The 251152-nt window shown below is 43.0% G+C and overlaps 8 protein-coding genes across 10 annotated transcripts; 3 read left to right on the top strand and 5 right to left on the bottom strand.

Moving 5' to 3' along the window:
* Positions 1–49617: 49617 nt before the first annotated feature.
* On the bottom strand, positions 49618–70117 carry pdgfab (platelet-derived growth factor alpha polypeptide b). Its single transcript, XM_018680857.2, is given in 7 exon segments — positions 49618–52007; positions 53350–53476; positions 61852–61977; positions 61979–62043; positions 63294–63428; positions 68013–68109; positions 69424–70117. Coding segments are annotated over 7 exon segments (627 nt in total). The 5' UTR covers positions 69487–70117; the 3' UTR covers positions 49618–51993.
* An 11422-nt stretch (positions 70118–81539) lies between these two features.
* On the bottom strand, positions 81540–142252 carry prkar1b (protein kinase, cAMP-dependent, regulatory, type I, beta). Of its 3 annotated transcripts, none has more exons than XM_018680855.2 (11): positions 142157–142252; positions 140484–140671; positions 127107–127277; positions 123564–123655; positions 105803–105864; positions 102166–102212; positions 98768–98926; positions 93768–93828; positions 91348–91469; positions 83891–83972; positions 81540–83064 (listed from the first exon to the last, which is right to left on the bottom strand). In XM_018680855.2, the coding sequence occupies exons 2-11, from the start codon at positions 140655–140657 to the stop codon at positions 82892–82894; spliced, it is 1143 nt and encodes a 380-aa protein (XP_018536371.1). In that variant the 5' UTR covers positions 140658–140671; positions 142157–142252; the 3' UTR covers positions 81540–82891. The 3 variants fall into 3 exon arrangements, with proteins under 3 accessions (XP_018536371.1, XP_018536370.1, XP_018536372.1); XM_018680854.2 differs by having other exon boundaries at positions 142093–142239; XM_018680856.2 differs by lacking the exons at positions 140484–140671; positions 142157–142252 and adding an exon at positions 130277–130724.
* Positions 142253–143556: 1304 nt separating this feature from the next.
* LOC108886161 (dynein axonemal assembly factor 5) lies at positions 143557–167208 on the top strand. Its single transcript, XM_018680850.2, has 13 exons — positions 143557–144122; positions 144912–145096; positions 145174–145298; positions 145517–145635; positions 147998–148230; positions 148710–148934; positions 153206–153349; positions 154744–154912; positions 157436–157583; positions 160515–160665; positions 162451–162607; positions 162876–163067; positions 166531–167208. The coding sequence occupies exons 1-13, from the start codon at positions 143585–143587 to the stop codon at positions 166680–166682; spliced, it is 2538 nt and encodes an 845-aa protein (XP_018536366.1). The 5' UTR covers positions 143557–143584; the 3' UTR covers positions 166683–167208.
* A 68-nt stretch (positions 167209–167276) lies between these two features.
* On the top strand, positions 167277–172759 carry LOC108886163 (glycerophosphodiester phosphodiesterase 1). The gene is made up of 6 exons (XM_018680852.1): positions 167277–167889; positions 168687–168862; positions 169301–169406; positions 169775–169867; positions 169950–170161; positions 170943–172759. The coding sequence occupies exons 1-6, from the start codon at positions 167629–167631 to the stop codon at positions 171088–171090; spliced, it is 996 nt and encodes a 331-aa protein (XP_018536368.1). The 5' UTR covers positions 167277–167628; the 3' UTR covers positions 171091–172759.
* A 514-nt stretch (positions 172760–173273) lies between these two features.
* LOC108886164 (MAPK regulated corepressor interacting protein 2) lies at positions 173274–178462 on the top strand. Its single transcript, XM_051074150.1, has 5 exons — positions 173274–173809; positions 173949–174018; positions 174521–174660; positions 175824–175928; positions 178058–178462. The coding sequence occupies exons 1-5, from the start codon at positions 173755–173757 to the stop codon at positions 178126–178128; spliced, it is 441 nt and encodes a 146-aa protein (XP_050930107.1). The 5' UTR covers positions 173274–173754; the 3' UTR covers positions 178129–178462.
* A 121-nt stretch (positions 178463–178583) lies between these two features.
* trap1 (TNF receptor-associated protein 1) lies at positions 178584–185304 on the bottom strand. Its single transcript, XM_018680851.2, has 18 exons — positions 185061–185304; positions 184241–184411; positions 184050–184132; positions 183789–183929; positions 183256–183327; positions 182888–183048; positions 182666–182775; positions 182486–182559; positions 182232–182387; positions 181848–181968; positions 181646–181715; positions 181346–181493; positions 181038–181223; positions 180752–180890; positions 180561–180646; positions 180301–180446; positions 180126–180198; positions 178584–179532 (listed from the first exon to the last, which is right to left on the bottom strand). The coding sequence occupies exons 1-18, from the start codon at positions 185287–185289 to the stop codon at positions 179431–179433; spliced, it is 2268 nt and encodes a 755-aa protein (XP_018536367.1). The 5' UTR covers positions 185290–185304; the 3' UTR covers positions 178584–179430.
* Positions 185305–185862: 558 nt separating this feature from the next.
* Positions 185863–216759, bottom strand: crebbpb (CREB binding protein b). The gene is given in 33 exon segments (XM_051074140.1): positions 185863–189226; positions 189340–189621; positions 190018–190179; positions 190437–190604; positions 191485–191650; positions 191778–191891; positions 192001–192147; positions 192637–192787; positions 192890–192957; positions 193085–193162; positions 193279–193335; positions 193489–193569; positions 194565–194653; positions 194836–195075; positions 195178–195296; positions 195686–195863; positions 196180–196353; positions 196616–197017; positions 197176–197364; positions 197979–198100; positions 198390–198452; positions 198594–198768; positions 198870–198987; positions 199110–199247; positions 199615–199714; positions 199814–200059; positions 200768–200881; positions 202019–202220; positions 202222–202266; positions 203737–203904; positions 206938–207006; positions 207008–207567; positions 215863–216759. Coding segments are annotated over 33 exon segments (7425 nt in total). The 5' UTR covers positions 215948–216759; the 3' UTR covers positions 185863–186871.
* Positions 216760–218113: 1354 nt separating this feature from the next.
* LOC108886159 (adenylate cyclase type 9) lies at positions 218114–250872 on the bottom strand. The gene is given in 11 exon segments (XM_018680848.1): positions 218114–222275; positions 222277–222781; positions 223079–223102; positions 223350–223492; positions 223639–223798; positions 224984–225192; positions 225841–225943; positions 226140–226396; positions 226829–226939; positions 228501–228673; positions 247249–250872. Coding segments are annotated over 11 exon segments (4338 nt in total). The 5' UTR covers positions 249062–250872; the 3' UTR covers positions 218114–221435.
* Positions 250873–251152: the final 280 nt, after the last annotated feature.

The raw sequence follows: 251152 nt of genomic DNA, 5'->3' as shown, positions 1-251152 counted from the left end.
TGCACACATCCGCACACACATTTACAAACGCTGAAGGAGCTGAGGGTGTCTCACAACTTCTCCTTCATTCTAGGAAAGTTAATAACGTCCCCTTTCCTTCCAGCTCTTCTTCCACCCCCCCACCCCCTTTCCACCACCACTGGTTGCCTCTGTATCATCACGAATATATATAGTTTCCTCTCTTTTCCATATGTTGTAAGTCATACTTAATTCTTTATGATTTTCAAGTTGGAGGAATATTCTTTCTCCAAGAAGGAGCCTTGTACCGTGACCAACGAATCAAAAGACCTATGTCAACACTCCTCATGTGTCTCCTGGCTATGAGAATTTATTTTACAAGATGGTTGATGTTGATTTAACATTTACTTATGTTACACAAAAGGTGTTGACAGTCTTCTGAGGAACTACAAAACTCTTGATGCTGCTGCGGCTGTGTCATGTGTCCCTATTGGCTTGAATGCAGTCTGCGGCCGTGTCTCCCCAGCGTGAGAGCTCAGGCAGTGGGCTCATCTGCCGCCAGGCGTGGTGAGACGACTTCTACATCCTCCTCTGTCGCTTGTGATCTCCTCTCTCACCCCAACAGCATGACTACACATGTGGCTTAGTACCACCACACCACACAATAATGACCATCCCAGACAAAGTTTTTAATGTTCTCTCATGCCCTCTTCTTTCAGATTTTATCGGCTGTCAAGTTTGCACTGTGAGCCCGTATTGTTCTATTAAAACAAAATTCCTTCACTGCTGATGAAATAAATGGAGTGGATTAGCACTGGATTATTTCAATAACAAGGTTCAAACACTTCCTGTGTTTGGCAGGATATCCACTGCATTACAAGGTTATGATGTATTGGTTGTATTTGCTCCTTTATTATTTCATACTTCAATGATTTACGGCTCACTGAAGAGCATTTGGCTTTGCTTCTATAGAGGTAGAGAGCATAGCATCACATCTTTCTCTTCCTGTCTTTTAGTGGCTCAACACTCACCCTGACATCACCACACTGTAGCTGGACCTAATCGAGCCAGACCTCTCTCTACCTCACCCAAGACTGTCTTGACTCCCCTCTTTCAGGGGAGATTAAAAAAAAAAAAAAAAAAAAAACTCTTTGGCTTTAGGTTTTTGATTTCCCTAAATCTGTCAAGGAGGAATTTTAATTTGTAGCTGGGCTCAAGAAAGTGACAGGGAGCAGGGAGGGAAAAACAGGTGTGGGGGGGTTGAGTTCACTCTTCCCAGCTATGGAAATAGACACAATTGACTGTGCTGACTTTATCTTATTCAACACATATTTTAGAGTATGTTTTACCCTGTACATCCATAAAGGATGGAGCTTTACTTCTTACATCTTCTTTACTCACTTCTAACCTCTGATAATCTCACAGAGAGATACTGTAGGAAGCTATACAGACAAGCAGACAATTGTGTAAAAGCCCACAAATAAAGGCCACTCAGAGAGAGACACGTGAACTCTCACATATCATTTCTAATGGTACAACTGTAGGTAGTGCCCAGATGATTTTCATTATCAATGAAATTACTTGTTGGCATATCAATAAATCAATTGACTGATTGGTCTATAGAATGTCATCAAATTGTTAAAAATGTCAATCACAAGAGCAACATTATGTTTTGAACCCAACCATATTCAGCTTATCATCAGGCTAAGGCAATAAACACAAACACTAAGAGTCTACAGCCACACTTGCAGCTCCATGCAGCTGCACTTAGACACAGCTTCAGCAGGGCTGAGTTCAATGCTGAGGTCAACACGCTATGTGTTACAATGCTACCACGTTATGTTTTACCACCGTTTTCTTAAGGATGACATTAAATTCAGGTCCAAAAATGTACATTTCAGTAGCTTATTTACAAATTTTAATGCTCAACCAACAGACCTACACTCTGTCACACACACTCTGCAACTCAAAGTAATGTCCTTTAAAAATGAAATCAATTATGCAGGTGTGATGCTGTATTCACACCCACTGTTCACGCATTGTAGTCACACCAGATAAATAGCTTAAATTAGTTAGCAGTTCATTAGCAGGTGAAACCAGATACAAACAAATTCGTCGTGATGCAGTTAAAATTATTCTGCTAACAATTTGTTTACATGTGTAAGTGGAAAGTGGAAGATCTTTGTCAGAAATTCCCAATATCTCCAGCTCAGATTTACAAGTGATTTACTGACATGAGAGTTTTTTCCCACTTGGCTATTTAGTTTTAAACTATGTGAAGTGAAGGTGGCATTGGCACAAACTACCAAAATACAGCACATAAATCAGTGTTGTGCTGGTACTCACAAATCAATGGGCAGGCGAGGAATGGTGGGGAAATGGCGTAGATTTCTACCCGCAACAGGCCAAAACGCTGCTCTGGTTGATGGTGCATTCACAATGAAGCTGAAAGAGATGGGAGACATCTACTCCTCACAGGGGCCATGGAGAGTTTTCTGCTCCTCTCTTTGTAATGAATACAAATGTCCGTCTCCTCAGTCACTTCAATCAACCAAAAGCAAAAGAGAGTTAGTTTTAACTTGCATCATTAACACACCCTATGTACAGTAATATAGGCTGCTAGGACACCAAGAGCCTGGTAGAGTACTAAAAAACATGAGTGTCAAGAGACTCATTAGCTCAAAGAGGATAATTAGCCTGCAGGGAGTTAGTTTTAGATTTACAGTGGTGACAAAACTGCAAGCATGGAAAGTATATAATCAGCTAAACAAAACAGAAGACCACATATAGCAGGGGTGGAAGAGTACTGGAAAATTGTACTCAAATAAAGTGCAAAGTCAGTTATGTACTCTAAGTAAACGTCTTAACAGGAGAGTTACAGTAATCAGTCATTGTTCCACTCACCTGTCTGAACGTCACTGCGAAGTCCTCCATCTGCACTAAATTTCCCTAATCCAATTTCTAATTTCTCTGCTAATCATTGCAAAATATAACCACGCTCCTCAACCTCGCTCGTCTCACTGTGCTCCTCCATGTTCTCAAACATTGACTGAATTCGCTCTGCAGTCACAACAGGGATTATCAAAAACAAAAGGAGGTGTACACCTTGTCGACGGTAGAAATTAGCAGCCGAGAGAAGCGTTTACCATTTAGCATTTTAGCGTGACGCAGTATGCACCTGTTAATCACTGGCAGGTGTGTTTAATTTGTGACTCTGGTGCATTGATTGGTCTTAAGATGACAACCAATCCAGGAAGAGCAATGTCTGGAGAGTTATGTTGTGTAGGGTTTGGCTGTGAATTAACCTTTATATACAGTCTATGGAATTAACCCAACCACGTTGCGTTTGAGGTGCGCAGCGAAAGAACGTAAATCTGAATTTCAATTAACTTTACTAAAACAACAGTAAACCAAACATACACTAAGATGCCACTTTATTAGGTACTTCTTTAATGCGGTTTACTACAACTGCAATAATAAAAACCTGCTTTCATCACAAATGAAATTTTAGATTGGGCTACTATACAACTATACAACTAAGTAAAATTCCAAAATTGTTTACAAAGAATCCTGATGGTAACGTGAATGTACCCATCCATGTACAATCCATCCAGTAGTTAATAAAAATTTTACTCAAAATCACAATTATGAACCTAATTTTGGCACGAGAGCAAAAGTCAGTTTATTACCAGAATTATTAGGATGAATCCCCTGAGCACCAATAATGTCTGCACAAAATTTCATGGTCTTCCATCTAATAGTTGAAATATTTCAATCAGGCCAACATTGTCACTCCTAGATCCATACTTCTAGTATGGCTAAAAATACTTAAATGATTTCAGCTTCAACTTCAGCTCTAATATTGAAGACATGATAACTTTCCCATAATCCCCCCCCCCCCCCCCCCCCCCCCGTTGTGCATGGTCCCCACCATGCAGCTCATCCACCTTCCTTCTTATAATAAACCTTCCTTGGATTTGTCAAGCTGCTGGCCTCCTCAGTGAGTCCTCATGAGTGATGGTTTTATTAAGCTCCCACTCTGGCACATGGATGGAGGGAAGGAATGGCAAGATGGAGAGAGGGGTAAGGAGAGAAAAGAGAGAGAGAGAGAGAGAGCGAGAAAGCGAGATCCCGATTTTCGTCATGAACAGCCTGAATGCAACACATTATTAGGGGTTATTAAAAAAGGTAAATCCACCAAAGTCAAAACATACTTTAAGGGCAAGCGAACAAGTTTTAATATTAGGAGTGTAGCTAAGCAAAGTATTTAAGGAGCCCATTCATGCCCTGACCTTTTCTCCTCCCTCTCTCTTGTCATTCCCTCCCTCCTGTAGTTAACACAGAAAACAAATCCAAAGTTATTCAGAGTGGGAAAACATAAATGTAGGCATATGGAACTTTACTGCTGAATGGAGCACACAAAAGACAAAGTGTTGGCTTCTGCGTTCTCAGAGAAATCCTTGTTTTATAGGCGAGACTGTGTTTGTATTCATTTGGGCTTATTTAAAACTTTCCAATCTGCCTGTAAATGTTTTAGGAAAAATTAAATCTTGCAGTGAAGCTGCTAACTATTGAGGGTGGGAGTGGTGCAAAGGCCAGGAAGACGCAGCGTGAATGCTCTCTCTCTTCCACTTCAATATTGACAGACAAATGGAAAGACAGACAGAGACACGTACAGTGCCACTTCACAGTTTTGCAGAGGTGATAGAGGGGTAATTGTGCAAAGTCTGGCATTGTGTGTGCAAGAGAAATTTCTGAGAATATTAGAAACTAATCGTCTATGACCTACAGATGGCGCAAGATAACCAGCCATAAAATGATGTCTCTGCTTTGACCCATGTGAACGTTGGAGGTGAAACTGAGATACTGAACAATGAGAATCCTGAGTTTGTGTATGTGAAAACTTCTTTTTTAGTAGGTCAGTACGAAGATTACCAGAAAAGTGGAGCTGAAGTGGATTGGCAAATTACTTGATTAGTCGGTTGACGTGTTTAATCAGCAGCTACTTCAATAATCAATTAAGAATTCAACTAATTTTATTAATCAAAAATATATTGGGTTTAAGCTGCAAGTTGGACAAAATATTCAAAAATGTCACTTTTGGCTCTGGGAAATTGCATTTTATAGACTAATCCATTGATTAATTAATCACAAAAATAATGAAAATAATCTTTAGATGCAACCCTACTGAAATGGTGATGAATAGAAAGCTAAAGTGCACTGTAAGGTGTTTCCATTACCCCCTAAATATAATTATACACTTTGATCCCTCCGAGCACTAGACTGCACACATCTCTCTATACTCTCTCCATGCAGCCTTCAGTGACTGCCAAATGATTTTTATCTGCCCTGTGTAAACATATAAAAGCTATATCTGACTGTGGGAGCTCCTCTCTGACTATTTGACTATACAGCAGCAGTGTTGGCGGAGGCCTGACTGGCTTCACCGGGATCCTCCTCCCCGGTTTCCTCCGCAAACATTAGGAAACCTCGAGGAAGAGCAGCTGATTGATTCAGTTTCCACACTTCCTTTCGCTGGAGGGAGTCTCGGGGAAGTCGGGAGCCGACTGGAAAACTAAACATGACAGTGCCAGAGGAAGGTATGGCACAGTCAAAGGACGGAGGGTTGGGATGAGGGGGTGAGAGACTGGCAAGCTTTTCAGACTCCTCAACAGTTGCACACATGTAGAAATCCCTCAGCCTCTCCTAGTCCCAGGTCTCACCACTTAATGTCCTGAAAACACACCAGAACATCCACAGGTCAGTATCAATATTTGCTGTACCATTGCAGGCCTCCCTGCCTGTTATTGTGCGGGTAACCTGCCTCCCTGAGTGCCTGCTTACCCAGGTCCTGCTATCTTTAAACCTTGCTGGATATTAGCTAACATTTGAGGCATGAGGAGACAGGTGAGCATGCCATGCAGGAACACTGACCTGCACCATGTCAAACTTTTTGGCAGAGAGACACGCCAAGATTTTTTCTTCCCTTCTCCTATCATTTTTTACTACCTTGAAGCTTTCCATGTGTGACAGGAAACCGGATTCGTAAAAGATCAATGCACTTAAACAAGATTGGAACTCTATCAATCTTACATTCTGGCCATGTTATTTCAAACTTACTTTGTACTATGCTAACTCCCTTTGTTTTTCATACAGGCCGAGTTTGAAGGCAAGACTCTCACTTTTCTAGCATCTTTGCCTCATAAGAAAGCTGACAGTGTGGCACGAAATGGAGAGCATGACATGCAGTAAAGGTCACCAGTTGGAGTCACCTTGGGGACATCCTGATTACATGTGTCTTTGACTGCTTGGCCTGTCATGATGTCCCAAGGGCAAAACTCTTATTGGGCCTCCCACCCAGGCCAGCTAAAGCCACAGGTTCTTGTCAGGTGTGTGTTTGTAGGTGGGATGCACCTGAGTCACAAAGCTTCGCTCTGTTACTACCAGCCCTTTAACTGATGGTCCATTAGACTGGCCAGCTGACCCAAATGTACCGCCCAAGGTGTCAGCAATAACAAGGCTGAATGGAGCAATTGTGGGCAAAAGAGAAAGAAGGAGAGCAGGGAGACACAACAGGGCACGCATCTAAGTATTTACTCAGTATACTCCACCCCCCCCAAGTGCCACCACCACATAGCCTCAGGGGGATACACATCTCACATGATGTCAGCAAAAGAGGGGAATTTTCCATGTATTAATAGTTAAGCAGATTTTGAGAGAGATTCTTAGTATATCATGTGTGTGCTGCAACTCAAACATGATCATCGGACAGATCCTGTCGGACAGATAACATCTGAATGAAAGTCTTGAAAAAGCTGGCTGTCTCAGCTCTCCTGTAGAGGGGGTTAAATGCCAGTGCTAGATGAGCCTAGTGGCTTCACGCCAAAATCCCAAGCCTATTGAGGTTTATTCAAGCTCTAATTCAACGCTGCCAACAAATATTTCTTTGAGGGAAAAAATGGAGAAGAAAAAAAAAAGGAGCAAGACAGAAAAAGGAAGGGCTTGCCAGTGGAGAAGCACCATGTACACAGAAGCTTATTGCAGCCGGTAAGAGCAGAAGCATCAAAATGCCTCAACATTGGACAGTTCCCAAGAGGGAAATGCAGATATCATGTTTCTTCTTGTAGTTCATTACACAAGTGCCTGAAGTTGTCTTTAGCTGTACTTCAGTTTTCACTCCTTTCTATGAAACTTGTGAAGGTTCAGAGAGGTCAAACACATCTATAGTGTAAGCCTCAACTGTAAACATTACTGTGTGCGAGAAAATGCTGCCTGTCTGTGCTGTTTCTCTGTTTCAGTTTTTCAGATTATAAGCAACTGTACAGATACGGAGGCCAGTGCAGGAATATGATGAAGTGGGGTTTCTCGCTCCCTGTTGATGTCCTCTTCTGTGCCTCATCTTTCATGTCAGACCGTCATTGGCGTCCTGCAGGGTCGAGTGTTGGGTCACGTCAGTGTGGTGCCAAGTGTCCTGGTGTCTCCATTGCTGTAAAGCCACACTAACACACATATGTATGTACTAGGAATTTACACGCGCAAACAAGCAGAGACATAGGCAAATGTCAGTGGTACACACACACACATATGTGACATGCATACTGCACATACATGCACAAATGTATTCATGCTCACACAGACTGTAGACTCTGTCATGACTCTAGTCTCTTTGCCACCTGATCAATCATCCCAACTGCCATTAGATCTACAGGAGAGGCATTCCTTCCTAACAACTGGAGAAGGGGGTAGTGTGTGTGTGTCTGTATGTGCAAGGGTGGGGGTGGGGGGTGGGGGGGGGCTGAGAATAGCCAGCAGAATCAACAGCTTCTTCTGTTTAATGGACAAGATTTCCTTCCATTTATAATCACCTCTCAGTTTTCTCATTCCTGGTCCCATCCGCTCTGTGAAACATATAGCTGCTGAATGTAAGAGGGGGGAAAAAAACAGTTGAAAAGCTAAAGACAGAGTACAAAAAGCTACCTCTAACTCAGGTCGTGTTAAAGCATGTTTTGCATCACATAAGTGTAAAAGCAGAGGAGGAGTGAAGAGTAAAGCCTCTGTGGATAAAGCACCTTATCTCCCCTGCTGTCAGTATCTTTCACCCTGTCCCTCCTTCTCCTTGCCTCTCTGCTCTTTGATTTCGCTCTTTCTTCTGTTTGCTGAAAGAGCTGACTGTGCTGCTCTCAGTGAGTGCTCCAAGCGAGCATGTGTGCTGTGTATTGTTCCCCTCTTCCTCAATATGATGAGAAAAGCTTGAAATAACAATGTCTGGGGGTGGAGTCAGACCCCTCTGTTCTCCGTTTCATCTTGTCTTTCTCTCTGTTCTTGCTTTTCCAGATGACAGTGATGGTCTCTGCAGATCTCCTGCAGGTGTGGGCCTTTTGACCTGCTCTGGGACAAATTGCATCTCATCCCTGTGCACACACACCCTTACACACAAAGATGTGCATGCACAGACATGTACATGGTCACGCATTCACGTGAAGGCTCTAGCACGCACGCGTTCTGCGCAAGCTTGGAAATGCACTGTACTCCGTCCTCACAGTCAAAACCTGAAAACAGGACTGTTAACCATCAAGTAGCAAACTAAGCGATCATCAATAACAACAAAAAACTCAACACGAAAACACATACGGGCACACAAACACACATACAACTTTAACCTCTCCAGAGAGGGCAAACATATGCATGCTATGCAACTATGTGAACAGGATTATCACAGGATCTGACCTGCTGACCTTGAGGAGGTCATGTGTGAGGCACAGGCTGCAGCCAACACCAGAATGTCTGACGTCTCAGGAATCTGTGCAGCGCCGCTCTGCCTGACCATGCAGCAATACGCAGCAGTTGGGCCCTCTGTAAGGGGAGCAGGAGCCCAGGGGACAACATTTTTTAAAAAAGGGGGAAAAGATGGAGAAAAGACAGAGATGACTCACTAACATCAGATCGTAATCAGCAGTGATAACAAATTTGACTCTCCAGTGAGTTTTGTCTGCTGTGTGTCTGTGTCAGTTTTATTTGTATTTTTCCCACATAATACTGTCATGAGCTTTTGAATATACATCCTGCAAATTAGTTCGTGCACAGCCACAACTAAACCCCTATCTTAAATTTTGATAAATATCTTTGCTGAGAGCCTTATTTGGACCTTTTGTTACATATTATAACTTCATGATATACTGTACATCAAAGCTATAAAAGATGACTGGAGGGGCAGAGTTTACACACAGAAGGCTGGGTGGCAGGACCAGCAGAGGCATGATTTATTGCAAAGAAAGAAAAAAAATCCCCCCTAAAACTGGAGAGCAGATTCACTAGCATACTGAGCTATTTACAGTAGATCCTTCGATGAACAGCTTTACATGGGCCTCTCCTTGTGTTCTCTTCGTGTTCCACATAATTTGGGTGTAAGTGTAATGTGTGTAGCACATGTGTGCAATGCGTAGCAGCCATGTGTGAGATCTGATATGCAGTTCAGAGGAATGACGAGAAGAAGCAGAGGATTCACTTAGGAAAAGCCTAACGTCAAACCCTGCTCTCCTGACCTTCATATTAAACGTACACTTATACCTGGGACAGACTTGATTACCTAGATTGAATATCCTGTGTGTGTCAGACTACTCTCTGCTTTTTTTGGCAGAAGCAGGTTGGAGAGATCTCAGCCTCTTTTGGGTGGTAAAAGCAATCAGCAGCTATCTGTCGGATCAATTGTATCTGCTGCTGCTCTGCATCACGCTCCACACCCGCTGTTTCCACAGGTGGCGGTGCCCGGCCTCTCAATTAGTAGCTTGAGCTCACAAGAAAGTATCAAAGAATGGGAGATTGATTTGAGGTCGACTCTTGAGTCAGTGTTTATATTATCAGGTGACCTCACAAGTACAGTTGGCTGCATTTAAAAGCCTCGAGAAGTTTCTGCAGCGGTTACACATGGCTCCCCCAGCCTCGCTGTCTCTCCTCCGGACAACATACCGCTCGTTATCCCTCCATTGCCTCACCATCAGCGCCACAAAAATCTCCTCTGTGTGTGTGTGTGTGTGTGTGTGGGTGCATGCATGGGTATGTATTTAGTATGTGTTGCCATGTGTGCCAGTAAGCACATGCTTGTGTGGATATGGGCATAATTGTGTGTATATATCTAACTGTGTTTTTGCAGGAGCTTGCACCGGCCGCAATCACTTTTGATGGATATCTACTCTGGCTTTGGAGAGCTGTACGTTTTCCAGTGGGTGACTCATGGGGCTTCTGACGGATGCCTGTACCAATTTATTGCTACTGCCACTGCTGCTGCTCTTGTTCCCCACCCCAAGTGTGTGTGTGTGTGTGTGTGTGTGTGTGTGTGTGTGTGTGTGAAGGAGTCTATGAATAAGTGTCCTGTGCATTGGCTGGTTGTGGTTGTAGTTTCCAGCTTCTGCTTATGGACTTTCCACTCTTCTCTTGAACAGCAGACGAGGAGAGTAAAGGGAGAGTGGGGCAACCTTTAATGATACTGTCTACACACATTCACACATACACACACACAAATCAGAAACACACAGTCTGTGTAGGAGTGACTCAATCAGGTTTTCCAGGTGACTCACACCCATTTTCTCTTGTTGTCAGACTCGGACATGATGATTACTTAAATTATTAATCTCATTCAAAGATAAATCTTCTCTGAGCAGCATGTCATCATGTTACACACCCCCTTGTACAGACAAAAGTGCATGCCATTCACTTGTAGAGGTTGCGTAACTTTATTGTTGATCCGAACAGAGCAATGTATGGCGATAATGAGACATCTGCTGTTGAATCACCAGACAAAGCAGTGGCTCTGCAGGTCGCCCAGTTCAGGTGTCATGTGGGACTTGAACTTTTGAACTTTTTGAGTGATACATTCTTCACCTGCAGCACCTTACCTGGAAAAGCTTAACTTGGATTGCTTCATTCATTTATTAGCTTGACAAGCAGAGCACCTCAACAGTCATTTCAACTCTCTGACACCCCCAGCCAAAGTGCAAATTGTGACATCATGTGTGGTGCGCGTGGATAAACCCAACGCAATGATAATGTAAAATCAACAAATCCCATCTTGCCAGTGTTAACACTGAACAAAGCAGGATATGTTTGTAAAAAAAATTACAGCTGCATCTCTTCTGCCTGTGCTAAGTTATGCAGCTATGCGTCTGAGTGTATGTGTGATTGAATGTGTGATCTAAGGGTTTGATTTTCAACCCAGGCTACTCGTAGTCTAATTGGAGCCTGTACATTTAAGCTGAAGGGGAAATCCCCTCCACTGCAGGTAAAAAAGCATTAGTACTCCAGGAACTGTAACGCTCTAAAGGGATCACATAACTTTGAGCTGAAGTAGTTCTTTGGTTAGAGGGGCTTATTTCAACCTTAATTGCTTTGGTAGGCCCCAGTCTAATATAATGCAATCCAACCTAGCTGAGGAGGGGGTGAATAACCTCATCTAGACAAGCAAAAAAAAAAAAAAAAAAAAGAAGATATAGCTCAGATCCCCAAAGATGACACGGCTGTAATGCATCAACCATATTTAAGAACTGCATGACTAATCACAGCCTGTTGCAAAGTAATCAGAAACTTTTGCTCAAGCCTGTGTCCTGCCAGGAGGACATCCCACCTGGGAATCATTCAGGGATCATGGAAATACAGCTCATCTTTTCAAGCACGGCACATTCTCACATCCCCGCTTTGTGCCTGTCGTTCACCATTAAATAGCAAGAAGAGAATGAGTAAAATCTTCTGGCTTTCATGCCCAAATGAGCAACCTGACCACCTAGACAGTGCCCAGGCATTACCAGTTCATTCTCTCCAGAAAAGAAATGCCAAATTCCTGACCCAGACGTGAAGCCTTTTATGGAGGATCATCCCTGGGTGGAAGGACTTAACTTCTATTCGCTCTGTTTTCATCCCTTCCATCCTCATCTGTAAGCAAAGAAGCCTAACACACCACTGTGACTCCTGTCTTCATCGCACAGCTATTCTGGGCTGAGGTTACCCAGGACACCGTGTGGCTTTATCCAAATTTAGCTGCCCACAGTATGCCTGAGTTAAATCATCTGTGTTTGTTATGCAAATAATAAATATTCATTAATGGTTCTTCCACAGTTCCTCAAATTCTTCCTCATTATTTTGTGTCAGCTCTGTAATCTCTAAAGGGATTTTATCCTTCTGGACTTCTAGAAATAATCCTAAACTAATATTGACATGTGCTAAAGAAGTGCGCCTGCGGTGGTAGAGTTGGACCAGAGGGCTGTGAAGAGGGTCGTGGAGCCAAGGCCAAACCGCGGGGCTACACAGAGAAGAGAGGGTGGCCAGCGGAACAACGGGTGCATCAAAGACACCAAGGTGAACCGCCAACCTTGTCTCCGCTCCTCTCCGCCTCTCGCACTCATACCCTATTTTGAGAAAGACCAACATGAGGGCAAGCAGCAAAGCCTCCATTATTGTTGTTATCATTTCCAAACAGCAATTTTCCAGGCCAAAACAAATTTAGGGACGCTGCTATATGATGTGTATGCATGGACTAGCACAGGCGCTTGTGTGTGTGTGTGTTATCCAGCAGCCATGCACACATCTTTTCATAGATCTCCATGTGTTTACCCATGCAGGCTTCACTCACGGAGAGTCATATTCTTTCAGTTTTACTGTAGCCAGAGGGTCCAGAGCCCCCTAGCTGCTCTGCCCAGTGCTGTGGGCTCAGCACTGGGATGGACTTGGCTATGCATGACCACTCTGGGCGCTGGTCCCATCCCCACATTGAGGTGATGAAGGAGGACTCTGTCCCCACTGTACCCCCCTCCACCCCCCATCCAACACATGGCCACAGAGGTGAGGAGGCACCCAGGGGACACGCTGGGCCGGTGTCTGAGGCCACATTCACACAGCTGACAAGACTTGGCTTGGCTGCTCTCAAGGTGATGGTGCCAGCATGTCTTGCCCGCTGCTGCCCACGGTTGCACCGCTCAGCTGTGAAGTGCTCCACAACCACTACAGTATAGTCAGGTCAGCATTTCCCATCTCTGTTCGTTCATGTTAGAACTGAATGCATGTAGGTCACTGTGAATCTGTGTCCAATCCTGCTGCATTGCATTAAAAAGGGATTAAGTGATAACAAAGGTTCCCATGTGGTTTAGATGTGCTTTATTAAAAGGTTCAAATGAAAATTTTACTTACTGTCCTTTTGATTTGTATGATTGCACATTCAAATTGTATTACAAAATTGGCCTCACTCAGTAATGATTTCAGGATTTGGCTCTGTCTAAATTCTCTTGCACTTGCCCCCATCTTGCTGAGAGAGAGAGAGGGTATCTCTGTTCACTTTATATTGCTCTCTCAAACACAGTCTCTCAACTCAACCCCAATCTACAGCCCTCTGAAAAGGGTCATGCATTTGTTTTGATAACACTGCAAAAAGGTTTAACTGTGCGAGCCTGCCCAGGTGCTGGTGAATAGGGAGCTCCGACAATGGGCCATCAACTGAATGGAGCATCAAAGTCGCCACTGATGATTTGATGATGGTTGAGGGTCCCTGCATAGGGGTAGGGCCTCCTGCTTCAGAGAGTTGTTTGTGAGTGAAAAGCACCATCATACAGGTTCACCCTTGCCTTTGATTCAAGTCTTTCGTTAAGTGCTATAGTGGCGCTGATGTCAGCTGCATCTCACTGATCATTGGCCAGCAGGGACAAAGAGCCAGGTTAACCAGGTGTATTGTCCTGAGCTTAATGGCAAACATAGACAGGAGCTGACTGGGAGTTTTGGTTGAAATTTTACAGAAGAAAAAAGGAGCTGCAGATAAAAGCAAAAAAGAAAAATAAAGCTAGCTTCTCTTCCTTTTGTCATTCAGTCAAACTGAACTAAACACTCGATCCAGTTATGGCCCACATGACCAGAGTAGCTTGCCACCTGTTCGTGGGAAAGCAATGTTCAAGACAAGAGTTCTCAAATCCGAGGGGGGATAAAGAGAGAAAAGAAATAAAGAAGAATGGAAAAGCATTTAGTTTGAGCATGCCGGGCGCATACCGAAGCTCAGCTCGCAGATTCCAAAGACTAGCTGATGGAAGTGAGCCAGGCCGCCTCACACGGGAGGGGAGGAGATATGAAAGAGAGGACAGAAGAAGATGGAGTAAGAGGGGAAGAGAATATATGGTGGGGGGGGGGGGTGTTGTTGGCTGAAGGGGGCATTAAAGAGATATTCTCTTTAATCAGGAACCTGCAGGACGCTGATGGACAAGGGACAGTGAGTGATGGAGGGAGATGGTGAGGGGGGAGGCAGAGAGTGACAAAGATGAAGGGGAGTACCTTGAGGAGCACTACAGCTGGAGTACCTCAGCACCTCCCACCCCTCACCCCAATAACCCCTGCCTGCCTTCTGTTTGCCCTTATACCCAACCCCCAGAAACAAAAATGTCTCCTTCCTAATACCCCAAAATGTACTGGTGAAAAAGAAAAAAAGATGAATGCTGAAAGCAGTGCAGGGAATGAGGGATACTACTGTGAATTGTTGACCTCGGCCACTCGCTCACACAGAGAGCTTTGAGAGAGGACAGCGGCCAAGCAAGTCCTTGTGAGGATTAATAGTTCAGGGAGATGCAATGAGACAACCGTGCCACAAGTGGTTTGTCATGTTCTCTCTACAGTTTCTCTCAGTGCTCCCACCACCATATCTTTATCCCACACACACACACACACACACACACACACATCACAGTCCAGACTCCAAGATCCCAGACTTCCCAGAGTTCTTAGACCAGACTCAGTGCATGTGTAGAGAACAAGTGAGCCTCTTTGTTCAGTAACACCGCCATCCCTCACTCTGGAGGTAACACACTGACAGACTTTTCATTTGCTAGAAGAGAGATGGATGAAGACACTTTGTACCTTGAAGAGAGAGGGAGGGGAAGTGAACTGATAGGATCAAGAGATAGCAGATATTAGAAGAGGATGTGTTATTATCTAGAAAGAGGTAAAAGAACAGAGATAAGGGGACAAAATCGGAAAAGGCAGAGGGGAGTCAAGGAGGCCCAATATAAATTTGGATTTGTTAAGTTCAGGCAAGAGCAATAGAGATCCATCCTCCTGAGACACAGCGGCATCACAGACCAGATCACTGTCTCCGCTGTCTCTCAGCTGGACCTCTCTGACAGTCAATCCCCATTATGGAAGCCTTGTAACCCAGGCCACGAGAGGGTGGGGCAGGGTCAGGGGCCGGGAGTTACAGGGTTGACAGACAAGAGAGATTGATGCCCATTGACAAAACTTGAGCCCCACTTGGTCTCAGCAGCAGCCCTGCCTGCTCCCCAGGGGCCAGTGTGTGTGTGTGTGTGTGTGCGTGTGTGTGTGGGGGGGTATGAGATATAGATACAATCCCCCAACCCCCACAACTCGCATACATCTAAATGCTATCCCACTTTCCTGTCCCGTCTTGTTTGATCATGCCCTAAACTGTAAGAAGAAGCAATGAAAGGTCTCAGTAAAAGGAGAGGTCTGACATATATTTTGTTACATCCAGCCGTGAATTCCTGCAGGGCGCATGCAGCTTTTACTGCATGTTTGCCCATCAGCCAGAGGAGAGCATGGTGTTACTGGGAAAAGGTAAGATGGAGTGAGCGGAGCGGGTGGAGGTAAAGCGATGCAGCAAGAACTGTCAAAGATAAGGTTACATGGGGGATTGAAACAGGCAGTTAAACTCACAAATGTCCTTTCAAAAGATATTGTCACGCACGGCCAACCGGCTCGGTGAGGGAAGAGGGGCTGATGGAAAAAAGGAAGTAGACAGGCTATGCGTTATTGTTTGTTGTGACGTTAGATTGTTATAGCACTTCCTCTCGTAGAAAAGAGTCAGTGAGGAGAGCAGAACATGTAACACAGAACCCGGCTGTGAGCGCAGATCATTTACTCTCTCCTTCTCTCTCGTCTCTCTTTACATGAAGTCATTCATGTGGAACGTGAGAGCCCTCTCCAAAACCTCTGCTCTCCACGGAGAGAATGTGAGATGCTGGAAATATACTGTTTGCAGATACGTTCAAAGTTGTAAAATTTCATCTGCTGGGGCGACCACAGAGGCAAAGACCTGGATGGAAGCCGGTGAAGAGTCTTCAGGTCTGGCTATGCAGTCATAAAGGAAACCGTTTTATGTAACACACATACTATACTTTGTTTACAAAAACTGACCACTGGTGTATATGAGAAATGGCTTACCATAGTTGTTTGATTTCCTCATATACATTAATCATCAATCAAGATATGGCACCAAAATAAATCTGTCATCAAACCATTTTTCCTCATTTTATTGTATCAACAAATCATTCTATGTCTGTTTGCTTCATGAATCATATCTTTAAAAAATACAGTTATCATAAAGGCTTTATTATGTTTATATACCAAGCATATAATTAAACATTTATAATGTTTAATTATATACTCTTGTTTATGTTTGTATGGGCTGATTAATATGGCAATGAAATATGGCATAAATATGGCAATATGGAAAATACAGCATCTGATTTTGTTTGAAAATGCTAACCCTAGTTTAGAGTTTGTTTTTGTTTTTTGTCTTTTTACATTTACATAACAAAGATGCCAAGAAGTCACAGGAAATCATATACATTTAAGTTTTTAAACTGAAATTAATGATAAAGCATATAAAGTGACTGTGACTATACCATTATTAACCATTCTTAACTACCACTAAATACAGTGAGAGAAGAGGGAAGTCAGCTCAGATTTTGCCAGTAGATGCGGGCACTGCTGTCTTCTTCCACCTCTATGGTTTTCTCAAGCCCAGAAAGTGGCGGGCTTTCTTCCAGGCTGATTTCATTTCGTTTCAGGTGTTGTTTCAATCTCCTCGGTTTCAGATGTTTTGTTTTCGTGCTTCTCCTCAGGCCTCTCCTGCTCTACTCTCTCAGCCATGAGCTCCGTGAGAGCTCAGGTTTGAGTGAGGGCTGAGCATTGAGCTGAGTTTTCAGGTCTTCCAGCTCTGTCCGCAGAATCATTTCCTGAGAGTCTGATATCCTCCGCAGTCTTTTGACGGAGAGTGTCCTGCTCATCCCTCATGTTTTGCACCAAGACCTCCAGTTCTTCTCTGAGATCCATGTTTTTCTGCTTCTCCAGGTGGACCTCAGCCGTTAACTTGTCCTTGCTGAGCTTAAGGTCATCTTGGAGAACCTTGTTTTTCTGCAGCTCAGCGTTAAACTTCTCTTGGCTGATTATGTGAGCCACCTGCACCTCCTCGTTATCTTGCTGGAAATCTTCCTTTTTCTTTCTCTTGATGGTATTTCTCACCTGAATGGCAATATTGGCGGTGCTGAGGGTTTCTGCATTACTGTAGTTTTGCAACCTCTCTAGCTCTTTTTTTGTTTCTTTTTCCCTGTTGATGAACATTTCTTTCAGTTGTTTCTGGTTAGCCAACTGTTATAACTGTTGTAGTCTATACAACAGTTGGCTCTCTCCCTGTCCAACAGGTACTCAAGTTGTCAAGACACAGGAGTAGAGCACCATGTTTTAGTTGGTAGAATCAGGTTTTAGATTGCTGGCCAAATTTGCAGTTTCTCTGAACAGAAATCTGTTTCAGTGGTCTGCCTACATTGTTTGTTGAAATGTTTTCTTCGTCACAGTGCTTAGACATTCGCAAAGGAAGCCTATTTATAGCTTTACATACTTCTATATACAGATGTGAAAGTTCCCTGGGAGCAAATATAAAAACTGAAATTTTATTTACTAAAATATTCAGAACAAAATTATATCAGCCAACTGACAGATGTTTTTGGCGGTTTTGAGGGGACGATTTAATGAGATGGATACATTTTGAAGCGTTGTCAGGTTTGAACTAGCTGACCTCCCTCCATCTTTTAGCTGATCAGAAGAACAAGGTGAAGACTAGGTGTAAACAGAGAATAACTGGCTGTTTGAAGCCCACCGGGAGGTCATGTTCACATCCCTGGCCACTTCCACCCTGTTTCCTCCATTGATTGGGAATGTTTATCACATTAGTGGGAGGTCAAGGAGGAGGTCAAGTCAGACAGGGGCTAGCGGGCTGCCACCCAACAGTCAGGCTTATGATACTGTCCAGAGCCTGACCACAGACATGAAAACCTGAGCAGGGTTTAGTGGATTTCACATGTCTAGAAGGGGACCGTTTGATTAACTGAGGCTGAAGAAAGGTGGAGGGATTAGGAGAACAAGCAGATGAAAAAAAGAAACAAGAAGCTTCTTTCAAAACAGCAAGTAATTCCAGTTTTTCTGTCCATTTGCACACCAAACACCAATTTACACCTACTTGTTAACATCCTCAGACTACTATTCACCTATTTATGTTCCACTCCTCCTCTGTAATTTGCAGCATCAGCCTGGTCTCAGATCAGCAGGAGACTCACATGAAGCTTTCATCTCCAGACAGGCCTAGTTCGGGGCCTTTCTCTGTGACCAGGGCCGTGGCTTGGCTTACCCTGGGGCTACAAAGACATCCCTCTCATGAATGACAGGGCAGGGACCTCCCCTGGCTCCCTATTTGACCCCCTTGTTGGCTTAATTGTATGTAATGCCAGGGCCATGCCCCACCCAACCCCGGCAGGCCTCTGGGCTGCCGTGGCGAGGCCCATGGGCCACAGAGGCCAATTATTCCCTTATTGTTGACACAGACAACCTGACAGCCCCCCACCCCCTATACATAACTCCTGTCCTCCCATGTACTCCGTGTCTCTCTGTCTCCCTCTCTTCCCATCTTTTTCAGGACCACCTAGGTGTTTGCAGGGCCAAATACACTCTGGGGCCTGGGTATTTTTTTCATGCTGTGTTGGCAGGATCCCCTCTCTTCTGCTCACGCTCTCTGCATACCAGCAGAGAGAGCCATTAACAATGATGCCTCGAGGCATGACCATGACGGGAGGGTGTAAGGGGGTTAAAGGTCACCTGCTGTAGAGACAAAGTCATTTGTTTACTTCTTGACCCAAAATGCTGTAGCAAAAAATGTTTATTATTATTATTATTATTATTATTATTATTTGGTTAACAGGATCTCTCTTGTCAGTAGTCTTTCTTTTCTATTTGTTACTTTTTTCCTTCCACTCTATCTGGTTTTCTCTTCATGGTTCTTTTTGGTATAGAGAAGCTGTGGGACATATTTGGCATTGAGAACCGTGTGTTACGATAACTCTCTGGTCTGGTCTTGTTCCCTTAAAGACATACTTTCTTGGCCATTTTCCTAAATGAAACTTTTACCAGCAGCAGACAGACAAACATCTTGTCTGCATTTAGGGAATGAAAGCCTCGCTATGCTGGCCACTTATCCTCCATTTTCAGTAAATGAGCAGTGTCGGTCACTGGTGATAACCACTGGTCACTAAGCCATGCTGTTTCACACGAAAACATCAAATAAAGCTAAACCTACGAGAGCTAGAGGGTGACTGGTGGTTGTCTTGTTAGTATCATGGATGGATTATTGAGCCGGCCTATGACATATGGGCCCAGGGGTCCGACTGTTAAGATAGCTAACATTTCCTGATGGAAAGTCAATCAAAAACAGAAAGAGACAGTAAAATGACCACAAAGATGTCTCTTTCAGTCTGGGAGTTTTGCCTCCAAACAGGAGGGGTGGGGAACCTCACACATGTATGTGTCCAGGGGCCTGTTGTCTCATAATCTGTCTGTAGCTGTAGGATATAGCAGCTATTTTTTTGTATTATGTCATTTATGCAGAGCTTTATATGTGTTTGACTTAACACACTTTTACTTGTTTTACAAATGTGCCCCCATTCTTTGAAACTGTGACCCAGTCTGGCCTCACCATTCAAGTTTCTAAACTTGCCCCTGAGGACAATGGGAGTGAAAAAAACAAGTCCTGCTGTGACGAAACATTATCATCCCCTCTATAAACAATGGGGAGTCAAGGACAGCAAACTGTAAATTGTAGAACTTTTTCATCTGAAGCCGTGCATGGATGCCAGCCAAGGCAGAAGGGGGAGAAGACAATGACAAGACTGTGAGCGATTGCATTTGTGTGTGTGAGTTATGATCTGCACCTTTCTGCAAGTTGTCAGGTATGGCACTGGCAGAGGGATAGAAACGTAAGAAAGCTTCATGATCACTCTTTGATGAGAACGAGGGAGCTTGCCAAGGCCCAGAGGGATTGTTTGAATTTGCGTGCTTGTGTGAGTGTGTACATGGTACGTGTAAATGTGAGCGTGAGTGCATTCTGAGTACATATAGGCCAGTTAAAAGAATCCCAGATAAGCAGCAGCAAGGTCCCACCTATACAGTTAACAGCAGTGATCAGACTTCCTCCCTCCTTACTGTGTCGTCTTTCTACTGTTTTGTGGCCAAACTGAATGGTATTTGGAGCACAGCGCATCTTAACAAAGCTGCTTTTATGTGGACCCACTCACTGTGGTTTCGATCCGTAACTACCTCTGCTGTCAGACCAAGCATGTGTGTGTGTGTGTATTTGGCATACAGTGTGGTATATCTTATTTGATCTCTCTCTGTTCTCCAGCCTAAAATGTTCACTCCACTTCTCAGCATCCACACAATATCCAGTATGTGACAGTTACTGTTCTACAGGGATACAAGTCCCGCCAGGTGTGTGTGATGTGTGTGACAGCCTGATGATTTAGCACAGCGGGTCTGTGCTTTTTAACGAGTTAGAGGAGCCTGCGCAGACGGATGGATAAGTTGGACCCAGGGGAGCCATAGAGACTACTATAGAGAGGTCCCCAGGCCGCCTGACTCTGCCCTAGAGACAGTCCTGAGACTAGGGTGTCGGTCCACGCCAGCGAGGGCTGGGGCCGGTCTGTGGTGTGACGAATGGGACACCTGAGCCAAACTGTAACACCACCAGCGTGGTGGGTCCCCCTAATCACTCTGGCTGCCCAACTTCCAGCATCGGGTTTCAGATTCCACAGGGGGTGTGATGGTGGAGCTCCAGCCCAGTGGGGCTGAGGTGTCTGGTTTGCTTTAACAACAAACATTTACAGACACTCCTGCACATACCAGTCAGTGCCCTACAATACTCATACACAAACCCAAAAACAGACAGATGAGCAAATTAACACATGCTTTCACACATGCAAACATGCACACAACACATGCACCTCAATCCCAAGGCTCCTGGGCCTTGTAACTGTTACTGTGTGAAAGTAACACAGCCAACCTGGGTGTCAGATTGGATCTGGATCATAGTTTACAAGAGTAGTTTCACCCGGCAGATGGTAGACAACTGGAGTTTTCTGAAATATGATCACTTATATGCTAGATGATGCCCTTCCAATAAAGTGAAATATATGGCGAGAATATACCAGCTGTTGCTCTCCATTCAAATCTCTTGCCAGACCACTTTAAAGCCCCCATGCAATAACAAGTTTTAGGAAGTAGTATTATTAGTCCCTTACATACACAGCATTCTCATGATCAAATAAACCTTGGCAGAAAATGAAATGGCCAGTGAATAAACACTTCTCTAAATTTGTTATTGACAGTTAAAGTTGGCCTACTTTGTGGTTTAAGGGGGGGGGTTCGGATATGAGGGGGGCAGAACTTGATGCTTGGTGATACAGTGCTCTGTTGACATGGCAAACTATCAGTTTACCATGTTAATTGAACATCTAATAGCTTGTATAGAGCAGATGGCCTGAGGTGAAACATGTCTTCCTGCCCACCCCCACTTCTCTTTGGGTTTTATTTCTGGATCAGCTGGAGGAGGTGGGGTGAGAAAGGGGCAGAGGACAGTCTCTGTGCCCAGGACTAAAGCCTCCCTGTTTGGGCACATGAGACCCACTCCTCCCCTCATCTTTGCCGGCATCCACCGCGGCCAAATTTAGGTAAGGGGAAAACTACGCGGGGAGATATTTCAGTAAACTGTGTGTCAATAGCGACGGCTGCCAAACCAAACTCCATTTGCACTTGTTTCTCTCCTTAATCGCTCATCTAAACAAGCTTGAGGGTTGGTGGGAAAAGGAGGAAGAAGGGCAAGGGGGCGGGAGGTGGAAAGGTGAGGAGGCAAGAAAGGGGGAGTGGACGGGGGCTTGCCAAAATAAATGCATGAATGCCGTCTTTGACTGACTGGCATCTTTGAAGTGAGCTATAATTGCAGGCCTCTTGTCCAGCAGTGGAGCCTGTGGCAAGCCGGGCTCTGGCCAAACTGAGATGTCTGGCTGCAGCACTGAGGAAACGTCATGGCTTAACAATAAACAAAGTCAAGAGGCCTCAGTTCAGCGCGATGCAGCGTCATGGTTTGGTGGCGCACGGAGTGGAAAGACACAAAAGAAAATCAGTTATTGCTTTGTTCATTTGTTGAAATTTTGAGAAACTCGGCTGTTTATAACCTCCAACTGCAACAATCATCACACTGATATTAAACCGGAGTAGTTCCCCACTGGGTGCCCCTCTGACTAAAAGATGACGGCATGTATCAGTACCAAAGCACTAAGCTAGCTAAAGAGGATCCTCACAAAGCTCCTTTCACAGCAGCACATATCCAGCCATTAGGTAACGCTTGACCCCTCTCAGAACAGCGCTACCTGTGTGTACTGTTCTCTGCTGCATTCAGAGAACACACTAAATGTATAAGCATGTGTTTATGTGCATGTACATATGTACATGGGTCCATATGCGTCGGGGGGGGGGTTCCTGAGACATGACCACTGTGATGTTTTTCCACTGGGGGGGTGTGACAGGATTACGTGGGCTGTGATTAATACACAGCCTCTTGATGTCTTATTTAGAAAATAAACCCACCTAGCTCCGTGATTATTGGACTGGACTCCCTGAAGAATACTTTACACAATGCACCTTTCAGCTGCTCTTTTTAAACTTTTTTTTGCCATGGGTGTGTTGTCTGGGGTTTTTTTTTTTTAATGTTCCACTGCAGCACTTGTGAAGAGGGGAAAACCCAGCTTGGTGTTGCCTTACAATACCCCTCGGTGTATGCATATGTAACTTTGTACTACTTTTTTAAAACTGGAAAAGTAAACGGAGGGGATCGGTTAGGTGTTGCAGGGGAGCAGAACTTGTCAGGGCAGGGCTTAAAATGGCTGCTAGGCGTTTCTTGTCCTTTGTTTCATTTTCTAATGATGAGGATCCTCGACAGCTATGCTAGTGTGATGAGAAGATGGAGAGGCTGATCACCTTGAAGCAGCTGTTTGATGTCTTCCTGAGCTCGGGCACTGTGCCAAACGCACATTCCAGGTCCTGCAGATGCGGTGTCCCTCTTTAACTAGCGGGAAATGTACAATAGTTCCCGTCAGACCTGGTTTAATGAGTGTTCAGTATCAACACTTTTAGATGTGTACTGTCAGGCAGATTTTTTTTCCATTCAAACCAAACGAGTTGCTGATTTATGAAGCAGCACAAGTTTGTCATTCGTTAACCCTCAACTTAACGTTACAGTTATCATAAATGTCCTTGTGGTCATCTCTACAGTAAATCCAGTCTATTCTTCAACATGCACCCTCCCTTTCTTGTGTGCTACAGGAAGATTCCCTCCTTGCATGCGACCCCTGCTGCTGACTGGAGGAATCCAGGCCCTGGTGGGGAGGTTGGCGGAGAAACCTGGCAACCATCCAAAGGCTAACCCCACCACTACCACCACCCCATCCACCAAGTCTCATACACACACACACACGCACACACACACACACACACACACACACACAGCCTTTTTCCTTAGAATGCATACACCTGTGCCTGGTCTGGGCCTCTCTTGGCTGCCAGTCTGAACCCCAGGAACCCCAGAGTTGTTCTGCTGCGTGATCCAACAAAATCAGAGGTTTTACTCTCACATGCAGGTGCTTCACCCAAAACACACACCTGTGCTAATGGTCACACAAAAATGCACCATCACAGACGGCAACTTGATTCTGTGAGTTGCCTAAACACTAAAACTGAACTTGATTTGGACTCTTGAAGAAGTTCATTTTGGTCATGCATGTTAGTATTAGTGGATGGATGATAGGCAGCTGAACAACCACAAATACACCAGAGAATTATTTGTGTCTGTGCCACCACCAACTCTCCTCTCCGTGAGGACACGGTCAAACAACATGGTGATACCTGTATGTGAAATACTGTTATCTCATCCAGACTAGCTTGTATGTGTACACTCTGTTCCTAGCATCCAGAGAGGTTTGGATGGCATGACCCGCTTCTTTCCTGTATGGCATTTGTGACTTTTTGCATCTGAACAGCCTTTTCTATGTATGTTCTATGTATGTCAGTGTGCATGCAATTTTTCTATTAAATGGGACTGCTGAGTTCTTGCTACATGCACTTGACACTATCTTTTGAAAAGCCTGGATTCCTGAATTCCAGAGTGCAAACCCCACAATTCTTTGATGCTACAGTGTTACAAATTAAAATGTCAGTGTAAAACCTCTGCAAATTGCATTGCATGCAGAGCATGCATTGCATGCACTTTTGTCTGTGTGTGAAAATGCCTGGATAGATTAGTTTTGGTACAAACTTTGTGTAATTGGAGGCAGTGTGTCGCGTATCAGCAACTGAGAGGCTTAAGAGTAAAAATTTAAATTGGGACATTGGATTAGAGAAGAGAAATGTGGACAACACAAAGTCATTATCAGATTTCTGCAGGTTCAAATACTAAAATATAGACACATTAATGAGCAGCCATGGGACATAATTTAACAGAAATACTGTCTAATTTGTATGTGTTGTATAATAACTCATATACTCTGAATGAACAGAAACATGGACCCACACACACAAACACACTGTGGACATAAATAAACCTGATGTAATCTGTGTACTCAGTGCCAAATTTTCACTCCTTTGGGGCAAACAACTGTGTGTGTTGTTGGGGTGGGTTAAAGTTATGGCTTAGGTGGTCTATGAACAGAACAAAGGGCTGTGAACGCCCCTCCTCACCCCTATCCCTCCCGTTATCACAGAGCCAGGCTCACCTTCCCACTCCCATCAGCCGAATCAAATGAGAAGGGCTGAAATTACAGCAGTGCAGCCTCCGAATCTCCCTCCATTCTCCACACATGCCAGACAGAGGGGAGGAAAGAATAACAGGCTTTACCGCCTCTGGTCTGTCTTTCTCTCTGCCTATGGCCCAGCCCACCAACAGATTATCATTACAGCTCATAAAGACATGAAGGAAAAGAGGAAAATGTGAGAGAAAGACAAAGCCAGGAAGGAGAGACAGAGAAGTGATATTACACTTTGTTAAAGGCAGAAGGACAAAGGAACTGTATGCAGGCTTTACAGAGCCTGAAAATGAAAACTGGTGAAAACTTGGGCATGAAATCAGAAGAAATTGGAGCATAAAGAGGTATGGTAGTTGTGGAAATGTAGTTTAGAAAAAAATTAAAAAAAATACCCATAACTGATTATGACCAAAAAAAGAGAAGAGTTAGAGAACAAGGATGAAGGGACACAGCAAGAGAGAGAAGAAAGAGAGGGACCAGTAAAAGTCAGATATGAGAGACAGCAGTGGAGATAGTGAATAGAAATACAGGATGACTAACACATCAAACACAAAGAAAAAGAAAACGATGACAGAAGACAGGCCTGGATCATATCCAAGTCAAATGAAAAACACACACTTAAGCTGCATGCTGATCCCACACACCTAGTGCGTCTCTCGAGGTCTCTTTCATCTGAAGCTCTGAAGCAACAGCCAGCACACATGAAAATTGTTCAGGTAATAAAAGTGTGGAGGGGTAGTTCCCCAAGTCATCCTAAGCCCGCAGACAGCGTGCAGACAGATATAGAGTCTGCCTGTGCAGAGCGAAGATGTCATACCTGGATGGAAAGCGAGTGGAGACAGGATGAGAAGAAAATGAAAAAAAAAAAAAAGTGAAGCAAAGGACCCATGACAGCAGAACATATTGGGTTTGGAAAGTCCAGGGTTTATTCAAGATTAATGAGCACATCAATCTGTCCTGATATAGAAGAAAAGAAATGGTTTAAATCTGAAGAAGAAAATAAGAAATGACATAGTACTGTAAAGGAGGGAATACCTAAAGTTCCTTCATATGTTCCCTGTAAAAATAGACAACCCTCCCTGAGCACACTGTGGGATCACACTTAAAAATATAACTCATATTAATGGAGAATGTAACACATAATAACACACATAAACCTTTAACTTTGATCTCTCTCAAGTGCTGACATGCCATGTCATGCCTCATCTTTTTTAAGTGTAGCTGAACCATTTTTTTCACAAGTAAATAATGGTAAAATACTTAGTAGTGGAAGAAGTATTCAGATCCCTCCATAAGTAAAAATAGAAAAATGTTCAAATAAAAAAAAAAACACTAAAAGTACTCATAATGCACAAAAATGGCTGCTGTGAGTGTTAAACTAATAAATATTATATTATTGTATTATTATTAATGTTGCAGTATCATTTTACTGCTGTAGCTGGCTGAGGTAGAGCTAATTTTAAACTAAATTTTAATCTAAATATGACCACATTTTTTTAAGCTCATCTTATGTTTTGTGAGTGAAATATTTTTCTGTAAAGTAGTAATTCAAATCACTGCACTGCAGTAGAAAATGCAATATTTCCTCTCTGGGTTGTAGTGGACTAGAACTACACAGCAGCAGAAGTGAGTAACTCTACTTTTATATTTGGATTTTTTGATAATTTCTCATGATTCTCAGGACAAAGAGACCCTTTAACCTCCCCTGTGCTGTCATCACAAACTTCAATCTCATTTTTGAAGTATGATGCACTACCTGCAGTCATCTATAACCAGCTTATGTAATGTCTACAGCAGCACTTTTGTACTTATGTGATGACACAGAGGGAGAGAGAGGGAGGGAGAGAGACAGTATCCATGAGTGGAGAGGTGGCTCATTGCTGTAGCGTGAGTCCAAAGATGTGTTTTGGTGATGTTATCTGGACAGCTGTAAACAATTCTTAACTCAGAACAGACTGGCCAAGACACTGGGACATGGTGAACACTGCGACACGCTGATTGTAAACTAAAACATACTACAAATCTGAGAAAAAAAAGAAAACTTGGCAGATGCTCACACATTCTCTATCTGCCTTATATACTCATACTTCACTATTTCTCCTTTTCATCTGCCCTCTTCCCTGGTTGCCCTTTCACTCTTTTCATTTTTCTCCCTTTCTCTCAAATTGTTACACACTTAAAAGATCTTGTTTCTGCTGGGAATGTTATCACACCTATCACATTCCCCCTTCTTCTTGTCATTCTTCTTTTTTCAACTTGTCTTTCTGCGTTCGTCATGGCTCACTGGCACTCCATCACACGCACTCCCATTATACCTCTGTACCTGCCATCTTTTGAGTGAAACAAAGATCAGCTTTTTGCCCCATGTCATCCATCCCTAAATGTCAGCAAGACTGAAATGAAACTGCAAAGGAGCACACAACCTGAATGCACTATGAATAGCATTTTAATTTTGAAGATGCTCCTGCCTTGTGAAGGCATTCTGACTCTCTGCCTAAGCAGGTTTGTGTTTGCTTTATGTGTCTGTTTATTTTGATTGCAGGGCTAGTAGGTGCATTAGAAACTGTCAAAGCGTTGTTTTAGGACTATAGCATGTCCACAGCAGTGTCATGGCCGGACTGCTTAGAGAATGGCAGCGTATTTAAGAAGCTCTGCCAAGCCTATCCTTCAAACCAGTCTCAAAAGTTTGGTCGTGTGAGCGTTGTGTTTCTTGGAGGACTTCTGATTCCAAAAGCCATGTATTTAAAGTGAGTCACGACAGTTGCAAAACTCACTTTTCTACTTATTATGTGATGACTATAATCAACTTTTTTTTTGGGATGATCTTCCAAATGTGCACATACAGTAAGGGAGAAACACATTTCTTCTATTAGCTAGGCCCTAGACATGCAGCTCACAGTGTTTATGTCTGTTTGCAGACAACTTAACCAACAACATGTCTGCACAGGTCTGCCATCTGAATTCAATCAGTGATTCACAATTAATATTTCCGCTTCAGACGTTTGTAATGAGTAATTTATCGAAGTGTCCTCTTCAACCTTGCATGTTTGTCTGTGTGTGCAGGCCCATCTGAACAGTATCTGTGTACTGGCAATTGATAGGTGTTGACTAATGTCTTGGAGCAGATTAGGCTATGCTAGCAGGTTTCTGCACAGTAATGACATTCCTCAGTGTGTCTGTTTTCCTCCTGTGTCTTATAGCTTTGTTCAGAGCAGGTCAGCAGGTTGCTTCACTATAGGCCTCAGCTTTTTCCACTTCCTCTCCTTTCAAACCAGAGTAATGGGCTGCACAAACGAAGGTGGACACAAAGCAGAAGAGACTCCTGAACATTGCATACATCTGCATTCAGGAAAGGAAGAATAAAATACTACTATTTTCGCAACTGGAAAACAACGGCTGCAGTGCGGTGGATGTATTATATTTACGAGAGCACAAGCTGAACCAGCACTGGGTTTTTGTTACAGAACAGTAGTTCCTGGCTGGGAACATTTTCAATAATCACAACAATTGAGAGAGGTTGCATAGAAGTAGCATAAGGCTAAGCAACAAAGAACAAGTGAGGGAGGAAGAGAAGATCAGGTAATGTGACTGGTAAAGTGATAAAAGGAGGGAGTGTGGGAGGAAGCGGGGGCATGGGAAGAGAAAAGAGGGGTGTAGAGGAGGGTGTGTGTGTGTGTGTGTGTGTGTGTACGGTTGTTCTGCTTGTGGATGTTGTAGACGGTAATGTTATACCTCCTCTGTGTTTTGACATTTGAAGACTAATGGAAAAGCTTCATACCAACAAAAAAGCCAGACGATTATTAGGCCTCTTTTCTAGACGTAAATAAAGGGCTCAGAGGCATCACTTTCCCATGATGACATTGGTGCCTTTGTACCTGATATCTCCGGCAATTTACTCAGTTTATTACCACAAATATCTTAATACTTTCCTCTTTCATTCCTCCGTGGTTCAGCAGGAGAGGGATATCTGCAGTGTTTGGTCCAAATAAGAGGCAGACAGATAGACATAAAGTTGTTCCTCTGAGGAAACGCTGTCTGCATAATTTGGATGAGTAAACCTAGGGTGGAGAGAGAGAGAAAGAGAGAGAGAGAGAGAGAGAGAGAGGAATGAGAGTTTGTGGAATGGGAATGAGAAAAACATATCCAACTATCCACATCATCAACAATGTCTTCTGCTGAGAGTGTGACCTTAAGTGACCCTGAGATGGATCAGGTAATACTCAAATTATACAAGAGGCTTGTGTATTTGCAAATGCATGTCCAACTCGTGCTCGATCCCACTCATATTTGGCTTTTGTCGCGCCTCTGGGCGGCACAGAGACTCAAGTCTGCAACTGTAGTTCTGCACATCATGACTAAACCACAGAATTACACAGAATTACATGACATAAGTACAAGTGAACTTAGGTTTCAGTTCAGCTTTTCTCTTCCACAGGCTTCCCCTCTTCCTTGTGCTCGCATGCATGCTCTTGGCTCACTCACACTATCTCTCACGTCATTCTTTTGTAGACCCATTCAGTAAGGAGCAACTATTTATAAATGTCATTCAAACAATATTTATGGCATTAAATGAAGTTCCCAGGACGAATATAGACACCTGTTCAGGAGGGTGGGTTGAGAAGACAGTGTGTCACTGGTAGCAGGAAATGAGTGACAGTGACCACCAATATGCCAGACAACATATCAAATAAAACAGCATACAATCTGTCTTTCTTCAAGGTGCCAAATCTTAAGTGTTTCTCTTAAACATTAAATGTTCCTGACGAAATAAAGTTAAAATTTAACAAAAACATCCACACAAATCATCCTATAATACCGATTAGTGCATGGGAGTACATGACATCACCTTTTTCCGACAGAGTCAAGCCCACTTCAAACTAGTAAGAACCACTTGGACAAAACAGCACCAGTGAAATATGCAACGTGAACTAGTGAAACCTGTTGTGGGAGAAATGTGCACACTGTAGAAGAAATAATGAGTTCTTTAAGAACCCTACTATTCCTATGTCTATTGCAAAATAGATTTTAAGGGCATTTCAGTAATTCTTAAACCAATCCTTCGAACTAAACAATTACATACAGTATTTAATTTTTCTTCAAAAATGAGTCAGAGTCTTCTGATCTGCCACCTCTTTGGTTAAAGCTTGGTTCGGTTTAAGCACATATTTTGGGTTACAAAACTACATGGTTAGAAAACAATCTTGGTCATGGCTAAAAGAAGAACTATTTGGTGAAGATTAGGAAAAAAGCATGTTCCTGTTTAAAAGGAGCACTGATGGTAGTTAAGAAACAGGATGAGGAACAGTGCACTCCCATATGAACCTCTTGTATGGCCGTCACATGCTTTGTTGATCCATCTTCCTTAAGTTTTGCTGCGTAATGAAAACATCACGTTACTTCCATTAATGCTCTTGGCAAACAAGAGTAGTAATTTGCCTAGCTGTGAGGTAAATGTAAAAATAGGATATATTATCTTTTCAACAAAGAACAGGTGCTTTCTTGTTGATTCAAGCTTGAACCATAATACAGCTTTCCTAAAAATGTCATTTCCTATTTCATTTATGGTACTCATCATTTCATAATATTTTGAAGGGTTAATAGAGGTTAAGGAATTTTCTCTTGTCCTTACAGCTGTTGTTATTGGACAGCATCTTCTTCTCGATCTCTCTCACTTTATAGCGGACAAAGATGCCTTTTGTGCTCCTACTTAAACGAGCTGCAACACCTCAACACTTTCTACAAGCCAGGTTGCAACAATCTCTCTGTCAAGTGTGATATCATTCATCTGGAGCTGATAATGTCTTGGAGTCCGCTGCCATCTCTCAGATATGGTTGCTGTGGTCGTTGCCTGACGACGTCTCTGTTGTGGCCATGTTTAGGAGATAAACCAGGTAGTATCTTGTTTGTATAGTCTTTGAGGTAGGTGATAGAGTGTGAGTTCATGGTTGAGCTGTCTTGTTATTTTGGGGTCACATTACAGCTCACTCAGCCATTATATTGCTACTTTCTGAACTCAGCCACTTCTACGTAAAGGATAACGTCAAGAAAGGTTTAGCTTCATGAAATTCCATTTAACAGTGTGTTTATTTATTATATTAGAATTATAAGTCCCAATCCTATCACTATAGTGGCTTCTATTCTTCCAGGGACTCTCGGCTGAACCTTAAAAACTGCAGTACAAATGTCTATCCTCAGATTTACCTCTCAATTAACCTCCACACTTTCCAACCTCTTTTTCCCTCTTTCCGTGTGACCTTCTCACCCCCTTCTCTGTTTTTATATCACTGCCCCCCTCTTCCAAACACAGGAAACCTGCGCTGGAAAACCCAGCTTGTGTGTCACTCCACTTTAAAGTGAGAGTAGCAAGCAGGAAAATAAATACAGGATAGAAAAAAAAGTAGCTGCGGAACAAAGTAAAACAAAATTGGTGTGGCTGCAGAGCCGGGTTCTGGCTGATGTCCATGTTGATAGAGAGGTTTAGGGCACAGGCTGGGAGGATGCTAGCGTTTCAAAAAAGCCGCCTATGATGCTATCACATGCTATCGCTGTGCTATTAGACTGCCAGGGTTATGATTGTTGCTTTGATTATGTTGCAGAGGGTGTAAGGCAGCCTTCTTGTATTTCCTATTCCTCATTGTGTAATCATTTGGAAATGCCAAAAAGATTAAGTTGTGCCCACCAAGGTGACAACTGTGTGCTTGACTCACTCCCGCTCTCCTGCTCTTGTCCATTTTCCATGCTCTTTGATTTGCCCACAACCAAACCAGGCGTACCTTTGTGTACGCTGGCCGCTGATCTCTCACCTGTCGAATCTTGCAAAGTCGACAGAATCACTGGTCTAACAGAGACACACATATCCACCAAGCTCTGTCACCACGTAGCTTCGTTGCCAGCCTTCAAGGAGGGCACCAACAGATGATCAAAAAGCACAGGCAGTATTATAATAATGTTTTAAAACTATGATCTTCTCTCACAAGCAGTGCATTGTGGGATACAGGCTGTCAAATGTTGGAGCTGATTACATAAAGGTGTACATCACTCCTTTAATCACACTTCAAAGACCCGTCACTGTCACTGTCACGGCAACGTGCTGGCCCGTCCCATCTTGTACACTTCAAAGAGGTGGAAAAACCTCACACACAGAAACACTATCACACAAGTACCTTTCACTTTGTCTCTACACATAAACCGACACACAGGCAATTCAAGTGTCTCGTATCAACAACCCAAATATCCTTCAGAGGGTAAACTGATATCAGTAGGAACGACTTAAAATGCCACACATAGGTGGGCAAGTGTTGAGATGAAAGTGGGAGATTTCCCAACAAGTCTTAACGGCTTTGTTCTAGAAAGATCCTGAGTGGAGATTCATCTGGTGGAATGCGCAGGGGAATCGCAGCCTGCATATTAAGCAGCCTGGCAAGGGGAAAATACGATACAGAGGATAGATATGTTTAGGTGGTGGTGGAGGTGTTAAACATTCCTATAAAGTTACTGCGAGGACAGGCAAGGCTGTGTTCCATGACCATGTCCACATGTTGACAGCTTTACGCCTGTGGTCCTGTACTTTAACTGCTGCCTTGGATAAACCCAAAAGCCATGGACTCTCACCGCTCGCTGTATAAATTGAGAGAAAATCTGGACTCGACTGAAGTTTAAAGGTGCTGTATGGCCACTTCAGGAGAAGGATGCATACTATAGAGAGTGGTAAGATATAATGCACTTTTGTTTGAACAGTGTCAATAAATGACAACATGTCTCCACCCTCAACAGGTGCTCGGTCTTAAATCCAAAAAACAACCTCAAAGAGCAGACTTTAGATGACACACGTCACACTGCTTGAGTTCATCGACCTATGAACCTCCTTCCTAACCCCTGTCAAAAAGCACACAGCTTGTCTTTCCTCAGTCCACCGCTCAAGTCTTAATCACAGAGGAGGAAACGTTGTTGGTTTGGGGTTCAGAGGAAAATTTCTCATGCTGTTTATAAGGTTAAAGGGTCAGTTCACCCAAATTACAAAGGAACATATTTTCTCACTTACCCCCTGAGGTATGAAGCCATGCAGGTAGTTTTGGTTTTATTTGGCCAGGTTTTCAGAAATTGGTCTCTAAGGATATCTATTGGAAGAATAATAATATCAGTGAAAACTGTTGACAGGATGTTCTGAGCAACAGAGCACTTTTCCTGGGGGGAGGTTGCTTTTTAATTTTTTTTTTTTTTGCCATGAGTGCAATGTAGCTCTGTGGCTGGAAAGGAAATGTCAGTCAGTCAGTCCACCACTTTGGTCCAGAAATGTCTCAACTATTAAATGCATACATTTTGTACAAACATTCATGTTCCCCAGAGAATGAAGCCCAATGACTGTCCCCTGATTTCTCTATTAGACATGTCTAGAGAAGCATGAAATTTTGTGTAGACAGGCCCGTCTATGGCGACTCAAGTGTCTTTTCCTGTAGTACCATCAGCAGGTCAAAGTTTTCATCTGACATCTCTTCAATGGTATGGACTGATACCAGATTGTTGAGGCATTCTTACTTTCAAGACTATAATATCTTAGTTCTCTCACTAACAGATGGATTATCTTATCTGCCAAGTCGAACTGTCTAAAATATTTTTTTTGTAATCTTGTATAAAGTAAATAAAGTAAAATCGATCAGCCATGTACAATAGGACTGTTGAAGATATTAGAAGTAATTCTTATGGCATAAATGTGCAAATATAGTGTTGACATATTTTCACAGTAGGCAGACCATCAAAAACACATTTGCTTACAGGAGCTTTTTAGGGGTACTGTTTCTCAACATGTTCTGAACTTTCTGGTCCATTCAACTCCTCAGCCAACCTCTCCACACCACCCCCTCTATCCATCACCACCTCTCATCCCACTTACACAGCGTCACAGTGAGAACATCCAACCCAAGCACCAGCTTTGATGACAGTATTAAGTGTTTCTAAGTGTAGCTCAGTGTTTGCCACGATCCCGTTGATATGTAGCAATAGTGGTGGTACTCTGCACCCCACAGGTGTTAATTTTATACATGTGAAGTATTCACTTTTAAAGCTGATCATGGTCATGAGGTATGGATTGAAAAGTAAGTATGCACAAACCAAACACAAATATACACGTGCACCGAGACGATGTTTTTCCATGGGCCACCTGATGAACTAATACACAGTTGGTGTAAATGAGCGGGCTACTTTTAGACTGAGGTTAAAAACATTCTCTTGGTCCCCCCTTATGGTGTGAATGATATTTAGTGGAGAAATAGCACTGTTGTTTTTGATGAGATGTTTTTGAATTAGCTGAAAGGAGGCACACAAATTGTCTTTCAGTTTCGACAGAGTGTCTTCTCTCCCTCCCTCTGATCTTTTCACAGGCGCTTCTCAAAGCAGGAGAGCTGCACAGTGAGTGGATTTCAAAAGCAGCAGTCTGATGGGGCTCTTTATGTGAAAGAAATAGCTCCACTGTTCCCTTAATGGATGAGGGTTTTTTTTTTCAATGAGCACTTCTAGGAATACCCCCCTTGACTTTCCTCTCCACTTTGTGATGATGGTACATTCTATCCTGATTACCCAAAAGTGGTTCATTCCTCTTCTGTAGGATGAATGAAGAGGTAAGTTGTGAATCTTTTCATATTCCCTTGAAAATAAAGCCATAAGTAATGGTGAAAAAACGGTTAAAAAAGAAGTTAACAAAAAAGATAACAAAATAAAGAAAACTGAACAAGGATCTGTGTGCCTTTCTCTGAGCAAATCCTTATTTGAGAATAACAAATATTAACTTTGTTCCACAAATGCATTGTGTACATATGCAACAACGTACAGTGTTTTTATCATTTACTGAGTTCCCGTAATGTTACCAAGTGAAATGAGTGTGTTTCCTTTTGTTTATCTTAGAGAAGAATGGTCTGGTGGCAGGGCTCAGAAATTTGAGTATAAATAGCGTGAAAAGAGGAGTTGTGCCAGACAGGAATGTCCTCCTCAAGGGCATCTGCTGGACGATGCCCAGCACGCCATGATGGGTGTTAAAATTTGTTGGAGAGCAGCCAAAAGCAAGAGGGGGGGGAAAAAAGGGGGAGACTGAAAGACAGGAATAAAAGAGAGAGAAATTCCTCCAAGGAGACTCTTGTCTAACGCTGTTCATTTGTCCTCCCTGCTCCATTTACGAGCAAAAGAGAAAGAAAACAAGACAAAGAGGGAAAGAAAAGATTGACGGATCTGTGAGGAAACAGGTTGATAGCGAAATAATGGAACTCGAGAGGGAGGGAACGGGGGATAAATTGAAATACACCAAGAAAATGAAAAAAGGGAGAAAGGATTGTGAGGCTGTCAGAGGATATGAGAGAGGAAGCAAGCACAGAGAATATCTGATTGGCTGGAGGCAAAGAGGCAGAAGGGGACACAAGAGGTGAGAGAAACAGAAGATGGAGAAGTTATTTCACACTTCTCTTTAGCATGATACTCTTCCCTCACTGTGACCCATTGGTCCTCTGTGAGATACACTGGCAATGTCTCTATGTAACAGTATGCACAAAGCCGGGCTCACTTCCCATTTCACTTTCTTTACCCCATCTTGAATATTCCTGTTTCTCTGTTTTGCTAGGCCTGTTTCTCATCACTCTCCTTCAGACCGTACACAGAAGGTTTTGTTTTTATGCAATGAAACACCGGGGCAAGTGGCAGCTATTCTGAGCAGCCATCACCTGGATATCAGAGACATAAAGACGCACCACTCAAGAATGGAATCTGAGCAAACGACCTTATAAAATAACATGCCAGATGAGCTTTCAACAGGTCCTTCTCACTTCCCAAAGAGAAACTCAATGCAGTGCCACAGCAGAGCATAAAGCGATTAAGCAGGTATGTCAGGTATTGTGGAGTGATTTTGTGTATGTCTGTTAGTGTGGAGGCACAGCTGTGTTTCTATATGAATGATAGCAAGCTGTATGCAGCCACAGTAGTCTTGTTGCCTTGTTTGTAGCAACAGGAGCTGCTGTCAGTCGTGCAGTGACCCTTCTATTTTGCAGGGGTTGGAGGTGAGAGGTCAATGAGGTGACACTGGGATTGTTGGGAGATACGGAGCGAGCGGGCTCAGCCCCATCGCAGCCCTGACACAAAAACAAAAGGCTGTGACCTCATCCCCTGGGAAGTTTTTAGATGCAAGTAAAAGTTGCTGATTTGGATTTTAAATCAATTGTAAGAAAACACTTGAGCTATAACTCATTAAGCTCCCGGAGGGCTGAGAGAAACACTGAAGACATGCGGTCATTTTGCCACCTCGGTGAAAAGCAGAATGAGAAATGACCACAAAGCAGAGTCATCAGTGCATTCCAGTGTTACGGGATATGAATCACAATGCTGACACTGTGGAGACACCCTGTAACTCTTTGGAATGGTATTTCAATGAAGAAGGAAGTCAATGCCCGTAATTTTGGAAATTTGAGATTTTGTGATTATGACAGACACCAGAGAGAGGTCACTGGCTGGGTTGCAGGAGGAGGGGTGGTGATGGTGGTGGTGCCATCCCTGGAGCTTGAGATTTCACAGCAGCAGTGGATTGCTGAGCTCTGGCTTGTCACAGTGAGATTTGTTTCATATGGTAACACAAAAGGCAAGCACTGGCTGCACGCGGGCTCCCGGCACCAAACAGACAGTCTTGCTGGGAGGGCCGTGTGCTTTCACAATGGCACCTCTGTAACTCCAGCGAGCCTGCAGAAGTTTGCTTTTGATCCCTCATCACGCGAAGTCACACTCCAGAATAGAAATACGAAAAAAACCTTACATCTTCCCTGGACTATCTGGCGTCTGCTTCCTCTGTTTTGTTTTTGGTCCCGTTGTCAAGAGCTATTTTCAGCAGGGGAAGCTTCAATTTTCATCTCCACCCACTGAATACATCTCTTAATCTGACAACTCTGAAGAAAATGAGTAAAACTAAGAATAGTAAAGACCGACTGAGTAAAAACAGGAAAAAAACTGTCTTTGTTGCCCTCCCATGCTATTAGTAACAGGTCAGAAAGGCCATATTTCACAAGGTAGCATTCAATGGTGTCTGCAACACAAACAGGTGTTCAACAACATTATCTGACTCTGCCTCTGCCCCCAAAATTGTTGACCTTCTCTCCTTCGAGCCTCCCATCTGTTACCTCCGTAATCCTCCAGGCTCTTTTCACCACGGCGGTTATCCCTCTTTAGATGCACATGAATCTTTATGAGACAACAGACCAGATAACTCATGTCTAACAAACTATCACTGCCATACACGAAGCAAACATGAAATAATGTTTGTTATAACCTAACATTTATGATGCCGGAGTGTTAAACCTCCACCAAAAAAGCCAACATGTTGATCAAATATAAATTTTTGGGTCACAAATGTAACCTGACACTAGGATTGTAATGTTTATATATGAGTATACTTTGAAGTGGGTCTTTCTTTTAGGCCAGCATGAAGTAATCACTGCAGAGACCCCATTGTGTAGATGCTCTGGGGTTAACCACAAGACTTGCGTGACTTCTCTACACATTAGACCACAGGATGCCACCTTGTAGCTCTAACCACAGTATAATACAGCTGTTCAGAAAGAACATGCCACCCATACTTAAGCCTGGCACCCACAACCAGAAGCTTGTGCCTCACCAGAGCCTGATGAGACCATTTGTTCTCAGGCTGGGGAACAAGAGATGAAAAGAGACAGAAGACGAAAAGAAAGAACAGAATGTTGCCGCTGCTGCCAGTAATTCAGGGATTTGATTTCGCATCTTTGTATGTTATCGCAGGGCAGAGATCGACATGGAGAGAGGGAGAGGGGGAAAAAAAGACAGGAGAGAAAAGAGACACAGAGCAGTGTGGGCATGCCCGCTGTTTGCTTGTTTATCTATCTTCTCCATCAGCTCCGCAGCCGCTCACCCAACAACAGGACGACAGATTTCCACTGAACCAAGGCCGCGGCAAAATCTTCAAATACGCACATACGTCACAGACATGAACATCTTCCAGCACATGCATACAGAAGGATCACTTTCCTTCCAGCTGTTTTCTTAAACTCACCCTAAGTTTATTATAAACTTGGGGTAGTATCTTTACCTTCACAAACTGCTTGATTCCTGATTGATGTGACTGATTGAATCAGACAGTCTTATTAAATAGCTTACCAGTAATACAGTGCATGCCAGTTGCCTGTATCTCTACACTGAATCTCTTTATTCTCCCTCCTGCTGCCTTCTTTCCTTCATCAACTTCCTCACCCTCTTTGGTTTGATCAGAGGACTCTGCTGAACGTCCTGCACTTTTCCTCCTCTCTTCCACTTTCTCTCTCTCACGCTCTCTCACTTAACCTCTGTCTCATTCTGCTCTCCTCTCCTCTTACATATCATTACACATTTACATAGGAGGCTCAGCGCCAAGCTCTGTCATAAAGGAGAACCATTGTCCTAATTTGCTCTAAGACAAAATGTCTCAAGCCTGTATTATCGTCAAATTATCAAACGCATTAACATTTTCCTGTTGTGGTATTGGTTTTCCTAGTGCAAACATACTATCATTGTCATTCTCTGACTCTCATATACACACACACGAGCCCTTCAGCATTCAACGTCTCGGATGAACTCAGAGCTGAAATGCACACTTGCGCCACTGGCATAAGAGCAACAAAGGTCTACACAGGCCTTGTTGGGACAGTAAGGTAGTTATCTGTGCCACAGTGGGAACATAAAGCAGTCAATAGATGAATGCTATCTTTATATCTACTGCACCAGAGGTGATCTGAAACACTGCCACTGGACGTCATAGAGCCCCACTCTGAAACACAGCCTTTGAAGCACTGACAGCACCGACAGAATCAGGCCAGCTCTTTGATATGGGTGGTGGGGAAAGGAAAACTTGAGTGTTAAAAGGGAGCATTATTTAGTTACAGCACCATTAAAAATTTTGAACTTTGAGAATGACAGGAGGAATAAAACTGAAACGTTTTACGACTGGACAGAAAAAGGTTTTTGGTCTTGGAGAGATGTTTGCTTGGGCTTCACTTAGAGTCAAGAGGACAGAGTAAGAATATTAAATATCTCTAAGGTAAGTACAACATTCACAGAATATTGTCATTCTGCTGCTGTTTCAGATTCTGCATTAAGATTTTGAGCAAATATCGGTTAAATCTTTTAAATAAACACAATTACTGTAACCACACAAGCACAGTAATCACTAAAGTGAACCTGAATTGGGAACTTGTGGTGTTATTCTTTGTTCAATCAAAAGGCCTCAGCTATAATGAAGTCCCTTGTTGGACCTGTTTAGGCTTGAGGGAATTTAGCTATCTACCCAAAATTCTGTTTATTTTACTCCAACTTCCTGTTTTCCTATCACACATCATCTAAATGCTCTTTCTCACTTCCTGCCCGCGGGACTGCAGGTAAACCAAAACATTACGTCAGTGAGGAACTCATGTCTCGCCACTTTGGGCCCTGGAGGGCTTTTTGAGGAGAACAATAAACACAATGGCTGGCAGTGGGAGAGAGAGTTAATTACTAAAGCCGATTCACTCACTAATGACTGTTTCACTTCTGTGGGGTGTTTTTAATGGGATTCAGGAGTCAGGCTGAGCAACGGCGCAATCTGGTTTTAATGGGACTTTGAGCGGTTAGAGTTGACTCTGCTGTGCGAGCAGAGACAAAGCCACTGCTTTTACTTGTGGTGTGGAGTGATCTCATTAGAAGCTTGGTAATAAAAGAATAGTGAAGTGATTAGATCAGGAGGAACATAGAAAAAAAAAATGAATGACATTATCAACGGTTTCACACTGCTCTGAATACACCTTGAGGCATTTCTCACACCACAATCACATCTAATCCTTGTTGCTGTGCTAACTTTCACTGCAGCTCTGATTCGATTATATTACAAAATGGGGGCAAAGAAAATCTTTTGCTTGAGTTTGGACATACAGTACATCACCCAAATTAAGAAAAAAACTTTTATTAGAATGCTTATTTCCTGGGAGTTGTGTTTGTTGCTACATGTGGGCTATAGCCTGAATATGAGCATGTGGTGGCTGGTGAGGCTGTGTAGTGTCCCAATGGAGCCACTGATGCCCAGTGGAAACTCCTTCAGATCCTCCTGAAGACCACATTCATTTTTTCATTCATTCATTTAGACAAAATACTCTACCTACTCTCATTATTGGTGATTTATCATTATTGCACATGAGGCCCACCACTATTGTGACATTGATTTGTGGATAATGCAATGTCTGTCCAGCTTAAGATAGTGAACAAGCCAACTCTCAATTTGTCCTAATGCAGCATTATTGGAATTAGTAACTGAAGAATACTAACTGAATTTAACGCTATAGTGCTTTACACTACTTTAATAAAGTAATCACATTACTGCAATGTATTACTAAGTAATGCATTACTGCCCAACACTGAATATAAGGCACTTTCTCAATTTAACTTAATAATGAAGTTCCATTTGACAGCAATGCATTCATTGTCTTAAGTGTGTTGCAGGAGTCTCTGTTGAGAGATGATTAGCTGTGTAACAATAGAGAATGATGACAAAGCATTGTCTGTGTCACTGTGCCCGCCTTATGTGAGAGTGTCCATGGCTACAATGGATGAATGGCAGAGAAAAGGAGGCTCAAGTCACAGGGCTCACCCTGGACTTATCACTTGAGCCCCCCACTGCACAGCCAAGGATTACTGAGCTCTTTATAGAGACCACTTCCCTACACAGCCCTGCAGACCCCCCACTGCTCAGCACGTGTTCACAGCATCACACAATGTGCATGTTCTGTGAATACACGCATAGTCACATGCACACACATACTTGCTAAAAATGACTTGCTCATCTACATCTCATTGTCTGTCATCAACTCCACAGCTTATATTGGTTACATAGTTTAAACTTATATGGTGGAAAGGACAAAAGACCCACAGAAGAAAGATATGTTTTTGTGTTTTTAATTTCAGGGGTTCATTTACTTTATTTTTTTTTTTTTTTTTTTTTAGCAATTTAGAAACTTTCAACTTTTAGAAAATTTAGAAAATTTCTGGCTTTTCTGTAAAATGTATATTTTATATTTAAAATGAAACTTAAGTGTGTGTGTGTTTGTGTGTGTGTGTGTGTGTGTCAATAATTCACATCTCCTTCAAGATAAACTCCATAACTTCACTTTTGATCAACAACTAATTTTTCATCTAATGCCACCATTGGGTCAAAATAATTTGTCAGATACTTTGATTTATGACCAGACAATACCTGAAATATAAACAACATTTCCATCAGTCTCAGCTGCACTTTGTGTTTGGTGCAGATTAACAAATGTTAGCATGCTAACAGGCTAAACTAACATAATGAAAATAGCTCAAAACTCTGCTGCCCCTAAGTACAGCTTTGCAGAGCCACAAGCATGGTTGTAGACTCTAGCTGTGTTCAACTGAACCTACTTTCAGTGAATCCAGTTTCCACACCTTACAGTGGGGACACACACTGCACTGCCACAGCAAAGACAACTCAACAGCCTCTAAACAATCTACAGTGTTTGATAGCTGTGTGTGTCTGCCATTGGGTAGAGCTTAAATAAGCAAGGGGGAGTGAAAGAGGAATTCCTGGACGCTGAGCACATGTTCTGTTTTGCCCTCCTTTCTCCATTAGCAGGTCGGCGGTGTCAGTCATTTATGTTGGCGTGTACGTGCACGGCTGCCTCACGTAGTGGCCCACAATGATTTACGCCTCCAGCGCTGCACGACAATGAGTATGTCATTTAAAATAGCAGGTGTTCACATGCTGCTTAGCTCATGGAAAGCAAGTTAAAGAGAGAGGGGGAAAGACAGAGGGGTGTGTGTGAGGGGAAGGAGAAGGGGGTAGGACTGAACCTGAATTAAACTCATAAATGGTGCAGTCAAACTGGCATGTGGGTCACTGAGTTTCCCAACCACTGCTGGGCCTGTTTCTCATCCTACGACAATAACTTTGCCAGGCAACTTCCAGCAGCACTGGTAGCAGTTATCCTGGTGCTGTTATTAGCTTTGGTGAAAGTCATGTCAGAGATATTCAGGTCAGACTAAAAACCACTGAATATAAAGCATTAGGGCTTAGTGGGGAACCATGCATGTATGTGTGTGTGTTTTTTTTCTCTACACACTCTGCAATGACATCATCTTACTGAGCACAGAGAAACGTGAAAAACTGTGCAGATGAAAACAGACAAATTGAGACTATGTCAAAAATACTACAAAAGCAGTTATAATGGTTGTTATTGTTATTGTCTACTCAAGAGAGAAAAGAAGCAGGAGGGTGAGAACAAGAGTTTGGAGCAGAGATGCAATGCAACAAAAGCGCAACGTGGAGGTATAATATGACATACAGAGAGAAACCCTCATGCTGCATAAAAAGAAAGATAAAAGGAAAAGAGCATAGAGGGTTTTTAGAGAAACAAAAAGGGATTTGCTCTTTTGCGAGACGTGACAAAGAGAACAAACGGGGTGCTGTGATGTCTGAGAGCCGGCAATGTTAACAGGCTGTCAGAGATCCCTTCACAGTCTTTCCTCTCCCCCGCTGTCCCCTCCTATCTCTCACTCCTTCCTCCCCCACTGTCATGACCTCCCCTCAGAAGCCACTCTGTCAAACTTGCTTCCACTCAGACTCCTGCCTCTCAGCCTCACCTCGCATCAAAGACCATCGTGTGCGGAGGTTCTTCAGAAAATACCTCCACAGGAACAAAAACACACACACACACACACACACACACACACACACACACAGCATTTAAGATGTAACAGGCAAGCCCACAGCCAGTTGACATAAGTTCAAGAGGGGTTTTCACAAGGAAATAATAAAGCTGAGGTTGTTGGAGGGTTAACTTACTGATACAGTAGCTCTGTAACCTCCCTGAACCTTCAAGATGACACGTAGGGTAGACTACATTGAAAGCACGGGCCCCAAAGTACGATAATGTAACAAAAGTCAGTTTACCTGTATCCACTACAACAAAAGTGACAACACCTGTAATTTCCAATTGAGGCTAAATACATGGACAAGTTAAATAAGATTATGAGATTTAAAGATAAAGATGAGGTAGGGTACAAGAGCATTAGTGAGACAGAGAGTTGTAGCAGTAGTTAGGAAATATAGGAAGTGCCATACCACCAGAAGGTGCAGCAGCCAGCCTGGGAAAATGACGCCATGCACAAATAGCTGTTTGTGCAACCTTGAAAAACAGGCAGTTAAGTGCTTCTGACATAGCACATGGATTATCAGTGGAAACTGGTGTTTCAGCAACTGATCGGACAGTGCGAAGGACAGTACATCCAAGATGAAAACCATTGCTCACAAAACCACAAGATAAAACTTTGCCAGAGAAGCCTGATGAATGTTGGCAGCACATTCTTTGGTCAGATGAAACCAAAATAAATTTGTTTGGATTGGATGGGGTTCAGCATGTTTGGCATGGACCTGGCCAGAACTACCATAGTGACTGCACAGACTGTGAAACATGGAGGGGGGATTGTGCTGATATGGGGCTGGGTGTGTGCAAAAGGTGTAGGAAAGACAACGTTTATTGATGGCACTATGAATGAAAAGATGATTCCCATTCTCAAGAAGCTTAGCAGGAGAGGAATTTTCCAACATGACAGTGATCCCAAACACACTACAAAAATCACACAAGCATTAATAAAAAAAAAAGAAGAAAGCGAAAACTATGATCTGGACAAGTATGTTTGTGACTTGAATCCAACAGAACACCTCTGGAGTATATTCACGTGGAAGGTAGAGCAAAAAACCCCATCCAGCAAAGAGCAGAATGAAAAGTGTGAAGAACATCGCTTTACAGATTTTTACAAGACTGGTATTATTCATGCTCAGGAGGAAATATATAAATATAATTGTATAATTGTACTTCTTAACCTTTTTCTAGGGAAATTTGAGTTTCAGCCATAATTTCCTGCATTGTGGTGATTTTTTAATGCATGCGAATCATAATACATGCAACCTTTGAACAGCAAACAGACATTTAAGACAGATAGTTGAAAATGTTCAGGGAAAAAAAGTTGTTGTTTTTTTAAAAAACAATTTTCTAAAGCTGGGTGTCTTGTTTATACTATGGTTTCTTAAATAACAACACCATAGCTTAAACTAAAGAATCTGCTTTCTTTATCTTTGTAACTTAAGTAATTAAAATGTTTAGAGGTGACACATGCTGTACAACTAAAACACACTGAGGCCCTAGTCTCTGTGCATGCTCCATCTGACAGGCATACAAATAAAGTATAAGCAAATCACTATTTGCTCTTATCATTACACATTACATTACAGGTAGCTTGGCATTCAGACACTTTGTGATGAATAGCTAGTTAGCTGTCAAACTAATACAGCCTCATTGCGTCTCTCCTAACCAAATAGATATTTTTACCACAGACACTGCAAGCAACCTGTTGTGACAACTTTTGTACTGTTAGCTAGCTAGCTACCCCTGACCCACCGGAACACCACCCTCTCTGTGTTCCGCGACCTCCTGATTTACAAAGTAAGCACCGCTAGCACACACCTGACTATCTACGTAACGCTAGCTAATTAGCTAGCTAGCTCGATAATAAAACAGGTCATTCGGAGGCGCTGCCGTCCCACAGTTTGTGAACGGACCGCTTCAACAGATAAGTGAACATGGTAGATGCGTTGACCATATTTTGGTTTTCAAAAAAGACGACACTTGTTAGTAGACACTAAAATGTTACTCACCGCTGGTAGGCTCTCGTTCACGACCATCACATGCGACAGAAACACGGCCGCTTATCACTGAGGAATAAGTTCTGTTTGGCTGAAGTCTTATTTGGTGGATCGATACGACCCTACAGACAGTTCGCTCAGGTGAGTTGACTGTTCTGCCAAGGGTATGCTCTAACATTTGCCTTAAAATGTGTCGGCAGGGGGATTCAAAACGATGTGAAAACACTTTGGTTCATTAAATAAAATCACGTTCATTCACATGCGCACATATAATGCGGTAAAAATGCGTCACTGACGTGGTTTACTGTGACACTTTAGTAGAACGGAGCCTTAATTAATGTGACAAGCTACACCTGCCATGACAAGTCAAAATATCTGCTTTGAAAAAGTTCTGTAGCTCTGGTTTAACAATGACTGCCACTTGTATGCAGTATTAATCTTTCTTTTTGGTAAATGTGTGTGTTTTCAGCGCCTCCTCAGTACCAGGTGCGCCTGCCACCTGCCAGCCGGTGTGAACAGTGTGAGGTCTGTTCTGTGATGCTCTCATCATACCCCCATCTGACAGGTAGGTGTGTGGCTGCTTCCTTGGTCTTTCCCACACTCTGAATGTAAACTGCATGAACACACACACACACACACACGCACACATACTCAGACACACTACAACACACACAACAAGGTCCAGAGTCCTACAATAATGTAGTTCACATCATTTTGTCAGTACAAGAAAGTCTTTGTGTGTGTGTTTATGTGCTGTCTATTGACAATAGCATTGCTTTAAAGATAAGAGAGTGGTGTGTGTTTGTGTGGGTGGGTGTTTGTGTGTGTGTGTGTGTGTGTGTGTGTGTAGGCGTCCTCAGAAGTGTTGTAGCAAAGTTGTAAAACTAGGTGGTCTTATCGCCCCATTGAATTATGGGATGTAGGAGAGCGCAAAGCCCTCTGTGTTTGGCTCACTTCAGACACAGTACAACAGCTCTTACTCCAAAGAATCAGAGGCTGTGATGGTCTGTGCTGGATGCACACACACATACCCACACACACACACACATCATCACTTAGTCAGCAGTTTTAACGAAGCCTCCTGTTAGCTTGCCAGTCCATCTTGTGTTGAAAATAATGAGGTAAAGATAGTCCCTGAATATCATCATCTCGATAAAGACAAGATTCATAAGAGGAAAAAGAGGAAGACGCAGGGTTCAGCTGAGTCCATTACTCCTCTGATGGTGGTTGGATCAAAGTAAACACTGATAATGGTTCCACCACAGTTAATAATACTGCTGCCCAAGAATGTTGGCTGGTCTGGCTACTCCCGACCTCACACGTATAATTGTACTCACACAAACGTGCACGTACACACACACACACGTGCACGCTCCTCATTCCTCAATAGCAGTGACACATTCCAAGCTTTCTTCCTCTCTTCCCACAAACCAAACACTGCTCACTCCTTCTTTCTAATTGTAGACTTTTGATTTATTTGATGTGCAAAGGGAAACTGGCTTCCCTAACTGCGCTCCCATCGGAAAACATGCGTGCTCACACACTCAACCTCTCTCACACTCACACGCGCACACACACGTACGGCACTCCATGCATCTCCCATTGTAATTACAACACGCACAAATTTCAGCTCCCATTAGAACCTGACCTATCTCCCTTCAGAGACCTCTATGCTCAGTAGTACCTCTGCCACACCCTCCTTCGCTCCCTGCTTCTTTTGCTTCTTCCCTCCCCTGCATTTAACAAGACCTGACATGGGCCCTGCCAGGTTCACTTCAGCCAGATAGCGCTCAGAGAAAAAGCAAGTTGAGTAATTATGGATCAGCCAGTGAGGATTTCCTGGTTGCTTTCTTTCAACCCACGCACATAGACACTGGCAGAGTTAATTAAAAGAGGTACAGATGGATTTGACAAAGAGGAAGTGAAAACTAATTCCATCACCCTACCAGTAAACCCTGTATGCACTGGGTTGAATGGATTAGCGCTGTTTGCTCTGTGTTTTTGCCAACTTTGGTGAATGAGGTTTGCCACATGGGAGAATGTTATTACTTGTCTTTTGCAGAATTTAATATACTATATCAGATGCACACACCTAAATGGAGAATGGAGTGTGCCACCGTGAGAGGGGTCCTGTGCCTGAAGGTTCCCGAGTGGGCCACTGTCTATCTCAGGTTTATCATCATCATCAGTCAGCCAATTCCCATTGTTGGGGGGGGGGGTTTCAGAGCTGTCCTTTTGGGGCCACTCAGCCCCATGGGATAGCCCCATCTTTGCACTGTGGCCTAGATGCATCACAGGTGATGGGACTGTGACAAAGCATTTAACACTAACGAAACTAAACTTCTCGACCCATCGCTGTGTTGCTTTTTTCTCATTAGTTTTTAGCAAGTCATTGCATCGCCTCCAGATGACTTTAGGTAATTTTGTCTCTTTTTATTTCTGTTTTTTTTTTTTGTTGTTGTTGTTGATTGTTTGTTTTGTTTTGCATCTCTGATCAGTCCCATGTTGCATGGAATCCCACAGTGCCTTGCAAAGACATCTGCTCACATCCCACAGAAAGTCAGTAGAGCTCAACTGTGCATTGCATCACGTCATTTTCAGTCATTCTTTACCACAGACTGTAACAGCTAGGATGCTTGTTGAGCAGGTAAATGTTTTAAATTTACTCCAGAAAGATTCAAAACTGGCCTTCATACTTGCAGTTAACTTTTTAGGAGAAAGGAATACCAAAAGGATATATGATTAGTGAGTATTAATGTGCTGTATTCTCTCTCCTGTGTTGCTAATAAACCATTACCTATGTGAGGTGAGATGTGTGTGTGCATGAGAGAAAAGTTTCTGAGGGACTGCCACCCAGGGGTGAAACCAGAGACCAGAACTCAGAGGCACAGGCAACCTACTTACCTACCTCTGTGCCAAACCCCACCACCACCACCCCTCTCCTCAATCAGCCCTCGCTGTCCTAATCCAGTGTTTACATAAAACGCTGGGCAGTAATGATAGCCATGAGACCATGGACCACCCCACGTCCCTGCACAGCCCCCTCTCCCCAACTGCCCCACCACCTTCCACCGCTAACCCAAAGCTGTTTTCACAGGAGCCAAATACCTTAAATACATAATTAGCGGGGTCATTTGTGCAACGGGGGCCCCACCGAGGGCATGAGCGTGTCCGTGTGAGTTTGCGGGGGGGACAGAGGGAGGATGAGGAGTGCAGCGGGTGCAGGATACGAAGACGTGAGAGAGACGTGGACAAAGACATGCATTCATGGCTTTGGCCCCAGACAAACTTGGCTGTCGCCATCTTCAAAGGCCACCTCTGCCTTTCCTCAAAACCCAGAGGCCACAGGTTGGGGCAGAGAGGAGAAACATAACAGGGCGACATGGAGGGAAAGAGGAAAGGGGAGGACGGGGGAGGGAAGAGAAGGGTGTAAGTAATGAAGCAAAGGTTACAAGATCTGTAATCGGGGGAAGGAAATAGTCTAGGCTGGCTCTGAGGGATTTGAGGCTGTAAACTAACGGCTTCTGTCAATTTAATCTGGTTCTGTAAATTTATATCCAATAAACATAAAACTTAACAAAAAGAAGAGTATATTTACACTAAACATGGAAACGGAGGATAACTATAGCTTTACAATGCATCTGCCACTTTGCACCACCACCAACATCCCCCCCATGACCCTTGAACCCCGAAACTCTGACCCTGTGCATTGTAGGTAGTCAAATCACAGTTTGCCCAAAATTCCAACCGTCCGTGTTTCACACCAGGAGACCTCCTTTGTATCGTTCAACTGCACACATTTACACACTTGCACACTTGCGCGCACATACACACATACACACACACACACACACAGATCCCATTCAGCAGCCCTCTTCACACCTTGTCTTCCCCTTCATCCCCCTCTGGCATTGTTTATGAAAGCATGTCCACTTAGTGCTGCCCTGTCTGCTCCCTCTTGCTGTGGTGCCGATTACCCACATCCTGAGTGCACTTATTCTTTCCATCTACATCCTATCCTTTCTATCCTGTCTTTATTTTTTTTCCCCCCTCTATCCACCTCCTTGCACTCTCACTCTTCAGGGTATTCTCACCCCTCTCTCCTGTGCTTCATCCTCCTACTCCATCTTTCCCTACCATGACACATTGCTCTCGTTGTCCTCCATGGTAAATACACTAAACACGCTATACTGACTCCTCAATTCTCACTTCAGCCCTACCTCTGTTGTTATGAATGAAGAAGTGGATGTCAGATAAAAAAAACAATAAAATCAATCAAGCCCCTGCTCTTCCTTTTATCTTTACTTTTATTCACTTTATCCCCTGGTCCCACTGGCTTGCAGAGCCGCTGTCTCTCTGATCCTTTCTCTCTTTCATGTTTTGCCTTTCTTTATCTGGCTCCCTCCTAAGGTAATAAGCCGGGTGTATGGCCCGGGAAGTGCACAGGAGAGGGACTTTCATGTCCCTTAGCCCTGGGATTAGGGTTAGCTGCTCGGGGGAAAGTAATAAAGCCCCCAGCACCTACCGTCTAGCTGCTGGTGGATCCTGGAATAAAGCCCAGCTCCTGCTCAGCTTGCAAGCCTGGAAAAGCTCACATTTCCTGTATACACCACCACCCTCACATCTAGCTTCTGTCCTGCCTCCTGTAGCAGCACCAACACATGTACTCCACTCTTTTAAGATCAAATAATCTATATATGTTTTGTATTTTTGCATATTATACAGTAAATTTAGGTAAAACTTACCACAAAGTCTGTTTCTATCCACATTTTTTTCTGGTGCAGTATGGTCCCTTTAACCTTTAGGTTTCTTCTCCTCATTCCTCTGCTTTTCTGTTCAGCTTCACATTGCTCATTTACTTAATTCTTACTTTCCATGATCTCAGTTTGTCTCCATTAGACTGTCTCAGTCTGTAGTGCTGCATGACACCTCATTCCATAAATAAATTTGTCCTTAAATACCATCCTCAAAATATAACACAAACAAATTATGGGACTCAACATCCAGTGAACAATTTCATAAGCAGAAATATATTTATTGTTGAAAACATAAATATATAAATTATGATTATTGCTGTATTTATCCAATGGAAGCCCAAAAGAAAAGTAGTAAAGGCTTAGTGATAGCATAATGGCATTTTCTGTAATCAAATAGCTCTAAGCGTGGTCCCTGGTTTACTGAGAACACTATCTTACATTGATGTGAATGTGAACAGTGATGAAACATCAGCCTTATAAATATAGCACCAGTCAACCAATGGAGTTAATTCACAGGTGGGCTGCGTGTGTGTTTAAGATCTGATGTTCGCAGCTCAGCAGTAGCTGATACAGCCATGTTTCAGTCAAACTTTTCTCTTTCAGCTTTCACTTGACTCACCTCGCAGTGACTCACTCTTTCGCCATTGACTGTTAAACGAAAAAAAAAAAATCCCAGTAAAACTTCCTCTTTTGAACACGGGGTGGAAGACCCGTGTTGTTTTTGCACCACGTTGGCTTGGTTACACATTCATCGCTGTTACAGGAACTGGTAAGGAAGTAATTGTTTATTCCATCGGGGGGCGTGGGTTTAGGCCAGCACTGTACTGTTTTCAGGCCACCTCAGAGCCCCTTCCACCCCCTACCCCAATCGTCATCTGTCCTGATGGTATGCGGCTGCATAAGGTGTGAGCCCCTTCAAAAGAAGCAATCAGAGATTTGTTCTCCTGTCAACAGAGGAGTAAAGACTGGCGAAAACAAGGAGCCCATTCATGCACTTGTCGATTTGCCTTGCTCGCTCATTCACTCCTTAAGGTGGACTTTGCTCTTTGCATGTTTGTTTGTGAAGCAGATTGGGCAGGCATCTTCCTTATCAACATTAGAGTGATATGGATGAAAAATAGCCTCATGTAGCAGACAGATCGTGTGTGGGAGCACACACACAGTCTATCCTACCTCGTACATGTACGCTAGAGTTGCTCTAACATTTTTGTGTGCTTATGTGATTGGCGTATATACACACTCTAATGTGCTATAAACGTGTTTTTGTGAAATGTCACTTGTTACATAAAGGATTCAGCAGTGCTTATGAATGCTGTAGAATAAGCTACAGTCCTGCCACTCACTATGAAGTTGCCACCGCAAGTCAATCTGTCCCACCTTTTCACAGCTCTGACGCACTGATGCACACACACTAACAAGCGCTGACAGCCTTTTTCCCCATCATCTGCTCCACTCCTCGGGCCACATTTTCCAATGGATTAAATACAGGCATTCAACCACAACAAAAGAATTAAACATAATTCCTGCTTGGATATAAGTAAGCATAATATATTTCATAACAAAAATAAAACATCTTCCTGTACTGACTCTCACATCTCCTCCTTGCAAACATATATCCAAACCATATACAAGACTTGACATCATTCGGATATACTGTAATATAATAAGAAACATGGATGACAAGAATAACGACGACTAAAAAAAAAAAAAAAAAAAAAAAAAAGACATTGAGATTGTGATACTGATGGTTGCAAAGAACCAGACCACACAGGACTCTTGCATGTCTCCAAAATCCTAAAAACATCTTTTCCGTTCTTTCTTTCTTTTGTACTGGAAGAGACAGAAAGCAAATGTCCACATGTATAAATAGTTTGTAAGAAGCGGTGCATCCTTTTTGGATTTAACTGTACATAGCAGGTGGGCAGAGTCACAGACCGCCAGGGGTCTCAGAGAGGATTTCCTCTTTTACTCAGAGCAAACATCCAAAAACTCAAACATTTGATGCTCCACAGTCTTTTTTCTTAAAAAAAACAAACAAAACACCTCCATAACGCCAACACTTTTCCAATGTTTTCCTATATCTCTCTTTCCTCTTCTTTTCCTGTGTATGCAAGAGTCATTTAAACAGGGCAGGGCACTTTTATGTTGCCCAGCTGGAGGTCATCCACTGCTGTTTTGGCGTCTGAGCGCCAGATTCCGGTGAAAGTTTGATCCAACTGTTTCATAGCCGTTTCTGTTGTGCGTCTTGTTCAAACAAAGTCTGTCAAAATGTTCAACACAAATCCCTTTCATCATCTCCCTTCGGCCTCTTTCTGCCCTGCCCATGCTCCACGGCATATCTCTCTTTTTTTCTTAATCAGCAGCAGGGTTCAGTTGTCTGGGTAGGTGGTGTACCTCAGAGGAAGTCATCATCGCTGGTTATTGTTTTTTGTTAAAAAAAAAAGCACCTTTGGCATCTTATTTATTTTTGCTGTCTATTTTTCAGTCGCTCATCTTTACAGAAATGTTTTTTTTTTCTTTAAACAAAGTTTGCACAGTGGTGGGGAAGAGGACAGAGCAGGTCTCCTGTTGGTGACATCCTCTACTTAGGTCCTTCCCACGCTGAAGTCCTTTGTTCTGATTGGTCTCACCTCACGTCCACTGTTGGAGAGAGAGCAAAAGCTTGGATTAGTGTCACAGTTTTACAAATACATTATAATGTATAAATTGAATTTTTGCATTTTGTGCCCAGTTGCATCAATTTGTTCATGCATTTCAAACAAGCTGACACAACACACACAAGATCTGAATCATGTCCCACCAGATTTCAAAGACAGTGACCTTTATGGTACACAATTAGCAAAAAAAAAAAAAAACCCTCTCTCTTTTAGTGACAGTCAGAGATAAGGTGAAGGAGAACAAAAACAAAAAAAGAGAGAGAAGAGTGGCTTTTAAGAGATACAGTGGGTGTTGTCTTACTGTATAACACAAGAAAATGGTGCACATAACCACACGCAATCACAACACAGTGACACAAAGCAAGATGTATGGCAGTGTGCATGCTCAGCAGGCCACAAAATCAACATGCAGCACTGGGGCACAGAGCATGGTACTCCTTAGCCCTCCCTCTTCTCACACTGATTGGCTGTGATGTGATTGGTGACGGTGATTGGTAGGCCCTCTTTTGCGCCCTGATTGGGCCAGTGCAGTGCCATAAGGTGAGAGGACGTCGCGGTGCTAAAGTCCTACCTGTTCCCTTCACAGCTCTCCAGTGGACTTTGGGTAATGAGTGCAACTTTATTATGTTGCCAATAAATCCTTGTTGGGCCTTAGCTTTTTAGGTTTCCTTTTTTTACCTTTAGCCCTACGGTGGCCTGAAAACACAAAGTCGGGTAGGGAGGATAGGAAGGAGGGTTAAAAGCAAGAAGCAGGGTTTATGACACAGAAAGCGGTACAACAGCCCTGGGACAGAAGCAGAGAGTGCAAAGATATGACACTATAAATACTTCAGATGCCTTATCAGCACACATCACGGAGCTTATCTGCTCACAGGGAAAGAAAGGCTTCAGATCAAGGCACTGGTGGATTTACCTGTTGTCATGCCAAGCAGCCTTTGGACACCCTCCCTTAACACACAGACTAGCATATACTTTCACACACACACCCAAACACACATATGTCCTAGTCTAACAAGGCACAAACACACAAGCTTTACAGTTTTGCAATAGTGGTCCAGCTCACAGGTGTGTCTGTCTGTTTGGAAGCAATAATAGAAAAAGGTCATCCAGTGCAAAGCCAAGGAGCCAGACAGAGAGAGAGAGACCATGACACAGACATGAGGAAGGCAGGAAAGCAAGACAATGCACAATGACACAGGGATGAGGGTGGGACTAAGCCATCAAACTCGACCTCAGAGTGATTTTTCTGCAAAAAGGCAATGCTGGCACAGTATTTGTGATCGTGTAACAATGATGTACACTAAATCTGAGGCGGTCACCGTTACCTGTTTCTGGTTCTGAGTGCTCCACCACATGATGTTGTGACGTGCACACACACTCCAGGTGGTCTTCTAACCGCACAAAGACCTCTTTCAGCTTGGGTCTCCTCCTCACGTACTCCACCTTGGCCACCTGATGAGAGGGAGAGAGAGAGAGAGAAAAGGTTAGCTACAGAGTCAGCTCCAGTGGCATCATTACTCTGTATGTCATCAATGAATGCACGCACTCTTTGCCTATCCGAGAGGCGTAGCACTGTGACTGATGACTCTTTCATAAACGATTCATAAAAAAGAGAAAAAAAAATGCCAGCCGTCGCTTTGCCTCGCTGTGTTTTAGGTGTGACGGCAGCATTCCTCTGAGGTTGATGCATTGGGTTCTGCTCGCTGTATGCTCTATGGGCTGTTGATCAGGTGTGTAAATACTGAATGGAGTGTATGACCCTGTCCAAGCAAACTCAAACAATGAGAGAAGAGAGATGGAGGGTAGGCGGGGGGGAGTGTATGCCCTAACGCCCAGGGAAGGTTTACTCTGGCGGGAGAAAAGAGGCTGGGAGATCCCCCCCACCCTGCTCCAGGCCTGGAGCATCCACATCCAGACAGACACACACCTAAACTCCCTCTCCTTGTCCTGACATGTAGGCTGGTTTTAAAACCACATTAATATTTCTCAGTGGGTTAGGAAAAGTGTTGCTTAATATGTGCATGCACAGAATGCAGTTTACATGGCCTAATCTAAGCAGCAGAGCCCCAGAAAGCAGCCCATCCAATCTAACAAACACATAAGCAACGCAGGAATTCCTATCCTTCAGTCCAGCTAACACCCTCTCAGTTTAACACAACAGGATTGACCTCCACTTCCCACCCAACAGCTAGCAATGAAAAAGACCAATCCTCTGAGGGTTATGAATAGGCTATGTTGATTAAAGCTTAGATGAAAGCTGAACGGAGAAGGTTGCGTGGAGGTTATGATGATCTTGTTGTGTAATTCAGGGGTGGTGGCCACATGCTTTTTCCTCTCTGATCTGAGTGCCAAGGGCAGGTAACCTCCCCATCCACCACTGAGGGCCCTGGGGGCCACATGGAAACGATATCCCCTATTTCAGCTATCTTCCTGGTCACTGCACAGGCAAGGATATTGGCTGACAATCTCCCAACGCTCTCTGGTGTTATGAACCGCACGGCTTTGCGGTCAGTGTGAGGCCTACACACGCACTGATGGAGTGCCCGAACTGATGAGAGGCTTTCTTTCTCTATCCTGTGATGGCACACCGCCAAGGCTGACTCTCAGTGCTGAATTAGTCAGGCGAACAAACGGACATAGCCTACCAGCATACCATAACGTAGCGAGGCACTCCTTTGCAACAGTTTCCTTCCAATGGAGAGAAGAAAAAAAAAAAAAGAGAGAAGAGAGGGAGTGAAAAGAGGGTAAGCAAGCAGAGGAGGTATGCAGTGAGCAAACAGAGGACAATGGTGTCTGGGTTAGTGGTGGTGTGTTTGCTGTTATCTGGCCCTGACAGAGAGAAAAAGTTGGGCCAAAGAGCCAGAGCAGGGAAGAACTGAGAGCAGGAAGGTGGACCATCACTCTCATTAAAGAACATGTGTGTGTGTACGTGCGTGTGTGTGTGCAAACGGGGGGGTATTTGAGGAGGGGGGAGGAGGGACTGGCCATGATCATGACTAGCATTAAATGACATTCATGTGTTACCTATTAACATTTAGTTTCTGGGTTACCCACCGGGGAAATTTATTACACTAACACTGAGAGGATAGATAGAGAAGTTATCAAAAGTTTATTGTTATCTAACAAAAAAAAGCGCAGACAGTATTACAGACTGACTTGAATTTCCCAGAAAACCGCTGCTAATATTTAATCAAATTATCTGACTGGAAAACAGGGTAGGGGGGAGAGAAAGAGAGACAACAGAGATGAAAGATGCGGCTGTCTCTGTGGATGGCTCTGCTGCCGTTGGTTACGGGAATCTTCGAGCTGAGGGGGGTGGGGGTTCAGAGGCAGCCAGAGGAGTCAGCCATGTCTGACACTTGCAACTGAGGCTGATCCTACAGACTCACACACACACACAAACCAAAACTCCTCTGACCAAACAAACAGCTATTGACAAGAGGTATAAAGCAATGGGCCCCCTTGATGAGAGGCCCAGCAGTAGGCTTGTCTCCTTGCCCCTCACACAGCAGGGCTAAAAACACTCCCTGCAGGAGTTGCGATGCACACAAAAGCACTCGCGCTTTCATATTTGTCTGTGAATGTGTATTACTGTGCTATATAACACTTCTCAGTCAGCCTCTGCTCGGCCCACTTTGTCAACACTCTCTCTTTCTGTCTTGTTTCCTGTTTCTTTTGTTATGGGAAAGTGTTGACGTTACAGGAATGGCGCTCTTCGCTCCTACAGTGTTTCTACTTTACATTTATTATTAATATATACTTTACATCCATATTAAATTTCCATTCCCTCCATTTTTAGCCACTTCTTCACTTCTGTAGAAAGCATGCCAGCTTCCTATCCAGAGTCAATGACTTCCCACATAAAACATACATCAGAAGAGACCCCCATGCTACGACGAGGGGCCCCACACTCTCTTTGTATAAATCAAACTGCTCTAAACTCCCTAGAAAGCCAGGGCCCTGAGAAAGAGTCCCCCTGAGCGATATCCAAGCCAGAGGGTTGGGGTGAGGCAGGGGGCTCTGGGAAGTGCACCCCCCCGGCTTGTCCTCAGTGTCTCCGCGGTCCTCTGTGTGAAGTCGATTGTCCCGTTTGGGTTAATTGGGAATTCCCTTTGCGCTGTGCACTGATGAGAGCATGATGGAGGGGAAAATTTTACTCCAGCCTTCCAAGGAAAACACAGCGGGGATGTGGATGTGCACCACGGGCCATCAAGAACTGGAACGGTGACAGAATCGAGCAAAAATAAATAAAAATGTATGTGTGGGTTTGGAGAATGGAGGGCGGGAGGTGGCGGCAATTCATCCATCAGGAGGGAAAATTAGGCAAAGGAGATGCTCAGAGCTTGTTACTTGGAAAAAATTAGCTCTTGTTGAGATGCTACAACTGTGATCAAGTGGAACAGAGGTGGGAAAAAGTTCTGTGGAGGACGACTGTAAGGAAGTTTTCTCTATCTTCATCTATCTTCTGAAATCAAAGAAAGAAAAAAACGACACCCAAAAGACACGCAGGATGATCTGCTGAGGACCCACAGAAGACGCAGACTGAGCATCAGACAAAGACAGAGCCTAGACAACCTGCTGCTGCCCTCTGCTTCAACCCTCCCACAACACACAGACACACACTCGGGACGATGTGTGTAAGGGGTTATCGCAGGCAGCGTGTGGAAAAGAGAGTAAGCGAGGAGAGCATTTGTCACATCGCTCACGGGATCGCACAGCCAAAAAGGCACTTCGTGGCACAGTACTCTCTCCCCATTTCACTCTCTCTCTCTCACAGACATTAATGTATCACCAGATGTGAATATCTGTCTGCCCCCGACCACATCGTGTGCTGCGCCTCCCTACCTCTCAGAGACAGACAGAAGTGTTATACAATATCAAATATCAAAGAATTCAAAGAAGTGCAATCTTTCCATTTATTTCTTCCAGTGTCTTCACAGGACAACAGGACTGCAGATGAGAAAGACATTTCTGTGCACTTAAAAGAGGGAAAAGTAAATAAGATTTTAATGAGAGAGGAAAAAAGACTGACAGTGGGGTAAAATTAGAGAGTGGGAGATGGCTCTGTTGCAGGAGAGAGAGGAGGGAGTGAACAACTATTTCACATAACAGACAATCAGACTCCAAGACTGGGTGGGGGGGTGGGGGGTGGACAGAGCAGAGAAAAGAGGTGGAAGAGGGAGGATGAAGTCAGCGGGGAAGAGCGAAAGGGAGGACAGGAGAGGAGGAGTGAAGGAAAATACAGAAATGAAGTAAAATATGATTAAAATACGGCTGCTACTCTTCCTGCTCAAGCTGATGCATTCCAGCTGGTGCAGCAGTAGCCAAACTCTCCGGCTTCTGGCTTGGTCGGGACGCTCCCATGGTCTCTGACCCGCTCTGCAAACCCCCGCCGTGCAACACCACACACACACATTTATACACATACACACACACACACATTCTCCCTCACCCTTCTTCATATAGTAGAAGAGCTGAGTGAATCAAAGGGAAAATAATTCACAGCTGCAAGGGACTTCAAACAAGGAGGCCCCTCATTCCCATCTGCCCCCACCCCTCACACCCCACCTTCACGTAATCCACAGGACCCCTCAGACGATCATAAATCATGCCCACTGTATCACCGTCGCACTGTCTTTTATTTATGAAACACCCCGTAAGTCAGGGTCCCACACAACCGCAGGAGTATAGCTACTGCTTCCCCCAACACCCAGCTCTGACCCACTGTCGCTGAGGTAACTGTCACTGTGTGTGTGTGTGTGTGTGTGTTTGCACGTAGGGGTCGGAGCCGGGGCCAGTGCAGGGAGATGTGTGGACCCCCACACTCAGCACTGCGGCTATATCCGCCTGGCCTGCTGTCAGCCTCCTGCTTTGATCCGACAGCCATCAACACTTCATTACTCTGCCGCCCGTCTTCCTCTCGCTGCCGCTTCACACAAATGGCCTTGTCCCCGCGCTGCGGTGGGGGAGTTTACGTATCATAGAGCGGAGCACACTCTGTCTCCCTCACACACAGACAGACTCACACACACACATTACACAAACCATCTCCTTCTTGGGTTTACACAGATGTGCACTGACAACCTTCTCCGACCCCTGCAAAACACTTAAGCTTCAAGGGCCATCAGAAGTTTCCAGCTACTAAACCAAACCAAATGAGAGAAACTGAGCTGTATTGTCGGCAAATTATGCCATGATGATTAGATTATGGCACCTCATGAGTTTAGTGACAGTTGTAGCAACCGCCTGAATAACATAATTATAGGATTTTAAATATAGTGTGAAAATTAGATTACAAAAATACCATTTACAGCAGAAAATACTGTAATTTAGCAATTTTTAATTTACTTTTTGGGACTCAAGGGTATGATTAGCAGCTCATTTATGCTTTCTCCCTATTTCCCCTTTCAGTTTCTATTATGCAAAGCACTCTGTGAACTGTCCTTGACATAAGAAGAGGACCTCATTTACTGAAAACTTTATATTCATGCAGCAGGAAAAACAAGATTACCTGGGTTGCCTTCCTTTTAGCTCAAACTGAATTGCAAGTATCAGGCGCACTGCAGTCGTTTCTGTATCTGCTAATATGTGAATGAGGAAGGGGGATATAATGAACTTACAGAGCAAATGTACTGCAGAAGCCTTAAGAGTTAATGAGTGAAAGGATGAGTGACAGCTCCATTCTTTGCCTGTGTCATGGCCTGTTTACTCAGCCCCATTGGAAGAACAAACAGAGAGTCATTTAGATTCACACACACAGACGCACATGCACATCGAGATCGCTATCAAATTCTCTCTCTCTATCCCGCACACACAAGTTCGTCTAGCGAGACTTAGAGCCAAAAGGGCTGAGAAAACTGGATGCAGCTGCGGCCGTCAGCAGACGGAGAGCAAGATATGCGGAAGAGGAGCTGAGGGAATACTGGAGAGATGATGAAGGGATGAAAGAGTGAGGACCAGAGGAGAGGAGTAGGAAGGACAAAGGGAGTGTTTGCCGCATCCCATCAAAATGCCAGTGATATACAATATTAACTCTGATATTTATTTTCATCACTTTCATTCCTGCCATATCTAGGACTGTAACAACACTAAGAACACTATGACACAATAACACTGACAAACAGGCTGAATGTTGTGCCAACCTTAAAGAAAAGGAGAAATAAGAAGAGGAAATGTGAAGGAATCACTTCACATGGAAAAGAAAGGGGGGAGCCAAGATGTTGAGATGGGGGGAGTGAATATGGTGTCAGTGAAAGTGCAAAAAGAGGTGGGGGTGAAGGAGGAGTCAAAGGAATGCTGGGATGATAGTCTGAATCCATGAAAACATTTGCTCATTAAGAATTCAGTTTGCTCCTCTCCTCTGTCTGTTTCCCAAACCTTTCCGTCTCTCTTTGTGTCCATCTCTGCCTCTCCCGGTTAATCTCTTTTATGAATATGGAGCCATCTCTAAATGGCTGGAAAGACGCATATCCTTACACTGTTCTCATTTACTGTGTCCTCTCCAAGCCGAGGCACGCAGACAACACAAGAGCAACTGTTTAATGCCGCCTGCTTGCGCACAAATTAAGTTTCGGCGATGCTTCAAAGTGCAAAAGAAGCTTGAGAAAAATGCAAAAGCTTGAGATGAGGGGAAAAGAAGAGCAGGAAAAAGAAAGAGAGCTGCTTCTCCTCGCTCGGTCCTATTTAAAGTTTACCTTTCTTTATTACCCTGCCACTGAACAGGACAGGCTTGTACAGTACAGGGTCTGCACAGACCCTTTCTTCTCTTTTTTTTTGGGGGGTGGGGGCATGAAAAAGGAAACTGGGAGAGAAAGAGAAGAGAATAAATAAATGAAGGTGCATTTGGACAAATGCATAGTGGCATGAGATGGAAAGAAACACAGCAAATGTGTTCTTTTCCCATCCTTGGCCAGCAGAAGGAAAACAAGTCAGGCCCAGGGTAGACAGGCAACATTTTTAGCTTTCTAATAAACGGAGGGAGAAGTACAAACTGAACCCCTATTCAGACTAACTGCTGAGAGGAGAGACAGAAAAAAAAATCTTGGCACGAGACAATGTTTCTCACACACAATGTGGTGAATGTCTCCTGACCGGAGCAAGCCCTGACAGATGACCTTTCTAGAGGCTACCACTCCCCCTTTGCCCCGCGGCTCGAACCTCATGGAAAAAACAGCCCCTCGCAGAAACCCTGCCCACCGTGCCTGACGGTCCCTCTCCTCGGTCTGTGCGCTCATTTTGTCCTCGGTGTCATGAGGGGGACACGGACGGAGTCGCATGGATTGCGGCATTCCAGAGATAGCTGAATCGAGCCTCAGAGAGTCTCGCCCGCCATCGTCAGTGTTTCTCCATCCGTCCCGGTGACTGTGATCACGGACAGAGCTCCCATTGAGGATGACAGACACCGTCTGTCTGGCGGATGGAGAGACAGACGAGCTCGCCTGCGGACTGACAGACACACAGGGTTGTGCTGTATATCAGAGCTTGACTTCCTTACCGCACTATGAGTCAGCATTTCTGACCACAAACCCTGTGCCCTGGATGCGGTGCCCTGTGCCCCACAATGACCGTCTTGTCAGTGCAGTCTTACTGTCTCTGCTCGAGGAGGTCAGGCAGAATGTCCTCCTATCCACGCTGAAATCTCCCTGACCTGTGCCAGTGTGCCAAGGGGAAAGAGGCAGCAGCAGGCGGGGTTGGTATTTGTTTTATTACTCTGCTGGTCTATCGAGACGGCATCTTTAAAGCCCCTGCATGAGGAGCAGGAGAGAAAGCAATGTCCCGGTGCCCATGGCCAAGCAAGATCACAATGATTAAAGAGCAGAGACAATAGAGTGCAGAGATAGACTCAAAGAGAAACACAAACACAGTCGGAGTGTTCCAGGCCATCCTGTTTATCCCCTGCTTGTCTCTTACTCTTGCAGACCAGAGCACATAACTCCCATACCTCCAAACAGAGCTGTGCACCGGCTAACAGGCTGTAGTGTAAATACAGCAGAAATACGACTCAGCTCCAGCCACGGTGTCTCCTCTGATCCTGAACAGAAGGACATGTTTTCAAGCTGCCAATGCCAAAGAGATTCTGAGAACTATGCAACCCCCCCTTCAATCCCTGTCTATTTTTCTCCGTCACCTCTCCTCTTCCGGGCTCCCTGCTTCCAGAGAAGACAAATGGCCAAACAAACAGAGAGCGGAGGAATGGCTATGCAGTAACCAGTGACACTCAGACATTCTCAAGATACAGGAGATCGTTTCTCCCTCTCTCTTTCTCTCTCTTTGACTTATATCTGGCAGGAGCATCCCTCTCTGGTTGAGCCTTCAACAGATGTCCTGGCTGAAGGTGCCAACAACCCTCTCTCCCCTGTCCTCTCTCCCCTTCTCTTCCTCCCCTCCCGCTGCCCTGGCACAGCCGCCCTGGCCTCTGGCCAAACATGGGATAGAGTGATGAGGAGAGAGGGTGGTGATCGGCTGAAATGGAAGGAGAGAGGGGAGGGGGCAGTGGAGGTTAGGTGGCCACTATTTGGGCACTTGCCAAGAAGGCTAAGGAGAGGAGAGGGGTAGATGAAATGAGCTTGTAAAGGAAGGAGAGAGTAAGAGTAGGAAAGAAGTGTGAAGGATGTAAGGTTAACCCTACCTCGACTCCCATGTGATTTACTTACCTGGTGAGAGGGAATGTGGTGATTTGTGTGTGGAATTGGGTTTGTGGAATAAATAGGGTGACCGTGATATAGTGTGTGTTGCAGTAATGATTTCTAGTGACTGTGTGTGGATATAAACATGCTTTTTAGCAAGTCAACTACAGACAGTCTTTACTGTAGGTGTATGTGCCTTACCTTAACGGTGCGGTGGTGCTTGCGGGAAGGGTGACAGCGCATGTTGCTGGTGTTGCAGCAGCCCGTGCAGCGCTTCACCTCCACACAGGGTGGCCATATCAGGAAGTTGGCAGACGTGGGATCCACCTTGGCTCCTGGGGATCTCGTAGATCACCGTCCGCGTCTTACACACCGCCGGGACCGCCTCCTCTACTGAAAGAGAGACAGAGGGAGAGGGAGTGGAGTTAATGCATTTTGGTCTGCATGAGCGTTCAGTGACACATTTTCCAAGCGCGTGCTGATGTATTGTTGTAATCCGTCCTTTTTGCTCCCAGCTGCTTCTTGCATTCCTTCACTGCTCATTATTTGATGACTCACTTGATGTGGGAGCTGTTCATCTTACCTCAGATCGCACCCAACCTGCTTTAAGGCTGTTAAGAAGACATGCTATCCAAAAAGCTGATCTCATATCAGCTAAGGAGCTTTGGGATCAAGTCGGTGAGACAGAAAGAGACTGCTCCTTTGTTCAGAGCTCTCACTGGGGTTAATGCAGCGTGACTAGGCCAGAAAACCTTTATGTCCGCCGGTGGGAAATCTAATAATGGCCTTTGACCCTGTTGGCCATAGTGAAAAGAGGAAGGCAGTAAGCATTCATTTCAGATTTAATGCTCCGACAGGCACTCAAACCTAAAGATGTGACAGGGAGTGTACAGTAAGATACCATTATGTCGTAAAGATGATATGTGCATCATGTACAGAACGTGAGGGTTTTTGTGGACGGCTGCCAAAATAGTATACAGTATCATTCACTTATGATACGGCGCACATACATGAAATGCAACCAGCCACTTTATGCTGCGTTGCTTTAAATGCCACGCTCCTGGGAGAGATGTGGAAACACGCAGCCGGCCTTAACACAGCGATCGCACACTTCATGGTATTCTCCACGCCTCGATCAGATATCGTACCGCGTGGCGTTTTATGAAGAAATCTGACTGAGAGCCCAGGCGAGCTGCAACTTGAACCCTGAATGCCTGGAATTTCCACGCTCAAGGATATATTTCTCTCCTGACGTGTGTGCCTTAGATCTCCAAGCCTCTGGCCAATTAAAAGGCTTCATGTCAGACGTCCTCTCCAACCTCACACACCAGACTTGTTTCTCATGATTCCTTGATTGCCATAAATACTAGGTAGATGTCTTCATTAGGGTTCCTTTTATCCACAAAAAAGGCCATATAAAAGCCACTAACTATTAGCTTTGTTTGAAATTAGTGTAAAGTGATCGGTTTCATCTCCTGGGAACTCATGTCAGGGGTGATATTTAAGATAGAGGTTATTCTTAGGGCATTATGACATTGTAGTACATTGTGCCAAGGTGTGATGTATATAGTACCAAATGTAATCATGATGCAACTCCAGAGCTGCACAGTGAAGCGTACAGTATAGTGGTCATTCAGTCTTACCAATACTCCTCTTGCGTCGGCTGTGGAGCTGGGAGCTCTTCAGGTCATTGTAGTGACCATGATGACGGGAGTAGTTCTTATGGAGGTTGTGGTGTTTGTGGTGCTTGGGCTCTTCGATAACATCGTTTCCCGTACCTCGTCAAAACAGAAGGCAGCCATATTAATGATGTCACACAGAGACGAAGCAAACACAAAACACAAAAAGCTTATTCAACCAATAAACCAGCTATGAGTCTTTAACCGCTGCTGCAAACTTTCACAGTGACTGTGGTGGGCGGTCGGCTGGCTTCCCCAGAAAGCTGCATGTGATCCGCTATTGATGTTTTATATACTCCTTCCACAACAAACAATGAGCTGGTTAGTCACACAACCATAATGAGATGGTAACTTCCTACTTGCTTCTTGTGCTGTATGTAACACATGCTTTGATTCCCTGAAGGGCTTGGGGTTCCCCTCAATGTTCTGACTGGCAGGCGGGAAGGCAGGCGACTGCTGATGATGTCACAAATTGAGGTAAAAAGTCCAAATCCATACACCAGGTACAGGCGGGAGGTACAAGTTTTACACAGACCTCTGTTTAATTGCAAGCTTTGTGTGTCAGCCTTACTCAGTCATTTGGCTGAGCTTTCCCAGCAGGAATAGAGTATCTAGACGCAGGTGAGTCAGCATGCGCCTTCAAAAACAACCAGCTTTCACAGACACACAGAGGACTAAAGTGGTCATTTGACAGGTGGTACTCAGCCTGCCATTATCCCTGCGCCTAATTAGTGGTTTCGTGTCTCTCATTTACCTGAAAATGTTTGCTTTTTCAATCATTCAGTGGCTTGGAAAAGTACATGTTTTGCTATGCTGCAATGCTAGCTCCTTAAAGCTCTCTAACTCTGGTCTAATATAGCCAGCTCAGCTTGTTCACCGTCATGGTCATCTGATAAAGCTTGCTTGTTTTGGTCCCCACCCAGAATATGAGGAGGATTACAGAAGAGTGCCAGAATCGCAATAAAACGATAAAGCTTGTTCGCAGGATACTGCCCTTTTTCAAAGAACAGAGTCTGAGAATGTTTGCTAAGTGGGTGGGACTACCTGTCTGTAGGTACAGCATACCCACCCAGCTGGAGAACACAATCTTACACCTGTACAATTAACATAAACACACGCTCACCACTACACAAACTCCTCTCATTATCCCCCTTAACATGCTAAAACCCAATGTACACCAGTACGACAAAGCTTAGCCATAGGCAAACACATTCCACTCATCCAGCTACTTTGTGTTCTGACCAGAGTCATCTGAAGGGATTTTCTCTACCTATACACGTTCCACCTCCGGGAATGGTTGTTTATTTGCTTTCGGATGCCTTCTTTTTCCCGGTCTGTCAGGTTTCAATCCCAATGCTGTCCCTTCAGCGAGAGTTAAAGGAATTCCCCTCTAGCCTTTCGTGCAGTCAGTCAGACAGCCAGTGATCCAGAACCAAAGGGTCCATGGAAAGGAAGTGTTGACTACAGCTGAGGTCTGGAGTTTAGCAAAGGGCTGAGCTATAGGTCTGAGAGGACAGTACACCCACACACAGGGACACACTTGAACATACTGTACATATGTCACCCAAACCCTCCAGCACATGACATATATGTGTGGACACACACCTACACTGTCTGCGCTGTCGGATGGACGCATTGTGACAGCTGCTAGATTTTCCTACAACCTTTTAACACTGCAGGTCACTGACAGAACACCCACTGTGCTTTCTCAAACTCCACCACACCTATCCCACTCTTCACCTCCCCCCCAACAGAACAGGGAGGACAGGAGCGAGGGAGGGCGTCACACCGCTGCCCACCCGGAGACAGTTTGTGTCAGAGTTGACAGGAGAAAGGGAGGGAGGACATAAAGAAGTCCTTTATAGACTGCAGAGTCTTTTCTTCAGCACAATAAAAGGACCTTTCTGTTGGTTTTTTCTTTACACTAAAAGGAGGAACAAGGAAAATAGAGAAGGAAGGCGATCAGAGTGATTGGGCGAGAGGATGCAGGGGGAAAAAATGAAGTGAAATAAAGGCAGACGGAATAAGAGACAGTGTTAAAGAGAAAGGTGGAGACAGGAAAAGTGGAGTGAGGGGTTTGCTCCCAGTTGGTTCCAGGTGACTAAGAAGTAAAAACACGCCCGGAGCATCGTCAAACTGAGACAAGAGAAAAGAGGACAGGAGACAGTCTCTGGCCATGAATCAGGCTTTCATGACTCGCAAATTACTCCCTCCATTAACCGAGGGACTCGACCCCCCTCCTTTCACGCCCCCTCCACTCTTTCTTTCTCCCTCCACTTGTGCAAATAGCTAACATGTTACTGACTTCTTGTAGTAAGTGCCACCCTAATTTTCTCTATCTGTCTCTCCTTGTTTCTTTATTACCAACAGTTGTACAGCTCAGTTGACAAAGTGTTAGTTTAGGTCATACGGTCCTCCCTGTGTGTGTGAAGGCAGGTAGGCTAATATTGTTGTTTTTAAGACACTGTAGGTTCATAGAAAGTCTTGCCAGCTGTACAGGAGGCAAACACTCTGCCAGCTTGTCAGAAAACGAAGCAGATTGTGCAACAGCTTGCAGTTTTTCTGAGTGAAGCGTAGCGGGAATACAACCTCCCGAATCCTCCCGCTCCCTCCCTCCACCTCTTGCTCCATGCCAAGAGTCAGGTTCCCTTTTCTGTCAAAGTCCTTCACTGGGAGAGATAAGAACAGGCAGGCCGGGGGGCTGCCTAAGGAGGGAGACGGGGATAGAGAGGAGAGGAAAAGCGAAGGGAGAGAGGAGCACCTTGGGGGCCAGACAACTATCTGCAGACTTCGGCAGGGTCATCTCGTCTGTCAGTCAAGAGCTGAAGACGCTGTCCTCGCAAAGATGTGTGCACACAGACAGAAAAAAAAAATGAAAGCCTGCAATGAGCAAAGGTGCACTAAATGAAAGACACAGCCACTAGATAAGCGCTGCAGGCCTTCCCGGTGTCCTGACTTATCCGTCCTTGCAGGCTGAATTATAAAGCCATTGTTCCAGTGACGGAGATAATAACAACCAAGTGATATACAGGGGAAAAAAACAAACATAAATAATCTCTGTCTAGATCAATAAGATACTAAAACAAAATACTTGCCAACATCAGTCCTTTTTAGATGTTCCAGGTGCCAATGTGTTGCATAACCCTACACATATAAACAAATATATCTTAGCCTTTCCTTTCTCCTCCCCTGGTTGACATGCAAAGCCATGTACAGTTCAGCCTATACTGGTAGCTTTACTGTCCTGGCCATCCGCAACAAAAGCTCTGAAAATACCCCTCTGGCTGGCGTCAAAGGTCTTTTAATGGGCTGGCCAGGGCTGCCAAGCTGGCCCTCAGACAGATTTATGTCCTCGTAATAATAATCAGCCTACTACTGTTACCCTGCAAAACATTCCTCTGTTTGAAGAAAGACATGTTAATTCGATTATAAACACCTCTTCTCATGCTAGAGGCACTCCTGGGATCTATTCTGGGCTCAGCATAAAGCGGGGTGATCACTGATGTGGAGTGCAGGTTGGTTTGATTGTGAATTAATAAATTAAACACGCTAATGATGTGGGGCTATTAGTCCTAATTGATACGTCCATCAGAAAAGCAATCATGTGGTTATACAGCAGTCTTAATGTTGCTTTGCTGAATATAAGTTTTGAGGTTACTAATGAGCTATGACCGGTGAGGGAGCCTAAATCATCTAGGACAGTTAAAGCAAATTTAGTAATTACCTATTTCCATTGACTAATCTGTAGGAGAGAGCTCTGAATTTGATATATGGCCAGAGCCTGTGTAAATAGAGGCTCATGTGAAGGCAAACAGCTTCTTCCAGTGCACCCCTGTAACTTAATCTACGGCAGTCTGAGACAGGCCGGTCACCCACCACATAAGACGCAGCACCTCCAGAAGAAACCCACCTGACCTCTATCTGTTTACAGGGCAACATATGTGGCAGTCTGGTTGCTGTAAAGCCATCTTATTGCAGCTTAACCACAGCTGAACGATTATGCTCAAATAAATGCCTGCCAGTGAAAGTCCACCTTTGTCACATGCGTACAGTAAACAGCACCTATCGCGGTTACTGCTTTATCATGCACGCCCAGGCTGCACTTGGCAGCTCCCCTGGGTGCACAGATGATCCCTTCAGCAATTTCCTGTGTAGGACTGTAGTCACTGCGCATGTCTGTTGAGCTTGGTTTCAGGAGCCATAAATTCACTGATTCCCTGCTGAACATGATTAGCAGAATGTGCCAGAACAACAGGTATTCCTCTGTTTGTTCACTAAATCCACTAAACCTGCAGGAATGCCAACGCCTCCACATATTGTTTAATCAAATATCACTCAGCCTCACAAGGGGATCCATGAACAATGACAACATATCAGTGGTTTCTGTGATTAATTATTACACTAAATTAACCTGTTCATCCACAAAGAATAGAGTGAATAATATACAGTTTTAAATAACCACAAAGGTATACCGTAAAGGTTTCTCACTAATGATTATTTTAGATATGACCTTTGAATGCATTTATGTAATAGTTATTTGCAGCTGTTTTCAGTCCCACCCTTTACTACGTGTTGTTACATCAACAATAGCAATCTCACATGTCCACATAATCCAGGGCTTCAGGATTTAAAAAAAAACATAATTCTGGTCTGTCGATAAAAGTATCAAGAGGCAGAATTTACCTACGGAGTCAATCTCCAGTAGCCGCTGGAGGTCGCTGATGCTGTGGATTTCACTGTGGGACAGTCTGTCTATCAGCTCCTGGGGAAACTCCACTTCCTTCAGGGGGTGGGTGGGGGGCAAAGAAATCAAACAAGAGAGGAAAGTTACAGACGTGTCGGGTCAATGGCAAAACGCTTGTGTAATTGTTTGTCTGTTTACATAAACGTGCTGAGTTTAAACAAGCGCCAGGAAGATCAGTGCTAAAACAGTTTGGCAACTATGTGCCAACTACAGCGAGCAGGTCTGTGCCCCTCTGCCAGAGATTCCCCTCGTACGAAAAAAGCTAGCGCCGAACCCCCTTGAGAAATTATGCAATTTAAGTAGGCTGTGTAAAGGAGCAATTGCATGCCTATAAAACAGTAACATTTGTAAATTAGGAGTAATTCGGCACAAATAGCACATTAAAATAATTTCTATTTCATGTACCTGGCACACAGGACAATAATTGTGGGAAACCTATCATAAAAATTTAAATTGTGGCAATATAAATACTGCTGTTTGTATTAATTGGATGCCGAATTGAAGAATAGATCCCATTCAGCCCCAAAACCCATTGAATTACTGTTTAACTAATTGTGTTCCTCTGCGCATATGTGAACCAACATCAAACGGTATCTTTTCCAGTGGAATTTGGAACTCTGCTGCGAATCGGGACGACCTGTGCCCGTGTGAACCTCGGCTCACCACTCTTTGCACTTGTTGCGGCGCTGCGAGCACGTCGAAGTTGAGCAAATCGTGCAACGTTACGGGAACGGTGGCTATTTATATCGCCCGGAGCGGTTCCCATGAACGCGCTTACCCCAACCAAAACGTTTGCCCAGTTGGCTCAGGCTACAAACAGATTTGACACAAAAGCCAAAAATAACTGCGATATGCGTCCAAGTGCAGACGCGATATTGGTTCCCTAAAAGCGTGCAGTCACTACCTCTCGTGGTAACTGGAGCTGATGTGTTGTTTGCTCATTCTCGAAAAATGAATTCATATACTCACACTGTTCTTAAAATAGCCTCTTAGTCTGCATTGCCCTGTTTATTTTCTCAGAAAAAAGCAGTTTGGATAGGTTATGGGTTGATTAAAATGAAAAATTGCTTTAATTATGGAGGCTACGTGCTCATAATCTTATCTTCTGGCCTAATTACAGGCTTTAAATCAAAACTTAGAGCTGTTGCTCTTTAGTTTCCCTGCATGAAGTTGTGGTGGAGTGTGTAGCTGTTGGAGAAATGCGCGCTCTGTGGGACCTTTGCACCCTCACAGGAATAAAAAACCCCGCATCACTGTCTATATGACACGGGGCCTGGAGGGGTGGGGTGGGGGACACAGTCTGCCCGGCCCCCGCACCTCCCTGACTGTGTGGAGTCCTGTTAACTTTACCTCAGCGGTGACCAGCAGCAGGTACGCCGTCCACAGCAGGAAGTAACAAAGTGTGGCTCTCATCTCCCTTTAATTTAGAATGAACCCCCAACAAGAAAAACGTGCTATTCTGTAGGAGCCGCAGAGTCGCTCCTGGCCCCAGAGGATCCACAACCATCCCCTCTCCAGGGAGGGAGAAACCGAGGTGTCAGAGCTGCTCAGCGGGGCTCAGTCAAGACGTCCGTGCTGCACTTGCTTGTGAGTGTGAAAAGCTGAGGAGGCTGGAAGTTGACTCTTGTTATTCACATTGGACTGCGTCCTCTTGAACAAGCTCTGTGCGGCAGCTCGACATAGCTCCTCAGGCGCAAGTGGGACAATCCCAAGAGACAAGTCTGACACGCATTGCACTTGTCCTTCACCCTCTGGCAAACAGGCTTCAAACTTCAGCCCAGTTTATTTAAATATCAAACAAGAAACGCAGCTTCCCTTCTTTAGGACAATGTCAGAATTAGACAGTATTAAGACGCACGATTATGTTTTTATAATGGTTATTAATAGTCCTGAAAGAATATATAATCCAAACGAACAGATCCTCTCAGAAAATCACAAGGGAGAAAGTTGTCCGTGTTGTGCTATCCAGAGCCTGTCTTGCAGCAGTCTGCACAGCTCCTTGACTGTGTAGGACTCTGAAGTGACTGGAGTCAGAGCGCTTCTGAGCCGCTGGATATAGAGAGCCAGCAGCTCCTGGCCCGTTGCGCCTCCCCTCGCGTTTCTGTGATCTTGCATCTATTCAGCTGAGGGGAGCTGGTTGGTTGGTTGGATGACTTAAGACTCAAGAGCATGTCCCTACCCCCCCTCCCCCCTCAGCCAGTGTGTGTGTGTGTGTGTGTGTGTGTGTGTGTGTGTGTGTGCCCTTCAGCAGAAAGCCCACTCAAAGATTCTGGCAGTATTGATTATCAGTGATTGGAAAGGATGTAAAACTGACTGATGACTTTGGACAAAGTGAGACAAAAGGGATGAGGATGCTGATGAAAATGGTAATGATGAAACTCTGTTCTCATTTCCTCCTTGTTAACAATTAAGGCACTAACTGAATAAAGTATTAGGAGAAGAAGAAGAAGGCAATAATGAAATTTATATGAAATTACTCAGGGTGTATTATGATCTTCAGGATGTAACTAAATTTGGACAAACTAGACGAAAATATGTACAACGATGATGATGATAATTATCATGGTAACGATGATGGTGGTGACTCATGATGTCTCATGATGATGAGACAGTAACACAAGCTCCCTTTGTGCTTTTAAGTTTAAGAAGAAGCCATTTTTGAATGGTGTCTGGACATCTGGTAGGAGCACAGAGAAATCTGAATTTAACTTTTTTAAAAACTGGTGATATATGATGAAAATGACCCAGTATTGTCTCGATTATTTTAACACCCATATGTGTGTGCATGACTTTGGGACACAGGAAGCAACTAGTTAACGGCAGGTTAACAATAAGCTGGTTCAAACTTGTTGCAAGGAAACTGGTGTGTTGTGCTGTGCTGTGCTGGGAGGTCTGGGAGAAGAGCCCGAGGGGCGTGATAAACGAGACATACCTACAGGAGCAGAGACGCAGACAGCGTGCGCACACATTATCAGCCAGAGGTGACAATCAGCAGGGAGCCATAGGTCAGCCAGCCAGGTGGTCTGCCCTCCACCTTGTCCATTCATCTGGATCGCATAGCACGAGGCTGGCCCGAGGGCGTTTGTGGCTGGAAAACGCTGCATGGAGAAAGCACTGACTGCAGCAGCTGGTTTAGTAATTAATGTAACTATTTTAATAGGGCAATGAAGTTCATTTTAAGGATGGTACCAGCGCTGTAAAATGAATGTAATATTTTGAAAATGAATTTCCCCCTGCTAAAGCGATTTATGTGACACGTTTCTCCCACTGAAGCCTCTTTTTTTCCTTTTTTTAACAAATGTAACTGCACTGCAACAATTGCTCATTCCTCAGCGTAACATTGCATGAGTAACTGTGTGCATAAAGTATGTGAGCTATAGCAAAATGACTAATACTGGCTGGTAACAGGCAGGGTCATGACAACCCCTGTGTGGTAAGCAACAGTCTTATAGCGCCGTCATGGTTACATTCACGGGTCAGCCTCCCTGCCTGGCTGTGCACTCTCACTGCAACGCATGAATCATGTTTCTTGTAGGTGTACAATTTGCATCATGGTGGGAAAGGGGGAGTCAGAGAAGGAGAGAGTGACCGTTATGTGTGTCAGGTGAAGAAGTGAGTAAAAGGGGAAAAACAAGCAGGTGAAGATGATGCATTGCAGATTTTCTCTGTTGGTCATTTTAATGTCTCTTTTGTGTTTTGATGACTGTTCTTATAAATTCTGCTTTAATCAAGATGAATGCGGAGGAAAAAAATCTTAAACTCGAACTTCAGACGAAGAAGCACGATGCAGATGTGAGATGGAGAGGGCGGCAGAGGTGGTGAGAGGAAGATAAAAAGAAAATATTTACACAAAGGAGGGAAAAAAAAACAAATCACCAAAGAAGAAAAAAGAAGAATCACATTTACGAGGGAGAAGAAAAAATTAAAACAAGATTCAGAAATTATTCTCTCTCCCTGCAAAAGCTGCAAAACTTTTCTGCATGAGCTATTAGGCAACATGTTTACTGGCAACTGCGGATTGTGTACCTAACAACATTAACCCCATTAAATGGTTTTATAGATGCTGGTGCACAGTAAATCTAGCCATAAAGACGCTGCGGAGAGGACGTTCTCTGAGTGAGGTGATGACTCCCGTTTCTCCCCCTGGGCCACACATAGTTCCCAGTGAGAGTAGCGTAGGAAAAAGGGGGGAAATGTTTTAAGAATGTGGTGGATATGAGTTGCATGGCCCTTAGGGAATTGGAGTGTGTTTCTCAGCCTGGATGAAGTCTGTCTGTTCTTATCATCTATTTCCATGGTAGGAAGGAGTGGACATTTGAGGAGTTTTGACCTTGTGAACCCAAATATTTTTTAAGCTGGTGTTTTGGGTAAATTGTAGCTGAGTGTAGTTTCATATCTTTTATAATCAGAATGAATCAACGAGGAAGTTCTAATAAGATTTTTACCAGATTTAGGGAGAAAAACCCGGATTTATTTTCATCATTGTCAGTGGTCTTTCACACTCCACTTGAATATGCCTGAAAAATGTCTCTTTTCTGTGACATTGTTTAAATATCTACAGTATTATACAGTCCTGACACCTTTGGATATGTGCAAAAGAGCTTTGTCACCTATAACCCAATGTCAACTTGATCCTGAACTCTGACCCCTGCAACGAAAGCAAAGAATCTCACACTTCAGTGTGCTGGGGAACCATAAAAAGATAGCAGCACTGACAATAGAAACTCAATATACTGATAGCTGCACATTCACAACGGTTATGATACCTGCAGCTGTTATATTTCCTCACCAATGAAAGCTATTACATATTTTCCACTGGGCATCCCAGTTCTATGACACCTCATAATGTCAAAGACTAAGTGGATTGCCTTGCAACAGACAAACAAACACAGATTTTAACCTTGTGTCTCCCCCAGCACCACCCAGCCATATCATGAGCACGCATGAGTCACGGACACAGGGAGCAGGTCCTTTGTAGACTACAGAGTGATCTCCTCCCTCCTCCTCGGGGTAGAATTAGGCAAAGCTAACTAAAGCCTGAACTAGCTCATCAGTGTCTGTGATGACAAAGTTGATTACATTAGTGGGCTGCGTCTTGATGTTTTCAGCACGGGGCTGTGTGATATTCGACACGAGCTGATGTCTTGTAATAGGCCCATTAGAAACGACGGTAACATTTATGGTTGGGTTACTCATGTACACACACACACACTTACACACTTAAGTAATTCAGGTGAAACTTCCCAGGAGCAAAGGTACATTCCAGAGGCTGGTAGTGCTATAGATTGGACTTTATGAAATTATCCAGAGCAGAGTGCATATCCAGGGCAACTTCTACTCACATAAACAAGGAGCAGCACAGCGCACACACACACTCACGCACACAATCACACATAGAAAGACTCCAACGCACACTGTTACTGCTTGTTCACTGAATAATAAGTAGTATAGGAGGAGGTGGGGGGCAAGTACAGGAGCCTTAGTTCCAACTGGTCCTAGACACAGCTGCTCTTTTATAGGGATGATTACTGGCAGCCATTTACAGGCCTTCATCTTTATAACATGCATAGCAACCTGAATGAAGTGCACTGTGGGGCCTCCCAGCACCCCCCTCTTTGGACCCCCTTTTCCTTTAAGGCACTATAGGTGTGCAGGCATTCAGGGGACACAATGCCCAACTGCTCTTTCAAAAGTCACAAGTGCATAGTCAAGTCCACCTCTGGGATCAGAAAATTACACCACATGCACATATAAATGCACAGAGCTGGTGATACGAGGTATGCAGGGCAAACTTTCAGCTGCAACACATTATACATTACAGCAGCGCACTCCAGTTGTTAAGAGACCGCGGCATCCTCTCCGTGTGATCTCCAGATCTGTCAAACTGCGGTCTGCTCTTGTCATAACTCTGTCTTGACTTTTTCACTCTGTACTCTTCCATGAAAGCCATCCTTAGAGAGCCAGAAATAGGTGTTCGGTGTGAAGGAGAAATGACACCGAAGAGAGAAAATGCTGGGAACACGCTGGACAAAATCTGAGTGTGTGAGTGCGTTTGTGTCTGTTTTTTCACATTCCTCGCAGCCTCAGCATCCAGCTCCTGCAGATTCTAGGGTTTGACCCCATTGTTTAGGTCAGAGATGGGCTCCTGACCGCAGCGTCCGACCGCAACAGCACGGAGGAAGCAGCAGAAAGTGAGCCTCAGTTCCAGATGTGAGGAAAGGAAATCCCATTTAGAAACAAAATCAGGCTTGTAGCTCAGGTATGAACATACCCACACATGCATTCTCTCTTACGCTCACACATACACTGTAAATGTGGGAATCTACTTATGCGCTAACACTTACACACCTGCACTCTCTCATGCACATTCTCCAATTTCCACAAATGGACAGACAGACAGACGTGAAGCAATCCGGGCACAAGTCCTTACATGCAGTTCCCTGTTCCCCCTGTCCCAGCTCCTTTTCCCCTTAAAACACTGCCTCTTTATTCTCGATGAACGAAGAAAAAAAAACACTCTCTCTTTCTACACACACACACACACATACACACACACTCATAGAAAACAGGGGACTTCCAGCCACTGAGAAATAGCAGTGTAATTGCCGGTGCTCTGTTGTCTATCAAGACCTGACCTTTTCAACATGTGTGTGCCGTGTTGGGAGCGGTGGGAACCAGCGTGGAGGAAGAAAGGGGTCTCCCTGGCTCTGTGGTGGTCTGACCCCCCCACACCCCCCCTTTCTCTACTGTGACTCCCCTAAAACTCTGGGAACTCCCACTGCGTCCCCCATGTTCCGTGGGTCCGGAGGCTAGGAGGGGAGAACCCGGCTAAGCCACAAATCAGGGTCTTGGCAGGGGGACATCAAAGGCGGGACAGGACGATGTGGAAAGGACAGAGGGGGAGACAGAGCTGCCCTGTCTCACTGCCGTCCCAAGGGGATGGAGGAAAATGTGTAGAGTGCAGACATTATAGCGGCACAAATGTAAGCTTTCTGTTGGTGCCAATGGGAAAATAACTGACTAGTATTGCCTTACATGAATCTGGCCCTGAAATAAGGACATTAAAGAATGAAACATATACAGGGACATACTCATAATAAACATATGAGAGTTTATAGGATTATACATCAATGGTGAGCGGAAAGAAATGGCTTCAACTTGCAGTGAAAAGTCATCCAAACAAATAGCAAGAAACTGATATCATGAGTAAAAAGTGGATGTGTGATTCATGGGGCAAAATGTATGTAAATCATATTATAAGCAAAATGGATCACTGGGCCCAATGACAAGTCATCTTTACGTTGTTACATGACAGACAAGCTCAGTTCTCAGTGGGGCCACACAAAGCTGTCCTCAGAAATGTATTAGGAGCCTATAAGCCCATAATTACTCCAATTGGCATGTCAGATGGGGCTTTCACTTCGTTATTTACCCTTCCTTCTCCCCCTTGTCTTTCACTAGCCATGGGCCGCCCCACTGATGGTGCAGGGAGCATGAGATGGAGGAACTAGCGGTGGTCATGATGATGGTAGTGGTGATGTGTATATTTGGGGGCAGGGGGCAGGGTTCTATATCCGGGGAGGGGATTAAGGAGATATTTCTCTGGTCGACTTGAGCGACATAAGCCATTTGTGACAGAGGTGAAGAGGAAAGAAAAAGACTTGGAGGGGAAGGAGGAGTAAAGAGGGTGTAAGGAGAAGAGGAGAGGTGGCAAGGGTTTGAAGATCTAAAAAGAAAACTCCCTAAATTAAAGGATGATTAAGACAAATAAGAGAATCCACTTTGATGCACCTGATTACTCACTGTGCCGTCAGCCCCAGGACCTTACATGGCTTGAGGTATGCTATGACATAGACCAGGGCCTTGAATTGTGCATGAGATTTTCCTCAACACAGTGCCATTCCTATAGCAACCACACCTAACTGAGCCATGAAAGCACTTTACCTCCAGGAGAGCAGCCCTGCCCAGTTTATGAGCCATACCGTGATGCTGTTTCGCACGCATCGTGGTAACGATTAAGCCCCCTACCACAACAAGCTCCCAGTTAGCTCCTCTGGAAGCAGCACTATAGCTGCTTTTAAAAAATAATTACAGAAGGTTTTTGGCTTTTATTGTTGTTGTTGTTATTATTGGGGGGGCCATAAAAGTAGTACCAGATACAGATCCAGATCTTGCTCCGAAGGATGTATGTCAGCAAGTGAGGGAGAGAGACAGAGGGGGAAAAAATGAGAAGACAGGATGGTGTTAGCAGGACCCCCATTCCTTTTTTCCTGGCATTCTTCCCTTTATTAGATTATCAACAGTAGAAAGTAACAACAAAAAAGGGAAAATGTTCCTGCCAGAGTTGAAGTGAGATGAGACGTAAACCCCACACAGCACGCACATTTGATGTCATGCAATGTATAGACTGTATGTTGCATGCATGCATACATATGTACGCTAGGATCTAAGACTCAAATTAGAAAAATAACTTTTTTTGGTCACCAAGCCTTTGATGCCAGCCCATACTGTCATTATGGTAGACAGACCAGAACCATAATAGCACCTCTCCGCCTCCTCCTCTCCTAGGACTCAAGATGAAGTGTCAAAATCCAGAGGCAGAGGGAGATCACAACAAACTGATTATCAACAGGAAGTGGCTCCATTATGGGCTTAAAGATAGGAGAGAGTGCTCTCTGGTTACAGCACTCACTCAAATCCACACATTCCTGCAGGGTTTAGAGAGAGCCGGGTCACCCCTGCGGACTCCCGCGGGCTCCCCAGCCACTGCCTCAGCTCAGGGGGCACTGCTTAAGGTACAGCTGGGATGTTGGAACAGATCCGGGGGCACTTGAGGAGGGGCCGGAGGGTTGTGGATGTCTAGGGTGGCCTGGCAATCAGGAACCACTTGACAGCCTTTGCCTCGTGACTTTGCACACCTGCAGTGAGGGGTTGTGTTGTATGGGGTGTGGGGGGTGAATCCTCTGGGATGTGATGATTGACTCAGTGAAGCACTCACATAATAGAACCAAACACATGTTCATTCCAGGGAGGATGCCGATGGAAGAATGTCACACCCAGTCCAATTTGGAGAATCACATCTCGAGAACTGAAAATTGATTTAGAGACAAGAGATGCTTTAAGCTCTGGAATCTTAAGAGCCTGAAGCAAACCATCCATCCAAAAATGTCCCAAAGCCAAAGATCTATTAACATTATCTCAATGGGCTTTTGAGACCATTGTTTTAACAGTCCAACAGGGACTTTTTGCTCATTGCATTCCTTCATCTTCCTAATGTGATTAGAACAGAGTTCAACTACTTTTATGATCTGCACTCAAAACCCTAACGATTCCTCAGAGAGTAGGAGGCTCTGAAAAAAGGGAACAATTGAGACAATTGCTGAGCTGCCTCCTCAGGGAGTGAAGTCAGCGCTGAAGTGAAGAGATGGATTGTGCTGGGTCGGGATCAACGTGGGCAGGAGATTGCGGAGTCATGTGCATGATGGAATATCTCACTCAGAAAAATGCTACTGACCCATTTTTTTCCCCTTGAGCATGCAAAATGTCGGGAGAACATTTCAGTCTTTTGTTTGCTTTTTCTACACTTCGTTTGGAGGAGAGTCGCCGAGGCTCAGTTGGCTGGGAAGTAGCTTTCAAACTGAGGCCAAAACTGAGGCGAGGCAGGGAGGCCTGGTCTCAGTGTTGGTACATGTATACATGTGAATTATTTACTTGTCGTCCAGCAGGAAATGAGGAACGATAACAAGCTTGGGAAAGAAAGGCAGAAAAACAAACAGATGGTATCTCGTCCCCTCCTTCATTTCTTCCTTTCCCCTTTTTTCTCCTTTCTTTTCTTGGAGGCAGCCGGCCGTGTCTTACTGGGGACAAACAGTGAAGGACATGTCACTTTAAAGACAGCAACAGGAAGAAGACATAATTTCAAAGTAAATCATTTTAATTACTTACAGTTGGCTCTCAGCTGTTTTATGAGAACGATGATTGCCTTGTTTAAGCACAACTGCAATGATTTCACATGTCACAGTCTATTTACAGGTCTTATTGTTGTATAAACCCTTGTGGCTCCAGGGGGAGCTATATACGCGATGTCTAATAAGTTGCTATAAATGATGTCACTTGCCTGCTCCTCATCTCTGCTTGAGGATACATTAGTCAAGCCACCACTATAACACACCCAAATCTGATAACAGTTTTGACAAGACTTGACAAACGTGTGGAATGAAAAAAGATGATACCTCTGACAATATGATAAGAGTGCAAAACTAAATTGGTGTTGTATTCTTTCAAGGAACTTTTCTGTAGTAATGACAAAGCTGACCACTCTACAGAGTGACAACCAAGTTATTCAGTCATCACTATGTAGAGGATCTGCTGTTTAACTGAGCCGGACCTTGTGATGATCTCCTGACCCAATTTTTGACTCTCCTTCTCCCCCCGCCATCCCTAACCCCCACAATCCCATCATCCTCACTATTGCTCAGTCACCTGTGACCGGGCCTGGGTGGTGACCTATGACCCCAGAAGGTCACGATTAGCTGTTGAGAATCAGAGCAGCAGAAAGTGGGAAACTGTCGGAGATGAGATGCCCCTGGGCCGTGAGTTTCGACCCAGCCGGGCTGAACTCTGCTCTGGAACAGTCAGGTCGCCACACCCAATATATCCAGATGAGAAAAGAGCTGCGTATCAAAGGCTGTGGTCATTAGTGCGGGCGGTTGGGGGTTGATTTTTTTTTTCTTTCACCAGGGTGTGTGGATCATGGAGGAGCAAGAAGGCAGGGAGAATCAATGGAGGTTGTAGTCTAGTGTTGGCAGGCATTTTAATTAGCCTGGATCTCTCCAGACAAGGGGATAGAGGGGAGCTGGGAGATGGCGGCTATGGGAACACAGAGAACAGCAGAAGAGGACAGGAAACAAAAGAAAGAGAATTGGGAAGAAATAGAGAGAGGGAGGGTGAGGGGTCACATGCCCAGGGGCTACACTCACTGTGCCAAATCTAAATATGCACCACCAAATAAAACATCCTCTCAGGAGACCAAGGGTGGCTGTGTCTGGTTATGGGATGCAACAAATATACATGCAAGCATGCCCACACACACATACCAAATAACTCCCAGCCATCTTATCTTGTAAATTTTTGGCAATTGTTATATAAAACTTGCAATTTGGGGAGGATGCACCTAAGAAGCCATCCTGTAAATGAGGCGGTAAAATGTTCCCATGCTCTTCAAATTTTTATCTCAGTGGCTCTCAGTGGACTTCACACCACTCGGGAGTGCACTTAAAAACCAAGTGAAAGCATATTAAAGGCCCTGTCGGTGCAGCTGGCACAGCGTTTCTTAACATTCCTCCTCCTCCTCCTTGTGCATGTTCATCTCCTTCTCCACCTCCTTCTTTATCCTCTACATCCTCTCCGTCTCCTCCCTCTCCACCTCCCCACCAGCTCACTGAGTTGGGCCTTTTGTTTGTTTGGACAACAAAACACACAGGACTCCTGCGCTAAACACACTCCGATGTGGGAGTAGCTGGGAGTTGTAGTAGAGTCAAGCTGCAGCAGCAACAAAAAGGATGGAGGGAGTAGTAGGAAGGATGGTGGTGCAGTTGGGGTCATTCATCCTCCCAAGTCACTGCTTCTGCTGCTCTCCTCCTCTCATGAACCACTTCTGTTTAGTGCATGGAAAAACACATTTGCACGCTTAAAAACAACTAGAAACACGAACAAGAACATTTAACCAAATCTTATGAGAAGATATTACAATGTATAACTCGGAGGCCTTCAAAACATCTCTGGCTGTGATCAACTTTCAGCCTTTGTTACCTGAACTGATGTCAGTTTAGCAGGTGAAATGTTTTTGGTCTCTGTGTTACAAGCTCAGTGGGACCACAGGAGCTACATGACAGACTATGGGACTATGAAAGGACCCAAACACAGAACTGAACGACCCTAAATTAAAAAGTCATTGCAGGAGTGTGTGAAAGTGTGTGCATTTCATTGTGTTCTCTTATTCTCACACAGGCACGGTGCCAGGATATCAAGGCTTCACCTTACTGCTCATGCGACAGTGCCAAGATTTGTCCTCAACTGGCCCACCCAGGATGACCCAGAAATGGCCCTGCCTAATCAGGTGCTATGGACTCATGCACACACACACACACACACACACACACATATTAACTCAGGTCAGTTCAGGTCAGTTTTCACTCTGGTGTTAAGATGGACATGGTGGTTGTTTGACTGAACACCACTTATTAGCTTTTTTCATTAGACTAAAAGTGAAGCCTTTAGCTTCATGCTTGACCTTGGAAGTAGTAGCTTAACAACACCAACTTTCAAGGTCCACTTACTAGTTTTTCCAGAACTTTCAGCCATGTCATCCTGTATCTGTCCTCCTTCTGGGTGTCTAGAATTACCGACTATTTCTCAAGCTGTTAGTTTAGTTTGATGCCTTGCTGAAAGAGCAGCAGCATCCTCTCCAAGGGAGCCAAAGCAAGAGAAAAGCTTTAACTGTTATCCAAGAAAACTTGCTGAGAAGAAAGTTAGAATTCCTTTAAGAGTCAGCAGTTTTAAAATTACGGAGTCAAAATGCATAACCGTCAGTGTGGTCTGAAGCAAAATCACAGCATATAACTTACCAAATGCTACATGCAAGTGACTGCACTTGCACGAAGGTTTAAAAAACAACAACAACAACAAAAAAAAAGAAATTGTTCTGATATGTTATTCGTGGTTAACTGCCATGAGTTGACACATCTTTTCGTGCTGGAAATCAAACCCTAGATCTTTTGCTGCCTTTGCAAGATGGAGCAGAAATACTTGTTTCCCTGAGCTACAAACCCCAAACCTGTGTGTTTATGGGTTCGTGTGTTAGTGTGTACTGTCAAAGTGATGTAGGTGTGTGCGTGAGTGAGGGTGCATGCGTGGGGAGGAGGGGTACTAAACTCGATGTCGGCAAGTCGGGGGCACATTCCTTAGTTGATTTAGTGGGCATTAAGATGAAGAGGAATGTGTCGAAGCTGTGGAGGCTTTAGTCCGCTGTGGTGTAAACTGGCTGGGAGGAGCTCTGAGGCTTTCTGACAGCTCAGACTGACGGATGACTGACACTTGGCTTAATGTGAGAAGGATGGAGAGCAGAGAGGAGTGGAGGGAGCCAGACAGGGTGGGGGTGGGGGGAGAGAACAGATGGAGGTGGTACCTGTGAGGAAGAAATGTGAAAAGTGTGATTGAAGAGGACAGTTTGCACTTCAGAGAAAGAAAAGGGGAGATTAATAGAGATATAATGTCTCGGGGAGCAAGGGTGTGGACTTAAATGGCATGAGATGAGATAAAGGCAAGGAGAGAACTAAGTCAAGTCAGGAGAGGAGGAGAGGATGCCAGAAGCTGGGATAAACGGAGAAGGAATGTGAAAAAAGTCACATTCACTGTGGGACAAGGAGGGGCTGATCAAGAGAAAATAACGACTCAAATCAAAAGGATTTCAGAGGCTTATCTTTATTTGCTCAAGATGGTTTGATAGTTGAAAGAAAGAGATACAGAGAGAGAAAATACAGAAAAGTTCTTTTCTTAAGGTCCCGTTTTATGCAACATCAGTCGCTGGGTCAGTTGTGCAACTTTTGACAGAAAAGTAGATCAAAGGAAAGGAACACAAGTATATATACACACATATATATATATTTTTTTACCTCTTTCTTTTATGTATTCAGAACATAGAAGTCATGTCTTAAAAACAGCTAAATCAAATGGCTGTATTGACCCAACGTTACGAACTCTAAAGTGGTGCAAAAGCTTTCATCTAGCAATATAACATAGAACGAAATCAGCTTAAAAAAGCATCAGGTAAGTTGTGCGTGTATGTGTATATCTGTGTGTGTTGAAGATTTATTTAGTCCTGAGACAGTGTAAGCATATACAGTATGGTTGTGTGTTTCATGTCAGTGTGTTTCACACTCTGTGTGTATGTGGACTGGACTGGTAACACTACTGCGCCCTTGGAAGCTCCACACGGCTCACAGATCAGACTGAACCGCTTTGGGGGGAATATTGAGACAGAGAGGATCTTGAGGGGGGAAAAAAAGCAACTCTTAAATTAATTTGGCTGCCACATGCCACATAATATTAAAATCTTAACTTAACACATCACTGCCTCTAAGAACACCCCACCCCCAACTGATAACAGCAGCAAAAGCACATTTAAGAAGCACTAAAAATGAATGAAACAGCCAAGAATTTATTTTTCCTCATACCTCTACATCTACATTTTAGGGGAACAGAGGTCTGTGTAGTGCTGGTCTTATTTGGCCTAGAAATGGCACCACGTACACTCAGAGGTCAAAAAGAAAAAGGCAAACCACAGCCAGCGAGCAAAGAAATGTGGACTCACTTCCTCCCGCTGTTCGTAAACATGACTTTACTTCCTTCTTATTTCCTGAATTCATCCGTACCCTTCATAAATTCACGAAAGTGCAAACGCCATTCTTTGTCAGTCTAGAGGCATGCATCATATACAGCTGATCGCACTGTATATATGACTCATTTACAGAACATAATGAACCGAATGATCTCTGTCCTCGCTGATGTTCATACTCCTGCATGTTTTTGTTGACATAAAGCTACGTGACAGCACAGGTCAAGTCAAAGTGCACAAGATCAAAAGAAAGAAATGCGCAAAAATGGAGAAAAAAAAAAGGCAGGAAATGAGCGCCCTGTCATTGTAGATGTAAAACCCATGTCCTTTACCCCCACATCCTCACCCCTTCCCACCCACTGACCAAAACTCTGATGCTGATGCTGCCCACCCCTGCTGGTGGGGCCCACAGGGGCCGACCTGTCACACGGTGAGAGAGATGAAGCTGTTGTATCTCTGGATGTTCCTCTTGAGGATCTCTGAGCACGGCCCCAGCACACGCTCGAAGCGGGGCCTGTCCAGCTTCACACACTTGAGCGGACCGCGGGCGACTACGGTGGCTGCCCTGGGACGGTTCAACAGCAGGGCAATTTCACCTGGTGGAGGAGAGGAGAGACAGTCAGCTGGGGTGTCATTTAATGTGTTCCGAACAGCATGAAGAAGTTATGAGGAAACACCATATGCTAACCGAGAGCAATTTCCTGGAGAAAAGGATTAAATCAGTGATTACAACACTGTTCATTTTGTAATATTCTGTTTTCACTCCAAGCACTTTTACTCATTTTGATTTACTTGTAAACATATTAAACATTTACAGAAATGTCCAATATTTGAAGAACAATTTTTTTTGTTTACTCAGAAAAACTGATTTTAATAATTGATTTACAGTAATGTGCAATCATCAATCATTTTTAGGCAAATCGATAGAAAAAATGACATGAGAACTTGCAGCTTTTCTTTATCTTATGTGCTTCTAAACAGAATAGATTCTGTATTTCGTACTGTCAGTAAGATAAAACATGGCACCTGATGAGGTCACCTTGGGATTTGGGAACTTGAGATGGACATTTTTCACTATCATCTAATACCGTGACACAGACCAAATAATCAACCCTTAATCAAGAAAATAATCAGCTGATTAAGAGATTAAGTGTAATTGAAAACTGCACCTTTCCCATAATCATAACATTTGGAACATTGTCTACAGGTTGAGTTAATTCAAAACTGTTTTGCAATTCAATCACCTTTTGACCTCTCTCAGCAATGTGATATCCAGGAATTGCTACTTTTATTTTTCTTAATTTCTTAATTTGTATTAATACCATTAATACTAAAATCAAAGGTATTATAAAAAAAATAACAATAGCTTTTTATCAGCCAGACAGAAGACAGAAAGGTTTCCATCGGCCTACAGCCACTCACCAAAGTAGTCAGAGGGTCCGAGGCGTCCAACCTCCACATACTCCTCATTGTCAGATCTGCGCTGCAGAACAGAGGCTATTCCCTGGAGACAGAAAAGAAAACAAGAGTTAAGGGAAAGAAAGGAGAGAGCGAGAGACAAGAGAAAGAACAAGATGAGACGGAGAGAAATTGGGTGGGGCGGGAGGGAGGAAAGGATGGGAGGGGGAGAAAAGGAGGAGTTTTTTAGCAAGGGGCTGAAAATCATCAGGAGGATTAAGCCAAGGAGAAATTCCTTTGCTTCATAAGAACACAGGTGCACAGGATTTAGCCCACTTTTCTGTGGGACGGACACCTGCTCTGTGGGACGCATACGAGCAGAAACAGAAAACGACACACACACACACATATTCCAACATGGGTGTGTGATACAAAATCTGATTGGTTCTGCTTTATTTCCTCCAGAGTGTAATAAATACAAACATCTAAGCCCATTAGAGGCTGAACTGATTTCTCAGTGTCTCCATCATATAATCCCCTTTATCTGCATTCACCAACAAAATGGAAACAACTGTATTGTCCAAGACTGAGGGAGCTCCAATGTAGTGTCCCTAATTGACCCAAAAACACTATCACACACACACAAACTCAGTATGGTCCAAATAGCATTGTCCCTCGCTAACTCACATGGTATATCACACATTTGCAAACTCAAACAGACAGGCAATGATCTCACACACACACACACACACACACACACACACACAGAGATGGATGCAGAATGAAAATCACATGCAAATGCACATACACACACAAATATAGTGAGAAAATCAACAGCTGATGTCTGCTGGACAGAGTGGCTGGATTCTCTGACCAGCTACGCTACGCGTATTACTATCACCCGCTGCTTGTTGCATGTGTGTGTGTTGTGTGTATGTGTGCGTGTGTGTACTCACACAGTGACTCATCTAAAAAGTATAAGGGAGGAAATTTGATTTCCGTTCACTCTGCTGCCCAACAGATGATAACAGTTCATGTAGTTGTATCTTGCAGCTGTTGACTCTTGCGTGTGTGTGTGAACGAGCACATGTTTTAATATTTATCTCTGCATTTGAGCCACCACGAACCGTTTTGAGTCGTGCTCCATGCCCTAAATGCCCACACTTACATGTAACTGTCAGTTACTTGATGACTCATTTCTCTTAAGCATAACTGTGTGTGTGTGTGATGGAGCATACTGTATGTTTGGCATGCATATGTTTAGACAGAGGCAAAAATATGTGTTTTCAGTGTCGACGTCTAGACATTCTCATGTACTCAACTCCAGCTGTAATTGGTTGTGAGTAAAAAATCAGTCGGGGAACTTCCCAGCTTGTCTTAGACCGCCCTGTAAAACAGACTTGACCGTTCCAGCGCTCTCTCAGTGTCTCTAATCCTTCTCTGCTCTCTGCTCCCTGTGCTGACCAGGCTAATAATGCTAAATATGAATATAATGAGCCTTAATGAGAAACCCCAAAACTGCCAGCGACTTGCTGTAGACATACAAAGGTGGGACTGTATTTCAGTGAATGGGTTGTGTGTATGTGTGTGTGTGTGTGTGTGTGTGTGACCTGAGTGAGTTTGTGCTTGAAATGAACTGTGGAGAAGTGGGGGATATTGTTGAAATAAGTGGAGAATACTGCAGGGGTGTCACTTCCACGTAATACCTGACTAAACTCTGTGCTGTGAATTTAGGTGTGGAGTGGAGTGGGGGTCCCTTCATTACTTTACAATAGAGCAGTGATATCGTGGCTGAAGATGTTGAGAGTATTGGGCTTATTCTTCACTCCTCTAAACAACAACCAACCGATGTCCTTGTGTGGTCTTAACTTGTTTTGACAAGCTTGATAGAAGATGAGGAGCGAAAATCACAACCACTTGGCTAATGCGTGAATTTCGTCTGATTAGGTCTACTGATTAAAGATTAGCCAGTCCCAGTAGCTGAACTGATTACCCAGGACAGTTATCTGAGCTGCACTGAGCGTGAGGCTGAAGTCTAGAGGCAGGTAACTTCCTGTGTCTGCTCTTCTGGGTCTTAGTGCTGCTCCACACCACTGACTAAATGCTTCTGAGCAGGCAGGAGCAAGCAGCAGAGAAACAGCTGGTGTTTGCTTTTGTGGTTGACTAAAATGCTGCTATGCTGACCAGTTCAGCTTTTCACAGCGTATTCTATGGCATTTAAAACACAATGTGAGCACAGCATGAGGAAGACTACAGCAAGTACAGCCTACATCACCAAGAGGAAGAGGGGAATAAAGATTAAGAAGTTAGTGCTGATCTGTGTCCTTCTCATCCAAAAATTCCACTCTTTTTAAGGCATCTTGGTGGCTTCTGAGTTAAGGTGCCGACTGTGAGCGGCAACATCCCCTGGTTTGACCTTTGTTGCATGTCATATCCTGATCCCTCGCTCAGCTCATTTCCTTTCATCTCTCTCCTGTCAGCTGCCTAATAAGGTATAAAAATGCTTTGAAAAATAAACATTCTACACATAGCTAGTCATGGCTGTTGAGTAAAGGTTGTTACATTAACTCTTCATAAGGTGACCAAAAAAATGAAATCCCATGAAATCGTACAACATTGTCTGCACCATCTCCCTTGTTTAATCTCAAGTGTAAACACTGCTACGACCACTTTTAATGAATTTCACTACAACGCACCGAGCAAGCAGCTTCAGTTCAAAAGTAGTATTAAACAGAGAGAGACGTGAATGGGGAGAGCCTGGGGGGGCGACGGGGCATTGAAGCTCCTGTGTTTACAACCAGTTGATTCCTCTCCTTTCCATTCATGTCCAAACAAAGAAAGTGAAACAGTGCAGCACCATCAAGTACAGTAGTTCATTCGTGAACAGGCCTCATCCAGTGTGGTCTAGATAACCATCTCACACTGTACCACCCCAGGGGCAGCGTTCTGCTCCACAGATATTTCTTTTATAAACATCGGAGATCCTCCTCACCACGCCGCCCGACGCAGGGTGCGAAGGACTGGCAAAAACAAAAGATAACAGAGGAGTACAGGCACAGAGAGAGGGAAAAACAAACAAAGTACGAATGAATACTAAACAAGACGCAGAGACATAGTGAGGAGAGAGAAAAAAGGAAGTCGGAGCCAACTTAAAAGAGTAAGTACGAAATCATCACTGGTCACATAACACTCCTTACTGTCCTTAACCAAAATGCTCTTTAGCGGCCGCCCATACCTAAACACATACCACACACAGAGCATAGCAAGTCAGCTCGTGGTGACATGTCAAAATGTAGCGTCTTGCATACAGGAAGTAGCGACTGCTGGATCGACAACAGGCGTAGAGCGGAGAGAGAGAAAGTCACAAGCAGAGATGGAGGAAGAAAGGTGATATCCTGAGTAGCCTGTTCATGAGGCCACCCAGTACCAGCAGGGTCTGCACCTTCTCACTCAAACGCCAACACACACACACACACACACACACACACACACACACACACAGAGATAACTAACTCGACACACTGGAGGACAACAGCTCTTCTTACAAGAGCTCTTCTCTTTCATACATGAAACAGCTTTTGAACAGGTTTTTTTTTTTCAAAGAGAAAATATCTGAAAAATAGTTTAAACCAATTAAGACCTGTTAATCTTTACCCTGTGGCTCCACACTTGCACTCAGACAAAAATGACTTCATTCATTAACTGCATTGATCTTGAGCCTGTACTATGCTCCATTAGCTAAATTGCATTTCTGCACATACACGTGAGTTAGAGTTACAGGCCATCTATGACCCACTGGGACCCTTTACATCCCCTCAGCGTGATTACTTTTGTGTGGGGTCGAAGGACAAATATTAGACAACGAATTGAGATCGATGACCAGAAGTGATGAGAGTGAACACGTGAGCAGAGAGGAACGAACAAGATGAGGACGAACAATGCTCCCCTGAATCTACTGTATTTGAATCACACAAGTCATAAAAATGACCGACCTGACAAAAAAAGATTTGGACCTTGACTTTGACTTTAACACTAATTATTCAGTGATTTCATTTGTTTAGTTGTTAGACGAGAAATTTTAAAGATGGCACATTTGAATTTTTTTTTTTTTTTTTTTTATTATTTCTATAAATTTACTGTTTAAATGTTTAATATGGTGATTTGTTTTGGTCATGACTTGGGACACGCGTTCAACAGTGCCAGTCACAATATGTGATGGATTGCTTTTTGTACCCATGCTGTTTGTAAAGAACTTTGATAGATCTTAATTTTTTCTGCGATGCAGGTGGCATGAATGAAAGTTGAAAATATAAGTGGTAAAACAGTTGGTCTAATTATTAATGAGTGCTCTTAATCAGGCAAAGTGTTAAGGAAGCTTGACTTGGACGACATAGTGACAGACAGTAAGACTGCTGCTTTAGGAGCAAGTTTCAAAACTCGCACTGATGTCTTCCTCTCTGATGTTCAACAAGCTTCTTAACCCCACCACCACCACCACCACTATTTCAGGATACAGAAGATATGGTGCTGGGTTTGGGTGTTATCAGCATGACGAAGAAAGAGTGTGCATGTTGGGTGATTAGAGGTGTGAGCCCTGAAATAGGAAGGAAAGAGCAGGAGGAGCTGATGCGAGGGAAGGTGAGGCAGAGTCTTCACGGTCCCTGGAGTTCTGTAAAGGCTTGTTTGTACAGTGTGAGAAAAAAAATGTAAACATGTCACTTTTCATTAGGGCCCCATTCCTCCTGGCAGAAGAAAGTGATGTCTCTATACCTCCCTTTTGTAAATCCTCCCCATCAGCAGCATGTAATTAGTGATTGTGGGGTTTGTCTTTGGCTGATGCTCCAAAACCGCAGAAACAACAAAAGAGAGTGAGAAGAGACAGAAGAAGAGAGAGAGAGAGAGGGAGGGAGGAGGGGTCAGAATGAGAGAAAATGGGGGAGTTTTGACTGAACAAAGTGCTGACATCTCAGCCTGGTTTGATCAAAAGAAATAAAGGTGTGCACATTTAGAAAAAGACTCACGAGTGGAGAGGATGTGCTCCAAGTTGCGGTGAGCCTGGTCTTACCGTGTGACACACACATAAAATCCCTCTCTCCCTCTTTACATGTGGTCCTTTTTGAATCAAGCTCCTCTCTACCCATGTGTCCCTCCCTGCCCTCTTTGACTCATCCTTCTCTCTCTCTCTCTCTCCCCGTCTCACTCTTTAGTCTCCCTCCCGGGAGGCTGGGTCTCCTGACCCCGTGTGAAAGTCAGCAACACACATTCCACCACAGTCCACCCTGCTCTGGGAAAGTCAGGCCCTACTGCATGAGAGACGGAGAGAGAGAGAGAGAGTGAGGGAGGGAGGGAACAGAGTTGCTGAGAGAGCTTAGAGGAAAATGAAAGATAGACAGGAGAAAAGGATTAAAGAAAGAGACAAATACTGCTGTTGGGTGATGGAATGAGTAGAAGTGAGGTAGAAAAATGTTATGCTTAGGAAAAGTTTAAGAAAGTTGCCCATCTATCTCAGTGATGAGTGTGGGTGCACCCCTCCTGTTATAAAAAATGATGAGGCTAACAGTGTCTGGTGTGACAAGCTCACATTAACCTAGACGACAAACTGGAATGTGCTGGCTGCCTACTACGACTGCCTCCCTGTCTCTCTTCCTTCCCCGCTGCCTCCTCCGTCTCTCCATCCTATAATCCCCCAGATTCCTCTACATATTTTGCCTTTCTTCTCTCGGGGATGTAAAAAGTCTCAGATTGATGAGTCATGCATTGCTAAATGCTATATTTGTGTCCTAAAGCCCAATTGGGTTCATTTTCTGCATAGTCAAACTGTTTTTAAGGGATTTCTGCAGCTTCAGGAAAGCCTTCAATTCAAGGCTTCAAACTTGACCAACACTGGTCGGATAATGTGAGGTGTATGTGATATATATACAGTGCAGCCTATAAATATTTTGACAAGGACACATTTTTGTTGTTTGGCTTTATACTCTAGCTAGATTAGATTTAAAATGAGACAGTGGTCTGTGAGGTATAAAGTGCCAACCTTCAGCTTTAAAGTGAGACTGAAAGTTTTGACAAAAAGAAATAAAACATTCTTTTGTTACATTTGATTCATAAGAAATTGCTCAATTCAATACACTCAGTATGTGTTTGCTGCAACCGCCTTATTTGGTCAGGTATATGACTAGCAGCTTGTGGTGGTTAAAGTTAGCAAAATCTATACAGATGTTTCTCTATAACTCACTCTGCTGGAGTTATGACTCTTCCTCTACTTCTGCTTCCGTTGTATAATGACTTAGCATTTATAATGTTCCAGAAAATACTTGTGGCCACAATTGATGTTAATGTAGGAAGTTTTTATCCATATGTTCTGAATTTTTTGTGATCAATAACTTCTTGCCAACACATTTTCCCTGATTAATCTTTTCCAGGGCTGCAGTTGTCTTTAATTTCTGGCTTGCTTTGGGTGCTTTTTGCTTCTTTTTTATTGTTTTTTTTTCCGTCAGTTTGGTTTTCAGCAAATGAAACATGTGCTATGTTGGACTGATCTGGGGTTACGCATAAAAAGAGCCACAAGTGCGACACTGTTCATGCAACATGGATGTGAGCACCCTCAAACCTTCACAGCTTTGACTCCAAACTTGAGGCTTGTTGGCTGCAATGTATGAAGAGAGGCACAGCTAGAAGAGTAAAGAGATGGATGTGAGAAGGATGGCGAGGAGAAGAGGAGTGCTGAGCTGGAGGGGCACAGGTGGAGAGAGACAAAACAGGGATAAGGTTAGTGATACATCACTCAGCACCATTGATAAAATCCTCCTCAGGTTTAGCCATACCTAACCACTCCAATATAACCAATGTACTGCCCACAAGACTCTTGATGGACATAGAATGAGTTGGATGGATAAAGTAACTGACAGAGAGAGTGACAATGTGGGAAAGACAGACTAACCTTTGAGTAAAACTCTAGAGTATGAGGGGAAAGTAGGAGGCAAGGACAAAATGACAGCAGACTGCACCCCCACCCCTCTTGACAGAACCCTCTTGACTTGACCCTGACGAAAGCTGTGTAAGTATGGAGTTAATCAAAAGTGTGGTAGGATGACAGGCAGGGGGCCCTTCATGGAGCTGCGCCAGGGGCCCCAGCTCCACAAAGCCTGCAGTGTAAGGGGGGCTATTCTTTGCACAGTAATAGTGGATGAGGGCCAGGACAGGGGAACGCCACCGGGTAGTCTGTCTGCTGATGGCAATAAACTAGGATCAGTTCCGATCTCTGGAAAGAGCCCACCAACGTCTCTGCACGATGACATGTACATCAACCGTAGTACCCTCCCACATTTTCTCGGGCCCCATATGTCAACACGTACAGCTTACAGGAAATGTGACAGTAAAGTTACCACACATGAAGCCTTACTGGTACCTTTACTCATTTTTTTGTCAAGGCGCAAAGACTCTTACAAAATTCACTCTCAAACGCACACACACACAGTCCTTGCCTCTGTGATAATGAAGAAGTCATCACCAGGTTCTCCCTGGACCACTATCTTCTCTCCATCCTCGAACTGAACAGGCTCCAGAGCATCGGCCACAGTCAAACGTTCCCACTTATCCAAGGACTCTGTGAATGGACAACACATGTGGATCAGTAAAAGAACAGTGTTAATTCCTCTAATCAGTAGATTTACAAACATGTATCTGTTTATGCTTCGTGGTCTGAGAGGATGTCTCTTGCTCAAGTCCAGTAAGCTGGTGGGAATGATAATTCCCAGCTCAGGCAAATCCACTCATTCAACAGAGACCATTACATCTCAGATCCCCCTGCCTCCTCCCTCCCATCATGGAGCATTGTGGAGCTAAAACACCTTAAATCTGACCTCAGCGCTACTGATTCTTGGGGTTTGGTGACAGAGAACTGTCTTCCTTTTGGGCAAAAGTTTTTATGTTACACTCCAGGGACAGGACTCATAACTGTGCAGATTTGTAATAATAAACAGAAGGTTACATCCAATATAAATATATAAAATATTAAAATTAAAATACAATATTAAAATAATATAAAAAAAATATAAAAAATAATAAATTATAAGCGATTATGAAACTTATATTTCTTTCTATGGCTTTAGTGCATTTTAAAAATTCATTTCAAAATATGGAAAGAATTGACCATTTGTGAATGAGTCCTGTCACAACCTGTGATAGAATCTATCTTTTCCAGTTTTTGTTGATCTTGAGAGCTGGTGGCGACAGCTGTCTTTCCGACTGTCCAACCACACGTACAGTGACGTGGTTAGCCCTGGGATATTTCTAGAAGCTGTTGGTATTCACACAGAAACCAAAAACACAGACGGTCACACATCTTCACTGGGAAAAATGTTCCAACCAAAGGAGTTTTAAGCAACTCAGATGAAGTGGTATTTATAGAAAGAGGACCCACTAATAACTAAATATCTCCACATAGAGGATTCATAAAATGAGCTCATCCTTCTTTCACAATCCAGCAGATTATTGTCGCCTAATCTTCCACATCTACGTGTGGAATGCGACTTATCTGCAGTGAAAACACTCCTCATCTTTAGCTTTGTCTAGATGAAAGGATGATTCAGTGTCTTGATTTGACTAAGACATGAGTTAAAGGCGTTAAACTATAGCAGGATCTCTTTGTCTGAGACTATTGTCTCCTGATGTGGTGAGTAACTGATCCCAGTGTGTCTATTTTTGTGTGTGTGTCTAAATGTGTATGTACTTAGGATTAACTAAGGTGAGGTCTGGTGGTTTGGAGGTGTCCAGTGTCCCCTTTGCTGGGGCCGTGGTGTCTGCCTACCCCAGATTGATGTCCTCTGTCTGGCTGCCAGCTAAAGGGAGCAGGTCCTATAGAGGTGATCCTTAACAGCTCGGCAGGTAACGTGATACACTAATGTGCTGACTAAAGAACCTACATTTCACGCTTCGCAGAGCCTGGACCCACTTGGATCACCTTGCTACACACACATATATATTACACACACAATTGGGCATTGGGATGTCGAAGCCTCTGTATGTGTGTTTGTGTGACAAAGAGCATGTTGTTTTTTTTCTAACCCCCCCTTGCACCACGACATCAAGGGCTTGTACCCAATTTCGTGGCTATCTCAAAAATCAAAGACAAACAAAAACACTCCCACCTCCTACCCCTCCTCCAATTCAAAGAGGTAGAGTGGAGAAGCAGAGCGACAGAAAGAGGAATGAAGAGAGGGAAAAGCACTTCGAAGAGGGAGGCGGGTGCTTGAATGCAGGCCTCGACAAGGCTGTCAAAAAGGGAGGCGCAGAAGAAAGGAGGTGAATGAAAAGAGAGCGGACCTCGCAGAGACGTTCTCCTAAGACCTGAATTGAGTGTATGTGTTTACTCAGCCAGCTAATAACTCTGTACAGGGGGCATGGCCTCACTCTATACACCACACACACACGATCAAGTGGAAAGGGATGAGATGTCAGTTCCAATTGCAACTCGTTTTGGAAGTCTGAATGAATCTCATTCGCCATTTCTCCAAACTCAATGGCCTGTGTAGGCTGGTGTTATCCAAATTCCAGTGGGAAAAGAGAGGCTTAGCTTAACTCCCTTTTCTTTAATTGTCCACACAGCCACACTGCAGAGTGTGACTGGCTTTACTATGAACAGAAGATTAGGGCTGCACACACAGACCTTACTCAGCTATGGGCCTTGTGTGACAACGTGTGCCTGTGTTTATGTGTGCTAATCTACAGTATACAGTATGTTGCACTCAGCAGATTTACCTGCCTGCACTCTGGACTCTGTGACCCGGCGCTGAACATTAATGCATAACATGGCATACACGTGCAGACACAATCATGCTTCAGCATATTTATTAATGCAGAAACAAACAGCTACAAACACTATAATCCACATACACAGACTTACCAAGAATGGAGACTTTGCTAAGGAACTCTTCATACATCTTTCTCTTCCTCAGTGTGCTACCCTGTAAAAGAAACAGACATTTACCACATGACTGACTCTCCAAAATTGTATGGTAACGCTGCACATCTATGGTAAAATGATAATTGTGGTTAGTCTGTGATCATAATGTCTTGGTTTCAAGAAGCAGAACAGATTTATTGCAGGTTGGTGCTGTAACATGTAGTTTTCTCTTCTCTCATTTCTAACAATTAGCATTTTTCACAGTAGCAGCAACTACAAGCCTTGCCTTAGAAACTCTTTCTGTCCTAATCTGAACAAATTTAAATAATCGCTTCTTTGAGGGGCTGCTACTAAGAAGGAGCCTTCCACAAAATTTGCACTTGTTTGTCATCATAGAATTAAAATTGAGAATATCTGAACATCAATTTTCACTTTCATGTTCAATAAAAGCACTTTATATGCAACAACTGGTCTTTAAGGTTAACTCAAAAATTAACAACTATGAGTACTAACATATTCAAAGATTCTAAAATATAGAAACGCTATGAATCTATACTACAGGATAATATATGATTACCAGATCAAAGTTTGTGAGGTCAGCCTTATGGAGGTGCGTATGAGTTTTGTGGTAATGTTCAATACATGTATGTGTCTGTGTGTGTGTGTGGGCCACCCCACCCAGGGCAGGGGATTTTCCCCTCTCTGCCTCTGCCATGAACATCAGGTGCTTCCTGACAAGTCTAGACCCAGAGGACCCCTTCCCTAACTGCATTTCTCCTTTTTTTTCCACCCTTCCTTCGTTGCACCGAACCACTCAGCGAGAGCGGGAACATAAAAGAAGAAAAGAGAGAGTGAGGAGAGACGATCTTGTCCGCCCTGTGTCTGCCTTTGCATATGGAAATGATATATTGAGGCTTGGGGTGTCTTTAGTGCATAAGTGCCTGAGTCCCGCTGCTGCCTCTAATTTCATATAATTTCACATTTTGTCTTAAAAGGGGAGAAAATGTTCCCAAGTGAGCCAACGTCAAACTCAAAATCGTAAACAACTTGATTAAAGGAATTCTAGCCTGCATCGCCTCCCTCCTGGATAAATGATTCAAGTCTGTGTGTGTGTGTGTATGTGTGTGTGTGTGTGTGTGTGCAGAGAGGGAGCGTGTGTGTGTGTGCGGAGCAGGCAGTCTGTTTTTAGTTCTGCCACTTATGTTTCGTTGCTGTCTCTGCAGAGACGAAACTTCATGCTCATTAAGCAAGCAAATACGAACGCTCACACACCTATTCTCTGCTTTTAACACAATCTCACACACACACACACATACATCATACATGCACTCCATCCTCTGCAGAGATGTTGAGTTGGTCTCCTGATTTCATAGCCTCCCCACTGAGCTCCTCAGACAGGCTTGCTGAGCTTAAAGGCTTACCATACATACATAACATTACATTATACAGCACATCTGATTTATGTGACTGGAAGGAAAGAGGGCTACGTGGGCCAGCGTAATGTCAGCGCTGTAGAGGTTTTACTGGGATGGAATGAAACTACTTTACTTTTCTACATTTCTGATTCTATAATTTCAAGTTATCTTTCATTGTGCTGGTTCCCATCTTTTTTTCTCTTTGCATTCTTTTCATCTGAATCTGTCCTCATCCTTCCTGCCTACTTGGGAGGGCCTGAGCACATGTTCCATGTACAAATCTCCCCAACTCGTTGCGTTCACTCCTCCCGCGGTTAAAGATGAACCAGCCTCTGTGTCTGCTCGTTGTCTTTGAGGTAGAATCATCAAAGAGTTAAGGTGTGGAGTGAAGCCAGACTAAACCAACCGCACCTCACGCCCCATCCCCATCACCTTCATCTCTGTCCAATGTGAAACTCAACCCCCCCCCCCAATCATTTCTTGATATTATTTCTCCTTGTCTCCTTACATCTCGTGTTCTGTTTGTTGACAGTGGTCTGTTAGTTTGTTAATGGCTTTGTCTCTAGCTGTGTGTGTTTAAATACCAAGATGACACAACAAGGAGGGTATTGTATGACTGGTGGCAACACAATGGAGAGAGTGTATCTATCACAGGGAATGGTATTGCAATGTTTACTAAATGTACTTCTGGATAAGGCATAGAGGAGGGGGTGAAGGGTAAGGTGGTTTTGAGGGACAGCCTTGGCTCTGATTTTACATGACAAGATCACTGGCATCTTCATATTGTTACATAAACTGTGTCATCATGCTCAGTGTCTGAAACTGCTTCAAGGCAAGTGATTATGGCATGTGTATGTGTTATTTGTAGTGGTATAAGGTACAAGCTACAGGGATACTCACTGATCAGGTGAAGTGATTTGATTGGTTGATTGATTGATTGATTAACTGTTTAGTTTCAAATAATTGTGAAAAATGCCTCTCAGAAGCTCTGAAACTCCAAGGTGACATTTTTCAAACATCTTATTTTGTCCAACACACATTCCACAAGCCACAGATAGTCAATTTAAAATGATACAAAACACATAAAAGCAGGAAATCTTCACATTTGAGAAGCTGGAACTAATGAATATAATATTGTAATTTTTTGCTTGATTAAATAACTTAAAAGATTCACTCATTGTCACTTGCTGCAGGTAAATTTTCTGGCGATCAACTAACTGATTAGTCTACAAACTGACTGAGCTCTACTCGAGAGCAACTCAAAAAGTTGCAGTTTTATATCACAATGAACTTAGGCCAAGATAAACTGAATACGCACTGGCGTAAATCAAAACAAAATTTTATGCAACCAGCAAAAGCTGACAACTTTGGAGGAGTAGAGTTGCAAGAGATAATGTTTCATGAAATAAAATGAGTCAGAATACATCAACTTATTTACTTGACTGTGCATGTTCAAATGTGATACCATTCAGTCACATTTCACTCATTCATTTGAAGCTGATGAGCAGGACAGGAGAGAGGAGCAGATGTGCAAACAATCAAGCTGATGGTAGCAGCGGCACACCTTCCCGAGCTCCTGACTAACTAGCTGCAGGCACAGGCACTCAGAATAATTTTACTGGGAAACACACACATGCACGCGTGCACACACACACATACACAGAGAAAGAGAGAGAGAGAAAGAGTGCTCACTGTGTTGGCCTAAGACGTTGCCAGAATACCACACTTTATAAAAACAGCTTTACAAATCATTGACAGCAATAATTAACTACAGGTTCACATAATTGAATTCTGCTTCACCCCGTCTCCCCTCCTGCTGCCGCTGTAAGAAACAAAGGAATGAGAGCTGGAGAGAGAGAGAGAGCGAGAGAGAAAGAGAGAGAATCCTTTCAAAGAAAGGTTACCGGGGCAGACTGTGCCCTCAGTTAAACTATGTGCTTAAGAGGTGACATGAGTGCTGGGCAGGCCAGTGCCAACTTTACACTGAGCTCAAAGGTCCAAAAACAAATCTTGTTCCATCACTGTGGGATCAAACTGTTTGAGACAGAACAGAATTTTCACTGGTGGTGAAGGCTCAGAAGCTCACAGGTGTTTGGAAGGTTAATTGGAGGCTATCTAATTTATTTGGAATGAGGTGCTAGGAACATTTGAGGAAGTATTTAGTTGGGCATGGAGACTCATATATACACAGAGAGAGAGAGAGACAGTAATTAGTCATTCTAACAACATCCAAAATGTGTGTGTGCATGTGAGTGGCTATGACAGCTAGGGCAGAGCACCTTGTGTTTCCAGTTTAAACATTTAGACATTCCTGCTAGATAAGCTCCTGGAGAGGGAAGTGTGTATAGAGGCATTAGAGCTGACCCTCTCCCTCTCCCCTCAACAACCCTCACCCACTCCCCGCCTCCTATTTTTTCACCCTTCTTCATCTAGAATCAGACCTAGAGAGACATTAAAATGGGAGGATACACTCCTGTGCGTGTGTGCGTACATGCAAGTGTGTGTGAATTTTGAAAAAAAATGAAAAAGGAAACTGTATAAAGTATTTAAGGAGTCTTAAGTGGTTGAGTGGAAGAAAATATTGCAAGTGAAGGACCATGGATGATAAGCGTGTAGAGAGACTACTACAGCACATTTTATTACAGTTATTACAGTTATTTCTATATTGTGTCATAGTGTGGCTGCTGCTGGTGTGTGTGTGTGTGTGTTTAAGGTCTTAAATTATACTTTTATATGGAAAGCTATATTTTACATGTTAACCTGCAAAGGAGTTTTTGGTGAACTTGAGTGTAATTTCTGCTGAATAATGGGAAGAGTGCAGAGTTTAACTGCTGAGAGTCATCATGTGTCCACCCCGTTACTTTGGAGGGGGGGGGTCATAAACAGATTTCTTTGTCCTAAGGAAGAAACTAGGTCAGTGAAATGCTCAAGAGCCAAAAGAAAACATTAAAATCCAGTATTTTGTAACTATAAGTGTGTACATATAGTATGTATTGTATTGATAGAAAAATACAAATGGCAAGCAGTCACGTAACACCTTTGCTTACTTGTCTGATGTTGAAGTACCTAAAAAAGTGTAATATTGTGTGTTAAGTTGCATAATATAGAGAAACTGACTCATTTCCAAAATCCTCGTAATCTCACATTTGTCATTTTCGAGCTACAATATGAACAGTATTTCTATGTGAGTATTCAACATTCAGTGCCGATTAGTGTGACATGATGGCGTTCCATTTTTAGGCAGGTAACAGTAAAGAGGGAAAAAACAGAAAATGCAGGTGTCTGTAGGTGGCAATACTGATATGGCTGGTAGTGGGCTGGTGCAATGTGTTGAATTGGTCTCTTTGCAGCCTGCTTAATATGAATATGTTCCAAGATGAGGTGCACGGGATGTACCCTTAATTTAGCATGTGTTATTTCAATGGTTATGTGCATTACAGCATTGTGCAGGCTGTTGGAAGTAGGTTAAGTTGTGCCAGAAATCTCCACTCTGTCCAACCAGGTTGTTACAGAATGATAAGCCTGTGCTGCAATATGTGCAGGAGTGTACAGAAGTAATATGAGTCAGTGTGTTGAAGTTCGTACCATGAGGATACGCCGGTAGCTGTCTCGGTCAATGCCCCACAGTTTAAGATCAGTCTTGGCCTTGACAGTGGCAGCTCTTGGAGTTCCATAGATCAGGGCCAGCTCTCCAAAACTGCCTCCTTCTCCAATACTGGTCACCCACTCGCCATTCACATATACCTGCAGACAGAGCAAGAAACAGAGTGATTGATAGGATCTTAAATGCTGCTGAAGAATGTGAATCGTTGCTGGGTGGACTGACCTCTCTACCCATCCTGAGACACCTTCTCTAACCTTTCTACTCCCCCTCCTCAGTTTCCAGGCTCTTGGATATGCTCACTAGGCTTGTCCCTACCCATTTGATCCCCACTAAGCTCCCAGATGAGACCCTCTAAAAGGCTCTCTATCCCTCCTATCCTCCTATCTCTCGCTCCATCCCTTTTATTTCCTCTGTCTTGTCTTCTTAGAGTCTTTCCTTTGATTTGGGTGATGGAGAACAGAAAGCTGTGGCACACTTTGCGGGTCTACTCTCAGATCTAAAACACACACACACACATACACACTCATGCTTGGTCACTTACATGCACACTGCACACACACATGCACAGCTCTATTTAGGCCAGCCAATATTGCTCCACAGACAATACAACCTCATTGAGACTCATTCAGGCTGCCTCTGGGGCTGTTAGGGTTTCACCTGTCGACACACTATCCACTATCTTGTTGACTTAATAACACAGAGAGAAAGGAAGAGAGAGAGGGGGGAGGGTTTATCCCTCCGGTGGCTGTTGTGAATTGCCAGAATTGTTGCAAGCCATTATCCAAGACTCAGAGTAGACCACACGGGACTCATCCTTCACTATAAACCGGGACGGCTTCAAAGAGATGCCAAGTGCTGGCTACCATTACGTCAAGCCACGGAGAACAATTATATGAATGTTGCAAAAGTGTTGCATCAGAGCATACAGGTGATAGTATTTTTTTCAGCACAGTTTCCTGATCTAGTCCTCAAGTATCCTCTAACATGAATGTCTTTGTTCAGTCTTCATTGTTGTACATGTGATCCCATACGGTTTCACACACTCTTTGATGCAGCTCCTGGTTGGGTACAGCTGTTTCAAGTGATTAAACCTAAACCAGGTTTGCAAGAGTAAAACTATAGTATTTCATTCCAGCTTTCCTCTTGCAGAAAAGGTGGTACATAAAGACTGAAACTGGAAACACTTGTGCTCCATTGAGTCAGCAGTGCAGAGAAGGTAAAATGGAGTTCATGATGAAAAAGACTGAAACAATTCGAGCCTTGAACAATGTATGCTGTCTCACAGCTGTCACTGAATTCCCGATACACAAATACCTACAGCAGACTGTGTGCGTCTGGTGGTAATTAAGAAGCAACAAATCACGAGTACTGGAAGGTGGATGAGCAGGCAGTGTTGCTGTGTATTTCTGTTTGTAGTTACTTGGAGTGTGTTTCCCACAAGCTGTGTGAATGTGTGTGAAAGAGGGTCTGTCTCTATTTGTTGTCTGTTTTGCAGCAGTTATTTCATTTAATTCCAAAATGCCACAGCCACTCTAAAAATCTGAATTAAATAAGCTTTCTCTCACAAAATTATTGCTTACATAAAGGTTAAAGTAATTCAGTGAATTATCTATGCTCACAAAATCAGATCATCTGTGATGAAAGGTTCTTAATACTTAGTTACAAATAGCATCATCTCACATTTTGGATTGAAAGCTTTACTGTAAATACAGGCCAGTGTCTGTAAGTGAACACATTTGTGTGTAGACATGGAGGGGTGTTTACACCAGTGGCAGCGGTTGTCAGCTTTCAGGCAGCTCATGGGATACGAGCAGATTTACACCCCTGTCTAATGAGAGACATCTCCGCACTTCAATAACCTCAGTTGGAGGCGGCAGCTGTCTGTGGAGATTGAGGGGTGGATGGTGGGGTGAGCTGAAGGAGACACAGATTAGCATTGGGGTTTGGGTGGAGGTGAGGCAAGGCATAGGAGTCTTCAGCCAGTCTTGGGTGCACATTTAACTAGGCCCTGGGTGTGGGAGCAGATGCCTGAGATCCAACCAGTGGCAGACAGGAGAGAGAGGCTGAAGTCCCAGGACAGAGCAGACTACCTCCAGTTCAACACATTGGAGGCGTCAATAAAGACAGAAGTGATGGTGAAGCAAAGGGAGCACAGACATTCAGCATCAGCCACTGGAAGCAACAACATTTACCCAACTTACAGTGTGAGTTAACGTTACGCAGCTCAGAGAGAGAGCTGTAAGGATCAGCTTGTGGTAAAATGATAGGCTGTTCCTTACACCCAACTAGACCAAGTGGTTTCAACACACTCACCAGTTGAGAAGAGACAAACCACACACTGTAAGATTAGTGGTGAAAACAAAAGCAATGTTTCCCACTAAAAACTCCCTATTGTGAGAGTAAGATTGTCATGCATTGAGTATCTGATGTTGCATAAGACTGCCTTCCAATGAAGGTAGCTGGGGCAAAGAGAAAAAAACATCATCATGGAAGAAAGAAGCAGATTGTATAACACCAAAACTTCATTAGACTGAACAGGTAGTATTTCATCAGGTCTGAGGTAGACCAGGTGAGGTCGAAGCGTTGCCTCCTCAGTCGATACGTTCTTTCCCACTCCAAATTTCCTGTCTCGATGTTGGCCTAAATTAAGGATTGGATGTGCACTCAATTACCTTTCTGTAGAAAACAATCATGGCATACATCTGTTTAATCAACGTCTAGAAATAAACCTCTTAACTTATCTAGTCACATTTGACAAGACACCACATGAAACAATGTTTTATAAGAGTTGGTTTTGTCTATCAAGGCATCATCTCTACCGCCAGTTTTTACATACTTCCTTTTCTCTGTGTCTCAGATGGGCCTGGCTATATTGGCACGCTCAGCCGAGCTTGCCAACCTGCTTCTCTCCTCTTACTCTGTCTCTGTGCTCACCGCTGTAAGCCGATAAGGTCACTTCCTGTTTAACTTTCCGTCAGCTCCTGTTTTATCTCTCCACTTAACTCTATCGCTCTGTGTCAGGCCTGCTAAGACAAAAGACGTTCTCAGTTTGGCTGCCTTCACAGAGCGCAGGACTCTATAGCGCCATGTTCTGATTGTCATCAGAGTGGAACCGAACTTTGACAAGAACAAAACATGGGGGCAACCCAATACAACCTGTCCATTGTTAGGGGGAAACATTGACGGAATATGAGTGGAGAAGGCTGGGTTTTCCCACTGAGTCACAATCCTGATGACATACTCTTGAAAACAGGTGAATAAATGCTAATATTCTATTTGGGATGGTGCGCTTTGATCCACTTCACTGATAATGGCAGAAATTATTCTGAGTAGAGAATGAATGAGAATGAATGAATGTATGCTTGTGTCGGCCACTTACGTCCACTTCACCTTGGTCAATCACATAGAAGTTGTCTCCTTCATCGCCTGGAGGGGAGAGAGGAGGAGAAACAGGAGTTTGTGAGAGAGGAAAAATACCTGGCTTTGAACCAACAGGAAAGCTTACTCTTCTTCTTACTTCCACCTCCTGCTTAAGTTCTCAAAGGTGGATTTTTAAACCATTAAACCAAAGTGGGGAACAACTCTGTGCATTAAGAGATTAAAACTATCTGTCAAACAGTCAGACTTTCTGTGAGCTGGAGGGATTTGAATATCTTGAAACTTTACACATTAAGACACACAGGCACACATTTTCTCACACTCTCCTCTTAATATCAGTCAGAGTCTATCCCTTCCTTAAAAGAAAAGACTTGAGCTTCAGGGCAGACCCAGTGTCAAAGTTGCTGCTGCCTCCTCCAGAATGCATATTTCACTAGGCCTGCCATTATCTTTGTGAAATAGGGCCCTCACCAGCACAAAGTTGCAGCAACAGCAGAGTTCATTACTGCTGCTTCTGTGGCTTAAAAGTGGAAACTCTGAAACAGAGGTGCCTGAGCATGCAGAGCTAACACACCTTAGTAGAGAGATATATGGTATACTGTACAACTACAGATGTCAGTCACATTTATTCTGCTTGAGGCATTGCTACTTGACAGTAAATAGATACAGACACACATTTTCCATTAGTAATCATGTTGTCCTTTTGAGACTTATGTTTTTTTCAGAAAATGGGTGCCATGCCATGCTAGTGGCAACATGAGGCTGTAATGCTAACTACACAGCCTCATGTTGTTGGAGAAAACTCTGTGTTCTTAGATCGTTCCCATTATTTGGGAAACCATAAAGGAAAATTAAAAAATTTTGGGACATATCACTCTCACACACATACAGAAAAAATATAGCTGAAGTCCAAGAGCTGGAGCAACAGCTAGCCTGGCTTTGTACAGAGGTAACAAAATCTGCCTTCCAGCATATCTAAAGCTTGTTAATTAGCACGTCATGTGTGTGTTGTTTGTTTAATCCGCACATAACAGTGCAAATTCAATTTGCAGAGGCTGGAGTATATCTTGATCAGGAGCAGCAGCTGCCCATTTCCATGCCCCCTGCTAGCAGAGTGCATTCTATAGTGTCTGTGTGTCAAAAGAAAGAAAATGCGGAAACTGTGGCTGTGATTTCAGTAAGCCATTATATATACTTAATTGGCTCCAGCAAGACTATTTCTTTGCTTCCTAATCTTTCTATACCAGATCAGATGGGTAGCTGTTTTATCTGCAAGGCTTGCAACTCACCATGGTTTCTGGTTTGCTGACTGGATCCCTGTTGTGCCACTGACGGGAGCATACTGTGCTCTCAAAGTGAACCCTAACCCTTGAAGCGAACTATCAGATCTGGTAGGTTGACGTCCGCTAAAAGCATCTAGTCTGGAGATAAGGCTGAAAAATGGCAAAGTGTTCCTTCAATTATGCTATCCGTTACATAGGGCTGAGGGGGAAATTATTAAAAAGGACTGACAGCCACATACATGAGCACTGTGAAGCTCACCCTGCAGCTACCTCTTACAATAAGATATAAATGCAACTCCATTCACAGGTACAAGTGGGTAATGATGCATGAATATACATGACACAAGTATGCATGTGTATGCATTTCATCAGTACCAAGAAAGGGTGTGTATGACTGTGTATGTGTGTGTGTGTGTGTATATGTGTTCACCTGAAGAGTTGAAAGGCTGGGAGTGGCCTGTGTGTAAAGTTCACAGGAGTTCACACGGCTAATTAATATTGAGTGGAGGGTGCTCGTTAATCACATAGCTCTATTTGTCACACAAAACGCTCCTTGTCTGTCTGATGATCTGTCCAAGGAGACCCCAGACACACACACACACACACACACACACAGAGGCACACACACACACAACCTGCTGCAAAGTGGCCCACCACTATCTCCCTCTCACTGTCTCTGCCTCTCTCTCTTTCATCTCATCTATCCCTCTTTCAGTTCCCTCTCGCTCTGTCTTTCTTCTCTTCCACTCTTCCTGTCTTTTATCACTTTGGTTCTCAAGCCTTTGTTTTGCACCCTTCCAATCCTCCTGTGCCTGAGAGTGCAGGCAAATATTTGACTAGAGCGTGCACACACGTAACACACACATAACACACACACACTATGCAGGCTGGTGTACTCAGTGTGGCCTCATTTCAACACAAGATAATTGTCGTACACATTGTTAAGGTCCTTTGGTTTTGCTCAAAAGGAAAACATGGGTTACATCCTCAGTCTCGAAAGTGTTTTGTACCCAAAATGTTGGTGCATCATTGAGCTAAAATATTTCAAGTTTGAAATCATCCATTAGATTTTCCTTTTACCACAGAACCAGTTCCTTATAACTGCAAAATTTGATACATGTAAAAAAAACACAACAATGAATATAACTTGATATATTACATTAGAAAATAGATTACAATGAAAATACCGCTATCCTCCATTTTGCATGTTAGAGTAAATTCTCCCTTTGTTTAAATACCACTCCAGCCTCAGAGTCAATAACTCCTAGCTGTGTCTAAACAGTGTGCTATGGCCCAGTAGCACGGGTGGTTTCTTGAAGCTGTACAGTAGTCCAGACATTAGCAATGACATCAGCACTGTATATACTATATACCACACTCTATAGCATAACAATGGGCTGTCTGGGGCTGGGGGCCCTGCAAAGTTAGCTAGACTTATTATCACCAAATTAGGCCTGATATACTCCTGAATGCTGACTTAGAGTAGGTGGGAGTGACTGAGCAAGTGTGTGTCCAAGCCCTGACAGTTTTCCTTCACTTAACATCCTATGACTGTGTGTGTAAGGCATGCGCAACAAGTGTAGCCTGTGTGATTTTGTGCAGGTGTGAACATGGTATTATCTGAAAATGGGCATTTGTCTGTGAGAACGTGTGTTTTCTGCGTTTTAAATATGTGGTTAAACGTGTCTGTGTCTGTGTTTGATAGGACTTTGAGTTTGGGGAAGGGGGCACTGGAAAAATACAGTCTGGCCCTTCTAAGCTCTGTGTTCCTTCAAAGTCCAGGGATGTCTAGAGTGAAGGGATTTTGACGACTGTGGTTAGACCGAGGAGAGAGACCTGACATCTGGTTCAGACTGAGGGAATGTGAGAGTGAGGAAGAGAAGAAAAGGGAGGGAGACGAGGGCGTAACAGGATAAAGTGAGCCTTCGGTGGCAATGCAATACATGTATTCTTTGATATAAAATCATTGAAGGTAATCAGTGAGAACAGCATCTTAATTGTTTCCTTCCTGCTAAAGTAGCTGAGTGGATCAAACATATGCCAAGGCAATGTAACTCACAAAGTCAGAACATTGCCTTTAGTATCAATATAATCAATATATGTTATTTAGCAAGGAATTCAATCTGGCTCCTTCCTTTTTATTCATTCTATGATTATTTGATTATGATTAATTCTGCTTTTTTCTCCCTAAGCACAACTACCAGTAATGTATTGCATGTTATTTCACCTATTTCCAATTTCAAGATTTTGTGAAAAACAACAATTCAATTTTCAACAATTCAAATAAACCCATTGTGATATACTCTGCAGGTGACATGACTGCACAAATTAATCTGAACAAAGATTCATACATACCTTGTTGGATGACTGTTTCTCCTGCAATGTGAGTGACCGGGAACATGGCATCAAATATGTCACTGGGGAGGAAAAAGACAAAGAGGGAAGAGGAAGAAGGGAGAAGGGGAGAGAGAGAAAGAATATAGTTATTGCCAACATTCCTACTATTAGGGTACATTACCTCACAGTTCTTCTGAATTGTTTACTCACTCTAATACACAAATATACAGTATACACACAGGAGTTTGTTCCATGGACGAGCAGCATGATTGAAAAGACAGAGGAAGACTCATCATCACTGCATCCACTCTATCAGCCAAAGAGACAGGACTGGGAACTCTGGATGACCCCAACACACACACACACACACACACACACAAACTTGCACAAAACACATCCACCTGAATGTGTACACAACTGATTTCTCCATCATCATCCACATCCAACCAAACACCCACTATCCTCAGTTAAAACCATCATAAAGAGCAAACATAGGCCAGTGAGAACACATACAGCTCAGTCCAACAAATCCACCACAGTTTGCCTCATCAACAGGCTCAAAAACATAAATTCAGCAATGTTTTTGTCACTATCCTTTGTTTGACAATGGCATCATTATTACTTATCCATTACTACTGGTGTTTAGACTGAACTTTGTGAGTTTTGCCAAATGCAAGTACCACCAGATAAATCAGCATTACAAAGCTTCAGCCACTTTCCTGCATCTTCACATTGTATTTAGTACTGGTGGATGGGCTTAAACATGACTCTGTGTTGTTACAGAACATGATCAAAGCCTGCATCGTTGAGCGCATCTTCTAAAAGAGGAGCTGAGAAAACAAACAAAGTGACGGCTGTGCATAAGCACTTAATTTCTGTTTCAGCCCGGCAGGGAAAGCGCCTGTTAGACTGTTCCTAATCGGGCTGTTTAAATGCATGAAGCCTCGGCAGATTAAAGTTCCACTGCTGGGATGTGTTGGGACAAGAGAAAACTCACTATCCTTCCTCTCCTCCTCTCTGCCCGTCTCACACCTTCGGGGTATATTTATCTATCTAATCAGTTGCATACCACCCGTCTTATAGAGAAATATAGAAAAAACAATAAAAGAGGGTCAGGCATATCAAAGACATACAAGACCTGCTGAGTGAATGTGGAGGCAAGTTTGAGCCCGTTCTTGGTTGTGTGCACGTATGTGTGTGTGTGCGCCTGTGTCAATGAATGTGTGTATTTGAACTAGCCTGACGGTGTCTGAGTATATACTGCCTATGAAAACACACAGGTTTGTACAAAATAATGTGTGGGTGTTGAATATGTCTGACACTACACCAGTCTATGCAGTACTTAGAAATGAAAAGGGTTACACAGCCAAACACACCTTGCTGCATACTCAAAACAAGTGTTGCTTTAAGTGAACTTCCCCGGTAAAAAAAAACTGCAGGTCAACAGATGTTGGGGAGAGATCTGAGCGGACCGTGCTGGTATTTGTTTATGTGACACTGAATAAAAAGCAGACTTAAGAAGGTGGATTTGGGCCAGCTTCACCCACAGGTAGTGCCCTGTGCGATGCAGCTGGCCACTGACTCACATGTCTTCTAGGACACACACACACACGTACAAAAAAAACACACTTACTCTTTGAAGTGTACAAGCACAAGCTAAAAGATGCACAGACACACTTAGGTGCTCTTATATACAAAACAACCTCCAGTATATACATGTTATGCTATGCATGCAACCGATACACTCCGTGGTGCATATCAACGCACTCACACACACACACACACACTTGTAAGAACAACAACATATGTAAAGCACTGGCATTCATGATGGAAACACACATACTGGCACTGTCATAGGACACGCAAACTCAAACTCTTTGATGGTGATTAGTCAGTGCAACATCTGCAGGAATGCCCTCAACTCTCCTCACATCTGTGACCACCTGCGCTCGGCATGGAGTCTGTTTATTCAGGGAGCCTCGGAGTAGTGGGTTCAGGTCATGTATAACTAATAATGTGCAGTTTATGAAAATAATTAACTTAGCAAAACAAGAAGTTCAACAGGGTAGACCAACAACATCAGAACAGAGTGAAAATACCACAGAGGACTAAATGTCTTTGGGTGCCATCTAACTCAGGATAGACTGCCCTTTGGTAGTGGTGATGAGGATGATGATGATGATGGCATTGATGATGATGATGAATCACGAGACTGAGCTACATAGTCGTAGTGAGAGGATCAAAGGCAGGCAAACCTGTGTTTAGGTAATTACCCTTGACCACCTCTCTCCTCCATGCCCTGCCTCTTGCTGAATGCATCGGTGAGCACAACAAAGACACTTACGCTGGTAATTACTTCCCCTCGCTTCTACCTGTCTCTCTTTCCCTTTCTTCATCCCCAACTTCCTCCCTGTCTGTTCTCGATCACTTTTTCTCTTCCTCTCCCCTCTCAATTACCCCTTTCTTCCCTCTAATTCTCTCCCTGCCCCACCTATTTCTCCCATCTCTCGGTCTATCGCCCCCTCCCTGCCTGTCTCAGATGAAGTGATTAATCTTGTCCTTTCCGCTACCTGTAGCCCCTCTGACCTTATGAAAAGGCAGACCCCCCCTACCCCCAACAATGGATGTGCTGTTCTGACAGAGACAGGCAGAAAGAGAGAAAGAGAGACAGCGAGACCCTGCACAGGAAGTTCACCTCCACCCTAGGGAGGGAGACAAAGCTTCTGTCATGGTTGAGATATGTGGAGATACTTCCCTGAACCACACACGTATATGCCTTCACACACACTCAGTGGTACACAAGCATGCAAGAACACAGACCAAAAACTGCAAAACCTCATCCATGGAAATACCCATACTGTTGCTGACATCATTCTGATCTTATTTAAAATCTTTACAATCTACCCCCCATGTGTACACACAGTGTTGGTCCAGATTACATCACATACACAGTACATAATTGTTCATTTGTAGCACAGGAAGGAGCAGCTAGAGATAATGGCACTTGTGTAATAATCTGAGTTGCTATCATGGCAGAGAAGCAGCGGTTTTATGTTCAAAGGAGGAACAGATGATGTCAAACGATGCAGTCATGGGTAGAATTAAATAGATCAAAAATAGATACAATTAGAAAGAAGAGACACCTCTATGTAAAGCCCTGCATTGCACTGTGCTCCTGTGCTCATCATGAAAAGCTTCACTAAAATGTAGATGCCACAAGTTGAGTGTGTTTACATGCGTGTGTGTGTATGTGTGTGTTTGTGTGGGAGTGACAGGAAAAGTTTATGTGCCCTCACTCTCTCTTACACACATGCATGCAACAGGCTATTATTGTTCTCAAACACCCATAAAGACGTGGTTAGCTCGGGGGATTTCAGTCATTAATGAAATAAAATCAGGCCTGCTTGTTGTAGCTGGATTGCTTGTTGTTCTTCCTTGTTGGCATTGACGGTGTTTCTCTCTCACCTCTTCCCTCCTTCTTCTTAATCTCTCCTACAACACAGCTGTTTATTTGTTCAGCAGCAGACGTCTTATCTCTTACATTAGTACCTCAACACACAGCACTGCCATTATGCCATTAACACCAAAGGGCTCTTTCACAGCGCGGCGTGCCGCCATGTCTGTGTTTCTTAATGGGCCGCAGAATGTTGAGTTACACAAGTCCTTCATGGGGAAACCATCCAGAATGCTCACTCAGTCTTGGTGGAAGAGGTTTTGCAATAACCAAAATAATCAACAACTGCACCACATATGGGAACTTCCCCGCTCTCCAAGTTGTGTCTTGGCTTGGCAGCGATGTGCCACTGGTTTGGCTGGCACAGCGTTCATGCCGTAAGTGCTTGAAGGATTAATTTTCACTACCACAGTTGATAGTAATTCAGATTGCTGACTCTGGCAAATCAGAACAATAGTCTTTGTTTTGCAAGTCGACACAATTCCATGATATAAGTAATAGCCTGAGGGCCCCAAATGTACTCTCAATTTGTAAATGTTTAAAGTTTTGTAGGCTAACAAAGGCAGTAGGGTGACATTGTGATCATCAGGTTACAATATTCTGTCAAAAGACCGAGGAGCATAGTAAATGGGAATCATAAGCAAATATATATATATATATATATATATATAAGGTAAAAAAGGTTTCATCCCTTATTTGCATGATAATATAATTTTTATTTTTTGTGTCCACTAAGATGGCAGAGTAATAATGAATAAGTCATTAAACAAAAATGTGGCTGATATTATGTTTTCAGCAGTCCTGCCGGCTGGGGCTCCTCAACACCTCAATCACTGGGAACGTGTAACAGAATTAATACTGCACACTTACCGCAAGGTACTTGGAATTAAAATCTCTTAGAGGACCGCAGAGATACACTGAACACATTCTCAACAACTTTAACTAACGTGGCAGGTTTCTAAGAATAACACATACTACACTACTGCTTTTTGTTTGGCTGCCAGGTGAAGAGTTGTGATTAGTCAGCATTATGTGTAAAGCCCAAGCAAGCTCACAAAAATGAGCATGAAAACATAAATTAGATTTTCACTGATGATGGAGGAACAACTGTTTACTAGCCTGTTGTGTGACTCATTATGGGTATATCACAGTAAGATGGAAAACAGCTTTATGAGGCTGACTAAGTGGTGTACAGTTTAATGTCTGGAGTTTCAAGTTGAGCACAACAAGCCAAAGTTACTCACATGGAACAACCCACTCACCCCACTGAACTCTGCTTGTGTGAACACAACAAAATGCGCTTTTAAAAACCATCAAATCACATAAACCGCACATATACACATGTACACATGTAATCATGTACACATACTGATCATGGAGAAAGACACACACACACACCACTGACAATAGGCAGTAGTATCAGAGTGTGAGTGAGAGAGAGAAAAATAGAAGAGATGAAAGATGTATAATTATAAAGCACTGAAGCATTCAGGGAGGATATTTATGACATGAAAGCTCTTGGCACGCGCCCTGTCTCTCCCTGGAGGCCAGACGAAAAACGGAGGGACCGGGTCATGCCAGCTGCTGCCCATTTCTTCACGTTGGCCTCTAAACTCAGAGGAAAACCCACAGTAGTACATGTTGTATCTTAGTTTGTCAGGACACACCACAAAGGTCCCCTCTGATCACCAATTGATCATCAAGTATCAGCTCGGCATATTTCTGAATTATAGTGTCGATCACAGGGGGATAATAATTTTATTCTGGTTAACTTATAACCCCATTAAGTCTTACTGATAGGTGAGTAGAATTGAAAACTGAATGACAATGAACATAGAGAAGGTTAAATTAACTCTAAATAGCAGATATTTGTAACTTAGTATACACATTTTTGGCTGTAGCTTGTGGCTGTACCATAGTTTCCCTCTGATTGGTTGTTGCTTATTTTTTTTACTGTCAACTCTTGTTCTAATAGTGTAAAATAAGCACATATATGTAAACTTTCTTGAATATTTCCCCTCTGTGCCTTTTTCAAAAATATGCAATGATGGGGGTATATGTGAATGGTTTTACAAGGTCCTTCTGTTTGTCTGGACTGCTATGAACTGGACTAAACAGACTGTACAGGCATCCATGCAGCACAGAGGTGGTCCTGGAGGTTTACAGGTGGACATTACAGTTTACGGCTGGTGGCAATGACCACTTAGAGACTGGTCAACAATGTGGGAGGAAAGACGAGGCCAAGGCCAGGCGAGGAGAAAGAGAAACCCTCACTTTTCTAAAACTCAACTGGCCTTTTCCCAATTTGCCTTTGGATGTGGTCCTCAGGGCTCTAAACCTCCAGGTCTGATAAACATCATAAGTTCCAAGACACATTTGGTGTTCTTTTACTTTACAATGGGCTATTGCACACCGAAGACTTTTTAAATCCTTAATAGAATTTAAGAGCACTTTGGACTGATATTTTCGTCTCAAAGATCTAATGGGGGCTAACATTTGGATACGTGGAGGTCTAAAAAGGTCCACTTAGAGTAAGCTGTGTGATTAAATGTTGGAAGTTGTATTTAAAAGCAACAGAGGGCAGGGAGCACACTGTGTTAAACCCACACACCTGGCCCTGGTGGGGTTTATAAGGGGTGTAAACGTGGATGCATCCTGTTGCCTCAAAGTGTAGACGTGTGCGCTGCAGGACCGAAGCACCTGAGGGCTGATGATCTGTCTGACCTGTACACTGCTGCCAAAACCTGCTGAAGGAAACATTTATATGTTCTGCAATGATCAGACCACCTGAGAGAAAAACAAGTTTAACAGGTAGAAAGTCGAATTACTAGAAGTTTGAGACAGCTCATGTCCAGTGGAGAGGTGCATACTTTTCCTTAGTTTTGCCCATGTCCAATTTCATGTTTCACATGAGTGGATGACATGGATCATTGAAAGAACACTGCAGCATCTACTTGGTCCAATATGTATTTTTGTGCTTTAAAACAGTGCTGCATCATTTTCTAACCCCACAATGCCAGACTACACCTTGCAAGCCCAGCTGTTTTGCTTAGAGATGTCTGGAGAACTTTCAGATTCAGCCTGGTCAGATACATAACCGCACCAGTCAGCAAACTATGGAAAATGCAACTGATGATTTGACTTGCCACCTACCAAGCCCCATTAACAAATATTTACACTGCAGTTGCTGTTGTTGATATAAAATGAAGCATTATTCTGTTTCTCAGCTCAAATTATTCAGAAACAGATTTTGGCTGTTGTTTTTTCCAGTTTGAAAATCAGACTCAAAAGGTCACTGGCAGCTGAGTTCGTGGTACATTTGTCCAATTAAACATAGCAGGATGAAGCGGAGCAGAGAGCTGCCAAACCACTACCTCTCTAAACCACTTTGGGATCACTATGAGGAATCATTCCCCTACATGTTGTACATATCTGACTGGCAGAGTGCAAAATGTGTGATGACCAAATTAATAAATAAATCCAGCAGCCTTGTTCCTGCTGTGACTGCTCTGTGGTAAACAGTAGCTACACTAATGCTGTATCCAAGAAAGTTAGATAGTATACTTTACAGCAAACACTGTCAATGATTCAAACAAACAACACCTTGCAGGAAGGGATGGCCAATCTGGAGGAAAGACTAACTGACACAGTAGCTTTCCTGAAACCTTTGAGCCTAATTGAAGCAGTAGTCCTCAGATAAAATATCAAGCTGAACAGCCACTGAACCAGCACTGGCACCTTGGATCCTGCAAGCCTGCTAATGCCAACGTCATGAGAAGGCAATCCAGCCTTATCACCTCCTCACTATGCCCAGTGACTACTGTAGTGCCAGTGCTTTCCTAACACTGTTGTGCTGCTGGCATGGCAGTGGGAAGGCCTGGAAGTGAGGAAAAGCAGAAACAGAGACAGACAGTAAAACATAAAGAGAAAGAAGGAGATTTCATTGAGATATTACTGCACTGTTGAAAAGCGGCCAGCTGATGCTGTGAATACCAGACAGCTTAGGCCTTCTACCAGATCGAGAACACTCTGTTCACATTCATTTGTGCATAAACAAACAAACAAACAAACAAACACGTAAACGTACAAGCTTAAAAACATTTTTACAACCATTTCCAACAATTTTAACGGTGGCAATGGTAATGATGTGCAATCTCATTCCTCTGCTGTGACTACTGCTTGGAATATACTCAGTACACACACACACAAGTATACACGTCAGGTTGGCATCAGGGAGGTGAGAGGCAGAGTTGCATGGCATAGGAAGAAAGGACCAGTCTGAGGAGGAAAAGAGGAGGCGAGAGAGAGGGGGAGCGGTTGATAGGAGGATGTGAGGAAAAATGAGGATGTGTTACAGGGCGAAGAATAAATATTAGACTCTGACAGTATCTCGACTGTAAATACGTGTGGCATCAGAACCTTTTGATGTTCAAAATAATAGGATTATTTATATTGTTGATGCAGAGAATAGCTGAGTAATTTTCCAGGCAAAGTATCAGTAAAACATTTCAGTTGGCTGGAATTGTAGCCCCATATCTTCCCTCCTTCCCTCCTCTATCATGTCCATAAATAATTTTTAAGATTTCAGCTGAAAGGAAAAGGGATAAAAATACAGTCTGACTCACACATACAGCTAAATCCCAAACTACATTACGGGCCTTCTGGTTACAAGGATTGAGGTTCCCTGCACCCCCCTGTTCATCCTACTGTGTGTATTAACTGTGACAAGGTTATTTTACAGGCCTACCTGATGATCCAACACACACCACCTGCTGATGCAGCCATGATGTCAGCCTAAAAATATCACAAACATGTCCAACCCTGCTGCCTCTCCCCTTCTTTCCTCTCCCTGTCTTTCCTTTTCCCCTCTCACTTTTGCCCAGTGTAGCGATTATGCTGCTGTGCTGTTGATTATCTGCACTAAAATGCATTTTTCCTCTGCTTACTTTAACTTGTTTTCCTCATGCTGACCATCTAGATCACATTTTAACCACTCATGCATTTTCACACTTTCCTAATGCCCACTGTCTCCATTGTTTGCTGCCCCAGGGCAGGAAAAAGCGAGCTCTTCCTCCACTTAGAGGGAAAAAGGGTCAGGCTGAATCAGGCGCTGACAGGACTAAGCCTCTACTTCTCTGATGTGTCTACAGGGGACGTGTCACAGGAATGAAGGACAGAGGCAGAGAGAAAGAGAGAGAGACACCTTGAGGAGACAGAAAAGGAGTAATTCCACTGAATGCACATAAATACATTAGATACAGATTAAATAAACCTATACATTTTGTACAGGTGCCAAGAGTTGTGCCTCTCTTTTCCCTCCCTCTCTCACACTCTCTGTCAAACACACACACAACACACACATATCCTGACATGTTGCTAAACATCACAAGACATGCCGCTGTCCTGCGGGCATGTCTTTTCCTCTCCTCTCTCCTCCGCCCTCCCCTCCGTCCCTCAGTCCCACCTCGCAGAAGACAAGCGCTAGAACAAGATAAGCATTTGAGAAGCAGATCGGGACACAAATTGTTCTTTGTTGCTGTTTAAACCTGAGAGGTGTTTACACAACACGGCACATTATACGTGCACGCTCAAACACATAGATATAGACGCGGTGAACTGAGACAGAGAGAAAGCTCTGAAAAGCCTGAGGTGCCTGAGGTGGAGGGAGGAAGGGGGGGATGAGTAGATGACTAGATGGAGAAAAGTGAAGGAGGGGGTATCCACTGGAGAACTGCTAAAGGCTAAAACTGTACACTGTACTTGTGTGTGTGTATATAAATCTCATCAACCAGCGCTCTGGGCAGTGAGGTAATAGGTGCGCTGGGTGCATGGAGGGAAGAGGAATAGTTGACATTCAATAGCTGACATCTGACTGACGTAAGGCCTTCCCTGCTATAAACAGACAGCTTCATCAGACACACAGCCTGCAGACCTGGACAGTGTTGAGCAACCAACTAGCACCTTGTGTATAATGTGCCAACACCGATGGAATGCAGTAATGTTAGCAACTTGCTAACTGGAAATGTCATTTAACATCAACATATACTGTAACTTGCTAGGGCTTGATTCTGGATACAGTGAGTAATGTGTGATTTTTGTTGTTTCTCTAAAGAGTATTTGTTCACTGTTGTACGCCTTTGTTGCAAGTTTCTGATATAGTAAATTAGGAGTGCTTGGTAAGATGCAACAGATCTCCCTGCATATGCAAATACAGCGGGATCATTATCATGTATTACATTTTCATATAGGTGTGAACCAAAATAGTGATTTTAATACAATTCATTTTGAAGCCATGGCAGCCCTCTTGATAATTAAGTTACTGTATGTACTGTGGATAATTAGATAGAAGCAGTAGTTTAGCAACTTTTAAGTAAACAAAACTATTATTTCAAAGCCAAATTGCACTGTGAGGGCCTAAAATCTACAACACAAACACTGTGAGACATCACGTATTGAAGTCTAGCGGGCTTGGAAATGGGCTCAGTGCCTCTAATCTAAATGAAACTCAACCGGAGTGACACCAACAAACCAATGAGGAGGTCATGGGAGAATTAACAGGCTATAACAAGACCGTTGTCTGTGCCTGTGCACTGGAACCTATCACAGTAGCATAGACAAAGCAGACGGGATGTATACAATAGGAGGCCATGGGCCAACCCAGGCTATTTTATAGGGCGCTGGGCTGCTCTGTCCTCAGCTAATGTGTGGTGGTCAGTGCATGGGTTGTGCTTCGGGCTTGGCTGAGCTATAAAGGCACTGAAGGGTTGCAGGAACATCATGTCCTCACAGCAGGGGCAAGCACTGGTTAGGAAGTCGCTGTCATGCACACTCACACATTTACCCTACATATTCATTCACATGAAATGCAACGTGGCACTGTCCATGCACACAGATGCCTTTAGTCACTCCTTACTCATATACTAAGTGTCTCAGGATAAAAGTGTTAACAGTAACTTTCTTTCTGTCTTTTACTGCACTTGCTCCTCTTGACTTTCACTTTCTCAGCAGTCCAAGTATTTTGAGAGCCATTCTGTTGGGAGACACTGAGGTGAGACTGAGGTGATTCACTACTTCTCCCAATGCGGACATCTGATCCAACAGCTGCTCAGATCCAAAACGGAGGCCAGATTCGCTCCCTTTTCCTGTTTACTGAAAGACAAACATTCACATGCGCTGTACATGCATCCATAAAGAATCACACATTTACACTCCACTCTTGTGATCATTCGTGTGCATCGGTCAAGCGTCTTGCACACAAGTACCTGCGCGCATCCACACAAACAAGAACACTTGTCTACACGCACATGCAAATGCACACAGACACACACGCACGCTTTCACACTGATGGTATAAGCAGCTGAAAAGGCAGGGATGAATCATAGCTAGCTGGAAAACTGTCCTGCACAGACTCTGGGGTACATTTTGGAGGGAATACAGAGTTCTAAAAGGACTCCAGACACTAACACTACCACATGAGTCATTACTTTCTGAAGAACTGGATGGAGAAATGGATTAAGAAAGATGACAGGGGGCGGAAGAGGCAGCAGGGGACAGGTTGAAACACAGCAAGAGGGTATGAGAGAGGACAAAAGTTTCCAGCTATCTGTGCAATTGTGTGCATGTGTTACTGTGTTTGCGCATACGTGTGCGCGCTTGTTGACGTGCATGTATGAGTTGTGTTTATTGCACTGGCTTGCAAGCATGAAGCCTGGCTGATATGAACTTCCTATGAATGAAATGTGAGTGTGCGTGTGTGCCCGGTGGTTTGCTTGGGCCTAAAGGTGAAGTTGTCTGAGCTTAGGCGAAGACATGATGTGCTGGGGGAGGAGAGGCTGTCGGCCTCTTAGTCCTCTGCGCGCTGGACGGTGGTGGGGATGGTCGAGGTTCAGTCAGGCCTGCAGCTCTCCCGTGGAGAGTGACCTCATCGCCTGGCCCCTGGCATTGTGGCAGCAGCACAAAGCCATGCAGGGGACAGAGGGAGAGGACTGTGGGGGAGGGACTGGATATGAGTGTGGACGTGGATGTGAATGAGCCTGCATGACTGTGAGAGGGAGAAAGACAGGAAGAGAAAGAGTGAGAGAAAGTAGTCAATTCTGAAAAGGGGGGAAAGAGGACCACCAGGCTCTCAGGAAGAGCGGGGATGAGAACACACAGAGGGTCAATGAGGGAATCAGCAAGACAGGAAACACAAACACGACAGCAAACAAACAGACTAAACAACACACAGCAGAAACCTGCTAATTTGCTTCATGCTGCTGTTATTGCTTAGACCGCCATAAAATACAAATCATAGATGCAAACATCCTTGCAATTCTTCCACCTGAACACACAGAGAAACAGGTCCTCTCAATGATGGGAAAAGGCACACAAATAACTGTAAAGCCAACACATACACACACACAAACACTACAGAGACTACTCCTCAATAGTCATTCTAAGATCACAAGAAGAGAGATTTGGGTGGGAGAAGACTCAGCAGCAGCCATTCACTCTGCTATTCAGTACCACCACATCCTGTTTCCCCTGCTCAATATGCTGCCAGGAAGGACAAACTGCAGGGGGTCACCTAAAACAAGCCTGCAAGTGCATATGCCCACAGGGACACAATAATCTTGGGAATACTATATACTTTTTTGTATGTACATGCATATATCTTGTTTCTAGTACTAGGACATGTGTGTCTGTGTAGCAGAAGGAATGACTCAAGTGAGTTAATATCTGTATTATCTATGTGTGGCAAAAACACCCCCTAGGGGCTGCTATATGGTAACAACACACTCTGAGTGTCAGTGTGTCTACGTAGATGTTGATGCACTGCAGGTAGTGTGTGGCTGCATTTTGCCACATTTGACCAAAATCCATGCTGCCTGTGCTGTTCATTTTAGAAACAGGGTATCAGTTTCAAATATGAACCCATTCACCGGAGCACAGAGCTTGAGCCTATTGATATGGAGCCTGATTCAAATGAGTGAGCTATCAGATATGATGATGAGAGCTGTGTTTATCTGATATGGCTACACAGCACACTATCTCACCCTCCGTCCTCTTTGTTGTCTTGTTCCTTCGCATGGGCCTTAAATAAACTTCTGCTGAAACGTGAGACGACACAGATCTCTCTTGAGCAGTTTCAGTGTCTTTCCCTTCGCTGCTGTTTGTTTATTTAAGTGTTCTGTCACTCGCTGATTTATTTATTATTGTTTTTTGCACCTCTTCAAGCACCACCGCACAGACAAAAAGAGCGCCAGTACACTAAAGATGTTCCTTGTCCGTCGGCAGGGGCTAGTGGGGAAGGTGTAGAGGTCAGAGTTTAGGGGTCAGAGGTCAACTAATTGGTCACTTCATCAACTCATTACTCTGCTTGTTAATTAGAGGATTAAAGCAGGCGGGATGAGGTAAGCACCACCTCTTTGCAATCCCTTTACCCCATTGAATCCTTAGCTGAAACAATTTAACTGCAAATCTTTTATTGGTTTGGCAATTGGTTTATTTTCTGGTTTTTGAGGTTCTCTACATATCAAAGAAGAAGTCCTGTTTTTGCTTGATTTACAATTGGGCCCTGATCTGAAAAGATTTAACAACTCCTCTTACCAGATGGCAATGTTATTGTAGAACGCTGCAAAGTCAGAAAGACAGCTCAAGGAATGGGATAAACAGGGTTTCCCCATGCCTGCCAGACTATTTATGTGGTTACACAGAGAGCAGGGCTTCTCGTGTCTGTACTGTCCCCAGGAGAGTGTTTGTGGTATGAGGGCATTAGACTAATGCAGGCAGATAGGAGAATACAACCTGATGAGTGTACATATATATATATATGTCTATTTATGAGTGTTTTGTTTGTGTCAAGGGAAGAATAAATGCACTAGATTTCCCAGAGGCCTTTTTTCCTGTAATTAATCTTTCACTGAATGTGACCTCAAAGAATTGCTCCTGTGTCTGTTCCTTCCTGCCTTCTCTCCACTGTCGCACTTATACATACAAAAGTGGGAGATCATCAAGGTCATTTATCCAGGTGTGCACAAAACCTGACAAAAACAGGCCTAGTGTTATCAGAAGTCTCATTTTCGTATCACTTCGGTGGGAAGTTAGATAAGAAACACTATTACAGTAGGAACTGAAAGAATGTGTGTTTAAACAGGCGATAGCGCGACTGTTGACCACATTAAAAGACTGGTTCTCAATGGGCATTTAACAGGCGGAAGTTGTGGGGAGATTGGCTGGCAAATCTCATCTGAGCGTGCACCTGGACAAATAGACTGTGTGTGCATGCACATGTGCACATGCATATACACACAAAAACCTGTAAACTTGACAACTAGGCTGAGGCCAGATTATCTTAATTGATGGAAAAGAATGTGACCTGATTCTTTCTGTTATCAATCCATGTATTTTTTTTATCAAAGCCTTTAATCTGAAAACTATCATCTAAGTGCTGAAACCAAAACAGAATAATCAGACATCCAGATGGTAAGATGAGATAATAGTTTCAGTCGATATGATAACAACTGCTGTACGGTTACAGTATTGAGACAGGTGGTTGCAGGCTGATTTTGGGTGTTAGCAGCCCAGGCTCAGCACAATATGAAATCAAACACCTGTTCCCAGCTTATCTTGTGTGCTTGTGTGTCTGTTTGTGTGGGCATATCATAATGAGGTCATTATAGCAACTAATGGGTGGAGAATAGGGAGGTCCACCCAGTGGCCCGCTGGGAGCCACACCATGGCAAAGGTTCAGACGTCAGTTAAGAGTCCAGCCAAGGTCGAGGAGATAAACACACAGAGATACTGTCCCCTGATGGTACAGTCTGTGTTCACTCCCTCATTGTTATTTCCCACAAACCATGACCTCTTTTATCGGCAAAGCAAAATATTCCTAACTTTGCACTGTATGTAAACTAGTGTAATGCATGAGAGCTATATGTATGTGTTTCTTGATGGATAAACCTAAATAATATCAGTATGAGAAAAGTATGTGCTTTGACATCTTTATTCCTGTAATCTCCTCAGCTTGTCAAGCTTTTGAAAAAACTGCCTTTTAATAACAAAAACAGGTCTTCGTTGAAATCTGGAAGGCAAAATGTGTTAAGCTTTCACTTCCAGGCAACTGAGGAAAGACAAACTACACACAGACACGCACAAACACACACACACACACACACACACACACACGGCTGGTGGAGCTCAGAAACTTTGAGGCCATAAAGTTTGACATATGGAATGGTGTGTTAATCAAAGACTCCACGCTCCCAGCTGGAACAGACGCACTGGGAACAAAGTCTGACATACATACTTGAGAATGTGTGTGTGTGTGTGTGGTGTGTGTGTGTGTGTGTGTGTGTGTTTCTCATTCATGATAATGTAATCCCTGTCCTCCTTTGTAGTGATAGTAGTACTTGTATGCACGTGTGTATATAGATTATGTTTGCTTGCCTGCTGTGCTGGGAGTGGCTTAAACAGAAAAATCAAATCTCATTTTATTACTTACTAAAAAGCAGTTGTCTGTCTTATCTACATACACAGACTTTAACTGATATGTATCAGGCAGGTAACAAGGACTGGGTCCATTCTCTAGGGCTGTAATGGGGATTTAAGTAAGCTAACCAGGAAATCACTGGAACCCTCTCAGTCCTGCAGTGCCAGTTGTTTGTATATTGATAAAAAGTACAAAAGTAAAGTAACACACATACAATATACACAAATCCATTTAATACTATATACCATCTTAGGACAAGTCAAGGACAGGCATGATGTATGAATACTATATATATATATATATATATATATATATGTGTGTGTGTGTGTGTGTGTATGTATATGTGTATATATATACATATACACACAGCTATATATGTATATATATATATATATATATAGGGAGGCAGATAAGTAACTTAAGAAGATGAGATAGATTATGAACGAGAGACGGGGTGAGAGAGAATAAGGCAACAAGGAAAGAAAGAGGGCTACAAAGAAAAAGTGATGAGAGGAGAAAGAGAGCACTGAAGAGAGAAAGGGAAACAAAGAGGGCTTCATTGTTTTCGATTGTGCTCATTACTGAAGGGGATGATAGCATAATATAGTGCTAATGGGGGAACAAATCGTGTGGTGTTCAGCTTACATAACTGGTGAGTGACTAATCACACATAATGTTTCCTTGATACGCACACACAGCTATCATTCTATTCTTTTTTTCTTTCTGTCTGACACACATAGCCCTCAAACAAAAATAGACTTTTTATGAATGATCCAAACCAATTATTGAACTAAATAAAAAAAATAAAAATAAACATACAGTCCAATGCCAACTAGCAGTCAAGAGAAACTAGTCAGAAACAGTTTTGCATGTAACGATCTATCATCTCACAATGCATGCATTGACCCATCCCCTTGATGTCAAGGAGCAATGGTCAACTGTCACTACCTCTTCACCCAATGAGACCACATGTGCAAGAACATCTGATAACGCAAATGGGCAGCTGTTTGCAGAACGAGAGAGGAGCAAGAAAGAGAGGAGGAGTGAGATACAGAGAGAGAGGATCAGGCAGTCAGACTCCATCTGCTAATGTGCGTCAGTCCTTGACAGTTCTGACACATCTAAAGAAGCCAATGTACTTCCTACCATGACTTCATCAATGCCAATGACAGAAGGCATCAACAGGCAAAAATGATTACTTTAGAACTGAGCTCTGCCTTTCTGTTGTGTTGCCAGTAGTAACATGCATATATAGTATATAATCAATATGTACATTAATATGTACACATCAATATGTTTGAGGAAGAGTAGGCTAAGTTTTATGCCAAACCTTACCAACAAGAGCATGAAGTGTACTCTACTGCAACTAAGTCATGGCTGCTGTGTGCAGTTTTTCATTAATGGACCACATTTGCCATACATCAATATACTTCTGTCTGTAGGGGCTCCAGACGCGACAACCGCAACATAACCGCAGTGCGACCAAGCCACCAGCCAGCCAAGCACCCGGCCATCCAGCATCATCAGCTGGAAGGGAAGAGTGAGGAAGAACAGAGGAGAGGGAGGGAGACTGAGAGAGCAACAGAGAGTTAGAGAAAGAAGGCAAAGCCAACTAGCTGCCATGTCGCTGTACAATCTAGCAAATCAGACGAGGTTTTCACTAGCTAAGAGCCTTCAGCACTGCTAGCTGCATGTTCACCCACAAATCCCACAACAACGAATTCCTGCTGTGTGCACAGCGTTAATGGTAGATGCTAGCTGTGTGTAGCGAGACAGCAAACATGACAGCCAGTCGAATAAATTCTACATCATGCATGGTTTCATGGGCTGACGACACCAACATTACATAGCTTAGCATGCCAAAAGGCCTCGGGTACATTAAAACCTGATGGTTTATGGTCCACTGCCACATATTTTTTGTGGTGTAACCCTAATCTGCCACATCAGCCACCCAAGTACATGGTTTTTCAGACTGTCCGGATCTATCACATGTTGCACTCTGTGCAGGGCTGCTTCAGAGGCACTGACATGCAATCAGAGGCCTGCGTGCCTGTGCCAAGGGAGCACGGTAAATTGTCAGCTGACGAAAGACTGGAAAGAGTGTGTTTTGGGTTTGGTCCGTGGAGACTTTAGCCAGCAGGAAAGCTCCGGTGTTTTCCTCTCCATGGGGCATAATGGATTCTCCCCGCCAATGAAACACAATTCCGGCTGGCGGGCGGGACCTCCAGCCACCTGAGAGCCTTTCCCACAACACCCCCTTCCCTGTCAGAGCCAGGCCCGGCCATCAGTGTAGATCTGGGACAGATGGAAGGATGGAGGGAGGATAGCTGAAGAGAGGAGGAATGTGAAAGAACAATGAATGGGAGCAGATGGCAAGATGAAGGGAGGGATAGAAGGAAACTGGCATCGCTCTCTCTCTAAAATGACTATGGAGAATCGTTGATTTCTGAGCAATGATTCGGTGTACCACCACCCATAATCTGAAGACACAACATACACACATAGTTTACCATAACAACTAACAACACAAGGAAATCCAACACACACAGACACAGCCAGTTGCCCCTTACCAACCCTTCATTGCATCCCCCTCCTCCTTTGCCACATCTGTCGATGTTAACCCCTCCTCTCTGTCTGTCGGTGTCTCCACAGACTAGATATGCTCCCAAAGCAGGCAACACTGGCACACAGTGGCCACAAGGGCAATACACTCATCTGGAACAATGGCGTGTTCAAGGTTTTATCAGCTTACAAACAAGCATTCATTGTTCAGTCACAAACTTGGATTGCTGGCATCACAGTGGATGTTGTGCAAACCTATTAAAGAAGTAATTGGGGTCACAGAAGGTCTGTACCTTCTCTCATTGTCATCCAGGTGAGCAAACAGCACATTCTTGGAGATGGCCTTGGCCAAGGCGGTCATGGTCTTGTAGTCCTTTGGGATCACCTGTGTAGACAAAGAAGCGATATCCATTACAGTAAAGTAGACTGCAATAACACTGTGCAGGTGGACACATGAAACAAACCAGCATAAACACATAATAGCCCTGACTTCAAAAGCAAACTAAATTGAGTAATTAAAGAGCGGTGTATTGGCAAACTCTGAAAGGAATATCCCACACATGTGTCTGTGTATTTTTGGGAAAGCCCATCTGTTCAGGGATTACACTCAAAATGTCATACAGCCCTTAAAAATTCACAAGAGGCCTGAACTCATTCATAAAACATGCATTTTCATGTCCCAGACTGCTGTGTGTGTGTGTGTGTGTGTGTGTGTGAGGGAATGGTGTAGTCTGTAGCCACAACAAAGCCACAGAAGTCTGTATTTATAAAGAGGCATCCTAGAGGAAGAAGAGTATGAAGACTAAACTAAACCCTTCTTACTGCAGAATAACTGAGAGACAAATAGGAGTGTATATGTATGTGCATGTGTTTTGTCTCTGGTGGTGGTGGAGAGGAGGGGGGTAGGCTGTAATTATGTTAAACCAACAGATGTCTCCACATGAAGACGACCACGCACCACTGTGCACAACATGCACACAAATACACACACAACCACATCACATGTAAAATAAAAAAAGTACCTTTTTTTTTTTTTTATCCCTGTGCACTGCTTAGGCCTGGCTACTCAGTGGACAGATAGAGAAAGAGGCTGGTCTGGCCTGGAAACTGACTTGGAGGAGGGCACAGATGCTCAGAGGGGCTCAGTGGTAAAAGTAATTTTCTGATTCAGATTTTAGGTCAGCACCCTAATCATCCTCCACAAGATCCAGCTCCAGCACTGTCACCCTGGGGATCATTATATGTCAGGGCACTCTGCTTGTTACCAGCTTGCAACCAGCTTTTGAATCACTCAAAATCAAGTTTCAGAGTGTGTGCTTTTAGACTTGTCATGGTAATGTTAAGATATCTTTAGTCTCTAGCCAGCTGGGGGAAAAAAGATGTGGTAAAGCCACATGGGAAAAGATGGATTTCTAGTGATTCAACAACTCCGCCTACAAGCACTTATGAGAGGAAGCCAGTCAAATTCAGTTGACAAATTACATGTGTTTTCAATAGTAAAGTAAGAAAACTAAAAGTGAAGTCAGGTCAGTGACAAGCTTATTTGCCTCCATGTTCAAAATCCATTTATTTTTCTTTAACAGCATTACATGCAGTATGATGTTAGCTGTGATACATGCATGAAAGTTCCATATTTACTGTGACGAGAGCTCTTTAAAGTTGGAGGAAATATCTGACTCAATGTCCATTTTGTTCCCACCTCGTCAAGAGGGTGTCCACACTAGTTCCCATCAATCTGATGCCAGCCCTAGAACTCATTCTGTTAATGTGATCTCCAGGCCTGACTGACAGGCCTCACAATTTGTTAAGACTCACAGCACTTTACAGCAAAGCTTTTTTAATCAGATGAGCAGGGTTAGCTAATTGATTATGTTCGTTTAAAACAGCTGCTGATTTTCACGGTGGAGTCATTAATGGAATTGATGATGTGGGAAGATGCCAGCATATGCGCGCATGTGTGTGTGTGTGTGTGATCTCAATGTACATCAATGGCAAGAAAGAAAGAAATCCTTTCTCATACTGAAGCAATAATGTGCTTTAATGTCCTAATTCAATTCTAATTCACTTTTCTCTAATGGTCTGTTGTGTTGGATAAGCATGTGAATTAATTTCTTTTTCCACATGCTGCTGATGTGGCAGCGCATGAGCTGCTGCATGTGTGAGCTGTTGCGTGTGCGTGGGGATGTTTGTGCGTGTGGCAGTCCGTGAGACAGCAAGGAACAGCGAAGAGTATGAGGCTGGGGGGGGCGGCAGGCTTGTTGCCATGACACATGACTGCAGCGTCTGGTAGAGATCTTAGAGCCATAAACACAAATGCATGTTGCACACACTGACACACACACACACACACACACACACACACTCTCTCTCACAAACACACACACACACTGCATGCTTCAGTGGCCATGTGATTACAGCGTGGTGACGGGGGTTCATGCCATTATGTCATTACCCAGCAATTAATGGCGTGTCAAGTTAATTACAATTGAATGAGCACGGTAATGATATAGCAACTAGGGGCGTGTGTGTTTGTATGAGGGCGTGTGTGTGTGTGTGTGTACGTGTAAAGGTGAGTTATAGTCTCTGGCAAGAGAGCACCCTTTCCTATAGCGCCATTAAATTATGGAATGAACACAACAGGTTGCAAGACTGATAACTCTAACAGCCTTGCCGTCCACAATGAGAAAACATGAGGTCACTCTACTGCCTCACAAACCAGAGATGCAAAGTAAATCAAAGTAATTAATCTACTTTCAGATTTTGTGTCATACAGTATGTGTACACAGTATGCACAGCGTCCTACAATAACATGATTTATAAAGAGCATGCATATGAGAAAGCAATGATTCCAAAATCAGGGTAAGGGATTAGAGAGACCCAATTTTTCCAGCTATATTTCCCCTGTAGAAAGACAATTTCTTGGCCATGTACACATGTAACTAGGCTTCAAATCATATTTTAATATGTATGTATATGACATATTCTCATATTCAGTTCTTAACCTGTAACTTAAATTTTGTGAGTAACACAGTAGAAGCTGCAAAATTAGTCAATTAATAAATTTGATGAATGAAAAAATATTATAGTATTAATAGTTTAGGTCACTTTTCAAGAAAAAAATGCCAAACATTTGATTTGATTTTGATATGATCTTTGGTTTATGGACTGTTGGTTGGTGTAGATATACTGATTGTACCATAAAACATGGGTCATTCAGCTCAGTTGTGGCAAAGTAAAAGAGGCTTGAATAAAAACAGTTGCTCTGTTCAGCACATCCATTTCATGATGACACTGTCAACTATCTACAAAAACTTGAGGGGGAGTCTATCACAGTCAATCTAATATCACAGAGTCCTATCTCAGCATCTGTGCCGAACATCAGTTCAGCTGCTGACTCACAAACCGTGTATTTTGCTGCAAATAAATTCACTGGAGTGTCCAAGTCTGTTCATTAACTGCTGTCATAAATTTACAGAGCTTATCTCCCTTCTCACTGTCACGATGTTCCAGTGAATGTGTTTACATTCATGCTCTTAGGTGGGCGTTAGCAGAACAACAGCTGTGTCTGCGTAATGTGTTTGTTCAAAGTAGATTATATTTTAAAATGTTGCATTTTCATCTATTTTGTGGTTTATTTTTATGACAGTGGCTTAAGTGCGCAAACAAACAATAAACAGCAACATATGAATTCATCTGTGTTATAGTAGATGGTATGTACTGAATGTATGTATCAGAGTGCAAACATGTTTGTATATTTAAGTATGTGCATGCACTGGATATGCCCGTGTTTATCTGTGCACAGATGTTTGCTTATGCATTCGTCTTCCAAGGCTGACCTTGCGTACGTAGCTGACAGCGTCCTCCTCGGTGTAGACCTCGGCGCTGACCCCTCCCCTGCGGCGCCGGGCCTTGACAACCGGGTTGGGTGGTGGGGGAGAAACCTCATCATCATGTGAATCTGATTGGCTGTTAGATTTCTGACGTGCCATGATTTGCTTGCATTCTTCCTGTAAAAACAAGAGGAGAGACGGAGATTAGTAGAGGGATACGCATGGAGAGAGGGACAAATAGAGGGAGAGAAAAATGTATTCAGTGGTTAAAAAATAAAACAACGTTGTCCTTCTTAGGCAAATTATTTGAATCTGTAGGAAAACAAATGCAACTACTACTGTAGCTTAAGGCGAGGCAAACAAGATCATCTGAGAGCATCTGTTATTCTTTTACCTCACCAATGATCACATGAAGAGGGGCTGACAAACCTCTCCAAACACCCTGTCTAACATCAAGCATCATGTGGGTTCTTAACCAGGTCAGATAATATAACAGAATAAACCTCAGAGAAAGTACAGTGGACATGTTCTAGTCCTGAGTGCAGGCTGTCTGGACATCTGCCTGCCTTGGTATGAAGTGAAAGCTATGAAATATTAATATGTGCGGGCCTGAACATGCAGAGAGAAGAAGGCTTAACCATGTACTCTCCTATCAGATAATGAAAAACGAGAAATAAAGACATCAAAGGGGAGACAGGATGCCTCTGGCTGGCTGTTGTTTCAACTGCTTAACACTCTGGAGGTGATGAATTATTGATTGTAGATTGATTAACACATTAGCATAAATACGCAATACAACCACAGAAGGCTTGTTAATATGTGAGACAAGGGCAATGGGATAACCGTCTATGCAAAGGTAGCCAGTAGCCAGTGCACAGTTTATGTGCAGAACTAACAATAGCTGATCTGTGTCCACCTGCTGGCACTGTGTGTTTATTCCTTTATTCGAGTGCATTAGTGTGTCTAATAGCACAGTGGGGATTGAGTTGATAGTGGTATTATTCACCACCACATATTTTGGTGCAGTGACAGTATCTAAAACACATTCTTTCAGCAATATTTCAGTATATTTAAGGCCTTTCTACTTGCTGGTTCACTGCATTGCTACTGTGCAGTCAGAAATAAACAAAGATGTCTCAAAGAGACAAGACTCCAGACAGGCAAGTGTTGCTAGGGGTGGCACTTTCACACTGCAATACAGAAACACCACACAGGCAAAAGATAAAGAGCAGATAAAGCAGATTTTTCTTGGTCCAATCACACAACAAAATATTGGCAGATCCACTGAATTTGCTTCTGTTTGCACTGGAAACTGATGAATGTGGTCAGGCAAGAATATATTGATCAATTTTCAGCACAGCGTTACAGTCAACAGACACACAACTCGCACACACATTTCATTCATTAAAAACCAGAGATTTGAGTCAGGAGATCTGGACAGTCTGTTTTCATTTTTCTACTCAATGTAGGATTTTTATCCTCCAGCTATAACTATGTTCAGTGAAGAGCTGAAATGGTTTGTTGATTAACAGAAAACCTATCAGCAACTAGTTTGATCATTATTAATCATTTTTCACGAAAAATGTTCTCCCAGTTGCGAGGGTTTCTTGCATTTCTGTCTTCAATCTTTTCAGATTGTTGGTCAACCAAAACAACAAACAGAGAGGGTGAGAAGGTGCAACATCTGCTTCAACTTTAATGCTCATTTAAGAAAACAAACAGCTTAATTGATAATGAAAATAATCATTAGTTGAAGCCCTAGTTCAGTCTTTTTCATGGCATTTATGATCATTTAAATGTAAGAATAAAATTAGCTGTGTTTCATTAGTGGCTTATTTAGTTTGGTTGTGCTAAGTCAGTAATGGAGAGCAATCAATTCAGGAAATTGCTTGTTCACGCTGATTCACGCATTGGCCACCAGGAGCAAATGCAGATAAAAGACATACTTTTTAAGAAAACAGATCTTGTTTTGTGTCACTGTTAAGCCACTATTCCACTGACTTCATAACAGCTCCATATTTTTTTTTTTTTTATATTTTATTTTCTGCAAAACTAGAGAAAGGGGAATGAAAAACAGAGACCTGGAGCAGCTGGGAGCAGAGTGATTACCGAATGCCCTGAGCAGAGAGCAGAAATTGCTGCCGCTTCAGGGAGGGACAGAGAGAGATAGAGAGGAAGAAAGAGAGGCAACCTGTGACACAGAGATGAAAAAGACCACAGCAACATGGAGAGATAGGTGGAGAGAGCAGGTGACAGTGAGGAGACTGTCATTTTACTGGGAAACTGGGACAAACAGAGCTGTCAAATCCAGACCTCACAACTCGGCACTTCTTTGCACATTCTTTCTCAACTATCTGTTTCAATCACCCTGACACATCATAATGTAATGAGAACGGAAACAGCAATACAGAAATGCCATAATGATACAAAACATCAGCCAGCTCCAGTCGTCTAAGGCAGTCGTCAGCTTGCACTTTCACTCATTCCTTTCATCTCACGATCTTTTTGTCACAGTCTCTCAATTTCTCTCGCTCCTCCTGACTTTGTCTCACTCCTGCTCATTACATCCTAAGGTTAATGTGATGTTGTGCTTGCCATCTGTGTAAAACAACATGATAACACACACACACATACACACCGATCGGAGAGGTAAGCAAACATACTCCAGGGCACGCACGCACACACGCATGCTCACACATACACACACTTCTTGCTTACGCAGAGTCACTGCCTAAGGGAGCACAGCCAGGAGTAGGAGAAGAGGGGAGGCAGAGCTAGAGAGCAGCATCAGCGCACACACACACACACACACACACACACACACACACAATCTCACAAATACATGCACAAGCAGACTGCAGGGAGAGAGGAGAGCTCACAGCTCCAGCTTCATCAAGGTGGCAAGGTCTGCAATCAGGTAATATGCTACATCCTCTAAGGACTGTAAATACACACATAAATACATCTGTCTCTCTCCACTCCAGACAGACTACAAGTCAGACTCACAAACTAGCAAGCACTGTCAACATGCTGTTGTCTAGAACAGTCACTCATTATCACTCAGACTAGGTAGCACCAATCATCTGTAACTTGCAAAAAAACTTGCACTCTCCTGCCTCTATGAGATCATACAGGTTAGCTTACTACAGGCTAAGTTTGTTAGCAGAGGTATTTACCATGGCATGGAGGGCCCCTGGTCAGGCCTGCTGTTTGTCCCTCAGCCTGTCAGAGGCACCAGGCATCAAGTCAAAGTGTGAGTGTGTCAAAGTGTGCATGGGAATCAACACACATGGATCCCAACCTCATACACATCTGACACACATGCCACACCGCAGCAGCATCTTCCCATACTGGCACAGCAGCCACTGTGTGTGTGTATTGTTTGTGTGTGTGTGTGTGTGTGTGTGTGTGTGTGTGTGGTGTGTGTGTGTGTGCACACTCAGGTTTGAGTGCGTGTGTGCAAGTAAGCAGAGAATCAGTCAGTGTATGAGTGCGAGTGAGAGAGCGCAAGTGGCAAAATGTCTGCAATCCCCACGACACAGCAGCTAAAGAACAAGACTACTGATGAAAACACTGATCACAGCAAAAAGCCTGTCTCTCCATCTCTCCTGCGCAACTCTCTGTCTCCGCTTTCTAGCCTCTCTCTCCCTCTCTCCCTCTCTCTCTCACGCACACACACTCACAATCAGGTGGCGCAATGAGCGGTCTCCTCTCGCTTCCCCCCTGTCACTATGACAACAGGGTACTGTGAGCATCCTGAATAGTTGGTGGAGAGTCTGAGCAGGAAGCTCGCACACCTACATTCGCGCACACACCAGTTCTGACGTCTGTTGACAGATTCTCTCTCTCTTTCTCTCTCTCTCTCTCTCACTAACACATCTACAGTGATTCAGTCCACAGAAGGGAAAACGTCACACCCTTCAATACAGACTTCTGTTCTGACCAAATGGCAAGTCTGTGCGTTTTGAACTAGAGAATGGCTCCAAACATTCCCACAGGGATACATCATCGTCCCATACATTCCCTGTTTGTGCCAGACACTGTTCTGTGCCATGCAGTGTCTTTCTCGCTCCTTACTGATCTCCAGCCCCACCCACGCACTTTCCCGTTAGGTCAGAGGGTCGACCATCAAGTGAGGACTTTATGTCTGAGTCCAACAAGTCCTCATACTGTTGTTTCCCCACTGCTCAAACACAGGGACACAGGGAAACGTGTACAGTATGACCTTTGATGTCTCATAAGTGTAAAAGTATCTACAGAGGTCGCCTTTATTAGTCCAAGGTGAGCTGAGAGCAGCTGCAGTGTGTCTCTACCAGCGGCAGACACAACCTTTTTTTTTTTTTAGCTTTTCTATAACAACACACAGGTTAGGCAGTTTGAAGTAGCAATTTATTATCTAAAAGACTATGTACAGTAGCAGCTAAGCAAAACCCATCTTCAGTCCGTTTTTGCAGTTATTTTACTTTTGTGCCATCCTATCTCAATCTGAGGTGGTGTCATTTCTATTTCAAATAACATTAAATATCTTTCCAAACATAAAGCACTCCTCTTGTAATATCTACTGCTACTGTTATTCAACCTATATTTATTTCCTAATAAATCTCCTACTCTAGAATCTGTGCTATTGCCCTTTGTCAGACTTTCTCTCTATCTCTCTCCCTTCCTCTGCTCTCCCTGCGTCATCATCGGCGGCTGGGTGCCAGAGAGAAAGGACAGGAGGGATAGGACAGGAGACAGAGGACACAGGCGTAAGCAGGGCACAGAAGCTCTGTAAAAATGTGGCCTTTCCATTAGAGACACAGTGACTGTGGGTCAGAGATTAACCCAAAGAAGGAAGACACAGACAAAAGATGACACACATCCAACGCTTGCTGCACATATATTCACTGTTATTAAAGCATTATCAATTCTAGTTTCAACTCATTTATGGATGATGAGTCATATTAGAATGGGCCTCTCTTGTTTTGTTCATTCCCTGAACCAATTTGCGCCAGGCAGAAATGAACAAAAGTTATGACTAACTCTCATTCTAATAGCTGTGACTAACCAGTGTTAATCAGCCGAACCACCCATCATGCTTGGCGCAAAAGCATTCAACCCATCAAAGAGGATCAGTGGGCTCGCAGCACAAATACATCAAAATATCTATTCTTCCATCAAGCAAATCTAAGATATTACTTTGACAAAAAGGAAAGGACCATAAGCGGTTTACCTTAGGTAGCTCCAGTGTGGTGACGTCTCCACTGCCGGGGGTGAAAGCATGCGAGTGAACCAAAAACAACAAGGTGCCGCACAAACACTCACACACACAGGTAATGAAGCATGGAGAGCAGATCCACCAGCGGAGCTAACAGTCTACTCATCACTCTGTTCCACACCATTACAGAACTACAATGGACAGAAAGTTTGCTGCTGTATTCGGTCTGCATGTGTGTAGAGTGCTGACCTGCTGGCTATGAAATGATGTTCACTCTCTTAATGGTTGAAACACACACACAAACTTATCTTGCTTTTTTGTCCTCATAATTTTCACTATAAACAAAACAGATTAACTGATGAATTGAGAAAATAATCTGCTGATTAATTTTCAGTGGAAATAATTGCTAGCTGCAGACTGAACGCCTGTTTAAGGGAGATAAATAATGATGCTGTCTGATCACAAGAGAAGTGACTTCCACTGCTGTGTTTGAATGTAATACTGGTTACCTGCCCAGGCAAACATCTTTTGCTTAAATCCTGTGTCGTTTCTGTTCGTATGTTTCTTCTCTCACATGAACAGCACAGCTTAGTAGAGGAAGGTGGAGGGATACAACGGGCGGATGAAAGAGGACAAAGAAGGACCACCATGTAGACAGGGACTGGGGGTCCAATTTACCTGCAGGGGCCCAGGGTTGGGCGAGGGAGTAGGTGGTTTAGGGCCGGGTCACTGCGTGCACCCCAGGCTGATTTGACAGAATACCCTGCTCCCAGCATGGTGGTGATGAGTGAACACACAGAGGATGGAGACACTAATTATGCTTGTGACGCAAAACCCTGAAAGGACACTCTGTTTCTAATGCTGAACTCAGCTGAATTTTCTTAATATACTGCATGCACACCACTGGCACACACACATGATGATTGATCAAAATAATCTCAGAAATAATGATCTAAAAAAGAGGAAGACAGGGACAAAATAAAGCAGACAATAGGAAAAGTAGAAGATAGAGGAAGCTAATCAGAGCTACACCTAATTCTCCTCTAAATGCTCTCAGCAGACTCAACAAACAACCAAACCCTCATGAAAAATTGTCAATCAGAGGCCTTTGAAGGGACTGGCGGATTTGTTATGATAGGTCCTGGTGACAGCTGAATGGCTGCCAGCACAGAGAGGCTTCTCATCTTACAGGGGAAGGCGAGACAGAGGCTCATTGACTGATAGAGAGGGAGGAACTCTCCCATAATGCAACATGATGGGATCTTTCACAAACAGAACTGATGGAGCAGGGTTTACATTTGTTTTGCTAGAAACGCTTTATGATGTTATGGTGAGCGAAGCACAAAACACAGTCACTACGACGTTAGCCTACATAGAGATGTAGAGACACACACATGCAGAAACATCACACTTCTATGTCCTTAATCTGTCATTGTTCCTGAAAAGTCTGTTTTCCCTGTTGTTACGCTAGATTCTACAATAAAAAACAGGAGGAGAGAGTAAAGCTACAGGAGTTTAGAAATAATCGTAATAATGATTTAATTTAAAAGCACTTTTCTTAACACAGTTACAAACTGCTTAGACAGTTATCACACATGATAAATGTGCTATAGTACAGTATATGAATAGCAATCCAAGACATAAATATCTAAATGCACACCAATTAAATGCCTAACAGGGAGGTTTTTAATTTACATTTTACATTTGTCATTTTAAATGATACAAATGTTTCTGTGTGGAATCCTATGCTTCAGATTATTCTACAGTTTAACAGACCTAACAGCAAATGCAGTTACCCTAATTTAGACTCCAGAACTGATTACCTAAAGGTCAAGCACTTGTAAATACAAACTTGAGGGGTTGTAAATATAGGTTGTAGATAATCAATTCGAGGCTTTACAGGATTAAATCTTGTTTTGAGATAACAGGAGAGAAGCGAGGAAAAGAGACAGGAGAAAGCTGAAGTATGGAAACGTAAAAACAGTGTACTTGTAAAAAAGACAAATGAAAGGAAGCAAAATTACAGATCTGCAGAGAAAAAGAGGAATGAAAAGATGAGGGATAAGAGGGATAAGGGCAAAGTTGTAAAAAAAACAAGGACTGAAGCATGAGACACAAACATATGACAACCCTGTGAGCTTAAGGAACACAGGAAGCATTCTGCTAATCATTATAACACACAACGCTCGACACACAATCACAAGCAGATGAACACATACACAGAAGCAGAGACTGTTGAGCAATTAACGTGAATGGCAATATTTAAGGGTCAGTTTACCCAAATCATAAAAAGACAAACTTTCCCACCTAAGAACCAGTGGTATCTAGCCATTCACAAAGAAAATATGCCTCATCAATACAGTGAAAGTGAATGGAATTCTGCTCAAAACAGCGAAGAACTACATTTGAAAAACAACTCAACAGCAATGTTCAGATTCCTCTAGATAACCCACCACAGACTTAACCATCAAAAGTTTTTCCTTTAGCAGAAAATAGCTGCTAATGAAAATATGGCAAAGGGAGAACACTCCCTAAGGGGCTCAGTAAAAACAAAACAGTGAGCTAATGAACTGTGAGATGCTAAAACTGTTCGCTGAAACTAATGAGGGACAGCACCCAGAACGATGACAAAACATTTGCTGTGGGTCCAGAGTTTCGATTTAATGTCACAGAACAGTGCCACAGCATTACTCACGCAAATATGGCTGTTAGACTCGTGTCCAAGTACCACACACGTACAGATGGAGTTGAGGAGTGACGGCTGTCATGCGCTGAACATTTGGTTACCAGTGCGGGTGGTTTGTTATGTACAGATCAAAGTGTTGATTTTCTCCATAGCTGCAGTGAAAACTACAGAAAGGAAACATGTCTCTTAAGTCATCAGATATGTTCTAGTCAATAAAGTAATAGGAAGATGAGAGATGTTAATGCAGTTCATGATAGGTTTCCTGTAGAAACAAATTGCTATAAAAAGAACCAGGAAACCAAGTCTCAATTTTTTAAGTCAAAGTTCACATCAAATTTTTCATACATATTGTCAGACAAAGCCAAGAAACTTTGCTCTGGGATGCCAGAAAACACAGTTGAGCCTTGTGAAAATGCAATGTGTCTGATTCAATAAAACATCTGCAGTAGCAGCTGCCCACTTGATAAACTGAGTGACAAACCCACATTCACACATTCAGTCCTGGCACCGCTAGCTGGTGCTGCCTGTTGGACAGATCTGTAATGATGCAGACTGATGAAATTCAGTCACCATTTCTTTAGCTTCTAAAATAGACTTCTGCAGGAATGTTCAGCTATCATGCACATGATAAGGGACGGCAACAATAAGCCCTGTGTATTAGAAATTCATTCTTTGTTCACCACAGTTTCAATGCCATCCACTTCCCCTAATCTCCTACAATAAGCTTTTGTATTGACAAGAAACTCAGTGTGTAATTATGCTATTCCACTGCAAACCAAACTGCTATCTGTGCTGCAAATGAACAGTAAACAAACATCTTAACAGATAGCAAATATCTCTCGAAAGATAGTCCTGGTGGTTTACTTAAAAAACTATGCTAAGGTGTCACATGAATGTTGCCTTTTTATACTGTAGCGTGCCAAAAATTAGGGTTCACTTGTCAGCAATTACACACAGTGCTGAGCTGATAGAGACAAGGAGATGAAAACACCCATCCTAAGCTACTGTTGTAGAGATCAAAGTCATCATTACCATGCATAAATAGGCAGGATGAAAGGGAGCGAGACGCCTGTTATTTTCTCATTCACAGCGTCAGCTGGAGACCAGAGACATATTATTATATCGAAACAAAAGTTAAAAACAAACTAGTCAGACTGATGATTTAGTGTGTTCTCAAGTGTGCTTGTAATGTGCGTGTGTGTGGCGAGAGACACCAAATAGAAAGAAAGAATGAATGAATGAAAGAAAGACAGAAAGAAAGAAAGAAAGGAAGGAAGGAAGTATGTATGTAGAGGAGGTAAAAAAAAAACATAACATCAAAGACCTGAGAAAGCAGATGATGGAGAAACCTGAGCCAGAGAAAAGATGATTTTCCAGATAAGACTGATGAGAGCTGTATGAAATGGATCCTGTGCAGATTTGAAATGAGGTTAGGTCTGGCAGAAGAGGAGAAAGAATACCCCAGTGATCTAATTGGCACACACAGAAAAACCTGAACATCGGAGAGGACAGAAGGAATAAACTTTGTGAATAAAGGGGCTCATTGAACACAGGATAGACTACAGTCTAACAATCCTCTACTGTTGCCTAGGTTACCGCCTCTAGTGGGCGTCGAGTGCTGACGAAAATGGCTGTGAGAGACGAGAGAGAAAAACACACAAACATGGAGGATGAAGTACAGGAGAAAATATGATTGCAAAGGTGTATTATCTCCTGTCTTCTGTTGTCAGTGCTGAAAGCAAAAGCTGCCTCCTCTGAAATATCTGACATATTTAATTTGAAAATTTAGGATGTTGTTTTGTATTTAACAACTGTCTTCCTCTACTTTTTTGCTGAGCGCACACAAAACATTTGAAGACATTAAGATGAATATTTTGAGCAAGAGAACACTGATAAAGCTTAAAATTCAGAAAATAAGATCTGCATTCTGCAATCCTAAATCCAGATTAAATGGACATGGCTTGTTGGACCAAATATTGTCCTCAAAGTTACCCTGTGCAGGAGGAAAGGAGCACAATAAGCTCCTTAAATAACTGGGGACACCACAAAAACATACACGGCCTGTTTCAATTCCACAAATGACTGACCTCACAACACAAGCACAGATTTGGAGAGAATGAATAACGTTGGGCAACTGTGGGCCTAAAAGGGCTGAAAGCTTTTTATTCCAACCACATGTATACACCAGGTGATTTCAGTGACCACCATGCAACAGCATTACTGTTCAGGTCCACCCCCATAAACAATACAAAGATGTTTACTACCTTAAAAGATGCTGTTGTGATCCTGAACTTTGACCCACAGGCAGGGGTACAAGTAGCAATAATAACATATTATTATGTGTCATTATGTGCATGTGTACACACACACATTCATGTTTTAAGTGCCTAACATGGTGTGAATCAAGTGACTGACAGTCCAAGAGTATGTACCTTGATTAATTGAAACACTGCACGAGGCTGTACCAAAATATGTACAACAGACACTGGTAAAAACAACTAAAATATTCAGTTATAAAGTGAAACATTATTGTATTAGTGTGCTCTTGATAATGATACACTTTTTCTTAAGGCAAAACTCCAAACCTCATTTCCTCTGGATAATCAAAATAATATTTTCAGTCATGTAAACAGAAACATTATGGGGAGCTGTTAGTTTCGCGATCATGTAAGCAGTGATTATTATTGCTTTTTTATGACAATCTTTCATGTTTGTTGCAGCAGACAACAAAAACATCTCCACCTCCCTAACAGTGCACTATAATCAGAGCCTACAGGTGGATGCATGGGTGGAAATGGGTCTGATTAAATGCTCTACGTAAGCAGCAGCAGTGACAATGGTGTGATACTTGCAATGTAGCCGCTGCAGCACAAGCAGCAACAGTAAGCAGAGCACGACAGCTGACATACATCAACTTATTGCGAAGGGTGTGATGGACATGTGCTGCAGAGAGTGGAGCATGTCACATGCAAGAGAACAATGTATTCATCCTTCCCCTGCCACTTAAACAGATTGCACTAGTGCATCTGGACACCAGAGCCCATTTCCAGGAAAATAGAGGTCCACGTGCACTATAGTCCATTTATCTGCTATCTGTACATAATCTTACAATGTAAAATGACTTTTCATATCCTGCTCTCATCAAGGATGTTCGCATGTTAGATCACTGTACCAGAACATTCATGTAAAATTGAATTCTATTTTTCATACAACATGCTGTGCATTTTCTTAACATAAACACTGTTGATCACAACCGAAAATCTTTGAGGCTCATTCGTCATTTTACAGCATGAATCACTTGCAACTTAGCTACTGTATTGCTTCTGCTGAGCTCTATCACATCCATTAGTATTCATGCTGCCTCTCTGACTATGCAGCATTACAGTCCCCAGCTAACAGCAGCAGCTCCACTATCAATGCTGTGCTTAATTCGACACTCTGTCTCCTTGACCACAGAGCTGCTTCAGATTCTGATAGCAGACAGATGCAAACACACGATCAAATGCAGGACACAAGAACACAGAGAACAGTCTGACCTTGACCTTAAAACTTCTTGTGCATTCTGCCTTAAAGCTTAGGCCTAATAAACTGCACATGTAGACTGTTGTTGTAAATAAGCCTGTGATTGGTCTTCCTGGATAAATAAATGTCAGGGCACTTAATTAATAAATGAATAAATAATTAACTTGCAAATATAGGCAAAGTACTGAAATGATGAAACCTTTAAACAATAATTGTGGAAAATATCAGTTGTCATTTAAAAAACTTATCAAATCAGATGATTCTCACATGCTACCACACATACACACACACACCACTGCAGCAAGGATGGAGACCCTCCCCAAGGCATCAGGATGGTGAACTTGAGTCCTGCTATATCTGATGTCTCCTCACAATCACTTCTCTTGTAGGAGGCCTCTTTCCAAGGTCTAAATTCTCCTCAGGCCTACAGCTCCACCTCATACACCTTTATGATCTATTTGTGACAGAAGCGTAAGAGTAGAGCCCATTGTTCAACCGAGAAAATCTTGTGATCCACTCATGAGCAAAGTTCCCATCTGAATGTCTGCATGATCAAAGCCAGACACTTGGAAAGAACATGCAACTAGGCTAAATCCTGAGACACCCTATTTTAAGGTTAACTTGCATTTTAAGCACAATAACAATTTACCTGTACACTCAGTTGGTAATTTATTAGGTGTGCCTAGCAAAAGTCCTGCAATAAATCCAAGTTCAGGAGGATGTAATTTGTGGTGCTGTTACATTACACAGCCAGTGTTTCTCTTACAAATATAACAATCACTGGAGTGGACAAAACAATAGAAACACCTATCCATGTAACGCAATACAAACTGCAGTCTCAAAAATTACCATAAAGCTGAATCAACATCTCACTCACAGTTTCAACACAAGCTGAACATAACACTTATGAAGGTAAGATGTATTGCAGGGCTGTTGTATCGGCCTGTACTGGTTTTAGCTGGGTGTATCTCATCAACTGCCAACTGAGTGAATACCCTATAATATTTCATAAAGGTTTGTTCATTTCTTTAAACCTAAATACAGCAGGTCAACACAATAACTTACATGTTAAAAAAAAAAACATCTTGTCACCATATGAAGGTGCTAGCTGGAGCTGAAAAGAGACAGACACATACACATACACTTACACACTGAGCAGTCACGTTGTATCTGGGCCACAGGGAATGTGCTACAGCGGTTGCCCCTGTTTTAACCTGTTTTCTAGTAATGATCTTTCTTTTCCCACTGTTCACAAAAGCCTACTCTCCTCTTTGTAGCTGTTATCTTTTAATGAATGTGTCTCTTCTTTTGTTTCTCTGCTCACAGACAGACAGACAGAGTCTCTTCTCTGGGCCTGCAAACAGGACACTGCCCTTTTATGGGTGCTCCTCTCACATTCCCTAATGGATTCTCCCATTATAGGATGAAAAATGAAAGCTCTGTTTATAACAGTTTTAGTCTGTTATTTTAATACAGTGGCTGGTTGGTAGGCTCTTTGTCTGCTCATATGTGATGGTGTCACAAACATGAGTTGAGCAGATACAATATATAAAACAAATAAAACAGCATGTGTGTGCAGTGCATGGTACACATGAAATACCAGGCACACTCACTGAGATTTGTAGATAATACACACAAGTATCCTACAATAATAAAACAGCATTCCAACTAATAAATGAGCCAATAATAACCACCTTCAACTCTCATCATTTCAAGAGTCTGTCACTGACAAAGGCTGTATGATGGTACATGGTGAGAAAATATTAAAATCTGAGAAATCTAATAACTAATCACAACTTGGCACACACTGCAATATCCATTTATGTCATATATCATACTCAGATTAAAAAGTACATGGAAACTAACAACTTCAAGCTCACCACATGGAAAGTCAGGCTACACTGAGCCCCACATTACAAAAAGAGACTCAGACGTAGAGACCTAAGTCATACAAACACAGAACTTTGTTATCACCAACCTTCTCCAGCTTTTCAAAATGCTCCCGCAGGAACTTCATAGGACGCTCAGGCTTAGCGATGCAGAGGTTCACAATGCACTCTTTGAGGATCTGCTGGATGTTGTGCTTCTGCACAAAAATTTCACAGCCCTTCAAACTCTCGTCTTCTTCCAGAGTGGAGGAGGAGGTGGCCATCTTATCTTTTATCTCTGTGGCAGTGGGAGAAAACAGGGTGGACCATGAGAGGAGGGGAGGGAAAGCAGAACAGAGACGAGGGTAGCAGGGAAAAAGTGGGTTGAAAACACAAAATAGAAGGGAGGGGCAAAATGGGGAGCACATACAGTATGATAAGTGGGGAGAAGGGGAGAGAATGGAAGAGCAATGGATCGTGGGAAGGAGGTGACTGAACATTTCACACCCTGTTGCTTATGTTTACTGTGAAGGACCTCTTAACATGAACTGTTGTCAGTTGGCAAATACCCTAAGCAAAACATGACAGTATACGATAAGGGTGTTGTTGCAGGTATATGTTACCTTTCTTAGTGTAATAAGACAGATAACTTGTAAATTTCAATAATAAAGTTGGTATATTGTTTGTAGTGTTGGACAATATGAAAATATATCCAGTGAGATTTTGCCATATTGTTTATATCAAAGTAGCTACCCATGCATGTATTATCACTGGGTGTATCACACCTTTATGGGCCATGCTGCAATTCCAGTGAGCAGTACTGTTATGGCAGTGTTGGAATATTTTGGATTTTTGCAATACTCACAATACACAAAAACATATGACAAAATAGAGACTTTTACTCTACCTACTCTTATTTGGTTGACATATTATTAGAAAATTTGTATTGATGTATCTTCTAGCCTGTGTCTTTGAATGTGGGCAGGTGAAAAGAGGGCTATGGTTAGAGTAAAAATGGCATAGACAGCATTCAACATGTACATTTAACTAGGTACACACCTCATGCTAACACAGCTGGTGGTTGACTGACCGTTTATGCCCTTGTGTTTCTTTGTGGATGAAGATGACTGTACATGAACTTTTTGTTAAGTGGTGCTTTAACAGATATAATGCTATTTGTGAAAGTAAACACTTCAACATGTGCAAGCAAAGCAAATTATGTAATAGTGAATGACAACTGACAACAGCTACGGTTATTATAACTATAGTTTTGTCAGATAACATAGTAGTATGTCACATAACAAGCCAGGAAGCTGAGCAGGTGTAGCTAACTGTTAACTACCCTGTATCACTTCCTCAATGGGAAATCGCGTCTACGGTATGGTTATTACTGCATAATAAATCAAATCAGTCATCACTTGAGGGCATGACATCTACCGAATGCAGTTTTTCTTCACAGCAAACAGCAAAGCAGTGCCCACATATAACAATTTTGCCATGCATACTGTGGAGCTAGTGATGAAACTGAGCACCTGTTCAGTTGCAGTCAATACACAGCTAACCCAGCTAGCATTGCTAACCTTACAATGACAACCAAACCACAACGAAGTGGAATTACTGCGACTACCACGGCGTAAACGCTATCCAGGGCCGGGTCTGAACCGCTATATGGTGATCATAATAACACGATCTAATCGGTGCTCTCGCTCGTGTCCCTACCGTTATTTTTGGAGGATGCTCAGTGAGAAAACACCTCGCTGGTGGTGGGAGATTGATGAAGTACCGTTTGTTAGCGGGGATGATGCTGCTGTTGCTGCTGCTGCTGCGCCTCTCCGCTACCACGGCTCGCTCTGCGTCAGTGCCGATGACGTCAATCTGTCATCTTCTCGACCGCAGTCGGCGCTCTCTCGAGGCCAGCGGCGGCGGCGAGCACGCGCCAGCCCATTTGCAGGTGAAAATCTTTAAAAGAAACATCCACCCTTAAATGAGTTGGGGGTGTGTATGCTATTTCTGAAATGTTGACCAGGTTTTATTCGTAAATTTGAAGATACACTGTATGCATATGTCATTTAGAGAGAAACCCTGACACTATCTTCTTTGGCCAACCCATAACACTGACTATAAACCAAAAAGAAGTTGACCAGTGTTTAATTATGAGCCATTTAAATTTTTCATCTCATATTTTCCCAAGTTCATTTCCCAACATAAAAATATACATTTTTTTAACATCGTCTGCGCACTGCTAGGAATACAGTTTTGGTTGGTATGAGTTTATTAATTTTTCATTTTGTTGACTTAAATGTAGTATATTATTTATTTTTAGTCTGGAGACACTAGAATGATCCCATTAACTGTCTACCATCAGTAATTTTTTAAACTACATCCTGTGTCACTAAAACCTAGACATTCTCAGAAAAAAGAATATTAAAGAACATGACCTCAGTCAGTGTCCTCAATTGAAGCTACAGCCCTGACATCAGATATTGGATGAGTGGGAGATTTCTGATATCCCTAAATCCACATTCATCATGGGTATTAGGATATTAGGATGTTTTTGATTCTGAAACTGTGAGTCCTACCTTCAGATAAAACTGGCTTTAATGTCTTAGTCATCATCCAACCTAAACCCACTAATCTAGGCCCTACTTTGATGTCAGTGGACCAGTCAAAACGAATCCCTCCTGATAACATGATAAACTCAAATCTTAATGTCCTAGAAAAGCAGTTGACTGTGTTAATAGATAATGACTTTACTTGTGCAGTGTAAATTCCGTATTAGGGCACATTTTGAGTTGAGTGTGTGACAAGATGTGCATTTGGCTTTAGTCCTGTGTCGGCAGACAATACACTGAGACAAAATGAGCTACTGGCACCTATTAATTTCCTCATTCTTCAGACTCTCATTGCATTGGTGTACACAAGTGATACAGCTGAATGCACACGCATCTTCCTTCTCATATCAATATCAATATCAACCAAAAATAATAAGTGTCAAACCATTTTTTTATACAATCTAATTAACCATATGGTTGATCAAATAAAAAACAAGACATAACAAAGAGAATATAACTAAATTTAGACTTTAAGACAAGAGAGCTCATACAAGCCGTGTTTGTGAATGTGAATAAAGTTTGAGTTTTTGAATCGGAAGCTGCCGTAAAGCAACCCTTTGTTTGTCGTGCAGCTGCTGGTTGCCATAACGACAGTCAAGATGGCAGCGATGGCGGCCGGAGACGAGCATGCTGCCTCAGAAGTTTTGAGAGGACTCGCCCGACATTTAAACTGTCTCAACGAAGACAACAAGGCGACAAGAAAGAGGGCTCTTGAGCAAATCAAGAGGGAGACGGTAGATAAAGGACTTTCCAGTAGCGTCTTACAGGAGGTTTTCTCTGCCCTCCTCAAGCCTCTCCTCAAATGTCTGTCAGACCCGATGGAAAGATGCAGAGAAACTGCAATAGCGGTGATAACAGAATTTATTCGTTGTGTCCCCAAACCGGAGGAGTCGTTGCCTTATCTCATGCCGTGTCTGGCTCAGAGGCTCGGGGAGAAAGAGATACTGGAGCCGGCAGAGGAGCTTCGGTTGTCGGCCGTGGAGATGTTAACGCTGACGGTGGAGACGTGCGGGAAGCATTTAGCGCCTTATCTGAGCGAAATGATCAACATACTGCAGAGAACTATCGTCGACCCTTTCCCAGATGTGAAAAGAGAAAGCTGCAAATGCACTGTGAAATTTGCGAAATGTGTGCCAGGTTGGTGAAGCGCTTTGAGTTGTTGATAACGTCTGTTGCCATGGTTTCGAGGCACGCAGACACTGAGTACCTACAATAAATAAATAATTGAATTTTAGTCACTGTTAGCTGGTCTTCTATTACTTCTTAACGTAAAAATAAGTGGTATCAATTAATTAGTTAATATTTTTTTCAGTTAATTATTTAGTCTGGTGTTTCTTAACCGTTTGAGCTTCTGTGACCTTTAAAACGTGGATCAACAACAGTCACCTTAAAATCCACTGTCAGCAGTTGAAAAGCTCTATATGATCATGTTAGGTCAAACATTTTGTCTAATGTGGATCATTTTTAGATGCCTGAAGAGGTAAAATTATTCAGTAATTCATAAATAAAAGGGAGTCCATCAGATGGACTGAATTACTGTTTTAAGTCTATACATGTTCTGTCGAGTAATCAGTTAACCAACCAATCATTTCAGCATTAAGTGTATACCCTCACATCCCTATTTTTTAATTTGGTTTGCCTGAGATACTTCAGCATGGGGTTCCAGAGCTGAGGTGCTCTGATTAAAAAAGCCTAATTACCCCTAGTAATGCTTTTTGGATAGTGCGGACAGTCAGATAAATTCACAAACTTGCACTTGGATGAATTCTTTATTTCATTCAGATGGTGTCAGAGGACATTGTGAAGTTAACATAACCAAAATCCCAAGATATATCCAGTCTCATATTAAAATACTGATACTGTATAAATGTTTGAATTAGCTCTACAGTAACTGAATTGAAGTGCATTTCACCTCTCTCTCCTCAGAGCACTTTCACATGCAGGCTGAGAGTCTTGTCAAGCCTCTCATGCAGACAATTGCTCATCAGCACTCCCGAGTACGAGTGTCTGTCATCGAAACCACCGGGGCAGTCATTCAGCATGGCACTGGCAAAAACGTGGATGATGTGCTTTCTCACCTGGCGCAGAGACTGTTTGACGACTCACCACAGGTTCAGTTTTTTCTGAATAATCCACCACATGTGTTGGAGTTTTTGCTCTCACTGACTCCTGCTCTCTTGTGGTCCAGGTGAGAAAAGCTATGACGGCAGTTGTTGGCGATTGGCTACTTCACATGAGAGACAGATACTCTTATTTTCACAAACTCATCCCACTCCTGCTGAGCAGCATCAATGATGAGATCCCAGAAATAAGGTAATATACTGGTTACTGTCATACACTCCCCTTTACTTCATAAAATAACATAATATAACACACTACACTAATATATTATACACTGTTCTTAGGTTCAGGTCAGGGAGTTTGATCATCTAAATATGTGTAACAAATGGGAAAAACAGTGCATAATACTGATAACAGCGGCAATGTTGATGATTGGGAAGATGATGTGTGTTTCCGCTCCCCTCCTGCAGACTTCTAGCAACTGATTTATGGAGACAGGTAGGTGCACAGTGGGAGAAGGAGAATGAGGACGACATCAAGGACAAGATGGACTTCCTCCTCACCCCACCTCCCTTCTACCCACCAGGAGGTCAGTCACAGCTGGCAAAGCAGCAGCATCTTCCCCACTCTCTGTGATTTTAAATTTAGATAGGCAAACAGCTAGGTCATTTGATAGAGAGATGAATAGAATCCAAAACTAATGGAATGAATAATGAAGAACTCTGACTATCAGCAGTAGCCCTGTTGCATATCCATTCATATACAGGAGTTCTTCTTATTTTTTATGATCCACATTTACCAAAAGGATAAGAATTATTTATTTGCTGTTTCTTGGCTTATCCTCCCAAGTTATTTGATCTGGCTATCACACTGTAAACTGGGTCAGTTGCAGAGAGAGGTCTCATTAATATACTGTGTGAGTTGCTAGCATCAGTGCAATCAAACTCTATTCCTTGTGCGAGGAGTGGTGAGGGATCAGACAGCTGTGCTATTCAGTTTTCGTTCTTATTTAAACTCAAGGCCCTAGTTGTCTTCATGTTTCTTCAGTAGCACATCAGCCTTGTGCTTTAAAGTCTTAAAAAGTTTCTAATATGTCATACATGGTAAACAGATCCCCATGTCATACATAAATTGTATACAGCTTCTGGCTCCTCAGCATGCTCTATATGAGACATTAAAGAAAAGAAATCCAAACCCAGAAAGTAATCAGCTAAATTCAGTTTGGCAAGCTAACAACAGGCCAGAAAGGGAAATCAGCCAGTATTCTTGAGTAATATATGTTTATCTGAACTTCTCTACTCACCCAAAGAAATTGTGCCCACGTATCATCCCACTTGTGTCTTGTTTAACATGCTAATTACAGTCCACTGAGTCCTTAAGAGAAGAACCACTGTAGTCACTGTAAGGTTTGATAGCTTTTAAAGAGCAAGTTTAAAGCAGACTTGCTTTAAAAAGTAACTTCCAAACCTGAGCAACATACACAAATTCTGCAAAAGGCAGGGGTTATAGTGTTGAGAGGTTACTCCTGCTACCTAAAGCCCTTGTTAGCGTCCCTTGTTACCATTTTTCAACATGAGTGAAGAAAAAACTGTATTCTGAGCCTGGAGAAGACCAGACTGTCTAGACAGATCTGGTGTTTTCCTGGTGAAATAACCTGAGTAGGAAAATCCTTGGGATCCCTCTTAAGCTCAGACTATAAACTCAGACTTTCTTACATCCTGTAAGTTGATCTTTTTTGGCTCTTTGAGTAGAAGGATTAATTTAGGTGAAATCTAAGGTTGGAATGGTGTCTGAATTCCAGTCTTACAACAGAGCTAAATTTCCAGGGGCATGTTCACCTGTTTCTATAATAAAACACCAGATCAGGTAAATAGAAATGTACATTTTAAATGTAAATGTAATCACCTACACCTTGTTGCATTAAATCGTCTCTCTTTATTACAGTTATCCAAGATTATTACATACAGTAAAAAAAATGATGCTTTGTTTGACAGCGTAGTTGTCAGGGCAGGCACTGGCTTGGGAAGATTAGTGTCTGCCTTGGGGCTGGGAATGAGTGTGAACCTGATCATGGTCACCATGGCCTGCCTGTGGGGCCAGGCTAAGTGTGTGTTAGGGGTAGAGTTTTTAGGCCCTGCATTTTGGTTAAAGCTAAAATATGTGTCACACTGCTATACATGTGACAATGTGGATGAATACAGGCTGTGCCTGGGGACAGGAAAGGAAAGGAAAGGAAGAGGCTCTCTCTCCCCTTTTGTTTCTCTCTTTCTTGCCATCATAAATCTGCCGGGCCTCCCGGTGTGAAGAGGTCACTGTCAGACAGTGAGAGACGACCAGAAAGGGGCTTGTTTTGTCTTGTCCTGGTGTGTTTCTGTGATTTATCTCTGTCTTCCTTTAGTCCCCTCTTCCTCTCTCATTAGTGTGCCTTTCAGGAGAGGGATAATAAGGTGGGACAGAGAAAGAAAGAGAGAAAGAGAGAGAGGAGGGGAGAGAGGGATGCAGGATTTGAAATGTAGTTTGAGAATGTGTTTCACTTGCTCTGACAAGTCACTTGTGGGGGAATCTTAATCGTAAAAAGTTATAGGTAGAAAATGTGATGAGTTGGAGCGTAGTCAGCAGACATTTGAAAATCTGTGAATCAGTGATATTTGTTGTTCTGTAACTGCTGTTTCTTAGTGTTCAGATAGTTACTACTATATAGATTACAACCACTCATAAATGATGTAATGCTGCCAGAAAATGTGTTGCATTTTAAGCTTTCATAAAATTTAATGAAAACCATCTCATTTGCTTATCTACTTAGAAGTAGATGAAGCAGAGAGAGAGAGAGAGAGAAAGAGACAGAGCTTTAAAAGTTAAATAAATAACTTATAAGTGTTCTTATAAGAACATCAAAAACTTGACAGTAGAAGACTATGCAAAGTTGAATGTTCTTAATTTTCTTCCCTCAGTGGAACGTCCAGGGCTGGGCTGCAGAGAGTTGGTGATAAGAAACCTGGGAAGGCTTGTGCCAGCCATCACCCACGATGTAACTGACTGGCTGGTGCCCACACGGGTCAGGACCTCTCAGTTACTCTCTGTGCTGCTGCTCCACGCTGAGGACCACAGCACCCAGCATCTGCAGCCTCTCCTGGCCACTCTGTACCGCGCCTGCACCGACTCAGAGAGGGACGTGGTCATCAATGTGGGTTTGAGGAGAGGGTGGGGAGAGTGTGACTTTCAGTTTTAAAAAGTGATGAAAAAGTCAACGTGGTTTTCTGTTAATGTGAACTTAATGTTCTAATAACAGATATGTTTGCACAAGGAATAAATAAGCTCCATTCATCAAACTGGCAGATTGGACGGTCAATTATGGCATTTACTAATTCTTGACGTCTGCACAGACACAATTGTTTTGTGATGTTACCTGACTGGATAATTTCAGGATGCATCTGTTGAGCTTTGAGTCAGCACTTCTAGCAGCACACGAGTTTCTCCCCATCCTCAATTTAGACTGGACCAAGCAGGGCTCAAGGACTTGGGATGCACCTGTTTACATAGGAGAATTGTGTAGATCTTTGATGTTCAGCTGATTAAAAGCGGACTTCCTGTTGTTCCTGTTCCTTTACACTTCCACATGTCTCTCCTCACCCTCTTCCTCTCTCTCCCTTTACCTACATCTAGTGCCTGGCAGCTGCTAAACTGTTGGGGAACTTTGTCCCTCCTGCCGTCTTCCTCAAGCTGCTGCTTGATCATGTGACAACCCCGTACTCTTCCTCCCACCCATGGGCCCCCCTCATGGTTCTGGCTGCAGTGCTGGGTGGCTGCTCCAAACCCCTCCTTAAGCCTCATCTCGAACAGATCGCCAACACACTGGTCCAGCCCGACGTCTGCCAGGAATATCAACAGGTCAGCAGAGGGAAACTTGGGTTTGGTTGTGGTTGACCTGTTTTTAACTTATTTACCCAAGAATGACTGCTCTTTGCCAGTATCTATCTCATTCACACCCAGTACAACCACATCCTTCTACTGTTGTTAACTGAGTAGCTGTAATGGAGTAGTAGCACATCTGAAGTTTAATGTGGAAGGGGGAAAGAGTTGCTGCTTAAAATATTAAAACGTGAAAGTCAGACTTGTTTTGATGACAGGTTTGCCAGGTTTTCTCTGCCCTCATTGGTTGCCATGTCTTGATTTTCTCCCTTGATCTGTGTGCACCAGCTGTTTCTCTTCCAGTCTTGTTAGGTGATCTTGGCAGTGTCATAGAAGGTCATTTTCTCCTCTCTCTGTGTACCTTAGTGCTCTTATTTTTGGCAGTGACAGTGCAGCACTCATACTGTATATTTCTTGCCTAATTTGTCGCGTATGGAAATAGGTTTCGTGATAAGATGCCACATCTCTTAAAAGGGCTTTAGTTGAAGAGTTTTCAAGAGTTTTCAATAGCACTACTGTACACAGTGAGTTCAGTGGGTTCGCTGTTGAGTAATTCTCCAAAATGCCGACCTTGCTTAAGTGACAGTCCGGCCACATGGTGTTTTTCAAATCTAACATTTCAAGTCTATGATCTGCTCACACGAAATGTGTTCTCACAGCGTTGAATGTCTCTTTATTTATTTATTTATTTTTTACATAGTAGAAGAAATGATTAAAAATGCCGTTGGAGTTTCTCTGCAAATAGCCGTGTGCCAGTGGAAAAATCCAATAGAGTTCGGAGCAGACTCTTCCCTGCTTCCTTTCCTCTTGCACCAAATATGTTTCCCTTTCAGAATCAAAATAACAGTTGTCTGGCAGAGAGCTATTTTCTGATCCTGCCGCACTACTGACTCACCTATATCCATGACCCCACCCCCCTCCCAGTGAGGCCAGCAAGAATTTCCTGCCTGGGATAATAATAACAAAAATCAACTAATTTCATGTGACCCCTGCATAGCTGCCCTGACCCCTCTGAGCAGACAAGGCAGTGCATAGTCTTTGTCTTTTTTTATGGCCATGTGTAAGGTCTTGGCACCGGACTGTAGTTCAGCCACACCACTGATAGAATCCCTGAAATTTCAAAGCCTGCCTGGTCAAGGCCGGTGATATATGGTGAGGGAAGCTGACCCCCATCTGTCCTCCCCATGTTGCTATCCAGCGGGGTCAACCAGAGAGAGAACTAACAGGACGGGACAGTCACACGTTGTCGCACAGATGGAGGCAGACCTCTGCTTCCTCTCTGTCTGTTTCTCTGCCTCTGTCATTCTCTCTCTCTCTCATTCTGAGGGCAAAGTATAAAGTGCTGTGATTCAAGAGCTCGCCCAGACACAGCACCTGCAACACTCTTTGACAACAGACAGAGTTCATAGCATGGAGCAGGGCCAGATCACTGTGCAGCTGTAAATAACACCACTGGAGACAGGAGCACCTGCATCCCTCTCCCTCTTTCTCTCTGTGGTGAAATGCTGATCCAGAATATTGCACACTCACTTACCAAACAGCTGTTCAATCCAGTATGTTGGTTAGCAGTCGGATCCTCTGTACTGGTCTGATTTACTTGTATTTGTTAATGGTTTAATTATCTGCACAAACTCAAATAGTGAAGACGTAGAAATAGCAAACTCAGGACCCTTGTTATTATACTTTTTTAAAAGTAAGGCATCTTAACAACTTTAAAAGTATGTGCTTGGATTCAACTTGAAAGAGTTATGTGCCACTTGAACCAGAAGCAGAGAGAAAGAAGTTTAACTTGGACAAAATGAAGGCTGTTAAGAAATGAAATATAAATAATCTTCAAAGTGAGCGGAGGCAGGGGGAGCTGCGAGGCTCTGTGGGGAGTTCGGGGAACAAGCTGAAGATTTGGAAGCTGATATACGACGCTTCTGCACGACTTAACCTCACCGACTCTTTTAAGTCCCTGTTTTCTTTTCTTTATTTCAGTAGAGGAAAAAGACAGCTTACAAAAATAAATGACAGATGCTCGGCAAAAAATAAAAATATCTGTTATAAATTGAGGATGATGTCAAATGCTTGAGGGAAAATGAAAGGCGAGCCAGTGGTTAGAGAAGCCACCGTGTTCTGAGGTACCCTGTGTAGTTTATATGGGGTGTTTGCTCATGAATTGCATATGGGCTTCTTTTTTAAAGGGGTATTCCACAGAGGATTAACAAACCCACACCATCATACACACACCTTACACATCTAAGTGTCACTGTGTTGTGAGTTGCTATAGTGACACAGGCATCACAATATCTGCAGGGCTAGTGTAAACAAGCAAAGATAATGCTGAGGAAGAACAAGAACAGGATAAAGAAGTGCAGTGAATTAGCAGGCATATTTACAGCCAGGCAGTGAACATGCTGTCTTGGTGAAATTCTGTGAAAAGTGCCTGACCTACAGTAGCCTGGGGGAGCAGCTCAGCAGGAGAGTGGGGAGAAAAAGAAGGCTCTGCTTCTTTTCATGGTGTCTTTGCATGGACAAACTTCACAGTGACACAACGGCCAGTATTCTGCTGAATACGCAAACTTACCTTCATACATCAGCATGTCTCATGCATGCCTGCCCCTTGTCATGAATGACAGCTGCCTACTGCTCTCTGCTCTACCAAACGACAGATGTAGAGAGGAGAAGAAAGGCAGGAAAGCAAACTTTACCTTAATGCAAGGGGTCGGCATCGCATCCTCCACCAGTGTTTGTTTCCCTGTTGCCTTAGCAACATCATTAGCCGTGGGGGGTGGGCTCCCCACTGGATAGGAATCTATCGCCTGGTATGGCTCCTTAAAGTGGAGATGTGTGTGTGTGAGTGTGTAATTGACACATCCAGTGGTGGACAGATGCACACACACTGCGTAATGAGGCCCCTGGAGCGTGCCCAGGCCAATGAAACCAGGTGTATCTCATCTGGCTCCAGGTGTCCACCTAGTCATTATACTGCACCACTTTTTCCGCTCTCCCTCTTTCTTTCTCTCTGCCTGCCCTAATGGTTGTTTTCTGCCCATGTACATTACATGTGTCCGTGTGTGTCTGTACTCATGTGTGCGCCTGCCACTGTTTGTTATGTTTTTTCCACGACTGCCTCCCTTGAGCTCCTGCTGTACTTATGTGCCATTGAATAACTTGGTCACAGGCAGGGATTTCCCCCATCAATGCCTGTTTGAACACAATCACACAAGTACGGAATGAACACGCTGTTGTAAGCTTGTGTAAGTATTTTGAGTCTTGTCAGCTGAAGAAATGAAGGCAAGTCGTGGTTGTGCAGTGCTGCATGGAAGTTTAGCCTCAGACTGCCTCAGGAAAATGTGTTTACACACCTAACTAACACCCTGGATTTGAGATGCGTGTAACAAGCTTTTTTCCAGTGTGTGCTCAACACCCTGTTGCAAAATAAAAACATTTGCTCATGTGTCTCACAGACTGAAAGTCCCTTAGCTCCCCTTCCTCCTCACAAATCCTGGCTCTTTTAATGCTCTGAGCATCTTTGCTTGGCTTAACACTTGTTTTTCTTCCAGACTAATGCCAACCTCCGCTGCACAAAAGCAACTCAAATTTGGGAAAAGATAGTGCGCCCCCTAGTGATACAGCTCTAGGTATCTGAGTGGCTGTGCTTTTTGAGCGAGGGAGAATGTGTAAAGATGTGAGTGTACATAGAGAATTTCTTGCTAACCCACTCTAAAGTAACCCCCCCCCAACCAGCCATAATGACAGGCTGCAAGAAAACAGGAAAAGAGGCCGTGATCCCAGTGATGGCATGGAAATTAGCCTGAGCCGCAGGTCTTTGTCTAAACATGAGCTCACCACAACACTGGCTGACAAGTGACGGCAATCTCACACACGCTCATGCTCAGAGATGGAAACAAAGCTCTCACTCTGAGTTATTGTATCTTGTGGATCACTTGCTGCTATTTTTTGTATGAAATAAAAGACAAGTGGTCACTTGGTTACTTGCGCTGATCAGGAAGGTGTTATTTGGTTAAAAAGCAGTATTACCACCTAGAGTTACTGAACAGTAGGTAAAGGAGATAGGAGTGTGTTGTGGAAGAGGGACTGAGAGCAGGGCACAAAAAGGAGATTATGAGCACTGAAGAGCAGTGGGATTCATTGAAAGACATAACTAACATTCAAACCAAATCCTTCTCACAGGTCATCTGCAATAAACCAGACAAAACAATATTATAATAATACTTCTTCCCCCCTCTCTCTCTCTTTCCCAGGTTATGTACTTGGAGCAGTTGTTGGCCTGTGTGGATGTACTGCTGCATCAGTGTGATTCAGACTGTGGGTCAGTTAGCCTTCAGCTTCTGCAGGTGCTGGTCACTGTCCAGGGCCTCTCCACTGATACAAATCTCAGTGAAAAGGTGAGAAAACATAACTTAGCAGTATGAAGATACAGTCCCAGATTCACCCTCTCTGCTGCTCTGTCATCACTTTTTCACCATGGGCAAACCCTGAAATAGCACATTTTTAACCCCTTTTCCCCCTTTAGTTTTCTTTTTTTCCATCCCTTTTTATTAGAAAGGTAAGCTTGTTTTATGAAGCAAGAGAGCTATTTGAGGAATGTAAGCATTTGTACAGGTTCAAAGTGGGCATGGCTAACAGTATAATTACCCACTTAGCCAGGGGAGCTGAAATTGCACCTTTGGAGTGGAACTTTAAATCCAGTCCTGGGTGAAAGGAGGAGGGTGAAAGCTGGAGAAAGAGGAAGACAGACAGAAAAAGAGGAAAAAAAAACAGATAAGGAGACATGAGCTGTGTTTCTTAGCAGGTGTGTGTCATCAGCCCAACCCCATTTGTGGCTCCATAACGCCTCCTCAGGTCACAAAAACAAACTGATATGTAACTAACAGGCTTTCATGTGTGATCAGCCTCTAAATGCAAAGGGACAAACAGGAACAGTGACAAGTGAAGCCAATGGTGTCTGAGACCAGTGTGTCGCCTAACTTCTTGTCGCCGTAGGAGGCTAATGACAGGGAGAGGAGCGGGAAGGAATTGGCACCGCTGCTCACCAGACACCACATGGGCCACCAGTGTGTGCGTGTGTTTACGTCTGTCTGCGTCTGTGTGTATGCTCAGCAGTGTTAGTGAAGAGATGGGAAGGAATGGATTAAGAAAGAGAGGGAGGGTGAGAATGGCCTTGGGCATTCCCGGACGCAGAGGAAAAGTCAAACTTGTTTTCCCAGAAAGGGGGCACATCTTTCCCATCAGTGGACAGCTGAGGGTTGTCTAGTTCTCTTCTGAAGGGGCCAATCTGTGACTCAAACATTGTCTCTGTCCCTGTCCATCCCTGAGGGACTATGAGGGAACTATGAAGTGCCCTAAAGGTCTGTTACCCTGCCCTAATTATTTATCCTTCTATCTCTCATTCCTGCCCTTTCCTCTCAGCCCAGCTTTATTGGTGTGTGTCTGTTCATGTGTGTGTGTCTCTGTCGGTTCCTGTGCCTTTGTGACATACTGTCATCCTGTGTGTCTGTCTGGGTTTTTGTTTCTAAGTGGTTTTATGTGTGAGACCTTGTCATGTCTGCAGTGTTGTTCTTCCCATGGATTCACATGATGGTTTTGCGCCTCCCATGTGAGCGTGACCTGGAGAATTCCTGAAATTACAAGAAAACAGCTGTAACTGTTCAACATAAACGGAATGCTGCCCTGTTATTGCTCATTCTCGTTGACTCTTCATTTAGTCTTTTGCCCACACGATGTTCTCTGTCTTCCTTTCTCTTCGTTGACATAATTTTGTTCCACCTCTCTCCCGCAGGCCTTGGAGAGTGTGCAGTGCTTAAGTAAGGTGCAGGGCCTGGACTCTGTGATGGAGCTCTATAGACAACATATGGGCCAGCTGCTGGACTGGCTGTCTGCCTCTGTCAACACTTGGTCCAGTTACTCCCCACAGCGACTTCAACTGCATATCATAGTCATACAATCAGGTGAGAAGTGAAGCCTGAATGTGTACAAGACATTGCCAAATTATACCGCAGGTGCTGAGGTTTACACGTATAGAGATGCTATAATGGTCAAAGAAATACAGTGAGGTTGGTTGTTAATGCTTACTTGTTAATAATGACAAAAGTCACTGCATCAGTCATCAAACTGAACATGCTCTTTGGCTCCATTTCACCCCAGCATGTTAGTGAGACTATAATCTTTATCATGTTTTATCAACTAGCACTTCATGGTGTGATTGGTAATGCCATTGCCCACAGGTGTCAAAGCAGCAACCTAAACTCTTACACTAAGCTTCAAAAAGTTTATTAAAATAGTTTGAAATTGGTCCAGAAGTGCAATTAAATTTCAAATTTCAGCAACATCAAATCAGCAACAAGTATCCTCCTCATCCATGTTTTCATACAGTTCCACACTGAGGTAAACCATTGAGGTACATAGGCAACAACAGTTGGCCATGTGTGTCAGTGCTGGTTGGAGCAAGTGTCAGCACTACTTGACAGATGTGAGGGCTGTCAAATGTTAAAGGTTAAATTCTGTATGATTTATTGCTCAGTGTACTGATGGATGTGTGCTGTTCCACCGCGTTGTCCAAAATGGATGCCCATCAATGACCCTCACTCAGAAGCATGGTGGAAAAAGGTTTCATTATTTTTCACTACCCAAGCAGAGACAGTCATGGTCAAATGCACCCACACAGAAAGAAAGGGCTGTCATTAGCACCAGTTGGCTTACTGACTTTTGTAAATCCCTGTCTTTTCCTCTGTTTGTCAGTCAGTCAGTGTGTCTCAGACTTGTCTAAAGAGGCTAGTCTGTGTTTGGGTGTGTGTGGTGCAGTGGGTTAAAAAGCTGTGACCCTGTCTTTGGTGCTGAGACTTCACTTTACCTCCCCCTATACCATATAATCCTCCATCATCAGCACCTCCCTGTGCCACACTTTCATCTCCATCTCTTCCTCCCTCCCTCCCTCTCTTTCTATTTGACTGGGCAGCTGGGTACCCCTCTAATCCTCACACACACTCACATACACACACACATGCACTCCCACGGCTAACTGACCAGTCCATTCTAAGTCCACTCAGTGATCCCCATGCAGGTCACTACATCAAACAGCACCACAGCCGCCTGCTCTTGACCTTCCCCTGGATCAAGGCCACTTTGAAGCTCAGCGTGTGTGTCAGCATGTGTGTATGTGTGTTTTATTTGCGTGTGTTGAATGCTGCTCTAAGCCTCCCTAGATATTATTCTTGCAGATGTGATCTTTGGTCTATTAACACAACCCAAGGACTTTATTATTGGCAGCAAAACAAACAGCGTGTGGCCGTTGTTTTTGATGTGCACATGATTCAGGGAAGTCGGCCCTCTGCCGAACAATTGACGGTAGTTAATATGACAACTGAGAATTGGTCATTTTGCTTGCTCATCAGCTTTTCACACACTCCATCTGTGTTTGTTTGAGACAGGAATAATTATTGCCCTCTCACATCCTCCCCACAGTCTTTTGTTCTATAGCTGGTGTGAAAATGTCTGATCTTCCACTCTCTCTATTGTAGGTCTTAGTGCCTTGCTCAAGAACAGGATACATGTTGACAGTCTTTCTAAGCAGCTATGAAAATTGTGTTGGTCTGTAGTGAAATATTCTCTTGCTGCCTTGTCATAGCCGTAGAGACTGTGAGACGACCTGCAGACGTCTTCTCTAACACCACTGATTAAGTGACACACCCTTTGATTCACACATTCCCACTTGATGAAGTAGGTCTCCCTTTCCCTCTCTCTCTCTCTCTCTGTTTTCCCATATCTCTTTATGACGCTGGCCACCACCCTCGGGCAGTTGCAGGATTTCCTCCGTCTCCTCTCATGTCTGTACAATTGAGTCCAAACAGGGCATGGACACTTATCGCTCCTTACGCACACAGACAGATTACTATATATAGCTCTGTAAACATGCAGTCAGACTGTTGGTGGGTGTGTGTGTGGGCATCAGTGTAACTGGGAATACTTGCACCGTGAGTTTCTCATTTTCCTGTAATAGACACTTGTATAGAAATGTGCAGTCACACAAAGACTTTTTTATGTCTCATTTCCTCATAGCTCTGTGTCACTGTCTCACCAGTCCATTGAGGTCTCAATAACACAAGCCCTCACAAAAAAGGTCTTTAGTTTGTATGTATGGCTCTTTTTCTTGTCTGCCATTTGAGTGTTGATTCCAACAAAGAAAGAAATTAAGAGGTTAAAAAAAAGCCACAATGAAAAATGTCTTCTCTCTGAAAAAGAGAGAAAGTTTTAAGGACAAGTTTATTGTTGAAAATGAGTGGTTACAGATTCACTTCAACTCAACTGACTTTTGATTTCAGCAGGGAGACTATACTTAAGAGGCCTTAATATAGAGAATCCAGTTTCAATTTCTTAAAAAGTGACACAGATCCAAAGCTGCTTTGTGGAGCTGGTAACTCAATTATCACGACAGTATTAACAAAAACGTGTGTGTGCTTGTGTATCTGATACAGGTCCGGTGATAGGGGAGTTTGTGAGCCAATTGATGCCCCTGTTCCGGAGCTGCCTCCAACCAGACAAAGACCCAGAGATGAGACTGAGCATCTTCACAATGCTTGCCAAGTTGCTACTGAATGCAGCAAACACACTGGATTCCCAAAGGTGAGAGGAGACATTCACATAGAATTTATTAAACAAATTTTGAACTGAAATGTTTCTTTAGTACGTTAATGAGAAGCTCTCGCATGTTGCATGGCCAAAGACACACACAACATGCTGGATTGCAAGCTGATTTTCCACCTCTTCATCACAGTATGATGTTACACTCTGGTTGTTTGGGTCTGTCTAGTCTGAGTTTTCCAAGTCACAGTTTGTGATTTTCAGACCTTTAGTTCACATTAACCTGCAAATTAGTGCCGCATCCACAAGAGACCATAATTAGAAATACACACAATGGTGTATTTCCATGAAGCCATTACAGTATAACCCTCAGTTTCTTTTGGGCCTGTGGTTTATTCAGCTAGTCATGTAGTTGATGATAGGGTCATATCCAGGCGTGATTCAGTTAATGGTAGTCCAGAAATTACTTTAAGGAGTCATAGACTGTCCCACTAGACTTAAAATAGTCTCTTAGGGAGTATCATATAAACAAAGTCAAATTAATTATTTCCCGGCATGCCTGAAGAACACGACACATGCTGTCTGAATCTCTTGTCAGTCATTTGAATGATTATCAACTGGTAAAGGAGGTAGGATAAGGAGGGATGTTTGACACCCAGAGAGGAGCTCCTGTTTGTGGGTTCTTCCTCTCTGGGGTCTCCACCCCCCACCCTCACCTCACCCTCCAGGGTCCCCTCCGAGTCCTCAGCTGTGCAGCCTTCAGCCTGGACTCAGAGCTCTAATCTGAGGGAATGCATTAAGCCTGAGGCCCATCCTGGGTCCCAGTGATCACGGCAGCTGCTCCTGTCAATCAGAAAGACAAACCTTGTCCATGGGGTTGCCATAGAGACATCTGTGTTGCGTGTCACTAACCCTAACCCTACAGCCGAAAGGTCTTTACGGGTTGGTAGGTGTTTCCACTGGATAATACGAGGGATAAACTGCTAATCTTTGTATAGGAAGATGTTGAAAGTGCCTTTGGCTTGAACCCGGCAACAGTGTAAATAATACAAGACAAAATAATGTCCTTGTCAGTGAAATATGTTGTATAAACTACAGGAAATGTTCTTAAGCCAAAACATTCTGCCACCTTTGCCAAAAACGTGGAAATTGGAACATTGCTTTCATCAGATTATTTTATCCATAAATGTACATATTAGACAAAAGAGGCCTCTGTCTCTTTCCTCACTCACAGTGTGGCCACCTGTGCCGTTAACTGCGTCTCTCATTCCTGAGCTGTATCTCTGGTAATCACAGAACCATCAGGAGACAGAAATCATGTTACATCTTCAAAAGGTTTCATACAAATGCTTTACTTACACTCTGTGGGGCTGTGCGGTCTGCCATAATATTTCCATTCATACTCATCTCATCCTTCCATTCATGATTTATGTTCTGTGCAGCAGATTGTAGCCCACACACACACACGCTATATGTCATCAAGAGGACAATGATAGTCATAGAGAAAACCTCTTCTCTTTGTTCTACAACCAAAATGACATAATGACAGCTCCGCTACAGGACAAGCAGAAAGAGAAAGTATGTTTGTGTGCATGTTAGTGCCTTTCATCCTCACACACACACACACACACACACATAATGTTTTTTGTTTCATGTGGATTTGTGCGCTGTGATTAAAAAGCTGGATGTGAAATTTAAGTAGAAGGTGTTGTGTGAGAAAGGAAAGTTTATACTTTTTTTCGCCTGATGTGGCAGGCTAAACTCATGTGCCACTTACAAGTGAGAGTATGTTTTTTAATGCATCTGTGAACGGCAGAAGGCATCCATCTTTAGTCTTAATTTCATCTTTCAGGACATAAAACAAAAAAGAAAAACTGCTGCTCAGGATTAGATCATGGAACGAGAAGAAATGAAGCAGATCCATTCTTAAAAATCAGTTTTAATAAAATAAAAGCAGTGAACTCTATCCCAGTATTATACAATACATGAGACTGAAACTTTAATAACTAATTTAATTTGAGTCAGTCATTTGGACAACAGAAATTTGTAGAGCAGGTACATGATAATCATCATAAAATGATTTTGCTGAAATATGATCATTGATATTACTGAATTATTGCCCAGTCCCACTTGATGATATACTCAGTCGCATGTTAAGACATAGATTTTCTGCTGTGTGTGAGAGAGAGAGAGCTGTTTGCTCTGCAGCTGCTTTGTGAGCATTACAGAGGCACAGACAGCTCCACTGTGTAAAGACCCATGAGATGTACAGTCAAAATTCCCTGGCACTTTGTGTGTGTTAGTGCGTGTGAACAGACATCCAAGTGAAAGGTAAAATCCTAGTCTTCTTTCCCTTGGACATCATCCCTCTAATGTGGAAATATGTCTTTCCATCCTCTGGCGTCATTCGTGATGAGCTTTCAACACCTGTCAGGATGAAGACGCTGAACTAACACAGCAGCACAGACTGAGGGTTGTATTTGTGACGCAGGGTCTCCCCCTGCTGGCACTGAAACATCACAGCACACTTTATCAAATACAGCGCACGACAAGTTTATTGTGTCACCAGCTGAACAGTCAGAGGCTGGCAGCTACAGGAGCTTGTGGAGCTGGTTTGGAGAAGAGACCAGAGCTGACTCTGGTATTGTGTGAGAGGATGTCAGAGGGCTTAAGCCAGCATGGAAAAGAGAGGGAGAAGGGAAAGGAGGACACCCAGATGTCCTCCCCTCCTGCTTTTCCTCCACTGCCCACCCCACCCCACCCCATCTGCCTTAGAAAGAGTGTGGGAAAATGACTGCAGTATGGGCACTGTGCTGCAGATGCTTATGAATAAAGTCACGTTGCATTCCCAACAGCCATCATCATTCCCTTATCTTCAAAGTGGCTTGCTAGTTGCCACATGAAGCAATAAAAATGCATTTCTCTGCTCCTGTTGTGTCTCCATATTTTTCACTTATATGTGCATTCTTCCAGGCATTTCCACGAAGAGTCCGAGAAGTTCCTGTGTGACGTCCTGCTTCCTAACCTGGTGTGGCATGCAGGTCGCATTGCTGCTGCTGTCCGCACCTCAGCCCTCAGCTGTCTGTTGGCCCTGCTGCATGGAGGGGCCATCACACCTGGCCAGGTAAATAGACATACACCACATAGGCACACCAACTCTGCAGAGATGATATCTACAAATACATCTGCACACACAAAGGCACATTGGTTACATCTATTTCCACCTGTGCAAAGGGACTCATAAGCATTGGAAGCAAACACCGGATGTGAATCTCCTCCAGTAGTACGTACTCCTGATCTCTACTCTGCAGAAACACTTTTTATTGACTCAGCTGTAAAGGAAAAGATGTGGTAGTGCATTCTTCTAATCCATCAGGAGTTAACATTTATTTCAAATTCTCTGTTTTATCAATTTCACAACAAAATAGACAGCCCCGCTTGGCCATTTAGGAAAATATATCATCCGCCATCTTTCTCTCCTTGGCTGAAAGAGTTGGCCACAGCAGGTAGCAGGTGTACGTGGGGGCAAGCGGGTTCACATACCTTTGTCCCTGAAGAACAATGCTTCCAATGTTCTGGGCCCTTGTTATATGTAGGAACTATCACCGGGACATGCCCTTGCACCTGCCTGTCAGAGCATGTGCCCAGTTACAGTATGTGTGTTCAAGCACACACACACACACACACACATCTGGCTGTGTTTGCCCTCGCGTGCACTGAGTGACCAGTTGAAACTGGCTCACACACCTCCTCTATTCACACGTCTTTAACTACAAGGCAAAGCAAACAGCTGGGGGACAATGTGAGCTTGGCTGTGGGTGTGTGGGTGTGGGTGTAGGTGTCCGATCAAACTTTTACTATCAAATGGCACCCAAATGTCCTCACAAGAGTAGAAAATCTGGACAAGTGGTGACTAAATAAGACTGTGTTAGCCCCAGCTTTTGGGTTAGAAATTGGGTTACAGCTGAGATGAAATAAACAACATGTCCTGACGGGTGTAACAACAGAGGGTTATGTGTGTATTTCCATGGGCAAATCAAACAGCCTTTCATTTAGAGGGACATTGTTTCCTCACTACTCCCTGTGAAAACAATTAGCGGCTCTAGTTACACTTGGCATCCTCACATTGTCACTGATGTAATGCCGGATCACTTCTTTGCCAAATTTTCCTCCTCTTTCTGTCTCCTTCCCCACCTCTCCCTTCGCTCCTTTTTTTTTTTTTTACTGTTTCGCCTGCATGGTTTTGATAGCAAACAGACGGGGTGACAGAGGTTTTAGCCATCACCTCTTGGCCTGCGGCTCATGGTGCTCAGCCTCACCTTGTTTGTCCATTTCCTCTGTTTCTCATCTGCTGGTGTGATGAACACATTGGTCTTCACTGGACTTCTGAAGATGGGCTCCTTGCCCATGTGTCTGTACAAACTGATCCAGACCTGATATGAATCTGCCATGCTTCAGGTGAAATTGCAGTTGGGTAAAAAAAAAAAAGTCAACACAAATAATTGAAGAAAAGTGTATAAACTGTTCTTAATGCTTGTGTTGTCACTCTCACTAACCAGCCTTGTCTTACCTGGTTCTCACTGTTGATGATTGAGGTTTGTAAATGAACTGGAAGCACACATATTAGAGAGGGTTTTGGAAATGAAAGTAAGTGGTCCTGACAATGCAGCCTCAAAGCAGCCACTCCAGTAAGTTGCAAGTTCCTAACCTCTAATAGCAGAAATCTACATGAGAAAATAACAAAATTTATTACACAAAAACACGTTTTTTTTAATATTATTCTTAAACTAGAGACCAGATTTCTCCTTTCATGATGAATTGTATTCAACAGGTGGGCAGACTTTGATCTAGTTCTAGATCTAGATCTATTTAACGTTCAAAAGCTGAGTATGCGTGTCTCTGTGTGCAGCTGCTGTGTCTGGAGGAGAAGCTGCGTCCCAAGGTGCTGTCGGCCCTGGAGGAAGACTCTCAGATGAGCAGACTGTTGGCTTGTCGCTCTATAGCTACCATTCTCAGACTCATAGGAACCAGTCTGCACCCTGAGTCCCTCAACAAGATCTACCCCGGTAACTGACAAATGCACACACACAGAGAAATGAATGCACTACATTCTGTCAATTCTTCTCAATACAATCACGTCATGGTTTTAGTTTCAATTAACACATGAGCTCTGCTCTCATTCAAGATTAATTCTTTATCTCACATACGCAAAGTGTGGTAATAGAAAACAGATCCTTAAATTAGTAAAACGTATAAACATGATAATAATGAGAATAGTTTTATTTTGTAATCCTGTGCATGTATTTCTTGTGTGTGGGTGTTTTACCACCACAGAGCTGCTAAAACGTCTGGACGACAGCAGCGAGGAGGTGCGTGGCGTAGCCCTGCAGGCCCTGGGGTTGTGGCTGTCCAGCCTGACCAAAGACTACAACCCTGCGCTCTGCGCTCCTCATCTGCAGCTCCTCTTCCAGCAGCTCCTTCTGCACCTGGATGACCCCGATGCCTCGGTGCAGGACCAAGTGCTCGGTGAGAGTGGGTGGGGTGTTTGAACCAGCAACTTTAGAGATGAGGATAGAAAGCCGATAGCTAGTGCGATAGTGAGAGAAGATGTGAAGTTGACAAATATATTACTGTTTAAAGCTATACTCCACATGGAATGTACCAAAGAGTTTCCCTCAACTCTTTCAGACTCCCCACAAGTAATCATAACTTGTTGGCCTTAAATGAATTGTTGACAGTCCTTGGTACCACTTAGTGATAAGAATGAGAAAGGATTGTGAATTTAACATAATGTGAAACATTCTCATTCACTATCTGACTTGAAATTATGTGATATGATCTTATGATGTTGATAATCTGATAACTATATTTAGGTGATGCAGATAACAGTGATGGCAGTGATGATAGCAGAGTTTAGATGTGATGATCTGCAGACCTGGTATGTCTGAAACGCTCGGGACTAGATTATTGTACTGGCACACAGCCAACAGATTCCCCATCTCCTTTATTTCAAAAGCTCTCAGTTATCCCTCCTTTCCACGCAATTCATCACCAAGAGTAAGTCCTTTCAGGGCCAGGCTGGAGGTGGCCCTCAAGAGTGAAACACAAGATCCAGATAAGGATAAGCACCCACCTGAGAGAGACATTTCATGGTTTAATACTTTTGCCATAATGTCTCCCATATGTCCTCCAATACACCTGGGGTAGACTGGTTTGTCCGCCTCTCCATCCAGGACAACCGCCTGCCCAACTCCCACGACGGTCCTGACTAATGACAACCACATGGAGACCCCTCCTGCTCCCACTTTTTCACATCTGTCCTCACGCCCATCCCGCCTAATCCCTCTGTCTTTTATCTGTCTATGTCTCTTCCTCCTCTCATACCCAGTGTTGTCTGTGACGGCCCGTGGTGTCACGGCTGTGTTTTATTCATGTATCAGTGGAAAATTTGAGCGCCTTCTCCTGAAGTGCGTAACCGAGACTTGGCTCCTCTGGACTTTCACTTTCTCCCACTCTCATGGATGTTAGCTGTCATTACTTCTGACAAGACACAGGTGAGCGCTGGTGCCTTAGCCAGCGATGAGAGGCCTCACTAGTGGATCTCTCATTTTCATACGGCGAGTCAGACAAAAAAAAAAGAGAGAAGGCATTCACGCACTCACCAGATGCAGCAATAGCTTCCATACCATGAATTCTAGCTTCGCCAGACAGCTTTTGAAAGACTTCCAAGGACGATAAGCATTTTTGTTATTGCCATTGGTTATCAAGTGTCTGTAACCTTGACTGCAGAAGGTAGAATAATACATGTAAATCAACTTTATGAACCAGCTTTCCACATTCTGTACTTAAAGTTGAGTGATTTTGTGTCGTGTCTGTGCATGTGTATTTTAAGGATTCTCTTTGAAAAACTATACTGTAATACAGTATGTTAAACTTTGAACATGAAAGGAACCATTTTGGAGAATTTCTACACTAAATACACTGCAGTGATTTCTCTTTAAGTGACACTCTCGCAATTAGTTACGCACCCAAGCTGATACTGGTTAAAGGATAAGTCTGGCATTACTTTATATTTTTCTTTTTGTCAACAAATCCCATGAAAAGCCCAAAAGCAACACTGAATTGACAGTGCTAACAGTTCTTGTCTGTGTAGCCAAAGCCTGTTATAGCTTACTCCTCTATAACTTATAACTATTATTAAAAACACACCACAGAGTGGTATATATAATTTTATGTTATGTTTATGTTTAAGTTGAACAGTTATAACCATCAAAACTGATGATCTAAGTTTGTATTGTTAAAGAGTAATGAATAGAATTGATACTTCTTCATCTAAATCTCTGATATCAAGTCTGAAAATGTTGGTTAAGCATCAAAAATGACAGAAAGGAATTATTAGAGAGCGTGTCAGCACATCAGGCAAACACAGTGTAAAGATACAAATATGAGCCATTGTGTGTAGAGCCCAGTTTTTCAAACTGTGATCCCCATGACGTACAGTAGACTGGTAGACAGCTTGGAGTCTCTTTATGAAATGAGATGACCTCACATCTTGCTGACTGATTGTCTGTATCTGACAGCACCCATAACCGCCTGCGCCACAAATGTGGAAGCATTCCTCATGGCTCTGTTTGAAGCACTCTTTTTTTTCCTCCCCGCTCTCTTTCTTCTTCATCTCTTTCTCTTTGTTCCTCTAATAGTTGATCCCATTCTTATGCTTCTTGGATTTCAAACGCATATCTGTGAAGTGGCTTGATGCATACAGCATGTCCTGACAGTGTGACGGACAGCACCACCACCACCACCCTCTCACCCCTCCTTCTGTCACTCCCTCAGTCCTCCACCCTGATAATCCCACCATCCTGGCAGCACAGCCGCTACCTGCTCAATCACACAGAATGTTGGCACGGGTATAACTCACTTCTCACAAGTCGTCATTGTTCTCCTTTAATTCATAGTCCCACCTTCCTCTCCTCCATCCCAGCTGAGTACAGTATACACAAAAGCTAAAAATCCCCTCCATCTCCTTGAAGAACAAAGGTTGGTATCAGATGATGAGTTTACATGAGCTAACTCATCCAGAGTGACGGCATGTCACCACTGGAACAGCACTTTTTCATTGTGGTTTCCGAAGCATTTATCCATTGACAGCAAGTCATGTAATTCTATATACCTCTGCAGACGGTGTGGGAATGATGGGAAGAAAAGGTCTGAAAAGAGAATTATCGCCTCCCAGTGGAAGAAAAGGGCATTAGCATGTTTGGGTTGCAGTGTAGATTTACTGTAGTTCATCACTGCCATCTGCTGGTGTCCTGATTTCTGTTTGACTTAGTAAAGAAAACATCCAATCAGTATCTGACTTTACCCCAGATTAGAAACTAAGTAATTTAATATTGACAGTATAGTTTGTTTGTTTTTTAACCTGCTGTCAGTCCTCCTCAGTGGAGGAATATGATTAGAATTACATTTACTCCAGTACTGAAAATAAGTTGAGCACAAATACTGAAGAAAGATATTGTATTTTACTCCATTACATGTATTTGACAATTATAATTACTGGCTATTTTTCAGATTCAGGTTTTGGATCCCAAAATGTTTATAAAATCTGCTTGGTTGTTATAGATTAAACTACTAAACAGTGTTTACAGTAGTTAATAGTAGCTTTCACCTCTTCCAGCAACATCACAGAAAAGCTGCTTTCACAATAATCCATCGGTAATAATAATCCATTACTGAAAAATACAAATAATGTAACACTGAAAGTGCCTGTTCTGCTACATAATGATCACTTTTACTTTTGATACTTTAACTGTTTTTGTTGTTTTTAATGCAGGACTTTGATTTGTGGGTTTGTGTGTTTTTATATATTAGTATCACTTTTAAATCTTCCCCTGAATATTCCCTTTATTTGACTGTGTCCGCTTCCAACTCATGGTACCCCTGAGTACTGACTCCTATCTGTTTTTTTTTTCTGTCTGTGTGTTTTCAGAGATCCTGAAGAAAAGTAGCTCGATCCACCCGGCGCTTCTGAGGAGGGAAGTGGAGGCTGTGAGAGACAAACAGCGGACCCCTCTCCACTGCGACGAGCTGCTCCAACACATCAGCTCACTGCCTACAGAGACTACAGACTGTCCCGAGTGACATGAAGCACGTACAAAACAAATACAGACTGAAGTTTTGTGCCTTTATTCAGACAACATTCATTTTTTTTGTGAATGAGAGTTGTTCACCCAAAAATGAAATTCAGTCAACATTTACCTGCTGGCCTTAAATTCAGGGGAGTTTTTACTCAGTATGTCCTTTAGTGCAGAAAGCCTCCTTTACCGTTTGTTCAAGAACGTTCTTCTGCATCCCTTTCATTTCATTACTTTGGTTCTGATGTTTGGTTTTAATGAAGACAAATTTATAATTGTTTCACTGTGGTTGTATTTGAATATTTTAGTATTTACTTATTTTAACCCTCACAAGATCTTTTAATGCATTCCTGTACTCACATTTTCAACATCCCAGCCTCCAGATGGTGCTGAGTCTGAGATAAGCTGGGTCATGTGATTGTGTCCTCAAAATAATAATAATAAATTTTTTTCATATATTGTTGAAAATCCTTAAATATTGAGATGCGTTAATGCAAATCTCTTAAAAATAAATCTGAATGTTTTAAACTACATTTGAATGCTATGGAAATATTCATAGGAAGATGTAAAAATTGTGACAAATGCCAAAACAACATTTTACACATCTCTCCCTAAGCAGGTCACTTTATGCTGTATTTATACACATAGTGATATGAAATTGTGATTTTTTATTTTTCATGTTTTGACCGGATGTTTCTCCTTTTTTCCCCCCACACGACATTAACAATATAAACGACGCTCTCTCTCTCTCTCTCCCATCCATCGTCTACACAATCTCGAAGTGAAACTGCAGATTCTCGGTCATCTGTGTGTGATCTGACAGCTGTCTGACCCACCAACATGTAGTCACCAGAGTGCTGTCAGCAGAGCTCCATCCACATACCATCTCTCTGAGCAACGACTCTCATCCTCCGGTCCACTCGCAACATAAATACCTCGTCCTCCTCTTCACCATGCTGCAGATCGGAGATGAGGTGATGTATTTCTCGGCGGTGTTTCTGCTGGTGCTGTTAGGGACGAGGAGCGCTACGGGAGCTTCTCTCCTCACGGCATTTCTCTACGTCTTCATGGTGATGTTCCGGTTCCCTCCGGTGCCAGCGGAGCAGGCCAGCCGCGTCCTGCGGCCCAGGGCTCCTTCAGGCGGCGTCCCGATGGTGGCGCACCGCGGAGGAAGCCACGACGCTCCGGAGAACACACTGGCAGCGATCAGAGAGGTCAGGCTGACATGCAGGCATCTGTCCTCTGGTCTGATGGGAATGCGGAGCTGTGCATGGGCCTCGTGCAACAGAACGAATATATTGTTCTATATAGAAATGTAGCGCAGATATTCAGCACCAATAAATTATATATTTAATTATGTAAGAATATAGAGCACTACACGTGCAAGGGAGTCCCTAAAGAAATGTTATAGCAATTTCATGAAGGTTCGAAGATTTTGTCCGATGATAAATATATAAATACATCGATAGCCTTGGTAGTTGCTGACGGTTTGCATGTCGTGACTTCCCTTTTGTAGTGTAAGCAGGGCACCACATCCACTATTCTGAATGGTCAGGGAAGTTTAATTTTGGATAGGTTCCAATCAGCCATTGCAGATCAGAGGCTCATTATGCTCCTCAGCTTTGTATAAAATGAACTCAACATCTTCATGATGAGCTCTGCAACTGCAGAACTCTGGATTCGCAGACTTCTGAAGTCCTTGCACTCACACTTTCTGTTTTTGTACATCATCTCCTGACTGTCCCACATGCCGTTATCACCCTGTGCACCACTCTTTCCAAAATCCCTCTGAGATTACACCTCTTACCTGTCTGATTCCTTCACCTCAGGATGAGTTTTTTTTATTCCAACACCCTATTGTTCAGCCTCATATCCTATTAAAAAAAACATCTGTATCTCCTCCTCCAGGCAGATAATGAATGTGATGGAAAAGTGGGCTGTCAGTACATTTCCATTTTGCAAAGATAGCTGTCTTTTTGTCTTCTTGTCCCCTTGTGATTTCTTGTTCTAGGCCAGCAGGAACGGGGCAACAGGAGTGGAGCTGGACCTGAGTTTCACGGCCGAGGGCGTGCCGGTACTGATGCATGATGAGACTGTTGACCGCACCACCAACGGCTCTGGACCAGTTAGCAAACTGCAAATTGTCCAACTAAGGAGATTAGATGCTGCTGCTCATCACAGGCTAAAGTACGCTTCAAAACAAAGTCACCTCAGGTTGCCTTGGCTTGTGATTTCATGCTCTGATGAAGAAACTAAGGACAGTATGTCCATGAAATAAGATTCACTTAATTGGAAATCTGAGAGGATGTTCTTGCTTAAAAGGTTTGAGTTGCAGAGTGTTGTTTTCATATAAGTGATCCCTTGCCCTTCACAAATATGTCACCATTTAAAGATTTTGGCACTCTCTTATCCTACTGTATTTGCAAATCTCACTTAGTTTTGTGCATATCTGAGCATATTCGCACCTGTGCGTCGCACTTTAGGGAAAACATTTTTTGGTTTAGAAAGACTTTGAAGAAGGGAACAAGATAAATAGACTTAAATGTGTGCAGTTGATACACTAGAAATAAAACAACTGGTCTTGGTTTTACCTTGCAATTCGGTTCTGGTTTCTCTCGTCCCCAGGGACAGGTTCAGTGGAGAGAGGGTGCCAACTCTGCAGGAGGCTGTGGAGGAATGCATCAGACACCAGCTGACCATCTTCTTTGATGTCAAAGGTCAACCTGATAAGGTGCTAAATATAGGGTACTGACATAGCATATAAAGTAAGAAGTCAATTTTTTCACATGAAAATCAATGGGTAATGATGAACTATCGCTCGCTAACTTCCTAACTCACCTGAGGAAAACTACGCTTCCTGTATTCATTTAGATGAAGACATGCTCAGTGCAGTGATCAGAAAGATTTAAGTCACAGTTGTGTGTCCGTGCATGTGTACAACCAGCCTCTGAACCACTCAGAATACTTCCTTTTTTGAGATACCTTACGAGGAAGCACAAATACTAGTAACGTCATCAAATAAGCCTGGATAATATTGCATAGCTACACAATGTTCTCTCTAGCTTTTATTGAATATTAATACTTTCTCCTCTTTTCCAGGCTGCATCAGTGCTTCACGAGATGTACAAGAAGTTCCCTGTCCTTTACAATTCCAGTATTGTTTCCTCCTTTGAGCCCAAAGTTATCTACAAGGTAACGGAAATGATGAAAATGAAAATGCTAATCATCATCTTTGGAAGGTTATTTTAGGTGATATTACCAACATTTCCAACAGATGCGTCAGACTGACCCCAATGTGGTCACGGCCCTGACCCACCGCCCCTGGAGACTGAGCCGCTTTGGTGACGGCACTCCTCGGACCCTGTCAACGTGGGGTCAGCTCTGGACGGGGGTTCTCGACGTGTTGTTGGACTGGGCGCACCACCACATCCTGTGGAAACTTTGTGGGGTCTCTGCCATCCTCATGCAGAAAGACTTTGTCTCACTGTAGGTGAAATCTGAAATGTTTTATCACTGCATTCTTGAAAATTTCAAGAATGAAAAAAATATGCATTCTGCACTCAAAAGGTCTAAAATGAAGATTCTTTCTATGTAAGAAAATTGATCTCTTTTTCAGTCTACACAGATTGCTGCTGCAACACATTGTTTGCCCCATGTAACCATATTAACTGCAGTTAGTCTTGACTGAAAATGACAATGAAAATAGCAAAATACAAAACTGCCTCATAAGCAGCAATGTGCACCACAGCTCTGAAACTGTTGGACCTGGAGTCACCAAACTGCAAAGTTGCTCTTTGCTGTTTAAAATGGTTTCATTTGTTTGGGATCGAAACTGCAGGCCATCTTCTTAGTCAGAAGTTCCCAAACTGCTATCATAAACCCCCAAGGGCTCTCAAGATAAATATGATTTATCTATCTATCTGATTAAAGGGAAAACAAGGGGAAAATGTGTTTCTTTACACAGCTTGTATAGACTTTGTCTAACTTTTCTCATATTGTGTTTCCTCATGAAATACTGGATACTTTCATCAAGTCCTGCCTCAAAAAATCTTTCAAATGAAACAACCTGAGAAGGAAAAACCACCCTTTTGTTGAACTATGCACAACTTGTGGCTACATGAGTTACATACAAACATTTCTTTATTTTATAAGGTCATAGGCCAAAAAGGTTGGGAACCACTGTTTTTTATATCATGTACCTCTGGCTGTGGGTCCTGCTCCATACTCACCTTATTCTCTCGTCTTCCCTCTCCTTTCTTTCACTCAGGGACTATGTTCAGTACTGGGCGGAGCGAGGTGTGGAGGTGGTGGGCTGGACCGTTAACACCGCTGTGGAGAAAGACTTCTACCAAAACCTGCTGAGGATCGGCTACATCACTGACAGTTTGCTGGAAGACTGTGATCCTCACTACTGAATGGTCTCTCTCTCTCTCTCTCTCTCTCTTACACACACACACACATATATATATATGGCACTTTAAGACATACAGGGTGATCAAAAACTTTGAAAAAATTTAATGTTTCACAGCTTCCCAGTGAACAAAGTATAAGATGGAAATTCTTTGTATTAGCCAAAAAAAAAGAGAAAGAAAAAAAATACCCATTCCATTATAACATTTCTCAGTTTCTTCTCTTTTTAAAGAAAATAAAACACTGAAATATTTACAGTAGATAAAGTTTAATTTAAGGAGGAAGGAAGCTGGAAATTTGGTGCTAATGAGCTCTGTAGTGGCAATCAAACATCCCAAGCTTTATAGAAACATATACATGATTTACAGTAGAGGTAGGAGCACCTGTAGCTGGCATACAGGTAATTTTCCCTTTAAATCAACAGGTACATTAGACCATGAAGGCTAAACTGTCCTTATCCTACTACCATCAGCAATACTTCCAACTCTCCTGGACCAGGGATTAGGATTACGCTACCTTAAAGATCTTTTCTACCTTGTGTGCTGATCTTTCAGAGGCTTTGTTGCATCAGTGTAAACAGATCTTGACATCATACAAATGCCTGCTATCATGGTATTTATTTAATAAGGAACTCTGTAGGATCTCTTGTGATTATCCTACAACCTAACGTGCATGATTGTTTGATTGTTCAGAAACTTGCCTCTGGTCATTATGCGCCACAGAAACTTTGCTGCAAGACATTAAAACCTTGAATGATTCAGCTGTAGGATGATGATAATGTAATGTGATCCAAAGACTTTCATCCTCGAGAGAAATGTTCTGTTGAGTTCTGCCACACAGGTGTAACTTGTTTGATACACGGATTGTGACTCACCACTGGAGGAGAAGAACTCGCTTTGCAAACAGGGCTGTAGACAGGATTTTAAAAAAACAACACACACTCTTGGATCCAGTTTCCTCCAGGTCCATCCCACCTGAAAAAGAAATGTTTGACTCACCCACTGGAAATCTCTGCACGCCTCTGTAAAATTACATTTCTTTCATGCAACACTCATTCATTCAAGATTTCAGTTATATTTCCTGTAAATCTTATCACTCCACATAAAGATCCCAAATGCTGCTTTGAATGTTTTCTCCATGCTGCTTTAGGGGAGAAATATTATTATTCCATTTTTTTAGAATTCAACTTTAACTTCATTGTTTTGCCTGAATACCCTCACATTTAAGGCAACTGACAGTAAAGATGATCAGAATCAGCCTTAAAAAGCACACTGTGTGCAATTTATCTGTAACTGCAGAATGTAAACTCCCAGAAAGTCCCAGGAAAAAAAAAAACGAACAGAGGACGTGGCATAGGTGTGCTCAGTTGTATCTTACGTCCTGTTTATGATAAAACCAAAGTTATTGAATGAGTTCCTTCAGGGCAAAAGGTTTAACAAACTCATCTTGGTGACAGCTTCTTGGTAACAACTTGTTCTTCTGAGGAAAAAAACAACAACACTTCTCTTGCATTTCCTCTTTTTTTCATTTCCTGTGGTGTCATCAAAACATTTCATCTTTCTTATTTGGCTGATGGTAAAACTTGAGAATGTAAAAAAACCAGTTTGCAAAACTGATAAAACTTCATAATGTCTTTTAAGTGACAACCCAAAGGTAATAAATTTGTAAAAAGTATTAGTGTATTTGTATAATTTCCACTGGGTGCCTTTGTCCACTCACTTTTTAATTACAACAACACAACTTCACTACTTAAAATATAGTAAGGTATGGTTACATTGTAAACAGAGATGTGTGTTTACAGCACCTGACTTCTACTGTGTGTACTGTAAACACAGAAACGTTAAGCAGACAGGTGATGTTAGGTGCAGAAGGCAAATGACCCCTATTTAATAAATTCTTGGAGAAATTTGAGACTCCGTCGAGAGGATTTTATGCATTTTATTCTAAAAAATATTATATGTGTGTGAATTGAGGATCAAATAGTAAAAACTTTACTACAATAATTTGCCTCAACTTACATAGACATGAGAAGAAGAACACATTTACTTCACATTATGGGGATCCCGGTCTCGACCTAGTGTTACAGAGTCGTTAGAATCCCGGGACACTTTCTCTTTAAAGCGCCGGAGGAGGCGTGTGGGGACGTCGAGATGTGGTTGCGCTTTGACGGCGTGCGTCCTGTGTCTTATGAATGACAGCCGCTGATTTCAGGTTGTGTGACATTGTGCCAGTGCGGGACAACTCAGCACCAAAGTGACTTACGTTACACATATGTGAACTGGAGGGGGTCGGAGACGGCGGGTGAGGAGGAGGAGGGGGGAGGAGGAGGAGGAGGAGGATCTGCTCGCTGAGATGCGCCCCGGCTTCTGGTTTTACGCGGAGAGGAGCGTGGCGCGCGGCTGTGTTTTCCCCCCCGAGAGGTCTGTGCGGTCTCGTGTGAGTTGGCTTCAGCGTGCTCTGCCCTGTGAGTGAAACTTAGCCTGATCAGCTGAGCAGAGCAGCGACGCTTCTCACATCGACACGGTTTCTTTGCACCGACGGTTTCCCGCAGTAATGTGTTAAGACTTAACGCTCCTTTGCGAGTTGTAGGCCTGCTCCACCTGTATCTACTGCACCTGGCCCGCCGCTTCTGCTTCTTCTTGACAAAACTTCAAGTTTCCAGGTGACGCATGATGTACACAATTACAAGAGGTCCCAGCAAACTGGTCACCCAACGACGCACAGGTGAGAGACCGGACTTTAACAACCGAACGTTCAGCTGTGTCAGACAAACGTTCAGAAATCCATCAGACATGAATCCTGTTGGAAAACTAATGATCAGTTGTTTTCTGAAGCCAAGTGTGCACTTTCTCTTATTTTCTAGGACCTACACAGCAGCTGGACAACAAAATAAACGACTTCAAGCACAAGCAAACGTCTTGGAGTCTGCCTGAGTGAGTGATAAACTTTCACTAGTAAAGGAATCTGTTTAATGCTCTCTGCTGTGTGTCTGTGATGGTTGTACGTGTGTCTCATTTGTGCAGAGATCACACACATAAATTGTGTTGGTCAAAGTGTGTGTTAGTGTCCCGAAGGCAGCAGACATCAGCTGAGCAGCGTTGGTTCATCGGCACGAGGCCCTGAGTGATTTATAACACACCTTCACACTGTGGCTTCCCCAAGGTTTCAGCCTGCCCGCTGGGGCTGTTTTCATGCCTTTGAACCGACGGAGCTCTGTGAGTTTGACCTTGTGGGAAGGCGAGAGGTGGCTCATGGTCCTTCACTCAGCTGTTGCAATCTCTCCTACACAACCAACCTTGCTTGACTTGACTAAGGCCCAAGGGTTGACGCTTTTAAGAGACTTCCAGCTGGGAAATGAGAGTAATCGAATCATGATTTTTTTTTGTAAAGCCCAGACTACCTGTGACATGTTTTCTTTCTCCCTTTACCCATCAGCCTCCCTGCACCCAAGATAGTTTTCAATCGCCTCAGCGGTAAGAAGTATCATCACCCAGCTCCGGCTCTCCCCGCAGACAACCAGCAGGAAGAGAGTTTCACCGCAGCGCACGAGGAAAACGTCAAGTTTGTCTATGACGGTAAGGAAGTGAGTGAGCGGTCTGACTGGAAATATGAGAGGATGAGACAACACAAGACTTTTCAATTGTTTCACTGTATCCAGCCCCTGGCTGGCTATTTTGTGAATGACACTGTTTTACTATCAGAAGAACTGCTAAACAGTCTCTCCCCCTCCTCCTCCCAGACCTCACCCACACAGCTGCTCTGACACTGATAGCCATGATAGAAATGCTCTCACACCCACATATCATGCTCCTCATGACCCGCACAGGCACCCACGTGCTGAAGGAAACAGCACCTTTTTGTTTTTTTTTGGCTGTGACTTAAACTCATTCTGAAGAAAGAGACTTGTCGTCTGTTTTGAACAAAGGCAACAAAAGCTCCTGATGGGATGAGGGGGTTTCGGGTAAAACTCTACACAGTGACCCAGTTTTGAAGTGTGTGTGTGTGTGTGTGTGTGTGTGTGTGTGTGTGTGTGTGTCTTTTTAACATTCACAGGCTCATTCAGTCTCCAGGAGACTTCATTTGGCTTAAGTTCATGTTTTTGGTGTCCTGTGAGTTGTTGGCTTTGAAGCTCCGACGCTGCAGCTCATAAACAGCTTCAGTAACCTTGTCATTGAGTGGACAAGGACACAAAGTTGCCCCTCCCCCCTCTGCTGTTCGTGCCCGATCCATTCTCTTTAACTCTCAATGTATGATTTAAACAAACGTATCCATTTGAGTTGCTGAAAGTCGTGACCTGGAGGCAGCTAGCAGAGATAAAATCAATCATAGTTCACACACACACACACACACACACACACACACACACACACTACATGTGACAAGTCCGCATGCTGCATTATTTGAAATACAAATGTTTGCCAGGAGTGGCAGGCCTTTGAAGCAGTTGCCCTTGTGGACTTTACTTGTTTGACACTGTGGGTGTGACACTAGGGGTACAGGACTTTTTTTGTTTTTAACATTAACTAAGATCATTTACTGATACCTACTAATAACATTCTTAAATGGACATATTCTTATTATATCCCTCTTAAATTTATTCCCTTAAAGGAAACTGCACTAATACAAATATACCTGTGTTAAATCCTGTTTTCTGTACTCTGATCTGACATTCAGTATGATGGACAAGCAGTGGCTTATAGGTGCTAATGTTGTACTGACTGAGTTGTTGTGTTTTCAGCCTGGCAGGAGGTGGTGCAGCAGGAGCAGGGGCCCAGCCAGGGTCCAGAGGAAGCCCAGGGAGCAGTCCACTATAAAGATACCACTCCCAGCCCACACATGGACAGTGAGTACAGCTTCTCCTCCTCCTCACAGTTTTCCTCAGACTGCACCCTTCTCTTCAAGCAGCTCAGGTTCTCCGGTTATAATATAATTGTTAATTTTAAGGCTGAACTGAGCAAGGTTTTTATGTAAAATATGCCACAAATATTCAGTCTTTTATGATAGCCCACATGTCTATAATTAGTGTAACCTGGACAGCAGGTTGCATTGGTTTACGACAGCCAGCCAACTAAGGATTAATGGAGCTGCCTCTGATCCTTCCAGCTGGAAGAAAACTAGCAGAGGTCACAGGCCTGTCTCTCCTCATTGTCCAAACTAGATGTGCCAACTCTGTTGACAAATTTAGAAATACTAATTCAGGTTGCCTACATTATTGCCACATCATACAAGCTGACAGGAATTTGTCAAAACAGATTAAAGACACAAGATAACATATAAGACACACCATGCATCAAGAGAAAATGTCTATGTAGTCTGTAGTTTTCAGTTTGGATTATTATATATTATTATTATTATTATTATTATTATTATTATTATTTGAATACACAGATAACAAAAAAAGTTTGTTTAACTTAATTCATTCACCCTGGTAAGCAATGTACAGTGATGTCAATGTCATATTATTCTGCACAGCATGTGCAGGAACAATTCGGCGTTGTAGTGTTCAATTGAGAGTTTTGATTGATTTTATTTTGAAAGTGAAGACCGGAAGTGGTAGAATGGTATGATTTTTGCAGTTACGTGAAATTGATGGATATAGACAATGCAGTTCCACATTGCGGCCACAAGAGGGCAGTAAACACTTGCGAGATGCTGATACACGGTTTGTAATCGGTTTAAGGATAATGTCTGTATTATTCTCGCTGAAGAACGTTGCCGTTTTAATCTGTAAATGCGGCCACTGTGATAAAGTTCCGTTTGCTTCGGTTTGGTTTGGAGAAAATATGGAGGGTGCTAGCTGTGGTGCTAGCACATCTGCCTCGGACACTTGTATGAACATCGTTAGCAAGTACAAGTCTACGCACCAGAAAACTTTATCTGAAACGGTTGTTAAGTAACACGATTGTTATCAGTGTAAATGCTATTGTTGTAAGTTGTAGTTGTGGTAATTGGTGACATTTTGAGATCGATAACGATTTAAATAAGATATGAATGGCGAGTGTAGAACCCATGTTTCATGGGTGGCTGCATTTTCTCGTTGTGACCACAAGAGGGCAGTGAATTTCGCTATTGTAGACACACGTAAAGCAAGATAAAATAAGGATAGTAGTACTTCCGGTCATAACTGTCAAAATAAGACAGCCACTAGGTTAGGTTAGTAAAACGTTAGCTATCTCTCCTTGCAGTTTTGCGTTAAAGTAATTCAGAAGTTACTGGGGAAATATAACAAGAATAAGAAAATAAATGGAGAAGCCGATCTGCAAATGTGGCCACTATGTTTAAGTTTCGTTTGCTTCAATTTGGGTTATCTAAGGAAAAATACGGAGGGTGCTAGCATGCTAACGTCTGCCTGTGACACTCGTATGAAGGTCGCTAGCAGGTACTACTGTCTACACACACAAATCTTTCTGTAAAGCAGTTGTTAGGTAGGACAATTGTTATCAACGTAGATGCTATTGTAAGTAGTAGTTGTAGTAATTAGTGACACTTTGAGATCGATAACGATTTGAACGAGATAGTAATGACGAACGTTGAAGCCGTGAATTTTCTTGTGCTGTAGTTCCTCATTAAGACCACAAGAGGGCAGTGAATGCTACTATTGCAGACAGTATAAAGTTAGATAAAATAAGCATACAATATACAATTACTTCCGGTTAACTGTCAAAATAAGACAACCAAAAGGTACTAAAGGTTAGCTAAACGTTAGCCATCTCCCCTTTGCAGTGTTGCGTTAAAGTATAGCAGTATATAAAGATTATATGGATACTTAAAATTGTAGTGGTGTTTTCTTTATCATGTATTATTTATTCTTTTATTTCCAATTTCCCATAGCGAAGGTTTCTTTCTGTATTTCATATCTCAGAAGTGTTTTTGATGTGAAACAAACATTACAGCTTCACAGGCTAGCGCCATGGTTAAACTCTTTTAATGGGGTCTTGTGGTACAAATACCTTTTTTTATTTTTCTCTCCAGACTTTGAGCCTATTGACCTGGATGAGTGGTGGGCTCAGCGCTTCCTAGCCAACATAGACAAGCTGTCCTGACACTCTCCTGGGATTTGTGGATCTTGACAGAAGGTCAGGAGGTGAGACCTGAGGCAGAACGGCTCACAGAGAGGATACCTGGGAGCAGTGATGGGTCAAAGTGCCCTGATATGATTCCAATGGATGGACAGCGCTGGGACGCTGACATAGAAACCACAGAGAATCGCCACACTTGAACTCTATCCTTTTAACTCCAACCTATCCAACACTCAGTCTGCTACAGCCTGGCACGCTGATGGACAATGTCTTGAAGGTGAGGTTTTTCTCATCCTACCACCCTGAAAACTAAGATGTCATGCTACTTTGAAATACAGTAAAATTGTATTTTCAAGAAGCTCTGAATTGGATTTTTTTTATGTCACAAGAATGGATCCATGTTTGTTCACCTTCATTTTTTTTAAGGCAAATACACCACCAATAGCTCCAGAAATGTATACACAGTATTTTGCTTTAGGTTCACTTATACTAGGTACTTTAATACAAATGAAACCTGTCACAAATCCACATTTGACCACTGGCAGTTGACAAGTCACATTTGCAGTGGACTGCATTTTTTTGCCACATTTAAGGTATTGAAAACAAAGGGTAACAGCTCTATTCAGCAGTCAGAGGTACATCTTGCATTTCTAGACAAACTGATCTGTTTCCTGCCACTGCTCCAACAAACACTTAAGACCAATGCTCATTAGCTGTTATTACACATGGCATTTCAACAGGATCTTAAAATGTGATTCAAGAAATCAGACTGTTTCACATCCACTCTTTTGGACTCATCCTCATCTGTGCTTTGTTTGTAGCTGGTTCAGGACGCTGATGTCACTGAGCCTGATCAGTTATTTTAGTTATTCTTGGGTCTCGAAAACAAGATGGCGATGTCGGAAAAATCCTGTTTTTAGACGGCAATGCATGAAGATGCATGTGTGAGAGTTACACTGAAAAGACCGTTGTAACCATAACCTTCATGACAAGCCTGTATTATAGCAGTCCTTTAAATTATATGACCAAAATCTGAAGCGCCTAATGAAACAGTGCTGAGCAAAGAGCGCGACAACGTAGAAATGTTTAAGGAAAAAGGTCTGTGGGATGGTGCTAGCAGTTCATCTTTCTCCAGCCTTTATGTGTTCTCCACAGGGGGGAATGAAGTACACCATAGGGGAAAGAGATGTGATATTACGGCTTCAGATGAGGCTTGTAGTGCTCCTTAGAATTTTCAGTTCTCCAGCTTTCCAGGCCTTTCAGCTGCTGTAAATGCTTGTCATCAAAGCCAAGTCAGTCTACACTGTTCATGTCTGCACATAGCTCTCAGTGCTTCTCCAGAGCTTTAGTCAGCAGATCGTTGAGGCGGGAAATCATTGGTCGGGGATCATCATTCAGGCCTGCTGCGATCATGGCGTTGTCATAGATCTGAAAAAGATAGATAAAAAGAAGATGTTTACATTTGTACTGGTAGGATGCAAAACAAAAGCCAAAGCCTCTAAAACTTTAGATGATAAAGTCAAATTTAGTTTCTACAGCTCTGATTCAGCAACTGTCATGTCAAACTCCGCTACTGAGTTTCTTTGTTCAGCAGTATTCACCAATTGACTCCAGTCACTTCCACTAATTGAATGCTACTGTTAGTAAAGCTCAACAATCCCTGCATATGTTTTCAATTAAAAGCTGACCAGGGATGGGAGCTACTGAAAAGCTATTACTGTAAAACATCAAAACAGAAAGTGTTGAGTTTCCTTGCATGTAATTTAATAGAAAAAACTGCAAAAGTAACTAGACTGCAGATTATTAGTGAAGGAAAACTGTACTTCTGTTAAAGAGGAGAAAGAAATCTTGAATTGGGACATGAAGTTGTTTTTGAACTGGGGGAATTTGTGCTGTAGAAACTCTTAACAGGACAACAGGTAAACACTGAGGACATTTTGAGTTTGTATTAACGCCAAATTAAAACAAGAGCAGATCAGAAAACATAGAGACTTATGACAGTACTGTATAACCCACAGTACCTGTTCCAGCAGCAGTCCAGCCAGTTCAGAGTTTGTGTCTTTCAGTGCGTGCAGCTTCTTGATCAGATCATGTCTATGAGGTGGTGGAAAAAGTACACGACAATGAGAGCTGGGCATAAAACCCACATAACTTAAAAGTTATACCATCATCTGGTAAAATCCATCCATCTCTCACCCTGCGTTGAGCTCCAGTGTGGGCTGCAGTATCTGAGCTCTCTCCTCAGCGGTGCGGGCCAACTGCTGGGTGCGGAGGAAATGGCGGGCAGCACCCATTTCCAGCACGGTGATCATAGCTGGGTGGGTGTCCAGACGTGGAGTGAGCTGAGGGACGAGAGAGAAAATGTATCATACAAACATGTCTATAACAAGTTACAAGTCCTCCACCATCACCCTGTGAAATTCTGAATTCTAGACACACGTTAGTCTTAACTTTACCTTTATGTTGGTGACTCGAGGACCCAGAGAGTTCTTCATCCAGGCTATGAGGTCATCAGCCTGCTCCTGTGTCAGACGCTCAGAGGCTACAGAGGAGAAAGGACAATAGGGTCAGGTTTCAGGATTACAGCTGTGACACCAAGAGGTGCCCTGCTACAACTAGAACTTGAGATATGAGGGGGAATCCAGACCTGGTTTGCTGTCCTCAAACTTCTCCTCCTTGTAGTGATCTACCACGATGTCAGTCTCCACCGAGATCAGCTTCTTCTTGTCAAACTCCCTGAGGTGGAGCAGGGTCAGCTCATCGAACTGCTCGTAGCAGAACAGCACCTGTGCACACACAGAAAAAGACATGACATGATTTCCACTGGAAATGTCTTTTTTTTTGTCTTTTTTAAATCAGCTTCTCAGTAACAGAACCCTCTAAAACTGATAGACATAATTTGATCATCACTATGAGTCACATCAGCCTCTCACCTCCATGTCTTTCTGTTTCATGGCCTCATAGTAAGGGGAGTGTTCTGCAAGATGGCGGTTGGGGGCGCACAGGTAGTAGATGTTGCGTGTGCCAGCCTTCATTCGAGAGGCGTACTCCATCAGGTTGGTCTGCTGGCCCGCTGGCAGAGCAGACGACTCAAACCTCAACAGCTTTGCGATATCCTCCTATAGACACAGCGGGGAGGAAGACTGCTGCTGTTAACAATAGCACATTTTTCTGGTGCGTTCAACACTGGTCTCTCACATCTTTATGACTTTTTCCCTTTAAAAACCAAAGACTATGTCACCTTGACGTCTTGTTCCTGGGTGGTGACGATGCCCTCCCTCATGAAGAGGCCGTAGTCCTCGAAGAACTTGTTGTATTTCTCTGGTTCCTTCTTGCTCTGGTCCAGCAGGAAGCGGATGATCCTCTGCTGCAAAACGTCACGAAGCTTCCTGAAGCCAGAGGTGATGGTAGAAAAATGATTTGTGAGTTAACAGATGGTAAATATTTTTTATAAAAGTAGATTCTGGTGAGAAACACCATGGTGAAAGACAAGTGATTACATCTAAATCAAAGACTATAAGATGTGAAACTGGTGTTCTACCTGATGAGGGCGCTCTCCTGCAGCAGTTCTCTGCTCAGATTCAGAGGGATGTCCTCACTGTCCACCACACCTGCACATACACACACACACAGTGTTTAGCTCAGCTCTAAAGAATCAACAATATCTTTCCCTTCAATCCATAAAAAAATGTAAACACACAGCTCCACCAGGAGCAGGTGGAGGCAGTCAGGAGGATCCAGACCTCTGAGGAAGCGCAGCCACTTGGGCAGGATGTCAGCCGCTTTGGTCTGGATCAGGACCTTCCTGCTGTACAGAGCCACGCTGGAGCCCATCTCCCTGCTCACGTCAAACATGGTTGGCTTCTGTTGATGAATAAATTCTTTTGTCAAACATCAATTTGATAAAATCCAACTTAACTCATAACCACTCAAAAAATCTGTCTGGAGTGAGAACTACTTAAATTAACAAGACCTAAACACAGGATGGTATTATTGAAGTGCTTGTTGAACCACCTTTGGGTTTGGTAGTAAAAATGGATTCCCTTAAAATTTAAACATTTTCAGTGAAAACTCAGCTGAAATAAAGTTTACAGAGTCACCACTGTGCACAAAACACTCATATTCACCGCATCAGGGACGTAGAAGATGCTTCGGATGTTGAGTGGGGCATCAGCGCGGTAGTGCAGCGTGTAGCGGGGCTTGTCGTAGGCCTGGGCGACGTAGCGGTAGAATTCCTCATGCTGCCAGTCACTAATTTCTTTAGGCTCCATCATCCACAAGGCCTGAAGGGAGACAGATGTCAAACAACAATTATTTTCAATATAAGTTCACTGAGTCTTTGGATTAAGAGGAAGTGAACAACAGAACCAAAGTGTCTCACCTGCAGAGTGTTGAGCCTCCGTCCATTCAGGAAGATGGGGAAGCTCACAAAGTTGCTGTACTTTGTTACAACATCTGAAAGAGATACAGCAGCTTGTAATCACATGGAGTGGCTTCGCTTCGGCAATACAGTAATGAATATGCTCTCTGCAGTTTAGTCAAGCAGCTTCACCAGTCATACCTTTGACTCTGTCCTCAGAGGAGAACTCCTTGCAGTCATCCTTAAGGTGCAGCACGATCTTCGTTCCCTGTTGAACCCCACTGGCTTCGGCGATCTCAAAAACTCCAGAGCTGAGGGAGACAATGACAGAGAATGCCTGAGGATCACATACTCATGCTTTTCTCTGCTGTAGAACAGACTCACACAGAACAGAAATAAAACACTTCCTCTTAATGCTCTTACCCGTCTGAGGACCACTTGTATCCGGGTGCATCGTGCTCAGCAGAGCGAGAGTAGACGTCAACACGGTCGGCCACCATGAAGGCAGAGTAGAATCCAACCCCGAACTGACCAATGATGGTGCTGCTGGCCTCTGCCTGGTTCTGCAGAGCGTCCAGAAATGCCTAAAGTGTGGAGGACAGACCATTATTTTAACTGAGAGATCAAGAGGATACATCAGCTTGACAAATGAGATACACAAACCTCAATTTTATAAACTGAATCTACATATTGGACAAACATGTCATATCCACACATAAATAAATAATATGAAGAGGAACGAAAGGGTGTTTAACCAAGACAAATGGAAGGAGATCTAGAACAACAGTCACCTTTGAACCGGAGCGGGCGATGGTCCCCAGGTTAGCCACCAGCTCCTCTTGGTTCATTCCCACACCAGTGTCCTGTGAAGAGCACAGAGAATCATAGTCATTCAAAAAGAAATATTCATAGGTTGCTGTACAATATTCCTCCACCAGGTGGCAATCCTACTCAAAAACAGACCAGGAACCAGAGTACAGTATAAACCCTTTAAACACTGCAGCAGCAGCATGACTTTTCCTTGTGTTTCCAATTTATTTCACAGACTGTGATGTTTCAGATATATTTCATTTAAAAGGCTACAGTGGGACTATCCATGTCATTTTAATGCACTGCTGAGCAGGTGAGTAAAATAAGCTGTTGTGGGCCTAAATGTGGCTCCAGGAACTCATCCCCAAAGTGGGAAGAAAATAGCATAAACAAAAGCAGAACTGGTGACACAGGTAAACAATACATTCTATTGCAGTGGAAAAGGGTGATAATCTTGTATGTCTGACCAAAACTCAACATGGGGCTAGAAGAACAACAACACGCAAAGTTGTACCTGGATGGTGAAGGTGCCCTTGGAAGCGTCAGTCTGCAGGTGGATCTCCATGGGAGCGGTTTCACCTCCTGCTGTGATTAGCTTGTGACGCAGTTTTTCCAAAGCATCACTACCATTAGAGATCAGCTCCCTGATGAACACCTGGTGGGACGAGGAAGAGGCAGGAAATCAGGCAGAGAAGAGCAGCTATAGTTAATAAACTTAAATGTCAGTCAAGGTAAGTTGTAGGTTCCTCTCCTCCTCTAACACAAATCCTCTTACCTCCTTCTCTGAGTACAGGGACCTAGCTACAATGTCCAGCAGCTTTTTTGTTTCAGCCTGAAATTCATGTTTGGAGAAGCTACCTGGATAAATCAGAGGTAGAACAACATTCAGATCATCTTAAATTTAATAAATGATTATCTATGAGCTGCAACATTCAACAATGGTAATGTCTCTAGCTGTTCCAGCACCTTGCACAGACTCTGTGTCACTGATGATGGTATGCAGAGGCTCCTCCTCTGGCTCCTTCTCAGCCTCCTGGGTGCTGTAGTAAGACTGCTGGCAGAAGCTGAGGCAGGGCCGCTGAGCGCCCCACACACTGGGCCGATTGCTCCACCTCTGCTGCTGTCCAACCTGCGAGCCTGATGACAGGGGGAGTAAGATGGTGAGGTTGCATTACACAGCAGCTCTGGCATTGAATTTCTGTGGTTTTGGTGATTTAAGAAAACATTTACTTACATTTACACAGTAAAAGTTAAAGTAAATGACTATTACTTCAGCTATTACTTCATTTGGGAAACCGATGCAGATTTTGTGTGCATCTTGTTACAAAAAAACACCCATAAAGTGGGCAATTTCCAAAGTTACTGTTTTATTGGCACAAAATCCATCACTGCTCATGTTAGCTTCTGCTATTAAAAACCAATGACTCTCTCAACATACATCGCGAGTAGTGTTTACAGGAAGAAATGTTTGTTTGCTCTTGCTGTGGGCGACCTTGCTCTGTTCAAACAGTAAGACTTTAAGACTGAAAAATAAAGTCAACAAAGTCTGAGTTTCAGTCTAACATAATGATGCAATAACTGAACATCTTAAGCAAACTTAACGATTTGACTTCACTTGTAGCTGTTATGTAGTTTCTCAGTGGGCTATTGGACTGACAGGCCAGCTTACAATGTTAAACTACAAGCTAGTACATTTAACATCTCACCGCAGCAGACCGTCTCTCATCTTGTGGCTGTCAAGCAGACGGCTAAGCTAACTCGGCTAAGGCTAAGAAACACAGCTCACCTGCAGTCAAGGAGCGCGAGACAGTTCTGCTGCTCAGCCCTCGTGCACATGGCGTTAGCCGTGAGCTGGTCCTCTGATAGGAACCAAGGGCGAACCGAGCCAGAGCAAGACAGCGGGACATGAGGGCGGACGAGGGTGGAAGACGGGTCAACCGACCGGGGGACACACGCCAAACAAGACGGCCAAGGAAAGACCCCGCGACTCGTGATGACGTCGGCACGGCGTCCATCGCGCTGCCTGGTGAAAAGTGGAAATTATTCTACCGATTGCAAATAATTTATTCTAAATGCACCATTTCACTTTGTTGATGTGTGTTTAAAACACGACTAGTGTTATCTGTACAAATTCATCCTTAATCTCGATCCCTTAATTATTTTTATTTATGTTTCTTAATTTGCCTTTCAAGGTCAAACGGTGATCAGCTTACATATCGTAAAATTAACAAACTTAAATATTTAAAAATATGTTGATGCTGACTAGAGCCAAAAAAGTTTTGCAATAAGATAGTATTTTGATGATCGATCATGATCATCAATCATTTATGTCTTTTCAAGCAAAAATGCCCAACATTTGATGGCTCCAGCTTTAGTGTGTTTTCCCTGTTTTACATGATAGTAAACTGAATCTCTGACTTTTAGGACTTTTGGCCAGACACAACAGCTATCCAAGACATCTATACTATACTATGCTTTACAGACCAAATGACTCATTGAGAAAATGACTGGCAGTTGATTAATATTAATCAATAATGCTAAGGTTGACCCCAACAGTTTTCTCCAAACAGAAAAAAATTGAAGCAGAGTCTGTGGCACACAGGTTTATTTAACAATATGGTATATAAGTACGAAATGAGCCATTTGAACCAGTTTGTACAGTGATTTCATTCTTATTTTCTGCATATTTACAGTACTGTCTAGCTGCATGATTTACATTAGAGAACAGTTCATCATCAATTCAAGTTTAATGCAAGAGAGAAAATGATGCACAAAACTCTCTCTGAATACAAATCAGCAGTCAAACAAGTTAATTTCCCACCACAGGCAAAAGAGGTTCAGTACTTAATGAGAATTTCTTTAGACTGAAGGAGAGACAAAGCAATTTTTAAACATCTGCAAGACAAATACTGGGCCCAGGCCAGTAAAAAGAACATTCTGGCACCTGTGAACATTAACAAGCTTCAATGCAGGTTTCTCTTACACCTGCATGTTGTGTTTGGGTGTGTGCAATAATTCCTAAATCTATACAAATACGTTAATCTCCCATAAACTCTGCAAACAGGAAAGAAATTAAGGCTTTCCCAAAGGCAGTCCTTTTGAAAAATGGCATATTAGAATAAATTAGCCAGGAACAGAGAAACTGAGCAAGAGGTGAAACCTGGCAAAAAATTCCCAGACAAATAATTTTACAGTCTTCTCAACACAAATACGATATTAATTTGCAAAGGTACAAAATAAAAAAAAGAATAATAAAGTGAAATATTTTTTGTTTTGAGAAGTTTTGTTAAAAAAGTCAATACCAGAGCATAACAAATGAAAAACAAATTAAAACAACACAAAGACCAGGGCAAATTCTTGCATGGCTGGTCTAAACCAAAAATATATTCTTTGTGTCTTTGTTGTCTTCTTTTCAACAGCAATTATTAAATCACTCTGTGTTGGAAGAAAAAGCAGTCCCTTGGTTTAAGGAAAGTTCACAGTCTGTAGGCCTCATATGACTCATTTGTCTGTATTTCTTTTAGCTTTTTACATGAGCAAGTACAAAAATTTCTCAGCTGAAAACAGAACAAGGCCTTTTTCTTCTGTCATGAAATGCTACAATCCTTCAACAAATTTCTCCAGCGTGTCTCCCGTCGTGTCACCCACCATACCCATGTCATTACTTAATCCCCCTCGGTTTGGTGTGTTAAGTTGTGGGAGCATGGCACTCTGCTCCGGTGTTCCCATGTGTCCCTGCTCCATGGAGCCTGACATGGGGCCTCCAAGGCTGGGGTGAGGAGAGCTGGAGTGGAGGGCGCTATGCTGGGGTGAGGGCTGGGGCTGTATCCGTGGGGAGGGACTGGAATGCGGGGGCTGCTGTGAAGGCGGACGGGGTGACTGCACTGGGGCTGGGGAGCGTACTTGGTTTCCCAGGGTGTTTGCCATCGTCTGGCCAGGTAAGTGAGCTCCTCCTTGGGCTTGGCCTTGTAGCATGTGGGGTTGTGGACTCATCGAGTTAGCCTGTGCTGGAGAGCCCATCTGCTGCTTCAACATCTGCTGTTGCTGTTGCTGTTGAAGCATGCGCTGCTGGAGGAGGTTCTGGGGCCCATCCATGCCCATACCAGGTTGGCCCATTTGCGATGTGGGAGGAAGCTGGCCCATGGGCCCTCCACCTCCTTGCATAGCCATTTGCTGCTGCATACGAAGCTGGGAATAGCTTGCTGGCCCTGGCTGCTGCTGGGGGAACTGACCGTGGCCCTGAGGCATGCCTCCCTGCTGCTGCTGCTGCTGCTGCGCCTGCTGCATCTGCTGCATCCTGAGCAGCTGCTGTCTGCGATACAGCTGGGGATTGCCATTTTGAGCAGCGTTCATCATCTGGCCTTGGGGACCCATGGGCGCCATGCCCTGTGGCCCTGTCTGCTGAGGAGGCTGCTGCTGAGGCGCCATCCCTGGTCTCTGCACCTGGTTTGCCATGGCTGCCATGGCCTGCATTCCTGCCTGGGACCCCAGCATGGCCTGAGGGTTCTGCTGCTGCCCCTGCTGCTGTTGCTGTGGCTGATTGGCCTGGTACTTTGCTGTCCTCTGTTTGATGAATGCAGCCATGAGGTGGGGGTTAGACTTGAGGATGTTGAGGACCTGCTGTTGCTGCTGGGGGGAGCTGGGAGATTTAAGAGTACGCAGTAAGTCCTGCAGGGCGCTCGGAGCAATGTTGCCAGGCATTCCCCGGGGCATGTTCTGCTGCTGTGGTGTCATGCCCTGCTGTGAGGGTCCCTGGGGAGGCATGACCCCAGGCATCTGGAGACCCTGTTGCTGAGGCATCATGGGCCTCTGCATGAGCTGGCCCTGCTGGGGCATGGGAGTTCCCTGAGCCTGCTGAGGGGCCATGGGGCCTTGTTGAGGTGGGACCTGCGGCTGATGACCCTGGGGATTCTGCATGGGATTCTGCATTCCTGGACCCCACTGTCCTTGCTGCATAGCCTGCATCACCTGGGGGCCCCGTGGCCCCTGCATCATCTGCATCTGGCCCTGCATGGACCCCATCATTCGTGGGTGGTTCATGGGCATCCCATTCATGGCATAATTCTGCTGCTGCTGCTGCTGCTGCTGCTGCTGTTGCTGTTGCTGTTGCTGCTGCTGCTGCTGCTGCTGTTGCTTCGCCTTGGCTACCATCTCAATCTGTCTGGCCACCTTTAGGGCTGCCAGCAGCGGTTGCTGCTGCTGCTGCTGCTGTGGTGGCTGAGGCTGCGGCTGCTGTTGGTGTGGCATGTTAGGCAGAGGTGACGGCTGTTGATGGAGAGGAGATGACTGAGGCCCTGGTTTGCCCTGTGGGACTGGTGTTGGGGGCTGGCTGCTGCGGCCATTGTTGGGGAAGCCTTGGGTAATATTGGCAGGGTTTGGTGGCTGCTGTTGTTGGGGTTGGTTGGGCATGGGCTGGGGGGTCTGGGGTGTATTAGGCTGCGGCACAGAGTTAGGGGTGTCGGGGGCTGCTGAGGTAGGTGGAGACGGCATGGGCATACCCCTTCCAGCCATGGTGGCCATTCTGCGGCGCATCATTTGAGCCTGCTGGAGCCTGTGCTGCAGCTGCTGCTGACGGAGTTTGTGCTTGATGTTGAGACAGAAAGGAACAGGACACTTGTTCTCCTGACAGTGCTTGGCGTGATAACAACACAAAGCAATGAGCTGTTTGCACACAGGGCAGCCACCATTGGTCTTGCGCTTGCAGCCCTTGGTGTGCTGAACTACCCTCTTCATCTTCTGGCATGAAGGCAGAGAGCAGTTGGCATTGCGGCATTGACAGGCGTGGACCAGGGACTGGATGCAGCGCTGGATGCTGAGACGTCGGCTCTCCTGAGGGCTCTTAGAGGCCTCTCCACCCTGACTGTTGCTGTCGTCATCTATACCCAGGCCCCACTTAACCATTTGGTGCTCATGGCCCTTAGCGTTGTAGCAGTTAATGCATAGGTCATAGTCCTGATGACAAGAAAGAAAGACCATATAAAGGTTATGTCAAGATTTTAAATGAATTCAAAACTGATAGAAATGGAGATTCCAAAACATTTGTGTACAGTGCCACTATTTCCTACCTCGCAGACAGTGCAGTGCCAGCGGGTCTCCACGTGGTGCTTGCACTCATTGCAAGTGTACACAAAGCGGTCCTGGCCCTGGTTATGCAGCTCCACCAACATGCACATTGTGCTCCATTTGCATCTTCTCAGAGAGCTGAACTCCCAGTGCTTGTCCCTGGCCAAAGTCAGAAAGGCATCACGGCCATCCATTAGGTCACAGGTCAACAGAGGGTCGGGGTCCATAATGGGTGGCAGGGTGTTAATGACTGGCCCAGCGTGGAGGTGGATGACAAAAAATACCTGGTAGTAGAAAGGAGGGGAAACGTGTCAGTTAGTTGCAAGGACAGACAAGTGCTGCTGTAAGAAGTTACTAACTCTCGCTCCATTCAATGTCAGAGACAATTCTTCAACAGGATTTAAGCATCTGCACCACTCTCTAAAGCCAACTGGTCCTGTTATGTGCTTGTGTACTCATGAGCCTAGATGTACCTATAAGACATACAGTAAGCCATGTGTCATTGAGAAAAAGAAATCTATGTGGTACAATTCTATATCACCCATGTCAACCTACCAGCTTCGCTTGAGAATACCAAAAGGGTTTTAAAAAACAGTGGCTGCAGTGTTGCATGAATGTCATTTCTGAATATAATGAATGGACTGCAACAAAAATCTGTTATAGTTGGTAGGGTTTCCCACCTCCTTATGTTTCTCCATTGTGGCGTAGAGCTTCTGGGACAGATCATTAGCTACATTCGGCATCCCAGGCTTTTTCTTATTGGCTCGGCTGACGCTGCTCTTGTTTTTGTTGGTTTTCTTGTTATTCTTCTTTTTGGCATTCTTGCTGTCAGCGTGGGCTCCCTTGAAATAAATGGACGTGAACAGTCAGACAAGCAGATATTGCACAATAGGCAAGATGGGTTATGCAATTAAGCAGAGTGGTTATACAATGCCTGAGTGGCTGCTGAAAGCTTTTATATAATGAGAACTTGAGGATGATAAAAATCTGGGGTGAGACAGAGGCCTAAGCACCAGGCTGTTGATTTTGGCATAACAAGTACGTTCCTTTTCATAGAACCCATTTCAAAACACTTGGAACACCTATCCATCTAACTCACCTCTGTTGTCTCAGAAGAGGCTGTGTTCTCCTCCTTCTTCCTCTCCTCCTCCTCTTGCTCCAGTTCCTTGATGCTCTCTTCCAGTACATTAGGCCAAAAGTCACCCTCAAAGTATGGCAACTCGTAGGCACTGGTCAGCCTGTCTTCTGTTGCCTGCTTGAAAATGTCCTGAGCACAGACACACAAGACTCCCATTAGGTAAGTTTCTAACAAGGATGTTTGGATGTTGAATTTAAGACCTTCAACAGCTTTTTAATGCCGCTGAACAAATAAACAAACAAAATAATAAAAAATCATACTGGAGCATGCTAAAATATATATGTCCAAAATGACTTATCTATACATTGCCTAAAATGGTTAGAATGGTGGTTTTTGTTAATAATAATTTTCACAATAACCCATACCAAACACAGGGGGAAGCCCCTCCTATGCTGCACATGCTGCAACTTACACATTTGTCTTGTCAGAAGAGAGAAAAAGAGCGTCCAATTTTAATACTTTATTTTACTTTACTTTAAAAACAAAGTTTTTTTAAAATAGGAGTGGGCAGCTTTAATATGGGGTTAATTATCACACTAATATCTGAAGTTTTTAAAATCAAAATTTTAAACCCGGTAAAACGTTACATTTCCTGTTACTCTCATTAAGTTTCAGATTTTTTGAACGCTAGAGCCTAAAAAATATTTCTATATACCTTCTCAAGACAGATAATGTCAAATCTAACTGAGGAGTCTTCTCCCAATATGCTTATATGAATATATAGTAAACAAGAATGCTATAGGTAATACAAAGTTAACAGTAAATAGTTAACAGTAATTATCAAGACCACATACATAATATTATGCCAAAATTATTTGACAGTAAGAACCTGCTTTAGCAATTTGGCATGGCATCTGACTGCTTTGTAATCACAATGGAGTAAATCTGGGTGATTTACTCACTGTACCGTTACAACTGGAGGCAAAATTGTCAATTATAACTGACAAGACATTGAGAGACTGAATGTCCCACTGTGGTCAAAACATATGACTTTGGAGAATTTTCTGACCTTGTAATCATGTATGATCCTCTCAGCGAAAGCCTTGTCCAGCATCTTTCTGTACCACTCTTGAAGCCTCTTGGGCTTGGGGATCTTCTGGTCAGGAGGGTGGCAGTGGAAAATGTAGTCATCTCCCTCACTGGGTGGGCAGGCCCAGATGTGACCAGTCACATACCTGACCGGGACGGAAGTTATTAGCCACGTAGCACTTGCAGGGATGACACATTATTTAATAAACTGGTATTAACTCAAAAAAAAAAAAAATGTAAATACTACACTGAGCAAAGTAACTCTTCACTTACCCCAGTTTCTTCACATACTCCAGGTAGCCTATCAAGATCTCATGGTACACTGCAGTCCTTAGCAAACGTGGTTTGAAGAAGTGAATACTGTCAAGGTATGATATGTAAACCCGTCTGCAGGACACATGGAGAATTTGATTAAAGTGTAATTCAAAAACACGCACACAAAAAACACAAACTTGGGAAGTAGATACATCAGTGTGATTTTTTGCTTTAGTTTTACCTGGTGTTTGGAAAGGGGCACTCTGAGCCGTACTCCTGAACGTGCATGCCAAAGAAACAAACGTCCACCCCATCTATTTCCTCAAATGCAAAAAGTGCTTTGGTTCTGTACGGGAAACTCTCCACCATCTCGCCTGAGTCTACAAACCTGTGGAAACAGAGAAACACGAGTAAAGTTACAAACAGAGCATTTGTACAGAGAATTAACTTTTAGATTGCAGGAGAGTCAAGTCAGTAGATCACTCTTTTTCATTTAGGTCCCAGACTCAGGTGTGCTCCTAAATCAATTCCACAATTTATATCTGTACTACATATAGACACTTGTGCTGTAATTACATAAGTTCAAGTCCAACTGGAGACCATTGTTCCATGTCAGCCCTTCTCTCTCCCCTTTTGAGTCACCTCCACGCTGCTTTATCGAATTAAGGGGAAAAAATGTATTCTCCTGATGCATTTTAGTTCCTTTTGTCAGTTATTCAAGTTTAACAGTTTTCATTCATTTGGTTGAATGATGATTTTGAAGACTCTGAGAACATACAAATCTAATTACTGTAACTACTGTGATTCATCACTGACATTTAACATATATTTATGCATATCAGGAGAGACACACTTAATCAGTAGGTGAGAACCTTACCTAGACTTCATGCCAGGCTTAACCTCCACAGTTTTGTCAGAGCTGGCCACCACTCGCACAAACACCTCACCAGCCTCCGGGTGGTTCTGCCTTTTCAAGTACTTGTTCACTCTGTCCTCAATGTACGTTCCTAACCTTGTAGACTGCAACCCTTTACAAGCATAGAGACATATGAAATTTTTAAGCATCACAGCGTTTACATAATTAAACAAAGGAAAATGTTACTGTTGTTTTACTATCATGTGCAACTTACGTCTGGCTGAGAACTTGTTTTCCTTTCTTGATTTGCCAGATTTCTTCAGACAGTTGTCACAGATAAAGCTAGAAGAAAGATCAAACTTTCATTTAGTGTCAGCATACATTAATTCCAGCAAATACAAAGTCCTGTGAGGGTCAAGCATGGATTTATCTTAAATGGCTGGACAGTTGTCCAATGGTCATAACGTACCCTGATGGCCAAATGACGTCATAGTGCAGCACGCAGATCTGATGCATCTTTCGTCCACAGTCTTTACATTCAATGAACCTATGAGGACAAACATTAACTTTTTCTAGGCTTTGCTTACAAAAACTAGTAAAGAAGCATCTCTACCATCACATGAATAAGAGTAAAACTGGAGCTACTGCCCAGACAGTACTCACGGTTCAGGGTCCAACATGTCATTCTTCTTCTTTTCAAACTGATCTTTTAATATCATGCTGTATGAAAAAGACATAAAAAGACAAGCAAGTTCATGTTGGCTCCTGTGATTGGAACTCCATACCGCATAACAAGTCCAGAAAGAAAACAGCCCGATAATCTCGCAAGATGATCACCAGGTAGTGTTCAGCCACCCAGGCCTGGTAACTTACGTCTGTGGCTGTGCCGGGTCATCCCCCAGGGTCACACTGTTGCCCTGGATCTCGTTGAAGCACTTTTCACAGAAGTGATACCTGTCGGCAATAAGGCCATATTTGGGTGAACTGCAGCCAGCACACACAGTAGCAGCACAGGCAAACCGGCGCACAGGTGGCAGAATGCAGAGTGAACGGAGCACACGGAGGCAACAACCAAGGACGGAGCATGGGCAGACGGAAGGACACATACACACACATACACACACAGGCAGAGGTACATGTTAGTCACATTTGAAATGGTCATGATCCAGTCACTCTCATTCAAACTGGAACAGAAATTGGGGAAACATGCTAAAATGCTATGTTAATGAATGTAAATGAACGTCAATAACAAATGTATGACAACACCACTTAACTGCATGCTGGAATATGAAAACAACAAAATAAAACTCTGTTTCACTATATTCATATATAACATCAACAACATGCATTATGAATTGGTGAATGAATGATATGGGCATGCCAAAGAAGACAGGATGAGTGGTTATCAAATACAGATGTGTGCATCCTTTTTATTTAAGTAAAGGATATTCTAGCTCTAATGTTATAGGCATTGAGATCAACATCTGGTCAAATGATAAAACCTTACTTAGAACTTCTAAGACCATATGTGGAACCCATTAAATTCTCATAAACACTGACTTTTAGAACCCCAAGTTAGTAAAACTCACTGCATTTAGTAGTTGAGTATATGCAATAATTGAATGGAATGATATTGCGGTGCAGTAGCAGTTTCTGCACAGCAGGGGGAGCTTTGGTGCTGATTCTTGGACACGACAGATAACACCAAACCCAATTATACACATTCTGCTTGGCCACAACATACAAGTTTCGGTGGTGTCTGTGGCACCCCTGTAAAGGACAGATCATGTGAATTAAGTCCTTAAAGCTTCGTGGACAGGTGTATATCTCAAGTTGTACTTCGAGCAATGTCCTTTCCTTGAGGATGCAGCTGCACACCTTCTCTTTATAACTCCTCAATCACATTTTTACCCATCTCTACCCTTTAGCAGAATCAGCAAGTACTTTACCTGTTCTGGTAGCTGTAGTAGGTGCCATCCCTGGAGATGGTACACAACTGTTTGCCATAGCAACACAGCGTCTGGGGTGAGAACTCATACTGTGGAAACACACGGGACACATTCACATGTCATTGTGACAATCAGGTTACACTAGATAAAGATAAATGTGAAATGACAGGATGAATGTAGTTAAAAGTGGCTTATAAATAACAGTTCTCTGTGCCCTCAGCGTTTTTCAAGAATGTTTTTTCTGTTCCGTTCTCATCTTGTATTGTCTCACCTTCCTACCACAGCAGTAGCCCAGGCTCTGCATGACAGGGTCTATCTCCGCTTCGAACACTTCAGCCAGTTTGGTGCAGTACTTGTAGACACGGGATGTTTTACGGTTGTACAGCCAGGCATTGTTGAACATGAGCCACACATCGTCCACATACTGCCAAGGTTCCTGGTACTGACCAGTATCCAGCTTACGCTTGATAGTGGATAAGTCAATGGGATTCTTCACAATGTCAAAGTAGTCCTGTAGAGCAGGATAGACATTTGCAGGAATGAGCAAATTGAAATTTAACATTGTTTTCTGTTATTAATAAAGGTATCTGTGTATGTCATTTTGGACACTTACAGGGATGCCCAGTAGCATGGGGTCTACAGGTTGTCTGAAGGGCAGAGACTCTGGGTCTTGCCTGTACAAGGACTCAAGCGTCGGCATTAGGGCTTGTCTCAACTCCTCTGGCTTGAAAACTTGACAGACAACAATAATGTTATGAGAAACTAAATACGAATAGCATACTAGTGTGCAAAACATACTAGTGCAAAACAAGATTTTAATTCAAAGTTAACTGTGAAAATGGAGCTGTGACAGGTTTTGTCAAAAATTATATACTGGGGTCTAAGGAGACTGTCAATCCTCAGCTGGCACAGACATACAATTTTACTTCTGTATAATAGATTTCCTTGCAACTTGTGCTGAAATGACTACGTATACAGATAAAAACACTACAATTATTTGATACTGTGATCCATTTTTTTAGCTCCATAATAAATTTTTTTCAGATTTTTACATCTCAAAATGTCATAGCACAATATAATGTTCCTCAGTCAATGTATACAAATGAGATCTGTGTACTTACTTTTTTTGCGGTTCTGAGTGGTGGCGGTGGTTGATGTGCTGTTGGCCCCACTTTCCTCCTCTTCTTTGGGTTCTGTCTTCATCTCCGGCTTCTTCTCCTCAGTTTCCATTGGTTCCTGCTTTGGCTCTGCTGCGTCTGGCTCCTCCTTCTTCACAAGTGGAGGTTTGGTTTCATCATCCTGCTACATGAACACAACCATGTTAACCAGCTATATAATGGTGCTGAGTCAGGAAACCAAGTATAAAGTATTTAATATATTTACTTGGAAACACTTGGAACACTTACATTTGGGAAATTGAAAAAAAAAAAAAAAGTACTTTTTTGGAGTGAGTAGAACTAACTGGTTGTGGTGAACAATGAGTTCAAACAGAAAATGGCCACTAGTCTAATCTACAGCAGACATACAGTAAGTATGCTTCTTTCTATTTCTTGCTTCAAGAATACATTTTCTTACTTAATGAATATTCAATAACCTTGTACAATCATGTGCATACCTCCATTTTTACACTGGTCTGCTTCTTCCCAGAGCTGCTGTCATCTTCTTCATCTTTTACTTCAGATTTGACTTCAGTGCCACTCATGTCAGGCAGGGCCTGCTGGGAGCTCAGCTCAGCCACAGAGCCTGGGGTGGGCACTCTGTTATCTATGCTGGCTGCTGCCTGGGATAACTTAAAGGAAAGGAGGAAGAGGACATTCTGATCACAATACTGCCCATGTATAAATAAAGTTGTACTGACTTTTTTACTGGGGATCACTGATCTATTAAGAATGAATTGTCCAGCGATCCTCCCTGAACAAAACATAGACACACTTCCCCTTTAACATTCCTTTAAGATTTGTTTGGTCAAAAGACCTGTCGGATCAGACGCTAGCAAAGGTGTTAGCAACACAAGAGCTACAATGGCTTTACAGTTAGGACTAGTAACTCACCGGTGTGCTGGGGTGCTGTGCCTGCACTGAGGTGGGCTGCTGCATCTGGTTGGGGGGTTCGGGTTGGGCCTGCAGGGGTGTGAGCGGTTGGGATGGGTCAGGGGGTGTGCCCATGGCTGAGGGGGGACCAGGGAGGCTACTGGGTATATGGGTTGGGGTGGAAGAGGGCCCACCCGCGGAGGCAGGGGTGGAGGGCTGCGGTGGCACCTGGGCCTGCGCAGGAGCATGGTGCTGCTGCTGCTGCTGCAGCTGCGGCTGCTGCTGCTGCTGCTGAGGCTGCAGGCTGGCAGAGGCATTGGGTGGAGGGGTGGCACCCAGGGTTGGCTGGGGAGCAGGGCCACAGGGCAGCTGGGGGCCGAGGGAGCCCAGTGCATTCAAGGGGAGGTTAGAGTTCTGCGGCTGCTGGAACAAAGAGGGATGAACAGTTAGCACATCAAAACACACCAATCACACAGTAGCCCACACTTGTAAGGCCATGTTCAGCAGTGCAAGGTGCACTGTACAAGCTAAGAGCATACAAAATTTCAGCATTTGTCTCAGCACAGCACACGCTTCCTCACCTGTGTGACAGCAGCCTGTGTTATGGGCTGGCCCATGCCTACATTCACATTCATTGCTCCACCTGCAGCTGCAGGAAACTGGCCCTGTGGCATGAACTGGCCCTGATTGGCTGTCTGAGTAACCATGTTATTTGCATGACCACCCATCATTCCTTGAGTCTGAGGCATCCTTGATGGGGACATGACCATCTGGAAAACAGAGAAGAGATGAAATAGACAAATCATCACAATAGTTAGTATTCAATACCTACCAAGTAAAATAAACAGTGAATGCAGCATAAATGCACTACAACACTCTACTAAAGGGCTTGTGGTGCTATTTACAAAAAAAAACAAGTGTGCTCAATCAAACCCTTGTATGGCAACAGATCTAAAAACCAGGGAGGAACATTAAATGGCTTTAAAGCCAGGCCTTGGGCTCTGCCATGGTTTCATTACAGATTACTCTTTGGCAGCCAGGTGGCTGGTTTGTAAACAGATCAGGACCTGTGTCAACCAAAGGTAGCACATTTCATATTGATGCTTAAGTGTCAAAAAGGTAACAGATTACGAAATGAACGATCAGTCAAAAACAGTTGAGCATCTCACAGTCAAGACAGGTGAAAAAATGAAGGAAAAGAGCCAAATAATCACTGAGAAAAACGGAGCAAGGAACAGAAAAACAGGGGACAAAACAAACAATGTGACAAAAATGGTTCAAGAGGGAGGAAAATTAAGAGAGAAGCTGACTGGACACAGGGCAAATACAGATTTAAAGATAGAGAGAAAAAGAAAATAGCCCCAGTAGAGGAGAAAGATCTAACCGGTGGGACGGAGCTCATGTTCATCTGTTGTGGATGGTTCATGGGGGAGGGAGCACGTGCTCCCAGGGGTGCCTGAGACATCTGCGCATTCTGCATTGCCATTGGGTTAAATTGACCGATTCCTGCTGGGAACAGATACACATATAATTATATAGCTGTTTATTATCCTTGAGAGATGCTGTAATTTAATATTCCATGTTCTGCTGGGATGGCAGAAAGACTAAAGCTGCTTACTTACATCAGAGTTATGATAAATGTATTGGTTAACTGGTTAAACAATCGGCTGTGCACAGAAAACATAATTTAAACGTCAGACAAAAGTATATATAAGAACTAGGAATTTTATCCAAAACATGACATATACATACATCCCTGGAAAATAACTTAAGAAAGAAAAGAGTGAACATATACCTTGGGGCACCTGCATACGGTTCATTATCTGATTTGGCATGTTGGGCATAGGCACAGGTCCATCTACAAGGAGACATGTTAGTGCAGTGTCAGTTTAAAAGTTGCTCTCAAGTTACAGAAATATTTTTGGAAAGCCTAAGTTATAATGCATGAGTGCATCAACTGAGAACTGTCAACTAGAGTGAATGAAGTTGGGCTACTAACTGGGAGGTCGGACAGCCTGTCCTGGGCCCATGGTATTGGGCTGAGCCATACCAGGCTGCTGAGGCCCAGCTGTGCCCACCATGCCAGGCTGTTTCTGGAGCCGTGAGCGCCTCTTCTCCTCTAGTTCCTTCTGGATCTTGTAAATTTTTTCTGCCAGGAAGTGGTAATACTCATCCTGAGAGGAAATAAAAAGACAAACAGGATGTGAACAATGTGAACAATGAATGAAAAAGGACTTACTTACTAATTGTGTGAAGTGTGTATTATATTACTTACCCTGCTGTTAGCTGACTCATACATGTCACCCTCAACCTTGCGTGCATACGCCACCAGGTTCTCCATTCGTCGGTCCTTCAGTGCTGCAGGGTCTGGGGTGGGGAATATGGCTTGTACTCTGAAGAAAACCAGCAGAGGAAACACAAAACTTAACAAGAACCTGGTGCACCAAGTTTAATTCTATTTGCATATTACAGAACTTGATTATTTATAATACATTGGTTTTATTGTTGGACTTACAGTTTGTGCACCAGGTGGGTGCGCAGGTCCTGAGTGACGTGTTCATGCCAGGCCTTCCTTACCCCTGAAGCAGACAGAGGGGTGGCAGTGGGCAGGTTTCCCATGCCTCCTGCTACTGACCCATCTGGCATCAGCTGACTGTAGGGCAGAGTGAAAAAGAAACTATTACTGAAATTCAAAATGATGATAATTCCAAACACGGTTTTATAAATAACACAATTTGAACGTAATTTGTCATTTGCATTGTTGTAAAAACTTTCCCTTAGATACATTTTTAAAATGAATGCATTAATAAACACATTAAAAAAGGGTCAAAGGGACAGAGGACAGATTGAGATCATGGATGATTATTTGCAAGAAAAAATAAGAAGCCATAGGTATCATTATCCTTATTCCCAGTCTACGAATTAAATGACAACTACAAACTATAAGTTTTCTTGGGAAGGGCATTCAAAATAGAGGCCTAGAGGGACTGGTTTTGTGCACGTATTAAGGACGAGCTCACTTGTTGAGTGTAGAGGGTAGAGAGGAATCGGAGTGCATGCCAGTCTGGTCTGAAGAGGGGACACCCATGCCTCCGGCCATCTGGTTCATCTGATTAGTGCCTGATAAACACACATTGTCATTTACAAGGGTTAGCAACAGATTGCTGGTACTGTTATTACTTATACACATCCCTCTAGAATGCCTTATCTATCCCTTACCTAATGGGTTCATATTTCGCAGCTGCTGGTGCTGGGGGCCCTGGGGGTTTTGCTGAGCTGGACCCTGTCCCTGGACCTGAGCAGAGGGTTGGTTCCCATACGGCAGGCCCAGGGCAGCATAGGCCCTCTGCATGGAGCTGGGGTCAATGTGTGTGGCAGCACTGTTGATGGCTGTGGCACTAGGCTGGCCAGGTCCGACTGTGCTGATGGCATTCTGCAGGCCAGCCCCAGGGGAACTTAGCATGGCTGGGGGGAGGGAACAAGAAAATAAATAAGGGGCTTGAAAAATTAAACAAAGCATCTAATGAATACCCAGTAACAGCAGAAGAGTAACTGCTGCTTCTGGCGTCACAATTTCTAAATATCAAAACATATATGTATGTAAATAATTAAACCCAAATATTTGCCATTAGGAAGCTGCGATGTTATAGGAAAAAAAAAAATGAAACATGAAAAAATGACTAGCTATAATAACAGCTATAATAACTGTTTTCTGTGTAAAGAAAAAAACATCTTGAGCCTCCATCTAAAAACCCTACACTGCTCCCTGCTGTGTTGATTGCTGACAGGAAGCACGCTGCCTCTGTGGGGGATTTAAACCTGTCATAGAGCCTTTAAACCAATCAGAGAGCATGCAGTCCCAAGACCCTGCCCCCACTAATAGCAGAGCCACAGAGCCCCTCCCCCGGGTGTCACATTACAGGCCCGGCCTTTCTAGAGGAATCCTCTCGCTGTTCAAGCTCTCACAGTCAGCGAGCCAGCACAGAGCTGTGGCCTGGACACACAACCTGCAGGTGGCACCACTTCATATTGCACATGCACTGACTTGGAGGCATGCTGCTGAGTGACAGCTGCCTTCATGAGTAGTTTACAAGGCTTCATTGACTTTCATAGACTTCGTATTAATATGACCATGAAGATAGATAGATTGATAAATGAATAAGAGTTACTCACGCTGCTGGTTCCTCTTGTCACTAGCATTCTTTAAAGGCAGGCAGACCGGACAGTCGTGCCGCGTACAGTTCTTCCAGTGGGAGATGATCTGTCTGGATGATGCACAGTGAGCCACTGGAGAAACATAACAGAGAGACAAGGTAAGAATGTTTTAAAAAGTGAGGAAAGATTTGGGATATAAAATGGCTGGATAAGTGATCAAACCTAGCATCATGTCAAGTTAAAATACAGCACAGTCAAAAAAAAGCCTCAGCCGCTAGAGTACAATGTGCAAACAGCAATGAAAAACAATTCACCAGCACATTGTAAAACCATAAACACATCCTAGCGTTTACTTTAAGCGTTTAAACAATATAAATATCAGAGTTCAAAGTTCAGAAACTAAGGGTGACCTCCTCATTACCCACAGCTGTCAGAGGGAAGCTGCTGTCCACCAGAGTGGATGACAAAATGAAGTACAACCATCATGACAGCTGTTTTAAGAGATTAAATTTATGTTTGCTGCTAATGTCAATCACAGAGGCATTTGAGGCTTAGCATGTCAAAGGAATAGAGTGGCTCAATTTAAGCAATAAAATACAAGAGCCAGTGAGAACTTACTACTTTACATTGTGCAAAACAACAAAACTTAAGTGATTACTGTTGCTGTAGAACAGTGGTTAAGGGTCAAGAAAGTATTCTTAATCGATGCTGTTTAATCATAGTAACTCCTCTTGAGCTGTCAGTCTTGTTGGTCAACCAAGCAATTTGGTTCTTTAGTGTTATATGGGGATGCAAATTCCATGAAACGCCCTTAATCAGTCGCAGCCACATACAGATCAATAAACAATTTTGCTAAGGACAATATTGGCGACAATATTAGCTGACAACAGTTACTTAATGGAGTCTGGGTAAAATCAAACCTTCAAAACCTCATCAACACCCTTAACTGTGTTGTTCATGTGGTATGTAAAGCAACTGGCACTGTGACACAGGCTCTGATTACAGTTGCTCATAATAGCATGCAATTGTTCCACCTGTATGTAAATTCTAACTAATCCCATTAATCAAATTCTTGATTAACAGATGAAAAATTAACCCATAACATCACAATAACACAAATGCTCAGGTGAGTGGCAATCTCAGTTACCACATTAGTGTATACATTTGACACCTTGTGGTGCACACTTTCAAGCAGGAATCAGCCGACCAGAAATTTGGACCCAAGCTGGATTTGACCCAGTGCTCTGAAAATACATCACTTTCACTCACCCTGGCAGGACTTGCCAGCCTGGCAGTGGGTCATGTGGTTGAGGACGTTCTTCATGGTGCGGCAGTGGGGCAGAGTGCAGGCCCTCACCTCCCCATTGGCCTGCTCCCGCCGCTGGCACTTATGTGCATGGAGCAACAGGACCAGCTGCTGCTGAATGAGTTTGCGCTTCTCAGGGTCAGCCGTTGGGCCTGCTGACACAGCCTCCAGCCCCAGGGACCATGCCCACCGATGCTACCTGCTGCTGCATCTGGTTCCGCAAAAGAGTTGGGAGATGTTGGAAAAGGAAGAAATTAGAATGAAGAAAATATGGCACCAGGAAAGAAAGGGGAGGCAAGACAGGGACGTAAAAGCTCAAAGGATTAAAAGAAAATGTAAATGAAACTTAAGAATGACAGTTAACAGGCAAGCAAGCAAATCTGTAAGATAAGTTTATTAACTCCGACTGACTATTTCTGCCTCAAGTAAGTCTATTTCCTGTTCCTCAAAAAGATTTGCATAGCACTGGGATCTGTTTACTTTGCCTTGAAAGAACCTCACTCTGTACCACTCAGTCAGCATAAATGTTCAACAATATCAGGGTGGACAGCCTTAAACAAATATCTTAGCATTCATGCAATTTTCATTTTTGGTTTTGCTCTGCAAAGCAAGGAAGCAATGTACACAATGGTTGCAGCAATATCTTATCAGACAAGCTGTATGCTGACAATGTGTGTGGGCTGGGTGAGGGGTCAGGTAGGCAAGGTTAGTTCCTTGTCATACTCACACAATCTATGAGTGTAACAATCAGTAAGCTTGTCGACTAAACATCTGTGAAAATTACTACAGTATTTGTTTAGATTTGTTTGTTTTATTATGTGGTTCACCAGTCGTGTGGAGAAGCCACTGGCTATATTTACATGTGTATAATAACACAATCCATATTAATAAAACAAACTGTCCTAAAGCAAATTAATATAACCTTCTTAATCACAGTATTCTATTATGTTATCACTGAACCAATTTCCACTATTAATGTGGCAACTGTACAAAATGTTTAAAGACTGTTAGATGTATTCTGACAATCATAGACCAGAAATGGCATGACAGAAAATGTAATAATCCTATAGTGCATCTTTCAGGTTATTTGCTTATGAACATCATTTTATTTTGGTGGCAATTTATTCCAATCTGTCGCCGTGCCTGTTTTCACTATACAGCCAGTACAAACAAGTGTTCTATCTAAACCTAAACCACAACTATATTTTAAAAGTACTGAATATGCCTTATTTCCAACACTTAACACTATACAAAGAAAACAATGGGTCCTATATGGCAGCATATCAATGTTTCTTTAATCTCAGGTAACTCTCATGAAAGTGCAAGTCCAAGAGCGAAGTTAGTACGCATACTTCAATAGCTGCAGACTGTATCTTCATGTCTGCAGAGTACATGGTGTGTGAAGCAACAAATGAAGCATGAACCGAGTCTTAAGGATAGCACATTAATTTCAAAGAAAAAGAGCATTACAAAAAAAACATGCACACTATGAGTGTGCATTGTGTAGCAGCAGTACATTTACAGTATCCATGCTCCTATACACAATTATGTCTTTGTGTTGTATTTTATCCCTTCAGGTGCAACACACTGATATTGGGGATACAGATCAACATAGAGAATATGTAAGAAAAAGGTGGTGGGACAAATATCCACCATTTTTTAAGATATGAGTGACACTCACCATGTTTGGCACACTCCCAGCTCCCTTCAGCTCCGCAGGGAATTGGGGCAGGTTGTTTGAAAGGGCTGTCTTGTTCTGGAGTTGTTGAGCATTGACCCCCGCTGCCCCCATCTGCTGCACTCCAGCCTGACCATACTGCTGGCCAAATGGAGCTCCTGACATCCCCATCTATAGTGAGCAGACAGGACAGAGGGTGGTCACAAGGATATCATGCAGCATACCATCACAGCAGACAAATCTTTTTACTTCTGCGCTGAGAGTGTGTGTCAAAGCTTACTGAACAGCTTTTAACTTTGAGAATGCACAGAAATTTTGAGCTGAAATGAACCAACTCTACTCCAGGAAGCTCTATCATAACTTCATCAGCGTGATCTGGTGCCTCAAGTTCAAAAACCTTTAAAAGCTTAAAACTGAGGCATCCCTAGGGGTCAAGGCAACAACCAATTATTCAATAAGGGCATAAACTGCATAAAAATATAAGAGACCACTAAAAGTGCCACAAACAAAAAAGTTGTAATAAAAATCAGTAGAAATTATTACTGGCACCAGAAAGAGAATAGTTAGCTTTCCTGTTAGGTCCTCCAAAAATCATCCCCATCTCTTAAAATGCCTCAGTGTGCATCTGTCTGCTGCCTTTGCCTGCCTTTCTCCATGGTGGCCAAAGCGGCAGCCTGCTTTGCTTCGCCGGAGGTTCCTCACTGCCAGCAGTGCTCAGGCAGATAGAGCAAGCCCAGCCCAGCGGAGAGAGAGAAATGGGAGGAGACACACAGAGAGAAAGACCAGCTTGCTCAACAGCTGAGTAGAGCACTGCGCTGCTGCCTGCCCCTCCCCCTCTGCTGCACAGAACCACACAGATGCTTGCCTGCTGCTTCCCTCCCATTCACACTGCCTCATCCTACTCTCACACGGGTTCTCCCACTTGATGATCTGCACTTATTACAGAGGAGTGTCACCAGGCTAGAGGACAGCACTGTCGCACAGAGAGCCTCCAGTGCATCCCCTCCTCTCGGCATGTCCTCTTCTCTACACTTCTGTCCCCTTCCCCTGTCCCTCCACCCCCACCCTGCCTCCCCTGGTTCAAAAACAACATACAAACCAGCTCCTCTAAACACAATTTACAGCTCCATTATTAAAGGCCAGAGGCCCAGAGAGAGATGACACGTGCCAGAAGGGGCAAAAGAGAGATGAAAAAAAGAGAGATGAAAAAGAGAAGAAAAAGAGTGAAGACAAGCAAATTAAGACTTTGCTAGTTAACAAAATGGCCTAAAAGACTGCTGTAAAAATTGAGTAAGGTGTAAGTGTTATTTGAGAGATGACTCAGATCAATTCTTTTCTGCTCTACTGTAGCTTGAGTCACTGACATCTGGTGTGATCTTTGACTTTACATTTATTCTAATAATGTAATAAATATTTTTCCACTATAAAAACTGCAATTAAACCTTTAATTATTAAAATATCCAATTGATTTTTCAATTTTTTCATTCAAAGTGACATTAATTGAGACACCATGACTCTTCCTCAGGCTACAGACAAAAACATAGACCATTCCATCACTAGCACATCCCTATTACCTATCTTGGTTGATATGGGTAGAGACGAAACATGGAAGAAGAACAAACTAATAACACTACTAATAATGAAAAGGCCTTGGCCTGCAAACCAACAACGGATAAGGCAATTTACTCAGACATAGCAATTTACCTGCCATATATGAACATTCTTCTGCAAATTCTGTTTTTAATTTTAAATGTCTGTTGAAGTGCCAAACTCTGATAGGAACAATCAAAATTCATCATATGGTTAGGTAACAGTGAAGCCAGTTACATTTTTCCTGCTCTCAGCAGAAAGAAACATGTTGCAGCAAGACAAGGTAAATATGAAATATCTGTCATTTTATCACACACATACACAACATACAACCAGGTTTAAATCTGTGTCCTCCTCTCTCCCAAGTCCTCCTCTCAAACACTGGCCTAGCGTCTAATTGCGATGTAAGGCCATTGGTTTCAGTATTGAAAGAAATATAAAATAACTCATCTATACACGCTTAGATTTTATAACAAAATATTGTCAGACATCTGTATGGGAAAGGAGGGAAGGAGGGGCTTGTTTCATGTGGCCATGTCTGTTGAAATAATCTTAGTGAGAGCTAACACGCTGGTTTAACCTTGGTTTCCTGTCAAACCACAAAGCCCTGTGACTCTCAGACATTGGGGGGGGGGGCATTTTCTCACACTGAGCACTTCAAAGTGTGCGAAAATAAAGATATTCATTACCAAATACAACCGGCAACACATCATGGAAATTATTCACCATTCACAAACAAAAATGACATAGTTTCACTGTGTAATAGCACCAATGACACGACTGCAGCTCTTGTTGTATTTATTTTGTTCGTACTCATTCTCAGATTAGGGAGGCACAGGAATGCGGTAATAAACACGTCAGCATTGATCTGCTATGAAACTCTCTGCTGGGCCAAGTTAGGCCTGCAGAGATTGATGCACTTGACTGCAGATTCAAACCCCTCAACTGATTGTCTGCTTCCTCCAGCAGACCCAGGAAGAACAACAGATCAATACATTGTGAGGGGAGATAACTGACGACAAGCCAGCAACAAGACTAGGCAATAAAAATAATATATTGCTTATACTTATCTGGATTAAAAAAATGAGAAACTCTGAAATGCTGTCCATAAGGTATATTGCTTGACAATAACAGCCTAATATGTTGTGGGCTCAAACCTACTTCTTATCTCTCATATAGCAGGCCATTAGTAAAGCACTGCCCATTTCCTATTTTAAAAAAATGCACAGTAAGGTTGGTTATGTTTACTTAACTCACCATATGATATTGTTTCAATGTCAAAGGTACATTACAAGCTCATCTACACAACTCAAGTACTGACAAATAAACCAACAATGACAACAACTCTAAACATAAAGAACTGCTGTGGATAAATAAAGTAAAAAGATCTCTGCTGCCCTGCTGCACTATTTATTATAAATCCAAGTAATTACAAACCTTGACATGTCAACATTTGATATATTTGTAACTGTAATTGTGATGACTGTGCTGTCTTCTGATGCACAATTAGTATTTTATGTTCTCAAAAAATTATGACCTTTTATGCTCTGTGCCCCCTGTGTATTTTGCTATGCAAAAAAACAGTCATTAATTAAGTTGAGTATGGAACCTCACCTTATTCATGTTTCCAGTTTGCTGAGCATTCAACGCATTATGTGCACCCATCTGTGGCCCTCCTTGGGTGAAGTGTCTCTGCCAGCACGCTGCCTCCAACACCAGGTCCAGCACCCACTTGTGCCCCCTGCATACCTTGGCCTTGGTACTGCATGCCGGCTCCAGGTCTCCCCCGTCCTGCCGGTCCCAGAGCCCCATTCATCACCTGTCCTGTCTGGCCCATGACCCCGTGACCCTGCCCACTGTTCAACATGGCCTGGTTGAAGCCCATGCCTGTGCTTCCATTGCCTTGTCCAGCTGCAGCACCTCCTTTCTGGCCCTGAGGAGACTGGTGATTGGGGGAGCCTTGCCCCATTGGACTTTTACCAAGCACAGCGCCTAGCTGGCTTCCCACCATGCCTCCCTGTTGGGGACTGGCAGAGTTGTGGCCACCTGCCAAGATGGAGGAACTTCCTGGTCGCAGGAGCTCAGACAACTGCTTGTGTTTGGCAGCTGCATCAGGAACAATGGAGTTGAGACCAGGACCCCCTCCACCTGGACCACCGTTAGATGACATTCCCATTCCCAGGTCTCCATTGGGAATGAGCTCATCTGGAAGGTCATTTTCCAGGTCAAACAGAGACACAAGATCTAAAAAAGAGAGAAAGGGAAATCAGAATTAGCTATCATTACTGTCATGACTCTGTTACACAGTAACAACCAAACAGAATAAGATGCCACCACCAAGAACAACTAAGGTATTAAGTATTAAGGTATCATTACAATCAGACTGGTGTGCAAGTTAAAGTTCAGTTGCCAGTTATTGCCAATTTCAATTTTTTTTTTTTTTTTTTCAGATTTAAATTCCTAAAGCATTCAAGGCATCAGTTAAATTTTGCTGTTGCTCTAACTGCCAAAGACACACAAGTACAATACACAAGTATAACACATCTGTTGTACTTGTGTCCTAGTACTTTCCACCATCTGATGGATCAGGGAGAAACCCCTCACTCACAGACTGCTTCTTTGACAGGTCCCATGATCAGTGGAAGGATTTAATTAATAAAAAGAATCAAATAGAATTATACTAAAATCACATATCTTCTGTGACCAAATTCTGTGGTGAGTCTGCCTTGCTTACATACCACAAATGAACCTTATGGGCAAATGCACCATGGTCTGACTGAACCAAAAACATCAGGGGTGGCAGAATCCCAAATTTCAAAATGCACACATTGTTAAACAGTTTACTGGTATATCAAACCAGGTCAACCACAAAAATGAACTGATTTTGTGATGGTGTCATATAAAGCAAGATCTGACCAGCTGTTCATTCCAAAATAAACCAAGCCTGAACACCATATAAAGGTAGAGATAAGAAAGCGTATGTTTGCATTTTACAGTGCAGCACACACTAGAGACTGACCAACAAGGCAGATAAATCAGACAATATTAGCTCATAGCCAATATTAGGGCTGAAACAATTAGTTGACATAATCGAAGACGTTGATTATAAACATCTGTCAATGTGTTATTTTAGAGTTTTGACACGTCATATAAGACCATAAAACCCAGAGGCTTTGCAAGAGGAACCATGTTCACTTGTTACTGCAATGCACTACAGGCGGTGCTGGGGCCAGTATTGCTTCCATTGAATGTAACGACCCCCCTCTCTCCCAAGAAAAGCAAATAAAACTGTTTCTCTGCCCACTTCTTGTCTCTCATGCATCTCTTTGTGTGTGTGTGTGTCCGCACATGGGAGCAGAAGAGCTGCAGAGGAGACGGGTTGACAAATCAACACATTAAGAGCAAGAAAAGCTCCAACAAGTGTAAGTCTCTGCAAAATCATAGATGGGCAGACATCGACCCCAAAAGTCAGAAATGTCAGCTCAAAATATCAAAAAAAATAAATAAATTCATTTTCTTATTTATACGTGCTATCTGCTCACAGTGGCTGTTGAGAGGCTAGCTCTAGTCCTCACCTTTGACATCTATATGTAGCAGTATAGATATCTGACAACCGCCCCACATCCCACTCCAAGCTCAAGTGTGCAGACTTGAGCAGTAAAGGTCCTGTCTGGCAAATTTCTTGGTTGCAATTGTTAAAACAAATTTCAGGGAATTTCATTAAAAACATTTCTCATGTTTTTAGTTTCATAGGAAATTCTATATTGATATACCATTACCAGACTGCTATCTGTATCATCCTCAAAAATCCTGTATTGATCGGGCTATAGCACATGCAACAGCAAGTTTCTTTCTACTAACTTCACTGATACGGTGGAGAAACATGTGCACAGCTATGTTTAAAAAAATTATTTCATTTAGTGTTAATGATGCAAATAATGGTTACTCATAATATGGATTATACGGTGTCATGCCCCAACCTTATCAAGGCTTGGCTGCAGGTCCACCCACTCTGGCAGTGAAATCAGAACTCAACTGAAACTTCAACTCTCCAGTTTGCAGTGCACACTGCTTATATGAAAGCTCATTTAGCATGTGTTAATATGATCCAAAACCCTTCTAGTACAAACACAGCCAGACTGAATGGGCGAAATAGCTTGTAACAACTTGTTACATGCAATGTACATGTGCACCTATGGCAAACATGCATGTGCAGAGAATTGCACTAAAGCAGTTCAGTCCCTGCTGTAACAGAGTAAAGTAGAAAAAAAGGGCAAAGCTTTTTGCTCTGTAGCTCAGGGCACTCTTACGGCTGTGCAGAAAAAGTAAACATGAACACTCAACACACAGAGAACATTAATAGAACATTAATGAAGGTTACAGTCCAAATCACGCGTCTATGCCAAGGTCCTTCACGTGCAGGTGAGAGTGTGCCCCTGTATGTCAGCCAATAAAGATTTTACCAGCACAACAGCCACGCCTCCACACACGCCTAGCTCGGTGTCTGGGGCCACTGGGTTTGGGTTTGTAACGCTGGAAAGAAATACAACCTGTTTCTCAATGAAAAATGGTGGCAATTAATATGAGCTTAAATATTACAGCCACAGGCTTTAAATGAAATGCCTGAGTTGTTAGTGCTTAAGGTTAGAGCAACAAGTCTCAGACTACAATAAGAGGCATGGATGGTGCATACTTGAGAGCAAGCACCTGTGCCTTGTCTGAGGTCTATTCAGCACTAAGATTGATACCACACAAATTTAAGAGGGAGAGGAAACTCTGGAGGCAAAAGCCTAGCTTAAGGAGACAAAGTGCCTTCAGCATAGTGATTCTTTTCAAAAGGCTGAGAATATGATTTGAATTTGCTTATTATACAGCTAAAATATGATGAGCATACCTAGTAGCAATTATATGCCAAGTAGTGACAACGGAAGCATCCGCTACCCAGAGAATCCCAACACTTGAGTCACACTATTCTCACCTGAAGAGGACATTGCTGCTGTCGGTTGTAATTCACCCAAAGCTTTTCAGCAGCCACATGAAAATCTTCAATTAGACTCTTCAGTCTGCGAGATAATAACAGGCTATGCAGCAGGCTGTTGCTGCCTTATCCAAGCCAGAGAAAGATGGGATGGAGATGGAAAGAGTAAGATGCTCCCCCGTCTCTCTTTCAATAAAGAAGGAGCAAAGTCACTATGCAATCACAACAGTGCTAAAGGGACATTAGATTTATATAGAACCAGACTAAAAATGTGGAGAAAGAAGTGTGCAGCTTCTGAAGAGCACTGCTAAGCACGGTGAAAATGCACACAAACAGGTATTTATGCCACTACTACCAAGACTCCACAAGCTGGTCTGTTAAAGTCTTTAACCATAAAAAAAGACACTTGAGACAAATATAGATACTACAAAGTTTGACTACAGGTGGTATGAGAATACACCAAAATTTAGGGCCTCAATGACTGGCAGAATAAATTATCATATATTATGCATATCAACAAAATGCAAACTGCCTGAATGACAGTTATGTATTTACTTCCAGTGTTTCTCCATGTGCAACATAACTGAACAAATGCTCATTTCATTTGATTGGACAAAGCTTGAGTGACACCTTTTTGGCGTGTCTTTAAGCTGCTTGACATGCATCCAAACTTACAACAAGTCTCATCACTGGAAGGCTTTAATAGTGACACACTGCTACAGATAGTACTGGGGTTGCATCAAAACCAGGTTAAATCTGCTCATCCACCTTAAACTAGCCTTTTTCGCACTCGAAAATTTTGCTTTTAAAATACACTCCAGAGTGGATAAATCTAAAAATATAGTGGCTCTGTGTCCTCCTACAGTTCTGTTACACAGTTCTTATTGAATGCCAACCCAAAGAATGGGGAGGAATACACTGTTCTGCTCCTTTTCCATTGTTTTATGTTGTGAATGTGGACTGAGGACTTTTGTAAGACCTGGTGTAAACTATACTTTCACATTCAAGCTTGTTCAGAAAGCTCAATCTTAAATTTCCAAATCAGCCATAGCATAGACATGGCCTCAGTGTTCCCATGCAACTAGGGTGAACTTTTGTTTTAAATGTTTTATGTTAAAAAAAAAAAAAAAACAATGTGGCACCCTAGAATTGGGAACATGTAAAAAAAAAAAAAAAAAAAAAAAACTTACATTAATCAGACAAAATTAGCAAAAGAAAAATGAAGAAAATTTACTGCCATGCTTGAAAACTGAGGAAACACAGTGTTGTTTGCCCACATTTTTGATTGGCAGTGCATTTGTAAAACCTTTAGTATGGTGCTTTATGAGAAAAGTTGTGATGACTTCAAGATGTGCAAAATTAGCAGCATACTACACTTGTAAAGCTGGGGCAGCAGTCATTTGCTGCACCATATTTATGAAAACCACAGCCATTCAAAGAAAATGGCAAGGAAAAAAAGGGCATGGCTTCATGATCTTGGAAGGCAAGAAAGCATTTTTTAAGGTTTTGCAGACAGAAACAGAGATGTGAATGAATGAAACAGCTCATACTCTTGTTACAGAGGACATTAGCATGCTGTGGATGTGTGAGATATGAAGGTTAATAGCAGAAGGAAGCACAGGGTGGAAGTACAGAGAGCTGCAGGGCAGGACTGTTTGGGTTGGCTGACTAGCACCCAGTGCCACCCACCGTTCTCATCATCTCAATCAGTTCCACCTCAGCTGAGACACTAGCCGGCAGATCCAGAGTATTTTCTGCCAATGCTTCACCATGCTGGTGAAAGGCACCATTTTTACGGTTGACCGTATGCGAACATCTGCTAATGCTTACATAGTTGAATAATGCTCACTCAGGGGTTGGTGATCATACACACAGGCGAGACAGAGGAGGAGGAGACCCCGCTAGGTGAGCAGTGGCATTGGAGAGTGACTGCCCATTTCTCACCTCTGGCACCAACACGCCCACTCAGCCATACAAATGAAAACAAGCTTGACACTTGCCTGTGGCCATAGAGGCAAACACAAACTGACACGAGACTGGAGAACCATAAAAAACAGCACAAGAAGACACACATTAACATAAACATCAAAGGCTTGCTGCTAATCTGTGGCTGTGAGCGACAACTCTGTGTGCATTGGTTTGGATGTGGCGAGGAGAAATGTCTTCACTATCTGTCGGACAACCAAAAATGGAAAGGCTTTACCAATAACAAACGTGACTGAGTAAGGCAAATCCATCAGGGTATATTGCGATAATACTACTTTGCAACACATCTGGGAAAGCATGCAAGTGCCATAATGATTTGAATCTTAGCAGTGACTGAATTTTGAAATATGCAATGTTAAGATTTAAATGGGATTCAATTTATTGTGCTGAAATCTAAATGGTCTAAAGTCTTAAGGAGTTGTGTGATTTAAAAAATATTATTTCCAATACATCTGTTTTTTTAGGGTTCAAGATATCTTTGTTTTGTAAATGAATGTTCTACATACAGATTTCCAATTCAAAGAAGCCGAGTAAATTGAAATTAAGAGTGCAGAAGAAAAGCACATAGTAGAGGAGCTGGGCGGCAAACTGTAAGTTCTTCACAGATCTGCCTCCCAATTTTCTCAGAATTAGAGCTTTTTCAACTCAAGAAAAAAAAACTGTGCTTATCCTCCCATCTGCAGCCTGGCACTTAAAATCTTCTCAGTGTACTTAAGACCCTGAGCCGCATCCAGGACTTCAAAGAGAGCAGGTCTACAAGAGAGACTGTGCAATGTCGTTCTGAATACATGTGTTTGTGTGTGTCAGCTGAGACAGAGAGAGCTTTTGGCAGCAGTGGGGGAGGAGGCCTAGTGTCGGGCTGCTTTAATGCCCAGCGAAAGGTCCTGTCACCCTTCTGAAAGGATGCGCTACCTTGGCTGTAGACTGAGCACTGTCAGACGGCTAGATAATGCAGCCACCCGCAGACACCAAGACAGACCAAACAAAGAAACTTCTCAGCTGTTTCTAAATGGCAGACAGATGTTTCCGATCTCCAGTACAACTTAAATTAAGCAACTGTGCCCGTCTTTGTGTACTCTCTAGAAGATGAGAGTTAAGAGGTGGCTGCAGTGGTGCAATCTCATCGCCCATGCTTTTTCAATGCTCAGTGCTAGCAACTGCAAACCTATGTTGCGTACACTGCAAGTATACTATATGCAAATTCATAACTAGGATGTGTCAGCACTGCTGCTGGGTGGATACTTATAACTAGACAGCTGATAAAGATACAAGCTGAATTTTAAGCTTTTAAGAATAAGTGAAAGTGGTGCTCAATAGTTTCCCCACCATTTTTCAGGCTTTGTAATTAAAAAAATAAATAGTTTAAATCAAAAATATACTCATATAATAAAAGTGGAAGGAGCTTGCTGTGAAGTTTTTCAAGCAAAAATGCCAACTTTTTTTTTCCTGGTGTCAGTTTCTCCAACACATAATTTTTTACTTTTCTCTTTTATATTATTGTAACTGAATATTTTGGGGTTTTGGACTGCTGGTAGGGAGAAAATGAAACCTCTGAGGATGGAGAAAATGTAATGACATTTTATGGATGAAGCATGTCATCAATCAACAATGAAAATAATCATTAGTTGCAACCCTTCTCTAAAGACACTGTCTGGTCATTTTGTCTTGCCCGCTAACCCGGCCACTCAACACCTTCCCCTGCTTTCCCCTGAGAGGTACATTAAAGCCTCCCACTCATATAGACCCAATGGAATTGCAGAGTCAACTTTTCAGGTAGCAGTCTGTTTGACCATGTAAAATGGGTTCATATATGATATGGTCCTGGTTAGACAAACAGATGCCAAAAGTTTATTTAAAAAGTCACTGAGAAGTTTTAGAGTAACCAAAATTTTGTAGCCCTGGGGCAAGTTTATCAAATTATTATTAGTCTCATTATCAATTTTGAACTCCAATAAGATGGGTAGCAGCTCCAAATCCATGGTATCTGAAAAACTAGGCACATATTTGAAAACATATTATCCTTAGTTTGTGAGACACAGATTTTTAGTTCTCAATTCCAATCCAGCGATTAGGGATGCACTGAGGGAAACTAATGAAATAATGACTTACCTTTCATTCACAGATAAGCATAACCCAGCAATTCTCCGAGAGACTGCTAGAAATTTTTAAAAGGGCTTATATTAGAGCTGAAGTCTTCCCCAAATGCACCTGTTACATGCCCAAGGGTCTGGCTTCCTTCTAGGACTATCATAATGGCTGATAACTAGAATATACAATGGCCACTATGAAATTTGTCTTATCTATAAGATTCTATCCTGAAGAATAAATGACTATAAATAAACCTCACCAAAAAAACAATCCTGCAAATACTGCTGGGTCAACCACTAACCACCACAAATCAGAGCTTGAACAACAGAGGGACACCTATGTCCATATAAACCTTACAGATGTATTGAGAAGGTGGTGTGCAATTAGCTGCTAACTTAAGTAATCATGTAATGTGCTAACCATATAATATGTATACTTGAAAAATAAATGAATAAAGGGTCACTTTCCTTTTAAACAGTCCAAATCCCCCATGTAACAGAGCAAAGTTGCTCTGCAGGTTAAACTGGTTAAAATGGTTCCTAATACTCTGCCTCATCATGGCAGCGGTTTTTCTCAACTCTTGAAATATATTACTATGCACATTTGCTAGCCAGTTAAGTTGGCAGTAGAGAAGCTGGATGTTGGCACAAAACAAGTCTCCCACTATACTTTCTCAGATAACTTTTAACGTGGACCATTCAAGCTTTTTGCTGAATGAAATAAGGGCTGAACCTGACCTAGACGTGAGAGACTGTCAATCAGACAACAGAGGTGAAAGTGCTTGTGCTGTTTAAAACCTGCACTGCTTAAGTGTCAAGGAGCAAGGCACTAAATCCAATCCAACTCCAGGGGTTCAGGGGCAGCATTTTCCTCTGCAATGAAGAGTTTCTCAAAGGGGATGACAAAAATGTAATAATGCCAGGTTTCTAAATGTGAAGGTGCCTTGAGTTTATGCAAGAAAGAACTGGTCCAAAGCAAGGAGCAAGGGAAAAAAGGAACCCAACACTTTAAGACCCCTGCAGACATAATGCAACCTTTTATTCACCTGCATCTCTGAGATGTTACGATGGTTAAGCATTATGATGTTTTTTTTTTTAAACTTTACTTTTAACCTTACAAGACAGAAAAGTTGGGCGCAAACTCTCACTGTAGGGCAACTGCAATTCTCGTGTGAAGAGGAGGCAGATGAGTTTGCAGTTTTTTACACTAAATGCAGTTTATGGTATTTTTTGTCACCAGTGGGATTAATCAAAAAAATCTTACAGGGACTTTATGTACAGTTTTCCTGTGATATGTGCACAGTCCCACTTAAGTGGCTGATGGGCTGACCATACCGTAGTCGTTTTCCTTAATGGTGGATATATCCATCCTCTTAAAGCAGAAAAGGCTGTGTACAGTGCACGTTTAACAGACATTAAATGTTATTGCAACTTGGCACGTCCTCTCCGTGAGTATGCTACAGATGTAAAACCATATCCTGTCCTTACCTGGGCCGTCTGATCCCGAGAGAGGTGAATTAAGCTTGGGTCGCTTTGCAGTGGGGGGTCCGACATCCAGCAGATTGTCAGCCATCCTGGTCGGCAAATATTATGAATGGATGATGATGCGGGAAAATAACAGCAGGATCTGTCCAACTTGTCGGCCTATGGCTCGTAACAACTAGTAACTTTTCCTAACGTTGCGCGTAAAAGAGCAATTTAACTGTTTTTTTTTTTTTTTTTTCTTGACTGGCAGACTGGCGAAATGCTGCCTGGAGAAAATGGTTTCAAAAGAAAGGCAACAGCGCCACGCTCCGCCGCCGAAGATCACCCCATGATAATCCAACACCCAACACCCACATAATTATCCTCAATAATTACGTCCAAAAATTATTTCAGTTCGAGAAAAATAAATAAAAATCAATCATAAAATATTACACAAAGCGTAAGAAAATCCCTTTCTCCGCAGATCGCCGGTTTCACGTCTGTACAGAATCATTTTTTTCGCAGTCGAAACAAACGGCCATAAAATCTATTTTGGGCTTAAATAAAAAGAACAAAATTCAAAAAATATTTTCTATGAGGTGGATTATTTTTCTCGTCGCTGTCTCCCGGTAAATACAGCGTCTCGGGACGGAGATACGGCGAGAAGCGGCGCTCTCTAAAAGGGAAATCAAATATACAGTGGGCTTTCGAGACGATAAAAACCCATTTAATCCTCACATGTTTGCATTAATTCTCATCAGAAGAACTAACACTTCGATTTTCTGCACGAAAAAAGCCGTTTGAGTCCGGTCTGGAGAGCTCCGATCGGTTTTTAAAATTAATGCTCCCCCCGAAATCCCGATTCTGAGCCGCGTCAAGATGGCGGCTGTTGATTCCTCCGATACAAAAAAAAAAAGTTTTTTTTTCTTCCCAGCTAGACTGAGGGGGGAGGAGGGGGAGGTGTCGTTCTATGACGCCCTGACGTAAACCTGTGTGTCCCATCGTGCGTCATGTGGACGTACGTGAAGTTGCCTCTAACCAAAAGAACAGAAATTTGCTGTGCCCTACCTGTTTCAAACATTAGAAACACATCACAGTCACTACCGCAAAGAAAGCATTCATTTTAGAGGAAGAAACAATGCATTCTTCAAGTTAACGTGCAAATAGCGATACTTTACAATGCCTTTATTCCTATTTTATTACCAGTGGTGGAACGTATATAAGTGCATTTATCTAAGTAATTTTAAGGTAGTATTACTAATACAATAAAGTATTACGGTTTTATTCTCTTTTATTTATTTATTTATTTATTTATTTTTTGTTACTGGCAAATATAGCATTTTACTTTTAATTTCACCTATATTTATCTGACAGCTTTTGTTTTTCTTCATTCAAAACATTAATCATATTGTAATTCCTTGCTATATTAGCTTACTTAGTAGTATAGAAAGTAGTTGCATTGTCTCCACATTGACCAAGTACACCAAAGCAGCTAACAGCTTCCTCCAAAACTGCACATTACATCATCACCCATCATCTCCTTACTAATACACGTTAAAATGTTTTTTTTTTTTTTTTTTTCAGATGTATATTTTCCATGAGTATTCATGTATGGTATTTTCACACATTATATAGTTATATTAAGCTATATACATCTTCCCTGGTTCTGTACCAGGTCCAGTTGCTGGACAATTGAAACAAATTATTCTTGGTAGAAGCACAACAGTAGTTCTATTTCATTATCTCAAAGTACTCATATTTTCCTGAGAAGTCCCATTCTTTAAACACATATACTCCAAATACTCCATTAGAAGTAAACAATCTGGAATCAGTAGCTTTCTAAAGTGACATGAAAGCACACTGCAAAATGTGGGCTTACTTAAATTATTAAGTAATTATTAAGAGTAAAAGTACTCATTACCCATAACTGACCTTGTTATCTTGAATCTATTATTAAATTACAAAGTCATTAACATGTAGGCAGCATTTAATGTTGTGGCTGGTTTGGTGTGGACCTAATTTCCACTATTTTATATTATGTTAGGTAGTTTAATGCATGTAAAAGCTTAATCTGCAAAAGTAACATTGTAAGGCAATGGAGTAATATAGTATAAAATACACAGTGTAAAAAAGGAATAATCAAGTTAAGTACAAGTACCTCAACATTCTTGGCAACTTAAGACCAGCACTTGAGAGCATGCACTGATTTACAGTCAACCACTGGTAAACACACAACTGGATTAAGTGTACAAGCTACAAATTCAACAGGACAACATTTCCCAGCAACTGACTTTATTCAATTTTAACCTTCACTTGCATACCTATTAGCGTGCTATATACAAAAACATTTCCATAGAAAGCAATAATTCATTAAAACCTGCCTGTAGCAGGCTACTGAGATACTGCCTACCTGCAGACATCTTGTAAAGCCTCATCCATTTTATTTGGCCAGTTTGATTTAAAATAAAGAAAAATGAAATATGTATTGATTGAAGCCTTACTGTCCTAGCATGTTTTTGAGATGAGAAAGTTAACTAAAATGTACAGGTCACATTCCTGCTAAGATTAGAGCATCCCTTCCAAAACACACACACTACCACACAATTCTACAAACACTCGTACATTTTTACACACATGCAGGCTAACAGAACACACAAATATTATTCCAACATTGTTAAAATTACCCAGTTCTTTAGACTATTTAACACTCTAGTACATGCGCTTATATAAATAATAGAAAATGCTCAGATACTATACAATATAAAGGCATACTGTACATAAAAAGTGAGTGCCTTGTGCAAATGTGTTTTAACAGTGAGTGTACGTATTAATGACCTTTCTTGAATGTGCACAACACAACGAGCAAATTAAGAAGAAGATAAGACCTAACATAAAAGGAAAATTCATGAGATGGTAATGACACTCTTTGGCATCAAAGTTTTCCCCATGTGTCATTCTCCTGGTTCAGAATGTCACTTACATCTCAATAAATCCAACTAAATCAACACATAAGCTCATTTATGCAGTGAAAGAAAAAAAAACAATCAGATCTGAGTTGACACCCTTATCTTAATGTTTCTGTTTGTCGCAAACAACACAAATCCAGAAAAAAAAATATTCAGAGTTTATATTCGAAAAAAACAACACATTATTAAAAAGAGATTATCAAATTACAAAGCAAAAAAAAAATAAAAAATAAAAAAATGAAAGAAATATAGTTTATGCACACTCAAATATCATGACCTCTATTAAGCACTTAACCTTGGATAATAACAACAATAGTTATTCTAAGCATCTTTTTATTGTAATAACACAAACACAAATCTTGGGCTGGTACAGGAGTTGTGTGCTCATAAGCGAAAAGAAGCTAATTTTCCCTATTAAACCAGTGATGTTTAGCTCTTATTATTGCATTTTAGACAACCACAACTCTAACTGAACAAAAAATACAGTACGAAATGGAGGGTCAAATACAAAGAAATCCAAAAACTGCAATAAGGCCAACTAATGTAGAATATTATGTTTGGTACATTTAGATTTAATTGTATTTATTAAGAAAAGGCACTGCTCAAATTGTATTACCTTCAAGCACAAAAGTAAACATTCCTATAGCGTTAAGTGTATTTAAGTGTCTTAAGAAAACCAACTTAGAGTTGAGAGTGAAAAAAAAGAAGGGAAATCAAGTCCAAAGTTAAAAGGCACAAGCTACCCTAATTTCCCACACAGACAACAAAGAAAACAAATTATCTAACTATTAGGGTAATGCTAAATGAGGCATGGTAAAAGAGGAGAAACCGGTTCTTTGTTGTTGTTGTTCTGCAATGTTTTTATTTGCTTTATTACTTAAAAGTAGTGATTATGAAATGCCAATTTAAAAATATGAGGTTGTTACTCAGCTGTTCAGGATATTCAAATGTTAAAAATAAGACACTGCAGTGGATTTTATGGTCATTCTTTTTTTTGCCTCTGAGCACACAATCCTTTTTGCTAAGAAACAATAACAGCAAGAAAATGTAACAGCAACAGATGTATAGTTTAAACAGTTTGATTTCCTTAGTAATCTAACATAACGACATGAAATAATTTAAGTCAAAAAGAAAGGAGTAATAACACCTAGGGAGTCATACGAGACACATTTGGTGCACTGCCTTTGATTTTACAGTGCTATTACATTAAGTTCCATGGCATTGCAAGACTGAAGCAGCTAACGCATCCAGCTGTTTGCATCCAGTAATGTCTTTCAAATCAAAAGAATTAGAGAGGGCAGCTTCACATGAACAGTTCAAGTTTTGTGTAACAATAAATACAATAAAAGACATTTAGTTTTGATTTGTGACATTCCACTTTGATTATCCATGTCTTAAAAGCACTATTAATTAACACACAGTGTAATCCATAGCAAACCTAGGCAGTTGTTTTCTCTAATCTATCTAAAGTCACAGCTAAAGACACTCTACAGGTACAGCAGTGACTTGTAGGATCCATCGAAATACTCATCAGCACTAAACACAACCTGACTTCCCACCAGGGCCTGGATCATGGGGGAGGGCACAAACACTAGTAGCAGTTAGCCTCATCCTTGGTACTGTTGTTGCAAGCATGCTGATTAAGTGTACGCCTCACTACTGAGGCAATACAGACATCTCAACTGAGGCCAAAGAAAAAGCTGCCACATCAGCAAACAAGATTTTTTTTTTTTTTGGACTGCGTTCCTTAAGAGTTTGTCATCCTGCAGTTTCACCAAATAACTCATAGGCACCTCTCCTCATTAAACCTTGCATGATCTTACTACACAGACACATACAAACACACACTCAAGCACACACACACTGTATGAATGCAAATACACTCACACGACATGCAGCTTGGCCTCGTCTGCCCTTAGCCTGTATTGATTAGTCTGTGCTGCTCTCATGACGAGTTTTCTGGCTTCCATGAAGAACATAGAAACAGGCATTGCTGCATTTTAGTGCAGATTTTACTAATACATATATTGAAGTAATATCTTATTTCCCTTTAGTCGGCAAACACTGTGATTCTTCTCACACTGTTGTCCATATGTAAGTTCAACTTTCTTAGCTCTTCACTGATAAAAGGCAAAATATCATAGCAAAACATAGTTTACAAAGTAAGATTGTAACAAAAGCAAAGCATTTTTTCCAAAAAGTTTGCTAATTTACAATTTTCCCTTTATGTTATTCTTCCCTTACTCAAAAAGGCTTAGTCTACACATTATTCTATTCTAAAGGCACTTAAAAGACATATGAAAGAAAAAACCAAGATTAAAGGTGTAAAGATAATCAAGTAAGTTAATGGGAGATGATGGGATCTGTAGCAGGCAAGAGAAGATTCAGAGTCAACCATCACATCTTCCCATTTCCTCTCTGTTCCTGCCTGACACTCTCTTTGTGGTCCATCCAGCACCCTCCACTGATAATATCAGCCAATGAGATTTACATGAAAAACAACCCTCTCCCTGGCTGATGCAGAGAAGAAGCTTGTGGGTGTTTTGATAGGACCAAATGTACAGCGATTCTACAAATGCCAGCTGGCAGGAACAAGAGCTTAAAGGGTAGACAATTTACTGTAGCAAATTCTTAAAGTCTGGTTAACTCCCCAACATTTCTGTCATCCTCATATTTCTCCTTCTTGATGTCTTTCAGGGACTTTGTTGAACTTTGGGATGTATTTTGCTGGGCTGAGGATGAGATGCTGAGCTGTTTGTTATTTGCAGAAGAAGAAGGCCCTTCTAGATTGGTAACCGGTATAGATGTCAGGCCACTGTGAGACATAGATCGTCTGGCATGAGAAATCTCTGCGGAGGGGCGTCTTTCACGGCTATCCGCCTCTTTCTCATGACTAAGCCCTGTGGTAGTAGAGGAACCAGCACTGGCACTAGGTACCATAGTGTTAGTACTGCTTGCAGTCATGCTGGTCGTGGGCACCATGCTGGCAATTTCATCAGTGGGCGAGCGCCCAATGCTACCATCTACTTGTGCCCGGATCTCTGGTGAAACTGAGAGTTGGTACTGAGGCACAGGGCCACTGTCACTGCTCTTCGGGTAAAGGAAGGTCTTCATCTGGCCTTTTCCCTTCACATTAACTGTGCCACGGTAATCAAATTCATAATCCATGCCACTGAGCACACAGTAGCTCTCCTCGCTAACCTGGACACGACACTCCACACCTGTTGTATCCATGCGACTGGCTATATTGACTGTGTCACCCCAGATATCATAGAGAAGCTTAGTGGTGCCAATAACCCCTGCTGTCAGAGGACCATGATTGAACCCAATGCGAAGCTTGAAGCCAAAGCCCAGCATGTTCTTGTTGAAGTCATCCACCACGCACATCATTTCTAGGGCAAATTCGAAAAGAGCACGGAGGTGGGCATGAGGATGTGCTGCATCTGCACACTGCTGCGCGTTGAGACCAGCCTGCTGCCATGTACGTGGCACCAATAGTCTTGATCTTTTCAATATTCGTGAAGGCAGGCTTCCGTAACAGCTCATCAAAGTCACCGATTAGCTCATTGAGGACACGGTAGCACTCCTTGCCTCCCTCATAGCTTTCCTCATAAAACTCACTGAAGTTAACAATACTGGCGAATATTACACCCACATTGTCGTGGTTCTTGGAGTAGCTCTGGGTGACCTTTAGCTGCTCTGCTACATGGATTGGGATGATATTGCGAAGCAGCCAGTCGGCCTGGTCCCTCATGTTCTGGATCTTGATGCGGTGTTGATCAGCTTCCACATTGCCGTGGTAATGCAGGCGGTAACTGACCTCAAATTCACGGTTAAGAAACCAGACCAGGAGAAGGAGCAGGAAAAAGGCCACACAGGCCTCAGGGCCCAGCAGGTCCTGTGGGTAGGGCTGGTCAGGGTCTACTGGGTTGTCTGATATGATAACGGAGCTATTAGTGTTGTTCTGCCTATCAGACCTGGTGGAGAGTGAGGAACAGAGAGACAGACATAGGGAGGGACAAATATCACAGCAATTAAGTAATCACAACTACAGAAGTTGCATGCACCTCACTAAAATATATTTTTTTGACGCAGGCAAAACTTTATCAAAACATAATTAAATGAAAGCACCACAGAGGGTTGGTGCCTGGACACCAACCGTAAACTGCAGTCTCCCTAGTTTGAGTTTGGCCATGGCCCTTTGTTGCATCTCGAATAAGGGCATGATACATAAAAGTGACACTAACAATGCTAATAATAATTATTGTACTTACCAGAAAAACAGACTCTTAGCAACACTGGAAGAGACGAAAAACAAGTGACTCCAATTAATACAACAAGTACATCCACACACATTCCAATCCAATGCATACTTCTGCTCTTTTCTTGAAATTTCAATGAGGGACTCAGTATCATCACATTATCTCTACACTGTTATTCAACACACAATTTAATTAGGACATTGTTTTTTAAAATATATTTGTGGTCAGTAAGTTATGTTATTACATTTCCTTCATGTCTTCACATTGAACAAGTATGGTGTACCTGCAGGGGGAGCTGAACAGCAAGGCAAGCAGTCCCAGTCCCACCAGTGTTGCTAGAGTTGAGCGCATCCAGTAGCTTAGCTGGCAGAAATTGCAATACTGAATGATAGCTATGATGACAGCGCAGCAGATGAACATGGTGACCTGAGGAAAATAAGAAGCAGAGAGCAATATTCATTAGTCAAAAGACCCCAGCAGTATTAAAGATCATCATTAATGTAAATTATACTGACTCCAGGCACAATAACTCCTTGTGATCCATTTCTAAATAGAAAAAGCTTAAAGTCCACCTGGATGGAGAGATGCATGTCACAGGTGACATGGGAGAAGACAGCCACAGCAGGCAGGGACACCAGGACAGCTCCTATAAAGTGACGAGCTATCCAGCCTGAGATCGTCCTCATCAGCACCCGAGTGCAATTCAGCGTACTGTCCAGGTAGAAAGCCATACTAGAGAGGAAAAAATAGGAAGCTGTGTTTGATACAGATAGCTTTGGATTAGTGTTTATGTGTTTATCTGATACTTGAGCGTCCTTTTTGACCCCAGCCTGATTCCACCTTGAATAATAAGCTGATTCCAGAACTGATTGTCTACACCTTGGTTTGTATTCACAAAGCTTCTAAGTATGACTCAAAACAAAGGGTCAGTAAACAACCTGTTAGAGAAGAATACGTATCAGGCCACCCGATTAACATAATACAAATGAATTTACTTTTAAAAAAGGTGTCTGTATCTTCTCGCTCCAGACTGTGTATTAATTTTACTCTGCGTTACACTCTCAGCCAAATATGTATCCGTGCCAACATTTTTCTCTGCTGTTTCTCCCCTTGTCCATCTTTGTCTCTGCTTTCCAACTGCCAGAATACATTTGAAGTATACTTTGCGGTAAGCACACCACCAACTCTATTTTCACATTAGAAAGCAAAAAGCACTTGCCCATTGAGAATATGTAATTATCATGTAAACAAAATTTCCTTACACATAAAAACAATTTCCAAATGCAACCATCTGGTGATTTCAAGCAGGTAAAAGATAATCCACTTAGCCCAAACACAAACAATACAACAAAACTCAAATTACTTGGGGGACACTGGTCAGGTTGTTCTTACCTGTGGAGCAGCTTAAAGTACAACAAAGTACAAAATTCACCACCATTTATTTTTTTTAGCAATAAAACTCAACTATATAATCAATGCTGAGTAACCCGCCTTTCCTCTCTCCTTGATACTATACTCCATGAGAAACTTTCAGATGAGGCAGGAAGCTGTCACATTCATCTTCACAAAATATAATTAATTGCTCACCCCTCTTGAAACTCCAGACAGTTTCCTAAGCCTCCATTCTTTTAGATTAAGTAATGGACATTTTGGTGTCAGATGTGCCACAGTAAATCAGAGTGCAGTTTGTCATAGCTGAGGTGTTAATCTTGGCAAGTTGCGCAGTTAGGAGCAGCTTGCAAAATGTCAAATGTGAATTAAAGAGTCAGCTAATAGCAAAAAATTACCCTAAAAACTAAAACAGGAAAAATCTAAGTCCCAGCCAGATGCAACAGTAAATTCGTAATATGTCTCACAGGCTGGATCTAACCCACAGGCTAACTGTTAAAGTCCCCTACTGTGTACTCGGTATCTCACCGTATAGAAAACAGCAGAGCCAGAGCCTCCAGTGAGGCGACTACAGCTGTCAGAATGAGTGCTGGTATGGACAGACTCTGCTGGGTGACAAGCGGTTGAAAGAAACAAGCCAGTGAGAGAGCCAGAAACACTAAACAGCACAGCAGCATGTCCAGGAAGGAGCTGAATGTTGGACTGGCAAAAGTCTGCACTGCTGCTTGGGTCTCCACCTGGGAGAGAAAGAGAGCAAAAAAGGGGAGACAGAAGCAATGAAATGGAGAGCAAGAATATAAAAAATCTACAATATTATTTAATTGAATGATTTAAATACGTCTAAACTAAAATCTATCCCAATTCCTGTGCAAGTGACTGATATTCTAGACCCAACAATGTAGCAACAGTTGCAGTCATGAGATTGAAAATGCACTTCTGAGGATACACCAGCAGAGGGCATCACAGCCTAATACAAAACTACTATTAAGGTCCTGCAGTGATTTCTCTTTGCCGCAGTTTTGACCAGTCTGGTCATAACACAGTCCTAACAGGCTTCCTAGACGAGAACCAGACATTCATGAAAACACAAGCCAGCAGAAAGACAAACACACACAAATACAAACAGATCCATGTTCACATATGAAGACAGCAGAGATGGGATGACTGGAATCACAAAACAAAACTCTGACTGTCGGACCACAGGCAGACCAAAGGCAACTATGTTAAGCTCACAGCGCATATAGATAAAATCAAAAATAAACAGACACACTCATTACACAATCAGACATAGAGGGACCATTAGGTCACACACAAACATAGCTCATATACACAAACACACACATACACACACACACACACACACACACACACACACACAAACACACCTCCTCCTGGTAGCTTATCCGGTAAGCAGACTCCAGACTCTTCTCCAGGAAGGTGAGGCTCAGCTTGTTTATGGGAGGTTTGTAGAAATAGTCCTTCATAAGGCTTTCAAAGAAATAGAGGAAGGTCAGTGGAAATCATGTCCAATTGGAATTTGAAATGTTACTATTACTTACCTACCGAAAATCAGATCAAAACTTCACATTAAAAACAGAGATTGACCTACCAATCAACTGTACATTATGATTAAATATTCTGATTTGGTTAAGACATGTAGTACATGTACTTAGGTCATTCTCACCTGTCCTCTTTGATAACATCCACAAAGTGGGCATCACTCCTCTCTCTGAAGTTCTTGGATCGCAGCGGGATGAGCGCTGAGTGGTCCATCCCCATGGCTCCTCCACTCCAAGTTTTCTTTTCCTTTTCCTGCAGCATCTCACACAGTGACGTCTGGCTGTTGTTCAAGGCTTCAAGTCGAGGACTGAGCAGGCCGTTCAGAGCCTTGGGGCCGCGCCCCACAGAAACCACTGGGGAGCACTTCAGATTTGAAGTGTCCTGGCAAGAAAAGGGGCAGTGGGGAGATAAGTCCTAAATTTCTAAAAAAGGTGTGATGATGGATTTTTGCTTTGGAAGTAGGTCAGCAATAATAAAAAGTAGTGTAAATATGAAATATAGTGCTTCAGAGTGTGCTACACTCACATCAATTTAAATGCATGTCTCTGTGGCACACTTTAACTGGAACTCATGGAGTTCTATTTCTTTGAACTATTTTTGAGTCCTTCTTTTTGCTGCTGGGCCTGAGGCTATGTAATCAGAATTGGTTCACAATGCCCTAATATCTGATGGAAAAAGAATGATGGAAAATCTACTATACCAGACAGACACATTGACAGCAGAAGACTCTTTTCAAACTAAAAAGTCAGACATTTAACATTTTAGACTGACAGTATAGAGTCTCATCTGTTCAGGTAACAACCACATACTTACCTTGCTGCTGTTGGTCTTGTGGTCATCATGGCAACCGTTGAGTACCACTCCTTCCTCCAGGGTCTGATCCTCTGCTGGCATGAGGACCACACTGCAGGACAGACAGGGAGACTGGTGGGGTGGGGAGCGGGGCAGAGATTTTGGGGGTGGAGTACAGGAGGTAGATGCAGCATATGGGGGCAAGGAGGAAGAAAGAGAATTAATAAACCGAGAGATACAGATCAAGGAGAGCACATGAGCACAGGAAAAACAGGAAAAGATGGCAGCGATCGAGATCAAGAGTCCTATGGGATGACAAAATGACAAGAGAAATGCCAAAACACATGAACCAGCTGCAACCAGTGTTGCAGTGGCAAAAATGCAAAACATGACATTTAAACACAAAAAGTGACAAGTCTTCCTTTCGTCTTACAAAATTCTAGTGGCTTAATATTATTTATTTCATTGAGGATGATGCTAACAAGAGCAGCAGCAGGAAAAGGAGATAGAGAGTAAACAAGAGGCGTAGAGGAGGTCTGCACGAGCTCAAGGTCTTTATTTCCATCCCACTCATCCTCTTCAAACAGAATGGAGAGTGTGAGTGTGTGTATGAGAAAGAGATCAGTGTGATATACTGCGCTGTGACTGACCATGACATTGACATGGGAAATGTGATGTAAAGTATAGAAGCCATAACACACACACATAAATAGCTCACACCTACACGCTACATTTAACTTGCAAAAATTCATTACCACACCTGCCCTATGAATCCTTTCACACAATCAAATGTCGTTGAGCTTTTTTGAAGATGCTTGAGTGTGAACTGCCAGCGTGAGCCGTATCTGAATTTGTGTGAGAGCCGCACAGAAGATGAAAAGCTGTACATGGAGTCATCAGTTGAAGGCAGAGAGTCTTGAGAAGGACTTCCCATCTTTCTACTCTGTTAGTTCATTACCATATCAAGGATCCCTACTGATTCCTGCCATCATCCTCTCCTTACTCCTTTTTTTTAAAACCAGCTATTGCCCCCCTTTCCCTCCCCCTTGAAGGCAGAGCTATGGAGGACATAATGGATGGATCATGTTCTGAGTTGATGAGCACTAAGGGTCAGTTATTATGTAGATGGCCTGCTGGGGAGAACAGCTGTTATTACAGGCTAATTAATAAAATCTCACTGTTATGTTCTCTTTGTTCTTTATTAATAAGAATTTAATGAGGACTGAGGTGTTAACACAAATGACACATGAAGGCATGTGTGTGAGTGCATGCATACAGGCTGCATTGAATGTGAAGAGGGAAAGCAAAGCAAAAGATGTTCTAACCACGTGAGGCACCAAAGGTTAAATCAATCAATTACATGGAACAAACAGAAAATTTCAAATGGATCGTAATGACATGGATGAAAGCCCTTTCCCTTTTTCTTTTTCACATTCCTAAACGCAAGACAAAAAGAGGCTCCTTGCACGCAAAAAATGAAAAAATCTATTAAAGCTTCTGATACACCCACATAAACAAAAGCACACGGAGAGCGAAAAGATGAACTTCAAAGAGGCCGTAGCAGAACATGCAGCCCAGTGTTCTTCCTCAGGCAATATAGATGTGGACTGAGATTTTCCCAAAAATATATTTATTTCCACAACACACATGGCTGATGGTTCATATAATTTGCTATGAGATAACATACACTCACCTTGGCTCTGTCAGGGGCCAGGTTGCCCGCCGAAGGGGCTCCATCAGGTGTGTGCACTCTGGGCGTGGGACAGCGAAGATCTGCATGCTCCGGTCCAGCTAACCCCAACTGGGAGCAGCTACAGTGAGAGTGTGGCTCCACCTTCCTGCCAGAGATCAGGTAGGTTTTCAGGCCTGGAGAGACAGAGAGAGAGGGGGTAGGATGTCACTGACAGATCACTTTGAGTAGGGTTTAGTCAGCCCTGTGTGGATGAGGGTACTAGTGGCTGTGGAGTTGTTTTAGGATTCAGCAGAGGCTCAGTACCCAGCAGGATGAATTCCCTCAGTGAATTATATAAGCAGGCACTGGCATAAAGCTAGAATCAAGAGAGAGAGAAGCACTGAATATAAATCTCTCCCACTCGGAAAAACCAAGGTCATACATGAGTCGTTCTTGTTTCCATATACAGAACATATACATAAACATGATGTGTGGTGCATTTGCGCAGGATTTCTTTTTTTTTTCTCTTACATAAAACTAAACAGATGAATCAAAGAGACGGGGGGTTGCTAAAAGTATGATTTAAGTATCATACAGGTCTGTGTGAATCTTTGTGTGGGGTCGTGCATTCGAATCCATTGACCATGAGACAGTTCCAGCTTTCAGGCGAAACAGGCCACGGCCAAATATTTGAACACCTGCTACCTCCCTCGTCTATCAACATGTTATCATTTCCATTGCTCCTACAAGGTGGCTGTGTGTGTGTTTTAGTGAAAATTCAGCTTTCTGAAGTGACCAATTTGGCCAAAACAATGACAAAGCATGGCAAAGTGGGAACAAATTTGATAATTTTAATGGTTTAACTGTTGATAGACATGAAGCATTTTCCCTGCTTTGTTGAGACATAAAATCCCTTGAAATGCATGGGGCTGTATATTTATAAGTAACATTTCTTCTTTCCTCTCAACAGGATGCTCCTGCTGAGCAATTTTAAGCACGACTGCAGACATATGGCTCACTTCCTGTTTTGGTGTTTGGTGTCAACTTTGTTGACCTGATAAAAAAAGAAAGATTGACAGAGAGACAGGTGGCACACCTTTAAAACATGACTAATCAATCCACTTCACTGAGACTAAGGAGAACAAGTGTGTGAGACTGAATTCCTACCCCCTTTTGTCTGTATTGTGACAAGCCGCAAACACAGTAACAGGTATCGGTGTGTGCGTGAGTTTGTCAGTAGCACAGGTAAGTACCTGTGACCATGTGCTTAGCCACATAATTCAACTGTCAGTGAAGCCACAGCCTCGGGCTCTGAGCATTGTCTGCTCTAAGTACTTCAGACAGGCCTGCCACTGCCTTGCCTCTGCTGAGCCACCCTGGGGCTGCAATCTCTGACAGACACACACACAGCACTATGACACAAGGGTACACAGTCTCTTTGCAATAATACACATTCACAAACAAAACTTATGGGACTGATACAGAGATAAGCAGCTGAAGAAGATATATATGTACACACACACACACACACACACACACACACACACATATATATGTGTGTGTGGTCACACAAAAAGACCAATGTAAACACAAGTGCAATTATAAGAGGCTGGCAAAAATACACCCCCTCCTACCACCTACACACCCAGTCAAACACATATACACACAGAAAACGGAGGTGTAGATGGACAGCTTCACTGTATCTGGATCGATAGCCAGGTGGATGAGGACTCAGGGATGGGAAATGAAGGCGGTAAACAGCAGTAACAAAGAACTAATTCCCTGCACCAGTGATGCAGAATGGCACAGCAGACGAGAAGAGGCAGCAGGAAGCTGAGGGGTGCTTTTGACTGCCTCTGAAAATGAGAATGTTCGAGTGTGACCGTGTGTCGAAGACGGATCCAGAGACACAAACGCACAACACACTGCGTTGACTGATTTCATTAGTTTACTAATCAAATCCTTCCCTGCCTCCCACCATGATACATGCTGATTTCTGCCTCCGCTCATGGGTCAATGGGGTTATTTTACCCCCTTCCTCCCTGCTTCTTCTGTCTTTCCCTCAATATATTGAAAGAGAAACTGACTACCCATGACACACAACTTTCAGAAGCAGCACAGGTAAATATATCTTAAATAATGTATGCAAGGCACCAAAAATATGTCAAATGATGTCTCATTTTCCCAGTGACTGTGGGTAGAAATTTGCATAGGTCTCAATGTTTTCTTGTCTGTTCACTGAGATTTCTACAAGCCAGATTGAGAATATCTGAGTCAGAGAAACAGTCATGTCCATTTCACAAAACTACTAAAATATGTGAATCACAGTGTGTTATTTATTAATATATTTAGAGTCACGATTAATGCAAATCCTATATCTGCTGTAAGAGCAATGGGGACTGCTGAGTAATAATAAAACTGTATAAGACTGGGACCAAGCCAAATCCACCTAAACAGAAATCACTGGACCATTCAGCCTCTATTCCCAAGTACTGTAACAGCTTATTAAAGATAATGAAGTGTTTCAAGCTAGATAATATGTGCACCAAAACATTACTAGAGAGAAAGGATCAAAGGCAGAGAGAGCATAGAATATCTGATAATGTGTGAAAGAATATAAACAACCTTATAGCAGATGATTAAAAACAATATGACATGAGTACAAACCTGGATAAGAGGAAAAAAAATGTGTCAATACTTAAAAATAAAACTCTCAAAAGTGAAGAAGAAAGTGACAAGCTAACAGCTCAGGGAGGTGATGGGAGATCAGCTGTGGTCTGCCCTCTCCATCACTTCTTATTAGGTTTTGACTTGTATCAAAATAAAAGTGTTACTGTCTTGATTTCTAACATTTCAGTGTCTCTCTTTTGTCATACTAAGGAAGAAAAACATGGTGTCAAGAATCCATGGCTGTCCCTCTCACAGCAGATGTAATGTGGTTGTATGTTAGATTGATCTCATCTTATTTCAAGGAATCACTTCACATGGCAGAGTCTTGACAGCTAGAGAAGAGCAGGATAAATCCACCGCAGGGATTTGAGAAAGACCACAGTATGTTATGTGTGTGTGTTTGTATGAGGGGTTACAAGGGTTCAAGTGTCTGCAGATGTCTGCGTGCCTCTTCCCGGCCTTTCCAGGACAATCTCTCGTGTTTACGATCCAACCTCATGGCAGCTGAAATTGCAATGTTGTCAGGCAGTAAATTGCAGCTCTGATGAACTGGCCTGACCAGCAGCTGGCTCCACTGTCCACTTCAACAGGGTCCAACATCATCAGTATACAGCTGTGCTCTAAAGGCCTCGCGGCAGGGAAAAAGGTCAGGAAACTTCATGCTGTGTGTTCCAATTGATGTTTCTTGTTTCTTTCCAGCTGTGTGTGCATGTGTGTCTGGCTATCCATCTGTCAGTCTGTGCACATCTGTTTGATGATCTGTGATGCAAGTTCATGCGTGTGTTGGCTTCTCTCCATCTCTGCTGACCCTGGCCTAATTGAAGAACATCATTAGTGGCAGCCTCTTGGCTATATGGGACTTGAAGTGTCCTGTCCTGTGCTATCCAGCTGACAGCGAACAGTAGATAACCTTTCCCCATGAGAGCCCAGTCACATTATCTCCCTCTCCAAGCCCCTTTGTTCAGGACAGAGGAGAGCAACATGGGAAAAGCACTTTACAAACAAATAATACCATCACCTCTCCTCCTCCCTTCCTCTCATCTCCTCATAGCATGTCCATGCTCTTCTGGGACAATGGCCGTCCCTGACCCCTCCACCCCCCACCCCCTTTTTTTCTGTGATGTTAAAAGTGGCTCAGTGCAGAGGCTGGGTGTACCAAACAAACATACTCAAAAAAGGTGGATGCAACTAACACGTCACGACCACAGTGGTTATTTCAGACACTAAATGTAACCCTCCATCAACCCTGAGCAGAGAGAAGGAAAATTTGCTGGAATGCATATGACTGGGTGCAAAAAGCCTGGATGCTACACACCCTTATAAAGTATCATTAGTCGTTACTCAAAGAAAGGGATACATAACAGAAGAAAATAAGAAGAGCTACATTGTGAAAAAAGCAAATGAATGCTACAGGTACAGTAGCCATAAATATGTAACAGTTTGGCCGTTTATCACAAAGCAACACCTTTCCTTTCAACTTCCATTTGCAACCCAAGTGGGACAGAGCAGCAAATGCTGCTGTCCCAGGGAGGTTTACTAAAAGCAACAGAACACAGAGGTCACCGAAGAGCAAAGGAGAGTTGGCAGATATGCTTGGATCAGCACACACACACATACACACACACACACACACTCACAAACAAACACAAACATATCATGCGCCTTATCTAACCATAATGACAGGTTTGCCTTCCAGGGCCAGGTATCGGAGCAGGAGGGCAGTGGAGCAGGTGGTGCAGAGAAACTAGCACTGCTAGGCTGGGCAGCTCTCCATGCCAGTTGGCACTGCCAACCAGCAGCACCAGGCTGCCCCTCCCCTTCTCTGCCCACCAAGTCCCCGTCCTGGGATATACTGTACATCCTGTCCCTGTTGTGGGGGAGGAGGGCAGGAGGGACAGGAGGGAACCTGTCCAGTATGACAGGCTGTTAAGGAGGACTTTATTACTGCAGCATGGTTCACAGAGGAGGGGAGGGAGAGATGAGAGGTAGAGATTGCAGAGATTTTAGGGAACAGTTAAAGCAGAGGGAAAAACACCCTGAGAAAGAAGTGCAAGCTAGAATGAATCTGTGAGTCAGATGGTAGAGGTGGTGGAATGAAAATGTTTGCGCGCCCTGTCTGTGAGTGAACCCATTCAGTCAGAAAACCTGAAAGACACATATGCATTTTTCATGAGGAATCACAGAGGGACTGGCACTGTCATTTCTGACAGTAAAGGAGAAGCAGAGAGTCTGTGTGCACGGATGGGTGGGGAGTGGGGGAGGATGAGCGTTGACCTTCCACTTTACAGATGAACACTTCTGCTGAGCCCAGTTTACTTGTGAGGCATTAAAGGGCACGTAAGAAGGTGAGCAGAATTATTCACAATGTCAAATTAGGGCAAAGTTCCTCCTCTGTCCTCTGGTCTGAGAATGTCAAGCAGAGATGTTGTGTTGTGATGTGTCAACAGTGAGTGTTTCCCATACTGACTTTGCCAATAACAGACTTCTGTCTTCTGAATAATATATAGAGGAGGATGTTTAACATTCTGCTTCATTTACTACATACATAAAAAGTATGATGAGCAAATAGCTGACTCCTTTAAATATAAATTGTGTGTACATATGCACTGGGCTAGTATCCAACAACATACTTCATCAATGTCTGGGATTATGTTTGATCAAACTAAGCCTTTGATGGATTTACAATAGATTAAGGCTGAGAAAGGTAATGATACCATAAAACAACAGAGATTTATCAACCTGATGGGATTTTTCTATAATATTTCTGTCATAGTAGGTATTCCTTGAGTATCTCTGGCTGTATGGGGCCTTTGTCAACAATGTTTTACCCATGATGGAAATATTTGGCTTACAACATTTTAATATCCGTGTGATGAAGTACTTTCATTTTTGTATTTCATTCACTGGACCAGCAAAAAAAAGAACATACCATTTTGTTATTTTGTTTGTAAATGGTTTTACAGTTGAATTTCTGTAAAAGTACTACTACACAATAAAGACTGTTGCTATAGAACATTATACAGTATATCCAATGATAGAACATTTATCCATATCAGCCATCCTCAAAGCAGATCAATGCTACTCTGGAGGTGGCTGCCCCTAAGTGCTTCATAGTGTTATGAGTATTCAGATTTCTAACTATTTTAATTTTTCATACTGACTAATAACCTTATTACCCAATTACATCCTTTTTAAACTAAAATGCAATTACTTTTTCAAAAAAATACAAGAAACGAGAAACAAAAAATGAGATCTCGGGCTACTGTTTTAAAAACATTGCAGCAATTTACATTATGACCACTTGAGTGTGACAATGAAAACAAAGAAGATTTATTTTTTACCTTTTTTCTGATGAATTGCTGCATTATTTTACAATCAAAAAATGTACTTATAAAACAAGTGGTGGTCAAGGTTTAATTTGTTGGAACTGGTCTGATCTGTAACAGATGGCGACTGGTTGCAAGTATGACTGCTTTGTTTTAAGCAGGCACAAGCCAAAAAGGTTGGAAACCACTGCAGCAGAACATGCCTCCCTGCACATTAAGAATTTAAGATACAAACGTCTTGCATTTTTTTTTAACATTCATTAAACCATATTATGCTGTTGAAGTGGGTAAGGCTATGGAACTAAGTTGCTTCATTTTGCAATAGGTCGGGAATGCATTGGCATTTGACAAACAAGGTTTACAGACTGGATACAGCTAAAGCCAAGCCTAATATGTACATGTCAAACTCACTGAAGCGCAACTAAACCAACAGAGTTCTTCCCAAACACCCAGAGACCCCAGATAACCCACAGTGACCTCTCAGTACAAGTTATATAAGCCTGAGTTCATAAAAAGAAACAGCAAGTCTTGCACACCACCTGGGCTTTCTCAGCACATTAGCTCTCCAGGTTTGGGACAAAAACACGTCTCTAAACTGTGACTTACGTCAGAGTACTTCTCTGCTTACACACAAACACACTGTCTGAACACAAGAAGTCATACTGAGGTCTCTCTCTTCCTGTTGCAATCAACAAAATCTGTCAATATCCTTCCCCTCACTGCTGTAAACAGGGGTGGCACAAAAACAAAAGTTCCATATTTGGCCACTGTTTTTTTTTGTTTTTTTTCCTGGCTACAAGCCGGCCCCACCACTGCTCACTCAAAACGACAATAGAAACACTTGACATCTCTCCAAAGTCTTAACTCTAACTTGGCTGTGTCTGTCTCGTACTCTCAGAGCTCGTTTTGTATTCTGTGCCTCAGATCCCTCCATCCTTGACAGTCCCCAGCTGCCATGGTCCGCTAGCAGAACAACAGATACATTTGACATCCCTCCAAAATCTTTAAACCCCCCCTCATCCTTTGCTTAGTGGCCTGTATTTTCTCCCCATTTTGTCAATCCCACTGTAACTCACTGTCTGCCCCCCACCCCCACTCTTTCTCTCTCCGCCCCAAATCCAACTATCCTCCCCATTCTTTTGTGTCCAAGCCGATATCAGTTTCCCTCATCCCCACATAGACTTAAAGGGCTCTTCTCTGCGAAGACTTGCCCCAGCTGACATCATCCCAAAAGCTCAGACTCACTTTCCATCTCATCTTTTTTACACCCTCCTCCTCTCCTCTGTCAAACCCTTCTTGCATGCACGCTCATCTGAATACTAATGCCCCCACCCTCTTTTCATCTCTCGCATAATGGTGAACATATGGCTCCTTATGCCATTCAGCACATCTGCCCATGCGGCAGAAATATTCATATAAACAAGTCTCCTAAACTTGCACTTCATTGCACTTGCACTTTATTACACCTACACTCACATTATTACAAAAACTAAATTTCACTACTTACTTTATATGATTTTCTTGAATCAAGCGTAGTTTACTTTATACTACTGTGACAGGCTTTATTTTGACAGTGACAGTAGAGCGAGACAGGAAAGACTGGGGGGGGGGGGGGGGGTGACATGAAGCAAAGGGCTCGGGCTGGATTCAAAACCAGACCATTGCAGACCAACACAGACTCAGCCTTGACATGTGGTATCTGCTCTTCCAGGTGAGCTGCAGGCGCCTGGGACTTTTTCTGTCTTACTTAAAAACAGAAGTGGAATCATCCTCATTCAGTCTTGCACTTTATGAAAGGTTTAAGAAATGGTAGAAAAGGAGCAAACCCCTATGGAGTTGAGACAGAGCTTAAAATCCTGAGGCTGGACTCTACAATGAATCATTAACCAACAGTTTTCCCTCAATAACCTTGTAATTACTGCTCATTGATTTTAAGTAAGTTGTTGTACATGAATTATGATCTTAATAATTCTTTGCTCGGTATGGACCTTATAACACAAGAGCAGTAATTCTCCCTTATTAACACTTGATTAACATGGTTAAATATGGTTTGATAAAGTGTTAATAGTGTCCAAATAAGTCTCAATTAAGTCTCTGCAACCCAGACGATGTTCCATATTCTAAAGTGAGGCCTTGATCATAATGAACTAAAAACTAACTAGCTTTGTGTTTTGTGTCTTACTAAATCTGTATTACACAAAATATCAATCAAGCACTTTCTATCAACCTTGATTCTGAAAGACATTTTATGAAAAAAGCTATGTCTATATAGTATAAGTACATTTTGAGAACAGAGAGCAAACAATATTCCTTTTCTCCATGACGACATTAAACTTAATTTAAAGCTGTTAACTTCTTTAAAACTCTTGTCTTCATCTCACAAAACCACATACGGAAATCACCATGCAAAGTAACCAATTATCAATTCATTACCAGTCAGTTGAAGCTAAATTGAAGGTATCCTTTCTGTGAAATTCTTGCCTCTGACTGAAATTCGATTTCATCATATGATGAATTATCTCCACCTGTGACACTATTGACCCACAACTATGAGCAGTGCTCCTTTATCGATTTAACAGTGGCCAAGTTTGTGGCTCTGGGTAAATGATCAAAGCAAACAGCCAACACAGACACAAACACCCCCCCATGCTCCATCTCTCTCTCATCTCATCTTCTGCTCCGATGCCACAGACTTTGCTTACTCAACATTTTGAGTAATGGCATCTTCACTGGGGGTTGATGATGAAAATGTGCTGGATCTTCCACCGAGCGCTGCACCACTCCCTGAGGACCCTTCATCTAAAACAGGCCAATGATACAGCAGGAGTAAATGAGGTTGCTAACTACAAGCTCAGCTTCCACCACAGAAACGCCTGAATCATATTCTGCCTGAGACAGTGGTAAAAGTTGTATGTGAGCTGACGCTTGTTTGCACTGTTGAACTGCATCCTCTTAAAAAGCGGAATTGGCACACTCATTAAATCCCATGGTCAGGCACAGAAACTAGGGCCGGAAACAATTTGATGCACAGCCTGTTTAGATAAGCATTGCTGTAATGTTTGTTGATGAAGGTGTCATTTAAAAAAACAGCGGAGGCAGCACTCTGACTCAACAGTTACAGAATGAGACAGCAGCAAGATGGAGGGTAGAAAAACAAAAAACAGACAGCATGGTAGAGAGGAGGAGAGGCACACACAGAGAAAGTGATAAAAGGATGGGGAATGACCTCTGTTGGGAATATAGCGGGTACTTAGCACGCACACTGTCATGCGGATACATACGTCAGAAACTGTCTTTAGCGGTGACAGCATGGGGGACTCCTGGGGCTATAAAGCATGAGGATGGAGGAGCAGGTGACAGCCGGATGGGACACAGGAGGGCTGTCACACTGAAGCCAGTGGACGGAGCTGAGCCTGAGGCAAGAAACTAAGTTCAGGCGAGAAAAGAACCAGGTATAAAGGTATATACTAGGGCTGTAAACACAATGAGGCCAGTGGCATTTTTTGATATTGTCAACAAATCCCACAAAGAGACTAAAACCAACATTTGAACCTAACTGAATTAATCCTATTGGTATCACATGTGAAGCAAAAGCCTGATGGTTTATTCCTCTGTGTTGCAAATCTTCACTGTTGCCCAGAAACACATTAGTTAGTTACACCAATACAATGACAAACACGTTCCTTCCTTACCATGAGCATAAGCACTGCAGCTTATTTCAAGTCAGTCCCACGTACACTGTTCAGAGACTGTAAATACAAAATATGTATTAATTAGCAGCTGAAAATAATCCCCAACAGAAGCAATATTTACTCTGCTTTAAGCAGTTTTTGCTAAAAGTCACAATGCCCAACTGTTTTGGGAAATTACCTAAACAAAACCACACATCTATGAACTGTTTTTAAAGAGTTATGTCAGTAGGAACAAATTAGCTTTGGGCTTAGAGCCACAGACAGGTTGGGAAAGTCAGAAAGCACTGCAAAATGGACTAAAACATTGGTCTTGTTGGAATCTGTTGACAATAAAAAAAAACTTCATCCAAATACATTTATTATTGGATCAAAACATTTGCAAAAATAATCAGCACTGCTCACCAGTTACTATAACCCAGACTGACCAAATAATTTATGATAAAATGGTATGATGCTCAAGCAAGTATCCATTGAAAAAACATTTTTTATACTTATTATCATTATTATTATTAGGCATGTTTGAGCTCTTCTATTCACAAAAATACACTCATTTTCTCATGTTGCGACTGGGCCATGTAGGAAAAGACAGAGAATTATACAACATTAAAAATAATAATGAATGAAATAATGCCAAATAATATATACCACAGAGAAAATGGTATCTGAAAGATCACAGGAGAGTAAAAACAGAGGAAGAAAAGGGGGTCAGAAGGAAAGCAAAGAGTTACTTAATAGTGTCTCTCATGGCCAGCGGTTTGAAAATCAGATCAACACAGGAAGGGTGTGACAAGAACATTTCGACATAGATGCTTCCTCATCCTCAAAGAGGAGGGAGCTAAAACTGGCCTTACATACATATAACATTAATTTCACAGCCTGCACTTCTTCGTAGTCATCCATCTATAAACAGGCATAAATGTGCACAAAAGTATTCATGAGGGAAAACACACTTTTACTTTAGGTTACATACACACACACAGGCATGCACAGTCAATGTGAGCAGGCTGAGTGCAATAGCAGGCCTCATGGTGGACTGGCTCCCCGTCATCTCCCCTCATTCATAATTCACACAGCCATTTATCACACACACGCTCCTGCTGTGCACACTAACAAGCGACTACAGCCCACAGACATGGACAGGGTGCGGCCGCATGTGTGGGTGTTTACATTTAGTACACTTGAACGCAAAGTGCAGAAAATAAGTGAGTGTGCATGTAGGAGGGTGGAGGGGAGGGTTATTGCAAGTGTCACCTTAAGAATGAGCTCCATCCGTCAATGTCAGTGTAGGCTAGTGTGTGTCTGTTGGGAGGAGCGCTGGCATTTTCTATAGCCTTGATCACAAAGGAGAGAAAGCTTAGGATGCATCTATGACTCATGATAGCCATTTATCACCCGAGCATCTGCACGGCCGTGAGGAGAGCTAGCTTAACTGCATGCACAGCTCAAATCATACTGTGTCCAAGAGAAATCTAAATGAAGTACCAAATATACAGAAGCTACAGGAGAAGGACACATAAAGATGCTTCCACATTTCTTCCACTTTTTCAAGGTTAGCAAATCTTTGAGAGTCAGAAAGCGCGCAGTTTGCATCTGCGTAGATGTCCTTCAGAGCTGCGGCAGCAAAGAATTGCTGCACGTTCTGCTTCTTCTTGCAGGGATCGCACAAAAATAGGCCTTCGTTCAGCTTTCACCACAATATGAAAGCCACAGCCAAATGAAGTCAGTTTGGCCCCAGACTCTCAGTCAGAGCACCAGCCCTTCCATCTAAAAAGAGCCTCCACTTTCCAGCTGACCCTCCCCCCTCTCAACAGTCTATTGCCATGGCAATTAGCCTTGGCTGGGCCAGTGTGGAGAGCTGGTGTAAGTATGTGTTGCTACAGATGGGACACCCTTCCCATGTGTTGTGCTGAGGCTGGTGTTATGACTGCAAGCCAGGTGGAGCTGCATGAAAACCCCTGAACAAAAACCTTAAGAGGCAAGTCTATCCATCTCTCTGTCTCACTCTATGTTAACCTGTTTATATTCTCTCTTTAATACCTTTTTCTTGCATGCCCTTTCCTCTTTTCTGCTCCCTCCTTCTGGTTTTCATCATCTTTTCCTCAGTCTGCAGGAGGGGAAGGTATGTTTGCAGGAATATTCTGCAGATTCTTCAGCAGATCTTCTCAGCACATTTGCACATGTGAAAACCCCTACAGTGTTTGATAACAGATTGGCCTGCTGCATGCAATCAAGGAGAGAGCAGCAAGAAGATCCCCTTACAAACTCTGGCTGCGTTGAAGCGTGTTTGCATTATACTAAAGCGTATCAAGATGGCATGATTTAACTGTATCGGTGACATTGTAAATTAGGTGTTTAGTCCCCTGTGGTAATGAAAGGAGTCCAGTTTTATTGGTAATCATGTTTGCATGCCTCCTCTATTCAGGAGCCTGTAAATGCAAGTACTAGAAATACTCTTTGTGAACTAACTATACACATATAACTAACACATTTTTCTCCTGTTTCCCCAGTGTACAAATGGACAGTAGGTGGATATCAACATTTGTGTTGAAAGGTTATAAAGATTATATAAGTCCTGGCTAAGTCTCCATTTTCCTTCACTTATAACACTTATAACTCTACAAAATCTAATATTTGGAATTGTATTTTGAATATCAACAAAACGATAAGTCAAACTAAGGCTGCAATTGATTATTTTAATTATCTACATATTTGATGATTATTTTGCTCAAGTAAGTGATTATAAAAATTACATAAAACAGAGAAAAGTAGAAAATTCACACCAGAGGAGCTGTAACCACAGAATGTTTGGTGTTTTCTGCTTCATAAATTACATAAATAATTCATCATTTATCAGTATCATAGTTAATGTTTCCCTTCTGTTGAACCCAGCTCATATTCAGTCTTTTATGGGAATGGTATTGCCACTAATATTGATTTATGTACTTTAAACAGGAATTAATAAAAAATGGCAAGAGACTGAGAAAGGTGAAACAGTGTGTACTAGACAGCATGTTGTTTAGCATGTTCTACTCCACACTCCACATGTCCTATGTTTGTTCTACCGGCTCAGCTGTGTCAGCCACTTGCATGTGTGGCTCCCTATCAGACAGACAGTGGTGGTGCTGATATCAGGCTCTTTCATCCACCTTGCCCTGGGTCATCTGTCAGACTAGATAGAAGAAGGACACCTCAGCAATGAGCCAATAGGACAACTGTCCCCTATAGGAGGGTGGCAAGGTCTGCAGGGTCCTCTGACACTTGTCAGGATTAAGTGGAGCATAACAGGATACATGGATGTTCAGAGCAAAATCTCCAAGAGTATCAGTTCAACATAAAGCTCACTGGGCTGTGCAGATAATGTTATTGGCTGCTCTTTGGGATAATATGCTTTCTGTTTTTGATCCAAAAACTCATTACACCCCCTGAGTACAAATCTTTTATTGCTTGCTGGGTCGAAGCAGCAAGCAATACCCTTGCTGCTAAGTCCTCCTGAGCAAGTACGGGTAGTACAAGCCTGCTGAGTAACAGTGTAACACAGCAGATAGCCTTAATTATTTCAGCTTTAAAATCCAGCTAATCACCACAACGCAGACCTTCAATAACCTTGCTACAATGGCCCCATGTTTGCAGATCCTGACAAGGGATGCTGAAGCTCTGCAGACTTGCTCAGTGTGATAAGGCTAAAGATGAAAAATGGTGAGATTGTGTTGCTGCAGGCTGCAATGCCATGCTGTGCTGAACTATAATTCGTAATACAGGGTGATACTGTACAATGCAGTGTGATGTATTATTCCATTACTGTCTCAGCAGAGCTGTAATCTACCATGCAGAGCCAAGGTGTTCTAGGCAAGGCTCGGTCACTGCAATACAATATAGCAGCTTAGAGTCCCCCCTGGCAGCTTCTGAGGAGTCACGTCCCCCTCCCAGACTTCAGCTGAAAGGGCCTCCGCAGAACGCAGTATGCTGTGTAATAGTAATCCCAGGGTCTGTTTACCACTGTTTTTACAAACCATCCCAACAGCTGCCACCACAGCCTAACCACACTCTCGCTCTACGTCTGCCCCTCCTTACCCCCTTCCTCACAGTAAACCACTCCACTCACAGCACTCCACTTCACTATCGACCCCTCCTGTCTTTCTACAGTAGGGCTGAACACTGTGTGTGCATACTGATTTGGACTCAAGAGTCTAGACGAAAATTATGCCAGGTATTTGATTGCTGGCGGGGGGGTGGGGGATGGGGGGTGGACAGCTGTGTATATATTAGGGTGAAAAAGCCAAACCGTTTAACTTTTCGTCAAGAGCAGCAGTGTGTAGAAAGACTGTGTGCACACACAAACACACACGCAGCACTTTAGGTGTGAAATCCGGAGGCTTAAATGTGTGCAGCCTCCTTTTCTTTGCTTGTGGTTCACACTGGAGCTCAACGCTGAGGTCCAGTTACATGGTAGCTTAATGTAGTGGTGTTTAGGCAAAGCTGCTGTGGTTCTGCTCTTAGTACCACCATCCATTGGACCAAAAGCAAGTGGCAGAACTAGACCACAGCTAAATGCACTTCATCTACTTTCCCTCTCTAGTTCTCTTTTGCCTGCAATTTCTCTATCCCTGTTTCTTTAAGTGTCACCTCAAAACCAGCCTCATTTATCGTGGTCAAGGTCACAGGTAGCAGCCATTATGAGAAATTCTCCACTGCGCCTCAGGCAAATACTGTACACTTTGCTGACTGACATGTATCTCTATGGAATAGCATTCACGGTGCAGGGGCAGGGGTGTGTGAAAGTGAATGTGTGCATGCGCATGCGAGTCTCCCAAAAGCACAAATGGCTCTCCCGATAACTAATACCTGCTGCAGAGCATGAAGTAATAGGGCCAGAGTAAAGGGACACAGAACATTCATCACCAGGACTATTTGCAGCTAAGTTCTGCTCTGCGCTCAAATCAATCCTAATGTAGCAAATCAATTACTGTTCTGAAGGCTTAAAGGTGGACAAGGAATTGGGACCAGAATACAAATTATCTTACGTTTTATAGCTAGCACAACCCTTGGCCTTTGCTGATTCTCTCTGATATCTATACGACATAAAAATCTCTCTTGTTGCCTCATCATAAATAAACACAACCATGACAGCCTCATTATAGGCAATCAATATCATTTGCTGAGATAAAAACAGTTGGCTGGCAGGCGGCTCATGTGTTTGGGGGTCAGGATAACACCAGATATGATGATGGAGAACGACCAACATTAATCACTTTAGCCAAGGAGATTACCCAGTCTTGCTTAATTAGAAATCTCCCACAGGGCAAAGAGAGGAGAGGGTAGAGCGAGAAGGGATATACTGTACGCAGGTGCCCGACACAGCCTCGCTCAGCAGATGAGTTGGAAAAGGTCATGCTCACAATTTCAGACTGAATCTGAGAACATGCCTTACCTTGAGGCAGCTGGTTACTGAGAACCCTGTACATAATGAGTATTAGTGGAAAGGGGCCGTGCAATTATATGAAAGAGCTGTCAGAGGTTCAAATTAGTGAAAGCTTTCTTTAGATCATCAAAGTGGGGCTACAGTGTTCATTTGGGGTACTTCCCTCATTTTTTATTGATTCAATTTGACAGAAACACCCTAGAAGATTCACAGCAGGGAAGAAGTGGCTAGATACATACAAAATAGAGAGATTCTAAAAAGCAAGAAGAGATCCAGCAGATATAGAGCGACATTAGCATTAATTTGGAATCCTGTTTCTGGTTATCTGGCAAATTTAAGTTTAATATTCATTCTCCTCTAGCTCTGTTTTTGAGTTAGAGGAGTTTTTTTGTTTTGTTTTTTTTTTTGCTGCCTGCTCGGCCAAAAATGATACAGTGAAAGTGGTAGTAGAGTGGCTAAACAATGAGTTGAAACTTGTCAAGGCCACATAAAGCCAAGAAGAGATACAGATTCAGGTGAAAATTCTCTGTAGGTTCATGACTATAAGTGACCACTTTCATATTGTCACATTGTTGCCTTTTGATACGTTGCTATTACAAAAATATCAATTATAGCCTCTTTAAGGTCTGCCACTAAGCCACTGAAGCAGTCTGGGCAATGCACTCAAAGATACTTGAAGCAGATGTTATCAATCTCTAATACCATTGTGGTGTTACAGATTAAGGCAACAACTGCTTATGACTTTAAACAACTACTATTTGCTCCATTCTTACTGTACGATGCAACAGTCAACAACAGCTAACAAAACATTTCCCCTGGAAACAATGGCTGCTTGAAACAGAGAAGAACCAACTCTGACTTTCGGTGGTGATTCTGTCATCAGCAGAAAGATAATAGGGCCACACTGACAGTCTCCTCCGAAGGGGTAATCTTCTGCAGGTGCCATCATTCTGCATTAAGCACAAAGAAAGGACATAGACAGGTACTTTCCAGGGAAACTGAGCCAAATATAGCTCTCATTTCCAGTAAGGAAAAAGCACAACACAATGCAATCTGGTCTCAGTGCAGCGCCTTATAGAGGCAAACACACAGAGAGCCTTGTGGGGTATGTGCACTGTTCAGAGCAGCTTTTGAAAAGGCTCATCTCACTATATCCTTCCAGTGAGATGTGTTGTGGTTTAAGATAAGGCTGTAATGATTACTCTGATGATTTTTTTCTCAATTATTTGATTAATCATTTTAATTATCCATGAAATGTTAGAAAATGACATTAGTCAATAAAGCTCAAATTATTAACAGAAGATGAATCTATTTTCAATGATTTTGATACTTGATTAATTGTTTGTTTTTGTTATTTTTGCTGAAATTAAATTATACTTTTTATGGTTCCAGCATTCCCAATGTAAATGTTTTATATCATAATAAACTGAATATTTGGGGTCTATTGGACAATTTGTTGAACAAAACTCAATATCTTAAAATATCACTGAGCTCTAACAGCAATTTTCTGACAGTTTGTGGACTAAATTTATCAATGATAAATAAATAATAGATAACTTTTTCTTCAAGCTAACTAAAGCTGAAATATTTATTTTCTCTGTGTTCTGTGTCCTTTTACTGTAGTAAAGAAAATCACAGTTTTCCGACATTATACAGACTGAACAATCAAGCAATCTGAAAAATGACTGTCAGATGAAAAGTGATGAAAATAATTATTGGTTAGGGCCTAAATACTAACTGCAATGTTGTCAAACTGCCTTACTTAACTTTGAACACCAGCCATCACCCACAGGCATGAAAACTGAGCTACAACATCTCCATTTGTTGCTAAAACCACAAGACTCTGGTCATTACTGAGGAGCCAACAGGATGCAGCTGTATTACTCTGCTGACCACACATGGTTGCACCCTATGTGAACCTCTGCTACAATGAATAGCTCATAATTACAGTGAGTAGCTATAAATAAGAAAGTATAAAATGATGAACCAACAGACGTGCGCCTACATGATGAGACAAAAACTTGACTCTATAGCCTCAGGCTGAAGTAAGGGTGGAAATGTAAAAACACTCATAAGCTAAAAACTATTTGTGAGAAAGCAAAACACCACACTAACCCAAAAAGGACATCAAAAATACATAGAAGACAGCTGCACAGCGATCAGTGTCTAGGTCAGAGCAATTTACTTCTTACTCAGGCAACAGGGATCAGCCCAAGCCAGTATCCACGCCTGGCTGCGATGCTACCCAAGTGATTTACACAGGCCGAGCTAGACAGTGGAGGGAATTTTACAGCACTGAAGAACAACTCTCACCTGACAGCCAGCTTTCTCCCTGGCACAGCAAATCTACAGGGAGAGGATAAATCTTAGGAGGGGAACTGAATACATGATGGAGGCAAGAAAGGAGTTGAGAAGAAGCGGGAGAGGTGATAACACTGCGAGTAACACATTTATCCTCACGATTATTTAAAAAAAAAAAAAGAGGAGCAGGAGCAAGCGCCATAGTCACTCATTAATCTAAGAGATGAAGGAAAAATGCAGGCACATAAATCATTCTTGCTGGCTGGTAAACAAAAGGCACTTTTCCCCATCTTGTTCCCTGACTGGTCACAGCACTGATTTCAAGGTGAAAATACTGGAAATCTGTGCAACATTTTGGATAGTTTGTATGCATATATTATCAATGTGTACGCTTGATTTGCTAATTTGTGCAAATTACCACTTCATACTAATCAATGTCTTGAACGCACTAAACAAAATCAGTCATGCAGCCTCCAAGGAGACACATTCAGCATGTACTGAAACAAAAATAAACCTGAAATGTTAATTTAAAAGGGCAGATGAACACCATCTGCAATACCTTAGTCAGACACTGTCACTTCACTTACACCGGGTGATGATGGATCCAGAAGCCTTAAATGATGAAAAGAGACATTAAGCCAACATTTAGTTACACTTGGGTTATTTGCATAAATGTATCAAATAAAAGCTGCAGTCAAGCAGCTTAGGGGCAAGAAAAAGAGAGGACAAGATAGAGAGGTGAAGATAAAGCTGCAGGCAAATCTCTTATCAGAGAAGGCGACAGTTGCATCAAGTTGTAAAGCAATCCCTGGGGTTCAGAGCGAGGTTAAGAGAACAGGACACATTGAGGACGTCTGGAAGGCAATGTAATTGAACAAGAGAACAAAGAGTGGGCAGAGACAGGGTGGAGGGGAGGATGGGAAAGAAGATGGCGTCTGTCTGTGATACAGTCACATAATACCAACACCACAGCCCATCTGTGCCCGGTACGATACATGATGCTAAAACCCTCTGTCGACCTTGACCAGTGCGAATGCTTCCCTGCCAATGTTTTGATCCACCTGGGGGGTGGGGTGAACTGCTGATACACTGGCATAAGTAGTGATTTCCTCCAGGGATGGCTGAGAGGCATTACTAGACATAAACTTAAGCACCTAAAAATGCCAAAGTTTGTGGGCACATGGGGGAATAATTGCAGCGAATTGAAGTCTCTCAGTTGCAGCCAATTTGTAGCAAGTGCTGCTGACCTTGGAATAACATTATTCTTGTTATGAATTAAACCAAGAAACTCTTTTAATACAAGAACAAAACATTATAAAACAAGGAGACATTAAATACAACTGGAAAAAACTTACACCTACCTTTGAGTTGGTCAGCCACCACACTCTGTCCAATTCTCTCGGTGACCTGTCCATCTTCATGCTGATAGCGGTCATCCAGGAAGTTGGCGGTAGCCTGGGATAAGTGGACTTTCCCAGCCACTCCCAGTTGCTCCATCAGGTTGGCCAGGTTGACGTCATTTGACCAAACATCAAACTTGAAGCGTTTCATCCCCAGGATACCACACAACACAGTTCCAGTGTGGACACCCACCCTCATGTTCACCATCTCCCTCTTCTCCTGGCAAAACTGCTCAATAGCTTGGATCATGCCCAGGCCCATCTCCACACAGCAATAGGCGTGGTCCGGTCTGGGTTCGGGACAACCAGCCACACAGTAGTAACAGTCTCCTAGAGTGCTGATCTTTTCACAGCCGGTGAGCTCACAAAGTCTATCAAATCGTCCAAACAAGTCATTCAGAAGCCCCACAAGTGCATGGGCAGATTTGTTGGCAGACATCTTTGTGAAGCCCACAATGTCTGCAAAGAGGATGCTGACGGGCTCCATCCGTTTCATGTTGAAGGGTCTGAAGATTATCTGACCTCGAGGGATGGAGGTTTTCTTCCGTTTATTGTTTTTAGGGCTGGAGATGGCGGCTGCTGCACCACTGGTGGAGTATCGTTTAACAGAATTATCACCTATTTCCTCATCACCCTGCTTCATCAGTTCATCAGCCACAATTCTGGGCATGACGGAGTGGATCATTCGCTCCTTCAAGGCTTTCTCCACCTCCAGATCTTTGCCGTGCATTATAGCTTGTCCAACCTTAAGGAATGTGCTGCGTGACCGCACCTCAGACATGATGAACAGGTGGATGCCGATGGCGTGGGCGCAGAGGTGGAGCAAGGCTTTGGCTGGGCCAAGCCAACTTAGCGTGTCCCAGTCCGATTGAGAGGCTATACTCCAGTTTGCCCCTGCCTGGGTGAGGTGCAGCCAGCCCAGACTCTCAAAAAAGATAGAGTAGAGAAACCCAAGCAAGACAGAGGCATAGAGGCGAACATGGAGAACACTATACAGCAACAGAAGAACTTCAATACAGAGTGAGAAGGTGCCTACAGGAGAAAGACAGGGGGACCAGGTGCTGCTACCTACAAGCTTATCATAGGACAGGTTGTACAAGGGCCCCATGCCACTGAACTCCTCCACATCGAGTGCAGGTGTGGGAGTCTCTGGGTCCCTGAAGCCTGATGTCTGGATCTGGGGGGCCAGGGTGAGGATGAAGGTTACAATAATAAGCAGCAGAGACGCTTGATTGTAGCAGCGAGAGTAGAACTTGGTGAAGGTTAAGAGGAAGAGGAGGAGGCAGAACAGGAGGAAGGATGCGGTGGGAATGAGAAAGGCAGTCCTATCGCAGCGGGACGGGTTGGCAGCAAAGTACAATCCCCAGAGGAGGCCAGCGGCAACCAGGTAAAACAGCACATAGCGGAAGCGTCGTTGGGTCTGAGGGAAACACCGCTCTCTGCAGGCCTCCTCTAGGATCGAAGAGTCGAACTTTGGGTCCCAGAAGTGACCTGCAGATCTCTCAAAAAGCTGAGGCATTTTCCTCTGTGAGCGAAAGCTCTTGACCGCTGGCTTCCTGACTCCGGACTCCCCAGAGCTGCAGCTCGAGGAGATGCTGTACTTGCAGTGCTTGGATCCCCCAATGAAACCTCCCCCGATTGAACCAAGCGGCCCGCCTCCATGCTTGTGTTTGACACTGCTGCCAATCCTCACTGAGACGCCTCCATCTCCACTTGAGTCACAGCTCACTTCTGTGTTGTGAGGCAGCAGTTGTTGGTGTTGGGGGGATGCCATGTTGCTTTTTAATCTATCCAAAATCAAAAACTGTGCAAAAGGTACTGTTACTTCAGAGACAACATAGATAGTAACAGTAAGGTAAAGTATGGGGCCACAGTACAACAACTAGGGCAATGTTGAATCTTAAAAGTGAAAAAAGAGAACACAAACAAAAACCTTTTCAGAGAAAATTCCTCTCGGTTAGCAGTGTAGTGGCAGCTGAAACACCAGCGGACCTTCCAAACATTTTGAGTAGTTCATTATTGCCTCTCTTGACGTCAGTCCCTGCATTCCTCTACGTTCCCGTCTGTTTTGACGCACTTGAGACTGCAAGGTTCACTCGCTGCCTGCTCTGTTCCAGTCTAAGTCCTCTCGGCTGCCTGCACACTGTCTCACTCATTGAAAAAATATCGGGGGGAAGTTAGTATTAGAAAATGCTGTGCATGAAGGGAAAAGTAGAAAAAGTTGGGGAAAAACACACAAAGGGAGATTTTAAAGGAGTTTTTGAGAAGTTGTGATCACTAAAAGCATGAATGAGTAAATCCAGTTAAACTGTGCAGTTGAGTGTTTTCTTGGAGAACAGTCAGTGCGTTTTCATCACTGGAGCATGTCAATTCCTGTTTATCCGCTCAGCTTTCCGTGCAACTCAGTTCCACCGGGAATACACAGTAATACCGGCTGAACTAGACCGCATCTTGTTTACAGGACTGAGCAAAACTTGATTCAAGACAAACCCCCTGCAGCGTTTGCTTTCATATCTCTAAATCTGCGGTTCGTCGTCCTGATCGAAAGGGTCAGTTTTTCATTCTATGGTGCAAGTCAACTCTAGGTAGCGGGAACATAAGCGCAAAAACTACCACCAAAGCTTTTTATTTATACCCACATGCTCCTTGCTGCAGGGCCTAATCGCAACAGTTCCCGCGGACGCAGCCCCGTCCTTTCCTGACTTTCCACTCCGGAGTCTCCGCCGCCGCCGCGTCTCCAAACGTAGAGAGGGTCTTGTGCAGGAGGTCTGCAGGGGGACAAACGCATGAGACGCGGAGCGCGGAAAATACACTAAACTGTTTGGGTTTATTGAGCGTTGCTGTCAATGACTCGCGTGTAAACACGGCTTTCCAAGGCTATGCACCAACCAGTCTTGGTTCAGTGTTGCATGGGTATTGCTTTGTTATCCACAGACACATCAAATGTCGCCAATTCATCGTCACAGTGCGCCCAAAGAAAATATCCAGATTGTACAGATATCCTGACCATGCCCGGTTCCTGGGTGTATATTCTGTGTCAATCGGACATCTGAGACGAAAATGAAATACAGCCAAAAGCAGACTACACAAAGTATCGTCCAGCCCAGTAAAGTTTGCCCACCGCAGCTTGGTCCCCCTCTAAATGGCAGACGACGAAAATCCAGAGAGAGTCGGGCTAATTAAAAGGTCTCCACCTCCACGCCCCCCCCCCACACCACAGTCCCACAGGTCAAAGCAGTGCGCTGCCTTGATCCAGCCACTTTAATTCAATTATATGTGATGCACTGGGGGGAGAAAAATCTTCATACCTCCGTATTTCTGCCCTTTAATCCGAGACAAATGTGATGGATTAGGGCTGCTGCATTGTCCATCTTCTCCATTCCGTGCAACGTCCACAATGAGATGAGATTGTCCTATCCCCGTTAGCTGACCATTCTCCTCGCGCGCCGCGGCAGCGTCGACACCCGCACGAAACGCTGTGTGCGCTATCCAGGCGCGGTGGGCAACACAGTGGCTGCAGCCGCCACCATCTTCTGTGCGCTGACACCCGTCCAGCCGCGAGAAGCGTGTGTGTGTGTGTGTGTGTTTGTGTGCGTGTGCGAGTGTGTCAAGTACGCCAGAATATTAAAATCATTTCCGCCCTTTTCTTTCAAAATAAATCCATATGTACGTATGGCTGCCTACAACTCGAGATGTTTACACGCGGTTTGATTCCTGTTCAATCGAGCTGAATATCTATTTCTTTAAGATACAGGCTAAACTTACGAAGTTGAAGTAGCCTACTTTCCAGATTCTCCATAGAAATGTTCAATCCTACCGAGAGAAAATGGACTATATATCACCTCCTGCACCACAGCAGTGACAC

Source organism: Lates calcarifer, linkage group LG11 (assembly GCF_001640805.2).
Source record: "Lates calcarifer isolate ASB-BC8 linkage group LG11, TLL_Latcal_v3, whole genome shotgun sequence".
Lineage (NCBI taxonomy): Eukaryota > Metazoa > Chordata > Actinopteri > Centropomidae > Lates > Lates calcarifer.
Note: the sequence above shows the minus strand (reverse complement) of the source record. Positions and strands in the feature narration are given on the sequence as shown.

Bases quoted from the DNA above. Each gene is read 5' to 3' on its own strand.
- prkar1b (XM_018680855.2), bottom strand. From the start codon at position 140,657: ATGGCCACCTCCTCCTCCACTCTGGAAGAAGACGAGAGTTTGAAGGGC. The intron at 127,278-140,483 runs GTTGGTGATAAC...TTGTTTTTACAG, and splicing joins ATTTTGAAAAGCTGGAGAAG to GAAGAATGCAAGCAAATCAT. The intron at 93,829-98,767 runs GTACGAACTTCA...TTTCTTTTACAG, and splicing joins GCTACCGGCGTATCCTCATG to GGTAGCACACTGAGGAAGAG.
- LOC108886161 (XM_018680850.2), top strand. From the start codon at position 143,585: ATGGCAGCGATGGCGGCCGGAGACGAGCATGCTGCCTCAGAAGTTTTG. The intron at 154,913-157,435 runs GTGAGAAGTGAA...TATCTGATACAG, and splicing joins TATCATAGTCATACAATCAG to GTCCGGTGATAGGGGAGTTT. The intron at 162,608-162,875 runs GTAACTGACAAA...TTACCACCACAG, and splicing joins CCTCAACAAGATCTACCCCG to AGCTGCTAAAACGTCTGGAC.
- LOC108886163 (XM_018680852.1), top strand. From the start codon at position 167,629: ATGCTGCAGATCGGAGATGAGGTGATGTATTTCTCGGCGGTGTTTCTG. The intron at 168,863-169,300 runs GTACGCTTCAAA...TCTCGTCCCCAG, and splicing joins GCTGCTCATCACAGGCTAAA to GGACAGGTTCAGTGGAGAGA. The intron at 169,407-169,774 runs GTGCTAAATATA...CCTCTTTTCCAG, and splicing joins TCAAAGGTCAACCTGATAAG to GCTGCATCAGTGCTTCACGA.
- LOC108886164 (XM_051074150.1), top strand. From the start codon at position 173,755: ATGATGTACACAATTACAAGAGGTCCCAGCAAACTGGTCACCCAACGA. The intron at 174,019-174,520 runs GTGAGTGATAAA...TTTACCCATCAG, and splicing joins ACGTCTTGGAGTCTGCCTGA to CCTCCCTGCACCCAAGATAG. The intron at 174,661-175,823 runs GTAAGGAAGTGA...TTGTGTTTTCAG, and splicing joins CGTCAAGTTTGTCTATGACG to CCTGGCAGGAGGTGGTGCAG.
- trap1 (XM_018680851.2), bottom strand. From the start codon at position 185,289: ATGGACGCCGTGCCGACGTCATCACGAGTCGCGGGGTCTTTCCTTGGC. The intron at 181,969-182,231 runs GTGAATATGAGT...ATTCATCAACAG, and splicing joins TCTTCTACGTCCCTGATGCG to AAGCCAACCATGTTTGACGT. The intron at 180,447-180,560 runs GTAAAGTTAAGA...CTCGTCCCTCAG, and splicing joins CTCGAGTCACCAACATAAAG to CTCACTCCACGTCTGGACAC.